This window comes from Sminthopsis crassicaudata, chromosome 3 (assembly GCF_048593235.1).
Source record: "Sminthopsis crassicaudata isolate SCR6 chromosome 3, ASM4859323v1, whole genome shotgun sequence".
Taxonomy (NCBI): Eukaryota; Metazoa; Chordata; class Mammalia; order Dasyuromorphia; family Dasyuridae; genus Sminthopsis; species Sminthopsis crassicaudata.
The window spans coordinates 144,958,739-145,247,096 of record NC_133619.1 but is presented as its reverse complement, the minus strand read 5'-3'; the positions used below and the strand labels follow the sequence as shown (position 1 = coordinate 145,247,096).

The window sequence follows — 288,358 nt, the reverse complement described above, 5'->3', positions numbered from 1 at the left end:
TCCAAGTCATGAACCATAGCAGAAATTGAGCATGGCTCAATATCTCACATTATTTAAAATATAGATATATTTAAATATACATATATGTAACATTTAGATATATCTACATATAGATCAATATAGAAATAGAAAAAGAAATCTTACCAAAAAACTAGAAGAACATAAAACATTGCCTACTTGACTTATGGAAAAGTGAATAATTTATGAGTAAACAAGAGATAGAGAGCAAAATTAAGTATAAAATGAATAATTTAGATTAGATGCTAATTCCCTTCCAAATCCAAAATTCTGTGATCTGAAATATGATGAATTTTTAGCATGCTAGAATTCTATTTCCTATTCCATTCAACACACTTCCCGTGCTCTATTCCTTATGAATTTGTCTGCTGGAGAAAACAAATATTCGGAAGACAATTTCTGGATTGTCTTAGTGCTTCGCAGGAATAGTAGAGAACTTGGAGAAATCTAGGCAAGGACTAACTTTGGTTGGTTATCTCCATGAAATAATACTGTTTGCCTATCAGTCCACAAGCATTTTTAAGTACATACTAGTACTAGATATTATAGAAACAAAGACAAAAGGGAAAACAATCTTTCTTCCTAAGAACCTTCTATTCTAAACAAGGAAAACCATGTTATATAAATAAATAATATAGTAATGGTATAAGGAGATTTGGATGGAAAGGCATTAGCATCTGGAAAGATCTAGAAATACCTTCTATAGAAGGTAAAACCTGAATTGAACTTTGAAGAAAATTGAAGAATCTGCTTTTCAGACATGGACCACAACCAGTGTGAGGAATAAAGTGCCATTTCCAAAGGTGAGCAAAAAGACCAATTGTTGAACTACATTATTTGTAAAAGAGACTAACATGCAATAAAAGTTTTTTTTTAAGTATGTTTAAGAGCCAAAAAAAAAGGAGTTTATATTTGATTTTGAAAGTAAGAGAGAGCCATTTGAGGTTACTGAGCAGGGGAGTAATATAGTTGGATTTGCACTTTAGGGAAATTTATTAATTTTAATCTTCTTCTAAATGATATTTAGGTTGATACTCATGACTGAAAAAATGCTTTTCAAAAAATTTGATGTAATTAGTGAAGAATATTTTTTAGAGAAGGGAGATTTGCTTCTAAAATGCTGCTACAATGGAACTCACCTTCCTTTTAACTGTTCTATAGAAAAGATATAGATAGATAGATAGATAGATAGATAGATAGATAGATAGATATAGATATAGATATAAATATATATCTATGAAATTAATGGGATAAGAGAATGGTAAACTATTCTGGTATCTTTTCCAAGAAAACACAAAATAGGATCATGAAGAGTTGTACACCATTAAAACAAATGAACATCATCAGTGAAGTGTATATCTGCATGAAAAAATGTTCTGGTCACCAGTAGGAGTAAAGAATAACTAGAAAACATTCAATATACTCTTTTTATCTACATAATGCCAGGAGAGCAAGAAGATAGATGATGTGTCCAACACATCAGATAGACCTCTTATGGTAGTTTTGGTTTTATGGAAAAACATGAACAACAGTTACAAAAGGTTTACAATAGCAGTGGATTTCCTTCCATACTTGAAAGAAACACCACAGGTGATGAGAATTAATGAGATAAGGAAATTTCAAATACAAAATCTATATATAAAGGATCTATGTATATTCCCATGAATACTGAACAATTTTTAGAAGGAATTTCCTCTAATTCAAGGTTTCAATTTTGAGCCTTGTCTACATGGGTTATGCTGGTTATGTCTTAACTTTCGTTGGAAGATTTTATTCTCCTTTTCTCCAACAACAGGTAAATTTTTATAAGTTCCACAGCTATTGTGGGGTTACCAAGAGCACAAATATCTCTGCACATAACTTTTAATTTCATGTCACTTAATACCAACAACATTTAGTCTGTTTTAGTAAGATAATCTAAAACTATCTTACCAAAAAAAAAAAAAAAAAAAAGAAAGAAAGAAACAAAATAAAATCAGATCCATTTTCATTACTATTACTGTTTGGTAGATATATCCATTCTGCACTGATGCCTCTTTGATACATACCCTGGATGATTTAGAAGGTGTTGCCAGTGACATACAAATGAAAAAGTTTGTGATTTTTTTTTTAATCCCAGTAAGTGATTTGTAAGCACTTTAAGTAAATAACAAGATAAACATAGTAGTAAGCTTGGCAATGAGGTAATGACTCTGACCATGCCAATCTATGGAAGCTTTTAATGTCTGTCTGAATGATGACAAAAATGGTATATTTGTGTAGGTATTATTTTATTTTCTTGGCATGACAATGGCAATAGAAGTAAAAAGTAAAATTTAGTGATATCTACAAGCATACATTGTATTAAGCTTGGCATAGTACAGGGCTATCTTTAAAATTAGGAAGATATGAATTCAAATCTTCCCTGATACATATTGGTAATGTGATCCTGAGCAAATCATACTACCACTTAGTGTACTAAGCAACTTTCTACTTCTATAACTCAATGAGATATTTATGATCTGCATGATATGTACTTTCCTTCAGAAATCGAGTTTCTATCTCTATCACATTATTGCCTCCTTCTGTGTTGTTTCAATAGTAACAGTAAAATTATTCTAGCCACACAATAAAACAAAATTTGATTATTGTAGAGACATCTTCCATTTTCCTACCCAATTTGACAAAGAAATAATTAAAGATTAGGTCTTTTGAAGTTAAGGGACGATTCATTTTAAGATTATACTTCCAGGTAAATGAATTAGGAACATTAAGGGAGTACCCTTTGGAAGACAGTGAAGAATTACTTGCAAAAAATAAGGCAGAAGGGTCATATATGAGACCTTCCATATAAAGAAGCTAGGTGCAGAGAATTTAAATGAATTTCTCAAGCTCAGACATGTAGTAAACATCAAAAGCAGAATTTGTACCTAAATTCTGTGACTGTATATCCTTTCTATTCTGCCATGCTACACCATATCTCAATTCTGAAACTTCATATTGCAGAAAAGATCTCTTAAGCCAAACACAAATACTAGTTTCCTACCCTTTAACACCTGTAATGTAGCAGAAACATTTTTTTAAAAGACAAGACATCTTATAAATAAAAGTTGAGAATAAGATGAATAAAGAGAGAAGAGTAAAAGTATTTACATATCAAGCACTTTACAAATATTATCTAATTTAATCTTTATCCCTGTTTTATAGTTGAGGAAACTAAAGCATATAAAGACCTTAGAATTTAAGAGGTTATGCTAATAAGTGTCTGAGAGAGAATTTGAACTCAGATCCTCCTGAGTGCAGGGTCTTTGGACTATCCATTTACTTATTTCCCTTAATCTAGAATATTGCCTAACTTACAATGCAGAAGGCTGAGTCAATAGGAAAAGGGTTTGGAGAAAAGAGTTGATGAGAGAATGAGAGGTATGAGGGGAGAGTAACTTGAGAGGGGGTCTTTGATTTCATTGGTAAGGAAAATCCTCAGTAAAGAAACTCCCTTAATAATATAGGTCAATATCTTATTTATAAATGATAACTTAGAGGGCTACCAACTTCAGAGAGAAATTAAATGACTCGTCCATATTCATACAACCAGTGTATATTAGAAATAAGAATGGAATTCAATGTCTTCCAAAGCCACTTCTCTATCTATTATGTCAGGATGACTCTGAAGAGATAAAGAAATATTCAGAGAAGACTAAAAGACAAGGTGCTAGATGGTACTATAATAGAGTGCCAGGGCTAGTTTTAGGAAAATTTATCTTCATGAGTTCAAAACCAGCTTCAGATAGGTGCTAAATGTATGATTCTGGGCAAATCAACTAATTGTGTTTGCCCCAGTTTCTTCATATATAGCATGAGCTAGAGAAGAAAGTAGCAAACATTCCACTATCTTTGCCAAGAAAAATCCCAAATGAGGTCAAGAAGAGTCAAGTACAACTGAAAAATAACTAAACATCAAAAGACTAAACACTGTTGATGACCTTTGCATTTAGTCATATTACAAAGTTTTTTTTTTTTTTCCCTCGCTTAAAACTTCCTTTCATTGTTTCCTTTCACAAATTGGAATGTAGTGCTACAATGACCTTTAAAATTAGCCAGACCTTTTTAACAAATAAGGAAACTGAGACAAGTAGAATATGAATTTAATGAAGTCAAATGTTTTCTCAAATATAATCAATCATATATATACATGTATATAATGTACTTATGCAAATACTTGTATATATATATATGTGTATATATATATATATTCATGATTGTGTTTTTGATCATAAACTAAATGGACTAATTGTTGGACTTTCATTGGGTAGTACTAATCATTTAGTGCTATCTATCTCAGACATCTCAGAAACACGTAAAATTCTCTAGAGGATTTTACACACATCTTTCATGTATTTTTGATAAGAAGGTATCATAATTATTCTAGAATGGGAAACCAAGCATTTTTGTAAATCATGAAAGACAAACAGTACTGTATATGAGTATGAATAAAATTCCCTAGATCCATAAACTGGAGCCTAATTATGACTAAATAGTGAGTTGAACGTAAAAATAATGCCCTATGGAGTTCTTAGTATAATCAAATTTTGATTATTCATGGTAATGGAGAGGAACACTGACATAGGCACTCCAGTGGTGGCTAATTAAGAAAAAATGTGAGGGTTTTTTGTTTTTTTGTTTTTTGGCTCTGAAATGTATTATGTATATTTCCAGCAGATTTGTTTGGCTCTGGCCACTATAAAAATATATTCCATTATTGAAGCACAGAATGACTGACCATAGAGAATAGGGATGAGGGTTAGAAAAGGGAGGAGGAAGACATGATTAAATCCCACATTTGGAGATTCAAAATTTGCTACACATAATCCATGTAGTTCACATTTCACATAGTCATAAATTATACTTTGATATATTTCTCAAGCTCACAGAGCAGGTTTTTGAGGGAGGGAAAGAATAATTTACAAAATAGTGTTGAAAACTCAGTGTAAGGGGCAGAAAATAGCAACATGAAGCAGTTTGGGAAAGCAGCTATTTCACTTTAGTGAAGAATGGATTATAACTCAAAGCAACTAGAGCTTGAAGAAGTTTAGTTTAGTTTAGTTTTCCTTTTTTTGTTGTTTATTAGTTTTTCTGTTTTTCCCAAAGTAAGCACTATCCAGTGAAAGAAATAATAAATTCATCACTGTGAGTTTCTGTCTTTAATCAGATTATAACAATTCATAGTTAAGGCATCTAGAAGGCTCATGGGGTTGAAATTACATTTTATCTATTATTACACATAGTTTTAGAATTAGAAGGATAATTAAAGCCCAATATATTTAATATCCCCTCTTCCATTTGTACACAAGAAAACGGAATTCTAGAAAAACAAATTGACTTAATGAAATATCTGAAATCAAACTGAGATCTTCTCAACCCAATTCCTACACCTTTACCAATCACATAACATTTCAATTTTCTCTATTTATTTCATGTCTATCAGCCTTATGTTCATACCTTCATTATAAGCTTTTCCTTTTATATGCCCTATGGCAACTAGCCTAGGGCTAGGCCCATAGGAGGCACTAGATGGTAAACTAGTAATAGGAAGAGACTGATTCCTATTCCATCCTCCAAGGTTATTATGTTTTTGTTTTTTTTAATGTAGTTTAGCAATCACTTCTGCCAATTATTTCAATAACCTAGTGTTATTTTATGCTTCTCATGCTGAGTTCTCATCTCTATTTTGCAAATTATTCCTTTTTTTGTCCTGAATGCTACACTATGAGCTTCAGAAACATAGCAACTCTAATTTATGACTATGTGAATTGTCAACTTTATGGATTATGTGTAGTAAATTTTGAATACCTAAATGTGGAACTTTATCTAGTCTCCCTCCCTCCTTTCCCCACCCCTAACCCCATTCTTTGTGGACATTCTGTGCCTCAATAATGGAATATATTTACATAACTGTGAAAGCTAAAAGAAAAAAAAATCTGCTGCAAATGCAGATAATATATCCCAGGATGAAGTACATTCAGACTTCATGATTTTAATTCATTGAAAGCAAATAAATTCCATCTGGTCATTTCACTTTTGGGGGGACTTCCATTCCTTGCTAAACATTTTTGTTCCATCTTTCTTGCTATAAATGAAGAGAAAATATCAGGAAATGATTGTTAGTAACTGTCTTCTCATCATTATCACATTCATTCAGAGCCACAGTCCTATCTCTTTGATATTGATCTTGCCCCTCAGACAGCTTTATAAAAAGCCTCCTACACTACTCTGCTTTTTGTCCTTAATATTCATTGCCAAGTAGCACAACTCATAAAATTATTATAGAATTCTACCTACTTTTCTATTCATCTTCAGTTACTGAACCATGTTTTTATCTTGAATACATTTTCAACTATTCACATGGATTTGTGATTTCTTCTATGTGAGTACTCTCTTCAATGTACACACTGTAACACATTCTTGGCTGCTTAGCTTGTATAAATCTTGTCTATACTCTCCCATGAGATGTTCATGGAAGATTCATAAAATGTGCCTTCTTTGTTTTTATTAGACATTAGAATATACACAGCTGCTACAAGTTATCCCTTTGCTCTCACCATGTGACCATTCTTTTTTTATATTTACTCAAATGTTTCTTTGCTGGCATCTTAGTCTAAGTTCACCTTCAAAATTTCTTGTTTATAATGTTTTTGCAGTTTGTTCTCACAGTGTGTCTCTTTACTTCCCTCTGGCTAATACTCACTTTCATTTCATTGGAAAAAAAAGTGTTCCATGGCTTGCAGCTATACAACATGCATATACTACATGTAGTAGGAATAATAGGATCCACCTTTATTGATTCCCACTCCCAGAAAAAAAAAAAAAAGTACATATACAGAGAGTTAAGTTCTAGCTATTGTATGAGTAACTGAATATCATAATCTGCATAACAGGCAGTCTTCAATGGACTTCCTATGTGGATATATAGAATTAACTGCCTTGGTTGTTTATAGATGCTATCAATGATGCTATGCAGTGGTCTGGGGCTTACTGAAACCAGTATGATGTCATCCATAAGCAAAAGTATCTGGAGAACCTTAACAACCTCAGAATCTCTGCAATTTGGATTTATGCAAAATCTCTTTCACGATGAATACTTTTGAATATTACTGACCATCTTATTCTAATTCTTGTCTGCTACTAATGATCAAAAGATGATTGAACAAGATTCTCTCTTTTAAACAATTTTTTTTCACAGTTTTGATATAGAAATGAGACACTTCTTATTGTGGTGGGGTTCTTAAGACAATGTTTCACCTTACCAAATATAATTTTTAAGTCAATAAATAATATACAAAATAGTATTTTGTTTTTTCTAACTAGTTCAATGAACTATGATCATAAGGATGTAGTATGCAGGGGTTCTCAAACGTTTATTTGGCCCTCCGGGTTATGGCAAATGGGCTGAGGGTTTTTGTTTTTACTATAGTCCAGCCCTCCAACAGTCTGAGGGACAGTGAACTGGCCCCCTATCTAAAAAGTTTGAGGACCACTGATAGGTGGTACAGTGAATGGAGATCTGCAACTGTAGTCAGGAAGACCTATAAATCTGTCCACAGTTATTAACTACATGATCCTGGAAAATCTATCTACCCTTCTGTGTAAAATGAGGAAATAGCACTTACTTTCCAAGGTTGTTTTGAAGATAACATCAGTTAATATTTGTACTTTAATTACTTTAATGTTCTATAGATGTTAGACATCAGCATCTTCATCACCTGCTTATAGGATTACAAAAATTATTAGATGTCAGGGCCTGGTAAACAGACAAGGCTGTTAATTTGGGGGGGGGGATAGGTTTAGTTAATGGTCTCACCAGGACTATTAAAACTAGTTAAGATTTAGTTCCATAACATTGGAAATTTGGCCTATAGTTGATTTGTGGGGAAAGGATTTCTACTGAGGTCTTATAGACCATTCTATCTTTTCACACTATTTATTCTCTGAATATGAGAGGTTGATATTGAATGTTTTAACTATGAATAAGAAATGTTAAATTCATTTTAAAGTCCATTATATGTCTGAGACAGGTTTCAGTATCTGTGAGTCTTGATTTTCCATTTTAAAATTTAATCTATACTTAATCTCACCTAATAATTTTTTTTTTATTCCTTGGTACTTTTAAAGACTATTTTCCATTTTGATATTTAACTTATAATGGAAATCAAGAAAGTACTAGGCCATGGTTTTGGAGATATGATGAAGATGAAATGGAAAATTCTACTGGGAAATTTCTTACATTTTGACTCTGCTTATCCTCTTGATTTTGTATTAATGATATCACCACTTATGAATGATGATTTCTTTTGCATTACACCTCAGAATACCATTAGTGAGCTTCTTCATTCACCTTATCTATTAATGAATTCAATGATGTAGTTTAAACAATTGTTTTATATTATATGACAAGAAAATTTCTGACACATTAACATTGACTGATGTTAATTTGGCAATAGATTTTTTTACATTTTGCTACAGCAAGCATCATTACTTAATACTTCATTTCTAACAATAAAAATAAAACACCTAATCATGATGGTCTATATTTTGCTTTTTAAAATCCTTTCTCTTTAGTGAACATTAACCCCTATAGAAACTTAAAATGTTATCAGTAAACAATCAAAATTCTACTTAAAAGATAGTTACTATGCATGCTATTCTATGGTTAATGCATAAGCAAAAATGTACCTTTTTGAAATTTTTTTTCAATGGTGTTACTTTTGAATCCAAAAATATCCCATTAAAGCAACATGATAAATTATACTGTTATTCAAGGGATCAAATTTTGGAGAATGAATTTGTAGTATTGACAATCATGGGGGAAGATCTTATCATACTTGTTGTCATCTTCAAATGTTAGTGACATATTCATTTCTTTTGACAAATTCACTACGGTTGGTTTATACATAAATTTATTTCAAACATTTAAAGCTATGATATTAATTTACTTATCTTGAGACCAAATTTCTGCCAAACTTAACCCTCTAAGACACAGGTGTGAATGTAAAAAAATAAGAGAGTCCTCTTTTGTATCATTGCACTGAAATGTATATACATTATTTCATAGGGAAGGCATCTACAATGGTGCCATTCATTCACCTATTCCAAAAATATTTATTAAATGCCTACAATCAATAAGATAAAAAAAAGATATGGTTCCTGATCTCAAAAGGTTCTAATTTAGTAAGGATACTAAGATTTCTTTGTATAAATCAACTTAGTACTAATTAAAGGGGTGTGTATGTGATCAGATGAGAGAAGTTGCTTTACAAGGTGGGGAAAAAAAGAAGTAAAATGACATTTTTAAAAAGTAATCATTTGGTTTCTCAATAGAGAACTATTAGAAACACCAACATGACGAAGAAGAGGGAATTATTTGAGAAAGTTGTACTGTATTCCACACAATGAGATTTGTTCACAGCTAAAGTAGTAGGAAAACAGAAGAAAGAAAATTGTGCAGTATATTCGAATTTGCATTGGAACCTCAAGGTTATCAACATAGTACAATTAATGCTAATGACAGTATCTTATGCCATTAATAAAAGGTTAACACATCTAGCTTGTTCTGATTATGAAAGCAGGGAAATATGTACTATAGGAAAGACCATTTTTGAAAAATGTGTTGTCACTAAGTATTTATAAAGCACTAGCACATTGCTATGCACTAGAGAAAAAAAAAGGGAAAAGAAACATCCTGCTCTCAAGAAATTTACAGTCTAATGCAAAAAACATATTGTTTGTACAATATGCAAATAGTTATGTACAAATTACAGATAAATTTGAGATAATCGAAAAAAAAGAATTGAGGGAGATTGAGAAAAACTACTTGTAAATCCAAAGAAGTCAAAAGGTAGAGAAGAGCAAGTGTATTCCAGGGATAGTGGAAAACTGGTTAAAAGACAATCCAGAGATGGAATGTTTTTGTTTAACACTGACCAGAAGGACAATATTATTGGATAATAAGTTATAAGGTGAAGAGAAAGGTGTGAAAATATTGGAACTACTTCAGCAGAATTTTCAGTGTTAGAAGATCTCATTTTTGACCTTAAATGATGACTGGGGTAAGCTCTGGTTGTCTGGAAAATTGACAGAAGGAGGCATAGCTGAATACCCTATTATAATGCTGGATAAATAATGTGCAACTACAGTGTTTTCATTTTCATTCTAAACCACCTTTTGGAGTAATGAGTTCTCACTTCACTTTGCATGTGTTATAGCTATAATTTCATATGCTTTTTTTTTGAGAATATGACCATTTTTTTTTAAAGAAAGAAAATACTTTTATAAAGCAAGGTGTCCTGCAAGACCTTGAGTTAATAGAATCAAAATAAAATGTTGTCTTTACAGGGCCAAAATGATATAATCTACTTAAAATGCTATATAGTTAAATCATAATGATGAAATATATTGAGAGTGGTTATGTTGGTCAACCAAGAGGAAAGTTGGCATAAAAATGGATGGTGAAAAAATAAGCTCTCATTGTTATGAGGCAGAAGCTAGAATATTGAATCAAATAGATAATTAGCTTTTAAAGGAAGTTACTATTAATATGTTTATATTGCTTTTAAAACTGGTAAAATTTTAGAGCTCAAGATACTACTCTTAAGATATATCTGTATTTATTCAAGAGAATCTTAATTAATACTGTCCACTCATCACATAGTTGGCTTATGAGAAAATATGGATTAAAAAACAGGAGAAGATTAAAGTAATAATGCAATTTGCTAGCTATAATTCTTTTATGGTCATCCCTTTATAAATGACTGACAACAACTTTACTGTTGCAACCTAGCATAATGGATAAAGAATCAATTTTAGAATCAAAAATAGCTGGGTTCAAGTTCTCCCTTTCAGATATATTGGTTGTATGATACATTGGCATGATGCCCCATCAACTTTCTAAAATTTTAATAAACATATACAATAATAAATATATATAAGAAAAATACAGTATTATAAAAAATGGACTAATTTATATTGAAAGAAAGTGTTTCTGTACTTAGAATTTCTATAACAATAAAATCAAGATTCTGGCCTTTAAACACACATACACACATATACACATATTTGTGAATATACAAGAGGGAAATTGAATTTGTTTGATTTTTTGAGAGCACAGGTTTTGCCAAAATTCTAAGCAAACAAGACTACAATTGTTTGTAGCAAAGAGTCTAAGAATTTTTAAATATATTTTTATTTTTTAAATATATTTTCAAATATATGTACACAATTTTATCATTAAAAAAATTGAGTTCCAAATTTCAACTTTATGCTTTTCCTTCCTTGACAAATGTAAACAATTTAATATCAATTAGATCAATGCAAAACATATTTTCATATTACCCATGTTGAAAAAGAAAAATAATCAAAGAAAGGAAAAGCTCTAATATGCACTCAAAGTTCATTCTATTTTTGAAAGTAGATAGTATTTTTCATTATGCATCCTTTGGAACTGTCTTAGATCATTGTCTTGATCAGAGTAGTTAAGTGTTTCAAAATTGGTCATCCTTACAATATTGTTATAGTTTACAAATTTCTCCTGGTTATACATACTTCATTTTGCATGGGTTCAAATAAGTTTTCCCAGGGTTTTCTAAATTCATCCTGCTCATTAATTTTTATAGAACAATAATCTTCCATAAGAATCATATGTCCCAACTTTTAACCATTCTCTAGTGAAGGGTATTATCTCAATTTCTAATGTTTTGTCACTACAAAAATCTATTTGTTTGTTTTTGATACAAATAAATCTTTGCCCCTTTCTTTGATATGCTTGGCATAGTTACCTAATACTGGTATTGCTGGAGACATGTTCAATAACAATATTATTTGCCTATTGTGGGAATATAGGTGTTTATTCTTTTTATCTTGTAATGAGTTCACCCAAAAGGGTTTGATCATCATATGGGAACTGATTGTCTTCTGTGGACAAATTTCATGGCAGGAAACAGTAATGTATTAGGGAAATAAGAGACCAGATTCTAGTCTAGCATATGTTACTAAATGATTATTTTGTCCTGGGCAAGTCATTTAATTTTGCTGGTTCCAAGTTTCCACATATGTTAGATAAAATACTTAAAATAGATGATCTTTTGACTTGACTTTTGATTTTTTTCTCATTATTTCATTTTATTGATTATTTTATTTTAAACTATTGCATAGAATTTATTCCTTCATGTAAATAGAGTGGACTTTTAGAGAACCCAATTCAAATATTGAAACAAGGGATTAGTGAAATTACTTTATCATGTTAGAATTTTATTACTTTAATTACTAGTTGAAACTTTTCTATGTTTTTAGGCTATTTCACATAATTTGGAAATTAATTATGCTTTGTAATTTTTCTGTATCTAAAACTCATAAACATCTTGAGAACATGATTATAACTTTTCATCTTTTTTACATACAGCACAGTGACTAATAGAAAATGGAATACATACTGGGTCACTATAAATATGTAATAATGGATGTTATCACTTCACTACTTATTCATTTCCATTTTTCTGGTTCTTCTGGCAATTTCTTCTTGATCTCCTAGGGTCTTATTTTCCCCTTTAGCCCTTCTACTTCTTTTATATCTTCTAATTCAATTCCCTGATTTTTGTACCCTGTTTCATACTTTGTCTTCAAGATTTTCATCAAATTCCCTAAAACTTACTTGTTTGAATATTGTCACCACCTCTCTTAGTAATATACAATAATATATAAAATAAAATTGGCATAATGAAAAGTATACCATAGGTTCCAAGTCAAGAATTTCACTCTACAATTATAGTACTCTGGTGATTTATTTATCAACATACCAATAATTTATAATATTCTATGTATGTATATATATATATATATATATATATATATATAAATACACTTATCTGAATACATATATGATATATATCCCATGCAATATCAGAGAATTTTGAATATTAAAAGTATCAATAAATAAGGATGGAATAATAGCAGTATAACATCTAAACAAGAGTCATTGTGGATATGAAGAGCAAAATATTGCCATGAGACTCCACTATAACAAGGAAAATAAAAGGTAGAGAATGTGGTGCTAGAATATGTAATTATGATTCTTAAAACATTTCCAATAATGACAATGTGATAAGGTTAGTTAGGTTCTAAAAGAAGCAGAATAGCAGAATAGTCATAAAAGTGGATTTGGAATTAAAAAAACAAAAAACAAAACAACATATAGGTCCAAATTTAACCTCTGGTGCTTAGTAGTTATGTGAACATGACAAGTGACTTAATTTCTCTAAGTCACAGTTCACTTATAAAATAAAGACATCGGACTAGAGGGACTCTAAGGACCATTTAACTTTTAAACCTATGGTCTTATATTGAGTATTTTACTTATACTTATTTTCTATAAATTATAGTAACATATTTATTGTAGTTCTACTACACTATGTGTTATAAAGACTTATTTAGGTAAGTCAAGAATCTAAATAACTTTTGTTATTTGCATTTTTGCTAAAATACCTTCTGATTATCAAACAACAAATGAACTTTAAGAGCATAATCAGTCAAGAATAGCCACTCATATCAACACAAAAAGTGACAGGTAATTAAATATTGTTACTTACATCCCGTATTCTAGATTTGGTACAGAAGTTCTTGAGACTTGATAAAAGTATATACATAAGTATATGTATGTGTATGTATCTGTATATCTGTGTGTATATGTGTATATATGTAACATTATATATGTATATATACAAATATATATTTACAACTATATAAAATTAGATATATATATATATATAAATATTTACAAAGAAAACAAATCAGTTAAATAAAGCTTACCAAAAAAATCCACATCATAATTAAATTTTCAAATTTCAGTAATTTTAATCAATATCATATATATATATATATTCACATGCATACAGATTTGTATTCACATATCTATAGATATGTATCCCTAAGATTTCTACAAAAAGAGAAATTCTTGGTTCTATATAAAATACAGGGAAAATATAAAGAAAATCTATATTCTATATAAACTATGGCTACCATATTGAATAAGAAATTACCGACAAGGATCATTATTTCAGAAATATATATGATGATGGACTAGCTTTGTTGTGAAAACTAAGTATTGACACTTAAATCCAAAAGATAAAACCTTGCCTTCTGTGCCTAATTGTTACAATTTTGAATGACTTTAAAAGGTTATTCTTTTTATAAGCTAAATATCTGATCACATAATGAAATTAGTTGATTAACATACTTTTGATTCTAGATGATACCAGGAAGAAAAATGAAAAGTCTAGTTTATGTTCTTTGTAAGAAATTTGAATAATAAAGCAAAATAAGCTAAAATTTAGAAAACTGGATTAGGAAATAGATTTTTATTTGGTCTTCATTTAATTAATGTGTTTGTTTTGTAAAGCACTGATGATGCTTAAATTGAGTCTCTAGTCCTAATTCAAATGACTACCAAACCAAATTGGTCACTGTCCTTCAAACCTCTTAGCAAATGTTTATATTTTTAGATAGTTTTTGGTCCTATGATTAAATAATGTATGCTAAGCTGAAAATGGGTACATATTCATTTTAAAGTAGAGTCAAGATATAATGCCTGAATCTCTGAATTGAATTTTACTTTTAGACAAAGAAAGATGCTTTGAGGATAGAGATAATTTTATAGAACTCCAAATATTGCCTATGTGGATTGTCACCTGTCCTTTCTATATGAAAGGATGGTTTTATTTATGAAAGTCTAATTTTATTAACTTAAATGTGCAATCAAGCTTTAATGTTTCTGTTATTAGCAGTACTCTTTTCTTTATAGATGCAGCATAATGGATAGTAGTGCTAGCAGACAGGCTAGCTTATCATGAACCACAACCTCTCAGTGCTCTAGGCAACTCTTTAAATTATAAACTGCTGAGAAAGTAACAGTCTAAATTAGTAGAAAGAGCTCCCTCACCTAGGAGTTCCTAATATTGGTAAAATTATAGATGAAATTCCTATATCCTCCTGTTGTCCTTGTTACCAAGAATGAGTAAACTGGTTGCAATAATGAGGATCAGAATTTTTCATTTTAGAGTACCACAATATGTTGTATAAATAATAATAATGCTTCCATGAATTTTAACTTTATGAATTAAAAGAAATTGAATTTTGGGGAAATATCAGTGTTTTGTTTAATATATCTCCTCCTCTAACTCCTATGAAACTTTTCTTTGTAATAAAAAATATAAATTTAAGCAAACTAACACCATTTCCTCCTCTGTAAAATGGAGGACTTGGATGATTTGAACTCCTATGTTCCTTCTAGCTCCATAATTTTAAAATATATTTTATATGTTTTATATATTTTTTCTTTATAAACAGCAATATTCCATAAACATAGTCTCCCACCCTTTAGGAAAAAAAGTTTTTTTTTTTTTTTTCCATGCTTAGCCTTAGGCATCAGCATTCAAAAATAATAATAATAAAAAAATGTGGTATGGTAAAGGAAATATATTTTCCAAAATCAGTTTCCTATCATTACAGAAGTTTTGGTTCAATATATCCTACCAGATTCCTGTTCAACAATTTTTTTTAATGAGAATGATCCACAGAAGTGAAGAAATTTAGGTTTTAAAGCTGAAAGAAATTCTGAAAATCATCTAACCCAACTCTTTCAGCTTACAAGTAAGATATTGAAACAAAAAGGAAGTAAATAATCTGAAGCTATTTCCAGAATGTTGAACAAACCTAAATTTCTTTACACAGTCCAGGGAGTAAAGTAGATATCTCCTGAGATCCCTTACCCTCAAATTCTTTGATTCTATGATTCTGTCTTCTTTTTTCCTATACCACACAATTTCAACTTGCTTATAATAAAATGGCTTTATAAGTTTCTTTCCTGAAAGATGCCACAATTCAGGAGAGGCCATAGTTAACACTAGAAAAAAGAAAAGATTATGTTTCTTACGGATTTTTAAAAAATCGTAGCACATTTATACTTAGTTGGTAACAAATTGGCTTGGAAAAATTATATTTCTATAGATTAAGTTTCATTTGCACGTGCTTATTAACTACAAAATTAAAAATTATGGATTCTAATGTGATTTATTAGTTATATTGTATTTATCACACTAGGACTGCTTCCTAACTTGTTAAGTAAAATTACTCTTTTGACAACCACTTTAGCTTTAGATACTACTTTTAACATTGCATAAATTTCTTAAGAACATTTTTGTACCATTTTCTTCTTTTATATATTTGACTAGTAAAATTATATCCTCAGTGACATTTATTATATACCCAAAGGAGTAAATATATAACTACATAATTACTCCCTCTTTCTCAGCTCCCTTTTCCCTTATTCAATGAGAAGTATGGGAATTTCTCCATCCAAGAAGTAATATTTCTAACATTGTGATGAAATACCACTTAAAGGTGAATTAAGTTCTCTAAATGTAAACTTGAAAAAGATATGATTCTTTCTTTTTAAGGCAGATTATACATTTTATATATTAATTGTATTTCTTGATCAATTTTTGAAGGAAAATAATTTTTTCTGGCCTGTTTTCTCTTTCAAAAATTATATGGCCATGGGATTTCTCTTGATAACTTTTTGAAAGTAATAAGGGACAGTTTCAAATTTATTTGGTAATTTATAGAGACATACATTTTTCCTTTACTTGATTAAAATGTGTATTAATAAACTTTAATTCAAGATAACACTGTTGATTGCCCACTAATTAAATTCACATTCTCCATGGACCCTAATCTATTGAAAGAATTACACCAATAAAGCTTATGATTCCCCTAGCAGGAAGTAATCTCTCCCTCTCCTGAACTATTGTAGTTCTATTGCACCTCTTGCTGAATTTCCATGGTATGGCTTGCAGAATGGTATTTTAATTTTTTTTAGTTCCCAATTCTCTGCCTTTCTCTACCTCCTGTCCTACCCACTGAGAAAGCAAGATATATGATATATTTAGTTTATATTTCTTATCTTTCTTACTCCTCTTTGATGGCTAGAGCTATCTTATTCTTTATATTAAGAATTATGCTCTGCTCATAGTTGTTGACTGAATAAAGATAAGCTTTTAAGATTTTTTATGAAGAGAGAAGTTTAAAATTTATAAGAATATTAAATATAGGCATAAATAACTTTGCCCACATTAACCTGCAAACAACAGGAAGCAAATGGTCAAGACACATACTAGAATCATCATGGCAAAGTAGGAAAAAAAAAAAAAAAAAAAAGGTTACTTTTGTAGTTAAAGTACCTGGATTCCTATCCCAGTTCTGTGACTCTCTGGGCCAGCTCATTTTCTTTCCTTGTGCTTCAGTCTCCATGTCTGTAACAAAAAGGGAGTATTGGTCTCCATGACCATTCAGGTACCTTTTAGTTTTAATTTATTATTCTCTAGACCAAAAGGGTTTTATCAAGCTTGGTTTTTATATCTAATGTTATGTTAAAACATCATACTGCAAATTAAGAAAGGAAGGGAAACACAACTAATAGTAAAGATTTTTAGCATTCAAGAGTAGGTAATGGACAAGTTTTCAAATTGAACAAAAGAACCTATTCATTAGACTTAAACTTGATAGTTAACAAGAAACTTGCTGAAAAGAGAGACATTACAGAAAAGAAACTCAGAAGCATATAAACAATGCTTGAAAACAGCTTAGTTATTCAGTTTCTTCTTAATTGGAAAATGGTTTCCATTTACTAGCCATATCTGATTGTGGATATTTCCTTTCCTTGTAAGTATGAGTTATCTCACTTTTAAAAAGAAATCATGATTCTTTATATTGAAAAGCAATTTTACATTTACATAACAATCAACCAAAGACTGGTAGATAAAAGAGGCTTCAATTGAAGAATTGCCAAAAATAAAATAAATTAGCTCTCTTTTAATGCCAGAGATCCATGTTGTCTAAATGTCATTTTTGACCATGTCATATAGACCTCGATGGAAACAAAATATAAAGTGCCTCAGAGTATGTATACTTAGGATGAGAAAATGAGTGAAAATGGAGTTCTTAGGAGAGAAAAGTTGACACACTAGAAATGTGGGGCAGGTAATTATATTAATAATGATAACTTTTTTTTTTACTATAAAATATTAATTTATACTTTAAATAACTAATTTTGTTATAAATGATAACAATTCTATGAAAAAATATCAATAAATTTCAAGTAATAATTAGTTAAAACCATATTCTATATCATGAGGCATTCACAATACAATTGTAGTTATCAGTGCCATACCAGTATTTAATATAACATTGAGAATGAAATATAACACTTCTAAATTATAGAAAAGCACATTGATTATGATTTGTAATTCATTACAACTGATCTTTACTTCCAATTCCCAATAAATTAGTGCCTTTAAATATTTTCCAAAATATAAGCTGAGTAATTTTCTGTTTGCAAAATGAATGACAATATAATGAATATTTTTTATGTTTCCCATTACAAATAGCAATTTTGATTTAACATAATCATATATTACTTGTTACTGAATGATGAATAGAATCAATTTTGTTCTTGGGTGCCCACTGCAACACTAAATATAATCTAACTTTAGTACAAATGGCAATGAGCATTTTTCTGACATTTAAATTTTATTGATATTTAAAAACTGGAAACAGGTGTAAATAACTTCATAGGAACATACAATAACCAAATAATGTTTATAATGAATCATATTCTACTTTACCATTTATTTCACAGTAAGCAGCTTTGATATAATACTATACTCACTGTACTGGGAATCAAGACACCTTGACTTAAATTTTGTCATTTACTAGTTGCATGACATATGGAAAGAAACTCTGCCTCTTTGTAACTCAGTTTGCCCTTTGTATCTCCCAGGATCTTTATGAACCCAAAATACTATAAGTATTTAGTAAATCTTGAGGTATCAGTAATGGTAAAGAATAAGTATTGGTTTTTCACTAGCATATTTTTATTGAACAATAGCCTAAATTCAATCAATTAACTTATTCAGAACATGGATACCTATTTTTGTTTTCCTCACACAATGTGTTTTTAAAATATTTCTTTTAAATAACTGAATTAAGATGATCACTAACACTTCTTTGAAAACATTGATAGAGAACATTTCTCTATTTCTTCTCAGGATGCAGTTGAGCAACAACAACAATACTTAACGAAGGAGTATAGTGTTGACATTATTGGTTTTAAATTATATGCATATTTCAATTGTACATGTTATTTCAGATCTCCAATAATTATTCAATCAATCATTCATTCATTCAGACAATCATTCACATGTCAGCTGCATTGTAGAGTTTCATCTGATCAATTCTTTTTTTTTTTTTTTCATTTTTCCAAATTATCCCCTCCCTCCCTCCACTCCCTCCCCCTGATGACAGGCAATCCCATACATTTTACATGTGTTACAATATAACCTAGATACAATATATGTGTGTAAATACCATTTTCTTGTTGCATATTAATTATTAGCTTCCGAAGGTATAAGTAACCTGGGTAGATAGACTGTAGTGCTAACAATTTACATTCACTTCCCAGTGTTCCTTCTCTGAGTGCAGTTATTTCTGTCCATCATTGATCAACCGGAAGTGAGTTGGCTCTTCTTTATGTTGAAGATTTCCACTACCATCAGAATACATCCTCATACAGTATTGTTGTTGAAGTGTACAGTAATCTTCTGGTTCTACTCATTTCACTCAGCAACAGTTGATGTAAGTCTCTCCAAGCCTCTCTGTATTCCTCCTGCTGGTCATTTCTTACAGAGCAATAATATTCCATAACCTTCATATACCACAATTTACCCAACCATTCTCCAATTGATGGACATCCATTCAACTTCCAGTTTCTAGCTACAACAAAAAGAGCTGCCATACAGGTCCCTTTCCGCTCTTTAGTATTTCTTTGGGATATAATCCCAATAACAGCAATGCTGGGTCAAAGGGTATGCACAGTTTGACAACTTTTTGGGCATAGTTCCAAATTGCTCTCCAGAATGGCTGGATTCTTTCACAACTCCACCAACAATGCATCAGTGTCCCAGTTTTCCCACATCCCCTCCAACATTCATCATCTGATCAATTCTTAACGTTTTGTTTGTTCCCCTCCTCTCCCCGCCCCTCCTGCCAGCTCAAGCATTCCCAGAGTCTTTTATCTGGATCCCTCCATGAACTCTCTTTAGTCTCTAAATTCTTCACTCTCTACCCTGGAGTGTTGAAGTACTTCAGTGGGTCCCATGTAGAGGTTCATGAACTCCTTGTTGGGAACTACTGCCCTTTTCTCTTCCACAATGGAATGGGTATATGTTGCATTTCTCTCTTTTTCCCATAATCAAATGTAACCTTCAGAGAGTGCTTTGTGTCTTTTTATTTTATGCCTTTCATATAATAGGTACTTACTAAAGATTCACTGAATTGAATACAATCATTTATGAATTCATCAAGTAGATCTCCACTACATTTTATGCTCTACAAAATGCCTTATAAATAATTAGCTATGTATTTCAGTTTCCATGATTTCTATTAAGTTAAGAAATTTCATGATCATGTGAATAATTTTTAAAGCATAAAGGTATGTATTAGCTTATTGATGGGGAGTTCACTGACCAAGGAAAGAATACTAGTTTGTTTTTACCCTGAAGGAAACAAGTTAATAAAATCTTTAAAATGGTCATTTTGTGCAGCATGCTGTATAATTAGGGCATCCAAGGAAGTCTGTTTTAATTTCTAGTTTGCTTAATAACAGTCAGAAACAAAAAGGTTATAGAGGGGCCAAGATTTTATTCCTAATTCCACTGTGCACTCTTTGCATGACAAGTTTTCATTAATTTCACTGTGGCAAGCACTGTGGGAAGAGTGCTTAGTTACTATACATAACTAAGAAGTTACATTTTATTGGCTTTTAAGACTTTGCAAATACTTTGGTGTATTCTGTGATGTCTAAATTTAAAACACTAAATGGACTCACTTCCTAAATATTAGAGCTAGGAGGTAAATGCAGTAGTGTCATGTCATTGGAAATGGCTAGCATTTATATCACTTAAAATAAAATTCATTTGACATTAAAACATTCAAACTAGTGGAAAAGAGATGGGGATGTGGCTAATATAAGAAAAAATCACAAAATGGTGGAAATACAATTTCATGAATTGGAGTAAAAAATAAGTAAATGTGTATGACCAATGAAAGTGATGATGAGGAAAAAGGGAAGGTGTTATATAGATATCATAAGTAAAAACAATGAGACATAGGATAGATGATTTATAAAGATATCATAATAAGAATACAGAGGACTAGACAGTAGAAAGAACTATTTTTAATGTTGGGAGTCAGAAAAGGTTAGAAGAAGATGAGTCATGTGCCTTCCTCAAATCATTGATTTCAGAAGACATCAATGATAACACTTTATGTATATATAAAATATTAATTTCTTTCTTGTAAATAGTATTTCAATCTTTCCCAATTACATGTAAAGATAATTTTCAGCATACATTTTTGTAAGATTTTGAGTACCATTTTTTTCTTTCTCCTCTTCCCCTCCTGCTTCCTCAATAAGGCAAGCAATCTGATATAGGCCATATACGTGTGTGTGTGTGCATGTATGTGTATGTGTATGTATGTATGCATATATATGTATATATATATATATGCAATAAGATTAGACCTATTTTCATATTAGTCATGTTATGAAAGAAGAAACAGAAAAAAAAAGGGGGAAAACCATGAAAAAAAATTGAAAATAGTATGAAATGATCTTCATTAAGATTCCATAGATCTTTCTCTGGCTGTGGATGGTATTTTCTATTATGAATCCTTTGTTTTGGATCATTTTTCTGCTAAGAAGAACTAAGTCTATCATAGTTGATCATTACCCAATCTCGCTGTTATTGTGTCAAATACTCTTCTAATTCAGCTAATTTCACTTGGCATCATCTCATGTAAGTCTCAGGTTTTTCTGAAATATACTTGCTCATCATTTCTTCCCCCCCCCCCCCTGCGGCTGGGGTTAAGTGACTTGCCCAGGGTCACACAGCTAGGACATGTTAATTGTCTGAGACCAGATTTGAACTCAGGTCCTCCTGAATTTAGGGCTGGTGCTCTATCCATTGCACCACCTAGCTGCCCCCTGCTCATCATTTCTAATATCACAATTACATTCATATGGCACAGCTTGTTCAACCATACTAATAGGCATCTCCTCATTTTCAAATTCTTTGACACTTCAAAAAGAGCTACTATGATTATTTTTGTATATGTAGCCTCTTTTCCCTTTTTTATGATCTCTTTGGGATATAGAACTAAGCATGGTATTGCTAGATCAAAGGGTATAGAGACCTTGGGTATAGTTCCAAATGCTATCCATAATGATTGGATCAGTTCACAACTCTACCAATAATGTATTAGTGTCCCAATTTTCTCATAAGTTCTCCAACATTTATCATTTACCTTTTTGGTCACATTAATCAATCTGATATATGTGAGATGGTACCTCAGAGGCGCTTTAATTTTCATTTCTCTAATCAATAGTAATTTGTAGTATTTTTTCATATGACTATAGATAAATTTCTTCATTTGAAAACTGCCTGTACAACATTAATTTCTAGCATTATTTAGTACCAGTGATGATATACTTGAAAAATAGTCAAATAAAAAAATAAACACACACACACACACACAGACACACACACACACAGACACACACACACCTTTCCTGCTACATATGTATGCATATATATACATATACATATATATATATATATATATATATATATATATCCTGTTATACATATATATATGAGATAAAACATTAAATAATACACAATCAATCTAATAAACAAATAAATAGGAAATCCTAAAGAAAGCATGTATTTCATAGAATTTCATAAGATTTAAAGCTGAAAGGGGTTAGAAATTATCTAGTTCAACCCTCTTCCCTCATAGGTAAAGAAAGACATAATGAGTTACACTTAATGTCACACAGGGAACTGGCAGAATTCAGATTGAACCCAGGTCACATGCCAAAGCAGACAATGATCTACTTTCTCCCAATGAATAGTAAAATCTAACTTCCCTGTTTTTAGTTTAGACTCTGGTTATAGGATCATGAGGATAATTTAGTTAAAATGTGGTTGTGGACCTGGTTCACTGATAATCATCAACAACTCACGAAAATGCGATATTAAATAAAACAAAATTGATTTTGTTCAAATCAATATACATGTAATTGAGGTCTCATGATAAAGGGGAAAAAAATAATTTCCCCTAAGCTCTTAAACATTTATTGAATGACAGGAAAGAAGCACACATTTGTTAAATGCCTAATATATATCTGGCATTATATTAAACTCTATAAATATTGTCTCTTTTGATTTTGATAGCAATTCTGTGATATAGGTACTACTTTTATCTCCATTTTGTTGATGAAGAAAGGAGGCAGATAGAGATTAAGTGACCTGCCCGGGGAGTGATGCCAAGTTTGGGTCTTCCTTCTTGAGTCCAAGAACCAGTGCTCTATTCACTGTATGATCTAGCTGAATCATAAATAAATAGATAAATGGATTCAGTATTACCCTTTAATGCCCAAATGTCTTGGACAATCTGCAAATTAACACATATATGAAACATGAAACAACAGATAGAGGGCTGGATTCAGAGGCACAAAGACCTGGATTCAAACTCAATTCTGACAATAGCTTGGCAACTCTGAGGTTACTGAACCTCTGCAAGTCTCCTTTTCTTTAGTATAAAATGAGCAAGTTGAACTACATGACCCCTAAGTTTCCTTTTAGCTCTAAATCTGTGATCCTCAAATTGGAGCACCAATGCATTATTGGTGAAGTTGTGAACTGATCCAAACCATTTGGATAACAATTTGGGACTATGCCCAAAGAGTTATAAAACTGAGCATACCCTTTGACCTAGCAGTGACCTAGGTCTATTTTATTTTCCAAAGAGATCATAAAAAAATGGAAAAGGACCTACATGTACAATATGTTTGTATGAGTTTTTTTTTTTGGTGATGGCAAAGAATTAGAAATTGAGTTGATATCTATCAATTGGGGAATGGCTAAACAAATTGTGATATACAAATATAATGGAATTATTGTGCTATCAGAAATGATGAACAGGTTGATTTCAGAAAAACTTGTAAAGATGTACCTGAACTGATACTGAATAAAGTGAACAGAACCAAGAAAACAATGTACACAAGTAGGAGCAACATTATAACATTAATAGACTTTGCTCTTCTAAGCTATACAATGATCTAAGATAGTAACAAAAATTCCTGATGGAAAAAAAAAATGCAGATACAGAGAACTACTAAATTATGGAGTCTAAATACAGATAGAAGTAAACTGTTTTTACATTTTTTCATTTTTTTTTCTTTCTCATAATTTCCTTTTGTCATCATTCTTTTTGTACAACATGAATAATGTAGAAATATGTTTAATATGATTGTAAATGTATTATCTTTATCATTTATCATGCTGTCTTGGGGAGGTGTTAGGGAAGGAGAGAGGGAGAAAAAATGGAAGTCAAAATCTTATAAAATTAAATGTCAAAAATTAATAAATGATTTAAAAGTGAAAGGAAAAATAAATAAATAAATTGATCCTCTTAACACAGCCTGATTCCATTTACCTGTTTTTTTTCTACATTTTACTAAAGATATCTCTCTACTCCCATATCCAGGATACAATACAGTCTTAATGAATAAATATAATGGCTTCTAAGATGCCATTTATGGACAAAACAATTTTCTAAATCATATTCAAAGAAGGCATTTTAAAAATACTGCTCTTTTTTTTTTTTTTTTTTTTTTTTTTTTAAAGGAGAGATGGCTAGCTGAAGTTGGTCCATTGATCATTTTCAATATAAAGTATAAAATATTAACATGTTATGTTGGTATAAAAGCTACATCAAGTCTTCAGAGTATTGTGGTCATTCTTAGGTTTGTTAATAAAACCACTGCTCTATTCTGCATAATGGATTTTTTCGAGCCTGATCTGAATAATCAAAGAAAGCTCCTACTGAGAGGAATTAATGTAATGGAAGTCCTGACTAAAGAAGCCATGGAATATGTGCTTTAAAATTTCTCGAATAAATTAGCTCATCAGGTAGTCTCACTTGTCATAGGTCATTTTAATCTTATTATTTTCTGATTTCAACAGTCAGTTGAAAGCAAATCCTTGAGAAAAAAGGACATAGGATCGGGTTAGTTTAGATGAGGTATTTCTTGGGAAAAGAGGAACTGGAGTACAGGTACTTTGTCTAATTCAGGATTTCTTAAACTTTTTTCCACTCAGAATTCCTTTTCACTGAAAAATTTTTACACAACCCTGAATATATAGGAATATAAAGTAGGTATACAAATAAAACATTTAGTGATAATCATAATTTCATGATCCCACATTCAGTTACATGACCCCATATGAGATTTCAAATCACAGTTTAAGAAGCTTTTGTCTAAATAATATCATCCAGAAAGACAGACTTCAATGGAGGAAAAGACAAAGTATTTTCCAAAATGACAGCAGAGCTTTGGCCCTTTATGAGACAATGCTGGAATGCCATGAAATGGAGGAGGATTACTAATAAGAGAGATTAGAAATTCTAAGTAGAAGCTATCTCTATTTTAAAATTCCGTTTGAGAAAGGTTTTCCCTGTCATTTAATATTTATTTGGTAAATATGTTATATATCTTAAATCATTTTTAATTAAGAAGATAATGGTTAAAATATGCTCATGTACAAGAATAAATAACATTTGTCCCATATCCAAAATTAAAAGCATATAACAACAATGCTAAAAATAATAGCTAAAATTTGATATTTATGGAAAATTAAATGGATGTAGATAATAGAAAAATCCTTGATTTGCTTTGATTACTGAGTAATGGCAGTTTTTGATATTGAAATTAGATTATTATCACTAGGTTTATTTGTTGTTTACCAACTTTTAGGCCTTCATGAATAGTAATGGACTTTTATGCAATAATGCCTGTTAAATGGCTTAATCAAAAGAAGGAAAAAAAATCTTTGCTCTGATCCCATATTGCTTTTTTTTTTTCCAGAAAACAATTAGAAACCCCTTTTTGTTTTTATCATATGTAATAAAAGTTCATATACACTCATGCAGCATCTATTTTATTCTGATCCTGTCATATCTAAAATAACTGAGCTAACAGTGTTTTCTGTGGTACAAATAAGCCTACCATGAAATTCTTTAGAGGTCCTTCTTTGAAATTTTTAATCTTGTAAATATGCAACTCTAGAAAGTTTGACATTTATTCATATTAGAAGAAAACAGCAGATTATTCTGAACCAGGACAATTTTTCCCCCTGAAGCTTGAAATGTTAAGTTTCTGAGGTCACATTTGAACTCAAGTCCTCCTGACTTCAGGGCTGATGCTCTATTTACCACACTAACTAGCTGCCTCAACCAGGGCAAATTCAAAGAAAGTCCAATCCTGGGAAGCAAAAAGTCATTTTGCTTCTATATGATAATACCAATATTTGTTGTTGTTCTGGATCTAGGATTTTTACAATATAGGAAGCAGCTAGATAAAAGATAAATAATTTTTTAAAAATGTTTCCTTTAACAAAGTGAACTAACAACTACTCTGCAATTTAAGATTTTTAGTAATATAAGCATTAAGGGGTTAAGGGATTAGTTTCCAACCATACAGTAAGGAGATAGATATCAGAAGGGAGCAAGGGTTGACATGATAGCTTTCTGATTTGGGATATTTCTCTATCTACTAAGCCAAGTCATTTTTAGGTGTCACTAATAATGTTAATAGGACAGCAATATGGCATAGTGGGATAAAATGTCCATCCTGGAATCAGGAAGACTAATTTTCTTGAGTTCAGATCTGGAGTCCAGATTTGACTCAGATACTTACTAGTTGTGTGACCATAGGTAAATCACTTAATCCCATTTGATTCCATTTCCTCATTTGTAAAATGAGCTGGAGAAGGAAATGGCAAACCACTTCAGTATCTTTCCCATGAAAATTCCAAATGGGGTCCAGGGTCAGACATAACAACAACAAGAAAATATGATGATAACAATATTATAGTCATATAGTTTGAGTTCAAATCTAATCTTCTAACACTTAGCTGCATGTGTATGATGTTGGGCAGGTCACATGACCTCTGTTTGCCTCAAATTTCTCAATTTGTAAAATGGGGATAAAAATAGTACCTACCACCTAGGATAATTGTGGGTGTCAAATAAGGTAAGAATTGTAAAATGTTTAGTACATTGTCTGGCAGGTGTTGTACAAATCTAGCTATGACTACAATTATTATGAATAATGATTATATTCCAGAGTTGTTTTTTTAAACATTTAATTGAGCCCTGAGAAATAACTTAAACATATGTGATAAACAGCAGATGCAGAAAATTATAATGGATGCTAGAGGAAATATAAAGGTTAGAGAAGATATATGCCTTCTCTATAGATTTTTTGACCAATTTTTCTATAAAGGAATTATGTTTTTTACAAATATTGACAAAACATTTTAATAAAAAAAGGCAATGCCTATTAAAATAAAATTTAGATGATTCTAATTTCTTTAAAAATTTATAAAGACAAAAGAATCTTGTCTTAAAGAAATAATGTTAGGAAAAAAGGAACACAAAACTTTCCATGTGGGAAATTTACAAGAGATATACTCCTTGGCCATAAATTCATAGCTCATTAGAAGTTGATTATAGTCAAAGAAACAATATTCAATAAAGATTTCTTCATTACCATATAAATTCTGATAATCTCCTTAACTTTTCTATCTGTTTTTATAGACTTTGGTCTGAAACTCAGCAGCAGGTTTCAGATGATGTGGCAAGAAGAGCATATCAAACCTCTGCACATGTATCCACTGGGGAGCAGCTCATTCCTAAGGGCAGCAGAGAAAGCACCCACTACAAGCAGCTTGCCAAGTATTGGAATTAGTGTAGAATGATTGTTATGTTTATGTAATGACTAATATTTTTTTTAGGCTAGAAACCAGGTTTTAAATAAGCCTGGTGGACCTGAATTAGCTTCCTGTTCTTCCCAACCCTGGCTATTCCTTTAAATGAAAAAAAACCTGGTTTTATTAACACTGTATCATCATTTCAGACCTGCAAATACTATTTAGATGCCTATTTAAGACAGTATCATGTGGGGCTTTAAACAAGTTTGGGCACTCCTATCATTTTTTTTTATTTTTTTATTTTTTTTTTTTTTTACAAAAAGATTATTCTATTTAAGAAGATATCCAATGGGCCAGAATTGTATTTCACTGAAAAGAAAGGTTGAATTTACATTCTTACTTTTCCCTCTATGATTTTTTAATCTTTCATTTCTTCCTTCTCTCTTTTGTCCTTTTTATATGACTTTTCTCAATGTCCCTCTTCATTTTCTTCTCCCTTTCCATTTCACACTCCTTTTCTTGTTTTCTTCCTTTCTTCTCTCTTAATTTTCCTCTTTTCTCTCTCTTTTTATGTTTCTTATTGTCTCACTTTTCTTTCTTCTCTCCATCTTCCTTTTTAATTTTTTCTTCATCTCCATTTGTCTTTCCAACTACTTTTTTCTCTCTCCTTTTCGTCTATTTTTACTTTCCCCAATCCTTCTCTCTTTCACTCTTTCTATTTAACATTCCTTTTTTCTCTTTACTTTATGCCTCCTTAACAATATACAAGGGATACTTCTGAATATTTGACTAACACATTCAAAATTTAGACATGCATATACATTGTCTCAATGTGAGCAAGAATACCATGAGAAATAAGCTTTCTTTTGTTAAGCAAAGGAACTGATTTCCAGTATAATCCTTTAGCACTGTCATTAAGGAATATTTAAAATTAGATGGGAGACCTGGTTTTGAGATTTCCTTTAGCTGTAAATGGAATACATTTTAAAAATATTATTATAGTTTCATTACAGAAATTTTGAGCTATGTGATTAACTGGGTGTCAGCCGAATCATAAAACTTTTCAAAAGCATTGAAGAGACTTTGGATTAATAGCACTAGCCAAAACAATTGATTGAGCTCTGTATTTTTGGTCCTTTGAAAGAAGCTGATTTTTCCTTAAATGCTAAAATGTCTAGAAGTAGAAACTGACCAGAAAGTTCATTTTTCTTGTTACTAATTCTGATTTAGACTTTCAGAGTGCAACAAATACAATGTTGTTTTCTTTTGCTTAATATTTAAAACATACTGTTAAATTATACCCAAAGAAATGCTAAAGTTGTTTTACTTTGAAGTTGATTGTCAATACTAGTATAGTCTAAGGAGTTTAAACCTAATGCTTTTCTTTCTAAAGGCATTGATTAAGTGTACTTGAAGTTCAGATTCTTCTATCTTGTAGAATTTGAGAATATAAGGGCTGGGGGACACTGCAGGGGGGCAAACTTCATTACTTGAATTAGTTCAAGTCCATTACATTCAGCTGGTCTGACCACTAGGTTTTTTTTTTTTTTTTTTTTTTTCTTTTAAATGTAAGTTTTGAATGGTAAAAAGAAAGCAAGTAAATGTTTATTGAGTTAATACTTCAGGCTGACCATCTTGTTCTCCTTCTATATTGTTGCATGCAGTAGAACAGAAAATTATCAGAGCTTGAAAATCAGTGGACTTTTCTCTAGCTAATGCCAATTATATCAGAGAAAATCTGAAATTTCTGGTATTCATATATAGTCTTTGCAAAATGCTTGACTATACCATCTCATTTGATTTATTAATTTGTGTGGATGGGAAGATAGTGTCATGTCTCATTCTAAAATTGTCTTAAATAAAATGATAGGAATAACCAATGTGAAATGTATTTTATCTTTTCATATTAATATCATTCCACTAGTTTTGCTGACCCCCTGATTCATCCACTGTTAATCTCTTTCACTAACATGACCATATAGTTTTTTTCCAGGCCATTGCAACTTTACACAAAGGAATTGAGAGAACCTTATCAAGCCCTATCATTATTCATTCAATTTTAGAAGCAATAAAACTGAATTAGAACATAATTAAATAAAGTCTACAAAGATTCATTACAGTTGTGGCTATTCAAACCAAGGTTCCCTGTTAGATAGAATTTCTGACCTGAAAAGCATTTCCAAGGTCATCTGGTTCAACCTTTTCATTTAATGGCTGAGAATTCAAAGGTTCAGAAAGGGAAAGTTATTTGTCCAAGGTCACACAGCTAATCATTGGTGAAACCCCACCTAGAATGTCTTTCTTTTTATTCCTAGCAAAGACAAATAGGACCATGGAGTCAGATAATTTGTATCCAATCCTGTCTCTAACACATACTGTCTCTATGACCATTCACAAGTTCTATGACCTTACACAACAGTGTGACTTCTCTAAGCCTATCTCAAAAAACAAAGGGATTAGACTAACTGACCTTTGAATTCTTTTCAAATTTCTAGATCTGTCATATGAGCCTTATTCTGTCATTTCAATTATATTTTATTATATTCCCCCTCAATTAGTTTTCTCATAATAGTCAAAGCTTATGAATTATACTCCTATGCTTTTCTTTAAGAACAATATGAAAAACTATTCAAATTAATCTTCAGACAAATTTTGCAATTTGACAGTGGTTTCTTAAATGACACAGTGTTCTGATTATCAAGATGCTTCCAAGAGAGCACAAAACCTCAATGGAATGGCTGAATTGGGAGTTGGGAAGGCAGAATCAACTTGTTAACATATTGATATATTCTAAGCAGGATATATCGACATCTAAGAGAGTGTTCACACATGAAATCTCCAAAAAAAAACAAAACAAAACTACAAAAACTTGAAGCATTTTAGTAGGCAGAAGGCACCAAATGACAGAGACTAACTTGATAGTTTATGTCCTGAACTGTTACTGACTTCCTGTCTAAACCTCAGCTCTACTTTTGAGTTTGCAGATTTCCATCTCAATTTCTTGCATTTTGGTACTGCAGATCTTGGCTTCTGATTTGATTTGCTCTCTTACTCACATCTACTTAGTTCACTATTTAAACCCATCCATGTTTCCAGGTATTCCTCTTCAGGGGATATGGTACTCCATTTTAATACTAATCTTATAACTGTGTAGTATGACTGATGTGGGGAACCCCAATATTGTCCTGACATGAGGGGGAACCATGAAGCAAATGCTTGAGAACTCCTTGAAGGGGAGAAACTCCTTGAACTCCCTTGAGAAAGATCTGCCCCAGGGAATTAAGATAAAGTGATTTCATTCTGTTATCTTGGTGGGACTAGTTGAGTCCAGGACCACTCCTACTCAGCCCAAGCTGGAGATCTAGATTTCTATGGACCTCTATTGAGCTGAAAATTGGCTGGGCAGCTCCCAGTAAGCCTTCTCATTCTACTGGAAATCTAGGCCTGGGGGCAGAAATCTCATTCAATAGAAACTTCAATCTCAGATCTCTTTAAAAGAGCTACTTTGGGGCTCATTCCTTGCAGACGGCTAAAAGCAGGACATGCCATGCCAAGGAACCTCTCTCTCTCTTGACATAACTGCCTTCAAGGGTGCTCTGTCTGCTGAGAAGACATCCTTTTTTCAGTGTTAATCTCTCTTTATTTCTCTCACCTATTTCCCTAAAAGGACCAGTCTCTCTTTACCTCTCTGTCTGGATTTCTTTGCTAGGAGATTTCTCTGCTAGGAACTTTCTCTCTTTCTGCCAGGATTTCTATGCTAGACCTTTACTTCTCTGTGGGGACCTTGGCAATAAGGAAGTCAATCTCCTAGCAAAAGCCAATCTAACTTTTTGTATTCGTAAATTCTTTTACGAAGGACTTGCCCCAACCAGAACTCTCTGCCCTGCGCCAACCTCATCATGACTAATTATTAGATTAAACAAAAAATATAGGGATAATTATTTTTAGAACAAGTCTTTTTTGTTTATTAATCAATCCATAAACATTTAATCAGATTTAGTATATATCAGCCACTGTGTTTCTATAAATAGCAATAGTTACCATTAAATAGGAAAGGAGAATTACTAATGATGTACAAGGGCACAACTCAGTCAACCACACTAATTGCTATAGGTTGACTTTTGTTGACATCTGTCTTCCCCATATGTTTTTCCCAGGGAATAGAAAAGTGGTCACTATCTACTTAGTTGAGATGAGACAATTGCAAATAGCCTTTGCTTCCTCCTCATTTCATAGAACTTTGTGGTTTATTTTAAAGGGGTGGTTAAAAAATATGCAATAAAAATCCAACTTTCATCTTACTAAGGAGTTCTTTTATAGTTTGTCTAAGAGATATGTACAACTTTCAAGTGGATGATCTCAATTATTTTCTTAAAAGGGTGGTAGGAATTGAAACACACAGAACACCTTATCCTAATTCATTATACACATGACTACCAAATAAAACTTCCTAAAATGTACCTGAGATTGCATTGCTTTTTTGTTCAGACTCCTCTTTCCTACAGAATAAAGTAAAACTCTTCAAACTGATCTTCCATAGTATTGTTAGAACCATTAACCCAACCCTCTCTTTTCATATTGTCATTTGCACAATATTTATTTGGGTTCCTACTCTATCATCCAACTACAGTATAAGTTCTTGGAAGGCAGAGTTTGTATCTTATTCACCATTATAATCCCTGCATCATCTAGCAAAACTGTTTTCAGTCTATTAGCTAACAAGTATGTGCCAGGAATTATGATAGAACTTGGGAATACACAAACAAAAAATAAAACTATCTTTATTTCTGATGAACTTACCTTATAATAGAAAAGATAAATATATATCATAAAAATATACAGTGAATAAAAAGAAACATAAAATTGTTATATACAGGGCAATTTGGATGATTTTAGTAGAAATTGGAGGAATTAGACAAGTTCATGAAGATGGTGCCAGGATTTCATCTTTAAAGTATATGTTTAGCATATATTGGATTACTTGCAATCTAGGGGAAAGGTTGGGGAAAGGGGGAAAATTGGAACATAAGGTTTTGCAAGGGCTAATGTTGAAAAATTATCCATGAATATGTTTTGAAAATAAAAAAGCTTTAATAAAAAAATGTTTAAAAGAGAGATATGAAGCAAAGCCTATAAATCATAGGAAGATGAGAGATGGAATATGAAAAACAAGGAGATCAGTTTTGCTGGATCACAAAAGTGTAAGAGAAGCAATGTCTGATGAGGCTACTATGATAGGTTAGGGTGAGTTGCATAAAGTTTTAAAAGCTAAAGAGATGAGATTATATTTTAGTTTACAATCAATAGTCAATATATTTTCTCTTATAGTCAGTCAACACTAGAGTAGATTGAATTATAGACACAGATCAATGCTTAAGGGAAATTACTTTGGGAACAGTGTTTAGGGTTAACTTAAATGAGGAGATATTTGAAGTAGCAAGACTGCTTAGAAAGCTATTGTAGTAATCTTGATGAGAAATGATAAGAGCCTGAACTAAGATGGTAACTGTGGGAGTGGAGAGAAGGGTGTTATAATGGGAGAAGTGCTATAAAGGGGAAAATGGCAAGATATGGCAACGGGATTTTATATGTGCAGGATTAGTGAGAAAAGACTCCAAGATAATGCTGCATTATTGAATCTGGAAAACTGGAAGGCTTACTTCCCTTTTTTAGCCTTCAAGAAAACTGGCGAGCGATCAGTGATTTCATTTTTGTCAAGGTTTGGGGCTACATTTTGGATAACTCTCTATTTTTGATAATCAAGAGATAAATCTGACAATCAAGACTCAATGGATTCCCTGAAATTTATGTCTATTCTGGTCAAAGAAAAAACATCTTGCTCATTACAAGAATGTCATACTATATCTAAGGGCCTTTCTTTGAAGGAATTTGGGAGGAAGAGAGAAAAGCCAATTGCTTGAATATATCCCTGATATCTTTAGATGACAGAGGTGGATTCATTAAGGCCAAGACAGACCTTTGCAACCTGGAAAACCCTAGATCTCATGTTAAAGGGCAATAGTTCCCAGGAATCCTCCCTAAGAACAATTTACTTTCTTAAAAAGATGGAAGTATTCCAGCTTTGTGAAGAGGAAGGAGTATTGGACTTAAAGTAAGAACATTTGTATTTGAATCTTGGCTTTGCTACTTCTTAATTATATAAAGTTGGACATGTCACTTCAACCCTTTGGGCCTTGGTTTTCTTTTGTAAAATCAGGGAGTAAGATTAAATGATCTCCTATATCCCTTTCAGCTCTACATCTTATGATCCAAAGATCCCATCTGGCATCTTCAACTTTTTCATAATCCTGCATATCTTGCCATCATCCCATAATAATAATTAATATAAGTTATAATTTAAATCATACTTTAGGGTTTGCAAAATATTTATTATTTCATTTGATCCCACAGGAATATTGTAACAAAGATCTTATTATTACCTTGCTTTAAAGATGAAGCAGCTAAAAATGGGAGAAGTTAAATGACTTGCCCATAGTAACATGTGACCGGAGGAGGAATTTCAACTAAAGTTTCCATTCAGTAAGCACCTAGCTGCCATATTCTATCCAGTTCTGACACAGCTTGGTGACATTGTCTGCTTTGTCATCTGCCTTCAGTTCTTGCCTTTGATAGTAGTTTTCCACCTCATGGTATTTTTTTTTAAGTATTCTTTGTCTCCCTGATCTCTCATAACCCTGCCTTAATTGCCCTGATTTTCTTCCATACTGTTGTTTCTAAAAATAAACTCTCCCTCCCAAGATAAAAATTTGCTAAACTGATCTGTCTCAGTCCTTCCCAATTATTCATCCATAAAAGACTGAATTTGGCTGTTCTTACCTTGTTGTCACACTTCATCCAGTGCACTTATTTACCATGAGTAGGAAGTTTATAGGAGCAGCTAGATGGTACAGTGGAGAGTGTATCAGGCCTGAAGTCAGAATCTTCCTAGGTTCAAATCCGACATCAAACACTTTTTAGCTGTGTGATACAAGGCATGTTACTTAACTTTTTTGGCCTCAGTTTCTCATTTGTAAAAATGAACTGGAGAAGGAAATGGCAAATCTGCCAAGAAAACCCCAAATGAGGCTACAAAGAAATGGACATGACTGAAATAACTGAACAACAACAAATGAATTCTGTTTCTTCATAGAAAGAGAAGAAATATGGTGTTTAAGTCTTACTGCTCCCCTTAGGTTCTTCCAGATTAAAGGGCAAATCTATAAAAATGAAGATCTTACCTAAATTTGGATCTCTTCAGTAGTTATCATAATATCATGCACATAATAGTCACTAAACATCTGAACTAAAGTAAATTCTATGCCTTTAAAATCTGAAAGAGTTTTTTATTATTTTCAACTCCTACAGAAGTGGCTTAAAAGGAAGAAAGCCTGTAAATACTTTTCAAGTGAGACTTTCAAGCAAAATTAATAAAAGCTAAACATATTTTCCTTACTGATATGTAAAGAAGTCAATTTAAATTTAAGAAAATATATTTGAGTAGCAAAGCCTCAATTTTCCCTGACTTTCACCACAGTGAAATTACATTCAATCTTGTTTAAGAGAACTTCTTTAACCATGACATACCAGATGTTTTTCCTTTGCTGATTAAATCTCTGATATCACATTTAATTTTTTCCCCTTCCTTTTCATACTAAACTTTTTTGGGGGAGAAATTCCAGCTAAACTTTCCCCACCTTGTTGTCCTAACGGCATATTTTGCAAAACTTAGCAAATACAGCTGCTCATTTATTTTTTAGGCCGGTGATGCAAAAATGGTTCAAAGGCATAAATTATAGGCAGAATTCTAATTTCACTATTTGCAAAGTACCACTGTTTTGCCAAAACTGATTGAACTTCAAAGCCTGCCTAGAACACTATACATAATTTATTTTAGAGGGAAAACACAATAAAATTCAGGCTAGTGCTGGAACAATGGCCTTTTTATAGTAAAATAAAATAAAATAAATTATAGTGACATGCAAAGTCTTTGCCAAAAAAAAAAAAAAAAAAAAGAAATAAAGTTTTCAGCTGGCAAAACTAACTCTAGTTTTATAAATATGATCATCAGCATGTTTAGGCTTCTTCATCCAGTTTCAAAAAGTAGAGATCTGAAGTCTAAATTTTGCTGCTTCCATTCTGCTTTTTTAAGCTATGTATTTAATTGCTTCCTAATTATATATTCCAGTCACAGTATTTTAATTGGTTTTTGACCTACATACCATCATGGGTTGATTAACAATTCTCTAATCAAGGTTGCAAAGCAGTCTTGTGTGTGTTCAATAATTCAGAGCTACGCCTGGGAAATGTCCTGGGGCTCCTGGTGCTGTTGGCATTTAGTGAATGCTGTAAGGACCCAGAATACTTTTTGTCCTGAATAGACTTACATTCCTTGATGAAAAGCCACCAAGGTTTCTTATAACATTGTTTTCTCCACAAAAACAAAGCAAAACACCAACAAAGCTATTTATGTGGATGAATAGCTAACTAGAAAAAAGGGATGTTTTTGGCCTGCTTACAGCAATATTTGCATTGTGTGGCAAATATTATGAATGTAACCTTGGATAATTAGCTTCTTTGAGACTCAGTCTGTTTATCAGTAAAGTGGGAACAAATATGTATATATTAAATTCCCTACTGTATCTGTCAGGAAAATTATTTCTAAAAATTAAGGTTCACCATACATATGATATCTTACTTTTTATATAAATTTCTTTAAAATAAGTGAATATAATTCAGAGTAAGTGTTGTCTATATTCTATGATAAAGCTAACATAAATAGCCTGGGTTCTGAGACCTCCGGCAATCTGGTAGAACAATAACAACAAGAAGATGAACTGTCTTTCAGAATAATGTTTTTGAATGCATTGAATTAAGCACATAATATTACAAAGGAAATAAAGTATAATACTCTTATCAAAAATTTTTAAAAAGCTACTGGATTTTGACATTTCACATACAAAACCATGTTTGTTGAAAAGTTAAGTTTCTGATGAACTAATTTATATCACTCATTAAGTTCTTTATCATAAGTAACACATATATATATTTTTTTTTTTTGAAGTGAAGCATGAGCCTAATTTATATGATGATCCAGTTTTAATATGCTTGGCTAAATCTGCCATAGGAAAGCTCGTTTTATAATGAAAAACAAAACAAAACAAAAAGACCCAACTACTTTATTTGTCTTTTAAGTGCAAGTTTCTCAAAGCAATATACTTTATGCTAACAGCTGAAGGCTGATATTTATGTAGTTTGCCTTCTTCAATTTGTATGGCCTTGTATTTTTAAATGTATATTTTGTTGCATTTTCCACCTTTGGGTGCTGCAATGAGTCTATATTTAAAAGTAAATCTATCTCTGTAACATTTCTGTTTTCTAGCATTATTTTGGTAAATGTTTTCTGATACAAATTAATAAAGTACAAGAATCTCATGTTTTATAAAACAAATATTTTCAAGCTTTCTGCCAGAAAATGTCAGCGCAAAGATCTCTTAAGCAGTTTCAGCACTTGGTGGGAGAAGAAAGAAGAAAGGAAAGAACAAAATGAAGGATATCCTCAACATCAGAGGACAATTGAGGGCTGCTGCTCTTTGCTTTAGATTAGAGAATGGGCACAATGTGGTACTTGCAGAAAAATGCACCTGTAGGGGATAAACTGCAGAGAAAACAAATCTGGAGCAAAGATGAGAAAACTTTTGAGTAAATGCTCTGTCAAGATGCCCCATTGACTGAGCCTTGTATGGTGAAGAGGTGTGGCAAATAGTCAATATGCCATGACATATAGCCAGCAATAAGAACACGGAATTCAAAACAGTCATCTGGTCAAGTAAAGAAGAAAAAGGGAATATTGTTATGCCTCCACATTGCAATGGTTAGAAACTATGCCCTGACAACCCGGAAAATCCATGTAAAATTTTTGGCCTGCTCTGTTTACCAGGAAAGAAGTCTGAAAGTTTTTTTCTTTTATGAGGCATTTGCAATGCTTTATTGTAAAATTGGGCAGAAAGTATTTGGCTACAGGCTCACTTGCTGGCTTTTCAAGTGTTCTGTAACTTTTGCAAAACTTCCCCTAAATTCCTATTTAATGTTTTATGTTATCCTGCAATATAGTGAAACAATAATGGGAATGTCATGATGTGGAAGATGTATAGAAATTAAACTGTGTTTTGGATAATGTAATAATTATACACAGTAATACACAGTCATGTTGAGAGGAGTTCCTGCTCTTGGCTCCTATCTGTGGATTCGTGCTCTAGGTGTCATGGAAACTGTCTGAGGAGACTCCCTAGTCCTTGTCCTCAGTTTGAGCAAGAGGAGCATTGGAGGGACTGCTTATAGAGGTCGAGCCTCTCCACAATGCCCTGCCCTCCAGCAGGAGTTTGGGGCTTAGTCAAGTTTCCCCACACCCCACCACAACAGCCCAACACCTGGTGGCTGGTAAGATGGGATGTCTTGAGACCTCTACTCTGCCGCCAGCTTGGTGACCTATCATTTAAATGTTGGCACAATTTAATGGTGAGAATGGGAACCCAACTCTCTTTTCTCAGACCTCCAGAGATATTTTTTAAGCAGGAATTTTTAGACAGACAGTTAAGAGACTTCGAGAAGTTTAACTGCATTCTTATCTTGATCTGCAGCCCTGACAGGCAGGACCATGCCCATCCTCCAGACCCTGCCTCACAGGAGCAACCTACTTCCCTAGGTTGGCCGTTCTGCCTTAGAGCAGTGGCTACCAAGGCCCTTTTAATTGAAGAAGCCTCAAAATTCGAAGCAATTAGAGAAGAAGAGACCTTTGCTCCTTTACCCCAAATGAATGCTTGAAAGGGAGGAAATAATGGGGGGACCCTGAAACTGTCATCTGACTTTGGGGGGGAGAAATTGTTCTTAAATTCTAGAAAACCTCTCCTCTGTGAGAGGTCTGCCTCAGAGAATCAAGATAAAGTAGCTTCATTCTGTTTGGTGGGCCTAGCTGCACCCTCTATTGAGCTGAAAATTGGCTCAGGACCACTCCCAGTAAGTGGTCTCATTCAACCGGAAATGTAGGCCTGGGAGAAGTGACAATATTAAAGGAATCTCATTCAATTGAAACTTGAGTCTCAGATTCCTTATAAAAATACACAATTTTAAACTCATAATTGCAGAAGGCCTGAAGTATAGGATTCATGCCATGCCAAGAGACCTTTCTCCCCTTGTCATAGCTGCCTGCCAGGACCCCTGCCCGCTGTGAAGAGGCATTCTCTTCTCAGTGATAAACCTTTTGTTATCTCTTTGGCAGGATTTCTCTGATAGGACCTTTATCTCTCTGCCAGGGCTTTGTCACTCGGAAGTCAGTCTTCCTAGCAAAAGCTGGCTTCTGTAGTGCCAACAATAAACTTCCTTTTGCCAGTCTAATATTTTGGGTTTGTGAATTCTTTCATGTTGGACCTGTGCCCACTAAGGAGGGGTTCCTACAACTCTCTGCACTGCCACTGACCTCATCAGTGTCATTTCATACCATATAACATGGTCAAATCTGTCTAACTCTTAAATGAAAAAGATGAATGAATGGCTCTTTATTCTGCATAAGGGGAGGGGAGGATTTCAAAAGTATTTGCAAAGCAATTATCAAAAAGAAGATATTCTAAAAGAGGGAAAGCAGTACTTTAGTGGGGAAGCAGAAAGGAAATATAATCTGAATCAGGAGAAGGAAATCCTTACCTATACCCCTGGGTCAAGGAACTGAAGGACTTGAAAAAGAAGAGAGGAAAAGAGAAGAGTCACTGAACCTCTCAATCTATTTGAAAGTATGAGAATCCTGGAACAGGTGAATCTGGACTCTTTTTGGGGGGAAAAAAACAAAACAAAAAAGTTTCTCCTATTCCTAAAAATTATGAAGAGAATCCATAGGTGCTTCCAGAGGAGAGAGTAGCAGCACAGGTGAAAGTATAAAAAGATAGATCTTGGCAATATGTGTACATGATGAGGGCTATACAGACAATGAGAAAAGTTGTAGTTTAGACAACTTCAATGGAAAGAAAGCTAACTTTGTAATTATAAGACTGAGCTGTCTCTAATGATTTATACAAATCTGGCCGAGTCTTAACTTCAGTAGGCCTCAATGTTAGGCTTCAATGGTATAGTTGGACTAGATAATAATAGCCAGCATTTAAAGGTATGCAAAGCACAAAATGAGTTTCTTATTTGATCCTTATTACCGCTTTAGCTGTATCCCACAGATTTTGGTATGATGTCTCATCATTGTCATTATCTTGGGTGAAATTATTAATTGTTTCTATAATTTGCTGTTTCACCCAGTCATTCTTTAAGATGAGATTATTCAGTTTCCAATTACTTTTTGGTCTATTTACCCATAACTTCTTACTGAATGTAGCTTTTATTACATTGTGGTCTGAGAAGAAGGCATTTATTATTTCCAACTTCCTACATTTAATTTTGAGATCTTTATGTCCTAATATATGGTCAATTTTTGTATAGGATCCATGAACTGCTGAGAAGAAAGTATATTCCTTTCTATTGCCATTCAGTTTTCTCCAAAGGTCTATCATACCTAGTTTTTCTAATGTTCTATTGACTTTTTAAATTTCTTTCTTATTTGTTTTGTGGTTTGATTTGTCTAAATCTGAGAGTGCAAGGTTGAGATCTCCCACTATTATAGTTTTACTGTCTATTTCTTCTTGCAATTGTCTTAACTTTTCCTTTAGAAAGTTAGATGCTATACCACTTGGTGCATATATGTTTAGTATTGATATGGCTTCATTATTTATGCTACCTTTCACCAGGATATAGTTTCCTTCCTTATCTCTTTTAATTAGATCAACTTCTGCTTTTGCTTGATCTGAGATAAGGATAGCTACCCCTGCTTTTTTGGCTATACCTAAAGCATAATAGATTCTGCTCCAACCTTTTACCTTGACTCTGTATATATCTCCCTGCTTTAAGTGTGTTTTCTCTAAACAACATATTGTAGAGTTCTGACTTTTGATCCAGTGTGCTATCCGTCTCCATTTGATGGGAGCATTCATCCCATTCACATTTACAGTTAAAATTACTAATTCTGTATTTCCTGCCATCATATTATTCCCAGATTATGCTTTTTCCCTTGACCCCCCTGAACCCCTTCCCCGATATTTAATTTATAGACCCCACTTGTCACACAGCCCTCCCTTTTTTTAGTATCCCTCCCCCCTCCCTCCAAGTCCCTTCACTTATTCTCCTTTTCCTTTTCCCTTTTCCTCTCCCCCCTTTTAATGAGGTGAGAGAGAATTCTCTGAAAAACAAATATGTCAATTATTTACTCTTTGAGCCTCTTCTGATTAGAGTAAGATTCACACAATGTTTCTCCTCCTCTCTAAATTCCCTCAGATATGGTGTATTTTCTATGCCTCTTCCTGGGATGTAGTTTCCCTCTTTTTATCACTCCTTCCCCTTTTTTCTGATACTACGCCCTTCCCTTTACTACACCCCCCTTTTTTTTATATCAGTAAAATCAAATTATCCATGCATACTTTCTATATATCCACAACAGAGATACAGTTCTCAAGGGTTCTCTGTACCTTTTTCTGTTTCTCTTCAGTCTTGTGGATGTAGATCAAATTTTTTGTTTAAGTCTGGTTTTTTTCTTAGAAACATATGGAATTCCTCTATTTCATTGAATGACCATCTTCTTCCATGGAAAAAGATGCTAAACTTAGCTGGGTAGTTTATACTTGGTTGCAATCTTTGATCTTTTGCCTTTTGGAATATCAGGTTCCAGGCCCTTCTATCTTTTAATGTGGAGGCAGCCAGATCTTGTGTGACCCTTATTGTGGCACCTTGGTATTTAAATTGTTTTATTCTAGCTGCTTGCAAGATTTTCTCCTTTGTGTGGTAATTCTGCATCTTAGCCACAATATTGCGTGGTGTTCTTTTTTTAGGGTCCATTTCAGAAGGCGTTCGATGAATTCTTTCAACGTCTATTTTCCCTTCTGTTTCTATTATCTTCTGTTTCTATTATCTCTTTGATGATTTCCTGTAAAATAGAATCTAGGCTCTTTATTTGGTCATAGTTTTCAGGAAGGCCAATGATACTCAGATTATCTCTCCTAGATTTATTTTCCAGGTCTATAGATTTTCCCAGTAAGTATTTGACGTTAGTCTCCAGCTTTTCATTTTTTTTTTTTTTTTTTTTGTTTTGTTTTGTTTGACTGATTCTTGGATTCTCAATGAATCATTCATTTCTATTTGTTCCGTCCTGATTTTTAATGAGTTATTTTCTTCATTCACAGTTTTTAGTTCTTTTTGTAAATGCCCAATTTCTTTTTTAAATGAATTATTTTGCTCTATTGAATTTTTTTCCATTTCCCTAATTTTTTTAGAGTTATTTTCTTTTTCCAATTCAGAAATCCTATTTTCTTGAGACTTTTTTTATCTTTTCCAATTCAGAAATCCTACTTTCCTGTGATTTTTTAACCTTTTCTAATTCACAAATTTTATTTCCCTGAATCTCCTGTGAATTCTTTATTTTTTCCAACTCCAATTTCAGAACGTTGTTATTCTCTATCATAGCTTCTCTTTCCTTTCCCCATTTTTCTTCAAATTCTCTTAATTTTTTAATAGTCTCTTTTAGGAGAGAGTTATGTGATGGGGGGCAGGAATAACGTTCCCCTTTAGGTTGTTATCTGCTGACTCTCTGCTGTTAACTTCCTTGGGTTTGGATACCTGCTCTTTCTCTGTGTAGAAGGAATTGATTGTTTTTCTTGGCTTTTTACTCATATTTAAAAAATCTTTTGGGGTCTGTCCCTGGGGTAGGAAATTATTTATTTATTTCTTTACCAGCTTCCTCCCAGACCGGATGGATGCAGCGGCTCCTGTGCCTGAGCTAAGAGAGAGCTCTGGGAGAGAGTTCCCCACCCCCTCCCCGGAAGTGCCTCAGAGGTGATTAGCACCGCTGTGTCCTAACTGCTTCCCTGAAGTTTAAGACTGAACAGTAAAGGCGACACAAAGCCAAGCCTATGTGTCCCGGTGGGGCATGGATGTCAGCAGCAGATGACGTGTAAAGCCGCTGCACTCAAGCTGGAAGTGTCTGCCCTGAAACCGTGGTCCCTATTTCAAAGGTTCCACTTCTCTGGGACTTCCGGGGGTGAGTTCCACAGCCTCCAGCAGAGCAAGGCACTATGTGTTACCTTGGGTTGTGTCCACCCACTTTTCAATCTCTTAACTACTCCCAGGTGAAAGCCCGGACAGCCTAAGTCGGCCACACCCACAGTGCTGAGATCTGTTAGGTCACTTCTGGATTGTGGTGGTTCTAGTATCTGGCTTTATATTTTAAAGTGGCTTGATTTCTCTTCTGAACTGCTGCTTTATAAATAGAGAAGAGCTAACAGCCTGTGCCAGATTCTTCTATCTCAGTGGCTTCTCTGATCCCAGAGCCCTCCCCAGTGCGATCAGCGCAGTGCGCTAGCACCCAACCGTCTGTGCTGGCCTCTTTTTTTCCTCTCCTGGGAACTGACCTTTTCTGTTGAAACTCCAGTTTCTCTTCAGCTGGTAAGTTGTGCTTCCAGTGCTTGTGGTTTCTATCAGTCCAGCGTTATTTTTGAGGCTGATTTAACTAATTGGTACTGAAGGAAGAAGGGAGCTCACAAAATTGCATGTATCTTCTCCACCATCTTGGTTCTGCCCCTCTTATTTGATCCTTACAATAACCCCCATAAAGTGTAGTCTGTTTTAAATCTCTATATTTCAGATGAGGAAAATAAGACTGAGAAAGACTGACTTGCCCAATGATTTAGCAGAAACATCTTTCCTCTCATGAATCATCATCAGGTTTAACCATTACCAGAAGAGATTCCCTCATATCAAGGATATGCTGTCTGGAAAGGGTGTAGACCTACCAATTAATTAGAGCTGATATGATGGCATAATAGTAAGAAATGAATTTTACATCTGGTCATAGAAAGTCATGTGTAGCTGTTACAAACCTCCCTTTCCCCCAATTTCTATTTAACTTCTTATGCTGTCCTGAAATATAGCAAAAATGTAATGAGAAAGTTGTGATGTAGAAGGAATATTTGGAACACACAACTATGTGTCTGAGACAGGATTTGAACTAAGGTATTCCTGACTTCAACTCCAACACTCTATCCAGCATTCCTTCTAGGTACTGGACTTATGGCTATAAATCTATGATCCTTATAGAAACCACATATTAATGTGACTTTAACAATAATTATTCACATCTTTAAGTTTTGTTTTTACTACATTTTATTTCATTTGATGCTAATAATATATATGTGAAATAGGTACCACCACATTTATTTAATGTGGCTAAGAAGAGTAAATAGCTAATTCAACCATTTTGCCACCTTTAATCATTTGGTAGGTCTATGCTGTACCCAGGGACTTTATCCTATGTATGATGGAATCTCTTGAGAGTGGTCAAACCAAAATATACTTCAGGCTATTCATTTAGGAAAAAAAGATACTGCTAGTAAGAATCTAGAAATGATTTATGAGGATTAGAATGTCTTCAGCAAGAAACTTATATAACTTGGGTACAAAGTTTATGCATTTAACATAGCTATTGATTGGAGATAGGTTTCTAAAGAAAAAAAGTTTGAAAAATGTTCATTTGGTTGTGAAAATGGGATTTGAGAATAAAATTTGAACTTGTTGAATAGAGCACAAATATATAGATGATGGATTTTTTACAAGTGATGGATGAAATTCATCTAATAACAAATGAGATCTGCAGAATCCACTCATAAAGTCGGAGGTGAGAAAAGTCAGATTTTACCTCCACAACATGAGATACCACAGAGAGTTGTAGGAAGAGAAAAAGAACAATGCTAGAAGAGTGGACAAGGAGAAAACTTACAATAAGAAGTCAGCAATGTTACTCATCCTATATATTTCTACATATAAATATGAAGATGATAGGTAATAAAATGAAAAAAAAATAATTTAAATGTAAGGAAAGGAATCTTTAAACTCTTCAGTATGCAAGAGTTAAAAATGCTACCCATGTCAGAGCATGGAAATTAAGTGGTATAACAGCCAAAGGGTGGAATTGGTTAAATATCAAAAATCTGGGCTTACAACTGAAGATATTTAAGAACTGGAGGGTGAAAATATGATTAACAGCACTTAAGGAACAATAAATATAGGGAGAAATTTCTAATATTTTGGTTGAGGCATTCTCTATAGTCTATACCAATTATTCAGAAGAAGAAAACAAAAGATACAAGTGATAGAGAAATAGAAATAGGAAGAAAAAAAAAGATTGCTGCTCAATAGAGACCCTAAAAAATTCAGGATTATTAAGTAGAAAGTTTTATAGAAGAGGTAATTAATATTGTCAAATCCTGCATTAAATCAAAGATGAAAACTAAGGAAAAGGCCACAAGATTTAGCAAATAAGTTATTGATGGATTTCAAGAGAGAATTATCAAGTTAGGTGAGCAGATTGTCATTGTAGTAAATTGGCCTCAGAGGCCCAGGTCATCCACTGCATCCCTAGTCATCACCAGTCATCTTGACTTTTGTCTTGCCATTGGATTTCTATGACTGTAAGGGAACAACTGATGTGTTTGACTTTGGGTACCTCTACTATACATAAATCTAAAAAAAGCATGTGTAAAAACATAATGTCACTGGTTCTTTAAGAACAAAAGATGAACAACAACATCAATAAGATGACAGAAGAAGCTAAACTTCACAAAATTGAGGAGTATTCATTAACTACTTTTGGAGCTTTATGTGGGACTAAATGATGTTACAAGAAGTTATCCAGAATACAAAGATGCTGATTATGTAGTCCTAGAAAGAAAGTAAAAACCTTATGGAGTTAGAGAGTGTTTTCATCACTTTTTAAATATGGAAAATCTGGGCTTCAAAAGATAAAAGGAGAATAGCTAGTTAAGAGGGTGATATATGAAAAAAAAAATATATTGGATTTCCACTTCAGAGTATAAGATAAGGAGAATGTCTGGTTCTCAAGTGGTTTTACAAGACTTCTAATGAGGTCTAGTTATGGTTTAACATTGGGAATGGCAAAAACAGAACAAGGAATCTAATGGCCTGTATACTCTATTTTCAAGCATTTGGAAAGTTAAAGGGATGTAAAGACAACATTGAAGCATGGCATTTTGTATTGTTCATTGTTTTTAAAATAAGGGAACTCCAGTCATACTATAAACTTATGGGGCTGGAGAAAGGAGAGATTGAAGATGTATGAGTTAAGGGGAGAAATTAAATGGATGGTTAAAACCCTAAACAAGCCAGAAGAGGCCATGATCATTGGTTGTAGTGAAAGAAAAAGTTAGAAATTTTTAGAAAGGAAGATGATTTTTTAAAGTTGTTTTTTTCTGATGTGTGTGAGAACAAGAGGATGTGTAAAGGAGACATTTTGATAGTATTGATGTGAAATCACTAGTATTTATCGCTTCATTAAAGAATGATATTTGAAGCATTATGAAGAACTCCTTGAGAAATGTTGGAACATTAATTGTTATTTGACACCATGCAACACTGAGCAAATCTAAAATAATTTCTTTTTCCTTTGATATTTAGGTCTACACAGTTTCTGAATTCTTTTCTAGCATAAAGATTTTCCTAGTATTAATCTTCTAGTTGTTATTGGACATGACCAGAATTTTTTCTTCTTCTTGGGAATTTGGGTATGTGCCCAGCTGATAATATTTGAATTTTTTTGTATGTGTTAAAAATAACAACAAAAATTAGCCCTTAATGCTTTACTGATATTAACTTCTCTTCCCAACAACTAATCCATACTTTGGCTTATCCATATTTTCATGGAGTCTACAAATATTCATTGTGTCAAAAAGGAAAGAAAAATAAAAGGAGAAAAAAGGAAGATAAGGGAAGAGAATACAGAAATCTATATAATGATCCAAACCCCATTAAAATGAGGTCAAAGGGTTTCTGGGAAATTTAGGAAGTAACAAGGTAAATAAAGAGTAAATTAGAAAGTGTAGGTAGATAGAAGACACTTTGGGAGAATTAAAAAAAAAAAATCTACTAACTATATATACCTGCTCAGGAAGATTTAAATTCTTCTGCATCCCATGTTCCATAGCTTTCTTGACTGTGACACTTAATTAAAAAACAATTTTAAGCAAAACTCCTTGAGGCTGCTAGGGCTCATATAGCATGAATCTGTGTGGTTATTTTAGAAGCATTTTCCTTCTCAGGGGAAGGAGGTGGTGGATGGGGGAGGGGGAGTCTAATTCACTAATGGTAAAATCTTTAGAGTTCGATTTGAAAAGAATTGACTTCTTGTCTTGTTTAGGTAAGCTCAGATAAGCTAAATTTAGATAAGCTGCCTATTGTATTGGCAGGGAGAAGCTGGGCACCTTGACCTGAACAGTCAGCATGCTATGAGAATGGACTGATAATTGGGCCTATGGTTTCAGATGGGCCTTGATGTACTTGCATTTCAGATCTAACTCTAAAGGAGCCATAGCTCTTTAGCACCTACTGTGTAGCATCCAGAAAGAAAGAATAAAAAAAAAAAAAAAAAAAAAAAAGTAGGGTTTACACAGAGGTGAGTAAAATGGCTTAAATGTGCTACCTGGCTGTGGGAAAACTTTCCAGGGCTTAATATGAAGCTCATCATCTTTTAGGGCTTAGTCTTTTGCTTTAGTTTTTGTAGTTTTCCTCTCCTAGCCCTAAATTATTTCCTAATGCAAAGTTCCCTCCAGATCTCATACAATAAGGTGAAAATAAGACTGCCATCCAGCGTGTTTCCTCAGAAATATTTAGAATAATTGTAACACCTGTTATCCCTGTACACTGCCTTACTCTCTCTGGGCAAAAGGTTGACAGTCTAGGCTTCTGAATCTCCTACTCATGACACAGACATTCAGCAATTTCTGTGTGAAATGTAATTGATTTTCCTCTTGTTTATTTGATAAACTCAACCTTTAACCAGGAGGGCTGGCAGACGAAAATGTCATTTAGAGCCTCTTCTGAGGAGGGAGTTAGTCAAATATCATGGAGATAAAATAACTGTCTGGCTCCTGACTGTCTTCAGTGAGTAGGGAAGTAAGTGTCCTTGTTGCAAATGACTGGTCCCCCAAGTGGGCATTAGAAGCTATTTTTTCTTGCCACTTCTGTGTTGAAATCATTTGTAGGCATAAAGGCCATGGTCTCAGGAGATAAGGCTAAAGATATGACTAGGAAGCTCTTAGCATTTTATGGTCATTCAAGTAAATGTTAATTTGCTTGTAGGCACAAAAACAGTAAGCATTATGATTTTCCATTGTAGTACTAAAATTAATACTACTAATAATAACAATAGTAGAATTTATATAGTATTTTAAAGTTTGCAAAGTGCTTTAGAAATATCTCATATTACCTTCTGACTTCTAAATTCCATGGCTTCCTTTAAGCCAAAATTAAAATCCCATCTGCTACAGAAGCATTTCCCAACCTCTCTTAATTCTAGTATCTTTCTTCTGTTAATTATTTCCTCTCTGCCCTGTGTATAACTTTGGATATATTGTTTGCATATTGTCTTTCCCATCAGATTGTGAGCTTGCTGATGGTAAGGACTGTCTATATCTCCAGCATTCAGCAACGAACTTGACACATAGTAAGCACTTAATCAATGTTTATTGATTGACAACCCTGAGAGATATTTTATAGAATATATTTATGATTTTTGGATAGCAAGAAAGGGAGGAAGGAAAGAAGGAAGCAAGGAAGGAGGGAAGGAAGGAAGGAAGCAAGGAAGGAGGGAAGGAAGGAGGGAAGGAAGGAGGGAAGGAAGGAAGGGGGGAATGAAGGAAATACTTAAGTGTCTTCCTATGTGACAGGCAATGTGCTAAGTTTTACAATATTATCTCATTTGATACTCTAACCAACTCTACTAGCTTGGTGATATCATTATCCCCATCTTACATTTGAGGAAATTTAGGCAAACAGTGGTCAAGTGACTTGCCCAAAATCATAGATAAATAGCTAAGTGTCTAAGGCTACATTTCAGCTCAGGTATTTTTAACTATAAGCCTATAGTCACTTAGGTAATATTTAAGGTTAAATTTGAACTTAAATCTTTCTGACTCCAGTCCCAGTACTTTTTTTCATTGGGTCATCTAGCTGATGTTTCCCATCAAAGTTGATTTATACCCATTATGTTTCCCAGAATCCATCAGAAAGTTCCATTTCAAACTGATGAACTGAATAGATCCCAGCAAAAGACAATGCCCCTGGTAGCGACCCTGTATTTAGGTAGGCCCCAACTAAATGGGCCCAAGTTGAATTTCTTATATTGACAGGATTATTCTATACAAATAGAGCTATCTTGAACTGACACCCAATTACACTAAACAATAAGAAGGCCAAGCTATAGCTGTCAACTCCCAAGTTTATTTTGTATAAACATTCCTTAATGACCAGTTGACTTTCTAAAGCCAGCTACTAGCATAATTAGCATAACTTGATTTTGAGTGCTTTCCTACAAAAGGTCCTCACTTTCCCTTTGTAAAATGCTAGTTGGACTAAGGACAACTTAGTTGTCCTTATGACATCATAATAAAGCTTTTGTACCTTGACTCAAAGATAGTCTGACCTGTGGATTCTTACTGGACAACTCCCCAGTTTCATGAATTTTTCTACCTCATTTTGGGTATTTTGGGGTAAACTGAGTTTGGGATTTTCCAGAATAACTATCCTCCTTGTATTTAAATGTGGATGATTATGGTGTTTTGCTCTCTATCTTTATTAAACTTGAGCTTGACTAAAGGTAAGTGAGATTAATTTTTACATCTGGTTTGAGAAATCAGTCTCTTTAACTTGTTTACACAATCCTAATTAAAAGAAAATTGAATACAAGACTAAGGAAGAAGTATGGTTCAACTGAAATAACCCTAGTTTTAGAATCAGAAGACTGAGGGTCAAATCCTGTCTCTGAGATTTGAACATTTGTTACTTAAATTCACTTGTAAGATCAGGAGTTGGACTATTTGGTTTCTGAGATCTTTTCCCAATCTTAAATTGGATGTATCTCATCTTCCTTTGCATATGCCAGTGCTGAATACTTTTTCTTAAATTAGAAGCCTAATAAAAAAGTTTTGGTGAATGGATCAATGAAGGAATGTATATATATATATATATATATATATATATATATATATATATATATATATATATATATATATATATATATATATATATTTATATATTTATATATATATACATACACATATACATATATGTATGTATATATATACATATATATGTATATATATATATATACATTATATATAGTTTAAGGATAACGCTTGAAATATAATGAACAGTAGATACTGAAGTGTAAATTTGGTGGCAAAAGGTTGACATTATGCAATACAAATAATTTTTAATGGAAAATTTGCCATTGATCTATAATAATTTCTTTGCATCATCTCTCAAACCTCTGAGAATTTTATATAGGCTTCTAGGGATGTATTCCATTTTATAATGAGAGGAAGAAAAGCATAAGGAAGTTAAAAAAGTTGCACAAAGATCACTAAAGGGACTCATTAGTGTAACAATGGGTGAAAACTGCCTCTTGACCTCAATTCAACTCATTATATATTTATTATTTACCATGTAAATCCTAGCCTTTTCCTCTCTATTCACTATAAATCTAGTCCACCATCCTCATCTTGGATTCTCTCATTAGTCTGCCTCAGATAGGTGAATTTTTTTAGCTTATCTTGCTTAGCATTTACTTTATCACCATTCAAAGGGACTACCAAGTAATTTCCTTACTCTTCTCTTTTCAAAAGTGTTATCTTCTTCCTTTAGATTAGAATATAAGCTACCTGAGGGCAGGTTCTATCTTGCTTATTTTTAAATGCCAAACATTTAGCATCATCCTAGCTCCAGCCAAATACCTAATAAATGCACTATGCTTTATATCTATCTACCTTTGTGCAGAACACTTTAATAGCTTGGACAAATACTAAGATGAATACAATATCATTCTTTCCCTCAAAGACACTATAATCCAGTAGAGAATAAAAAGCACCTATACAAATAACTGTAATATAAAGCAAAACCAAAGTTCCTTGAAGGTACCAATAGACTAACTAGTTCTATATATGTTTTACAGGTCTAAGTACCCAAAAATTGTATCTGTGATAGTTTTCTAAGTTATGTTATAAAACTTCCATTAGTATCCAATCTGTTCCAAAGGGAGGGAAATATATATTTGTTCTAGACAACCTTTTAAATATTCTGATAGTTGTGGATGCATGTATATTGATATATGAAGCCATATAATTTTGAAAGAGCTTTTTTTCAAGCATTTTGGAAATCTGAAGAGGATGGAAGAAGTGATGGAAATAAGAAGAAATTTTAAAAATGTAATACTACTGAGTTTTTTTTTTTTTTGATAGAGTAAATATCTAAGGTACCAATAAATAATGAGATAGTAGAAAGTATTAATTAATCTGAATTTCTACACACCTAAATTTTAATCATGAGTTAGAAAAGAGACCTTCTTATTCATATTAAGAAGCAGAGAGATACACATGGCACTGTACTATAACAATCACTTCAAAACCAAATGTATTTTGAAAAAGGAAATGTTAGTGTGACAATTATAGTACTACTAAAAACACATCTCATTATAAAACATTCAGATGTGATGGTGCATTGAGCATAAAAAATAATTTACTGGTAAAAAATATTTTGCTATTTCTTGTGTCCTCACTGTCATGTTGTTTATACAGTGTTTTTTAATTCTTGAGTGGGAAAGGATGGCCTTGGCACTTCAAGTTCAATTAACGAGGGTTAAAGGAACTTAACATGATTTTTTTAAGAAGAGAAGAAATGTTTCAGGTTGACTTTGGAGTGAGAGTTACAAATATAAAGAAGGCCAACTTCTGTTCAGAGCTAGTAGCAGAGAAAATAAATGAAGGAAATGTCAAGAATGGTGGCAGGTATGGAAAAGAAGGGAGATGTGAGACAGAGTTATTTAAATATTGAATATTAAACTTGATAAAGGAGTATTCAGAATTACAAACTCAGGCTGTATCTCTGTAAGCAAAACAAGGTTAAATGTTTTGCTTAACTCCTTATTCACTGACTACTTACTTAACTTTAAAGGAAGGAGGTTTAGTGGTACTGGATCTTAAATTGCATTATAAAGAAGTAATTGTCAAAACTATGTAGTACTGGTGAAAAAATAGGTAGATCAGTGGAAAAGAGTAGTTATACAGTTTACAGTAGCAAATAAACATAATAATCTTATATTTGATTAGTATGAAGACTTAAAATTTTGGTAAATTATTTGGTAAAACATTGTTGGGAAAGCTATAAAACAATATGGCCCAAATTTAGCATAAACCAATAACTCATACTATTTGTCAAAATAAGATCAAAATTGATACATGACCTAGATATAAACATATTTGCAAGAAAGAACATGAAATATTTATCAGACATGAGTAGATGAACAATTTATGAATAAGAGAGACATAAGTGAGGTGTAAACTGGATGATTTCAATACTTAAAATTAAACAAATATAGCTATGATGACTATTTGCTTAAATAATTATTTGTGTCAAATAATTAGTTATGCAAAAGAATCAATCTCTCAAAATGATTGAAGTAGTTTGTATATCCAAACTCTGTATGTTTGTGGCAATGGATGAGAACAAAAAGACTAGGTACACTGCTGAAGACTTGACTATAAGAAAATAACAGGAAGCAAAAAGTTTAGGGAAAAATTCATGCAACTTCCAAAACATTATGAATTTCTTTCTGGTTCCCTTATTGTAGCTAATTCAAATATTTCAATTATTTTCTTAATTTACATGCAAATGGCCAAAATTATCTATCTATCTATCTATCTATCTATCTATCTATCTATCTATCTATCTATCTATCTATGTCTGTCTCTCTGTCTATCCATATTGGTGTAGGATTTGTATCAGAGAATCTTAGAGTTGCTAAGGACCTCAAATATCAAATTATATAACTTAACATTTCATTACAGAATCTCTAAAATCACATGGACTTTTAGTATATTTAATATTCCATACTTCAGAGTTGATGTTAATATAGTTGATGTTAATAGACATTGAATGAGCAGAAAGTTTATAGCAGTTGAATGGTGACTACTATGGAGCTGCATTGAGCATCAGAATGTTTTAGAAGAAAGAACTGAAGTCAGAAGGGAAAATTTAATGATGTTGAAATATTAAAGGTGACAGTGATTTTGTTAGGCAAGTTGGTCCACAATTATTAATACATGGACTGAAGATATGCTATAAAAATATGAATATCGCTGTGTTAACCATGTTTACCTAGCAGTCTCAAAATGCCATTCAGTTCTAAGCACCTTGGAGAGACAGACAGAAACAGAGACCCAAAGTTAACTGAGAGGAGTAGGATTCAAACATAGATTTTAAAATTCCAAATCCAGCAGTCTTTCTACTCATATCATAGCAAGAATTAATTTCATTTTTTGTAGACCATGTATATTCTATAATAGCAGTCCTCATAATTCTTATTGATTTAACAACTTGTGTGAAATACCTCATGTACGCAGAAATGATGAATAGAACGTTTTCTCTAGCATAAAGCAATACTAAATCATAATGGTTTTGACTGTTCTTTAATTCTACCAGTCTCATACTAGTGGAAGAGTTTTATTAAGTCACCACAAACTTAATTATCTTGCCCTACAGTTATTTGTTCATGGCATGAAATTGGCAATGGAGTTTGCCATGTAATATCCAGAAAGTGAAATGTTTGTTATGATTGGTAGACAACTCATTTGCCATCATTGCAAAAGCTCATAAATTATTTCTCCACTCACTGGAAATGCCATGATGGGCAAAGGAGAAATCAACTTGTCTGCTATTAAAATAAAAAATAAATAAATAAATAAAACTGAGCTCATGTCTGCCTGCATTTTCATGGCAGCAGCTGGGGCTCATATCTTTGCAAAATAATATGGGAAACTAATTGCTCTAAAACAACAGAATACTCATTCCAGCACTAAGAATGCAAAGAGATTTTAAAAGCAGTATTAACACATAGAAATGCATTTATTTCTTAACTGCACTCGTCTAATGATTTGCTAGTTCTGTCTGAAGAAGAAAATTGAAGCACGATTAACATTAGAACTGTCTTCTCAGGGTGAGTGTGGAGATGCTTCAGTTATTCTCCATTGCTCTGTGCAGGTAGTAGAAGGGAAATCTGTTGTGAGTGCTACTCAAGACCATATGCTGCATAGTTGCCTCTAAGCATTAATTGAGCATTGAAAGATACTAAAAAATGGGGTGATAACTAGGACTTTCAGGAGTGCTGTTGGCAAATGTATCTGTGTATAAGTTTTTTTTTTTTTTTTTTTTTTTTTTTTTTTTTCCTTTTTCACACCTGATCTACTGTTTAGTTCTTTGGTAAGTAAAAGCATTTGACACAGTATAATAAGACTCCTTTACCGAAAGCTACTTAGGTCAATGATGATTTAAGCTTGGTTTTCTCCATGGTCAATACCTTTATTCATTTTCTGATTGATTTCACTCCACCATCACCACAACCACCTCTATCAACAAACATTTATTAAACTTTTGGTATTTGCAAAGCATTTTGCTAGGCATCATAGGGGTTTCCATTCAATAGTAATTCACTCTCTCTTAACTACATGATCATTATTTTCTTGTTGGTGAAGAATTCCTATCTCCTCCACACAAGCCAGTACTTTGGTAATGGATCTATAGTAATCTATAATTTTTTTCTCTCTGAACCACTGACTATTGCTATCTCTCAAAGCATCATTATCTAATATATCATTTATATGGTACTAATCAGTGGTATATCTGTTCTGAAATGGATGATTAAGACAACTGTTCTACTAGGAGTTTTTAGATGACTATACAGAGCTGATGGGAAGATTACAGAAAAGTTTATGTGAAAAGTTTATGTGACCCTAAAGGGTGCACCCCATGAAATAATAGATCCTTGTAATATTAAAATCATAAAATAATTATATAAAGTTTAATTCAACAATATGTATGATTTGCCTATCATATACAAGGATCTATTCTTGGTGATAGGGACACAAAGAAGAAAAAAAGAACACTGCCATTGCTCACTAAGGATTAATATTCCAATGAGACTTGTCATGTATTTAAAGGCAAATATTCAGAGAAAATGCATTAGGGAAGTTGAGGCAGAAGAGGTCCTATTCTATTTGTGATATCTAGAAAGAATTCATAGACAATGTGGCACTGGAAATGGGCATTGAAAAAAGAGGCATTTGGCAGTTGGAACTATTATTATTATCTGCAAATGGCAGATGTATAAGATATCAAGGTACAAGTCATAATACTGGTTGTAACATAGAATACAGGAAGGGGAGTCATGTGAAACAAAATTTAAAAAAAAGTCATTTGGAGCCAGATGAGGAGACCTCAAATGGTGGCTACTGAAGGAGGACCATCATAGGGAGACTAAAAAGAGCCTGCTCATAAAAGAAGACACACTATTCCAGGAGATTGAGTATGAGATGGTTTAAGTGTACCTGTCAAGAAAGGTGAATACATTTGAAAACATTTACTAGGTACTTAATATGTGTCAGGCACTGTGTAAAATGTTGGATATACAAATACTAGAAAGCATGACAGTCCTTGAACTCTATTTATACAGAGACTTAAATTTTGCAAAGTTTATAAATTTCAAATCATTTTGTCCTCACAGCAACCCTGGGAGATAGGAGCAATTATTATCCTCATCTTATAACTGAATAAGTAAAATTTTCTATTTTTGTAAATATATATTTATTATACTATATTATAAATATATAATTATTAATCAACATATTATACAATAATAATTAATATATAATATATATATAGATAATAAATATGTAAATATATATTATCTTAAATTATAAATGAATAAATAAAGAAGTTAAGTGATTTGCCTGCCTTGTAAGTTTATGACATCAGATTTGAATTCAGGTATTCCTAATGCCAGGTCCAACACTCTACTCAAAAGGAGTTTATGAGAGAATATAATGCATCAAGTGTGTGCATGGAGGGAAAGGGGATTAAGGGGACCAGGGCCTAGACATGGCCAGGAAATGATATAGAAGCCTGGTCTAGGCAAGATAAGTTGAAAGCTCATTTATAATCAGATCCTGGAATCTTAGGGGCAGGACCACTTATGTGATCTAGATATTCTCCTTTTCCCTATTAATGATATGTTTTTTTTGTTGTTTGTTTGTTTGTTTTTTTGCGAGTTCTGAATTTAAAGGGGAAATATTTTATTGCAAATGGTACTTATGATCTTTTAAATATCTTTGATAGCAATTGGGAGATAGGAGGAGGGAGAGGTGTTGTATAGGTAATAGGAAACCATTAAAGCACTTTGATCAGGAGAGTAAATGGGAATAACACTGTGAATTAGGAACATGTCTTGGAAACTGTATATAAGAAAGAGTTTGGTGTTGTAAAATTTTGGGCAAATTTGGAGGGTAAATAGTATTCCATTTTTAGCCAGAAGATCTATACTTTAGGTGCTACTGCTAATGCTTACAAAACAAAACAAGGTTCAGAGAGGAAGGAGTGTGTATAGTCTAAATTGGGAATAATTAGACCTATATTACTGACCTTACAGAGGGCAGCTAAGCCCAATGGATAAAATGTCAGGACTAGAGTCAATAAGATCTGAGTTCAAATGTAGCCTCAGACACTTATTAGCTCTGTGACCCTGAGTAAGTCACTTGACCCAGTTTGCCTCACTTTCAATTGTAAAAATTAGCTGGAGAAGAAAATGGCAACCCACTTAAGTTTCTTTGTCTGGAAAACTCCAAAAAGGGGTCATGAAGAGTCAGACACAACTGAAAACAACTGAACATAACTGAAAGTTATATACCTTGCAGTACAGTTTTAAGAATTACATTTTATGGTATTTACACACATGTATTGTATCTAGGTTATATTGTAACACATGTAAAATGTATGGGATTGCCTGTCATGGGGGGAGGGAGTAGAGGGAGGGGGGGGGATAATTTGGAAAAATGAATACAAGGGATAATATTAAAAAATATATATATAATAATAAAAAAATAAATAAATTAAAAAAAAAAAAAAGAATTACATTTTAAAAAAATGTGAAATATGGGGGCAGCTAGGTGGCGAAGTGGATAGAGCACCAGCCCTGAATTCAGGAGGACCCGAGTTCAAATCTGTTCTCAGACACTTAACACTTCCTAGCTGTGTGACCCTGGGCAAGTAACTTAACCCCAGCCTCAGGGGGGAAAAAAGAAATGTGAAATATGTAAAACAAATAAAAAAAGACTGGAGATATTACTTTTATTCCTTTTCAGATAAATCATCTGTGTCTACTGTTTTAAGAGTTTGAATTGTCTTTTGCTACTAAAAATAAATTTAGATAAACTGCTAAGAATCATATATGATTTAATGTTTATAATTTAAGTCACTTAAACTTTAGAAGTCCTTAAAAAATAGGCCCATGAATATGTATTTTTTATTTATCAATGGCTTAAAGCTTTTCATAGTAATTCCAATGATATTCTATTATAAATGATCTGTCTTTAAAGGAAAGTGTTCAACAGTGGGTGTTCATCAGCTCCAATTGCTCCCTACAGACCAAGATTTGATATTAAACCATAACAAAAAACATGCATATTATATTTGGATTAATGTTTAAAAGTTTTAGTAGAGGCTAATGAAATAACTTCAAAAGGCAAATTATGCTTTCCAAATGTTTCTGTGAAGTAGGCAGTATTTGATAACCACTGCTGACATAAAGACAGCTTGGCTAATCATCTATATGCTCCTATGTGGATATTCACAAATATGTGTATGAATAAAGAGAAACAGCATGAAGAAGACTGGAATTCAAGTCCTATATTTTAAAATATTGTTTATACAGTTCTGGATAATTAACAACCTCCCAATGTTTCAAGTAACTTTCTTAAGTTAATATTGTAGAGGGGTTGTCAAGGTTCATTGGCAGGGGGTTTCTCACAGGAATCCTTATACCAATGAAATCATAGGCCTTTCTTCTCTCCACTTTCCCAAACAGCATATGCATAAAATCACACATACAAGTATATTCTGTATTGGACTTTTTTACATTATCTTTCAAGTAACCCACTTGGAGATCCTCAAACAACTTTACTTAGGGAGTCAGGAAAATTAATGATATTATGTTACATGGCATTGGTCATAAGTTGCCATAACTTTCATATTATTAGCTCTTATTGATAACTACTAAGAATTATATAATTTTCAAATTCTCTGAATAAAAAAAACACATAGCAATTTTATCTTTCTCCAAATTATACAAGCTTTCTTCTCCCTTTTCCTCTTTCTAATCTTAGGTATTTATTCATCACCCGTAGTTTCATATCTTATTCACTTAACCATTTGACTGATAACTGCTTTATTCAAATGTTCTTTTCTACTCACTGATTTTTACAATAAAATCAATATATGCCATTTATGCAATTAGTGGTTAAAGTGGCAATAACCATAACACTAAAAATGTTTCTCTAATGGAGTTCTCAAAGGACTTTCAATTATAGGATTTACTCACTTTAAAATAAAATGGAAAGATTTTTAATTTTGGGAGAGGGTGTTTCTTTTTTTGAATAAGAGGCAGCTTGGTAACCTTATAAATATAAAATGTTTGAGTTGTAAGGGACATTAATTATCATCTATTTTAAGTCATCCTTCTCCCCACATGACCCTTTTCTTTTAAAACCAATTTAATGGGCAGAAAGCAGTATAGGTCTTCTTTTGTTTATTCTGCTTCATGGCCATAGGAGACCAAAAATTAGGAAAAAATTCAAGGAGGTTACACTGCAGAAGGATTCTTTTTTTTGAGCGTAACCTAAGTGACTCAAAAGGTTCTATGATTTTTAAAAATTATGGATAACTGATTCTTACTGTATTGCTAGATATTTGTTTTTAATGCAGTGGTCCTCAAACTTTTTAAATAGGGGGCTAGTTCACCATCCCTCAGACTGTTGGAGGGCTGGACTATAGTAAAAACAAAAGCTCACACTCTGTCTCCACTCCTCAGCCCATTTGCCATAACCAGGCGGGCCACATAAAAGTCCTCAGCAGGCTGCATCTAGCCCACAGGCCATAGTTTTAGAACCCCTGTTCTAATGTATTCAACTTGTTTTACATTGTAGTTATTAATTCAATTGATTTCATTTCAACAAATATTATTGGTTACTTTTATTCCTTGAGCACAGTATTAAATTGGATGTAGAATACAGAAGGAAATATACCACTGTATAGTGGAAGTGACAGTAAACTTGAATTAACAGGTGATGTGTTCAAAACCTGGTCATTTATTACCAATATAAATTTGGGAAAATTACATAACTTCTTTGAGTATCAGTGGACCAAGTGACTTCTTAATTCCATCATGATTTTAAATCTCTAGTAGTAGTAATTGTAGTAATAGTAGTATCTGTAGTAGTATCTTCAGTGGATATAGTGGAAGGCATAAAGTAAGGAAGTTCAAATGTGACTCTTATTAACTGTATGATCCTAGTCTAATCACTTAATATTGTTGTTTGCCTCATCTGTAAAATGAGCTGCAGCAGAAAATGGAAAACCATTCTATTATCTTTGCTAAAAACAAACAAAAACAAAACAATATAAAAAACAATTCAAACAGAGTTATGAAGAGTAGGATACAATTGAAAAGTGGCTGAACATCAGGTGGCAGTGGTGGTGGCAGCATTAGCAACTAAAATAGTATTGTTTGCCATGTGGTAGGAATTTTGCTAGGTGCTTTACAATAATATCTCATTTTACCCTCACAAACAATCCTGGGAGGTAGCTGCTATTAATATAACAATTTTACAGTTGAGGCAACTGAGGAAAATAGAAGGTAAATGACTTAGCCAGAATTATCCAGCTTGTAAGTGTATTGAGCTGGATTTGATCTCTGATGTTCTCCAGGCCCAGGGCTTATATGCTCTACTACCCAGTTATCTTTATTATGTTATATCTATGAAATAAGTATAGTATAGTCCAGGAGCTATGGTACACTTGACAGTTTGTTCACTTCAAATCTCATTTCTTTTTTGCCATTTCCTTTGTGATCTTGGGTAAATTTCTTTGCTTCTGTTTCTTCATCTACAAAAGGAGAAGTTGGAGATTTTTGACTTAATGAAAAAAAAAAGACAAACACTTGCATATGTGCATGTACATGAAATAGTTTAGATAATAATTAAAGATAATTTAGAATTAAGTTGCAAGGTAAGTGAAATAGATAATAAGTTCTTTGGGGGTCAGAGGAAGAGAAATCAATGTGACTTGTGGATACTAGAGCAACAGGGATTTGAGTTGGCTTGAATCACATCTTGGGGATAAGAGACAGAGTCTTTTTTTTTTTAAATCAAATTATTTGAACTACCATTTGTGACACATGGGGATTCATTAAATTATATTTTACTTGCTCTAATTTTTCTTAGAGTTTCCAGTATTTTCATTTTTAATGCTTAATTTGCAGGAACTAACATCAAAGAAGATATTTAAGGAATGTTCTGTACCCTTAGTGCTGAACACCTCACTATATCTGAAGCACACACATCTCATTTGTAAAACTTTATGCATTTATAGACAACTTATTCTAGGAGCAAGGTACAAAAATTCTTTCAGTTTAAATTAGCTTCATACTGAGTACTAAATTCTAAAATGTCTTAATGAAGAAGAACCCTTGTGACCATTTTTGTCTATTTCTAGATAGTGTCTGCCTTCAAATATCCTATTTCAATTTACATACCCAATCCTTTACAGGCAGAAACATAACACTGTGTGATCTTTGCTGGAGGAAAGAAATGGAAGAGGATTTTGTAAAACATATTTAGGTCTCTAAAGATTTTGAAGTTTAAAATTAGCCTTTTAAAGAGAACTGTTTTATACTCATCTTGACTGAAATTAAAATGCATGTTAGCTGCTTCAGAGGGGACCTTGTGAAACCACACAAATGAAAAAAAAATAGGTTTCTCCCCTCAAAAATGTGTGTGTGTGTTTGTGTGAGGGGCAATCATGAGTGAGTGAATGAAGTTGGCAAAGGGACTGATGATAGAGAGAAGGTTAGTTGTCAAACCAGTCACTCTTAATTAGCACTCATTTTAAAAGTATTGAGCCTTACAATTGCCTGAAAAATGCTCAAGCTTTCTTGCCAAATACTTCTTGAATCTGACTCCATATCTGAATCTGAATCTATACAGGTTGAACAGCTAGAGTCTGGGTGTCAGAACAAGATTGAGGAAGATAGGGTTGAGGGAATGCTTGAGCCTTGCTGAATGAATGCTAACAGAATTTATTCAAATGTTTCAAGATCCTTTCTTATTCAACAAGCCAGCAAAAATTTGTTTTCTCTGTTGTATCTGAAATAGCCATTGTACGTTCAATTAAAAATGTCTTTCTTTGCAGAATTGGCCCTCATACAAAGACTACAGAAATGAAAAATAGGAGTAAAAATTGGAAAACTCAAAATCACCAAACTTTCCTCCATGTTTCTGACATTCATCCCACAATTTATGATAATAATTCTAAGGTGATATTGCCTCTAGGAAGGCAAAAAGAGCACTTGTCTGAATTCAGAGATCTTTGATACTGACAGCTTGTGTAGGAAAGCCACTGAAAGATTTTGGACTAGTTGTCATAACTATAAAATGAATAGTTTGAATCAGGTCCCTTCTTTCAACAACAACAATAACACCTTAGAATTTATTCAGCATTAAAATTTCTGAGGCACTTTATGCACACTCTCATTGGATCCTCTCCACAAACCTGTAAGATTGGTTCTACTATTATCTCTATTTTACTGAGGAAGCTATAGCTTAAAGGAGTCCTCCCTTGCCTAAGGTCATATAGCCAGAGGACTCAGGTTTCTCTGACTCCAATTCTAGCACTCTATCCATTGTGCCATCTAGCTGCCTAATTTATTATCCTCCACAGCACTTAATGTCTTATAAATATTTTTAATACTCCTTATCTTGCTTGATCCTCACTGTTGCCCTAGGGAGTAGATAGAGTAAATATTATTCCCAACTAACAGATAAAGAAATGGAAATCCAGAGAAATTTAATTGATTTGCCCAAGGTCAGAGAGCTACTGTGTGTTAAGGACTCCTAGTTAATAAGTTGTAGAGGCAGGGTTTTTAACCTGAACTACACAAGGAGGGTTTTTTAATTGTTCCATGTTGACTCCATTTTAGATACCCTAATTATAGAGACTAATTATAGAAGTATAGAGAGGAGAGAGGTAAGAAAGGGTAGAAAAAATTCCCTTTTATAATTATTCATGTAAAATAGCCTATTTCAAAAAGTACAATGGCAAAAAATGTTACAAAAACTCCCTCCTTTCCCTGCCTTTCCTTCCCTCCCTCCCTCTCTCTTTCCTTCCTCCTTCTCTCTCTCTCTCTCTCTCTCTCTCTCTCTCTCTCTCTCTCTCTCTCTCTGTCTTTTTCTCTGCCTCTATGTCTTTCTCTCTGCCTTTCTTTCTCTCTTTCATTCTCTTTTATGTATATTTGTATATATGTGTGTAGATGTGTTTGTAGAGATGTGTATATATGCCATAGCTTTTGGTCATAGCAGACATCTATTATTCCTATAGTAAGGGTATGTTGGGATCATAGCCACCCGCCCTCCCTTCCTTTCCATTAGGACTAGGAAGATTGAGTTAGGAAAAACTTTGGAGCTCCAATCACCTTTACATACCATTGTGTCATAAACTCCAGATACATTATCTTGATCCTTGCTAGGATAATTTCCCCTCCATTTAAGTATTTCCCCTTCCCTTGCGGTCTCCTGCCCTTAACCTTCTTATCTTGATCCCTATCCTTTTTCAGGATTAAGTTATGATCCTTTCCTGGAATTATGGCTTGTCCACCCATCCAGTGTCCTTGCCCTCCTTATCTGCCTTTGTTGTATACTCAGGTTATGTATTCTGTTTGCAAACCCTAGTTAGCTAAAACCCTAAATAAGTTCCCTGCCTTGGTTAATCTGAACCCAATGTTTTGGATAAGAGTCCCATTCAGTTGGCTAGCCTAAACTCTGTACATTAAAGATTAAAAACCAATCTCTGCCTCAGTTTCTCTGGTATTACACAAGTAACTAGGTAATTACAGCTGGTCATCACTTGCTCAAATGCTTTAATTTGATTGAACTATGGAAAGGGTACTAACATTGTAATTTGATCTATTTTCTTAAGTTTTGTAATCCATTATCATCCTTTTAACTTCTTGAAATATTAGTTTCCTTATCCATGAAACATGGAAATTTTGGACTAATTATTTATTACAATAGTGTTTATTAAGCACCTACTCTGACCTCTGAGATCCCTTACTTGTTAGGATTACTAAGTGAGAACTCAGGTTGTCTGGACAGTGACAAGGTGAGAATTCAGGTTTTCTGGACAATTACAAGGTGAGAACTCAGGTTGACTTGATAGAGGGGGCAAGCTCATTGGCTGGGGTGGTTCTTCCCAGAAGCCCTTGCATTATCCCACGCCCATTCTCTGGGAGGATAAAAGAGACAGCACTGGGCCCAGAGAGCAGATCGGCCTGGAGAAGGATAAGAGCTGGAGGAGATTCAGAGCCAGGATTCAAGAAGAGGGTCTCTGCATTACATCAGGCCTGACGGGGCTCTCTGCACTACAGGGAAGTCGGCTCTCTGCAGGAAGGGAAGTCACTTCTTTGGACAAGAGTTAACAGTAACTGCATGGAGACAATGGTTCACTACAGGAAGAAGAATCTGTCTGAGAGATTTGAGTAGACACAGCAGATCTCTTCCCAGAGAGTGATCCGGCAGCTTCTGGAGACGACAGCTCGCTACACTTACTATAAATCTTTGATCTGTAATCTAATGACTTTTGGCCAACCTGGTTCTGCCATAGTTTGTCACTACAGGAGACATAGATGATACCTTAAAAAAAAATAGATTTGTAAGCTGTGCAGAAAAACTAGATTCAAGAGAATGTTTAATCATATTTCTTGGAACCAGAATATCATAAAGAAAGAAACCTCAAGAGTTCATTTGGCCTCTCTGCTTTCAGAAAACTAAATTATATAGGATAAATAAATATTTGTTTCCTTTTTGATGCTTTCCAGGAATAGAGATTCCATGTTCTCTTTGATTGGGCAATGCATGCTTTTATCACCCTGATAAATCTCTCTTGCTTCTGGTTGTACATGACATCATATATCTTAAAATTGTAGATCTAGAAGTGATAAACTAGTCCAATTCTCTCATTTGACAGAGAAAGAAATGAAATGAAACCTATATACTTGCTTCAATTCATATGGCTAGTTGGCGATATAAGGAAGAATCTAGAAAAGAAATAAAACACAAAAACAAAGTGCCATTCCAAAAGAAATTTACCTTCTTTGTGCTCTATTCCTGGTGAGTATGGAAATATAAAAAAGAAAATGTACCTTTATATCTTTAGTTATGGTATTATATTATCAAGCCATTTATAAGGATTTTGCTAACAACCAATTCATGTTTCAAGAAAGGAAATTACTTTTAATTTGAATAATACAATTTTCCCCATCTGCTAAACTGCTGAAGACCTACTTTGATGCTTAATTGTGGCATGAAAGTGACTTGGACTTTTGAAGATGATGTAGAATAAAAGCTTTGAGAAAAACTCCCAAAATGGAAAGACTTAAGAGTATAAACCCAACTGATGGTGTGTTTGTCATGAGAAGTCCTAAAGATATGAATAGGTTATAATATGTATTAATGGGCAGAATAATCATATTGGTGAGATCACAACTATTAGAGTGACAATTTAATTTTTTTTCACTCAGATTCCATTTGAATATCTTAAAGCTTCAAAGACAAAAATAACCCTTTGAAAATTAGAATCGGACAAGAGGAAGCCAGTGAAAATATGAAAGTCCAAGAAAACCAGATTAAAGAGAAAATTTTGCAAGAAATAAGAAAAAAAAAATCCAATATACAGAAGCTACAATTAGAATTATACTGGATTTATCAGCAGCACAATTAATGTCCACAAATCCTAGAATCATATTTATTGATCTAAATCAAAAGAACCAGGACAGTGGACAAAAGTATAATATCCAGCAAATTATCTAAAATATTGAATGAGACACCAGCCTTGAATTCAGGAGGACCGGAGTTCAAATTTGGTCTCAGACACTTAACACTTCCTAGCTGTGTGACCCTGGGCAAGTCACTTAACCCCAGCCTCAGGGGGTGGGGGGGAATATTGAATGAGAAAAAATGGACATTCATTAAAGTTGCAAATTTTCAGGACTTTTTTATTAACTAAACCCAAACTTAATAGAAAATTTAACACATAAGAGCCGATATCAAAGATCAATTTCAAGGACAAATTTAATGGACAAATTGTTTGTTTGTTTTTACATGGCAAATGTATAGCATGTATTTTAAGATTGACATCAACAATACTTCAGCTCAAAAGAAAGCCTGGGGTAGAATTTAGGTAAAAATAATAATTATGTCATATAAATGAATAGACACAGAAGCATTAGCCAATATTACATATATAGTATGAAGGATAGAATCTATAAATCTATAAAATCGATAAAAAAATAATGGGGGGTGGATGGGCAGACAGGAAAGCAAAGGATATAGCAAGACAAGGGAGGGATCCATGGGTGAGGAGAGGCTAAGAAATAGAAAGGCAATTTAGGAGCAGAATTAAAGCAAATAATCAGAAGGAATAGGAAAGATATAATTATGTGTGTGGTTAAGTATGTTGTGTGTATGAGTATGTACATATCTACACACATGTGCACATATACACAAATACATTAACATATCATTTCTTACCTAGCCTTCTTGGGGGGGAGAAGAGGATGAAAGGCAGAATAAAGAATAAAGTAAAAAAAAAAAAAAAAAAAAAAAAAGGTGGGCAGCAGAGAATAAAAGAACAATTATAGGGAAGTAAACAAAAGATGGATACTCATAAATATAATTTCTTCTACTAATATATATATACTGTCTCGAACTGGTATTTGTTATATATTTAGAATCCTCCCTGATATTCTGAACATGACTATGTTCTCTTTTGTTCTTTTTATTTTGTTTTGTATTCCTTTTCCCTTTTTTTATTCTGTTTCTTTAAATAAATTAAAATTAAAAAAAAAATAATAAGAAAATGAATGTGAGATGGACCTATTCTAATGAAATGCTCCAGGACCATGATTGTGATTGTTACTTTAACTCCAGACCACCCTCAACCTGGGGCATCTAAGCAAAGGGATCTTGCTTGGATAGAACATAATGGGCTAGAATTTACTTAGGTAAATTTTTACTCCTTTACTCTTTTTACTCTTTAATAAGAACTATGTTTCCCCCAGTGGGTGGGGTCTGCAGATAGAAAGATTGAAAAACATGTAAAACAGAATTTGGGCAATATTATCTATCAGCAGCAATATCTTTCAGATTCAGTCTGAAAAACCTACAATGGGTTGATTATGCAGTGAGGAAACAGAAAATCTTAATCTCAATCAATAGTTTATTATTAATATTAGAATTAATTATCTCTTTCAAGTTCAAATCCCACCTCAGTATCATGCCTGTGAGAAGTAAATGAGAGTTTTAATTTCCAAAGTTACAAAACTTAAATTAGAGAAACAGAGAGAAATGAAAAAAAATCATTAAAAAAAAAGAAAAGAAAAGAAAAGAAAAAAGAAACAAACTTAAGAAATGGAATCTAAAGGTTAAGCTGATATGGAACAAGAGGAAACAAAACTAATGGATGGAAGACATAAATTAGGGTAAGAAACATAAGAAAATAAGAAAATTCAAATAAAAAATGTAATTAGATGTGGGGGACTCACATAGAGAAATTAGGCTTTTTAAATAGCCTGTAATCTCTATAGTACGCAGCTAATGAGGAATCAAGGTAGAGACCCAGCTATGTCAAATAAGTTGGGACAAGGGGAAGCTTAATTAAGGTTAGAGATCCATACAGGGAAATTGGGGGCTTTGGGTAGACTCTAACCTCTGTAGTACCCAATCAATCAAGGAAGCAGGGGAGAGACTTTTGTTATTGGATAGGGAATAAAAGATGGTGCTTTTGTGCTTCAGGGGTATGCTTACTAGCTTAGACACCTACTCTTGCAAGAAGGAAAATAGAACCTTTTCCTGGATTCATTAGTGAATCAGTGAAGTTCTTAGTAAGGCATTTTGTTACAGCTTCTATGACTGTTGAAGTGATGTAGTACGCTTTAATCATAGTTTTCTCATCTGTAAAATGATAATTTGTTATCAAAGGAAGAAATCTCCATTTAATTTTTTTTTCTAATTTCAGATGATAATTTCTCTCAAAATAACTCCTTCCCTTATTTTTTTTTTACTTATTAATTATTAACAGTAATTAGTATGATTTGTGGCTTCCTTTTCTCTCACATTAAATTTTGTTTAATATAAACATCATGAAGGAATGCTGAATAACAATCTTCTATTTTCTAAGATGATAGCTATCACTGACCACTCTCTTTTTCAAAGATAATCATCAAGAGAGGGAATTCTTATAATACTTTTAAAAACAAGAACCTGGACAGGACTAAAAAATAGATGTTTTTATCATTCTAGCTTTTATTTCCTGTATCTGGAAACTTCTTCACCTGAACCTTTTATAACTCCTAGTTACTCATTAGGCCCAAGAGACCTTGTGACTTCCTCAGTTATTAATTCTATTATTCCCAGTCATGATCTACTTGTTTTACATGAATTACGTTCCATATTAATGTTTCTGTGAACATGCTATATCCTCCCTGGAAAATATAAGTTCTTTGTGGGCTAGTGCTATTTTAGTTTTGTATTTGTATCTCCAACAGGTAGCAATTTCTGGCACAAAATAAATTTCTTATAAATGCTTGGGGATTAATTGAAATGAAATTTAACGAACACTAGTCACTGTACTTAGCCCTGCAAATACAAAGAAAGACCCTGTGTGGGTGTGTATTTATAAAGAAATCTTTGTTTTGTTGAACGATGTAAGACCTATACATTGGCCTCCATTTTCATTTCCCAATAAGGGGAAAAAAGAAATTTTTCATTCCTGCCTTTTTTGTCTTAACTAATTTTTGTTTTCACTTTTTTTGCTTGAAAAGAACTCTGTATTAAAGAAAACAAAAAGGGATGGCAACTAATAACTCTCTTGGTTATTACCCTATGTAGTAGAAATTAAGAAGATACTTTGACCCTTTGGGTCATAGCATTCCTGATTGGTGACCACTTCTCCTCATCTTAGTTCAGGAAAGCCCCAAATAAGCTTTATTTTATTTCTTCCTCTCTAGTCACCACTTCCACTCTTTGCCCATTGTTACTCATAAGGTCCAATATAGATAGATAGGTTTTGACAGAGAGCCTGAGTACAGTCTAGAAGCCTAGCTATACCCTGAGTCAAACATGAAAGAATAGTGTATGATCATTTCAGCTTTAAGTGGTTCTTTTGCTCTTAAGTAGGCCTTGTAGATTTAGGGGGGAGCCAAGATGACAGAGAGAAGCCAGGAATCTACTTGGGCTCCCTAGTTTCCTTTGAAAACCATGTGAAACCAAGACTTTGATGAAATGAAACCAATCTCCAATTAAAGATAGATTGGAAAAACTTCAAGAAAGCTTGTTCTCATTGGGATGAAAAGAGTATTCAGCTCAGCTCAGACAGACTCTGGGATAGCCTGTGAGAGTGTATTAATCGCAGCAAATCACCAATTGAGACCATAGGTCCTGGCTAGAAGAGGAGCAGATCAGTGGGGCAGCCTCTAGTCCCAGCTCTGAAGGCAAACTCTGGGAAACCAGGTGGTTGCTGAAAATAGCTGGCAAAACTACACTCTGCAAACACAAGGGACCCCTGTTCTCAAAACCAAGGCTTAGAACTGCACAGGAAGCTTGAGACAGTGTCCCCTTTACCACAGGAGCTATATTAAAAAAAAAAAAAAAAACAAAAAAAAAAAAAAAAAAAAAAACTTGATCATGGAAATTTATTATAGTGACAGGGAAGACCAAAACAGCAACTCCCAATTCAGATAAGGACAAAATGTCCACAGAGGAAATTTCAAAGAGTGATATGAATTGGGTTTCAAGTCCAAAGAGGCTTCTTTAAAGTTCTTTGAAAAGATGTTAAAAGGAAAATAAGAGAGGTAAAAGAAAAAATGAGAAAAAAGAAATGCGAAATATACAATAGAGAGTCAATAGCTTGGAAAAGGAAAGCAATTCCTTAAAAAATACAATTGGCCAAATTAAAAAAAAAATCCACTGAAGAAAACAACACCTTCAAAAATAGAATTAACAAAATGGAAAAAGATATACAAAAGCTAACTGAAGAAAACATTAAAAACTAGAATAGGACAAATGGAAGCTAATGATTCTATGAGACATGAAGAAACAATCAAACAAATTAAAAAATAATAATAATGAAGTGGAAAAAATGTAAAATAACTCATTAGAAAAATAGCTGACCTGGAAAAGAGATCTAGAAGAGATAACTGAAAAATTAGTAGTCTATCTGAAAAGAAAAAAAAAAAAAAAGATTCTGGATAGCATTCTTCAAGAGATCATCAAAGAAAACTAGAAATTCTAGAAACAGAGAAGGAAATTCTCATTGAAATAATCCAATGATCACCTTGACAAAGAGATCTCACAAGGAAAACCTCAAAGAACATTGTTAGAAAACTCCAAAAGTATAATCTCAAGGAAAAAATACTACAAGTTGCTATCTATAAACAAATCAAACATTAAGAAGCAACAGTCAATATTACCCAGGATCTGGTAGCTTTTTCAATAAAGGATTTAGAGGGCCTAAAATGCCATATTCCAGAAGGCAAAGGACCTGGGATTACAACTAAGTATTAACTACCTAGTGAGACTGAGCAGGAAATCAAGGGAGATGATCTGGATCTTCAATGAAATAAGAGACTTTTAATCATTTCTACTGAAAAAAACAGATTTAACAGAAAATTTAATTTAAAAACACGGGACTCAAGAGAAGCATAGGAAGGTGAACAGGGGGAAAATATATATAACTTAAAGGTTAACTGTTTACATCCTTAGATAAGAAAACAATATCTGTACTCAGGAGAACTGTATGTTATTGGGGCATTCAGAGAGGGAGCATCACATGGACTAAGGGTGTGGTTGTGAAGGGACTCTAATGTGATGATATCAAAGAAAAATATATTAAGCAATGGAAAAAAAAAAGGTTTGTACGGGAAAAAGAGGAAAGGGAATGTATAATGAATGGGATAAATTAGATCTCATGAAGAGGCACAAAAAGACCTATAACATTATAGGGAAAGAAGGGAGGGGAATGAGCATCATCTGATGCTTGATCTTGTAAGTTGTGGCTCTAAGAGGCAATAACATCATTAAATTGGGCATAGAAATTTATCTAACCCTGTAAAGATGTAGGAGGAGAAAGATGAAAGAAAAGGGAGGGGCTGGATAGAAGAGAGAGCAGAAACACTAGGAAAAGAAAGTAAGAGAAGGGGGAAGGGTGATCGAAAATAAGGTAGTGGACTGTATGGGTTTAAAAAAAAATACTAATAAGAGAAGGGGAGAGATTACAGGAGACAAGATAATGTGTGGGATGGTTCCAAAACAAAACAAAACACTACTAAGAACTGGGTGGAAATAGATAACAAAACTATATATAGGGGAGAAAATTATATGGAGGGATATACATATCTGATAATTATAACTGTAAATGTGAATATGGTGAACTCTCCCAATAGAAGGAAGTGAATAGCAGAGAGGTTTAAAAAGCAGAATCCTATAATACTTTGTTTACAAGAAATAAATTTGACACAGAGAGGCACATAAAGAGCAAAGGTAACAGACAGAAAGAGAAATTATTATGCTTTAGCTGAAGTAAAAAAAAAAAAAAAAAAAAGCAAGGGTAGCAATTCTGATCTCAGAAAAAGGAAAAGAAAAATAGATCTAATTAAAAGTACATCTTGATAAAAGATACTGTAAACAATGAAGTAGTAACAATACTAAATAATGTGTATGAGCCAAGTGGTAGAGCATACAAATTCCTAGAGAATGTATTAAGTTAATTATAGGAAGAAATAGGGAGCAAAACTATATTAGTGGGAATCTCAACCATCACTGATTAGAATCAGACAAATTTAATAAAATAAACAAGAAAGAAATTAGGGAGGTTAATAGGACCCTAGAAAACCTAGATGTAAAGACTTCTATTCTATAGAAAATTGAGTAGAGATAGAAAGGAATATACTTTTTTTTTTTTTTTTTGGCAGCACTAAACAAACAAACAAAAAAACCTTATAATCAAATACAGAAAGATAAAAAGAGCAAATGCTTCCATTTCAGACCACAATGCAATAAAAATTTCATTCAACAAAGGGCTAGAAAAAGATAGACAAAAAAAAAAAAAATGGAAATTGAATAATCTAATTCAAAAAATTAGTGGACCAAACAACAAATCATAGAAATAATCCAGAATTTCATCCAAGAGAATGATAATAATGACATAACATAGTAAAACTTATGGGATGCAGCAAAAGGAGTTTTTAGGGAACATTTTATATCTCTATATAGCTACATGAATAAAATAGAAAATGAGATCAATTAATTAGGCATGCAACTAAAAAAGCTAGAAAAAGGACAAATTAAAAACCCCTAATTAAACACCAAATTAGAAATTTTGAAACTCAAAGGAGAGATTAATAAAGTTGAAACTAAGAAAACTATTGAACTAATAAAACTGACTTAGTTTTATGAAAAAGCCAATAAAATATATAACCCTTTAGTTAATTTGATTAGAAAAAGGAAAGGCAAAAGAACCAAATCATTAGCATTAGCATCAAAAAATGAAACTTACCATCAATGAAAAAGAAATTAAAGCAATAATTAGGAGTTATTTTGCCCAAATTTATGGCAGCAAATCTGGCAATCTAACCAAAATGGAAGAACATTTACAAAAATATAAACTGTCTAGATTAATAGAAGAGGAAATAAATGACTTAAATAGTTCTATTTTAGAAAAAGAAATTGAATAAACTATTAATGAAGTCTCTAAGAAAAGAGCTCTGGGGCCAGATGGATTTACAAGTGAATTCTACCAAACATTTAAAGAACAATTAATTCTAATACTATATAATTATTTTGGGAAAAAATGGTAAAGAAGAGTCTTGCCAAATTTCTTCTATGATACAAATATGGTACTGATATCTAAACCAGAAAGAACCAAAACAGAGAAAGAAAATTATAGACCAATCTCCCTAATGAACATTGATGCAAAAATTGGAAATAAAATATTAGCAAAAAAAATTACAGCAACCTATCAGCAGCATAATATGCTATGACGATGTAGGATTTATACCAGGATTGCAGGGCTTGTTCAGTATCAGGAAAACTACTATTATAATCAACCGTAACAAAAACAAAACCAACAGAAATCATATAATAATCTCAATAGACAAAGCTTTTGACAAGATACAGCATACATTCCTATTAAAAACACTAGAGAGTTTTTAATAGGAGATAAAAGGAGCTTTCTTTAAAATTATTAGTATATATTTAAAACCAATAGCTAGCATTATTTGTAATGGAGAGAAGCTGGACACATTCCCAATAAGATCAGGGTGAAATAAGGAAGCATCCTTATTATTATTGCTACTCTTTAACACAGTTCTAAAAATGTTGGCTTTAAGAAAAAGAAATTAGAATAGACAATGAGAAAATAACACTATCACTCTTTGCAGATGATATACTTAGAGAATTCTCCAAAAACCTACTAAAAATAATTAGCAGCTTTAGCAAAGTTGAGGGTTATAAAATAAATCCACACAAATCGCAAGCATTATTATATATTACTGACAAAGCCAAGAGATAGAAAGGGAAATTCCATTTAAAATACTTATAGACAAAATAAAATATTTGGGTGTCTACTTGACAAGACAAACCCAAGAAATATAGAAACACAACTAGAAAATACTTTTCATACAAACTCAGATTTAAATAATGGAAAAATATAAATTGCTCATGTGTAGGCTGAATTTTTATTGTTAATAAAAGTGGAAATTTTTACTAAATTAACTTTCTTGTTCAGCACCATTATCAATCAAACTGCCAAAAAATTATTTTATAAACTAGAAAAAAATAATAACGAAATTCATCTGGAAGAACAAGAGGTGAAGAATATCAAGGGAATTAATGAAAACAAAAAAACAAAAAATGAATGTGGCTTAGCAATATAAAATCTAAAACTGTATTCTAAAGCAGCGGCAATCAAAATCATTTGGTACTAGCCAGGAAATAGAATGGTGGATCAGTGTAATTGATTAGATATATACAACACAATAATCATAGCATATTGTAATCTAGTCATTGATAAATCAATCCTCAAACTCCAGCTTCTGGAATAAGAACTCACTATTTAACAAAAATTGCTGGGAAAACTGGAAAATAATGTGTCAGAAGCATGGCATAGATCTACATCTCACACCCCATTCCAAAAAAGGTTGAAATGGATGCATGACTTAGGCATAAAGGATGATGTCATAAACAAATTAGGAGAAAAAGGGATAATTTGCCTATCAGATCTTTGGAGAAAAAAGGAATTTATGACCAAAGAATAACTAGAGAACATTAAGAAAGGCAACACTGACAACTTTGATTACATTAAATTAAACAGTTTTTACACAAACCAAATCAACAGAAACAAGATTAAAAGGGAAGTACAAAGCTGGGGGGGGGGGGGAAATCTTTATAGTAAGTGTTTCTCATAAAGGTATCATTTCTAAAATATATGAATAACTTTGTCAAATTTATAATAATATAAGTCATTACCCAATTGATAAATGGTCAAATGATATGAACAGACAATTTTCAGAAGTCAAAATTAAAATCATCTATACTCATATGAAAAAATGCTCTAAATCACTATTGATTAAAGAAATGGAAATTGAAACAACTCTTAGGTATTACCTCATACCTCTCAGATTGGCTAAGATGATCAGAAAAGATAATGAGAAATATTAGAGGGAATGTGGGAAAACTGGACACTAATGTATTGTTGGTGGAGTTGTGAACCTATCCAACCATTCTGGAGAGCAATCTGGAACTATGCCCAAAGGGCTATCAAACTGTGCATATCCTTTGATCCAGCAGTGTTTCTACTGGGTCTGTAACCCAAGGAAATTAAAAAAGAAGAAAAAGGACCCACATGTGCAAAAATATTATATTAGCTCTTTTTGTAGTAAGAAAGAATTGGAAAATGAATAAAAGCCTATCAATTGGAGAATCTCTGAATAAGCTGTGTTACATGAAAGTAATGTAATATTGTGGTGTATAAAAATTAATGAACAAGTTGATTTTAGAAAGCCCTGGAAAGATTTATATGAACTGATGCTGAGCAAAACAAGCAGAATCAGGAATGTATTGTACACAATAACAGCAAGAATATGGAGTGATCAACTATTAAAGATTTGGTTCTTCTCAGTGGTTCAGTGATCTAAAGCAATTCCAAATGACTTTGGACAGAAAATGTCATCTGCATCCAGAAAAACAAAACAAAAACAAAAAACTATGTAGTTTGAATGTAAATAAAAACATGCTATATTCATCTCTTTTTTCTGTTTTTCTTTTCTTTCCCATGGTTTTCCCTTTTGTTCTTATTTTTCTCTTCCAACACAATTCATAAAGCAATGTTTATTAAATAAATTATTAATTTAAAAAATAAAAAGTAGATCTTTTATTTAATGGAAGATGTCTAAGCCTACATATTTTTTTGAGACAACTCATTATGCTGTCCTATAACCTCAATATGATTTTGAGGTCTCAACCTTTCAACTCCATCATTTGGTGGTCTTCGTGTGGGAGGATCTGACTGTAACCTATAATCTCAATGCTAACACATACATATTAACATTACCAATTCTTCACTTTGCCAATAATAGTAAATTATAACCAATCAATTCTGCCATTATTCCTAGATGGAATTCATAGACATAGAGTCAGTCTATTTCCCTATGAGTTCATTAATCATTCCAGACTCTCAAGTGTCTCTAACCATTCGTCTACTCTGAATGTTGTGTTCCCACTGATTTGGAGCATTATTATGAGGTTGTACTAGGGCTGGAATTAGTTATCTTAAACAAGATTAAATGTAACTCATTGTGTTGGAAGTCAGGGAAAACAGACTGTCATTTAAATATATTTTCTAAAAATGAAAAATCAACTTCTTTACATATCAGTAAGGAAAATGTAGTTAACTTTTATTAATTTTGCTTGAAAATCTCACTTGAAAAGTATTTACAGGTTTTCTTTTAGGCCACTTCTGTAGGGGTTGAAAATAATAGAGGATTCTTTCAAATTTTAAAGGAATAGAATTCAGTTCAATTCAACAAATGTTTAGTGATTGCTACCTGCAATTCCTGAATAATATGACAATTGCTGAAGAAATGCAAAGTTTAGGTAAGATCTTAATTTTTATAGATTTGCCTTTAATCTGGAAGAACCTAACAGGGACAGTCAAATTTTAAACACTATATTTCTTCTCTTTCTATGAAGTAACATGGGATTCATTTGTTGTTGATCAGATGTTTCAGTCATGTCCAGTGCTTTGTGATGTTATTTGGGGTTTCCTTGGCAAAGTTACTACCATGATTTACTACTTCCTTCTCCAGTTCATTTTTACAAATGAGGAGACCAAAAGGTCACTCAGGTAAAAAAGTGTCTGAGGCCATATTTGAACTTCAAACTGATGAGATTAGATTCAGGGAACCAAAATAATGAGATTAAGGTTCCTAGTGGTCAGGGAGTTAAATAATAAGGTTAGTGGCAGGTTTGGGGTTCAGGGAACCAAATGAAGAGGTTTGGTTTCCCTAAGTCCCCTTAGGATTCAGGAGATGTAGGAACCCCTTTTGGCAGCATAGATGTCCTTACTAAAGGAATTTACTAAAAATCTAGACTGATAAAAAGAAGTTTATTATTGGCATTGGGAAGTCAGCCTTTGCTATGCATGAATTCCTTAGTGGCAAGATCCCGACAGAGAGATGTAAAGTCTCGTTAGGGAAATAGGTAAGGATAAAGAGAGGGTAATGCTGAAAGAGAATATTATTTCGGCTGGTAGAGGTTTCCTTGGCATAGCATGGCATGACATGGCATGGAATGGCATGTTATTCTTCTGCAAGGACTGAATTTAAAATTGGCTCTTTTTATAATAGAAATCTTGGCTACAAGCTGAGGGTTGCTCTTTATGGGGGCTGGTGGTGGAGTTTGAGCTAGAATTTGACAATTGAATGAGTGTTTCTGGACTAATCTCCAATTCATTGGGGTTAGAATCTCCAATTCTGGACTTAACTAACTCCACCTAAATAACAGAATGTTATTTATTTCCCTTCGTGAAGTCTTTACAGAAGCCAGGATTCAAGGAGACTTTCTCCTTCAAGGAGCTTCTCAAATGCTTTACCTCATAGCTCACCCCCTAAGTCAGAGAGAAAGAGAAAGAGTTTTGGGGCTCCCCTCATCAAAACCTAATTTACTATCCACTGTACCACCTAGCTGCTCCTATAGAATTCCTGGAATGTATTGGATAAAGTGTGACAACAAGTTAATAAGACTAATTGTTAAACAGTCAAATCAGATCTTTTCTGGAGGATTAATTGGGAATTGCCTTGAAGAACTGAGACAAATTTGTTTAGCAAATCTTCATCTTGGGTGGGGCAGGGAGTTTATTTTTAGAAAATAGTGTGGAAAAAAATCAGGTCAATTAGGGCAGGGTTAGGAGATCAGGGAAAGATAAAAAATACTTTTATATATATATATATATATATATATATATATATATATATATATATAATAAAAAATACACAAATATGTATTTCTTTGTATTCTGACCTTACTAATTATGGACTCAGAATTCAAAAGACAGATCTTGTACCAGCTTCAATTGCTTAATAATTGCTTAACAAAGCTATGAGTTTGTAAATTAAGTATCCATTTAAAACTCTTTTCATTCTTAAATTAGAGAGGAGACCTTCTCCCTCTTCTTTAATCCCAAACCTAAGCAGATAATATACTTTGACAGATCCACAGATCCAAGGAATATTAAGTGTTGCCTAGGATCACTTGAACTTCATATTATCTTGGGGGTAGGAAAAAATTATAATCCACAGGTCCTGAAACATCCTGCATTTGAAAATATCAAAGATCTAATATGGATATACACCATTCTTCAAAAGCTGTGCCACAACTGTTAATGCTTAAATTGTTGAGATTAACAATGGACCTCAAAGCAGACTTTTACAGGCATGAAAGGGCATGATCAATTGTAAATACTTTGGATGTCATCAATAGCCATATGGATGGAAAACCATTTGATACCAATGACTAGTCAATTTCACTCCAAAATTTAGTCTCAATAAATTTGGCTTCAGATATATGTTTTGCATATGAGTTCTTTTTCATTTGCTAGTATAGAAATTGACATGCTACACAAAATAACCATTTGTAGGCACAGAGTCCAAATCTTTATTCAGATATGATTCTAGGATGTTTGGAAGCTATACCATCACAATAAGTTCTGAGCTAAAATGAATTTGCGAATGAATTCAGTGATTGACTATAGGTCTGTCAGTAAAAGACCAATTTAGCTAAGTGTATACTACCAGGGATTTGGGTGATAGAACATGAAAAATTTAACTATCAGAACTTGTGAAGACTAGAAGGAATATCCTCATGAAATCATAGCTCCTTAAAAGTTACACATCGTCTAAAGCAAAACTGTTTTTCCTATTAAACCCAGAGCATAAAATAATAAAGGGTTCCCAGTGTGATATTATTATTTGCCTTTTAACAACATGCCAGAATCGCAACTTGGTATCAGCATTTCCAAAAAACAAACAAGCAAAAGGTGAAAATATGTACTTAAGTAGTACATAGGATGAACTACAAACTCAAGAAGACTAAAAAAAAAGAAAAAAAAAAGAAATATGAATTGAGTTTCACTGAGTTTCAATTATTTTATTAGTTTACAATGTCTTTATTACAAATGAAGAAATAAGCAGTAATTCCATTTTGCCAGATGGAAGAGATACTTTAACTTGAATGTTAACCAGATTGTTTTTATATAGGACTATAAATAAATTAACATTTATATACAGAGACATGTATGTATATCAGGTTTATTTCCAAATCTCTCAATCAAAACCTGAATACTTTGTAAGTCACATAATTTATATATGATTAACTTCTTTAACTTCTCTTAATGGAAATTAAGAAATTTAATAAGTTATAAACTCATTGAGAAAGCAATATTTCTTTCCTTCCTGATAACATGTCTCATTGTTGCTTGGTTTGTAACTAAACTCAGGAATATGGGACATTGTCACAATTTGAGGATATCCGTTCTATGTTGGGGTGTTCCCTTGCTCTACTCCAGGTTGCTTATGTTTTAATATGTTCTATAATTACTTCATGGAATCATTAATATAAAAATATTTCCATGGCCTACTTCTTTCCTCTCACAAAAACTGGGGAGGGGGTGAGGAATGTAAAGTGGATAAAGTCAGTTTTTATCAATAAAGTTCATATTTCAATAAAATCTTGATTATGCACATGAGTAACAAGAAATGGATAGACAGTCTGAAATGATGGCTGGTCTTAAAAATTCTATTTCTAATTTTTGTGGAATTAATTTTATATTCTCCAATCATAAAATGGGGCTGGGATCTCATCAATTTGGATTTCCTTTCTATTTTGTTTGACTCTTGTTTAGTCTTCATTTTAGGGAGACTATCCAAAGTTCTGGATAGATCTTCTTTCCTTCTTTTCTCATGGTGTTATGAAAATAGTAGTGGAACATTCCAGAATTCTAACTTGTTACTTCTTAGTTTTGCCATATGATAAGTTGTTAGGACTGGTCTGACACTAGCCAGTTAGTTCAGTTCAATGTTGGCTCAAAATTTGTCCTTCAAAAAACAATTCTTTTGATGACTATTATATGAATTAGGTAAGTGTTTAGTTTCCACAATATTGTGAAACTTCAAGTAGAGAAATGTAAAAGAAATGAAACAAAGCAGAGAAACAAAACTGAAACCTAAAAGTTATAAAACCTCTGGAGAGAAGCTACAAATTAGAATAAGAAACATATTGTAAGATGTAATCGAGAACAGAGACTCAGGTGGGGGAATTTAAGCTCTTTAGATAGACTGTAACTTCTGAAATGCCCAGATAAAAGAAAATGAGGGCAGGAACTGAACTACATCTAAATGAGAGGAACATCAAGGGGAAATGTAATCTGGAATGGGAATTTATACCCATGTGAGAGAATTAGATACTCCAGATAGGCTGTGACTTCTGTAGTACCCCATCAATGGGGAATCAGGGGAAGAATTGCATCTTGGTTGACAGGGTATTAAAAAAGATGTATCAAATGTATCTACTCTTTAAGACACCCATTGATGCAGTTGCATAGTAAAATGGACTTTTAACTTCACCCCTGCTGAATTAAATAGTTACTTTTTATATTTAATTTTAATAGAGTATGGATATTCAACAAGGATAGAGTAGCCCTTAACTTTTGCAGACCAGAGCCATATGGAAATATATTTGATCAGGAGAGCAAGATATGGGGACTCACCTAATTTTCAGAAATCTAAAATATAGGAGGGGCAGTGATCCTATGTGAATAGGACTTTTAATTTCCCTACATGAGGACAACACAGCCAGAAATAACCAGAAAACTCATCAAGTGGGGCACACCTTGAGCCTTGCCTAACATCTCAGCCAATCAATTTTTGACTTCATCCCCTTTTTAAAATCTATTTAAAGAATGGAGAGAGGAACCCTGGTAGATATTGGTTCTATCCTAGAAGTTCATTTCATGTGATTATACATTTATTTGATGACATTTTATTTTATTTTATTCTTTTTAAAAATAAATTTCTTAAAATTTGTAGCTGGCACACAACCATGATATGCCCTTCAGATGCTTAGTAATTAATTTTAATTTATCTGAAGATTAGAATTCAGTTGATAGAATTTTAAACAATTCTATGCAATAAGAAGAGCACTATTGATTTTAGCTAACTGTGGCTCACCTCTCCTAGTTGCTGATCTGCTGGCCAAGCTTCAGAGAAAGGCTGGTGTTCCTTGTGTGTGTGTGTGTGTGTGTGTGTGTGTGTGTGTGTGTGTGTGTGTGTGTGCTTTACCTAAAGTAATCAGGGAGTTGTGTCAGTAAACTAATTCTTTAGTGCTTTGAATCATTTAAGAATTAAAGATAGTTTCAGGACCTTCTGACTTGAAACTAAACTGTTCCATTAGCAAGAACCATTCTGTGAATATTGGGGAAAAAAGCAGTAAGGGGAGTGGGGACCTGACAACCTATTGCATCTACTCAATTGTATGTCATAATTTGCATAAAATATATTTATTATTATTTGTTTTTGTTTTTCTCAATAGATGGCCATTTCAAATTATTATAAGTAGTCATATATCTTTTTTATGAAGTCAATCATATCATCTGAAATGTATAGAGGACCTTACTATCCTTAGGAAATTTTGCTTTTACTTAAACTCTCTGCTTAGATCTCCTTCATCACAGTGGTAAATACCTTTGGTTAAAATATATTACCTTATTTAATACCTTAACAACTGATGTTTATTACAAGTCATTACATGTTTATTACAGAGTCATTACAAAGGTTTTCATATCTTTCAAGGAATCATGAATGACATTGACATATGGATAAAAAAGGGAAGGGGGGAGAGCAGGTTTTATAAGAGCTTTTAAATTTATGAGTTGCTTTCCTGAATCACTTGAAAATATAATTAATACATTGGTGTCTTTTGTTCCAGTGCATTGTGACAGTCAAGATATGGTTTACTGTGGAATGCTGCTTTGAGAATACCTTTGATGCATGTGTAGATGATTACTGTAAAATTTAATGGGAAAGTAAGCATATGGGTTGGCAATTGAGCTCTAGGTTATTATTATTATAATTATTAGCTTCAATAAGATCTGAGATACCTTTGTTATCTTTTCATCCATGAGAAACCATTTGAGTCAGTTCTTTGACATTCTCATAAATGTATCTTCTATAGAAATGTAACTTTTCTTTCTTTGTGTGCATTTGGTCTACTCTGATCATCACTTCTCCTTAATTCACTTTTATAAGCAGTTAGGTGATAATGGATAGAGTAGCAAGCCTAGAGGCAAGGTTATTCATCTTCCTGAGTTCAAATCTAAACTGAGATACTTATGGGCTGTATGACTCTGTGCAACTCACTTAACCTTGTTTACCTCAGTCTCCCCATTTGTAAAGCTGGAGCTGGAGAAGGAAATGACAAACCATTCTAGCATCTTTGCCAAGAAATCTCCAAATGAGATCCTGAAGAATTGGAAATGACTGAAACAACTGAACAAATAACTAAAAGTACACTTTGGGATTAGTGACATGACAGCCTGCATGTAGTGGTTTTGTAATCCATGACGGTGATAAAACTTGTTATAAAAATCTTTAGAGATCTTTTTTATTATTCTTATCTCTCATAAAATGTCCAGCTGCCTTCATACTTGGGAAAAAATTTCATCTCCTACAAGAGGTGTTTCTGGAATTTACCTCTCCTCCTAATTGCTAGTATTTCTCACTAAAATTATCTAATATTTGTTTTATATATATTTTGCATATACTTTCATTGTGCATGTTTCTCCAAATAGAATGTAAGTCCTTTGACAGAAGGGACTCTTGATTTTTTTTTTTTTTAATCCACAGAGTTTTATATACTGGCTACCACATAGTAAGTGCTTAATATATTTTTACTGATTTATTATCCTTCTCCTATTTTCATATGTAGGCCTTTTTTTTTTTTTTTTTTTTTTTTTTTTTTTTTTTTAACAGGCTATACCCTACATTCCTCCTCTGTGCTTTACTAGAAGATTTTGCTCAGAATTTTCTGTTATCCTTTGCCATTAAATTCTTTACAAATTTTAATGCCAAACTGGCACTGGACTTGGAAATCATTACTCTCTATCAAGTCTTTGCTGACAAAGATGTTTTTAGGTTCTTTAGATATGCTATGATATTTAATTTATAGCTGCTAATTACTATATAAATTTATTATGTTATACGGATATTCTAATATTTGTTGCCTATTTTTCACTATCAGTGACAATTTCAATAGATTATACTGTTTCAATTGAATGTAATGGCTTTTTCTCATCATTATTTTTTCTAACTTAATTTTAATGTTGATTTTTGATCTAATAGGTCACGGTGCAAATTGTATATAGATAGCTAATTCAAAAATTGCTCTCACATCGGTAATAAATTTTTTTCTTGTCAATTAAATAGATTATTCTTGCTTGTGCTTGTGCTTTCCTCTCTTGCTATTTCCAGAACCCATTGATTCTTTTCTTGAAAAAAATATTCATGTCGTAGCTGCATATGACTACTATATAGTTTATAAATCTTTGCCTTTTCTCATTCCTTAATATCATCCTTTGTTTTTTGTAACTTATTTCCCTACCTTTCAAAGGCAGTAATCAAGAATAAAAGTGTAGGTTTGTTTAATTTGGAACTTTTAAAGCTTTTTTTCTGTGTTTTTATGCTGTACAATAAATATTGATATGTATTCATGCTGTTCTTTTTACAAATGGTGATCATAAGTACTTACAATACAAAATAACAATTGCTTCACAGAAATATTTCTTGTTGCCTTTGAGTGTATAAGAGAACCAATTCTACCAATTCATTTATTTCCTTCTCAAAGGAGAACTTGAAAGCCATTTTTCAATTCAATTACAACTTCTTTCTTTTTCTTCTATAGTTTTTGAATGGCATGGTTCTTAATATTAGCTTTCTTCTTTTATGTGATTCTGACACCTTCTTAATGATACATATAAATAGATCATTGTGTAATAATTGTACATAATGGTGAAGGAGATCCCATGAGATTAAGAACCATTTTGTATTGTTCTTGATTTTATGGTAAAAGAGCTCATTAACAGGTAAATTTAATGTAACTAATGCCTGAGAATAATTGAGTTAACTATTTTTGGAACCACACGCAATGTTGAATTATGTATAATTTATTGGATTTTTTTAGTTTATTCTTTTGATTTAGAACAAAGGCACAATATCCTCCCCCCTCTCTTGGAAAAATATATAAAGCTATTACTTTTTCTTAAAATTTTGTATCCATCAGATAAAAGTTAACTATTTTGACTAAATTATAAAAACTTTAACAAAAAAAGACAGACTTTTTATTTGGAACAATAAACTATATTGCTAAAAGCATTCACATTTAATTTGTATAAAACATCAATCTAAAGGGTTTGAGTTTGAGGGTATGAGCAGGATTTTGAATATGTAGAATAATTTATTTTCATTTCCCCCCTCAATTTTGAAGATCATGTATTAAAAACTAATAAAAAAAACCATGGCATCTTCACTTGTTAAATGTTAATGTTTTTGAATCTCTCTAAAATGAATGTAAATTCATTATAAGTCACATTTTTTTCCTAAATGTTCATATTATTTAACACATGAAATATGTTTGCAAAACATTTCTCCTTAGAAGAGATAAGAAAGGTGTGCTATAAACTTTTCTAATCCTGAGGCTTTCAAATATGTCTTTATAAAGGCTGATTCCCTTTGAGTTTTATAGCTTATTCCAATTCTGTACTGCTTTTATAGTTTTCAAATATTACCTGCACCAACTAGGAAAAAGGCAATGTAGTTTCCTAAAAACAGATGTTGAAAATCATTTCAAACAGATGGCTATAAGCAGTCCTGAATAAGTAGGACTCAGTTGTTTCTGAAATGCAGCTCAATTTAATACCTCAAATGAAGACAATAATTACACTGGAAATTGCAGACTTAAATCTTCCTTATTTGATCATAAGTCAGATATTCAAATGGATCTATGATCCTGAATATAGGGATATTCCTTTCACCAAAGAATATCATAGCCCAATTTTTCCTGTCCATCTTGTAGGGCTATTGCTTATAATATCCCATATGTTAATTATAGGTTCAAAGTGTTTATCATCTCTCTGTGCATTATCTCTTTGACTTTCTACATGACTAGCCCATCTTGATTTTTAAGGTGATGTTGTTCGGTCCAGTCATGTATGACTCTTCATGACCTCATTTGGGGTGATTTTCTTGGCAAAGACACTGGAATTGTCATTTCTTTCTCCAGCTCATTTTTACAGATGAGGAAATTGAAGCCACTAGAGTTATGTGACTTTCTGAGGGTCACATAGCTGGTGGTTTTTTGAGGCCAGGTTTGAACTCAGGAAGATAAATCTTCCTGATTCTAAGTCTGGCAATTTAACTTCTGCATCACTTAACTGCCCTTTTTTAGCATAATTTTTTTTGATGAAGTTCTGTAAAACATTACTCTTTTGCTACACAATTACGCTTTTGTAATGTGTCATAGCTTGTTAATGACAACCATTGGATAATTATCAGTCTGTTGGAGATCATAGTATATACTATGTCTAATAGCCCTACAATAGCAGGGGAAGAATGTAGTTACAAAAACCAGACTTTTATTTCAGGGAGAAGCTTATTAATTTTGAAAGAATTTTGCAGTGTCCCAAAGGTAATTCAATCTTCATCTACTGTTCAATTTTTAGTCTAGCTCACTGACCATTTTGAGGTCTGATAGAAAAGATTTATAGGCTATCTTCATTTGAATAACATAATCTGGTGAATAGCTGTTTTTTGTCCATTTGGCTTTTATTATGTGAATAGCTAGCTCAAATACTGTGGAATTATTATATATGAAGTTCTACAAATATCTTAGTGTTTATGTAATCAGAACAGTTTATTATCAGTAAAGACAGGTATCAGGTGATAATTTTGGTAACCCCCTTCTCAATCTGGACTACTGGATCTCTTTAATGACAGCAGAGAATTTCTTTGGCAAGCAAATGTCTCCATGTTTTCTTGCTTTGCTTGCTATTGATCAAAGTAACCTAAAACAAGATTATTTCTATCAGATAATTTTTTTCTGTTAGAGCTTCAAAGAAACTCACATAGTTTTAACATTAGTTGTAGACTATCAAAAAGAAGGAATATAGTGTAGCTATCCCTAAGGAGTAGAATTCTAATTGTTACCAATTTTTAATCCAAAGCTAAACAATAGAGATATATTTCCAATATCTAATATATTACTAGAATGTGGAAGAAATGAATAATTCTTTGTAGCCTTTAAGAACTATTTTAATGTAGAGAATTTATATCTCTTTTCTTTCAGATTACCTCTGATATAGCTCTACATTTATCTCATTTTTCTGAAGTGTATCAATCATGGTAAAGCAAATAAAGATTCGCCTCTTTACAGGATATTATTCTATGAGTCCTCTCAGTAAATAGAATGCAAAAATTGAATTCTATAATAGCATTCCTGGTACCACATCTCTGACTATCAAGATAGCTGGGTCAATCTATTGTCTATTATATACCAATCAAATTTACAGGAAATCAGCAGAAAAAATAATAGATTGTTTCTGTGTCACTCGGATGTTACCTCTCGTAACTTCCACATTTATCCTATATTCTGTCAATGTTGTTTTTTCTTCATTTATGTTAGTCTCACTTCAAGATCAACTACATCTTCTAAGTTGTCTATCACCACTAGTTTTGGAGAGGTGAGATGGATAAATTGTTCAATAACAGAACATATAAAGCCTATATTGAAGGAGGACACTCAAGACAGACATTTGCCATTCCGCACTAAGCTGTACTGTGAACTTCTTTTATCATCCACAAGGTCTTCCTCCTACCTGTGATCTCTTGCTTTGATTGAATAACTCTTTCCACTTAAGAAACTGCCCAAAAAGAACTTCCATTTAAGAGGAAGCCCCAACTATATTCTGGATGTACCTAACATGTTTCTAGGCCAAAAACATTTATAACCTCTTTCCTTCAACTTCCTTTTGTGTCTTTCCTCAATAGAATATAAGGTCTTTGAAGCAGAGACTATCTTTATTTCTAACTATATTAGTATTTGTAAGACTTGGTATAGTGTTTTGCACAAAGCAAATAATAAATGATAGTTGACTGACTGACAAATATTAATAATAAGAACAAGAAATAACATTCCTATATTTAGAAATAGCTTTTGACAAAATACAATATCCATATCTATTAAAAAGCACTAAGAAATATAAAAATAAATATACCTGTCCTTAGTATGGTAATTAAAATCTATATAAAAGCAAAGACCAATGTTATAAATAATGTTGTTTGTCCTTTGTACTCAAAGAGTAACAATGATACCACAGTAATTGCATTAAGGTAGAATGTGTTCAATATAAGCTTCGAATCCCTACCACAGGTTGGGCACAAATAGTCTGAACATTTGGGATGTAGATGTCACTAGATCTCAAGTTTCCCTTGTGCTACTATGATTCTTCTTTGCCCATAGAGCACAACACTTTCTTTCATGCAAGTACATCATGGTCCTATGACAATGTCTGCCATGTCTCACAATCAATACTGAAATTCTTCAGAGAGACTTTAGGGATGTTTTTGTCTGTGTCTTCTGACCTATGTATGACCACTTGTTTTGTGCAATTCTCCCTAAGTCTTTTAGGTAAATACATATTTCACATTTGGACCATGTTGCACTCTCTGTAAGAGTGTTTGAACATTTGGCAGTTTACCTCAAGAGAGAACTTCAATGTCTGGTACCTTATTTTTCCAGGCATTCTTCAAAATTTTCCTGAAACACTTCAGATGGATTCAGTTCAATTTTTTGGCAGACCATTAGTAGGATGTCCAGTTTTCACAGGCCTACAATAATGAAGTCAGCACATTTATTTTATTTGCAGATATATGATAGCTTACTAAGAAAACTTTTGGGGAAGCAAGGTAGCATAGCGAATAGAACACTGGCCCTGGAGGCAGAAGAGCCTGAGTTTCAAAATGATCACAGATAGTGTGTAGATGTGTGACTCTGCAAGTCACTCAGCTCTGATTGTCTTAAAAAAAAAAGGAAGGAAGAAAAGTAAAAGAAAGAAAACCTTAAAAAATCAGCTAAAAAGTAATTAATCAATAACTTTAGGAAAATTGCAGAATATAGAAGTATAAACTTTCTGTATATTACCAGGCACCAAAAGATAATTGTTCAAGAAATTAATTCATAGAAACAATGAGATCTCTAATGCCTATCTTATCAACTCACGAGATTAGGTATGCAAGAAAAAGAGTAGAAAGCTGGCAACTAATTTGTTAAAGAACCTTCATCAATGGCATCCCACTAAACAATGGCATTCAGGTCCCTGAAGGAAGAAATGGTGTCAAATTTAACCTAGTATAGTTAAGCCAGGGAAAGGCACAGTGGTTTCTGACTTAGAATTGGGTTAGTATATTGGTGCAGGGCAGGAATGGAAAAACAAAGAGTAGGAATAAGAATAATATATTATTTTAGGGTATAAAACATATGGATGGCTTCTCTCACATGCTCTTAATTTTATTACCTGATTTAGTACTAATCACTTATTCTTGAATCTCTACTCTTGCAAGCATTTCCTCCTCTTATCTAAATATTTGAAATTTTGAAATCTAAAGAAACCCTGATAGTATATGAGGCTGGTCTGTGGTTACTCTGGTGCCAATTTAGATCTTTCTTTCCTTCATGTAGGGATTGTCACCTCTTCCCTATTTGTACTCACCTGTAAGCAATCAAACATTTAAAATATATAATTCTGTCCTTAAAAAGGGCTAGACCTAAGAAAATCACTAAGAAATTGTCTACCTGTTGTTATTCTGAAACAATCATACCCTATATTTTAACCTTAAACATATCTCACAAATTCTCATATTCAAAGTTACTCCCTTTGTATTTCCACTCAGCTCTTCCTCTCCAAATTCCTTTCATTCTTCATCTCAGTTCATAAGCCTACCTCCTTTGTGAAAACCCCATTCCTAGCTGTCTCAGCCAAAACTTAGCTCTCTTTTCAAAGCTCTTGTGCATTTTGTTTGTGTTTTATATATTTTTAATTGTAGTAAATTTATTTATTTTTAATATACATTGCTTTATGAATCATGTTAGGAGTGAAAATCAGAAAAGGGAAAAACCATGGGAGAGATAAAAAAGAATTAAGAAAGAAGTAAACATAGCAAGTGTTGATTTACATTTAGCCTCCTTAGATCTTTTTCTGGATGCAGATGGCATTTTCTGTTCAAAGTCTATTGGTTTTGCTTTGAATCACTAAACCACTGAGAAGAATCAAATCTTTCAAAGTTAATCATTACACATTCTTGCTGCTATTATGTATAATGTATTCCTGTTTCTGCTTGTTTTACTCAGCATCAGTTCATGCAAATCTTTCCAAGCCTTTCTATAATCAGTTTGTTTAGAACAATACCATTCCATTACCTTTATGTTTAGCCACAACTTGTTTAGCCATTTCCCAATGAATGGGCATATACTCCTTTTCCAATTTTTTGCAGTGACAAAAAGAGCTGCTACATTTTTGTACATGTGGGTCCTTTCCCTCCCTTATGATTTCCTTGGGATACAGACCCAGTAATAATATTGCTGGTTCAAAGGGTATGCACAATTTGTTAGCCTTTTGGGCATAGCTCTAGATTGTTCTCCAGAATGGTTGGATCATTTCAAAACACCACCAATTAGTGCCCCAGTTTTCTCACTTCCCCTTCAACATTTATCATTATCTTTTCCTGTCTTAAAGTTATGAAGTAGTACCTCAGAGTTGTTTCAGTTTTCATTCCTCTAATCAATAACAATTTGCAGCATTTTTTTTCATATAACTACAAATGGCTTTAATTTGTCATCTAAAAATTGTCTGTTCATATTTTTTGACCATTTATCAATTGAGGAATGACTTGTAATTTTATAAATTTGATATAGTTCTTTATATATTTTAAAAATGAGACTTTTATAAAACTACTGGCTCTAAAGATTTTTAATCCAGTTTTGTACTTCCCTTTTAATGTTGTTTCTGTTGGTTTTGTTTGTGCAAATACTTTTAAATTTAAGGTAATCAAAGTTGTCCATTTTGCCTTTCATAATGTTCTCTAGTTCTTCTTTGGTCATAAATTCTTATCTAATCCAAAGATTTGATATGTAAATTATCATTTGTTCTCCTAATTTATTTATTGTATCATCCTTTATGCTCCTCATGTATCCATTTTGACCTTTTTTTTTTTTTGGTTTGAGGTCTGAGATGTAGGTCTGAGATGTATTTGACATAATATTTTCCAGTTTTCTTAGCAATTTTTGTCAAATAGTGAATTCTTATTCCAGAAGCTGGAGTTTGGGGATTTAACAAATATTGGATTGCTATAGGCTTTGATTATTGTGACATGTGTATCTAATCTATTTCACTGATCCACTACTCTTATTTCTTAGCTAGTACCAAATGGTTTTAATGACTGCTGCTTTATAATACAGTTTTAGGTTTGGTATTCCTAAGCCATCTTTTGTATTTTTTTTCATTAATTCCCTTGATATTCTTGATCTTTAATGTTCTTCTAGATTAATTTTGTTATTATATTTTCTGGTTCTATAAAATAATGTTTTGGCAGTTTGATTTGTGTGGCATTGGGCAAGTAGAATTTAAGCAGAATTATCATTTTTATTATATTAGCTTGGCCTAGCCATTAACAATAAATATTTTTCCAGTTGTTTAGATCAGATTTTATTTGTGTGAGAAGTGGTTTGTAACTGGATTCATACAGTTCTTGGGTTTATCTTGGCAGGTGGATCCCCAAGTATTTTATTTTGTCTATAGAAAATTTAAATGGAATTTCTCTTTCTATCTCTTGATGATGGGCTTATCAGCATGCTGATGATTTGTGTGGGTTTATTTTATATCTTGCAACTTTGCTAAAGTTTATATTATTTCTAGTAGGTTTTTGGATGATTTTCTAGACTTCTCTAAGTATTTCATAATATCATCTGCAAAGGGTGATAGTTTTATTTCCTCATTGCTTATTCTAATTCCTTTAAGTTGTTTTTCTTTTCTTACTGTTAATGCTAACATTTCTAGTACAATATTGAATAATAATGATAATAATGGGCATCCTTGTTTCACCCCAATCTTATTGGGAATGTATCCAGTTTCTCTCCATTACAAATGATGCTTGCTATAGGTTTTAGAAAGATACTGCTTATTATTTTAAGAAAAGCTCTTTTTATTTTTATGCTTTCTAGTGTTTTAATAGGACTAGGTGTTATATTTTGTCCAAAACTTTTTCTGCATCTATTGAGATTATTATGTGATTTTTGCTGGCTTTATTTTTGATATGGTTGATTATGGTAATAGTTTTCCTGATATTGAATGAGCTCTCCTCCCTGGTATAAATGATCTCTTTGCTAATATTTTATTTAAAAATTGTGCATCAATATTCATTAGAAAGTTTGGTCTATAATTTTTTTTCTCTCTGTTTTAATCCTTCCTGGTTTAGGTATCAATGCCATATTTGTAACATAGAAAGAATTTGGCAGCATTTCTTTTTTACCTATTTTTTCAAATAGTTTACATAGTATTGGAATTAATTGCTCTTTAAATGTTTGGTTGAATTCACTTGCAAATCCATCTGGCCCTGAAAATTTTTTTCTTAGGGAGTTCATTAATGACTTATTCAAATTCTTTACTAAAATGAGACTATTTAAGTATTTTATTTCCTTTTATGTTAACCTGGGCAATTTATATTTTTATAAATATTCATCCATTTTGGTTAGATTGTCAGATTTATTGACACAGTTAAACCAAATAGCTCCTAATTATTGTTTTAATTTATTTTACATTGCTAGTAAGTTCATCCCTTTCATTTTTGATGTTGGTACTTTGGTATTTTTTTTTCCTTTTTCTGATCAAATTAACCAAAGATTAATCTTCTGGATGTATTTTCTAGGTCATTTGTTTTGTCAATGAAGTATTTTACATTTTCTTCCATTTTTTCATTTTTTTTCAGTTTGTTTGATTCATGCTGTCTCACAATGTCCTTAGCTTCCATTTGCCCTGTTCCAGTGTTAATGTGTGATTTTCTTCAGCTGTCTTTTGTATTTCTTTTTCCATTTGGTTTATTCTATTATTTAAAGTGTTTTCTTCAGACAATTTTTTTCCCTTCCTTTTCCAAATTGTTAACTCTTTTATTCATACCTCTCATTTCTTTTATCATTTATTCTTCTACCTTTCTTATTTGCCTTTTGAAATCTTTTATGAACATTTCCAAGAAGCCTCTTTGGGCTTGAAACCAATTATATCATTCTTTGTGATTTCTTCTGTGGACATTCTGTTCTCATCTGAGTTTGTGTTTTGGTCTTCCCTGTCACCATAGTCTATTTCTATGGTCAAGGATCTAAGGATCTTTCTGGTTTCTTGCTCGGTTTCTTGCTTTTTTCATTCCTTTTCTTTTGGTATTTCCTTTTTTTTTTCTTTTTAAACTTTTATGGTGAAATACACATGTTCCGGGTGTAGGGAATGCTGTCCCAAGCTTCCTCTGAAGGTTGGCTTTGAGCACACGTGGGGCTCCTTGTGTTTGTAGGGGGTAGCTTTGTCTTCTCTGTTCAGGAAAGAGTCTAATTTCTCAGAGTTTGCCTTCTGATCTGGAAGTGGAAACTGCCCCACTGTTTTGCTCCTCTAGTGAGCCAGGATTGAGGACTTTAGTTGCTGATTTGCTGGGATTAAGAACCTCACAATGGCTTTCCCAGAGTCTATCTGACTTGGACTGAACACCCCTTTTCATCTCAGTGAAACAGATCTTTCTTGAAATTTTTTCAGTCTATCTTGACTAGAGAGTGCTTTCATTCTGTCAGACTGTTCAGAGGCTTTATTTCATGTAGTTTTCTAAGGAAACTGGGACAGCTTGAGCAGCTTCCTAACTTTACTCTACTATCTTGGCTCCATTCCCTGACTGGCCAATTTGGATTTTTCTGTATTACATATTGAATGTGAAAAGAGCCTGTGGTTTTTTTTAACATATAATTTCCCTTACAGAATTTTTTTTTCTCTAAACAAAGATTAGTAGATAAATTCTAGAGAGTTATTTGAAATATACAGTGTTTGAAAGAATTATTAATAATAATGATAATTATAGCCAATATTTAAGTCATACTTACTATGTGCTAGGTAAGGTGATAGGTATTTTATTAATAATTATATTATTTATCCCTGTAACAAACCTGTAAGGCAGGTCCCATTATTCTCATTCTAGGAAAACTGAGGCAGACAGAGAGTAAAGACTTGACCAACGTTGCATGACTAGTAATTATCTGAATTTAAATTTAAACTCAAGTCTTCCTGATGCTATACTTTGCTTTGTGAACAGTAATTTCAAGAGCCAAGATTTATGCTAAGTCCTCTTTCAAGTTTAGCACTCTGTCTTATAGAGCACATTTCCTTCATATATACTTCATATTATATCTTTTTTTTTAATGCATATGCTTTGTCTTATGTAGCTCAGCGAAAATGAGAACAGCTCTAAGAGCCAAGAGGCCTTAGCTTATAAGCTACTTTTGCGATTTAATGGTGATATGACTTTGCACAAATCTATTATTCTTTCTCCATTATAATTTTTTCATTTGTCAAAATGAAAATAAAAATTACAATAACAATAATGCTACAACTACTAATAAGAAGTATCATGCATCAGGAATTTTAACATTTGCAGAGCATTTCAAATATTCTAGAAATCCTGAAGTCCATGTGATCAGGATGATATAATGAGTGCTAGACTTGGAGACAAGAAAACTCATCTTCCTGAGTTCAAATTTTGCCTTAGACACTTACTAGTTATTTGGCCCTGGGAAAGAGCCCTGGGCCCTGTTTGCCTTAATTTCCCCATCTGTAAAATGAATTGGAGAAGGAAATGGCAAACCATTCCAGTATCCTTGCTAAGAAAACCCAAACTGGGGTCACAAAGAATTGAACATGACATTGAACATAGAACATAGAAGGCATTTAAAAATATTTATTTAGTGTATGCAAAAGTCCGTGCCAACAAATCAAGTTAGAGAGAGTCAATGATATCACTACATTAGTAGTCCTGAAACATTCTGGTCTAAACAATTTCATATTTCAGATTAAAAAAAAAAGTTTAAAACATTTTTAAAATAATATGAATATTTTCAATGGGCTTTCATGGGAAAATATATATAGGATAATATATAAGCCATTTGAGCATGACTTTATAATTTTTTTTTTTTTTAGTGTTGTGTTAAACAATAAAAAATGAGATCCTGAACAATGAGAGCAACTGAGGAATTGATAAAATTGATACTTGGAGCAGTCAGGGAGAAGCCTCTGTTAGAGATCAATTTATTGCTGTGGTCCCACCTTCTGGGAGGTCATCCATTCAAAAATGAAACTTATGTCAAATCTCTAAGGTCCACCCTTCAGAGGAGTCATGGACAGTCTCACCTTGTCATGTCCTGTCAGTTATGTCCCTGAAGTTAAATTTCCCTTATAATTTTGCTTGTGACCTATTTCATGGCCACTGCCCTCCTTTGAGTCAGGTAGCCATGGTACTCTGCTTTATGGTATCTTTCCCCTTATCCCTTTTCCATGCCATGTGGTGTCTCTCCCTAATCCTACTATGTTTCTCAATCCCACTTCATCTCTTTAATAGCTAACTAATTCTTTTAGGGTACTAAGTCCCTTTCAGGATTTAGCCTGCCAGCTAAGGGAATGTTCAACTTCAGCGGTTATTCCTTTTTCCCCATGTAATGGTCTTTTATATATTGTCCTGCTGTGTTTACCATTCCTGGTATCTACTTTCCCCCATTGTTTTGTCTGTAACCTCTTCTAAATAAGCTTACCTTTTGCCAAAGAGAATGGCCACCATTGAAAATTCTTCACATGGCCAAATCCCCTAACATTTGTTGCCTACCACATCACCTGGTGTCTACCATTCTCTGTTGTCTATAACAATCACATTACTAGAGAAAGCACTTAATACCATGAAGATCTCCAAGATGAATATTTTGTATTTACCTGGGTTACTGGACAGTTGTCTATATTCTATGATTCTTTTTACTAGTCTTAATCTGCCCACCAATTCTCTAAAGAATCCCTATGGTTTTCATCAGAATGGGTAAGAAAGACTCACTCCTCTTTGGGACTGCAACTCAATTTATTTGAAATGATTGAAATCTCAGGATAATGGTGCTGTCTCTGTCACATTAAAATGATTTTTACTATCTAGATTCTAACTAGGCTAGTGAAAAGCTAAGCTAATAGAAAAGGTATAATTTTGTAATTTTGTTATCTAGGACACAGACAACTAAGAAGAGGTCTCTTTTTCTACAGATATACACATTATACCGATTAACTTTGAGAAGAGAATAGACTCTTTTGGATTTCTATTTTCAACAAAAGTGGAACTTATTATCTCCCAAATAACATTTGAACAACAAACTCTTTGTAAACATTTTTAATATGCACAGAGGCTTAAAAAGCCTTTATATAACCCAGTAAATGTATTTATTGTGCCTGTAAGACTAGCTTCTCCCTGTAATATGGGTAGAAATAGAAATTATAGAGCAAATATAGAATTATAAATATATCTCAATATTAAATTTTCATGATAAATTACTCATTGTTAATTACTAAAGATAAAAAATGGTACAAAGTTACTTTATACCAATAGCTGCTTACTAAGATCACATTTTCAACTAGGTTATTTTTCAGGCTAGTTGAAGATAAATCAAATAAGCAGGCCAGGAGCTTACATACTTTTACATACATACATTTAAATGAAAGGTTTCCTATCATGAAAAAAAATAGTTATATTAATTTAATTACTATGGAATTAAAAACTTATTAAACTATGTTTGTCCTTTATGATAATACAAAAGGTATTACCTTAAGTAATATTACTAAATAGATCTAAAAAAGCAATTATTATAAGAAATATAATATTTCACAGAAAATTTATTTGAATATATAAATTTTAAGAATAATCCAAATGAAATTCTATATAAGTGTGTGTATATATATATACACACACAAACAAATATTGATATATTTGATATGATCCCCATAGATATATATATATGCAATATACATATACATAATATAAAAACATATACCGGATATTTTTTATTTTTTTAAAAATAAAAGGATAAAAGAGACATAGATAACTTACAATCATAGTTTAAAAAAAAAAGATGTTGAGGTTTTAGTATACTTTGAGCTCAATTTTTTAAACATTATGATAATATAAACCACTGAAGGAGGAAAGAGATTTGTAAGATTGGTCAGACTAAGTCATCTAGAAAATTTCCACTTAATTTTGGAGTTCCTACAGCATGGACTAGAATAAGTCCAAAATTAGCATCCCAGAAAGATGAGTGTACTCAGAAGCATAAGATAAAATAATTCATGAAGGAACAATTCACATTTATCCTGGGGATTGGGGGTGGGAGGAGAAAGTTACTGAAAGAAAGATCTTAGAGGTTATCTATACTGACTTTATGATTACTTTATTTAAAGGATATGAAAGAAGTTTTTTTCATTTTGTCCTCCTCAGATCCATTTCCTTCACATTGGGAAGAAGTCCTAAGCACAAGTTAAAGTTGTAGAGAAACAGTTACTATTCCAAATAAGAAGGGATTTTGTTGCCTAATGTTTGAGTTTGGGGATAGTGGGAAGGAAATAAAGAGCATCAAGTAAAGTATAGAGGATTCCTAGTTTGAGATGGTGTAGCAAATTCAATCCTTTGAGGTAGAATTGCCTTAGAAGATCTCTAAGGAGTCTTCCCATTTTGTGGTCTGTGGTTTTATAAAGTAGTATTTCTTTCAAAATTAATTTATGCAAATTAAACCTAATTTAAATTGGCCAGATTAAATTATCAATGTATTAAGTATTTGCATTGACAGCCAAATTATAACAGATTTTTTTTTTTTGGCCAGATAAAAGCAAGCCCTTACAATTTAATCCTGGTGATCAGCATAGCTAAGAGAAAGTGATTGACTTCCTTTGCATTTTGCTATTTCTTCTCAGCCACATCTTTAAAGGGAATTACATTGATAGACAGAGGGGACTAAAATAAGAGACTTGCCTTTTGTTGGCTTTTTGCTGCAAACATCATTCACTGTAGGCAGAAGCTGGTGTTCCCAACTGAGAAACAGTTTATGTTGAAGTGCTAATTCTGAAGTGCTTAGAGGAAAGGGAAATTCCAAAATTGAAACACAGAAGGGGACAGAATTGAAATTACTTAAACTGCATGCCGCTGCTCTGCCAAATCTCTCATAGCAGCTCCACTTTTCTCCTAAGGTAGTAGATGAAAAATGACATTGCCTGCTACCCACAGGTTATGGGGTATTTGTAACCTTTTACTTTTTTCCCCCTTGTTACGGGAAATCACATGAGAGCACAGTTTTGGTTTGGCCTTCACTAAAATATATCTTTTTGAAGCACTATTTGTATCACTCTGTCTTGCCATAGGATAAAACACAATAAAGTAATAAGAAATCACCAGTCATTAATAGCTTCTGTATGTAAAAATCTTGAAATGATTATCTTATTTAAAATTATAGTTTATAGCATAAACAGTAAGCACAATTGTGTATTTAGGAAATGCAAGCAGCACATTCAGCTGAGTGCATTCCTGATTTCCCTGAGCTCCATACATTCATAAGACTTGAGCACAACTTTCTTGAAATACTTGTTTAGTTAATACTCACCCACTGGTATATAATAAATAAAAGATAAATTTCAAAGTTTTGAATGTTTAAAGGACAGAGGAGTACACTTCTTTTATTTCCTCACTTCTGGGATCTGAGTCAGACTTGTTTAGTTGAAGCTATTTTCATTGGTGTCCCTTCTTCATGACTACTCAAAGTGTCCTCTTTCTTAAAAGAGGGAAATGTTCTATAATATTGGAGTAGTAATTATTGAATAAACTTACAAGGCTTCTACCACATATAATGGGCAATACTAAATTCTTGGGGGTTAGTTAAAGATAAATTGGCTTGCCTCTCGGGATAAATGACCTAAAGGAAGGTTATATAAATAAGACATTATATTTATCTTCAAGAGGTTTAGTTAAATCTCTCTCTCTCTCTCTCTCTCTCTCTCTCTCTCTCTCTCTCTCTCTCTCTCTCTCTCTCTCTCTCTGTCTGTATATATATATATATATATATATATATATATATATATATATATATATAATAACATTTGAAATCAAAGGACCTGAGTTTGAATTGCATTTGGCCATTTATTTATCTGCAAATCATTTAACTTTTTTGTGCTTAAGGATTTCATTTGCAAAATGAAAGAATTGAAGTAAATAGCCTCTAAGGTTTTCTTTAGTTCTAAATCTATGATTCCAGAAAATGAAGGTACCTGTGTCTTAATAGAATGAAAAAAGAATCTTGGTCTTTAGTCAAAGGATATATAGGATTATACAATTAGAGCTGGAAGTAAGCCTATTAAACTGATTAGGAGACTGAGGTCCAGAGAATAAAATTAATTATTCTAAACCATAACTAATATTAAGAGTTCAGGATGAGTTTAGGTCTTTTAATTCCAAAGGTACAATACTTTTCAGTGCACTAATTGTAGATGTATTCACTTGTTTGAACATTCCTCTAATATTATATTTAATAAATAAAAAAAAACATTTAAATGTTCTTTTTTTGTATAATCACACTAACTGAAATTAATTGGGAGATAGGTTAGAGAAAAGTGGTTTGATTTTGTGAAAAACTGAAATTGCAAAATACTTTTAACACCATTGGTTAAATTTTTGAGGAGGGGCAAAATGAAAGGAGAGAGAAAATAGGGAAATACAGTCAGCAATAGTACTTGTGAAAAGAATTTTGAAGCGTGTTTTTCTGATGAAGGCCTCATTTTTCAAAAATATAACAGATGAATCAAATTTATAAAAAACAAAATAAGAGCCATTCCCCAATTGATAAATGATCAAAAGATATGATCTATGCCTAAAGGACTATGAAATTATGCATACCCTTTGAGATAACAATATCACTGGTAGACATATATCCCAAAAGAGATTTTTTAAATAGAAAAGGAAAAGACCTTATATGTACAAAAGTATTTATAGCAGCTCTTTTCTCAGGAAGAGGAATTAGAAATTGAGGGGATGCCCATCAGTTAGGGAATGGCTGAATAAATTGTAGTATGTGATGATGATGGAATACTATTGTTCTATAACAAATGATGAATGTGTTGCTTCTGGGAAAGTCTTCCATGAGCTCATACAAGTTAAATGTACTGTGTACAATGTAATTGCAATGTTGTGGAATGATCAACTGAAAATGACTTTGTTATTCCCAGCAATACAAAGATTTGAGACTTCGCTGAAGGACTTATGATGAAAAGTGACATACATATTCAGAGAAGGAACTGACTGTGTCTAAATAAAGATTGCTAAGGGTTCCTTTTTAATACTTTATTTTTTGAGAGAATTTTTGGGAGTGTATTTATATTTTCTTTTGGAATGTGATTTTTATAGAAATCTTTTGCATAACTTCCCCATCTTCCTTCTCAATGGGGAAGGAGATGAAAAAGGAGGAAAGGGGAGAATCTGGAGCTCAAAGTTGTAAAAACAATGTAAAAATTAGTTTTACATGTAACTCAGAAAAAAATTTTAAAATGACAGAAAAAAAGACTACTATTTTATATGAATGTGTGTGTGTATATGTATGTATATATCTATATCTATCTATCTATCTATATATATATATATATGTATATATATAGTGACTGAAACAGGCTAGAGACGAAAAATGAATAGATATAGGTTTGGGGGCATCTGCTGATAATTTAAAAAGATACTTTCAGGATATCCCAGAAATATTAGCAGGTAGGATACATTGCTCTTTCTGCAATATACCAAGATTGCAAAGAACCTCAATACATTTCTGGCTTGTTTTAATATAACTGTTAATATATGATATAAATGTCTTGCCACTGATTCTCTTATCTATGTATTTTGCAAGTACATGTCTAAATCAAGCTAATAATTATAAAAATACAGGAGGTAATCAGGTTGAAATATATGTTTTTTTTGTATAGTGCCTTCTGAAGTTTTGTATTTTGCTAAATGCATGAAATTATTATGGTAGCATCTTTCAATCATAATTAAGAATATTGTTTCTATGGCTTCTATAGAGATGAATTTATAACAGTACTATGAATTAAAATCAAGGAGAGATAAAAATCAAATCAGATATAAAGTAATTGTTACTCTTTATATTTACAAAGTAAATCACTTCTAAGACTAAGGATTCAGTACATATTTTAAGTCACATAATAAATATAATTCTTATTACATGTTTATTGTCAGGTATAGTATTATTTTTGATACTAGAATTTTTTAAATGGTAGACATGATGTGACTTACTTTCTTACCTTGTTAGGAAGAAGCCCAAATCTTGTTCATATAGAATAATGTGAAGTCAGAGTTTATAATTCATTTATCCTCTCTCCAACCTAGTTAAGATAGACTACTTTGATAGACAACCTTGACGTGAACTCAGCTTTCCCAGATTATTTTATTACCATTGAGTTAAGACAGTCATAATGTAAACTTTATCAACCATAATTGCATACAAAAAGGAAGTTAGCTTTCCCAAACTATGTTGATTGGCATATTTTTAGAGTGGTCTGACACCGGTCTGCCAGGTGCATTCATTTAGCTCTCTGATTCTCCCTTTTGAGTTTGGGTCTTGGCACTTTCTCCAAGGTTTTATTTCTCCTATAAAAGATCTGGTTATTATGAAAATTTTTTGTTGTTTTTTAGGACTAAGCTCACTATGAAGTTATTTTCTCTCCCTCATCATAGTGCCTTTCTTCTTATAGCATCTTTCTCCTTATTCTGGCTAACTCTGGTTAGTCTAAAAGATATGTTCTCCCATCTTTATTTCATATTTAACATTTTTGGCATCTATTGTTCTTCATTTAGGCTGTATCCTGTCCTCTAAATAAATGTACCTCTTACCAAATAGAATGGCCATTTTGAATTTGTCACATATTTATTCTGAACTAAGTATTGCTATCCCTAACCCCATCATTTATACAAAGTGAATTAGATGTTATTTGATTTTCATCCCACAGCACTTTTTGCATTCATGACAAATTACTCACTGTTCCTCCTTTATTGACAATTGCTTATTTAACCTTCAGATCACCTTCACTACTTGACTGAGCTTTGAAATTCCTAACCTTTTTAAAAGAAATAACTAAAACAAAATCTTAGGTATTACATCTTAGAGTAGCTATTTTTTTTTCTGTACACAATTGTTATACTTATCAAAATGTATCTTTTTAGAAATTACTTTAGTAACTTTAGAGATTAAATAATATGTACTAGTAGATAAATTCTTAGATAGCCTTTCAAATAAATTCATAATTAATTTTAGTTATTTTGGGGCAGCTAACTAATAAGAAAGGGAAACCAAAGTTTCAAATTATACTTCCAGCTAATTCCCTCATATTTGGCAGGTGGCTATTTATATGACTGCATCCTATGATTAAACACTAAACCTTACATTTTACCTTGAACCAATGCTGTTAAAGAAAAGGATAAAAATGAGACTATATTTTCAAACAAATAACTTTCTAGTTTAAAAAATTAACAAACAATTCAATTTGACATATAAAATGATTTAATCTTCCATATTTGGCTTATGACAAATATTAATGTCTGCAAGATTTACTAATTTGCTTTGATTTCCAATATTATGTAAATTTTCTATCACTCCTAGGATCTACTACAATGCTATACACACAATAGGTCCTTAGTAAATTCTCTTGAATTTGATTCTAAATATTGTAGATGTCACTATTATAGATGTAATTTCCTTCTTCAGTACATTTTACAGATGAAGAAACTGAGGCAAAAAGGGTTAAATGATTTGCTCAGTATCTGAGTTTAGATTTGAACTCAGGAAGATGATGAGTATTCCCTAACTCTATGCATGGTGCTGTATCCCTTACTCAGTTACCTATAAGGAAAACTAATATGAATGATTTGCTCCAAGACAAATTTATCCAAAAACCTTTATTCAAACTTTCCGTTACTACTTTTGTACTCTATTTTCAAATTATCTAGTTTCTTTGATTAAGGGGATGGAAACTTCCCTCAAAAAACTTAAGAAAACTATTTTCTGGGTTTTCTGAGAAACCAAACCATTTATATTTAGCATCTCATATTTTAATATCTTTTTATTTTTCAAAATACATGCAAAGATAATTTTCAACATTCACCCTTACAAAACCTTGTATTCCAATTTTTTCTCCCTCCATCCTTTCTTCCCCTTTCCCCTAGCCAGCAAGTAATCCAATATAGGTTAAATAGGTACAATTCTTCTAAACACCTTTTGACATTTTTCATGCCACACAAGAAAAATCAATCAAATAAAGGAAAAAAATAGTAAGAAAAATACAAACAAGTAAACAACAACAACAAAAAAAGGTGAAAATACTGTTGTGATCCATATTTAGTTCCTATAATCCTCTCTCTGGATGCATCACAAGTCTATTGGAAATGGCTGGAATCACCTTATTGATATCCCTTATTTTAGTTGCACACATAAACAACCTCTTTGCTTGGCCACAATCAGAAGTTTCTCTTACTCTTCCATTTCTCAGTTTTCCCTAAGTTTCCTTTTGCATTTCCTGTTTCTTTTCAGAGAATATTGAAGGGTGTGAGGAATATTATAACATCTCACTATGCTCCTATTTTGTTGACCATATTTTTTTTTAAAAATGTGTTTGGAGAGAGCAAGCATTTGATAGGTGCCTCCTTAAAGGATTTTTTATAAATATGGAAAAATCACATGATGCAAAAGCAAAGATGATTATCTTTGATATTATTTGATAGTTCTCTGATAATCAATATCAAGTGTAGTATGAAAGATTAACATATACATATTAAGGGTGTTTAGGACCATTCTAAAGAATATACATCTTCTTCTGGCCAAGATGGCGGCATGGAGGCAGACAGCTGCTTGAGCTCCTCGTTTTCTCTCAGAACTTACTTCACGACAAGCCTCAGAGTTAATGCTTGATTGAGAAAGAAATCCACAAATAATCACGAGGAGAAGACATCCTTGAAATTCGCCAGAAAAGGTCTGTGTTTGCTCAGGGGAGGGTCAATCAGACTGGGCTCAGACTGAGGGCAGGCAAGCCAGAGAGAGACAGGCAGCTCACACAGCTCAGAGCAGAGGGGGAGGGGTACTATCTCTGCCGTTTCTGCAAAAAGGTTTTTACCCCACTGTGGATACTACGTCTTGGCAGCAAGCCAGGATCAGCGGAGAGGGTGTAAACACTGGAGGTGAAGATTAAAACCCCAGAAAGCTAGTGTCTCTCAGAACCCGGCCACCCCCAACCCCCACCGGGACTGACTCAGTGCATTCTCAGAGCTTCAGAGCGCAGACTCAGTGCAGCCATCCCTGTCCTGTTACTGGCTCGCTGCTGCCCTCCCCCCCAGTCTGTAGAAGAAGCCCATTAACACCATCCAGCCCCATCCCCCCAAAAACAGACCAATTGTTTCTCTTGTCAATTTGTTTTCTTCCATTCCTGCTCTGACAAAATGAACAAAAAATTCAAAAGAGCTCTAACCATTGACAGCTTCTGTATGGAGAGAGAGCAGACTTCAAACACTGAGAAGACTAAAAACAGACTGTCCCCAGAGGAATCCCCTAAGGGGGATATGAGCTGATTATCAATACAAAAGAATCTTTTAGAGGAAATTAAAAAGGCTCTCACAAGAGAGCTAGAAGAGAAATGGGAAGCTTGGCAAGAGAGCCTAGAGAAGTCATCCCACACATTTAAAGACAGAGGGAATAAAGAAATCAAATCATTGAGAAACAAGATTAGTGAGCTTGAAAAGGTAAACAACTCCAAGGAAAACAGGATTAGTGAGCTGGAAAAAGAAAACAGCTCTCTAAAAAATAAAATGGATAAAATGGAAAAAAAAATTCCATAGAAGATAAAAACTCAATTTAACAATTACAAAAAGATATAAAAAAAGTGAGTGAAGAAAATACATCATTGAAAATTAGACTCAAACAATTAGAAATGAATGACTCAAGGAGAAACCAAGAGGTAGTCAAGCAAAACCAGAGAAATGAAACAATTGAAAAGAATGTCAAGTACCTTATTAGAAAGACAACAGACCTGGAAAACAGATCCAGGAGAGACAATTTGAGAATAATCGGACTCCCTGAAAAATGTGAGGAAAAAAAGAGCTTGGACACTATTTTCGAGGAAATTATCAGAGAACTGCCCAGACATTCTGGAAACAGAGGGTAAAATAGACATTGAAAAAATTCATCTATCACCTACTGAAAGGGACCCTAAAATCAAAACGCCAAGAAATATAGTGGCCAAGTTCAAGGACCATCAGACAAAGGATAAAATACTGGAAGCTGCTATTAAAAAGCAATTCAAATATGGAGGAGCCACAATAAGGATAACCCAGGATCTAGCAGCTTCCACATTAAAAGAACAAAGGGCCTGGAACATGATATTCGGAAAGGCTAAGGAACTTGGTATGCAGCCAAGAATAACTTACCCAGCAAAAATAAGCATCATTTTCCAGGGAAGAAGATGGACATTTAATGAAATAAATGAATTCCATCTATTCTTGATGAAAAAATCAGACCTACATAAAATGTTTGATCTTCAAATACAGAACTCAAGAGATTTCTAAAAAGGTAAAAAGAAATCTTGAGAACTATACTTCGATTATAAAAATATGCAAAGAACATATGTATAATTTGTCCTGGAAACTAGAGGTGGAAAGGAAATTATATCATAAAAAAGTGTAAAGTGATGGTACTACATCTCATGGAGAGGCAAAGGTAAAATATTATATCTGAGAGAAAGAAAGGAGGGAGATGAACATAGTGTGTATCAATAGACATATTTGATTTATGGTGAAACTTCTTCCACTTCATTGAAAAGTGAGAGGGAAGGAGTAATCTAAGGGTAAGGGAATACAGAAATTGTGAGGAAAAGGGGTAAAATAAGGGAAGTAACTTTAAGGTGGGGGAGGGATACTTAAAGGGGATGGCTGTGAAAAGCAAGTGGTGTTCACAAGTTTAATACTGGGTAGAGGGGTAAGAGGAAAGGAAAGGAGAAAAGCATAAGCAGGGGTTAACAAGATGGCAAGCAATATAGAATTAGTCATTCTAACCATTAATGTGAATGGGGTAAACTGCCTCATAAAGAGGAAGAAGTTAGAAGACTGGATCATAAGTCAGAATCCTACTATATGTTGATTACAGGAAACACACCTGAAACAGGGTGATACATTCAAACTAAAAATAAAAGGGTGGAGCAGAATCTATTATGCTTCAGGCAAAGCCAAAAAAGCAGGGGTAGCCATCCTCATCTCAGATCAAGCAAAAAATAAAAATTGATCTAATTAAAAGAGATAAGGAAGGGCATTATATCCTGCTAAAGGGTAGCATCAATAATGAAGCAGTATCAATATTAAACATATACACACCAAGTGGTGTAGCATCTAAATTCTTAAAAGAGAAATTAAGAGAGCTGCAAGAAGAAATAGATACCAAAACTATAATAGTGGGAGATCCCAACCTTGCACTCTCAGAATTAGATAAATCAAACCACAAAATAAATAAGAAAGAAGTCAAAGAGGTAAATAGAATACTAGAAAAGTATGATATGATAGATCTTTGGTGAAAGCTAAATGGAGACAGAAAGGAGTATACTTTCTTCTCAGCAGTTCATGGAACCTATACAAAAATTGATCATACACTAGGACATAAAAACCTCAAAATCAAATACAGTAAGGCAGAAATAGTAAATGCATCCTTTTCAGACCACAATGCAATGAAAATTACATTTAATAAAAAGCCAGGGGAAAATAGACCAAAAAATAATGGAAACTAAATAATCTTATACTAAAGAATGATTGGGTAAAACAGCAAATCATAGACATAATTAATAACTTCACCCAAGAAAATGACAATAATGAGACATCATACCAAAATGTGTGGGATACACCCAAAGCAGTAATAAGCGGAAGCTTTATATCTCTACAAGCCTACTTGCATAAAATAGAGTAAGAGAGGGCCAACGAATTGGGCTTAGAACTAAAATTGCTAGAAAAGGAACAAATTAAAAACCCCCAGACAAACACAAAACTTGAAATTCTAAAATTAAAAGGTGAGATTAATAAAATTGAAAGTAAAAAAAAAAAAAAAAAAAAAAAAAACTATTGAATTAATTAATAAAACTAAGAGTTGGTTCTATGAAAAAACCAACAAAATAGTCAAACCCTTAGTAAACCTGATTAAAAAAAGGAAAAAGAAAAAGCAAATTGTTAGTCTTGAAAATGAAAAGGGAGAACTCACCACTAATGAAGAGGAAATTAGAACAATAGTTAGGAGGTACTTTGCTCAACTTTATGCCAATAAATTTGATAACTTAAATGAAATAGAAGAATACCTTCAAAAATATAGCTTGCCCAGATTAAGAGAGGAAGAAGTAAGTAGTCTAAATAGCCCCATCTCAGAAAAAGAAATAGAACAAGCTATTAATCAACTCCCTAAGAAAAAATCCCCAGGACCAGATGGATTCACATGTGAATTCTACCAATCATTTAAAGAACAACTAACTCTAATGCTATATAAACTATTTGAAAAAATAGGGATTGAAGGAGTCCTACCAAATTCCTTTTATGACACAGACATGGTACTGATACCTAAACCAGGTAGATAGAAAACTGAGAAAGAAAACTATAGAGCAATTTCCTTAATGAATATTGATGCTAAAATCTTAAATAAGATATTAGCAAAAAGACTTCAGAAAATCATCCCCAGGATAATACACTATGATCAAGTAGGATTTATACCAGGAATGCAGGGCTGGTTTAATATTAGGAAAACTATTAGTATAATTGACCATATTAATAATTAAATTAATAAAAACCATATGATCATCTCAATAGATGTAGAAAAAGCATTTGATAAAATCCAACATCCATTCCTACTAAAAACGCTTGAGAGTATTGGAACAAATGGACTATTCATTAAAATAATAATGAGCATATATTTAAAACCTTCAGTAAACATCATATGTAATGGCGATGAACTAGAACCTTCCCCTATAAGATCAGGAGTGAAACAAGGTTGCCCACTATCACCATTACTATTCAATATAGTACTAGAAACGCTAGCCTTGGCAATAAGAGCCGAGAAAGAGATTCAAGGAATTAGAGTAGGAAATGAGGAAATCAAACTATCACTCTTTGCAGATGACATGATGATATACTTAGAGAACACCAAAGACTCTGTTAAAAAGCTATTAGAAATAATTCAGAATTTTAGCAAAGTTGCAGGATACAAAATAAATTCATATAAATCCTCAGCATTTTTATATATTACCAATACAATCCAACAGCAAGAGATACAAAGAGAAATTCCATTCAAAATAATGGTTAATAGTATAAAATATTTGGGAATATATCTACCAAGGGAAAGTCAGGAATTATATGAGCAAAACTACAAAACACTTGCCACAAAATTAAAGTCAGATTTAAATAACTGGAAAGATATTAAGTGCTCCTGGATAGGCTGAGCGAATATAATCAAGATGACAATACTCCCTAAAGTAATCTATTTATTTAGTGCTATACCAATCAGACTCCCAAGAAACTATTTAAATAACCTAGAAAAAAATAACAACAGAATTCATATGGAAGAACAAAAGGTCTAGAATTTCAAGCGAAGTAATGAAAAAAAAATTAAATGAAGGTGGTCTAGCTGTACCTGATCTAGAACTATATTATAAAGCAACAGTCACCAAAACCATTTGCTATTGGCTAAGAAATAGATTAGTTGATCAGTTGTATAGTTTAGGTTCACAGGGCAAGATAGTGAATAAAAATAGCAATCTATTGTTTGACAAACCCAAACATCCCAACTTTGGGGATAAGAATTCATTATTTGACAAAAACTGCTGGGAAAACTGGAAATTAGTATGGCAGAAACTAGGCATGGACCCACATTTAACACCACATACTAAGATAAGATCAAAATGGGTCCAAGATTTAGGCATAAAGAATGAAATCATAAATAAATTGGAGGAACATGGGATAGTCTATCTCTCAGATTTGTGGAGGAGGAAGGAGTTTGTGTCCAAGGGAGAAGTAGAGACCATTATTGATCATAAAATAGAACATTTTGATTACACCAAATTAAAAAGTTTCTGCACAAACAAAACTAATGCAAACAAGATTAGAGGGGAAGTAACAAATTGGGAAAACATTTTTACAGTTAAATGTTCTGATAAAGGCCTCATCTCCAAAATATACAGAGAATTGACTTTAATTTATAAGAAATCAAGCCATTCTCCAATTGATAAATGGTCAAAGGATATGAACAGACAATTTTCAGATGATGAAATTGAAACTATTTCCACTCATATGAAAGTGTTCCAAATCACTATTGATCAGAGAAATGCAAATTAAGACAACTCTGAGATATCATTACACACCTGTCAGATTGGCTAAGATGACAGGAACAAATAATGATGAATGTTGGAGGGGATGTGGGAAAACTGGGACACTAATACTTTGTTAGTGGAGTTGTGAAAGAATCCAACCATTCTGGAGAGCAATCTGGAACTATGCCCAAAAAGTTGTCGGGCTGTGCATACCCTTTGATCCAGCAGTGCTACTCCTGGGCTTATATCCCAAGAAAATACTAAAGGAGGGAAAGGGACCTGTATGTGCCAAAATGTTTGTGGTAGCCCTTTTCATAGTGGCTAGAAATTGGAAAATGAATGGATGTCCATCAATTGGAGAATGGTTGGGTAAATTATGGTATATAAATGTTATGGAATATTATTGTTCTGTAAGAAATGACCAACAGGAGGGATACAGAGAGGCTTGGAGAGACTTACATCAACTGATGCTAAGTGAAAGGAGCAGAACCAGAAGATCATTATACACTTCAACAATGATACTTATGGGGATGCATTCTGATGGAAGTGGATATCTTTAACGTAGAGAAGAGCTAATCCAATTCCAATTGATCAATGATGGACAGAATCAGCTACATCCAGAAAAGGAACACTGGAAAATGAGTATAAAATGTGAGCATTGTTTTGTCTTGTTTTGTTTTGTTTTTCTTCCCAGATTATTTTTAGTTTCTGAATACAATTCTTATTTTGCAACAACAACAACAACAACAAAATTCGGTTCTGTACCTATATATTGTACCTAGGATATACTATAAAATATTTAATATGTATGGGAATGCCTGCCATCTAGGGGAGGGGGTGGAGGGAAGGAGGGGAAAAATTTGGAATAGCAGGGAGTACAATGGATAATTTTGTAAAAAAAAAAATTACCATCGGGGGGAGGGAGTGGAGGGAGGGAGGGGATAATTTGGAAAAATGAATAAAAAAAATAGTTATGTGAAAAAAATTACCTATGAATATGTACTGTCAAAGAAAATGTTATAATTATAAAAATTAATTAAAAAATTAAAAAAAAAGAATATACATTTTATTGTGCTGATTAGTTGTGTCCAATTCTTCATGACCCTATGTGGCATTTTATTGGCAAAGAAACTGAAGCAGTTTGCCATTTTCTTTTCTAGCTCATTTTATAAATGGGGACACTGAGGCAAATACCATAAAGTGACTTTCCCAGGTATATATAGCTAAATGTCTAAGGACAGAATTAAGCTCATGTTCTCCCGATTACTGATTTGGATTTTTATCCACTGTAACATCTAGCTGCTCAAAAGGATGTGTGTGAGTCCAATTGGAAGAGGCTTACCCTATATATACAATCTACTGGATTTTGTTTTCAAATTACACAGTACTGATTTTTTTCAAGACTTAATGCAATGTAGATATATAATTACTCAGAGAGTTCATCCTAATATACAAATGGATGAAAAAAAAAACTTACTTTTTTGGAATTTACCAAGTAAATGAGAGGCAGTGTGGATAATAAGTAAAGAGGCAACTTTGTAGTCAGAAAGACCTGACTCCAGATCTCACCTATGACATATACTAGCTGTGTAACCATAAAAAAATCCATGGAGTACTAAAGTATTTTTTGGAAGATTTTTTTTCTCTTCAATATTTTATACTTTAGTAGATTTCTTTTGTGTTTTTTTTTTTCCTGAAATGAATGTTTCATTCAAGGCATACTCCTGTGAAAAAAATTTCTTTTTAAAATTTTATTCATTCATTACTATGTTTTAAGTTCTTAACTGTCCTCCTCTCTCCCTCCCCATCCCATACAAGAAAAGCCACTATTTGACACATGATATATGTAAAACTACATAACTCATACTTCTATTTATCAATTCATTTTTGTGAAAGTAAATAGTATCTGCCTTCATAAGTCCTTTGTAGCTGATTTGAGGATTTATAATACTCAGAGTAGCAAGGTTGAGCACAGTTGTTCTTTGAAACTATTGTTATTCCTGATTTGTCATGAGCCAAATTTTTTTCTGAGTACCTTTTATTCATTTCTCTATTCTTATTTTAGTCTTAAAAATTCATTTATATTATTTCCTGAATATATTTTAATTTCTTTTTATGCATTTGTACTATCTACACTCCATTCTCATTTTATTCCATTTCTTCATTCTCCAAAGCATGACTATTACCATAACAATGACTAAAACTAGTACCTCTTCCTCCTCTCCTTTTTCTCCTTCCTTCTTTTTCTCCTTTACCTCTAATTCCTTCTTGAAAAAAAATCAATTTTCATGCAATGCTTTATATTTTATAAAGTACTTTCCTGTTAACAATAAGGCAGATAATGCTCATATCCTTATTTTACAGATAAAGCTGTTGAGGTTCATATAAGTAAAATTATTAGTCCACAGTCATAAAGCAAATTAAGATAATTTAAATTACTTAGTGAGCCTCTAATGGAAGCCTTATATATTTGGAAATAGTCTCTCTGCAACTTTTCTCTCTCTCTTTGACTAGATTCAAATCTCATTTGGACACTAAAACAAATTTGAGCTTCCCTTTTCAGACATCCTTCTTCTTAACTTCCAATGCAATCTTTGTATTCCTGTCAGACTAGTTTTCATTAAGGACAGAATCTAATTTACCAAGTTTCCCCCCAGTATTCAAATATTTTCTTGCCTAAAAGAAAAAGGTGTTACTTTTGCATCTTCTTAAAATAACTTTATGTATATCAAGCAAATAACCCATTTATGCATAATTCCCTTTTGTCCTTAAATTTAAAGTTCTTCATGACAGGTTGATATAATATCTCAAAATACTTCTGCCTTATATTTTCTTATTTATATTCATATCAATGAAAATTATGTCAACTATCACTAATAATGAAATAAACTTATTCACATCTAAAGTGCTGTTTAACTAGTTAATTAGTTAATTTTATTTGAGCTATGAGATAATATCAGGTCATTGATAGTTTCTAGAAAGACAAAGGAAGAAAGCTAGAAGGTACCTTAGAGTTCATCTAGTTCAGCCCTCTCATTTTACCAATTAGGAAAATAGTCAAAGAAATTAAGATTTCTTTTTTTTCCAAAATTACACAGGAAATAAATGATCAAGTTAAGTCTTAAACTTAAGGTTTATGACTCCATGTTGAGCATTCTTTCCCTTCTAACTCTCTAACACTGTGATTAACTATAAATTGCTGAGCTAACATTAGACACAAAGAAAGTTGAATTTAGAAAGAGTGACTAACAGTAACCATTCTCACTGAATATAATATGGTTAAGTGATAGATTCTAGATCAAAAGAAAGTTAAGTCAAGAATCTTAACTGTGGTCACTAAGTCTGACTTAGGAATCAGCTCAGGAAACTCTAGGTACTTAGGGACTTAATTCTTTCTCGGGTGCCCCACTGTTCAAGACCATGCTTACACTGCAATTCATTTCTGCCCTCCTATAAGTTTATAGCACATCTGAATATTGATGTTCCTGCATGAATTCTGTAGAAATTCTGATTGATCCTACACTTTATACTGTTCCTGAAACCTTACTAAACAAATTGTCTCCTGCTACTTCTGTTTGGGAAAGAACATAAACAATTATGATCATCATAAAATTCTTTTGATAGTCTTCTTTATGACTTTTTCTCTCTCCCTAAATAAACTATGTACTACTTCATTTCAGAATTGTATATCATGGTCCTTCATTTTTAGAATTGAAATCACTGTGCATATCTTTATATTATCTCTTTGAGTTATTCTAATACTTTGACAACACGGTTCACAAGAGCATTTGTTGATGTCACTCATAAATCTGATCCTTGCTATGAATCTTTCTTTGAGCCATTTTGCCATCTATTCTCTTCTCACAAAAATCATATCACTTCTCTCCACTAAAAAACAAACAAAAAAACCCTTTAAACTATGAACCAAGAGTAACAAAGATATACTAATAGTGTGTCTTCTCTTTCTTCCTTCCTTACTGTACTGATATTCCCTAATCATCTTTCTTTCCTTTCTACCTTTTTAAAGAATTCTCTTTTGAAAACTGGTAAGTGATCTGTTCTTCCTCACCTTAACTCTTACAAACAAATAAATTCTAATTATTTCAAATGGCTCTTCAGGAAAAATCTCAGGAATCCTAAATTGAGAAGTCTAGTGCTAGAAGAGATTTCAAGGGACATAAAATCCAACACTTTTTCTTTATAGATGAGGAAATGTAGGCACAGAAAAATAAAATAATCTGTGAAGGATTACAAAGGATATGAATATCATAAATAATATTTAAAGTCATATTCTATGACTTCAAAATTATCAGGTTTTTCATGATGTCATCTTGCCTTCCCCAACTCATCTTGCTTTTCCCAAAGAATTCTTTCTCTGGGAAACAATCTGAGTCAAATTTGCCTCATTAATTTTAATAATATTAATTAATTTTAATTATTTGAATTTTCTGAGTTAACTTAAAATTCCTCACTATGTTTCTATATTAATATTTTGTATAATTTTCATATTTGTATCTATTAATGCTCATACTTGCTTAATTATTCTTAATATCTCTTTAATTTTACAATATGATGGAGCAAAATTAGTTAGCTAAATGAGATAAGGAATTCTTGTGAATTTTTTCTGCCTAATATGGACATGCTATTGACTCGGTTAAACAGAAGGGCTGATATGATCAGATATGATCTATCTAAGCCAAAATTATTGTTTCAAAAGCCATATTTATTAATCCTCTGTCAGTAATCCTGTTTGACTGTGAATCAAAAAATAGAATAATATTTGAAGGATCAAAATTGATGCTGATCTAAAATACAATGGAAAAATATGGTAGGTGTAAGAAAGCAAAAGCACATTGTCAAGAATAATTTACATGGATAGTAGGCAGAGCCAAAATGGCAGAGTAAAAGTAGGAGCTTGTCCAACCTCTCCCCTAAACCACTCCAAATTCATTTAAATGATAACTCTAAACAAATTTTAGAGAGTCAGAGCACCCCAAAAATGGACCACAACATTTTCCAGCTGAAAAGAATTTAGAAGATCATCAGAACGGGTATGTGACACCAGGATGAGACTCCAGCATGCAGTTCCTATTCAGGTTGCTTGACCCTGTGCTTGGCCTCAGACCCAGTCCTAGTCATCATCCATAATTATGGATTTTTATTTAACTTAAAATAAATAGCTTTCTAAAAGGAGTGGTATTAGATGATACATGATAAGAATATGAACTGAGCATAAAATGAAGAATAATAGGTCAGTCATTGTGATGTATAGCAATCCTAAAATATTGAAAGTCCTACTGAAAGGTCTCCAATAATTTAGGTTAAACCTTGTGAAAGCTTTATAGAAGGACATAGTCAGTAATTAACTAGGGTATGAAAGTACTAAAAAGACTTTGCTTGTAATGACACTATGACTCCATTTAAGTTTAAAACTAAGTGTTGGGAGATATGAATAATCAAGTAACTGGACTTATAATTTTTGTAAACCAAATTTGTAAACCAAGGCAAATATTTCTGCACTGGCCAGTGACGATTGCTGCCATCTTCAGGCAGTTGCATTATTCAGGGAGGAGGAATGATTTTATAAAGCTGGAGAAATCAAAATCCCTTTTATCCAATTTCAGGATTAGGGGTTTCTGCATCACAGGATACATGGAGATGGCTGTTTCTTAGAAGAGATTGTATATGATACCATAACCAATACTATATTAGGTTACTATATTTGCAAGCACTAATGGTAGAGTAAAGACAATGCATGAACAAAATTGAGTGATTTTCAAAATGGAGTGCTCTGGATCCACATAAATAGATGTTGATTTGTTTCACTGGATTACATAAATATACTGCAAGGAAAGGCTAGTATTTCATACAAAGAGTAATGTGCTAGATTAGGGGCTATTAAATGACAGGAAGGAATTCAAACAAAATTAGTATTGTTACTATCATATGGGACTCATCTCTCCATCTCTATTTTTATTAATAAAATGCATCTGTATTTACACTTTGAAAACAATTATTCATGACAGACGTTCATTATTTTTGTATTTACTTTTATATATAGAAATGTTTGTGTTAATTATGAATTAGCAATTAAAAAGGGGGAAAGCTAAATATGGAGTTAAAGTTGTCATTTGACTTTTGGTAAACCAGCAGATAGGAACTATTTAAATTTTTTATAAAAGTTCATTGCTCCATATATTTAGGGCAAAAAATCTCAGGTTAATGAAAACAAAAACAAACAAACCCAAAATTTTATTAAAAGATAAATACAAAATAGTTTTTCCAATCACTGTAGATTTTTTTTCTGGTCAGCAATACATTTTTCATACATTCCTCCCTTCAGTATTATGCATGAGTAAGAAAGAGATCTAGAGGAATTTGATAAAAGGAGAAAAAATAAAGGGGAACACAAAAAGTAAGATGGAAATATAGACAATGAAAGAAAGCCAAATTGATTTACACAGACACAAAAAAAGGCAAGGAAAGAAAAAAAATCATTGTGAAAAATAAAAAGGGAGGAAAAGAGAAAAAGAAAAACAAATATATACTTCATCTTCATCACCATTTCAAATGTTTACTGAGAAGCAACTGTTATAGAGATATACTTTGCGTTTAAAATTGTTTCAATTCCTTCTTTTCAACAGAGGGGGAAAAACCCTTTTCTTCTGTTTCTTGTGTGGAAAGAGTATTTTATCTTATTTTATTGAAGAAAATAACTACTTTTCATATGTTAACTATTACTTGTACTCTTTTAAAACATTACTCTTTATATATTTAAATGCAACTATAATTATAATACTGTATATTACATATATAACATATAATACTATATGTATTATATATACTATACATACATTCTCTACTATAATTATAATACCATAATATACTATATAGTCACCTTTTAAAAACAACCAAATAATGATTAATATAATTAATCTTACCTCCTGAACTAATTCTGTAAGCTAGACAAAATTAAATTGAAGGCCAAATCTGTCCTCTCTTCCTGGTAAACCATCTTTTATGTTAAAATACCAAACTTCTAAACAGTTTATGACCCTATTCTAACATGGGCCTCAATTAATCAGATAAAACATTTGTCCTTCATTAGCTACCTAGTCTGGGTTAAATCTACTTTACAAGGTGAATGAGTTTGCTCTTAAAGGGTAGCTTAAAGGTAAATTGAAAATAAATATATAGTGTTTCTTAGCTCAATTCATTTAAGTATGGATCAACACCAGGGATAAAATTCTTATTTGTTTCTGCTTACATAAGACTCTTCTAATGAACTGTACATCTTTCCTAATAGGATCATAGAAAACATGAAGTTTGCGTTAAAAAAAAAAAAAAAAGAAGGATGATTGGTTTAATACACTAAAAGTAAAATACTAAAATAGGACATTTATGAAAGTTGAAATTCTGCCTTCTTTCTGAATAACAATTTTAGTAATAGGAGAGAGGGAAAACACAGTGTGCTTTGATTATAGTGCTGGTAATATTTCATTTTGTACAGAAATTGCTGCATCAACCCTTCTGTGTTAAGAAACAAAAGAAAGGACTTTTCTCAAGAAACTTGGCAAAAAGAAATAAACAAAGAAAAAAAAACAACCTATTTTTCAAGGTGATTGTTTTCATCAGGGGGTACTTTGAATCAGATAATCAAATGTGAAGGAGAGTACAAGCTGTTTATCGAGCAGCTCCAGGTGTAAAGTAGAAGCAGCACATTAATGGTTGCGGCGCACTTAATTTTATAGCAGTTGTTAATGAGTAATCAGAATTCTTTTTGTTGTATTATTGCTCCCATTTGCTGAACATTCAAAATCCAAATATTTTAGTATATCATAGAAGTCAACATAACCCTTTAGCTATTTCAAAACTATTAAGTGACATAAAATATATTGCCTATAGAGTGGGCAAAACTCAAAGTAGTCTGGCCTTGGTTCAAGCTTTCCAAGGGAAGCCAAATCCCATCTTCAAGCCCACAGAGAAAACAGCTTGTAAAGGGGTGAACACCTTTTGGCTTTGCATAAATGGAGATTATTAATTGCAGTCAAAAAGAAGAAAAGGTCTTCCTTAGTAAGTATATACTTTTCAGACCTCACAGTGTCAGAACTATAAAGAGGGCTTTCTATTTCATCTGGCACAGCAGAATATGTAATTAAACTGTACAAAATTGAGTTGTACTAGAGGAGCACCAACTTCCTGGCTTACTGTTATTGACCTGAACTGTTGTTCAGGAAATTTACATTTAATTCTCAGGTCTTTGTACATTGAGAATACCTCAATAGGAGATGAGTTTTTCCACTGACAGATACAGCTAGTTATATTGTTTCATCTTTTTCATTTTTTAAATAAGCTTGCGACTCTTAATTTAGAGAAAGTCAAAGGGAAAATAGTTTGATAAAGAAAAGCTATGTACTTGATATAAGAATATCATTTCTACTAGATTCAAATGTCTAAATATATTTAATGGTGTTATAACCTTGCCCTGATCACTGAAGAGTATAAACTAGTTTGTATCAGATATATAACATATGCCAAGTATTTTTTTTCCCATTTTGCTGTAAAAACCTTTGTTTACTATCCTAAAGTATTTCTATGATCTTCATATCACCAGTGAGAAGAAACAAGGAGCCCCCAACAGTAATCACAATTTGCATTAGGAAGATATATTCATTCTGAAAGAGATAGTAGACTTTAAATTCCATAAGTGAGGGGATTTTCTCTTACCTAAACTTTGTTCCTCCATAAAATGTAGTATTTTGAATCTAATAATGCATAATATAGATCTGTTAGATAGATGGCTGAATGGATGCATGTGTGAAAGCTTTGTAATAGGAGCAACAGGAAGGAAATGAATATAGGGAATGAGGAATATTATGATCTGAATCATATGGTATTCAAAGAAGAGAAAAATCCAATTAATATTTTAGAATCATAAGGCACAGAGGCCAAGTTCATTAATTTGAACAGGAAGGGAGGAAAAGATATAGGAAAATTCCATTACCCAAATTTCTGCAGAAGTGGGAGGTCTATAGTTGTGGAACATTCCATATACATTTAGAATTTTTTTTGTGTTGTTCTTATTGCTTAATTTGGGTGAGGTGTTATTCCTCTCTTCTTTTCTTTTTTTTTCCCTTAAAAATATGGTTAAATAGGATGGCTCTATGAGAGAAAGAAGGAGGAAAGACATTGGAAAAAACTCTGATGATTTAAAAAATATCTCTACATTGTATTTCTATTAACATGTGTATGTGTGTGTGTGTGTGTGTGTGTGTGTTTGTATGAAAAGAACAAGACTAGCCATTATACTAAACTAGCCAAAACATTTTAAACCAATAGACTGGTGATTGAATATCTCCAAAAAGGGTGATGGAAGCAATGAGAAGGTTCTCATGGTCTTAATTCCCAAGGGAAAAATTTCTCTGACAAAAAGGAGGGAGAAATGAAAAAAGTATGTCTTTCAGATTCATACATCCAAATGTAAGAATCCTGAAGGATTGAGACTTATCTGGCTCTGCCATTACAAATCTATTGGCTAACCAATCCAAATATAAAACCCATGGCTTTAAATTGGTGAATGACTTAGGTGAAACAATTATAATGAATGATGTCAAGGACAAAATCTCATAGAAGAAGGGAATTAACTAGAAAAAGAAGGAAAAATGAAGGCTTAGCAAAGACTAGTTAATTGTAAGTATAAATCAAAAGTTCTTAACTTTTTTTTTATGTGTATCATATATTCCTTTGATAGTATGTTGAAATCTATGGAGCCCTTTTCAGAGTAGGTCATTTATATTTTTAAATACATGAAATACAGAGGATTACAATAGGAAAAAATGCTGATATAAACATTTCCCATTCAATTTCACAATCCTTCTGATACTTATTTAGATACCAAATGGAGTGCAACTATTGACCAATTATTCCCTTCCCAAAAACCCAAATAAACACAATCTTCATAAATTTAAATCCTTTCCTTTTCAGTTGTTAATTATATGTATCTAAATAACAGAACAGATCTTTAATATGTCTAAATGAAGGCTGTTTACTATTTTCAAAAATGAAAGGAAGAAAGAAAAAAAAAGGCTACATTCTTATTTCAAGTCAAGCTGGGATTTTAAGAAACAGCATGAAATAACTGTTAACACCTTTAAAAGGAGTATACACATTTAGTCTTCTGAAAGGAGTTGACACCTTTAAAGGAGTTTACACCTTTGGAATACCCACAAGCCCATTATCTGGGAGGATAAAAAGAGGCAACCTTGAGTCTGGAGAGCAGTCTAGATTGAGTCAAAGAGAAGACGTCCCATGGATTCGCAAATCCAGCAATCCCACACTTTTGGAGGGGAAGGCTCCAGAAGGCTCCCAACAAACCTGCTCACAGAGGAAAAGATTATACAGAAAAGAAACCTCCTCCCAGAGAAGGCTTACAATTGAGAGACGACAGGACGTTACAAAACTCAAAGAAAAGATGCACAAAACTAGAGCATACCAGTGAATTGGGGAAGTACAAAAACTGGAATCAATAGATGTGCTGTTTCCAAAGTTTTTCTGATATTATAATTGTACTTCACATCAAATCTTAGTTTTACAGCTTTACATTTTTTTGGAGGGAGGATATATCCCTCCATGAAAGGGATGGAAAATCAGAGAGAGAAATGAAGGTTTGGAAAACAAGGCCTACTCTAATGAGTAGAAAATACTCTTTGATCTTTTTTTTTTAGTCATAATTCCCTTTGAATTATGGTTATTTAATATAGATAACAAAAAGAATGAGGAAACATTTACTGTCAGTTTTAAAATATGCATCAGAAAAAATTTATATAAGACAGTGACTATTTGTTGACTAGTGATGATAAAAATACAACCACTGCTTCCACTCAACTACAAAAATCAATAGTTTTTTTTAATGCACTTGATCACAGTTAATGAAACATAAAATGATGACAGAATGACTCACCCAGAATCATTGCTATGAATCATATGCCATTAAGATAAAGAAAAGGAACAAAGTAATAATTGTGATGTAGCTAAGTTATAGTATGATAAATGTAAGCTCTTTGAGGATAAGAACTCTTTTGGTTTTATCTTTCTATATCCCAACCTTAGCACTAATTCATAATAAATACTTAGTATAGAAAAAAGATTTAGATTCAATAAAATGGTTTAGTGTACAGAAAGACTGAAAAATATTGGAAAGGGAATCCAGAAAATTTTCTTCAATAAAGGTGACAAAACAGATAATTAAGGTATCATTTATTTGTTAAAAAAAAAAAAAAAAAAAAAAATTATAGTTTGTTTTGACAACACCCACATCACCAAAAATCCTATGCCTACTTTTACCTCCAACACAGAAGTCTTTTCATTTTAAGAAGAAATAATTACAAAGAAATAAAAAAAAGATCAGAAAAACTACAACAGTAACAACAGCAAAAAAAGATGTGCATTATGTAAAATATTTCCTACCCACAATGCCCCACTATAAAAAAAAAATCAGGGGGACATATCTACTGATTTCTCTTTTTTGGACCCAACATTGGTCACTGCAATTTCAGAGCATTTGTTTCTGAGTGTTTTAAAATTGCTCTTTCAATTTACATTTCAGCAAACAGTTATTAAATACAAAACATGATCAGGGTACTATCCACGGCTCTAGGGATACAAGGACAAACAAATAAACACATCATGAAATAATCTCTGGCTTCAAAGATTTTATATCCTGTCTTCACAGAGAAAAATGGCCACAATGGATTTTCAAGGTTACTTTCAGCCCTGTAATCATATTTGTACAGTTCTGAAATTCTTATGTTTAATTCTGAATATTCTATTTAGGCAAGAAGGGGAAAGACACACATAATTAAATTTGATCATATAATGTAATCTTTTCTGAATAATTACCAAAAAAATGCAATTCAGTGAAGAGTGAGCCTCTTAGGTTCCAATTTGAGCAATTTTATTACTGAGTTTACTAAGAGACCTCATTAGAAGTCAACTTCTCATATATATATATATATATATATATATATATATATATATATATATATATATTCATCACAGATGCTAGCTTAATTCTATTTATTAGAAAGGTATCTTGACATAGTAGGTAGAGAATTTTAATTAAAGCTCACATATTGCTTACAACTGGCTGAATGCCTATGTGTGAGTAAGTTAACACCTCAGTGATCTAGGTCTAGGTAACTCTTGCTAAGGTTATAAATTATAAGGGATATGCTGGCCTGCATTGATAGTAGATGTTTTCTCATCTGGTATTTTCATGTACCAATGATATCAACAAGTATAGTATCTGTCCCCATTCTTTTTGAAAAATATAGATTTTAAACCTGGGGACTCCAATGATATAAAACTTCAAAGTAAATCAAAAAGGAAATTAACAAAATATAAGACAAAAGCAAAAACAGCAAATGAATTATTTAATAAATAAAACTAGAAGTTAATTTTAAAAAGAACAATTAAATAAATTGTTGGGTAACTTGATATTTTTAGAAAAGAAAAAAATGTATCCTCACCAAAGATGAAAAATTCACAGCTAATGAAGAAACAAAATAAATGATTAGGTAATATCTTGCCCAATTCCATGCCAATAAAATTGACAAAGGAAATGTATGACCATTTGCAAAAAATAGATTTATCTGAGTTAATAGAACAGAAAATAAAGTACTTAAGTAATCCTATCTTCAATAAAATAAATGAGCCAACAATGAACTTTTTAAAAAGCCTAGATGGATTTACAAGCAGATTCTACTAAACATTTAAAATATAAATAAATCTAACACTAAATAAGCTATTTTTTTTAAAATAAGAGGATTTTTAAAATTCCTTCTTTGACACAGATATAGTTTTAACACAAATCAAGGAGAGTAAAAATAGACAGATAAAACTAGAGACCAATCTGTATCATGAAAATTTTATTCAATGATCAGGCTAGAATTATAGTAGGAATATAGTGCTGGTTCAATATCAAGGAAATATAAACAAAATTGATTGCATTAATAACAAAATAATGAAAATAACAAAAAGCATATGTTATATCAATAGATATAGAAAAAACTAAAAATTTGAGCAATATACAATATTCATTTCTCTTGAAAACCCAAAAATCATAGGAATTAAAGTAATTTTCTTTAAGATGGCAAGCAGCATTTAAAATAATATTCAGCATTATTTGTAATGGGAATTAGCTAAAGGTTTTTTCAATATGATCAGTAATAAAGCAAATATAATTATTACTATTCAAGTATTGCTAGAAATTCTAGCTATAGAAGATAAGAAAAAATAATTGAAGGAATAAGCACAAATAAAGAAGAAACAAAAGTATCACTTTTCAAGTGATATGATGGTTCATTTAGAAAATTCTAGAGTCAGCTAAAAAGCTAATGAAAATAATTTGCAACTTCTGGAAAGTAGTAGTCTATGAAATAAACACATATAAATGAACAGCACTTATTACCAACAAAATCCAGCAGGAAGAAATAGAGAGAGAAATGTCACTTAAAATAACTATATACAGTATATGCTTGCAAGTCTACCTACTAAGATAAGAACAGGAACTATATGAATATAATTATAAAATATTCCACACAGAAAATGTAAACATAAGCAATTAGAGAAATGTTACTTGCTCATGGATAGCAGAGTCAATATATATATATATATATATATATATATATATATATATATATATATATATATATATATTTTTTTTTTTTTTTTTTTTTTTTTTTTTTTTTTTTTTGAGGCTGGGGTTAAGTGACTTGCCCAGTGTCACACAGCTAGGAAGTGTTAAGTGTCTGAGACCAAATTTGAACTTGGGTCCTCCTGAATTCAAGGCTGGTGCTCTATCCACTGCGCCACCTAGCTGCCCCCTAGCAGTTAATATTAAAAAAAAAAAATGGTGGTACCACTTAAAATAATTTATTTATTCAGTGCCATATCAATCAAACTACTAAAGGAATACCGTTGTAATTAAGGGAATAGGTAGGAAAGGGATCAATCACTATCAGACCTCAAACTACAATATGAAGCCATAGTCCTTAAAAGCATTTGAAATGGAGAAATTAAATTAATGTGACAGATGAGGCATACAATAGACAAAAGCAAATTATCATAGAAGTCTAATATCCCACGAATCCAAAGAGCCCAGATTTTAGAGGAAGAATTTATTATTTGAAAAAAAAATATTGGGAAAACTGGAGATTAGTTTCGTAGAAAATGGGTATAGATCATCATCTCAGAACATATGTGGAGAAAAACTCAGAACAGGTCCATATACAGAACAGGTAACATCATAAGCAAATTAAGAGTGCACAAAATAAATTGCCTCCAAGATGAGTGGAAGAGTTTGTGAAGAATAAAAGATAAAATGTGACGCTATTAATATCTTTTTTTTTATTGACTTAAATATTCATTAAGTATTGACTATATTCACTATGAAACATTTGATGCTGAGGTAACAAAATTAAACAAGGCATGGCTTTCTGTTCTGATGGACTATAGTTTTTTGAAGGATAAGACACAATGATGATCATTAAAAAAAGTAATAGAAATAATAAAATAAAACATAATTTGTAGCTATAAACTTAAAAATTACTTTTTGTATATCTTGTTTCTATGTATCTTTTATTTTTGGATATATCTATTCTCTCTCCTTCCCAAAGAGCCATTCCTTTTATTAAAGAATGAAAAGAGAAAGAAAAAATTGTCCCTTAGCAAAACTAACCAACACACCAACTGAATCTGAAAATAAATACATTAAAAACTTATAGTTTTTCTGTCAAAAGAATGAAATGAGGTCATTTCTGTTATTTTTTTCTAACCACTGAAATCCTACACACACATATGTATATAATATGAGTTATATACTTTTGTTAGTATAAGAACTTTAAAATTCAACAAAATCTGTATCAGAGAATTAGAGTTGAAAAAACCTTAGTGGACATATTGTTGAAGAGTAGTAGAAGTAATAATGTCTATTTGTGTGTAAAAGAAAAGAGAAAGATAGAGAGAAAGGGGAGGGGAGTGAATGCACACACTTTTGGAGGCATTTTAAATATTGCTTTCTGTTCCTACTAAAACTAACTGATGGTCTCTATAATTAGTAAATACTTTATCACTCTTGACACAATAATCTTTTAAAAGGTAGAAATTCATTTTAAAAATTATTTTTAATAATTTTAGTAATAAGTGAAGTTTTCCTTTTGTTTCAAAAAGTCTAAAACTTCTTTTAGGAAACTTTATATTTTCTTTAAAAAGTTATCATTTAGCAAGGTGCAAAAAATACCCCCTGCTAATGTTGATTTATCTATGATTCTTTGTTCTTGGCTCAGCACTTACCGTTTAGTACTGTATTTGGAATGTATTAAAAATTTCCTTTAATCAACAAAAATGCAGCTATTCTGAATGTTTATATGACAAAATGTTTAATTTCCTAAAAAGTAAGAGGAATTAGACTTTAGGATCTTAGGATTTTAGAGTTGGAAGTGACCTATTTGTGTGTTTCCTAGGTCCAAGTGACCTCAGAGATCATGTAATCCAACTTACTCATTTTACAAGTAGGGAAACTGAGGCTTAAAGAAGTTAAAAATACTTGCTCTAGGTTATACAAGTAGTGACAGAGGATTTTTTTTATTCAGTTGTTCTGAATATAAATTAAATATTCTGAAGTCAGTAAGGTCAATTCTAATATATATATATATATATATATATATATATATATATATATATATATATATATACTCATAGCTCTATTGTTTTGCTTTGCATTTAAGCTGTCTTCAGATCTAGAACTCAAAATGAAACAAAATGAAACAAGATAAAATATTTCTCATTTGGAAACCACAAAGTAAATTATGATTTGGTATTAGTTTTGGAGAAAAAAATCAGGAAAGATTAACTTCATTAAGCTTAATTGCTTATGAATCATATCTCTTTACTAGATATACATAATACTTGTAATATTGGTTTGATTGATAATGGTCAACTTTTAAAACTGAGCCTGAAGGATAGTATCTGTAAAAACAAACAAACAAATAGAATTTATCCTTTTTGCCTGTTCTCAAACATGGTTACTTAGAATAGTCATGATCAATCTGAACCACCTGGAATTTGAAATTTTCCTCTGCATCAGTGAAGAGAGACCCCCCCAGCATTGCTGAAATCACAGATCCTTGAAGTACTGAACTGAAATATTACTATAAGCACTTATTTTAATAATGATGGAGGAGCTAGACTACAAGATTCACACAATATCATAGCAACAAAAAGTCTTAGAGGAACTGAATAAATTCCTTAGAGACAAAAAAAGAAAGTCACTGTTATTCTTTTCCCTTCTGTCTAAACTTTGTTTTTATGGCGTTTAAATTTGCAATAGGCAGAAGAATTTTTAAAAAATGCAATTCAAAGTGATTAATTTGACAATGACTTCTTAAAGGAATAAATGTGCCAGTTGTGTCACCAGTCAGTAAAGACAATGAGGAAGATGAAAAAGCCATGGTCTTCAAGGACTTCAAGGAATATTGTACTGAAGACAGACTTCAGTATTTTTTAATGTGGCAGGAAAAAAGTGAGTTAGAAGGGAGAAACTAAACATGTTCTTATACCTTACTCTAAAGTTCTCTGATGACATCATGGTATTGAAGTGACTAGGGATTGCTGATAGTCTTGACAAATTTTATCAGCTACAACATACTTTAGAGTATGCTGAATCCTCTTAGTGAAGCTTTGGGTTAAGAAGGAGACTTTGGGGTATGAGAAAAAAGGGAACTCTCAGGAAAAGAAGGCCAGGGATGCTATGACTTCTAGAGAAAGTCATATACCTATGAACACAAGAAAATGGACAGAATGACAGATTAGGATATTTAGGAAGAAAAAAATTAACATAAAGTGGGCTATCAAAGATTCCGGGAGACTTGGAATCAGAAGAGTAGTCAGAAGTCTGATTTGTATTACTGCACACTTTAGTGAGTATTTAACCTTCTTAGGCTTAGTTTCCATATCCATGGAAGAGTGAAATTGCATTGCATATTATATAGAGAGCCAGGTTCAGCATCAGAACGACCTGATTTCAAATCAAGTCTTGGTCGTCTATCTAACTGATTCACTTGTTGCTTTACCAGGAAACTCTCTTAAAATTTTTTCAGAATAGTTGATGATCTTCATTCATATGGGAAGTTCCCTAACCAAAAGGGTCCAATGCTCCCTGCAACATATCCCTTTGTCCAAAGGGAATGCTAATATTTACATTACTAACCAAACATCTATTATAGGGGAAGTAATTTGTAAATTGCAAAACTTTTTGTAAGTAAAAATCATTATTATATTACAAGACCATTCCTCCTTTATAAATTCTATGGTTCATCTTTAGCCTGGCATATTACATTTTCTTAAGCACAGACATAATTTAAATGTTTTGGGCATCATTCCTTGAATGTAAAACCAAGAAATTTAGCTAGTAAAAAATCTATGACACTTTTCCTGCAAGGCTAATTGGTTCTCCTATGTATGTTTAAATGAACATGTAGTATATTTATACATATGTATTTCTATATCTATAAAATAGTTTTAAATTTAATGTACATTTCTAATATTTTCCATCATCTTTTAAAATCTAGAAATCAATAAAATAATAAATCAACTTTGATTTATAGCATTTGCAAATTTGGGGGGTATAAATGCTATTTAACAGTTGGTTGCAGCATATCCATGTTTATAGGTTAAAAATAGTTCTGATTTTGTAATTTAAATTTGGAATGATTTTGTCATAGGAAATAATCCCCCCAATGGGAAAAACAATTAATCTACTGGCAACCTTATCTTCCTGGATAATCTTTCTTCTCTAAGCTTCAGATTCTCATTTGTGAAATGAGATTATTGGATTGGATGGTCTAAGGTTCCTTTCAGCTCTAAATCTATGGCAATTTGACCCTAAATAGCTTTTCTAACCACCCATTAAGATTATCAAGAGTGACACAGAAATAGTCAAACAAGGGAAATGTCCAAGGGATCCCAATAGTGCCACTATTTATTCTGCAGGAGTAAAGAAAGCCCTTTGTGAATTGTAAAATGTTATACAGATCCAAATTATTTTTATACCTTACTCTAAAGTTCTCTTCTGATGACATCATGGTATTGAAGTGACCTGGGATCGCTGATAGTTCTGACAAATTCTATCAGCTAGAAAATAGTTTGCCTACAGTTCCAGACTTGAAAAAGTACAAAATTTGGAGTAAAAAAATCCAGGTTTTAATCCTAACTCTGTTACCAGCTACTTATGTAACCATGGCTACTGACCTTCACAGAGTTTCTCTGTTCCCAACTAAAAAACAAGGGAATTCAAATGAGATGACCCCTGGAATCTATTCCTACTCTAAGACTATCATTCCATGAACTGCATGTCTGTCATCTGAAGAATAGTCTATTTATACTTATGGAGGTTGATGAAGGTTTCCACCTCAGCAGCTCTCACAAAGAATCTACTTAATTGTAACAGGGTTTTGCATCAGTGAAGGGAGCCCCAACATTGCTGAAATCACAGATCCTTGAAGTACTGAACTGAAATATTACTATAAGCACTTCTTTTAATAATGATGGAGGAGCTAGACTACAAGATTCACACCAATCTTGATAATTAATCAACGCAAGGATCATCCCTCAAAGAAATGCAAGTAGTTCTTTAAAATAATACAAGAAAGCATAGATCTTAATCCAAGACTTTCCTTCTCTTATATAGAATAGGGGAGGTCAGCAGCATGGGCAGGTGGGAAAAATGCTTAGCAGAAGCAGAAATTCTTCATGAGAACTCTCAAAGGAAAGAGGTTGTAACTCCCTTATCTCATCAATTAAAGAATGGGAAAATAGGGAAATAAATGTTCAGCCTACCTGCCTACGTGTTGATATCTCATTAAGATGAGTTAGTTCTAATGATGCTTAGGGGTTCAATAAGAGATGGGATTTCTTTCCCCAATGGTTCATGTGCTGTCTAGTAGCTACTGAGCTTCTTGGAATTTATTTTAAGAGTTTCAAATACCCCAGCAATGATTTCCAAACACTGCAGCATCTGTTAACAAGATCCCATATGCCAATTTGCAAATGGACCAGTTTCTGCATATGCCTAACATATGCTCTGGTAATAACTAACATTTATATAACACTTTGTAGCTTACGTGGCACTTTCTTTAAGATAATCTTGTAGGGTGGATAGTATATATACCATTCTCTCCATTTTATAGATGAGAAAACTGAGGAGTGGACAAAACAAATTTCTTGTGCAAAGTCAAATAGTTACTTTGAATTTCAGATGGTTCAGATATTCAACTAGGAATTTTTACATCCCAAGTTCAAGACTGTACTAATAATACAATGATATCACAGCTATTTAAATCCAGTTCTTCAGCATAACAAACAGAGTGCAGAGTAGACCTATGATGATCACTGACATATCTAGTACAGGATGGTTTTCCTATAAATTCTCTTGACTGCTTAATTCAGTACAATTCAATTCTACAAAGTTTATTATGTGCCTGATGTTTTCAAGATAATATGTTATGTGCTAGGTATGCACAAACAAGTGAAATATTTCTAATCCTTGAAGATATTTTACACACAAAGATATATATATATATATATATCTTCACATACATACATACACACAAATATATACTTCATACATACATACCTAAAACATGTTAAAAGTATATATATATATATATATATATATATATATATATATATATATATATATACATATATATATATATGTGTGTGTGTGTGTGTGTGTGTGTGTGTGTATTAATATTAATTACATCTACAAAGAAGAAGTATCAATGATAGAGAGAAATAAGAATGTTTTATGTAGAAGATGGTGCCTGAAGTGGTCTTTGATGGAAGGCAAAGATTTGAGGCAGTAGAAAGTGAGAAGAATACTCCCATTAGGGAGGCAAAGGCATACATCTTGCTTTCTTAGTGTATGATTTGTGATATTATCCAGCTCTTCCTTCTTCAGGTGGATACCTTAAGTAGATCTTTATTCATATAGATCAAGACTTAGACGACTTTCCTTACACAGGGAAGTGATGAAGTGAAATTACCTAATTTAGCTCAATCAAATATTTTTTAACATAGGTTAAATTATATTTAATGCTGATTAAAAAACACTTCAGCAAATTTAGAAATGTTCTACTTCTCTTCAACCCACTTATTCTTTCTCCTTTGATTTTCTTCTCTCCTCCTCTTTTTCATTGTTTCTCCTTCTCTGTCTTCTTCCATCCTTTTTCTAAGTCCTCCTCTGTGTTCCTCTTCCTTCTTGCCTCCTCCTACCTGTTGACTCAACCCTCACTTCTTAATTTGCCAGTACTTAAGCCTCCAAAGTTTTTTCAAAGGATATTATAAAATATAGGTTTTATTGTACATAAAATAATCAGAAGATTTAGGCAAGCTAAAACAGATGATATAATGTATACCCTTCTAAAAGAATCTCTGATCTATCAAAAAACTAAATGGCTTTCCAAGAAGACAAATTCAGGCTTATTATAACTTGAATAATATTGCCCAATGTACCTTGATTGTTCTAATGACCATTTCAATTGAAATTACCCTAAATTGAGAGTCAACTTGCTAGCTTATACTCTAAGGACTGAAGTCAAAATTGATAACATAAAAAATGAAGGGGGATGGAATTTTTGAGTAGAAATGAATTTATAGAAGAAAGGAAAATCTGAGGGACAAGATTCAGAAAATAGAATTTTTTGGAGAAATTATATTTTAGAACCCAAATAATTATTATTAATACCAATAATTGTTCACATAGAATATCTCCCTTGCACCAGGAACTCCATCCTTTGGTTAATAAGGTATGTCTTTGTAAGGACTTTAGAATAAGGTTCTTACTTGGTATTTTGGCAATGAGTCATGAAGATAGATAGTGCATAGTAAAGGTAGTTTGTTTCTGACATTCATTACCAAAGATGTCTCTGTTTATGATGTCTGTGGGAGTGCTATAATATACTAGTACACCTAGGAGACTGGTTGTAAACTTATATTAGGCAATCAGCAAGATGATGATAAACACTACATGAAAGAAGGTAGTGACATGATCATATTTTACCAGATAGCTGGAATTCAGGAATTCAGATAAGAGTATGCATATGTTTAGGAATAGAAGTAGGATTTATACTCAATGAGTAGATCAAATCACAAAAATGAAGCTTCCTTGAAGAAGTTATTTACCTCCTTTAATTGATCAGTTAAACTATACAGGATACTTGGAATATCTTTGAAATGTGAAATATGTGTTTAAGTCACAGATTAAAAAGGTTTTTCTTAATAACCTTTTGCAATTATTTCTATATTTTATAAATTACCTTCACAGCAATCTATGTCAAGTGCACCACTGAAAGTCTACTTTTGGAATATACTTGAATTTTATTTTCTTTTAACAAAGCTTTGGAATATAAACTTGAGCTATTTGCTTTTAATATATTGTTTACTTAAAAGGGAAATATATCATGCTTTAGAGGCCCTCCCTTCTAATACATAGGAATTCACAATGTGGTTGCAGCTCTCAGAATACTTTTTTACAGTAGAGACAAACTCAAAGGGACAGATATGTCTTCTCATAAATAGTAAGTTCAGCACATCTAAAAAAAAGATCTATGAAAACATAGAAAGCACTACCATGTCCCAGCTCAAACGTTAGTTCTAACAACAAGTTCTTCCTTCAAATGAAATTCCATTTGGAGTGGTCTCTTCCTTTTCTAGATTCCCATAATACCTTTCTACATTTGCTCTAGTACATTAGTAGTTATTCTGCCTCATATTGTAGTTGCTTGTATATGCTATCTCTTTCTAATACTAGTTAAGTATCTTCAGGACAGGATTGCATCTGAAATATCTCCCATAGCATAGTACTTTATACATAGAAGAAAACTCAAAGTTGATTTAATTTATTTCAAAGAATACTTACTAATTTCCTATTTTATATATAAGCTAAATGCTAGGAAATTCAAAGACATACAGTTACCTTCTTTACTTCAGTAATGTCAAACTCAAATACAAATGTATTGAATGAAACACATTAATTTAGAAAATCATAGATTAGTGTTGTCTTGTCCTATAATAGTTTTATAGAACATCCAATTGTATGGTTCAGCATACTAAGCAGAAACCTTCTATTTGATGTCATTGCTCTACCTGAATGTCTTGTATCAAGATAGCCTTTGGTTGTCAATAGTGTTATTTTAATCTAGTTCAAACTATTATATCTGCTATGATAGAGAGACTTTGAGTGTGCAACTTATGTTTGGACAATGCATTTAGAGAAACATGGGAAAACATGAACAGATGCAGCATGAAATAAGAAGAATTGATAGAGTTTCTATATTATTGGAGAGGAATGTAAAAATAGAATTGACAAGAGTATTGAAACAAAGCTAAAAGTTGTATAATTTTAATGAATATTGATTCTCAGAACAGATGACTTTGAAGATGTGAGGGACTTTATTTATGAATGATGCTATATATGCTGTGAAATATAATTGCTCTGTAAGCTATTTTTCTTGGATTTCCTTTGTTTCAAGTGAAGATCATTGGAATTTGAGGGAAATAATTTCGATGCAAAAATAAAAGTAAAATTAAATATTTCAAGGTGTGTGTGTGTGTGTGTGTGTGTGTGTGTGTGTGTGAAAATGAAGAAGGGAAAGGAAAGAGGGGTAAATGGAGAAAGGAAAAAGAAAAGACAGAGAGGAAGGGAGAAGGGAGGAAAAGAGAGAGAGACAGAGAGACTGAGACAAATAGACAGAAATAGAAAGATTGACACAGTAGCAGAGAAGAGACAAAGAGAAACAGCAAAAGAGAGAATATAGAGAGACAGTGAAGGAGGAGGAAAAAGAAGGAAAGAAAGGGATCCTATCATAGTTAAACGATATGTAAGAATGGGAGAAAACTTTTATAATTATATAATGGAAAATGAGCACTTTTTTCACAAAATGGAAATGCAGGATAGAGACTTAATCTATGATCAAGTCATTGATATAAGAAAATCCCAGATAAGGAAGCTCTTTTCATCAAAGCAGGTCAGAAATTACCTTACAATTTATAGTCTTAGAGATTTCCCTATCTCACTGAGAAGTTATGTTCAAGGTTACATAGCCAGCCAGTAACAGTCAGGCTATGATAATAGTAGTGGTCCAAATATCTTTGAAAGTGAATGTCATGTAATTAAAATTGTATTTTTTTTTTTTTACCTAGCACAATACCTTAGTGGTCTAAAAGAAAAAGACTTTAGATGAATAGACCACATAGGACTGGGCTTCTACTTAACTGTCATGGCAAGGTGACCATTACAGGAAATCCCAAGCCATTTTATTCTGTAAACAAACCAGGCTGATAACAAAGAAGGATGAGAGTATAATGCAAGGTCATTAAGTCATAAATAATTCCATTAATAAATACAAGAGCAGTGTGTTTTTGAGCCTATGATGTATTTCTGTGACAAAGTAAAGCTTACTCAGAATTCTGTTTTGAATTTGCTTCTCTTTCATACCATTACATCTCAATGCATGTAATTATAACTCCTACATCAACATATCATTTTACAGGAAAATTGTATATATTTGCTTCATTACAAGTATACAAAAACATACACACACACACATACACACACATTCTTACAATTTTTAAAACATTTTTAACAATCATTTAAAAATTAAGTTCCAAATTCTCTCACCCCTGTGGCTCTTCGCCCCACTAAGAAGACAAATAATGTCATCCATGACCCATTATACATATGATATCTTGCAAAATATATTTCTATAATTGCCATGTTGCAAAATAAAAAGAAAAATGAAGAACATTTTTAAAAGTATATTTCAATTTGTATTTAGAGTTCAACAGTTCTCTTTCTGGATGTGGATAGCAATTTTCATTATGAATTCTTGTTACAATTTAATTTGGTATATATTTTTTTTAATTGTCTCTACTTTGTGTTAGGCATTGGAAAGACTTTTTTTTTTTTAATACTTGAGGAACTTCTATCCTACTACAGTAGATTCAAGATATAAGTAATCCAAAGTAGGGAGATAAGAATGAAAGCAAAGAATAAACCAGGAAAATTAGAGGAGGGAGAGAACATATTTAATTGAAAGGACCAAGAAAGACTGCAGAAGAGCAGCTTCTAAATACATTTGAGGAAGGAATAAAGAATGATAAATATGGAAGGAAACTAGTTATGCTTAAAATTTATTCCATAGATTTCTCCAAAATTTTCCTAGATGGGGTTATATTATGAAGGGATAAAACTTTATTCCATAGATTTCTCCAAAATTTTCTTAGATGGGGCTAAAAGAAATTCAAAGAAAATTATTCTATTTGCAGCAAATCCTTAGAAATGGACAGAAACCTGGGTGAACTCTTAGTCTTTTAGAAGTATGGGGATTGTTGGGTCACAAGTCTCATGAAATCTGGAGAATTGATATTTCAAACCACAATACATGGGGAGAAGGGATGTAATGGGAAATAAAATTGGAAAGGTAGGTAGAAGTCATATTAAAAAGAGAACTCTAAAAGAACTTATATTTTTACCCTAGGGTAATAGTTACCTATTAAACATTAGTAAATAGGAGATCAAAAGAAATGATAATCACTGCTCTTGAGGAATGCATAGTCTAATGGGTGAGACAACATGCAAACAAATATGTTATATATTTATATATATATATATATATATATATATATTTTAAAAAAACATGATAAACATGATATATAAACATGATAAAGACAAGATAATTGGAAAAAAAGGGGGGAAACACTAACACTGAGGAGTATGAATAGGGGTTTCCTATAAAAGGTAAATACTAGCTGAGATCTGAAAGAAGTTAGGAAAGTTTGGAGAGATGTGGAAGGAGGGAGTTTCAAGTTTAGAGGAAAAGCAAGAAAAAATGGTTTAAGTGAGGACACAGGGAACATAAAACTAAGATCAGCAAACATACAAGTGGTATAAAATTGCAATGCCTATGAAAAAGGGAGAAGTCAAAAGAGTAAAAGGCTGGCAGTTAGGAAGAGGTTATATTATGAAGGGATTTCATAGCTAAACAGAAGATTTTGGAGAACCAAAGATGTTGGTTGAAATAAGGAGAGGGGTGAAGGTGACTTGGTAAAATGTGTACTTTGGGAAGGTCAGTGGATAGCTGAGTGGAGGATGGGTGGGAGTGGGGAGAGATATGATGAAGGAAGGCAAAGAAGCATGTTATAGCAATTGTCTAGCTGTGAAGCAAGGATGACAAAGTGATGTAAGAGAAGAGAAGAGTCATATACAAGAAATACTGTAAAAATAAAAATGATGTAAAGTGGAAACTGATTAAGCATGTTGGATAAGAGAAAAAGTGTGAGAAGTCTTGGATAATATCTGTATTATGATTATGGATGAATGGAAGGATGGTGTTAGTCTCCTCAGTATAAAGGAAGTAGAGAAGGTTTTGGGTGGGGGGAGTAATAAGTTAAAGTTTGAATTTGTTGGCTTTATGATATTCAATAGGTAAGAAGCTTAAAATGTTCAGATAAAAGACTGGATTAGGATTGGTTAATTAACCTGAGGATTTGGGGCATATATTCATTAAAATATAGTTGAATAGATACTAGTTGAATATAAATCTGACACATCACCATGTGAAATATTATAGAAGGAGAAGAGAAGGCAGAACTTGTGTTTAATAGATGTGTCCTGGATGAATATTGAGCAAAGTAGACTAAGAAGTAATTAATAAGGAGCAGTACTAGAGCAAAGTCATCTCATGGAAATATATAGAAAAGGGAGTGTTGAAGAAAAAAGCTTTATCAACCTCAGCATGAAAAGCTGCTAAGAGGTCAAGCAGTTTGAAGACTGAGAAAAAGCCATAATTTATGATTAAGAGAGCATTAAAAACTCAAATAGTTTAAATTGAGTATGAAGTTGGAAGCCAGATTGCAAAGACTTAAGAAGGAAGTTCTAGCAATAATTAGAATTAATAGGCTTTTCTAGGAGCTTAAACAGAAACGAGTGAAGATATATATTAGGCAGGAAGGATGGATAAAAAAGTGAGGTTTTTTTTGAGCCTCAGGGAAACTTGGGATTGTTTATGGACAGTAGGAAAGCAATCAACGGACAGAGAGAGATTGAAATAGAAAGTAGAAATGACAGAGAGGACAATCTGCTGGTGGTGACAGGATAGAATGTTATCACTTATATCTTTAAAAAGGTTAATCTTGGCAAAGAAAAGGATCACTTCTTCATATAAGACCAGGGCAAAGGAGGATAAAGTGGAAGAAGGCAAAATTAGTGATGTAAGATGAGGAGAAGTTCATGGCAAATGGCCTCAATTTTTTTCAGTGAAGTGAGACAAGTGCTTTGGCCGAGATGGTAGAGGAGGAGGCTCTGTAGGAAGCTTGAGAAGAAAAGGAAAGGTTTGCAAGAGTTGCCATGGAGAGTGGGATAGTGAATAAATTAGAGAGAGACATAAAAAGATTGCCTGAGGGCAAACTTGGGATCAGCTAACAAAAATTTTAGTGGATCCAATTATTAGATTAACTAATAATGGTTTAGTACCTCTAGGAAGGATATAAAACTACTATGACTTTTCTTTATTTCTTTACTCTTTACTGGATATTCTGTCAGCTCTGATTCTACTATATCATTTTGGGGAGGAAAAGCAGTTTATTCCACTTCAGAGCATCTAGCTCTCTCCTCTTCATAAAAAGCCTAAACTTAATCTTTATGCTCTGATTTAACAATTTACCCTTTTTCTTTCCTCTCAGAGAAGGTCATTAAACAATGTGGATAAATGTTTGTTGATGACATTGTATGAGGGTATATTGTTTAGATACAATTTGGACTAGTTTAACTTTGCAGTCTATTCCAATTCTTGAAATTTTGATATCTTTAATGAAATGAAAGCTACAGCTATATTTTATTTGTATATTTTATCATGTTGAAATATCATATAAGTGTTTTTGATATTGTTTTGGATAAAAGTCAGGAAATTCAGGCTTCAAGTTCTTGCTTTATAGTAATGTACTATGTAATTTTAGGGAAATCATTCAAGTTATGTTAGAGTTAGGTTCGGAGCAAGTTTTCTGTACCATTGGTGGTGGGTCAGATGAAAAAAAATCAAAAGCCTTTTGTAAATTGTAATGCTATTATAATAATATAAATGTAAGCAGTAAAATAAACAAATAGGAAACCTTACACTATTGTTTCAATTAATTCTGTTAACTTTACTAAATTCAGAACTAGTTATTACTAAATCATGGAGTAGAAAAAAATGTCCTTCACTACTCTTCAGTGTTCTTCCTTGGTGTTTATTGACCCAGGGCTTAAGTACCCTATTGGAAATCCGATGTTGACCTTTGGCTTCCCCATATTTTCACCTACTCCTATTCTCTCTGATTATAAGGCTAGGTAACCTCAATTTATCTCATAAATTTCCTTTTTTATCAAAACTGTGTCCTATTTGGATAAACCTCAGAGCTCTTCTTAGGAAATAGACTGCTCTGTAAAAAAATAATCCATACCAATATTTAACAATGACTTAATGTGTTATCTCTCTTGGGATATTTCTTTGATTATTTCTATAGTTATTGCTGTTTTGAATTATTAATTTTAAAAACAAAGCTGTCCAAGAAATTCAATGTTTTTATTCACAATAATGGATGCCTAAGAAATAGAATTTCAGCCATATCAGCATACTGATAGAGCAGGAATAGTTTTTTTTTTTTTTTTTTTTTTTTTAACAATATATAGGTAATAGAATAGTCTATATATAGTGGTTTAGAGTTTAAAGTAAAGAAAGAAAGTAAAGAAATATTAGTTATTATATGTGAAGGCATTTTATTATTAGCAACAGTTGTATCTGCTAACAATCCAGTTTTGCAATCCTCATGTGTTCTGACAAGTGAAGGGAATGGTGATTTATAGCACTGCATGATATTCTTTTCAAAAGATACACAATAACATTGACATAGTGTATTTGGTATCTTATTATGGTTCCTTTTATTATTTCCCCAAAGGATGTTCTTTATATTTGTATTGCCTTTTTTTTTTTTCCAGTAGAAAGCTTCTTCTATTATGCAAGTGTGGATTGCTAGGTACATTTTCATATTTGCTTCCTTATTCACAGTGACAAGGAAACAATCAATTTCACCTTCTTTTGGATTTTGCGAATTACCTAACAATGGGCTCTTTTTAAAGGTTCTTACCTTGGACCAAATCTATGGATATAATTTACAGCACAAAGAGGAGACTACAGGAAATAGTTGCAAATATGCACTTATATGGAGACTCATAATAAGGAAGTTTTCAAAAGAAAAAAAATCATATTTGGAAGATATTTGGTTTTATTATATAAGCATCTTTTTAACTTCATACTGTGTAAACAGCCAAGTGATATTTGTTTTTTAGCATGTGCAGTCAAAAGAGCATTTGATTTGGAGGCCAAAAATCCTGTAGTCCTGAATCTGTTATTTAAAAGCTGTTAAAAATTTTATCTCTATATAAAGCTATTGTTTTTTAAATAAATGAAGTAGAAAAGTGATAGGAATGCCAATCATTTAACAATATGTCCACTTTAAAAGATATTATAAAGAATTAGATAATTCTTACTTACCAGGAGCTTTATATGCTAATGGGAGAGACTAGTGTATGCAAATATACAAATAATAAATATAAATTCAACAAATACATAGTAGTTCTATCCAAAGTAGTTTGGGAATGATGATACTATCAGATAAAGGACAATAAACAAGAGAAAAGGCTTAAAGTACAGACTGAGCAGAATCTGAAAGGAAAGCAAAGATGCTATGGAATAGTGAGGAGGAAATTCATTCCAGACAAGGCATACAAATAAAAGACATAGTATTATATGTGAGAAATAGAGAAAAGACCAATTTTGTTATAGAGAAGAATATAGTACAGAAGAGGAAAGCAGCATCTATTGAGGCTTGAAAGACAATCTGTAAGTAAGTTTTGAAGTTGAAATAGAAGAAAGAGCAAATGTTGGAAGGGATGTGGGAAAATTCATTGTGGAGTTGTAAACTGACAACCTTTCTGCAGAGTAATTTGAAACTATATCCAAAAGATTATAAAACCATGCATATACTTTGATCCAGCAATATCACTACTATGTTTGTGTCCCAAAAAGATTTTTTTAAAGGAAAAGGGCATATATGTACAAAAATATTTAAAGCACCTCTTTTAGTTGTAGCAAAGAAATGGAAATGGACAGAAAGCCCATCAGATAGGGAATTGCTGAACAAGTTGTAGATGATTGTGACAGAAGAATACTATTGTACTGAAAAAAAATAACATGAACTAAGTTGGATAGAGAATTGAAACAGAGAGGTTAGTTAGTAAACTATTGGAATAAAATCAGGGAAATATGCATTGAGAGTTTGAACTAAGGTGGTAGGTGAGTAGAAAGAGAAGAGTTAAGATGCAAAATATGACTATAGAAACAATTATTTTTGGTACTTGATTCAAAATTTGGGGAGAAGGAGAATAAAGAGTTGCTATTAATGTTAAGGTTGCAAATCTGTGAGGCTCGAAGGATGATGGTACCTGTAATAGAAATAAAGAATGTTGAAAGAAGAGAAGGTTTATGGTTTAATATGCTCAATTAGGAGAATGTAGAATTTGGGATTTCTCTGTGACACCCAGCTTGAAATAATAAGCACTTGTTGATATAAGATTGAGTCTCAGGAGAAAGACTAGGAATGGATATATAGATTTTTGATTCATTTGCATAGAAAATCCAATGAATTCCAAGGGACCTGTTGAATTTACTAGCAAGTATAGAGAGAAGAGAGAAATTTAGCTGATAAATGATTGGTATAAAAGAGTAATTAGTTTTAGAGAATGGTAGGATCTATTGGAGAGTTTTAAGGATGGAGTGTCATCAATAAATTTGTAAGCAGTAAGGAAGAGACTAGTAGAAAGGGACAGTTTGAGGACAAGAGTGAGAATGATTGAGGTTGCAATCTGCTAGAGAATATGGCAGAAAATGAACTTAATGGAAGGGTATCCTGAATCCAGCTTATTCTGGCTTAGCTGATTATAAAATTTTCAGAATGAGCATTCACAACACAGAAAATAACAAACACTACAAAATAAGTCCTGATTTATTGTTTTAATGATTGTCTAGCCTTAAGAAAAGGATAGCAAAAATGTGAGTAATGCAAATTAATTTTAAAAGTGTGTCTTGCAATTTTCAGAGATCCAAGTGTTAAACATTATACCCTTAGTTTAAGGGCACACATAGAAGGGTTAACCTTGGCATAGAAAAGGCCTACTTTATTGACAGAAATCGGAGAGAGAAAGCAAGAGATGTCAAAGTATATTAAAATGCAGATGATGGCAGAAAATAGAACTTATATTGCATGACTGAAGTTTTCTTAGGAAAGAAAGTAGAAAACTGGTATGGGAATGATTGAGAATAGGAAATAAGTTTTAAATCGTTTTCAGGGGAATGAAAAGGGAAATTTATATGAGTGAGGAATAAACCAGTTATTTCAATTCAATGAGAATTTATTACAATCAGATAATTCATATAATGTACCTAAGGATCATGGTTGTATAATTACTGTAATTCCATTATAATAGTTGGTAAGTAGAATTGGAGGAGGTGAAAGGTGAAAGGAGCTTTAGGGACAAGTTTGACAAGATAAATAGGACAAGCAATTCAAGAGTTTGAGAAAAGTTTAGAGTTGAAATGATAGTATAAGATAAAGATCAGAAGGTGAGGAAAATGAAGTCAAAGAAGAATTAACCACCTGAAATATTACTGAGAGCTACACAAATTAGAAGTTTTGTGGGGAATGAACAATAGATTCAGGAGGGGCGAGGTATAGGGAAAAAGAATGATGGGAGTTTACAGTTAGATGAATGTTGGAATTTTTAGTTAAGATATTAGAATACTTATTGGCAGCAGTGAGATCCAATGTGTGTGATTAGGCTTGCCTGATATGGAATGAAGGAAGTGGTCATGGGGTTTAAGGAAATTGATGTATTGGAAGATTAGTTTGAAGGAGAATTTATGTAAAGGTTGAAGCTTAAGGACAGAAACTAAGAAGGAAAGGAAACTGTGAACCAGATGTAAAATCTCTTGAGACAAAAGGGAAAATGACTTCTTGGACTGCTATGGAGCCAAGTGCGATGGAGTATATGGAAGATTTTGATTAAGTGGACTTCAGAAGAAGACAGGTTGCTAAGAAATAGTTGTAAGGAAGACTTTGGGAAGTAGAAATGGGGAACAAGGAGTATACAAATAATCTTTTTTAGGATTGGTTGTAATAAATGGAGTATATGTAATATTTCAGGAATATTATTGTTCTTTAAGAAATGACCAACAGGAGGAATACAGAGAGGCTTGGAGAGACTTACATCAACTGATGCTGAGTGAAATGAGCAGAACTAGGGGATCATTATACACTTCAACAATGATACTGTATGAGGATGTATGCTGATGGAAGTGGATTTCTTCAACATAGAGAAGAGCTAATACAATTCCAATTGATTAATGATGGACAGAACCAGCTACATCCAGAAAAGAAACACTGGGAAATGAGTGTAAACTGTTATTTTTACCTTCTGAATCCAATTCTTCCTGTGCAACAAAAATTCGGTTCTACACACATATATTGTATCTAGAATATATTGTAATATATTTAACATGTATAAGACTGCCTGCCATCTGGGCGAGGGGGTTGGGGGAGGAGGGAAAAAATCTGAATAGAAGTAAGTGCAAGGGATAATGTTGTAAAAAATTACCCATGCATATGTACTGTCAAAAAAAAAGTTATAATTATAAAATAAAATAAAAATTAAATAAAAATAAATGTTGAAAACAGTTTATATGTAACTGGGAAATGTTAAATATTAAATAAATAAATTTTAAAAAGAAAAAACAAACAAACAGACAAACAAAAAAAACAGCCTGGTTTCTCAGGAAAAAAAAAAAAGTGATAGCTGTTTTATGGGAATATTGTAAATTCATTATGTATCTCTCCTAATTATTGTATCAAAGTTATGCATTACTGATTTTATTTTATTTTATTTTATTTTGCATTATTGATTTTAGACCCTTGGGACTATGGTTTAAAATTATTTGGCATCAAGGTAGATGCTCACTTATTTCTTACAGACACATACTTACCAAAAAAAAAAAAATTAACAATGAAGTATAAGCAATAAAGTATAAAATACTGTAAATTTGAGTTAAAATATTTTCAATTACAACTGACCATGATATTTCTGGCTCTTTTTTTTCTTTCTAAATAAACTGGAATAGCAACTTTCCTTGGGGTTTGAATTTCCAACTTGAAAAGGAAACATAAATATATAATGAACTCACAATAATATTTTATTCTCTACAACAAAGAGGTTTCACAGCAGGCCAGTAGTAATGCTACAGCTTTCATTTAAACTACATTTCACTTTAGTTCTCATGGTTTTTCAGAGCAATTCGCTCATGCAAATTCTTAAAGAGCTGCAAAGCTTCTAGTCATGAGAACATTCTCATTTCTGTCAATTCAATGGCTAGTCATGGCCTATGTTATAATACATTACGAGATGCCTTATTATGATCGAAGCCTTTTTGAAGAACATTTTCAAACACTGTTAAAAGAGGTACCTCAGATAGATCCAACTGCTTCTGTCAAAAATAATGTGTACTAAATCAGATGTTTCTTACTGTGCTATAATAAAGTATAGAACAATTTTTACACTCAATTTTAAATAGTCCTCCTTTCTGGAATACATTTTATTCTAATGAAATGTATATTGTGTATCATAAAGTGGGACAAGTGCATTTAAATTTTGGAGGATGAGAGATGGCCTTTCAACAATTTTGATATTTATGTAAGAATTTAGATTTTCAGAGTTTCTGAAGTAATGAATTAATGTTCCCAGACATTGTATGATTCTGAGCAGGAAAGATCACATCAATTGTCTAGATCATCAATCTTATTAAATGTCATAAAGAAAAAAATCCAGGATTTTGGAATTTGACATTTCTGGCATGTAGACTCTCCTCTCTCTATCCCAATAGGATGCTACAATACACTCTGCACAGTAGGAGTCTGTAGGTTCAGAAAATTCCTTCCATTTGGTAATGACTTTATATCATTTAACAAAAATTACTCAGTCAAGGTTCTTTTCCAAAATTTAGAGGACTAATAACTAAGATTTAATAATTCCCCAAAAACACAAATAACAGAAATGCAGAAGGGCAGGTTTAGAATATCATTCTGTTATCAAAATGGGCATGTTCTTATAGTTTATGCCAATGGCTCAGAGATGACACTGCCCAAATGAATTTTTTTTAACCTTATTTCATAGATCCTTTGTGTGAAGTGAATTAAAGCATTTCACTTGGTAATGGTGAATTCCTATAATCAGAGATTCAACAAAATTCTTTCTCCAACTTCCAAATGAGAATGGCAGTTATTGAACAGTTCTTCAGTATTACTTGCTAGTAATTATTATTGAATGAAGTGACATTTGCTTCATAGAGAAGTGGTTAACTACCTACAGATGTTCAAGGCATAAAATAGTTGGCAAACCCCTATCACTAGACTGAAGAAAAATATCCTTTTTATATCATAATATACTGTGAAAGGAAAAAAAAATTGAATGGTAACTTATCAAATACTTCCCTTGTTTATATCTTTACCTTTTTAAATGTGGAAGAAAACATTCATTTTTATTTTATATCAAAGAGCTCAAGGAATGCCAAGTAATTACAGTACCTCAAGAAAACAATGTGGAGAATTGTAAGTTTGTAAAACTATTATTATGGTGAGCTATTCATATATTTATATGTATGAATATACACACAGAGATATGATTCCTTTCTTTACAAAAGGTTTTCTATAAAGGTTTACCAAAAAAAAAAAAACCTTTATAAAACCTTTTTATATAAAGGTTTCTTTAAGTAGCATATTTATATTTATTTGTTATAATTTTCCTTGAGAGAGGAAATTAAAAAGAAGTAATAGAAACAAAAATTTAACAAAAAAATCAGAAGTTATTGCCACCTAAGACTTGACCAGATATGACACTAAAAAGTTTCTGAAAGTCTGATGTAAGTTAAAGGGGAAAATAATATTCACTTTTCCATACAGATTTTCAAGAAAACAACTATGATATTCAGTGAAAATTTTAGGGTCTAACTTAAAACCCTTAGTTAGGATGGCTCAGAATCTCTCTGTAAGCAATAAAAAATTTAAGACTCTTCATATCAGGATCAGAATACCTTCTTGGCTATGGTAGCCAGCTCACCTCTAAAAGGTATTTTAGGGATAAACCCAGGACTATGGACTTTTTGCTCCTCCTGACTTCCATCCCCAATCCTACTTGTTAGTGATGAGCTATCTTTGACAACTTCTTTCAAAAAGCCTCAGTGGATCAATGAGGTTGAAATGACAAATGAAATAAAAATAAATAAATAAAAGAGACAGAAATTAATGAAGAGAAAAAAAATCTCCTAAAAAAAAAAGACAAGAAAATAACAATGAATAAAATGAAAAGTGTTGTTACAAAGAACTAATGTAAATGGGAACATAATTTACGTATGAATTCCAAAGAGATATCATCATTTAAGGGAGACATTTAAAGAAATTAAGAATTGTTACTATAAATATTTATAAAATAAATTTTCTTGACTCAGCACCCACTGGTCCTAAAACATACAATATTTGATAACAAAATTTTGAAGCTCCTCAGTCAGTTAAAAAGAATTTACAAGCAACAGTAATTGCCTAAACAAGTATAGATTTTAAAACAATGTCTTAGATACATTGGCAAAAAAGACTTGTAAAGTAAACATTATTGGTCAATTGATTGGTAAATCTTAAAATAAAGTTCATATTTTTGAGTGTAGATAGAAAGCTGAAGTTGGATTCAGAAAAAAGCTCAGTTCAAAAGCTGCCTCACATCTCTATAAGCCATGTTAACTCTAAACAGGTCATTTAGCCTTTTTTTGCCTCAGTTATTTCATCTTTAAATAAGGAGTCCTAGTCCTGGGATTTCTACTATTCCTTCCAGTTCCAAATATATGGTACATGTTTCAAAAATGAGAAAATCCAAATTAACATTATGTTTATAATAAATCATCAATAGAAAACATAGAAATATTTCATGGAGCTATTTTTCTTTATTGGACTTGACAATCAAAATTACAAACAAAATAAAACAGAATTCATTTTCTCCTGATAGAGTAACTTTACATAGCAAATTAACAAACATAGTACTGAAAAAAAATTCAAAAAAATCTTGACTTCCTCAAAAAGTTTGAAAAGTTACATAATGTATTAAAAAGCAAAATAAATCAGCATGATACTTAATTTGATCCAGAAAGATCTAAATAAATACTAAAGGTCTAAAATTCACTGCTTCTGATGAAGCATGAAAAAAAGAACTGGAATTAATGACATTTGACATGGTTGAATTTAAAGGGTTAAAAGAGAGAAAACAAAAAGTTACAGAATTAGATTATATTATTCTATTTTTTTTCTTTTTAAAAATTATGTGTTCATTTTAACACATATTTTATGAATCATGTTGAGAGAGAAAAATGAGAGCAAAATAGAAAAACCATGGGAGAGATTAAAAAAACAGAAAAAAAGAAATGAACAGAGTATGTCTTGATATGCATTCAGTTTTCTTAATTTTTTTCTGGATGCAGATGGCATTTTCTTTCCAAAGTCTATTGGGATTGCTTTAAATTATTGAACCACTGAGAAGAACCAAGTGTTTCATAGTTGATTATCATACATTCTTGCTGTTATTGTGTACAATATATTCCTGGTTCTGCTTGTTTTGTTCAGCATTAGTTCATATAAATCTTTCCAGGCCTTTCTAAAGTCAGATTATTCATCATTTTTAATAGAAAAATAATATTCCATTACATTCATATATACAACTTATTCAGCCATTCCCCAATTGATGGACATCTACTCTTTTTCCAATTCTTTGCTACCATAAGAAGAGCTGCTACACACATTTTTACATATATGGATTCTTTTCCCTCCTTTATGATTTCCTTGGGATACAGACACAATAATGATACTCATTATCAGAGAGTTTGCACAGTTTTATAGCTTTTGGGCATAGTTCCAGATTACCCTCCAGAATGGTTGGATCATTTCACAAATCCACCAACAATGCATTAGTGTCCCAGTTTTCCCACATCCTTCCCAACATTTATCATCACCATTTCCTGTCATTTTAGCCAATCTCAGAGGTATTAGGCAAGAAATTTGCATTTCTTTAATCAATAATAATTTAGGGCATTTTTTCATATAAATATAGATGACTTTAATTTCATCATCTGAAAATTGTTTATTCATATCCTTTGACCATTTATCAACTGGGGAATGATTTGAATTCATGTAAATTTGACACAGTTCATTATATATTTTAGAAATGAGACCTTTAACAGAAATATTACTTGTAAAGATACTTCCTCTGGCTTTGTACTTCTGTTTTAATCTTGTTTCTTTTGGTTTGGTTTCTGCAAAAAAAAATTTTTTTTTCAATTTAATGCAATCAAAGTTGTCCATTTTACCTTTCATAATGTTCTCTAGTTCTCTCTCTTTGGTCACTAATTCTTCCCTTCTCCAAAGATCTGATAGAGAAATTATACGTTATTCTCCTAATTTGTTTATGGTATTATCCTTTATACCTAAATCATGAATCTATTTTGAGTTTATTGGCATGGCAAGTTTTTGACTTATTATTTTCCATTTTTCACAGCAATTTTTGTCAAATAGTGAGTTCTTATTCAAGAAGATGAAGTTTAGGGATTTATCAAATACTAGATTGCTATAAGCCTTGATTATTGTGTCATGGGTATCTAATCTATTCCACTAATCTACCAATCTATTTCTTAGCCAGTGCCAAAAGGTTTTGATTACTGCTTCTTTATAATATAATTTTATATTTGTTACTACTAAGCCATCATTGTTTTTTTTTTCATTAATTCCCTCAATATTCATGATCTTTTGTTCTAACAGATGAATTTTATCATTTTTTTTCAAGTTGTATAAAATAATGTTTTGTTAGTTTGATTTGGTATGGCACTGAACAAGTAGACCAATTTAGGCAGAATTGTCATTTTTATTATATTAGCTTGGCCCAGTCATAAGCAGTTATTTTTTGTTTATGTTTTTTGTTAAAAAAAACAATTATTTTTTCCAATTGTTTAGAACTGACTTTGTGAGAAGTGCTTTGTAATTATGTTCATGAAGTTCTTGGGTTTATCTTGGAAGGTAGACCCCCAGTATTTTATTTTGTCTACAGTTATTTTAAGTGGAGTTTCTTTTTCTATCTTTTGTTGATGGGTTTTGTCAATAATATATAGAAATGCTGATCATTTGTGTGGGTTTACTTTATATCCTGCAACTTTGTAATAACTATGAGTTGTTTTCAAAAGATCTTTGGATGATTTTCTAGGATTCTTTAAGCATATTGTCAAAGAATGATAGTTTTATTCTCATTGTCTATTATAATTCCTTTAATTTCTTTTTCTTTTCTTATTGCTGAAGTCAAATTTCTAGTACAATATTGGAAAATAGTGGTGAAAATGAGCATCCTTCCCTGTTTTCTCCCTCATATTACTGGTAATGTGTACAGCTTCTCTCCATTACAAATAATGCCTGCTGATAACTTTTTCCATGAAAACTAAGTCTTAATTTTATTTATTACTTCAATAGTTTTCTTAGTTTCTTTGAGTTTCAGAATTTCTAATTAAGGCTTTTAAAATTTGTTCTTTTTCTAGCTTTTTTAGTTGCATGCCTACTTCATTGATCTCCTTTTTACTTAATTCATGTAACAATTTAGAGATATAAAATTTCCCCTAAGAACTGCTTTGGCTGAATCTATACATTTTGGTATGTTGGCTCATTATTGTCATTCTCTTGAATGAAATTATGGATTGTTTCTGTGATTTGTTGTTTGGCCCATTCATTCTTTAGAATTAGATTATTTAATTTCCAATTGGTTTTTAGTCTATCTTTCTTTGGCCTTTATTCAATATAATTTTTATTGCATTTTAGTGTATAAAGAAAGCATTTACTAGTTCTGTCTGCATTTGATTTTGAGCTTTTTCTGTCCTAACATATGCTAAATTTTTGTGTAGCTGCCATGTACTACTGATAAAAAGCTGTATCCCTTTCTGTCTCTATTCAATTTTTTCCAGAGGTCTATCATATCTAAATTTTCTGGGATCCTGTTAATCTTCCTAGTTTGTTTCTTGTTTATGTTGTGATTAGATTTATTTGATTCTGAAAGGGGAAGTTTGAGGTCTCTCACTAGAATAATATTGCTCTCTGTTTCTTCCTATAATTTGTTTAAAATCTTCTCTAGGAATTTTTCTGCTCTACCATTTGGTACATACACATTTAGTAGTGTTACTGTTATATTATTTATGGGCATAGGACCTGTGGATGCTCCAAAATGATGGACTCTAGAACCCGACTCTACAGATGAATTGAAATTACATTTGAAAACTCACTAACTTTGGGAGGGGATAGATGGACTGTGTGTGTGCACAGATTGCTATTGGGTTTTTTGATTTGAGGGATCATTTTGGGAACCAGTACCTGCCACCACAAGGGATGAACTAGAAGGAATTGATGATTTAGAGAGACATTGTAAAAATATTCTTTGATTATTTGAGGATAAGGAATGTGAAAGAATGTTGAAAATTTTTAATGAGAAACCGCAATAGGTATAGAAGAGGAGGGATTATGTGGGGCAAGCAATGTGGATTCTCAGAAACTATCCATGGAAGTAAGAGAAGCCTTTTGCTTTTTTTTTTTTTTTTTTTTTTATGTGACCTTGAAGAAATAAAACTTTTTATGTAATTACTTCATTTCTAGTCAGCTCATTATCACCCCACCCATCATGTAAGGGAAAAGTAACTGCAAGAGCCAATCTAAACTAAAAGCTTTGCATAAGGGGATTTGGGAGAGGGGTTAGGTAGTGCTTATTTATTTAACTGAGCTCTCCTTCTGTGAATTCAGTCTTCTCTTTCTGGACTTTCCAGAGGTAAGGAGGTAAGAACTGCCTGCTTCTTGGGAGATTCTAACAAAACCTTTCTACCTTCAATTTGAGAGACCTTTAGTCATTTTGGGTTAGCATCTCTGTACCCCACACAAGCTAGAGCAGTTTCCTGACCTCACTCTGCCAATATAGTTCCACCCAGAAGCACTAGTATAACATTCTTAAATGCACCAACTGAATAAGATAAACTTTCCAAATTGTTCTATGTGGTTATAGTCCTAGCTAGTATAACAGAATGTAAGCTGAGGGTCGGGATTATTTTGTTTTCATGTTTATGTCTCTAGCATATCTTATATATTATGGACACAAATATGTTTTTTGCCTTTTCCCCTTGAATAGTGGATTATTTAGGTGGAATATTACATGTTTCCATTCTTCTGTAACACTAATTTTTTTTTCCCTTTGAAATTAGCTGTCATCCATTTCCTGTCTTGTGTGTATATAGCTATTTGCATGTGGTCCCTTGCATTAAATAATGAGCTCCATAAGGGTAAGGACTATTTTTATTCCAGCTTGTGTGTGTGTGTGTGTGTGTGTGTGTGTGTGTGTGTGTGTGTGTGTGTAGTCTTATGTATTTCCAGAATATAGCATTATATCTGGTACATATTAAATACTTACTAAATGCTTTTTGACTAAATAAAATTCTTGGATATTGTCACTGTATCTATTCTTTTATTGGTTTTAATTCTTATTTTAAAAGAGGTTTTATTTGAAACAAGAAAGGACCACTTTAAATGACCATGATGTGATAATAGAAATAGTACTTTAAACTTAAAAAAGAAAGAAAAAAGGATTCATGTTACTTTATGAAAGAAAGGTTGACAAGCTCATTCTGAATGAAGGAGATCATGATGACAGTTTTCAACAGCTTCCACTTATGATATAGAATTCACAATTACATTATTAATATCTTAGACAGAAAATACACAAAGAAAATGGTGTAAAGTCTAACCCACTGTGTAGGTTATGCTAAAAGAAACTGGTAATAATAGCAGGGGAAACATACCCATTGTTTAGTGAGGCTGTAAGGCCAAAATGAAGTCTTCCAGTGTAAGTACTGAAGGAAATGCAAGTGAAAGCTGCTATGGGTAGAGCTGGATTTATCTCAATAAGGGGCTTTAAAAAAGAAGGGCTTTTTGAACTTTAACAACCTAGACAACAATTTTGGCTCAAACATAGTACAAAGATTAATGGTATAAATTGGCACATCTCATTTAACAAGCACTAATAAATTTTTGTTCTTTTAGAAGGTGCTTATCAGATCTTATGCACCTAATCATCTAGCATTATTTGTCACAAAAGAGGAACAAGAGTTTTTCAGATTTACTTCATCATTGACACTTTCTTTAAAATTCAGTTACTTGCATTTCCAACTGTGTTTGTTTTGTTGTTTACTCAATGACACTTTGCCTATGCAAATATTAAAGTAAAGCTACTGCATAATGCTGTAGCTAAGAGGTTAAACTTGGAAAAAACGTTGACAGGGAAGAAAACGATTCTGGGCAATAGATGCTTCAGGTTCAAAGATGAGAATATGCTAACTTCTCCCTCATCAATTAGCAATATACATACTCATCATTTTCCCCAAATATTTAATATTGCAATGAGTCTTAAAGAGTGACTACTGGATTGTCAGAAGAGAAATAAGAAGGAAACCATACCACATTGGATTACAGACCAATAGGGACCAAATTAATGTTAGTAATGCATGAAGTTACTAATAAACAAGTCCAGTAAGATTGCTATCAGTATATGGCCCCTGACAGAAGTAGAAAAAAATGAAACATGTCAGATTAATGCTTACAAGATACTTACAGAAATGAAGGTTAGATGAAACCAGTCAGCACTCTAAGTATATGCAATGATGGTTATATGGCTTAATTAAATATGATGGCCTACAATAAGGCGGCTTAATATCCTTTTTCCCATAGATTTTAGATATATTGGTTCAATCAACTACTTCCATAAATCTCTACTGCTTATATATTAATTCTGAAATGCCACAGTTGATCAGAGAACAAAAATATGTAAATTATTATTATTTTCTACATGATTAAAATATGAGCTCAGTTTTCCTTAAAAACACATAGTCTCACAAAGCTCAAAAGATTTTTTTGGGGGGTGAAATACATCATATTTATCTGAGCCTACAGAAAATAATTATAATTTTCAGGGAATAATTCAACTCCAGAGACATGTACTATTTCTATGACTTAAAGTACTTTCATGGATGGGATACCATCAAAGTACATTTTCCTATATAGTATCTGCCATCTAAGACTTGTCTGTTTGTCTGAACTGTGTTGCTTACTTTTTATATATTTTGATATGTTTAATTTTGACATATCACTTGATGCTTCTGTCAAATCCATGATTTCCACTTCAAAATATATGTTCCCATTGATATCCTCCTTTTCCACTCCACTGCATCCTTCCTAAACTCCCAAAAGTATAATGGCTAATATACTTTTCATCTCTTTTCTCCTTATATTCTTATTTCCTATAGATCAAATTGGCTGTTTTCTTAAGTTCAGTTCTTCCTCACAGATAAAACTCAATCTCCAGCATTTCCACAATCTCTGATACTCTTTACAAGTAACAGAGACAGAGACAGAGGCAGATGCTAGATTTATATGCTAGAACACTTAGAAGGTCAAATAATCACCACAACCTAAATTGAGCATGGAGAAAGATTCAAGATGAATGAGTTAACATATTCTCCTTGTAAATGTACTGTCAGAGGCTTAGAAGATATGAGAAGTATATTTGTTTTATAAATACAGACACTGTAGACACGGTTTTCTCTTTCATATACATATATACATAAAATTATTTGTATAATTATGTTTACATATATACAAATATGCACATAGATGTTTTGTATTTATAGGTGGCTAAGAAAGTAATGGCTTAGTGTGTACAAGAAATTGTGCTATTTGTATTGATATACACACATATAGCATTTACATGTCTCTCCCACTAGAAAGTAAGTTATTACGGAATAAAAATTGTCTTATTCTTGGTACTTGCATCCCCATTGCAATGTAGATGGTTAATAAATGTGTATTGATTGATTCTCTCTTTCCATCCTTATCTTTGACTGAGGTGGTTTGTTCAAATGTGAAAGAATTTGAACATTCAGGTTGGCTCTGGAGAGATCTCAAAAAGAAAGTAAGGAGGTGCAGAATAAGCTGTTTTGGGAGAAGGGGAGATGTTTGTCATTCCTGCTACACCTTTGAAGGCTGATCTTTTGCTTGTTGTCAGAGGACTAACCTGACTGAATTTGGAGAAGTCCATCAAAAGAATGGCTTTTAAGTGATGCATTGTTACTTTCAGCTACAGCAGAAATTCTTAAAAAGATCATCTATTTAAGTAGAGAGGGGAAAATTGTGATCAGGATCAGTGGGAGGGGATGTACCACATCAATGATATCATAGATCCTTGAAGGAAGCTTTTGTTGTAGCTGCTGTTTAGGGAGGCTGCTGCTGTGTACAACTATATTTCTTGGTCATCCAGGCTGAAATGATCAATGATAATCTCTTTTTTCAAAGCAAGCTATCCTATCTCTGTCTTTGCATGCCAGTTTGATTAGTTAGTGGCAAATATTTCCCAGAATTCCTCATTCTAGGGGAGTTGCTGAGTAGTTGAATAGTGAGATTCAAGGTGATACTGCATCTCCTTTTGTTTATACTGTTTCTTGTCAGTGAGGGTTATGAGAGAGATATTATCATTTATCTTCTGCTTTTGCTTTGTACTTCTGGGCTCTGATAGAACTACTAGTACTTTGATGATGGTGATTTTGATGAGTTTTAGTAACCTGTTGATGATGATACCATACATGATACCATATTCTTTAAAAGTAACCTTAGGTCTTTAAGATGAAAGTGAGGTTTGTGGTAAGACAAAATCTTATATCTTTACAAAAGGCATTGTGGCTCTAAAGCCTAGAGAAATATTGTCTGTGAAATAGGATTGGGTTCACAAATTCCTTAAAGGGATTTTATGCCTCTCTGAAACTATGCCACATATATAAATTGCCACAATTAGGTAACTGAGTAACTGATAAAGATGTTAATCAAGTTGAGAACAGCACACATAATATGTGTCATTTTCCACCTTCTGTGCTGTGCTAAGTATATATACTTTGAAGAATGACACACAACTTTACTGAAAAAAATGTTGTTCCCTATTTTAATGACCTAGAAAAAATAACAACAAAATTCATATGGAAGAATAAAAGGTCAAGAATTGCAAGGGAACTAATGAAAAAAAACTCAGAGGAAGGTGGTCTAAGTGTACCTGATCTAAAGCTATATTATATAGCAGCAGTCACCAAAACCATTTGGTATTGGCTACGAAATAGACCGGTAGATCAGTGGAACAGATTAGATACAAAGGACAAAAAAGGGTACATCTATAGCAATCTAATCTTTGACAAACCCAAAGATTCCAACATTAGGGATAAAAATTCATTATTCGGAAAAAACTGTTGGGAAAACTGGAAATTAGTATGGCAGAAATTAGATATGGATCCACACTTAACACCATATACCAAGATAAGATCAAAATGGGTCCATGATTTAGGCATAAAGAGGGAGATAATAAATAGATTAGAGGAACAGAGGATAATCTACCTCTCAGACTTGTGGAGGAGGAAGGAATTTATGACCAGAGGAGAACTAGAGATCATTATTGATCACAAAATAGAAGATTTTGATTACATCAAACTAAAAAGTTTCTGTACAAATAATACTAATGCAAACAAGATTAGAAGGGAAGTAACAAATTGGGAAAATATTTTTAAAAACAAAGGTTCTGACAAAGGTCTCATTTCCAAAATATATAGAGAACTGACCATAATTTATAAGAAACCAAACCATTCTCCAATTGATAAATGGTCAAAGGATATGAACAGACAATTCTCAGAGGAAGAAATTGAAACTATATCCACTCACATGAAAGAGTGTTCCAAATCACTACTGATCAGAGAAATGCAAATTAAGACCACTCTGAGATACCACTACACACCTGTCAGATTGGCTAAGATGACAGGAACAAATAATGACAAATGTTGGAGGGGATGTGGGGAAATTGGGACACTAATGCATTGCTGGTGGAGTTGTGAAAGAATCCAGCCATTCTGGAGAGCAATCTGGAATTATGCCCAAAAAGTTATCAAACTGTGCATACCCTTTGACCCAGCAGCGCTACTACTGGGATTATATCCCAAAGAAATACTAAAGAGCGGAAAGAGACATATATGTGCCAAAATGTTTGTGGCAGCTCTTTTTGTTGTAGCTAGAAACTGGAGGATGAATGGATGTCCATCAGTTGGAGAATGGTTGGGTAAATTGTGGTATATGAAAGTTATGGAATATTATTGCTCAGTAAGAAATGACCAGCAGGAGGAATACAGAGAGGGTTGGAGAGACTTAAATCAACTGATGCTGAGTGAAATGAGCAGAACCAGAAGATCACTGTATACTTCAACAACGATACTGTATGAGGATGTATTCTGATGGAAGTGGAAATCTTCAACATAAAGAAGAGCCAACTCACTTCCAGTTGATCAATGATGGACAGAGGTAGATACACCCAGAGAAGAAACACTGGGAGGGGAATGTAAATTGTTAGCACTAATATCTGTCTGCCCAGGTTGCATATACCTTCGGATTCTAATGTTTATTGTGCAACAAGAAAATGATATTCACACACATGTATTTTACTTAGACTATATTGTAACACATGTAAAATGTATGGTATTGCCTGTCGTCGGGGGGAGGGAATAAGGGAGGGGGGGTAATTTGGAAAAATGAATACAAGGGATAATATTATAAAATATATATATATATAATAAAAAAAAATTAAAAAAAAAAAAAATAAAATAAAATAAAACCCTAAAAAAAAAAAAAAAAAAAAAAAAAAAAAAAAAAAAAAAAAAAAAAAAAAAAAAAAAATGTTGTTCCTATCTTTTTTCTATAAAGGTTTTATGCTGTCTTTGTTATCTTCACTAGAATCACTCCTCCTATCTCAAATTTTCACTTTTTTGGACAGGTTTTAAATTTGATTTCTGTGGAATACTGCCATACTTCTAGCCAATCAGGTTCACTATCATGATCACACTTTTATGTTTTCCAATCCTACCGTTTGTCAAGTTTTGCCTTCTTCCTCTTCTTTGTACTCACATAACCTCTCTGCTAGCTCTAGGTTTCTTGAAGTAGCACAAGAGCTTCTTAATTGATTTTTCTGGTTTAGCATCTCTACTCTCTAATCTATCCTCTTCTCAGCTGGCAGAATAATATTTTAAAAACATATTCCTGACCATATCACTCCTCTACTCACAGATCTTTAGTGGCTCTCTTTTGTCTCTAGAATAAAATACAAAATCTTCAACATGACATTTATAGCTCTCCATGATAAAGTTTTTCCCTTACCTTTCCAGTTTTATTTCATATTACTCCCTTTCATTCACTCCCCTTTCCAGGGAAAATGTGTTGTAGACTATTCTACACCCGGCATTTCATCCTTTACCTCTGAGTTTTGCTTGGGTGGTCCCCCCAGGGAAAGAACTCCCTGCTTGATAGGTGCCTTGTGGAATTCCAGGCTCACTTCCTAGCACACAAAGGATGGATCTCTTTTGTCTCTGTATGTCTGTCTGCAAAGATATGTACTTGTTTGTGTCTGCACACACACAGATACATGTATAAACACATACGCATATATACATACAAGTATGTTCACATTTGTATATGTTTATATGTACAATCTATTGCATTGTATCCATTCAGGCACATGGATATATAATTGAAAAGAATGTGGAGTTTTATAAACTCAGGAACATGCTTATACTTTTAAAGTTAATGCTACAGAAGGCAAACTTACTATTCTTCTATTATATTACTTGGACCATCCATGAGACAAGGAATATTGGATTGTTTCAATGTCTGATATGTTAATTTCTGTGTTTTTAGGATTTGCTAGGTGGCACATTGGATAAAGCATAACGGCTAAGTCAAGAATACCTAATACAACTGTCTTCTAAGTTTTCTCTAGAAACTGGTTATGAAATATGGGAGTTTAAATATTTCAGGTATAACTCAGCTTCTAATACTGTGGTCCATGATCCCATATGGGGTCTTTTATCCAAATGTGGGAATGATGAAAATATGATTTACTATCCATAAATGTTTGATTTGTGTACATGTTTTATATACTTATATACCTAGGGATAGGTAAAAGTTTCCTGGGAGAAAAGGGATAGTGAGTGGGAAAAGTTTAATAACTCCTGAGGTAGAAGATCGTCAGGAGGTAGTAGACTTTGGTGGAGATAGTGAACGTCTGCTGAGGTCACCTGGATGAATGGTGTCAACTTCTACCTTAATTCTTTATTTAAAATTTTTTTTTTTTTGACTAGGCAATTGAGGTCACATAGCCATTAAGTGTTAAGTATCTGAGGGTGGATTTGAACTCAGGTCCTCCAGATTTCAGGGCCAGTGCTCTCTTCACTGCATCATTTATTTGCCCCTTTTTGCCTCAATTCTTACTTAGTCTTTAATTACTGAAAGCATCATTGCCCCAGATAAACTGAAATCTGGGAAAAACCTTAGATCAAAAAGGCTGAGTTCCCCCACTGTATTAGGGACCATAGCCATTTTGATCTATGTCTTGCCCTTAGATTCCTATGACTTCATAGGAAAGAGTGAGGTTGGTGACCCTACACATTTTTGTCTCATTTAAATCCAATTTACTTATAGGCCAGGATCTCACCCTCTTGATGTCATTGGTTCTCTTCAAGAATAAATAATGCATAAAGGGTTTTTTACATACTAGGGGGTTTCGTGTGAAATGACGGAACCCTTAATTCTGATATTTTCATATAATAGGTGGTATCTTGTTTCCTAAATTTGAGACCAGGAGATCAGGTAATCAGCAAAGAGACTGAGACTTGTTGTGAGTGTGTGTGTGTGTGTGTGTGTGTGTGTGAGAGAGAGAGAGAGAGAGAGAGAGAGAGAGAGAGAGAGAGAGAGAGAGAGAGAGAGAGAGAGGCAGAAACAGAGAGACACAGAGAGACATAGAGAGACACATAGAGAAAGACAGAGAGAGAGAAAGAGAGAGAAGAGAGAGAGAGAGAGAGAGAGAGACAGAGAGAGAGAGAGAGAGAGAGAGAGAGAGAGAGAGAGAGAGAGAGAGAGAGAGAGAGAGAGAGAGAGAGAGAGAGAGAGAAATTAGGGAATGGGTAGAGTAATTCTTAGAGATTATTTAGTTATAAGAGCATAAGTTTAAATCTGGGAGGCATCTAGAGTTCTCTCAGTCTAAGCTTTCCAGTTTATAGATAAAAAAAAAAAAAAACAAAAAAAAAAAAACTGAGCCTTAGAGAGGTAAAGTGACTTTATTTCTTCTTCCATTTGCCCAACAAGATTAAGTGACTTATTATACTTGCATACTTAATATCCTATCCTTTCATTAAAGCCTTCAGTTCTTTTGGCATGATATGATTAAAAAGAACTATGAAAAAAATTGAAAATAAATTCCTTATATTTTAATGTCACAGAGAGAGGAGAAATAGTCAGGGGTGGATGCTTAATTTCTTCAGTATGACAACTATCACAGCATCCCATGTGAATAAGTGCCTAATAAATGCTTTCAATGATGATTATGATAAATTCACCTTTTCACCTTGTACACCACTAGACAGGAATTGTTTCTTCCCCTATGTTTTTTTTTTTTAATGTACTAAGTACCCTGTCATTGATTCTTAAATTTTACTATGAGGAGCTTTGAACATGAAAAGTGCTATATTCCTGCTGATTTATGTTATTTGGAACAAAATGCTTGCTGTTTCCCTTACTCCCCACAGCAGAGCAACAGGAAGATTCAAATTCAGGAAGAATATCTTGCATTTATAATTTTCTCCCCAATTCCCCTCTCAGACCATCAGTACAGAGAAAGAATTGTGCCCCCCCCCACATATTATTTGGAGGTATACCTGAATATCTGTGGAAAAAATAATTGGCATATGAAAACAAGCCCATAAATGACATGTCTACATGCCTCTGTCCATTTATTAGAGTTTATGAACAAAATGAAACTCTCAAAGCTTTAATGACAGGAGTCTGGTGAAGCAAAGTTCTATAATTTGTGATAAGAAGCAAAATGAACCTTTCAAAGCCAGAAGCTTAAAACTAGTTGACTAAATGCCCTTTACAACTGACTCTCATCATCCTAATTAAGAATGATGTCATATAAATGCAGAAATGATTCAGAAATGTTTGAGAATCACTGTGTCCTTATACTTCAGCAGCAGGACAAATGTTACCTCTCTTATTTAAAGCATTTATGGGAGAAAATTGTGAGGAGAGTACTTGGTGATAGAACAGGTAAACAAGAAAGAGCAGAAGAGGAAGGGATACAAGGGATGATAATTTTTTTCCTTCTCATTGTAAATTCCAGAATCCCAGGAAATACAAATAAACATTCATGCAAAATATAAAGAAAATCCCTACACAACAAATCCCTTACCATTCTCATACATTTAAATTATGATTAGAAAAATCATAATTTAAGTAATGATCTTAACTAATTAAAAAAAAACCAAAAACAAAAACAAGGAACAACTATTTTTCTATAGCCTTTCAGGAATACATCTGTATACTTAGGAGTATTGCTTCTGTCATGTTCTTTATGTGATGATTATTTTTAATGTCTTTGTTTTTCTGATGACCCCACTTTATTATATTGCCTTATGAATATTTTCCTTCAATTAAAAGAATTATCCTTTTGGATATGGTCATTGAAAAAAGTTGAAATTAAATGTGATTTTTGCAATCAACAGGCACCATGAAGTGGGGAGTGTTTCTTTTTGTGATGTGGTTTGGGTGCTGAAACCAGTGAAGGGCAACCATGATTTGACTAAAAGTTGAAGTTAGGTATGCTTATCAGAGCTCTTCTAGAGAGCACTCTTATTAAAGGAGAGGAAGTAATGTTAATCCTTAAATCAAGGTAGATATTTAAAGGCTGCCAAAATGACAGACTCTGCAGGTATGTGGCTTCAACTGTCTAGTTTTTTTGTATTCTCATTCCTGTGAAGACTCCTATCTTCTTTACTTCTTTTACTTTTATATTATTTGACCTAGGATTAGCAAAATGATCCACTTCTTATTCACAGACTGTATTTTGGATTTGGATCTTGACTTTTATTTACCTGAAAGGAAATACAACCCTAACCCCTTCATATTCACTGATTCATAGCAACTCAACATTAGCTGCTCAGAAGGGAAGAATGAAACCTTTTTATTTGATGTTGAAATGCTCTAAATTAAGGTCATTTTCTCCTTTCCATACCAAATGAAAAATCTTCTAATTCTTTGAAATTTTTCTCCTTTCTTGTGCAATAATGTCCTTGATTGCCTTTCCCCTTCAATTCCCTTTCCACTACCTACTCAACTTTTCATTAGTTATTTAGATAGCTGAGAGATTACTTCATTTAAGTTTTAGTGAATCAAATGGAATTCTTGCTGCTCTTTGCATAACAGTGAATTGTAGAGCATCCATTGATGTCAGGAGTCTAGTTTTTATTTTATGGTGTAGAGTATATTGAAGAGTTTTGATTCTTTAGTCTCTTACCTAATTCTTGAGATCTCACATATTAAAAACTACTTTAAGCATTACATATAGATGATAGTATCATTCACTTTTAATCTTTAATCTAACATTTGTTCAGACAGGTTGATTGTATTTTAAAAAGTAAGATATCAACTAAGATATTAGTAATCATTTGTGGCATTCAGTGGGAGACAAATACAAGAAAAATGAGTATTGGAAATGTTGAAAATAGGGCAAACAAACTATTGGAAATGTATTATGCATTTAATAATTGTTGAAAAGAACAGCTATCATATCTGTTGGAACTATCTCAAGTAGGCAGAGATTTGTGTGAAAGAATCTCAGGCAAGCAGTTAAGTAGTTTGAAGGAAAAAGAGGAAGTCTAGTTGTTTGATCAAATTGGGTTCTACAAAATCTTTCAAAACTTTTGACAGTAAACAGATAATAAATGTTCTAAAGATCATGCATCTTCATACATAATAGTAACAGAATTAATCCTGAAGTTTTACTATGGAGAACCTAAGGCAACACTATAAAGCTATTTGTATGTAGCACAGAAAACTGATTGATTTAACCCACCACCCCACTCTGATTGTTTTATAATTTTGGCTATAGTCCAGCTACCACTTTAATATTCTTATTGCCATGGTGTTCACTTTATATCTTTACTGAAACTCATCAGAGATCAAAATATAAATTTAAAATGCATTCAATGAATCTTAGCCAATATAGTAATGGAAAGGACTAGAAGTCTGTGTCTAGGTAACATGTACATTTTGGGAATAATTGTTACCTGCTTATTAAATACCTAACTCATAGATGGGACCCTAATGATGAGTATTTCTATAGGGAAGATACATTTGGGCAAGTGCCCTTGAAGATGTTTTCAAATCACAGTGTCATTTCCACCAACCCTAGTCCCAGACCTAAATAATTGTACATATGGTATAGACATTCAAACAAAAAAAGAAAAATAAATAAAATAAAAGGTAATATTCTAATTAGAGATTTAAAAAAACAATATTCACATCTCAGAAGGGCTAGTTTTTATCCATTTATCTAGAGCAAAGTCACTTGGACATCTCACAAATGAGAATCTTATTTCTTCAGTTGAAAAATGGGTATAACAATATACATTTGGTATGCCACAGAATTCCAGATAAGTATAAATTATTTTTTAAATATTCCTAATAAACTAATATATTGTAGAATTATATTTTAAAGTAATAGATACATGGAAAGCATTGAAAAAAGTCATTTCAACTTGACTTCAGTAGAATAAGTTGTGGCTATTTATTATTGTTAATAAACTTCATCAGAACAGAAGGGAGTACAAGGGATAATGTTGTAAAAAAAAATTACCTATGAATAAGTACTGTCAAAGAAAATGTTATAATTATAAAAATTAATAAAAAAAATTATGGTAGAAAAAAAATCTGACACTGCTTCCATTTCTTCTCCCTCTATTTACAAGGAACAAATGGGAACAGTTGCCAAGATCTTTGGGGTATTTTTAATTTTTTTTTTATATAATAAGCTTCAAGCCAGCTTTTTATACTGTCCTCCCTTATCAAGAAGTTTCTTAATACTTCTTCACTTTCTGTCATCAGAATGGTACTGCCTACCTATATATCTGAGATAGTTGATTTTTTTCCTTGATTCTGGCTTTTGATTTATCCAACCTGGCATTTTGTATGATGTACTCTGCATAAAAATTAAATAAAGAATGTGAGAGTGAAAAAAAGAAAAAAAAAAGAAAGAAAGAAATTCATTTAAAAGTTTTCAGTAGAGATGGAACCAAGATGGCAGAGTAAAGGTATGAACTTGCTTTACCTTTCCCTCCAAACCACTACAAATTCCTTTATTTTATTTTATTATTATTTTTTTTTATTAATCTCACCTTTTAGTTTTAGAATTTCAAGTTTTGTGTTTGTCTGGGGGTTTTTAATTTGTTCCTTTTCCAGCAATTTTAGTTGTAAGCCCAATTCATTGACCTCCTCTTTCTCTATTTTATGCAAGAAGGCCCCTAGAGATATAAAACTTCCCCTTATTACTGCTTTGGCTGTATCCCACATATTTTGGTATGATGTCTCATTATTGTCATTTTCTTGGGTGAAGTTATTGATTATATCTATTATTTGCTGTTTTACCCAATCATTCTTTAGTATAAGATTATTTAGTTTCCATTATTTTTTGGTCTATTTTCCCCTGGCTTTTTATTAAATGTAATTTTCATTGCATTGTGGTCTGAAAAGGATGCATTTACTATTTCTGCCTTACTGTATTTGATTTTGAGGTTTTTATGTCCTAGTGTATGATCAATTTTTGTATAGGTTCCATGAACTGCTGAGAAGAAAGTATACTCCTTTCTGTCTCCATTTAGCTTTCACCAAAGATCTATCATATCATACTTTTCTAGTATTCTATTTACCTCTTTGACTTCTTTCTTATTTATTTTGTGGTTTGATTTATCTAATTCTGAGAGTTCAAGGTTGGGATCTCCCACTATTATAGTTTTGCTATCTATTTCTTCTTGCAGCTCTCTTAATTTCTCTTTTAAGAATTTAGATGCTGCACCACTTGGTGCATATATGTTTAATATGGATACTGCTTCATTATCTATGCTATCCTTTAGCAGGATATAATGCCCTGCCTTATCTCTTTTAATTAGATTAATTTTTGTTTTTGCTTGATCTGAGGTGAGGATGGCTACCCCTGCTTTTTTTATTTTACCTGAAGCATAGTAGATTCTGCTCCATCCTTTTACTTTATTTTGAATGTATCACCCTGTTTCAGGTGTGTTTCCTGTAAACAACATAGAGTAGGATTCTGACTTTTAATCCAGTTTGCTAACTGCTTCCTCTTTATGAGGGAGTTTACCCCATTCACATTTATGGTTAGAATGACTAATTCTATATTGCTTGCCATCCTGTTAACCCCTGCTTATGCTTTTCTCCTTTCCTTTCCTCTTACCCCCCTACCCAGTATTAAACTTGTGAACACCACTTGCTTTTTACAGCCCTCCCTTTTTAGTATCCCTCCCCCACCTTAAAGTTCCTCTTCCTATTTTACCTCTTTTTCTCACAATTTCTGTATTCCCTTCCCCTTAGCTTACTCCTTCCCTCTCACTTTTCCATGAAGTGGAAGAAGTTTCATCATAAATCGAACATGTCTTTTGATACACACTATATTCATCCCCCTCCTTTCTTTCTCTCAGATATAATATATTACCTTTGCCTCTTCATGAGATGTAGTACCACCACTTTACCCTTTTTTATGATACAATTTCCTTTCCACCTCTAGTTCCTAGGACAAATTATATATGTGTTCTTTACATATCTTTAGGCAGAAATATGGTTCTCAAGATTTCTTTTTACCTTTTTAGTAATCTCTTGAGTTCTGTATTTGAAGATCAAACATTTTGTGTAGATCTGGTTTTTTCATCGAGAATAGATGGAATTCATTTATTTCATTAAATGTCCATCTTCTTCCCTGGAAAATGATGCTCATTTTTGCTGGGTAAGATATTCTTGGCTGCATACCAAGTTCCTTAGCCTTTTGGAATATCATATTCCAGGACCTTCATTCTTTTAATGTGGACGCTGCTAGATCCTGGGTTATCCTTATTGTGGCTCCTCCAAATTTGAATTGCTTTTTTCTAGCAGCTTCCAGTATTTTATCCTTTGTCTGATGGTTCTTGAACTTGGCCAGCATATTTCTTGGCATTTTGATTTTAGGGTCCCTTTTAGTAGGTGATTGATGAATTTTTTTCAATGTCTATTTTACCCTCTGTTTCCAAAATGTCTGGGCAGTTCTCTTTGTTAATTTCCTGGAAAATAGTGTCCAGGCTCTTTTTTTCCTCACATTTTTCAGGGAGTCTGATTATTCTCAAATTGTCTCTCCTGGATCTGTTTTCCAGGTCTGTTGTCTTTACAATAAGGTACTTGACATTCTTTTCAATTGTTTCGTTTTTCTGGTTTTGCTTGACTACTTCTTGGTTTCTCCTTGAGTTATTCATTTCTACTTGTTCAAGTCTAATTTTCAATGATGTATTTTCTTCACTCACTTTTTAAATTTCTTTTTGTAATTGTCCAATGAGTTTTTAGGTGAGTTTTTTTCTTCTATGGAATTTTTTTCCATTTCATCCATTTTATTTTTTACAGAGCTGTTTTCTTTTTCCAGCTCACTAATCCTGTTTTCCTTGGAGTTGTTTACCTTTTCCAATTCACTAATTTTGTTTCTCAATGATTTGATCTCTTTATCCACTCTGGATTACTTCTCCAGAGTCTCTTTCCTCAGTGTTTGAAGTTTTTCTCTCCATACAGAAGCTGTCAATGGTTAGAGCCCTTTTAAATTTTTTGTTCATTTTGTCAGAGCAGGAATGGAAGAAAACAAATTGACAAGAGAAACAATTGGTCTGTTTCTGGGTGGGGGCAATGGGGCTGGATGTTGTTACCGGGCTTCCTCTATAGACTGCTGGAGACAGCAGCGAGGCACTAACAGGACAGTGATGGCTGTGCTGCATCTTCATTCTGAGGCTCTAAGAACATGCTGAGTCACTCTGGGTGGGGGTGGGGGTGTCCAGGTCGGAGAGAAGCTGGCTTTCTGGGGTTTTCTTCTTCACCTCTGGTGTTTACACTCTCTCCGCTGCTCCTGGCTTGCTGCCAAGATGGAACATCCACATTGGTGTAAAAGTCTTTGCAGAAATGGAAGAATTTGCACCCCTCCCCCCTCCAGTCTACACAGTGTGAGCTGCCTGCCTTGCTCTCACTGCTTGCCCTCAGTCTGCGCCCAGTCTGTTCATCCCCTCCCCCGAAAAATAAGAAGTGAGTTCAGACCTTGGAAAAATTCAAAAAGGATTTTGATAAACAAGTAAGAGACATAGAAGGAAAAGTAGGAAAAGAATAGAGCGTTGCAAAAGGAAATGCAAAAATCAAATGAGGAGAAGAATGCTTTAAAAAACAAAATTGTTCAGTTGGGAAAGAAGATACAAAAACTCACTGAAGAAAACAAAATCCTTATTAAGATAGAATTGAGCAAATGGAAGCTAATGACTTTATGAGAACTCAAGATACAATAAACCAAAACATAAAAAATAAAAAAAAAATAGAAAAGAATGTGAAATATCTTATTGGAAAAAACAACTGACTCAGAACATAGATCTAGGAAAGATAATTTAAAAATTATTGGTCTACTTTGAAGTCATAATAAAAAAAAAAAAAAAAGAGCATGGGCATCATCTTTCAAGAAATTATGTAGGAAAATTGTCCTGATATTCTAGAACCAGAGGGTAAAATAGAAACTGAAAAAAAAAAATCTAGTGATCAACTCCTCAAAGAGATCCCAAAATGAAAATTCCTAAGAATTTATTATAGTCAATTCTGGAACTCCCAAATCAAGGAGAAAACATTGCAAGCATTTAGAAAGAAACAATTCAAGTTTAGTGGTGCCACAGTCAGGATAACACAAGATTTAGTAGCTTCTACATGAAAGAACCAGAGATATTGGAATATCATATTCTAAAGAGCACCAGTATTACAACCAAGAATCAACTACCAAACAAAACTGAAAAATTAATCTTTCAGAGGAAAAGGTGGTCATTCAGTGAAATAGAGAATTTTCAAACATTTGCAATTAAGAGACCAGAGATGAATGGAAAATTTGATTTTCAAATATAGGACAAGTGATCAGAAAATAAGGACTTTTAAGTTTTATCTATTTACATCCCTACTTGGGAGGATGATACTTGTAACTAATTAGAAGTTTCTCATTATTATGACAGTTAGAAGGAGTATATATGGACAGAGGACACATGTGTGAGTTAAATATAAAAGGATACAATCTTTTTAAAAATGAAGAAATTAAAGGGTGAGAGGGGAATGTGCTGGAAGAAAGGGAAAGGGAGAAGTGGAATGGTGCCTATTATCTGCCATTAAAAAAAGGGCCAAGAAAAAAACTTTTACAGTGAGAAAGTGAAGCTTACTCTAATCAGAATTGGCTCAAAGAAGAGGTAACATATATATGCAAAGGGGATATTCTGCCCTCCAGAAAAATGGGAGGAAAATGGGATAAGGGAAGAGGGGAAGATGATGGAGGAGAAGGCATATTAGGGGAGGGAGTGGTTAGTATCAAAACACTTTTGGAGAGAGACAGGATGAAAGGACATACTAGATGGGGGGGGGGGAATATAGTTAGCAATGGTAGTTATAGGAAGAGTTTTGAATCAAATTTCTCTGATAGGATCTCGTTTCCCAAACAGAGAGGGAACTGAGTCAAATATATTAAAAAATGAGGCAAACCCCAATTGGTGAATAACAAAAAATATGATATGTGCCTAAAAAGCTATAAATTCATGCATGAACTTTGACCTAAAAACACTACTAATTGGCAGGAATGCCAAAATAGATTAGGAAAAAAAAGGAAAAATAACTTATATGTACAAAAGATACTCACAGCAGCTCTCTTCTCAGGACAGAAGATTGGAAATTGAGAGGATGCCTATCAATTGGAGAATGGTTCAATAAACTGTGGGGTGTGTTTATAATGGAATATTGTCAAAAATGGTGAGCAGGGTGCTTCCAGGAAGAAAAAAAATCTGGAAAGTCCTTCATGAACTCAAGCAAAGTGAAATGTAGTGTATACAAAGTAATAGCAATGCTCTGGGATGACCAGCTATGAATGACTTTCCTAGTCTCAGTAGTATGATCACCCATTACTACTCTGAAGTAGTCAGATGTATGATGAAAATGATCATCATGTGAAGAAAAAAATCCTATTCAAACCCAAAGAAATAACTAATTGAATCCAAAAACAGATTGAATCAGGTCAGGACCTCAAATAGGGTCACGAAGAGTGAGATATGACTGAAACACAAATCTGACTATCCCATACAAGAGATCATTCACTTTTTTTTTTTATTTAAAAGCTAATAAACTATTTCGATTTAATATTGTGTAAAAGTATTGTGGCATGATTGTTTTTCCCTAAAAATTTCAAGTAGCAAAAGTATATATTTAAATTCAATTTATTACTTTGTTTTTGGAAGTTGTGGTTGCGAAGAAATTCCCTGGGTATATTTTCCCTCTGATTGTTGAAAATCATTATGAAAGTCTCTTTCTAATATTCCCTTGTGCCTATAATTTCATTGATGTGGGAATATCTGAAGTTGTATACTCAGCAACTTGGGAATACCTGTCAATCCTATACAAATCTTATCAGTATCTACCATTCATTCATTTAGCCAATAAACATTTATTAAGTTTATGCTTTATAGAGTCACCATGTTAAGTGGGGGGTATAGAAAGAAAGGTTACAAAAAAATCTCTGCCCTTGAGGAGTTCACAATTTAATGAAGAGATAATATTCAAGTAACTGTTTTACAAACCTTACAGTGGATAAAATGGAAATATTCAATTTAGTCAAGCACTAGAATTTGGACAGATTGGAAAAGGCTTCCTATAGAAGATGGGATTTTAGTTGGGATTTGAAGGAAGCCATGGATACCAAGAAGCAGAAAATGAGAAAGGAGAATATTTCAATTTTGTGGATAACCAATAAAAATCCCTGGAGTTGGGAAAGAGAGTGCCTTGTTTGAAGAATATTAAGATAGTCAGTGTCAAGTGCCACTGAATCATAAAATAAATTTTGAAGAGTAATATTTAAGGAAACTGGAAAGGTACTATGGGTGAGAATTAGGTTATGAAGGCTTTTGAACATCAAATACAATATTTTATGTTTAATCTAAGAGGTGGCAGCGAGTCTATTGAATGGGGACAGAGTGTATATATGTGTGTTTGACAAAATAAGTTGTATTTTAAGAAGATCATTTTGGCAGGGAAATGGAACTTAGGGAAAGAGAAGAGACTTGAGGCAGATTCATCACTAAGTTATTGCTATAGTGCAAGCCTGAGGTGATGAAGAACTGCATCAAGGCAGTATCAGTATTGGAAGAAGGGGACATATGTCTGAGAAGTTGCAGAGGTGATTGACAAGTCTTTCCAACAAATTGGATATGAGGAGTTAGAGACAGTGAAGAGTCAAAAATAACAACTAGATTTCAAGCCTGGGTGACTAGAAGGATGTTGGTACCCTTCGTAGTAATAAAGAGGTTTTGCAACATAGATATATGGGGATGGAGGAGTGATTGATGAGCCCAGTTTTGAGCATGTTGAACTTAAGATAACCCTGGGAACTCCATTTGCAGATATCCAGTAGACAGTTGAAGATGCCAGATAGAAAGCTAAGAGTTAAAGATGAACAAGTAGATTTGAGAATCACAGCCATGTAGATGATAATTGAATCCATGAGAGATAATGATATCACTAAATGATGTAGTATCTCTAGATAAGAGGGCATTATGGGACACCTGTGGCTAGTGAACATGACCTGGATGAAGAACAACCAAATGAGACTGAAAAGTTACATGAGTAAGAGAAAAATCAGTTTAGGGCAGTGTCCAGGAAACTTGAAGAGAAGAAGATAAAGGAAAAGATAGTAACTGATAGTATCAAAGTCTTCAGAGAAGTCAAGAAAAATGAGAATGAAGAAAAAACCACTAGATTTGGCAATCTATCCATCTATTCATCCAGTCATCCAGCAGTTCCCATATATGCACTCTCATGTATACACACACACATACACTTATGTTAACATGCAGAATGATAAAAAAACCTTTAGTAAAAATTTTAAGCTTTTAAAAATGAAAAAAAGATATTTGGGAATGCTATATATATATATATATATATTTACTGTATATAAATAAATGTGTATATATAAATATAAATATGTATACACATATACATACACACAAGCAAGAAAGATGGTCAACCAAATAATGATCACCAAGCATTTACTTAGTACTTACCATGTGTCAGAAACTGCATTAGATGTAAAAGACCAAAAAAATTTACTGATGTCAGGGAACTTATTTTGAATGGAGGTGATCACATGCCCATGAATAAGTATAAACAAAAATAGACAAGATAGAAAGAAAAATTTAAGGCAAAAAACAAACAAACAAAAAAACTCTAATATTTGGGTTTTTTTTTAAATTTTATTTATATTTTTTGACAGTATATATGCATGAGTAATTTTTTTTTATAACATTATCCCTTGTATTCATTTTTCCAAATTATCCCCTCCTTCCCTCTACTCTCTCCCCTTCATGACAGGCAATACCATACATTTTACATGTGTTACAATATAACCTATATACAATATATGTGTGTAAATACCATTTTCTTGTTTCACATTAAGTATTAGAATCCAAAGGTATAAGTAACCTGGGTAGATAGACAGTAGTGCTAACAATTTACATTCACTTCCCAGTGTTCCTTCTCTGGGTGTAGTTATTTCTGTCCATCATTGATCAACTAGAAGTGAGTTGGATCTTATTTATGTTGAAGATATCCATTTCCATCAGAATACATCTTCATACAACATTGAAGTGTATAGCGATCTTCAGGTTCTATTCATTTCACTCAGCATCAGTTGATGTAAGTCCCTCCAAGCCTCTCTGTATTCCTCCTGCTGGTCATTTCTTACAGAGCAATAATATTCCATAACCTTCATATACCATAATTTACCCAACCATTCTCCAATTGATGGACATTCATTCATCTTCCAGTTTCTAGCCACTACGAAAACTACAAACATTTTGGCACATACAGGTCCCTTTCTGCTCTTTAGTATTTCTTTGGGATATAATCCCAATAGCAGCAATGCTGGGTCAAAGGGTGTGCACAGTTTGATAACTTTGGGGGCATAATTCCAGATTGCTCTCCAGAATGGCTGGATTCTTTCACAACTCCACCAACAATGTATTAGTGTCTCAGTTTTCCCACATCCCCACCAGCATTCATCATTATTTGTTCCTGTCATCTTAGCCAATCTGACAGGTGTGTGTAGTGGTATCTCAGAATTGTCTTAATTTGCATTCTCTGATCAATAGTGATTTGGAACATTCTTTCATATGAGTGGAAATAGTTTCAATTTCTTCATCCTAAAATTGTCTGTTCATATCCTTTGACCATTTATCAATTGGAGAATGGTTTGATTTCTTATAAATTAGGGTCAGTTCTCTATATATTTTGTAAATGAGACCTTTATCAGAACCTTTAACTGTAAAAATATTTTCCCAATTTGTTACTTCCCTTCTAATCTTGTTTGCATTAGTATTGTTTGTATAGAAACTTTTTAGTTTGATGTAATCAAAATCTTCTATTTTGTGATCAATAATGATCTCTAGTTCTCCTCTGGTCATAAATTCCTTCCTCCTCCACAGGTCTGAGAGGTAGACTATTCCCTGTTCCTCTAATCTATTTATGATCTCATTCTTTATGCCTAAATCATGGACCCATTTTGATCTTATCTTGGTATATGGTGTTAAGTGTGGATCCATATCTAATTTCTGCCATACTAATTTCCAGTTTTCCCAACAGTTTTTTTTTCCAAATAATGAATTTTTATCCCTAATGTTGGTATCTTTGGGTTTGTCAAAGACTAGATTGCTATAGATGTACCCTTTTTTGTCCTTTGTATCTAATCTGTTCTAGTTCTTAGCCAATACCAAATGGTTTTGGTGACTGCTGCTATATAATATAGCTTTAGATCAGGTACACCTAGACCACCTTCATCTGAGTTTTTTTTTTTTTTTTTTCATTACTTCCCTTGCAATTCTCGACCTTTTATTCTTCCATATGAATTTTGTTATTTTTTCTAGGTCATTAAAATAGTTTCTTGGGAGTCTGATTGGTATAGCACCAAATAAATAGATTAGTTTGGGGAGTATTGTCATCTTTATTATATTCGCTCGGCCTATCCAAGAGCACTGAATGTCTTTCCAATTATTTAAATCTGACTTTATTTTTGTGGCAAGTGTTTTGTAATTTTTCTCATATAATTCCTGACTATTCTTTGGTAGGTGGATTCCCAAATATTTTATACTCTCAACATTTGTTTGGAATGGAATTTCTCTTTGTATCTCTTGCTGTTGCACTTTCCTTGGTGATATATAAAAATGCTGAGGATTTATGTGGATTTATTTTGAATCCTGACACTTTGCTAAAATTCTGAATCATTCTAATAGCATTTTAGCAGAGTCTTTGGGGTTCTCTAAGTATACCATCATGTCATCTGCAAAGAATGATAGTTTGATTTCCTCATTTCCTACTCTAATTCCTTGAATCTCTTTCTTGGCTCTTATTGCCGAGGCTAGTGTTTCTAGTACTATATTGAATAGTAATGGTGATATTGGGCAACCTTGTTTCACTCCTGATCTTACTGGGAAAGGTTGCAGTTTATTTCTATTGCATATTATGCTTACTGACAATCGTAAATATATGCTCCTGATTATTCTAAGGAATAGTCCATTTATTCCTATGCTCTCAAGCGAAAAAACTCTAATATTTGAAGAACTGGAAAAGGTCTTCTGCAAAAAGTAGCACTTGAACTATATCCTGATGAAAGCCAAAGATTCTAAGAGATGACAATGAGGAAAGATGGAGTATTTCAGAAAGCCAAAAAGTACAAAGGCATTTATTTACATGGAAGATGGAACATTATGAATGGGGGAAAGAAAATAGGCTAGGTTGGTAGAATCTGAGAACATATTTAAAGGGAATAATATGGTAAAGACACTAAAAAGATAGGAAGAGACGAAATTGTGAAACTGCTGACCAGTTCAAACTTGATCCTAGAAATAATAGGTTTGCACTGGAATTTATTGAGTAAAGGGATAAGGAGAAACAAGATCATATTTGTGCTTTAGGGAAATCACTTTGGCAACTTTTTAGAAAATTGGTTAATGCAAGGACATATTTGAAAAAGGGGGAAAAAAATAGGAGGGTATTGCAACAGTATGGGCCAGAAATGGCAATGGCCTGAATAGGATAATGGAGAGAAATGGAGAGAAGAGAATATATATGCTAGATGTTGTTTAAAAAAAAAAAAAAAAACCTAACAAGATCTGCTAAATAATTGGTTATGTCAGGTGAGTGAGAATGAAGAATTGAGGATAATATGAAAACTATGAACCTGAGTAACTTGAAAAATTCTGGTGCTATTGACAATGATGAAAGAATTTAGAAGATGGGGAGGTTTGGAGGACTGGGTGGGGAAGAGAAAAGAGATGATCAATTGTTTTTAGACATTTTGCATTTGAGAAGCCTATGGGACATCCAATTTAAATGCCCATTATTTAGTTGTTTTTTTTGTTTGTTTGTTTCTTTGTTTGTTTTTTAAATCACTTGAACTCAAGTGAGAGATTAGGGCTAGACATAGATCTGCGAATTACCTATAGAAGTGCTAAATAAACCAATGCTAGTTGATGAGATTACTTACTGAAATATCATAAAGAGAAAAGAAGAAAAGTCCAAAGATAAATGCTTGAGGAGTGTGTAAAATGAGTGGGCCAGACATAGATGAAATTTTAGCAATGGATACTGAAAAAGAGAAAGACAGACAGGTAGGAGGAGAACTAAGACAGCAAAAAGTCATTAAAAACCCAGAGAAAAGAAAGCATTTAAGCTGAGAAGCTACTTAGCAATTTCAAAGGTTGCAGAGAGGTCAAGAGGGATGAGAAATAAAAGGCAATTCAATTTGGCAATAAAGAGGTCACTGTGGAGACTTACACAAGATAGCTGGGTGGGAGTAGGAACAGAGTAAACCTTTTTTCACAATTACTAGAACAATGATTGAAGAGTAAAACTAGACCAAGTAATGTGGGGCAATCAAAAATAAAGTTATAATGGGTAATTTTTCAAGTACAAGATCACAAATTTCACCTATAGGCAAGTGACCAGGACAGAATCTATGTAACAAGGGTAAACCAAGATGTCAGACTCAGTGCCCAGTTTTAAAGGAGAGTGAAAACAGAGGAAAAGGAGGCATTGAGTTTGGAACACTTTTTCAAAGAATGTAGCTGAATAGGAGAGATAAACAGTGATAAATTGAAGAGCTTACAGGCTTTAGTGAGGTTTTTTAAAGATAGGGAAGATGTAGGTTTATTTGTAGACAGAATTCAAATAAATGACAAAGGACTCAGCATCACAGATTTAGATCTGGAAGGGATTTTGAAGGGTACTAAGTCTAACCATCTTATTTTACAGATGAAGAAGCTGAGGCTGAGAGATTAAGTCACTTGCCCAGGGTCACACATCTAAAAATTGTCTGCACTAGGTTTTTCTGATTTGACCCAACACTCTATCCATTGTATTTTGTGCTTTTGTTGTTGTTTATTTATTTATTCTTTATATATATATATATATATATATATATATATATATATATATATATATATATATATGTACTAGTCCATTGTTTCATCATAGTATAGAAGTGATTAAGTGATTTTACGTTTGGGAAGATAGTGTTGGCAACATACAATCTCTAGTGGGTCCTACAAAACTAGAAAGGTCTACCTACCAACAGGATGATTCCCTGCATTTATATCATTCAAAACCAGTCTAAATAAATTCAGAAAGACTATTGGTAGAAGGATGGTGAACTTTTTCATACAGTGGCTCCAATCTGTTTGGACAGATTATCCACCCAGGGGAATCATGGAAATTTAAAGTATTAAAATATTGAAAAATGAAAGGTTATCACCATTACTACATTCTGAACTATTGTTTTTAAAATAAATTATAATAACAGTAATAGCTATAGCTTACATTTATGCAGCACTTTAAAGTTTGCCTAGTACTTGACAAATATTAATTCATTTGAATTCAAAAAAACCCTATGAGGTAGGTGTTAATCATAGCCTATTTTACAAATGAAGAAATAGAGGCTAGGAAAGGGTTAAATGCCCAGAGCCTCAGAGTTAGTAGACTTCTAATGCAGGATTCAAATGCAGATATTCCTGATTTCAGGTCCAAAATATTATACACTGTGCTGCCTATCTACCTAGGGGTAAAAGATGAAAAATAAGAGAGATGATAGTTCCATAGGCATTATAGAGAATATAAAATATTAAAGCTGACAGGAATTCTCAGGATCATGCAGTACAACTATCTTACTTTCAAGGCAAAGACACTAAGGTCCAGAGCTTTTCCAAAGCAGTTACTGGGAGTTGCATAGTGGAAATAAGAGAAGAATAAAACACAGAAAACCTATATTCAATTTCAGGGTCTCTAACTATGGATGTGACTTGAGCAAATCACTTTCATCCTTTGAAATTCAAATTCCTATGGAATAAAGAGATTTGGAGTTGTTGGTATTTAAACTTCCTTTCTATGCTAGGTTTTACTATTAGCTCATTTCCATCACTCAAACTGAGATTCATTAAAAACTTTAGCTTAAAAAATACATCCCAGTATGTCCAGAATCATCTCCAGCTGTCTGTCTATCTCTTTGTATGATATAGTTATTGGACCTAAAAGGTTTCAGGGAAAAAGTGAAGCTAGCAACTGTACATCCCTCTCTCACTTAAATCCAATTCACTTGCATGTTGTGACATCTTCTTCCTGATGTTATGATCCTTTTCAAGAACAAAGGACAAACAATAGTCCCAGCATCGCAGATGGTGGCAGAGGACCAGGTCTCCTAATTCCAAGCCTAATCCATTTTCCAATTTACTACCTCTTCTTCCTGTTGTTAAAGTGTAATGCACCAATTAAACAGAATCTAGAAAATTGAGAATCTTAAAAAACTAAGGCTTTCATAAATTAGTAAAATAAAAAGAAACAAAAACTCATCAAAATTTTGAAGACTCATGGATTTTCTCCCCAGAGGTGCCTGTCTGAAGATCTCAGACAAAGAAAAAAGCTATGATAAGTTACTTTGATAGACATTTCATATTTCCAAGAGATACAAAGCAGGGTGAGCAAAGGTTGGTTCACTGTATGAAGCTGATGTGGCCCTTGAAAATATACAAAGTCTTTTTTATTTCAGATAAGAATAACTGAGAGTTATATTTGAGCAGCCATGTCTGAGACCTTCTAATGTTTATTTTGCTTTCTAGTGCTGTGATTTTGATCTAAGGGGAAAGAATGACTGTTTCCTCTGCTGGCTAAAAGATCCAGGAGGCAACCTAAGTTTTACATTTAGATCACTGGTTATTTTAGCAAGTGCATTCCAATTTCCTGACTCCTTTCTTTTAGAACCTTATTCCTTTTTTGTTAATCAAACTTCATTAATTTTTACTATGAAATTATAAAAGAAATAATGTTTCCCTTTTAGATGCCTGAAGCTTTCTTTTTTTTCTTTATGTGTAAGGTTTAGGGAAGAGAATTTCCTCAGTTTATTTTGCTTAGCTAAAGTTATCAGAGTGCTTTAGCTTTACATGTTTATGAAGCTCTTTCAAGATGTTTTGACATTCCAGTTGATGGTCTGGTTGCAGGGTTAGAGGCTTGTGATTAGTAGTAGGTTATAGCAATAAAAATACATAGTTAAGGGAGAAACAAACAAAACAGGTTAAAAAGACAGTTTTAGATTATGAGCTGGCAGAATGATGTAGCAGATAGAACACTGAGCTTGGTGCCAGGAGAATCGGATGACAGAATCACAGAATTTTAAAGTTGGAAGAGATCTTAGCAGTTATCTAGTTCAAAACATGCCTGAAATGTATCCCTACAATTTATTTGACAATGGCCATCTAGACTCTTCTTGAAGATCTCCAATGAGGTGAATTTTGAATACTGATAGACTTGTCAGACCATTCTAAATCTAACAGATATTTACTCTTGGTGCAGAGGAAGCCAATCAATCAATAAGCACGGGAATATAAAAAGAGGCCAAAGAAATTTCCTCCCTCAAGCAGCTTACAATCCAAAAGTCACTTAATTTATTCTAATTTCAATTTTCCCCTCCAGAGAAGAGAAATAATAATAACTTGCATTATCTCCCTTTCAAGGTTATTATGATTAACACACAATGCTTAAATTTAAAAATTTAACCTTTAAATTTAAAATTTAAACCTTTAAAAATTTAACCTTTTCAAATATTATTATTATTATTATTATTATTATTATTTAAAGCAATGACCAATCTGGAAGCTCTGACCTACTCTATTTCTAATCTTACTCCATTTTCCTCCTCTTTAGGCTCCCCTCTTCTCCTCTCCAAGGAACTCACTACTTAGATTCCAAACTTGTGACAAGTTTTAGCCCCATTAGAACTCAGAACTCCTGAACACTAGCAATGTACTTGCATTAGCACTTGCATTTGTGGATGAAGAAATGTTTTAAAAGACTGAAAGATTGAAGTTCAAGTGCAACTTTTAACCAACTTTTAAACAGCAAGTTGCTAGTTTAAACTAGCAACTTGCTAGTATTCCAAAAGCAGAAAAAAATTATAATTTGGTTAGAAAAAATGAGTTTATTCTTCCTGACATTCTCTGTAGCAATGAAATGATTCCCTAACTTACCCATGAGAATAAAATTTCCTTAAAGGTGGGTTCTGCTATTTAATTTTTTTTTTCTTTGTCTCTCTAGTACTTAGCACCGTGCCTGGCATGTGGTAAGCACTTAATGAATGTTTTTTGATTGATTGCATGTGCTCCTTCTTTCTTTCAAAATCCTTTTCTTCCCCATCGAGATTCAGTTTTCCTTGATTGATGCATTCCCCATGTCAAAATTGTTCTACCTCTCTTCAGATTTGTCTAAAGTAGTTTCTCTATATGTTCTCTTTGTCCTACAATTCTACTCACCTTCTGTTTTCTCATGTGTATTCTTACCACATTCCTCTAGAGGATCTTTGAACATTTTTTCCTTTTCTAACACAATGCTTTACTATATAAGGCACTTAACAAATATTTATTTTTATTTGTTGAATTAAGGTAAGCATTGTAATTTTGTGCACTGTTTATTTTTCCTTGATCTTAATTTGGTTCAAAAGCTTTGTGTTTTGTGTCTAAAAATAAACTCTGAGAATGTCTTTAAACATTCTGCAAAGTGATAAGGGCACACAGCTGCTCACAGTGGTCAGTTATGTGCTGAGTTTGTTTAAGAAGCACTGGGATGCACTTTCTCTGTCAGAGTCTGAGGTATGAGAGGGAGCAGAGAGACTAATTCTGAATGGACAGAAAGAAACTGAAGGAGAGCATGTTTGTAATAGAGAAAAAATGAGAAGAAAGGCAGAATGTAAGAGATCATTGAAAGTTTGGAGGCCTAGTGTAATTTTGGAAAAGCTGAATGCAAATGGCAATTCAAGGATCAGGAGTTGTGCTCTGTTGGGGAAGAAGCCTCTATTCTAGTGGTTGTTAATCTTTCTTGTATCAGGGACTCCTTTGGCAAACTTGGTAAAACCTATGGACTCTTTCTCAAAACAATTTTGTATACCATTACAAAAGTAACTGTATTGAAATAGTTATCAATTTTAAAAAGTATAACATAATACATAAAGTGGCAGGTTTTCTAATTACAATAGCTGTGCCAAAGTAGTGACAAGCATGAATGATATTTTAGGGTATCTAAGATAAATATAATATTATATAAAATATATGTAATTCCTATAGATGATCAAGTTATTTTTAAGCACTAAAGCTCTAGTTTGCTGCCTACATTCATAGTTGAAGGAAAAGCTAACTTTTGGTTACTGAAAAGAAAGATATAATTGTGTTTTTTTTAAACCATCTTAAATTTATGAGTTTCCTTAATCTCTGCAAGGAATTTTTAGTAGCAGAGTGGAGATTCTATGGATACGAGATTATGCATTCATTTCTATGCAAACATGTCAGTTATCAGGGAGCTACAATGAGATAGTCCCGAATTACTGAAAGGGAACTATCACTATTGTGCAAAATAAGAAGCAGTAAAATTAGCAGTGTCTACCACCATCAAAGTCAATTGGACATGCCTGACCTTGGGAACATGATAAAAAGATACCCAGGAAGAGAAATTGAAGAGTGAGTGAGTAGGATTACAAGCATTCAGCCCATGTGGAGAAGAAATTGTGGGAAATGAGAAAGATGTTAGAGCAAAAAGAAAGTTCTAAAAAAAACTGATGCTAAATGTTTTACTTGAAAAAGGTTTTCTTGAAAGACTGAAGAGGGTAAAGAACAAGGGATTGAGATTAAGAAGGGGGTGATAAAGACATTTCTAGAAGTGGTAAAAGGAGAAATAGAGAAAAGGAAAAGTTTTTGGCAGTTAGTTGATCATAATGAAATAGTGAAGAACAAGCTAGAAAAGAAGAGTTATAGGATCACAAATTGTAGCAGGAAAGACCTGAAGGAAGGGGGAAAGAAAAAAAAACAACAACAACAATAAGAAAACATAAAAGGAAGGTGCAGACAAATCATGCTAATTAATGCACTGTAAATTGGAAAACTTTGATCATTTACATTAAAAATAGCATGAGAAAATCCATCTTGTCTTTATCAGTTATTTTGTGAAAGTAAGTTCTAACTTGTAAGTTATCTGATCACAATAAAGTCATAAGATTACCCCACAAACATACTTCAGCATTTCCTGATCCTCTTTCCTTATAAGGAAAAAGGTGGCTCAATCCCTGTGTTTTGTTTTTTAACCTTTTAACTATAAATGAACTGTGTAGAAACCAAGGTTTTGTGTCTTTCTTGAACCAAAAGCTAAAAGCCTTGAACCGGAATTGCTTTTACAACCTCATGAATTGCTAAATAAATCATTGTCTTGATGCAACCACTCTGTCTTTATTTCATCTTCCAGAAAACAACTAGAATCCAGTGCTACTTCCATATTGTGAAACTCAGAGAAAAACAAAATAAATTGAGTAGAAAAGGCTCAAAAAAGTGACATCTCCCCTTTACAATGCCATTCGCACCTTCTTCCCAATGCATAAGAGGAGTGAAGAAAGGTGAGTCTGTCACAGGAATCACAATGCAAATGACCCAAAGACAAAAGCAAATATTTGTATTGAATATAATAAAATTGTAGCATATTGATTGTGATGGTATGCGGACAAAAATGTATAAAAGATATTATCAAAGTCATGTTTTGTATGACTATAAAAGGAGGTAGGTTGGTCAGGAAGTTCAAGACCAAAAGAAAACTAGAGGACTACCTGAATATTGTACTGGTATTCGTGAAAAAAAGCAAAACTCCAGAGGGTGTCTTTGAGCATATTGAGTAAATCCTCTGTAGAGATTTATGTTAAGACATAGACAAAAATATCCAGAATTAGAAATTCTAATGGGTTGGGATCACGGATTTATTGAAATATTGAAGCCTAAGCAGGGTAACTCTAATACTACAAATGTTTTTAAGTTAAAGGTGTATCTGATATCCTGTAGCTTTTACTGGTTAATTCCCATTTTTGCTCTTTGAATTTGTATTAATATCATTACTAAGTCTATATCTCAAAGACAAAAACAAAAACGAAAAGGACCTACATATGTAAAAATATTTATTACAGCTCATTTAGTGGAATTGGAAACTGAGCATGTCCATCAATTGGGGAATGGTTGAACAAGATATTTTATATGATTGTGATAGAATGCTATTGTTATATAAGAAATGATAAACAGAATGGTCTCAGAAAAACTTGGAAAGACTTACATGAATTGATGGGAAGTGACATGAGAAGAACCAGGAGAACTTTGTGTACTGTAACAGCAATACTGTATACTGATCATCTGTGAATTACTTGGTTTTAGCAATACTATGATCCAAGACAAACCTGAAAAATTTATATATTGAAAGACGCTATCCATCTCCAGAGAAAGAACTGATGGAAATTTCAATATAGAATGAAGCATAGTTTTTATATATCTTATTTTTTTCTTGTTTTTTTCTTGTTTGTGTTTTCCTTTACAACATGAATAGCAGAAATTTTTTAAAAAGAAACTATGATACATTAAGATACATTTAATCTTACTTCTATATGATAATCCTTTAAGCAAGTGAAAAAAAATTATAACTTTCTTCTTCCCATTTCCAGACTAACCATCTCTAATCCATTAATAATCTTTCCTCTGGCAAGGATTCAAAACTTCTCATCATCTTGGTCATTTTTGTGTGGATATCTACTTCCTCATTGTCTAATAAAAAATGAAGTTCTATAGTTGTGCATAATTTTTGAAAAGGACAATAATTAACCAATGTTTTACGTTTAGGTTAGATTTAGGTTAAGATGTAACATTTAAAAAAGGTTCATCAGACATAATTTCTGGATAATTAGCATTTTATTAATATTGCCAGTATATTTATTAATAAAAGGATGATGATTTGGTTATCTCTTAGATCAATGACAATCATGACTGCAAGTTCATTGATTATATACTCATTAGAAAACAAGAATTCTCTAAGGTGGCAATCAATTCTGAGTGGTTAAGAATTAATGACAGAATGAATATTGCAGTAAAGGCCTAGACCTAAACTTTATGCCCTTTACTTCTTAAGTTATCTTCAATTGAGCAATACATTTAAAAAATTTATCCCCACCTAAACTTGAGTAGGGCATAATGGCTTCCCCATATGGATGGAATCTGACTCTAATTTCATTATCAGTTATATCCTTCAGGAGACTGAACTTCTAAATTTAAAACTTTAGAAAAAAGAGGGGCACTCTAGATCTTCCAAAATTGGTTATTAATAGTAATTTCTCTCAGCGAAGAATGTACATGATTTATTTTAAATACCACTCCCTCCCACATCCAACTCACAGTACTATGTAGTTAAATTTACATATGTTTAAACTTTCTTTTCCCCACCAAACTGGAAATATATGAAAAGATTTAACTAGTAACTGTTCATCTCTATTACTGAGAAAAAATTACTATTTAAAAAATAAATTTGCTTCAAAATGTGGCATATGAACAAGAATTAAAAAAAAAATTAATCTTGTACATAATATCAAAAATGTCATACTGTGATTCAGTGAAATCAGTAGGATAAGAGGACAGCTGCACACTTGGGGAACTAGAAGGGAGCCTGGTTTGTGAGAATTCAAAAGGCACCAGCAGGTTTATTTTCATCTGTTTGTGGAAGAACACTCATTTGCTTGACACAGTGAAAGGCAGACACAGGGTGAAGTAGCTTTGTTCAACAACTACCAGACAGGGAACAAGATTTCCTGTCCTACTCATATAAAGTCAAGGAGATTTCTACTTGTAGATATGAATAACAAGCTGGACAAGTGTGTTCAGAGAGCTTGAGAGAGATAAAGCTTTCTCTTTTCACTGTATCTCAAAAATGAATTGTTATTATTCAAGAAAACTATGACTATTCATTTATATCCACCTGTTTTTTTTCTAGTGAATTTGAGCATTTTTTTTTTTAAGTATCACATTATATATTTGTTTCCCTGTAACCATATCTTATTCTAATGATACTCCTGGAAATTCCCCAGTAGAATACCTTCCATTCCATGAGGCCATATACACATAGTTTTCCTCTTTTTAATAACCCTCACATCCTGAACACAACAGTATACTGCTATAAAAATAAGGCCAGCAAACATTTGAACATCTTTACAATAGATCCTGAAAGTAAAACAATAAACAAAAATGAAACCTGAATAAAACCTGTGAAAATTAATATCTAGAAAACTATTCTTTAAAAAGAACACAGGTTTATTTGAAAAAAATATTTACAAAAATAATTATATCTGCTCTTACAAAATATTTACATGGGATTTTCAATGGTGATTGAGTGACAGGCAATAAAAGATCTGATGCACCCAGACAAAGTGTGGTTTGAATTGCTTAGATTGCAAGGAGGATGAAAATATGTGTATATTTGTTGGGAGTGCTACACTGAGAGAGTCCTGTGTGGGCTTGGAGGGGTATGTGGAAGGGAGGGAATACTCAGAAAACACTCCTAGAGGTGGGAGTTTTCTCTGTAAAGGATCATTTGGATATTTATAACATCATTAGAAGACCATACAGAATTATCATCTTGTATAACTAAATCAATGGGAGGTTGTTCTATCTAGCTTTAGCTCATAGATGGCCTGTGATTGATTATGCAAGTGATTTCAAAGGCCTTATATGACCTGTGGACTGGAGTTTCCCCACCTCTGCCTTAGAACCTTGGAAACTCCTGAATAAGATGGAATGGTAGTCCCATTAGGGAAGGAACCTACTTATGAGAATATCAAGAGGGTAAAGAAAAGAGAATAAAGCAGAGATTGGAGATGAGTAATTACATGGATATCAGGCAGGTAACTTTGCATAGTTGAGCAGTGCTAAAATATCTGAAGAGAAAAAAAAAACTCAATGATATTCCTCCCTATCCTCTGAGCAACATATCTCCTTACAGCAACTGTTTTATTTTTGCTAGCAGACTTGAAACCGTCCAGCACCTACCAAAAAAAATTATAAAAAATATATTTTATGCAATGAGGGATGGGAGAGAAGTAGCCAGAATTAGGGGTAAGAGGCAGCTGTAGATCTATCTCTTAAGGAAGTAATACAAAAAAACAAACCATCTTCAAACTACAACAATGATGCAAAAGAAAATATAGTAGTGAAATCAACCCTTCACATGAGATGGATTAGGTAAATTTGAACTTTGTCACTAAAACTAAGAAGAGTAGAAAAAAAAGCTACTCCTTTGAAACTTTATTTGAAACAATACAAATAAAAATACATTATTTAGGCTTACCTTGAGATATTATATTAGCAAATAGAAATTATAATTTTTCATCTTTTAAAACACATTATTTTTAACATTCATTTTAAAAATTGATTTTTGAATCCTCTTTTAGTCCATCTCCCATCAGCAATATGATATATATATATATATATATGTATATATATATATATATATACACACATATATATATATGTGTGTGTGTGTGTATGTATTACAAGTGAAATCATGCAAAACATCTTCATATTAGCCATGTTGCCCAGAAAAAGCAAGAAAAATAAAGTAAAAAAAAATATATATGTTTCAATCTCCACTCAGGCTTCATCATTTCAGGCATTCAGAACTGTCTTGGATCATTGTATTTATCAGAAACACTGTCTTTCACAGCTGATCATCATTACAATTTTGCTTTTACTGTGTGCAGCTTTCTCCTGGTTCTGCTTAATTCATTTTGAATTGCTTCATATAAATCTTCTCAGGTTTTTTCCTAAAACCATCCTGCTCATCCTTTCTTTTAGCATAATAACATTCCAATACAACTTATTCAGCCACTCCTCAATTGAAGATTATCCCTTAAATTTTCTTTTCTTTGTCACCCCAAGAGAACACTATAAATAATATATTTTTTTAAAATCATAAACTGTTGAAGACAGAACATGCAACTGTTGGTATGTGATTCTCAATTGGTAATGAACTACAACCTTTATTACTTCTAAAATACTTATTCTTTGAAGAAAATTATGACAACCATGATTTATAGTCATTTAGTCTCACTTACTAGAAAAAACACTCATACCCAAATGGTTCTATGATTTTATTGAGATACAAATCCCTTCTAACAGTATATATCATTAATATTTACTCTTGCCAATCTTGTGTGAGTCATTTCTTCTTATAAATTCACAAAGAGATCATCTAATATATTAGGTGCTTTTCTTGATTCCCCCATAACATCACAAAGATACTTGTAAAATACATAGGCTGTCCATGTGTTATATATTATCCTTGTTTTGCAAGCAGTCTATCTATCTTTTAATCATAGGTTGTTTTATTTTTTTTTTTTATTTATGACTCCATCTATTATTCTAGTTATCTCTTATGTTACTGGTTTCTCACTACCACAATGGAATTTCCATTCACTTAGTTATATTCATTTTAAGTCCTTTAAAACAGTATTGCAACATAATTTATGGTAATATTAACTGACTGAATAAAAATGATTTTTCAGGGAGAAGTTTGGAGTTATTAAAAAAAAATTTGACAATTTACCAAAGTAAATTTAGCATGTCCTTCCTCTTAATGCTTCTGTAGTTAAACCAGTTAGCTTATTTAAACTTAAGTTAAACCTCTTTTGGAACAACTCTGTGCCTAATTCATTCTTCCTTTGTATTCCTTATCAAAAATGCCCACAAAAACATATACAAATGTTTATGCCTTTATAAATGTACCTAGGTGTAAACACATTAAATATATACATGCAGATTGTATATATATGTACGTGGATAACAAATTGGTATGTATAGATGTTATATGTGTATCTGTATCATGTATCGATTTACATGTGCAGATATGTACATATCTCTTTCCTTTGCTGAATGACACTCAGATTGTAGTCATTATTAAGAGCGTACTAGTTTTTTTTTTGTTGTTGTTGTTGTTTTTTAAATGATGGTAGAACCTAAGTGAATTAGTTTCTTCAAGCAAGCCTTTTAAAACTCAGTTACCTTTAGCTTTTCGAGAATATACAGAAAGGCATGAATGTGTATATAAATCATGATAGATCAGTGCCATGCTTAGATGCCCCTTCATGATATTGAAGCTATAACTTATTTCTGAAAAAGAAATCTGTTCCAGGTAATACAAGTTGAATAGTTACCTAATCACTTCTTCTCAACTGAAATAATATAATTTTAGAGGCTAATTAGCAGAATTTTGCCATCATCTGAATAAAATGTGTTATATATTGGCTGGAGAATTGATCTTGAAACGAGAATGACCTGGATTGGAGTTTAGCCTAGTGCTCTAGAAAAATTTCTAAATTTTTGTAAAAGGTACAGAGAGTAGAGAAGGTATTATAGGAGGAGCTTTTTTTATGTGGGAATTCTGAATACAAATTAAATCACTGATCCAGGATCCCATCCCCTGTGGAAATTCATGAACTTCCTTTACTGAGGCATAGAGGTTTTTTATTTTGCATTCATGGCAGCAGTACTCATAATAATGAAATCATGGTTCCTTGTAATATTGAGATACTGAAGGATGTGAAATGTATCCTTCAGACATTATTTCTGTCTACCGAAAATTTGACCTCCCTTTTAAAAGAATGGGCCTTATTCTACTTTGTAGTTTGATAAGATGGATTTCATTGAAATACAGTTTAAAAGACAACTTTTTACATTAAATTGCCTTTGATTATGTAGGCTCTTTTGAAACAAGCTATACTATGACTTCAATTGGCTGCAATCTCACAAAATCATAGTCCTGTCTGTTCCTTTCAACTTTGATTTTTCCATTTTAAAGTCATAAAAATCTGATATAATTTCAGTTCTTACTAGAGAACATTATATATCATTGGTAGATAACAAATGTCTATTAATATAATTTGTCTAGGGATATCAATCTTTTATTTTTCACCAGCACTTTGTTATGAGAGCTATACAATGTCTTACAGATGCATCTGAGGTCTCATAAGTTACTCTAAAAAAACTAGTAAGCTTATGCTCTAATTTCTAAATTTCCTTTATTTCCTGTTATTTGATTTTCTCTCTTTAATTTTTTTTTTTGACATTTGGATATTTGGATCAGATGAGACTATCATACAAAAAAATTCCATTGCAGGTTTTATTTTTACAAAAACATAAACTCTTATTAATTTTTTTTTTTTTTTTTTAACACAGATCTATTGCAAGGTCTCTTATTTTCCTCAATACATAGGTTTTTATGTTTTTTTCCTAACACATTTACAGGTCCACATCTATTAGGTTCTTACTAAGTGCTAATGAGATAATGAGATATTAGATTCTTACTAGGTGCTAAGCTCTAGTTCCCGCCTTTACTGGGAGTTTTACTTGTGAATTCTTGGGGAGGAGCTTGCATGTTTAAAAGAAGCAAGTTTATTGGTTGAAGTAATTTTTCCTAGAAGCCCTTGCATTATCCCACGCCAATTCTCTGGAAGGATAAAAGAAGCAACATTGAGCAAGGAGAGAGTCTTGTCTGGGTCAGAGTTGGGGCAGCTCTCTGGAAGAGAAGCCTCTATATGAGGTCAGAGTTGGTGCCAGTTGAGACAGCAGATCTCCTCCCAGAGAGTGATCTGCAGTTTCTGGAGACAACAGCTCATTTACACACACACACACACACACACACACACACACACACACACATATGTATTATTTTAGTTCCTTCATCTTGTTTTAAAAGTTAACTCTATACATAATTCTATACATTAAACCTATTGGCATAATCCATAGCAGTTATAATCTAAATATAATCTTTAGATTATAGTCTCAGTTTTTTTACTCATTGCCATATGTATCCTGAACTTATAAATTTAGATTTTAATTCTTTTAATTCTGAGCATTTTTAGTGGCAATAATCTATTTTATTGTAGCAACCAACTTTTGAATTTCACCAAGAAACTTGCTTTTTATTAGCCCTTAAAAGTAGCATTTGGTTTTACAGACACTGTATTGGGTTATTTATATGTTTTCAGATATATTCCATCTTTTTAACTTAAATAGTCACCTAGAAAAAACACTGATTTGGAAATGAATGAAGCTACATTTGTATTTCAGCTGTGAAGCCAATGACAAATACTTTTTTTTTTTCTTTTTTGCTTCCTCCCCCTCTCTTTTCACCAGTGACAAAGAATGATGATATTTATTTATCCCTACTTGTCATCATATAGTGAGAATGAGTAGATTTCTATTTGGTCTATTAAACTCTTCAAAAGGAAGATATCACAGAAATATTAAATAAAAATCAAAAGAGATAATATATAAGGTGATTATATATATGTGTGTGTGTATATATGTACTTACATATACACACATGTATATATACATTATTATTATCCTTATTTCTCAATAATTTATAGTATATCAAAGAACATGAGACTTTAGTAACAAATTTTAAATTATGATTATTTTGCCAATAATTAAAGACCCACTTCTCTATGTTTTTTTTCAAATCAACTGCACCCAGAATACACAATCCACTTGAATTTTGCCTCATTCATATCCTCTCCTCCTCATTTACTGATCAAAGAAACAAACAAAAAGCAAAATAAAAGAAATGGTTAACCCCAAAATATTTAGTAAATCAAGGAAAAATAATAATTGACAAAATTATTGCAACCAACATGTATCTCTGGACAGTTGGAAGGATATTCTATACCATTTTAAATTTCCTCAATAATAACTGAATTGTAATACTTTAAAACCATTATTTTAAAAGGTATTTCTTAATGATACATCTGGTCACTATCATCAACCTCTGAGTTTTTCCAAAGAATTCAATGCTACCTTTATCATTCCTTGCCTTTATACACCAAGATGATACCAATATTCCAGAGGGCAGTTCACAAAGTAGAATTATTTTTAGCAGTTTCCACTTTGGGAGCCTCAAATCATTATCATGAATCAAGTGGAATGAAATACCTGCAGGAGGCTACCACCTATGACACACTATTACCATGAACCCTGAGTAGATAACATCATAAACACTCGATTGTACATCATTAAATTTTCTGTCTGACTAGTGAATGAGCTCTACCCTACAGGAGTATTAAACCATCCTACTTTGGAAGCTGAGGATAACAACCCTACTTTTGCTGTATCTTCCCTTTGGACATATAAAAAGCTAGCAATTACACTGATGATGCATCACCACACTTTGCAAAATAGGGATTTCTGTAAGGACTCACAGCCACTTATATTAAATATTACTTTTCCCGTCACTGCCTGGAATTTATGTAATTTAATTAACTTATGCCTTGGTGACATTTTGGAAATGAAGTGGCTCTGAAGTAAGCATTGAATAGAAACTACTTAGCATTCTATCACAGCATAGTGAGGCATAAACCTAATTCTCTCAATAAAATGATAGTTTTAATATAAATTAGTTTGGGAAACTGGGGACATCTCATTTCATATCTCAAAAGCTTTAGACAATTTATGCTTGAAACCCAATAATGTAGCCAAATAATATAATAGCCAAATAAAAAGGTGGATTTAATGTGAAATTTGCTAATGGCCAAACCCATACTTGGAAATGATTTATTAAAATCTCAAGCAAACCTAACAGCCTATAGGAATCACAGACTCCATTCTACTGTTCTATAAGTTAGGGAGAAATTAAAAGTTTTAACATTAAGACAGAATAACATATTTCTTGCCCCTTTGAAATGGTTTGAGAGAGTATGTTTAAAGTTAGAAGCAAAAGGGCATTATTGTGCCTAAAGTAAAATTAGGAGGAGAAAGAAGAACCAAAAAAGAATCAGAAGAAAAAAATTTTTTAAAAGTCTCTTATTCTTCTTAAATTAGCGTACATTTTCAGGATTCCTGCAAAAACACCAAGGATAGAAATGAAGAACAGATGATTGAAGGAATCCTCTTAGAAATGACATCATAATGTAGAGTTAGGAAAGAAGAAAATCTATGGGCAGAAGGTGGGGTGGGATATCATAGAAGATGTGTAAGCTCCTTGAGGAGAAAAGGGTTTTTTGAATCTTTATATCACAGGTATCTAACCCAATATCTTGAACACAAGAGGTACAAAATAAATGTTTGCTGAATTGAACTGAAAGGGAATACAAGGAATGTCAGGTATTTCTTTATTTTCAGACTTTACAAAATCACAGGTTGAGGCCTTTGGGAGGAATAATGAATGTACACATACAAAATACAAGTATGTATACACACATGCATATATATATATACATATACACATATACAGTTTTCATATATATACACACAGAAAGACATATACAGTATTTATATATATCTACACAGATAGACATGTTATATATATATATAAATGAAGATGTCCATCTATTTAAGCTAGAAATATCTTAGGAAGTATAAGACATGAGCTTTTAGGATCTTGGGTAGTACATTTTGCTTGAAAGTAGCTTCTAATACAGAGGCTCTAGAAAAGTCAGGGTGAATTCTTAAATCAGGATGATGCTAAAAAGCGGTGATTTATTTGCTTAGGCTTGTTAAAGATTTTAAGTCTAAAGAAGACTAGAAACAGCCTTCTAGGCTGTTAAGTCCAGTTCGTAAGGATAAAAAACAAGAAAAAGCAAGTATTCTGTCTAGTTGAAAAGATTGTGCATTAACTTTTTGCATCCTCACAACCTTATAAGGGAATGATGGCAGTGAAGGCAATCTAATCAAAATTAACTGGAGAAGTGCCAACAAATATAAACATATTTAACACTAAGAATAAGAGACTAACTTATGGAACTGCCAAACAACATAAATTTCAATCTTCTAGATAGGCAATGTGAAAGGCAATACTTGTGGATGGCCACAGCATGGGATTATGACATAAAGAATGGAGAAGAATTTGAAACCTCAAAAACCTATATATTTTGATCAATAAAACTGACTTTTCCTACAGTAGTTACAAAGTATTATGAAAAAGGAGATAATGAATACATCACTGAAATACAAATATCCTCATTTGTCTGAATTTGATTTTAATGCAAATCAAAATTTTGACCATCTGTTATTTAATTTTGTTAATTTAATAGTAAATATAAATATAATGGTATTGGAAAATGTATTATTTCATCAATTATCAGGTATATCACAAATTTGTTAAAATTCTATTCATATGAATTCTGTGTTGCATCTATGGAGCCTCTTCATTGACAGATATTGTCAGGGAAAAATAGTATAGACAAAAGATAACTAGGATATTAGAAATATAAGAATCCTTAGAGATAATCTAGTCTCTTATGAGAAATTCATGGTAGGAAAGAATAAGTGGCAAAGTTAGTAAAAGATAGCCAGCAGTTGTTAAAAAATTGAATAAATTCATAAAAACTCACGGAATATTCATGGAAATATGATGTGGGGAATGAAATAAAGAGCCTATTACATAAATGAAACTTTATGGGAACTTACTGTTTTCAGGTAGATAAAATACAATTTTTTAAGTTTGTTATTTTTCTTATGGTTAAGGTATATATTTAAGAAACTAACTGCTACAAATAATATCAATTGTTCATCATTCAAAGATAAGAATCAAGGTATGAGTCACAAGGAACAGCAGCCTCAATTCAATCATTATATAATAGGAATCTGGACTTACCAGACATGACCTTCTTTTCTATAGCTATTGGCTTTATGCTTCAAAAAAGTGAACTTTGAAGTTTTCTTTCAAAACATAGAATAGTTTTCATGTCAGCATGACATGTCAGCATGTTCAGAAATTTTACTTAACTAAGGTGGTACAATGATAAGTTAACCAATGTAGCAACTATTACATAAATTTTCAGATTATATCTTTATTTCCAGTAGACTTTTATAGGGAAAAGTAAAATTCAGATAGAGTGAATATACATCATTAAAATATTTTTATAAGCTTCCTACTATATAAAGAGGGGGAAATGATGGTTCTGTAATATTGCTTTAAGTTTTGGGTGCCTCAGTTGAGGAAGAGTATTACTGTCCAAAGAGTGAGGACCCAGGTAGTAAAAAATCACAAGACCATTTCACATGAGTGTCAGTTGAAAGAACAGAGATGTTATACTTAGAGAAGACTCAATGGACATTGTGAGAGGAGTGAAGTGGGGAAAGTGGACACATGGTAAACATCTTCAAATATTTAAAGGGTTGTCATGTAAGTGTCTTAAACTTATTCTGTTTGGTTCTAAAAGCCGAAATCTGAATAAAATGTACAAACTGTAAGAAGAAATTAAATCTTGTTACCAAAAAAATGAAATTATTAAATAGCAGTTTCACCTTAATAAGTCTTTGAGTAGCTGTTTTGTTGTAGTAGATATTTCCTTTTATAAAAGGAAAGGTTAGTCAGGATACTGAAATCCTTTCTAACTCTAAAATATTCTCTGATTTAACACTTTAACTTTAATCCCATTGAGTTCTGAATTTCTAAATGTCATCTTCCTCCTCCATGCACATGCATATATGCATGTATATATATATATATATATATATATATATATATCATAAATACACTTAAACTTTGATGCTCATTCATGAGGCAAGAATAGCAGAAAAAAATAACTTTCAGGTACAGTTAGACTATTTGACAGATGAAGCCCCAAATTGGTGACAATCATTTTGCTTCAGTGATTTCTCCTACTTGGGCTTTGACATTAGTGTATTGTTGGAACTTTTAGGAGATGCATTGGAAAAGAATCTAGTGGAACACTTGGCTGAGATTCTTCTTAGTATCTATTTCTTGAGTTAATCTAGGACTCAAGTTAATTTAATTGGCAATTATAACTTTAATATACTTACACATGTACATATTCTGATATCTAATATATGTATATACATTTTATTTTACACACACACATATAAACACACATATAATATGTACATGCATTATGTGTGTATGCATATATGATATATATATTTATGTATATATATATATTTATCTATATCATCTATTTTCTCATGTAGGAACAGAGCAATAGACATCATAAAAACTTTGATATCATGATAATGACCTACAAGTCTCAAACTTTGGAGTTTAAGGGATCAGTTTAGGGGATTTTTTTTTTTTGATAGCCTGTCTTCTTCATTAGTCTCTCAACCTCTTGTGATTTCTATGCAACTCAACTTGTATTTTCTTTTAAGTGGTATATATAAGTGGTATTTGTATAGATATAAATATATATTTGTACATATACATATATGTATACATAAATGTATAAGTATATATTTGCAGTATGCATACACATATACATAATGCATACCTATGTACAACACATATATATAGAACATATATAGATAATATACACATATATTTATGAAGTATATATGAAATATGTAATTATATATCTGTATATTACTTTAGAGAAAAATCATCTATATGTGTGTATATATAACTGCATATGTATATGCACAGACATATTCACACAACTGTATATATATACCATTCATATCATAAACATTTGATAAACACTTATGGGCCATATATTATGCTGAGCACTGGGGATATAGGGAAAGGCAAAGACAAAAGACAATCCTTGTCTTCAAGGACATCATAATCTAAAGGGGGAGATGACATGCAAACAACTAGGTATCTCTATAATCTATCATGTATTTTTTCTCACTCTCCACACCTAATTTTCCATGGAAGTTTGTATGAACATTTAGTACTGAATTGGTGACAAGATAAATGTTGCACTCACAGGGTTTTGGCCTTCAGGAATGAAAGTTCCCCTACAAATGCATATTATTATTATTCACTTCAGTTCTCTGATTTCATCTCCTCAGGGCACCAAAACATACTACAAAATTATTTAGGGATGTTTGCAATTGAGTGGTTTATCTTTCTTACAGGAAAAGTCCCAGAGGTTAGGAATCATGCCTTTGCAAGTGCATCCGGTTCTATTTAGACTCTGTAAATGTTAAATAATTGCTATAGTAATAATATGCAGGCACATATTGCACACACACAAATAGTTGTGCTAACCGCTGCATGAACTTATTTCTAAGAATACTGGGGTTAGAAAATATATTTCTCATTATGGGAATCCAAGCCAGTCAAAATTGAATGAGTTCAGCTGTCATTGAGTTCTGTCAGTTTTTCTTGACAGGTCAGACAATCAGGTCAGGGAAACTTCAGGCTCAACCATATTAAATACTCCCATTATATCCAGATGCTCTGATGCAGTCATTCAAGATACTCTCAGAAAATACAAAGTGAAATAGATAGTTCCATAATTATATTTCTTCAGTTAATATGATCAAAATAGAAAGCCAATCTGAACCTCTTTGGCCCCACCATAGATTTTTCACCCTGAGTGATCTAGAGTGGTTGTCTACATTGATCAAGTTGACTACATGGATTTTCAATTCCATGTTTTACCTGTATAAACTTGTTTTAGAAGAAGATCTTAAAGGTCCCTCCCAAAATTCATGTATAACCTTTGAGGATAGTATACACTAAACAATCCCAGATATGTGAAAGCTCTTTCTTTATTGTTGGTTCTTAAGAAAAAAACCTAGTTTTTCCATCAAGTCAATAAGTAAATCAACAAACATTTATTAGGTACATACTAGGGTAATCATTTTTAATGACCAATGCTGTGGGATGCAAGAAAAGTATAAATAATGTTGCTTCCTCCTTCTCAAAGCATTCAAATTTAATTGTAGAAATAAAAACAAAAACAAAAATCCTAGAGAATTATAATACTGTGATATGAGAGAGAGATGAGAGAAACCTGACTGAGAAAGAGAATTGTGTTCTAAACCCATCTCTGTCACTAACTACTTGGATAAATTTGAAACATTTAATCTTTCTAGTCCACTTTTCCTTCATTTGTAAAATAAGACTTTGACCTCTAAAGTTCTTTATAACTCCAAATCCTACACAGAATAAATGCAAGAAAAGTTAGGGAAGAACTGTACGTTGGTTTGGAAACATCAGGTGAAACAAGTGAAAGGAGACTGATCTGAGTTTTGGATGATCATTCTAGGCAGGGGTTCCCTGAACAAACACACTGGTGTAGCACTTATCAAACAGGCTATAAGAAAAACCCTTCTGCAAGAATTTGTGTGTGAATGTAATAGGAAACAAATGTGATTAGATAAGTGGGACCTAATTATGGAGTATCTTGGACAGTGGGGTCTAGATTTGAAAAGGCTGTCACTATAGATTTTTAATTAAAAGAGTGACATGATGAAAGTGGTGTTTAAGACAGATAAATCTGACAATGACACTTAAGGGCATTTTTCATTCATTCAGTATTTATTGATCACTTACCCTGATCATAGCACTATACCAAATTCCTGAGGTAGAGATAAAGGAAAAATAAAACAAAACATATTCTTTCCTTGCCCACTGAAAAGTCAACTGTTTCTTTAAGGGGAGACAGCAAAAAAAAGAGATAAAGAGAGAGAGAGAGAGAGAGAGAGAGAGAGAGAGAGTGTGTGTGTGTGTGTGTGTGTGTGTGTGTGTGTGTGTGTGAGAGAGAGAGAGACAGAGACAGAGAGAGACAGAGAGAGACAGAGAGAGGGAGGAGAGAGTGAAAAGGAGAGGGAGAGAGAGGAGAGGGCGAGAACAGGATATATGATGTTTAAGGGCTGTTAATGATGAAAAACCAAAATAAGAAAATTATATTGAGGAATTTTTAACTTATAATTCTCTGGACCAAATGTAAATCGAGAGAGTTATTTCTCTCAATTTACAGATAAGAAGTCAAGGACTCAGAGAAGTGAGGTGACTTGGTTAAGATCATATAGGCACTAAACACTACTGCAAAAATTTAAATTCATATGGTCTCAACTCTAACCTAGCTCAATTTTCACTATCCCACACTAAAGATTAGGAGACCCTATTTAACTCAATGGTCTCTGAGTCTAAGAAACTGTATACTATAGAGCAAGCTTCTTAAAATGTGGGTCATGATTTATAATTGAATGTGGGAGTCATGAAATTATATGTTTGATTTTCATACCTATTTTATTTACTTTTATATTCTGTAAAAATTTTTTGGGCAAAAAGGGGTCCCATATGTGAAAAAGCTTAAGACACCCCTGCTATAAGTACTTGAAGACCAGTAGAAGCTTAAAAAGACAAAGATCCTGCTAAAAATACAAAACAAAACTCTTATTATTATTTACAAAGACCTCAAGGCCTATATAGAACTAGTGTGGCATTCTTTGCAGAGAATTTCAGAGTAAATCTTAGTTACAAATTTAAGTAATTCAGGCAAATTATTTAAATTAGGGGGTGTGGGAGACAATGGTTGCTCTATCAAGGATTTTTTCTCTCTATTTGTTAAAATTTTATTCTCTAGTATTATGAACCATGTACCATGTAGCAGGAAATTGGTTTCTGTATATTGTAGACTACTGAGCTTCTTACTTCATGAGTCTCTGACACAAGAGTTATATCTGCATAGAATGATTGTTAACAAAGAAAAAACGGTTCTGATTAAAACTTAAGTGATTCTCAAAATTTGTACTATAGGAGGATAATATATAGAGATTAATAGATATTATGCATTTGCTTATGTCATACAGAAGAAAAAGTGAGAAATATCAGCTACATGATAATGTCAACAATGATAGACATGAGGTGATAAGGTCATAGCTCAAGGTTGCTGTAAGTAGAATAAAGAAGAGAGAATGTGAGAAATATTGGAAAAGAGAATCTCTAGGGGACAGTGATTGATTTGCTGCAAAGGATGAAAGGAGGAAAGTTTTGATTCAAACATGACTCCAAAGTTTTGAGAATGCCTGTTTTGTTGATAAAAACAGGGGGAAATAGGAAAGGAATCTCATTTTGGGCTGAAGGAAGATTATTAGCTCCTTTGAGGAATATGATTAGTTTGAACTCAAAGTGAGTCATGCCAAAGGAAATGACACAGTTGAGAAGGTGGAACCAAAAATCAAATAGAAAAACTAGAATAAGTTTATCAAGTGAGAGGCAATCTACATAGGTACAATTGTGAAGGGAATGGGAGAGGATGATTTTTAAAAGAGAGAAAACAGGAGTAAAGAAGAGGATAGGTTCAAAGACTGAGCCTTAGAGTCAGCTGCATTTAGTAATAACAGCCAATATTTACAAGATGGTTCAAATTTTGTAAGGTATTTTCCATATATTATCTAATTTTATTGCAGGAAGAAAAAAATTCCAATAAATTTACCAGTCATTTTGAAAATTATTCCCCCTTCCCAGCCACCCTCATCATTAGGGTTCAGAAAATGGAATTCATTGAACCCTTTCAGAAAGGTAATCCAAATCCCTTAATATAAAGATCTATGAACTCTAATCTCAAGTTAATTAGCAGATTTATTGAATTGTTTACCCCTCCACCAAAATATGTCATCAGCTTATATACATATAGCTTGAAGGCACATTAGAATTCATCAGATAAGGAAAATGAGGCCCTAATAAGATAAAGGATATGTGAATAATGAAAAGCCTTAAGTATATAAACACACAAAAATCATTTAAAGAAACTGAGTATGTTTATGCTAGGAAAAATGTAGGCTTTAGGGAAACCTCTGAGGTGTCTTCAAGTAAGAATAATAATAAAGTAATAAAGTTACATACATACATATACACACATATACACATATATAGGAAAGGAGAATCACCAGGAGACAATGATTGATTTTCTGTGAAAGAGCAAAGGAGGAAAGTTTAGAGTGAAAAAAATGACTCCAAATTTTTAAAATTATATTAATCAAAATAGAGGAAGATTGTAATTTCATATAAGTATGTGTGTGTAGGGAGAGGGGGTTAGGGAAAAAGAGAGAGAGAGAGAGAGAGAGAGAGAGAGAGAGAGAGAGAGAGAGAGAGAGAGAGAGAGAGAGAAATGGAAAGAGAATATATAACATATATTTATATTCTCTCTACAAAATATAGAGTATATATATATATATATGTATATATATGCATATATATATTCATTTTGACAAGTATTATATGTGTGTATATATGTGCATGTTTGTATGTGTGTGTGAATGTATGTGTTTGCCAAACACATTTGGCAAAAGTCTTTATAGGCTAAGCAAAATTAAGTGATTTATATAAGGCCACAGAACTAATTATCAGAGGTAGGATTCAGACTTTGGTTTTCCAAATTTTAAGTCCAAAGCTCTTTGAAAAACTTATGAAGATTTATCTTGTTCTATTTGGACTTAGAAGAACTATAAGTAATAGATAGAAGTTGTAAAGGTGCAAATTTAGATGGAAATTTGCTATATGACAGTTGACAGTTATGGGATATATTGAAGAGTAGATGTTTTTCTGGGTGTGAATTTGATTTAATGGACACTAAGGGCACTTCCAATTTTGAAATTTCATGATTTTGAGTAGGAAGTTAGAATAAAAGTTGGAGAATTAGAATAATTAAATATCAGGGGGAAAAAATAAAGATGTAACTTCCAACAGGAAAAGCAATATCCTGCTGAGAAAGGTAAAGTATGATGGGGATGAGGTTAAGTTAAAAAAACAAAAACAAAAAAAATTAACTTTTTTGAAGAAAACATGGTTTTAATAGGCGTTTAGCAAAACCATGATCATAGTTTTATTTATCTATTTTGGATGTTAAAATGTGATTATATTTGTGGAGGAAATGGAAAATCAGAAAAAAAGAACAGTTTAATATGATATTATACTATTGTAAAACATTGAAAGGAAATAATCTGTAATGTTATTTGGGACTGGGTCTGGAGGGGCTAAATAGTATAAAAGTGATAACTGTTTATTATATACCACCCATATTCCTTTAATTTTTAGTTCTCCAGTAAACTATGACATGCAAAATATTAAATATTCTAAGTTGCTGGCATGTACAATGATAGTAATTGTTCAATATTGGCAGTTGAGTCATTTATGGAAGCCAAACTACTTTGTAGTATTCTTAAATGTTTTGACTAAATAGCATCTTTTGGACAGAGGCTATTTCTCTGATTATTTTGATGTTTTCTGTAGCAACACTGTATATGGCTGCAATTTGTTTTAATTGAGTCATCACCACTACATTTTGTTTAGCCACTTTAGCTTTTAGCTGTAATCTCCTTGTGAATTGTTCATCTTTATGATTAATGTTATTGTACTGGGTTTACTATACAGACAGACAATTTGGAAAAGCCATCTTTTAATGGTTAATGTAAGGGTTTAAACAATAAGCCCCAAAGCTCAAAATGACTCTTTGATCTTTAAAAGGCTTGTCAGTACAGGCAGCTCAAAAGCAGAGTGATATAGATTTCTGTATTCAAATATGCTCAGATAATCTGAATTGAATTTTGAGGATTTAGGAATTTGCATAAGTGATTTTAATCCCCCAAAGCTCTAAATGAACACTAACTTTCTGATGGGATAATTTGAGGATAACCTTTCCACTGGAGTGATAATCAATAGAATGACCCAAAATCAGACTAGGGAAAACCTAAATGTATATCAAGCCAACAAAAACTACATCAATTTGATTTACCAAGCATTCATTAAGCACCTCCTTCACATCAGGTACTGTGCTAGATGCTAGAGAAACAAAGACTAATTCAATCCCAATTCATTAATTTATTACTTACTAAGTGCCAGGCACTGTGCTATTTCCTGGGGATGAAATTAATAAAAATGAAGACAATCGCTGTCCTCAAGGAGCCTATAATTTATTAAAGAGACAATATATAAGGCAGAGTGGGGACAAGAGGGTAGTTGGCAAATGAGGCAACTTTTTGGTGGAGTTGAAACCAGGCAAAGTAGCAGATGCTTAGTAGAATGAGCCAAAAATTCCTGACTTTTATGGAAGAAGATGTTAGGAAGAGTTTGGTATTCTATCCTCCAGACCTTCAATCAAAAGGCAGAGGAGGCTGAGGGAAGTGGAGTTATTTAAGACTTTAGCATGGTAATGAGATCAGAGGTCATGAGCTTAACCTAGGAGAATCTTGCATCCTGAAGTTTTAACTGGAGTAGCAGATATAGGGTGGAGATCTATTCAGAGGAAAAATTCAAATTCACATTTTCCAAATGTGGAGCATAGGGATCATTCCACTACTGTATGCATAGCATGGTAATGCTTGCAAGACTAATGAAGATTAGATTTGTTCTGGTTGGACCTAACAGAATTGCAAGTAATAGAAGTTACAAAGAGTGAATATCAAACAGTTACTGTTTTAGGGATTTGATGATCTACCACAGAAAAGTTAGATATAAGGAGACAAAGAATCTGCCATGTATACAATGTAAGGTATATAAAAAAATTTACAAGGGAATTTCAAAAGAGAGAAGTGGGTTAAGTGGTAATGAAATGTTTTGAAACTCTTGCATACCTTTAGTTAATAGTGATTTTTTTTTCCTACTCTCTTCTGTGCTCCATCTGCTCTTACTGTAGTGGATAACAATAGTTTACTATATATTTTTATTGAGAACAAACATGATGCAAGAAATATAGTATCATATAGTTTATTCAAGTATTATCAGATAGATAATCTAGTGTTTTAAATAGAGGTCTAATTTTGGTATTACTGAAGATCTGGATTGAAGTCCTATTTCTGACATATATACTGGCTATGTGATCTGAGCAAATTTCTGAAACTCTCAGTAATCATACCAATGAAATCACAGGTGTCCCCTCCATAGGCAAGTTGGAAAAGAACATTCCTAGGCTTCAGTGATTGATTTGTTAGTAAGAGAAGTTAGAAAGAGTTAGTGGAGAGGTCCTAATTGCCTATATTCCCCTGATATGCCATTGTAACTCCTTTTTATAGTAATTTGCCACTAGTTATCTTGTTACTAGTCTTATGAGCTGCTAACTCCATAGCAAGAACTAATCTCAAACTCAACTTCAAGAATAGAATTTTGGAGACAATTGTTTGCTGGGAGATGAAACTTTTCAGAACATAATTGTGTGAGTTTCTGGGGAAAACTTTTCAGAATCTAATTGTGTGAGTTTCTGAGTCTCAAATGGAAAGTGCTATTTCTTCTTGTGTTTGAAGGGCCTGAGTAGGTAGAGCACTGCATTAGTAATGTGAGTGGCTGAAGTTGGAGACCACTTTTGGTTTGGGAGAATGTTGAGTAGCAGAATTTCAAGAGTGAGCAAGAGTTAAAAAGGATAGAAAAGGCTGGATCCTGGGACTAGAAATTGGGGTGTTGAATAGCTTGTTTCCTCAACTATTGTCACCATCTCTTGATACTCTGACTTAACATATGGCTAGAAATGATTAAATCTTGCTGAACCATACTCTCTGAGAGATCTGAGAAATATATTAAAGTGCTTTAATTTCCCTTCCTTCTTTCCCTCTATTCCCAGATCTCAGAATTTTACTCCAAATTTCTCTATTTAAGTCTATTCATCATTTTTTTTTACTTAGTATTTTAAAGCTTACTATTTTATAAAATTATGATTGGTCATAATTATATTGAATTTTACAGATTTATTTAAGAATACATAGTGGCAAAATAGTCTTTGTATTGGGACACCAAAAGTGATAGGGATCTATTTGGATTATCAATATGAAAAAACTGGGAGGGATGCTTCTCCTCACAAACCTTATGGCAAAGGACTAAAATGAAAGCAAATGATATTTATCTATTTTGATAATGTCTCTAAGCTTCTCCAGGGTGTTTCTGCTTTTAACAAAAACTGACTGGACATTGTCTAGTGAGGAAAGATAATTAGTTAAAGCACCCTCTCTGTCTACTGTATTGTTTTCTTTCTTTCTCAGGAGATACCTCTTTTTAAGAATTGAGACAGGGCAGTGCTAAATAATCAGTTGAGCTGACCTGGTGGAAAGAAATGAAAGAAAGAGTAACTGGGGAAGCCTGTCACTCCCTCATTCCAAATGTATATAATACCCAAGAAAGTAGAAAGGCTTCCATTCTCTTCACTTTATTCAATCAATCTTGCCAGATAGCGCAAAGGTCATCTTGTTACAACATAAATTAAGGACAAAAATCTGTCCAAAAACAGGTGATGGAAAGGAAAAGAGGTATTACTTTTCTAACATACTTTCAATTGAGTTCACAAAAAAGTATAAAATTGTCCATGAACTATCTTTGTATATGTAATGTACTCTTTTTTTTTTTTCTCTGCCCCATCACAAGAACTGGAATTACTTCAAGAGGCTAAGTATGAGATTCATTTTCTTTCTTTGGTTCACTAGAGATACCCTCACCTTTAAGAAATCTTATTTCAGTTACTACAGGAAATTCTCCAAATGCAACTTAATTCTGACCCTAAATATGGACAACAGCGTTCTACCTTAAATATACATACTCAAGTTAATGTATATGGTAGGAAAGTTCACTTTATAAAAATGTGTAATACAAAAGATTCACTGAAAACAACAAATCATAAACAGCTAAAGAAAAAATTGCTGTATATTTTTTTAAAGGAGGAAACCTTTTGCCAATCTTTTGAATCTCTATCCCGTCCACAAAATCCATTTCAGGTTTATATTGCCATCTTATGTCATGGATTTCCCCCAGAAGACAAATACATTTTGGAGCTACCAAAAGGAGTTTCCTTCAAAGTATTTTTGCAATATTTGAATAACTCACTGCATACAATTTTCAAGTGGGACATTCCTGAGGAAGTATGTGGTTCTCTTCTATTCTAGGGAATAATGTGTGAGAAAAATCCTTCTCTTTCTAAAGTAGAAGGTTCTTAACATTTTGTGTGTGTGACAAGGGCTCTTTTGATAGTGTGATGAATTCTGAATACTATTTCTCAAAATAATGATTTTAAGAAAAAGCTAAATTCCAATTAGAGGTTAGGGGATATAAATAATGCCATAACATTTTTTTTCACCCAATTCTATGTTCACCCTGAAATTTGTGTTCAGAATTTTTAAGGTTTTTTATGTTAGGGGATCCTAGTTTAAAAATGAGTGCTATGTAAGGTTTTATCCCCATACTCTTTAACTTGTGATCTCATGATTACCTAAAATGAAAAATTAAGGTTGGTGCTACTAAGGAATCTTCCATGTCTGGATGGAAGATTAGATTTCAGGATCACATTATCTGGTAAACTCAAACTTCGAAATAATTCTATTTCAACTTAGAACATTTAGGCTCACAAACCTGATTTATTAACTACCCCTTTGGGTAAAGTGTACCCTCACAAATCTGACTCTATCATTTGATAAGAATCCTGTCAGTATCCTGGATTCAGCCATATCTTGGGCTTGGAAATTCTATTTAGGAATTCTGGTCAATGACAGGTACTTGGACTAGGCCAAGATCATACTAATAGTAATTATTATTAGGGGTGAACTCTGAACCCTCTGACTCAACAATCAGTATGCCACAATAGTTCTGGAGAATGTATAATTTAAGCCAAGTCAGACTGCTTGGCTTTTTTTTTTTTTTTTTTTTTGATGACTAAGAGACAGTTCAATTCAATATACACTTTTTAAAAGCTCACTCTAAGACAAGCTACAAGGGTTAAAACATAAAAAAGACATAGCACAGACCTTCTTTCCTTTCTTTTCCTTCCATCTAGGAACAAAGTTAATTGGAGTTTATTTCATATTATGATTAATACATAATCTTAACTCCTGTTTTTCAGTTTCTCCCATTTCCCAATCTTGAATTCATATCAGATCTAGACCAACACTTTATTTTACACATGAGAAAACCAAGGCCCAAAGCAACTAGATAACTTGATCATGCTCAAACAAGTAAAGATGTGAATATTTGTTTTTTGTTGTTGAACCAGTCCCCTTTCACTGAATCATGTTGCTCCCTCCCACATTTTGCACAGAATTTAATTGCTGAGCCTATGTAGATATATAATTGAAAATCCAAGATCATATATTTCCACATAACTGTCCAATAACACTGAATGTTAAAAATAAATCAAGAATTTTGTCTTGCTATTATATACAACATGCTTGGAAGAGTATTGTTGTTTTATATATCATGATTTTAAAATATCTTGCTGTTGATATTAATAAGGTTTTCCTCAAACAGTAGTGTTTAAAGGAATTCAAATAGTTGCGGTAACACCATTTGTAGTTTTTATTTTAAAAACTTTTGGCTCAAAAGCTAAATGTTCAGGAAAGGTTACAGAGCTCAGTCTAACTGACAGACACTCAGATGGATGGACCTATTACAATCTATCTAAACAGGAAGGCCAGGTCACTCATTAAACTGTGGTCAATAAAAATAGTGAAATAGGTTTTGTCCCAAGGAATGATGGCTAGATAATTTGAGAATAAGATGGGGAAGAATTGTGAAAAAACTGGAGATCGATGGCTATTAATTTAAAAGCAACACATTTTCTAGAATGAAACAGTTTATGTTGTTATGTGGGATAATTACCATTTTCAATTAACTGACATTTCACATAGCTTTGGGATTTGAGTGAAACAATAACCTCAGCATCTAATCTCAGCTTTTCTGTTAGTTGAGCCTTTTGTCAATGGTCTTGTGGTATTGTTTCAAAGGCAAACCCAATACATTGTGAGCAATTGCTTTCTTTGTCATAAAATACCAAGAACTCCATACAGTTCAAATGAAGTTCAAATGCAGTGCACACTTAGACAAAATTTCTCATGGTAATATTTTCTGAGTGGGTGAATTTTCCATCTCTTTCTTTCTCTCTCTCTTTTTTTCTCTCTTTTCTCAGGCATATTACTAAGAAGTAAGTGGCTCTCCTGGGATACAGTAGTTATTATAATATGCCATGAAGATAGTATAATAAATAATACAGAGATTCAAATTGCAAAAGGCAATTTGGGGAGCTAGAAATGGAAAATGCTGATTTATTTCTAATCAACATATGTATAAAAATTTGCTTCATCTTTTTCTTTTATTCCAATTTGAATCCTAAGCATATAGGCCTTTCTTCCCCCCTTCAAACCCCCAATCTCAGGTTTAAAAGTATAATAGAACATTATTTTTTTCAAGTTAAAACAAATTTCCCATTATGAAAAATGATAATTGATTAGGCAAAGTATGAGTTGCAGTATTAATTGGAATGACATAAAGGTTCATTTACCTTGAAAGAGCTCTTAAAATATGATGTTGACTAGACATAAATCATTATTTTATTTTTGTCATTCTTTTCCATTCTCAGCCAAAATATCCCCAAAATATTGCTTGAGTCTGAAGGGGGACAACTCAAAACTCATGCCTGTTGTGTTGTGTTATTCTTTGGGAAATATACCAATTTGCAAGAATATATGTATTGAGTCCAGTATATAAGGAAGATAAACATCATGTGTGTCCTTCAGTAACATTTCAGTGAATTTTACTTTTTTTTTTTCCTGTCCTATTTAACATGTCTGAAGGCAAAAACCACTAGTCATCATCATCTTTGCCAGTTTTCTCTTAAACAAATAAATAAATTATAGAGATGTGGATTAGTTATTTCGTTAGTAACAAAAATGCTTCCTGAAAAAACAATTAACTAGATTTTTACAAACCTCTGTATTCTCAAACTTAAACTGCACTTCGTTTTACTTTTTAAACACATTATCTATTTTTACTACAACCAAAGTTTTGCTTCCTTTTGCCAATACTTGATGATTAAATTACATATTTGTCTAAATAAAGAAGACAAAGCACTTTTGAAAATTTCTAGGCATGGGGTACAAATAGTCTACAGCTAATCACTGGGTTCCACTAATTATCATACAATATTATTTATCATGCCATCATTATTTAGAGGTACAAGGTGAAAGCCATAGAGCTGAACAAGAAGACCTAGATTTAAACCCAGTCTTAAAAATCTACCATGCATTAGATCATATATAAGTAATTTACTTACTCTCTCTATATCAGTTTTCTCATCTGTAAAATCAGTGAGTTTGACATCTAAATTTCTTTCTATATCTAATAATTCAGTTGAAGGGGAAAAATCCAGTCCAGAGGTTGGTAGGCATTTTTGTATATTGGAGAGAAACAGAGATGGAAAGGCATAAAGAGAGAGATATACAGAGACACAGAAAAAATCTGGAATTTTATGAACTTGTAAGAGTAATATTTCTAAGTGTATAAAATAAACTTGAAGGGATTTAGAGAAAGCCATTTATATTAAGTAATTATAAAAATATCTTTTTTTTTGCTGAAGTAATTGGGGATAAGTGACTTGCCAGGGTCAGTCACACAGCTAGGAAGTGTTAAGTCTCTGAGATCAGATTTGAACTCAGGTCCTCCTGACTTCGGACTGGTGCTCCATCCACTGCTCCAAGTAACTACCTTGAAAATAGTTATTTTTTGAAAACAAGTTCATAGATCCTAGGATTACTTCTAACCCCTTCAAGTTAATTTTCTGCATATTTTGACTTGATTTCACATACCTCAGTTATTTTTATTATCTATATTTGTATCATTGTTAAGATTAGAGAAACAATTCTTTCACTACATTACAAACCACAGTAATCACTGCGATTTTTGACAATTCAGCCTCTAGAGGTAAGGGAATTTTCCCTACTGCATCCTCCTCTCCCCCCAATCCTACCCTTAAGTGCTTACACAGTAGATACTTAATAAATATTTGCTGAGTTGAACTGAAATAGATAGTGTAGATGGATCCAGTTCCATGAAAGCTGTAAAATCAAAAGGTAAAGTAAAAACAACTCTCCCCATCAAAAAAGAAGGATCTACCTTTGTAATAATAAAATGTAAAAGTCTTTGAGGGACAGTTCTACCATAAACTCTGGAAAGGGATAATTCTAGGATCAGGAGAGCAGCCTGAGAGCATTTAAATTTAAGTATTTGTAATAAATAAAAGTTTATATAACCATCAGTTCTATTTGCAAAGAACTGACTAAATGGGATTTACATAATCATAATCATCTATCAAGTAACAAATCTTTTTAATTGAAAGCAGAATTAAACTGGAAAATAGACCAAATGATTAATTTGATTTTGGTGGGCTTTCCATGAAAAGAAAATGCATGTCAAAAATGAACCCACATTTGATTAATCACATTTAACTTACTTAATGACCATCAAATTTGTTTCTTCCAACAGACCAGGACCCTACTCACCATACCTAACCATTTGCACCAGTTACTTCTAACTTTTATACCCCCAGATTTCTGGGAGAAGTTAATCCAGTGATACTTGTAACTCCAACTTTGGGTCTCAGACAACTTCAGCAGTTATCTAGGGAAAGCCAATTATTCCAACTATTTTGCTTAATTCATTATATCTAGCTGGCTTCAGACTTTAGAATATGTTTCCACTTCACATCCATTGGGTGATTCACCTAAATCATCTTTTAGTCTGCTTGAGGCTAAATATGCTTGTTTGTTTGTTTGTTTTTCCTACTACTTATCTGTTGCCATAGGCCTAATAATCAAATTACTAGAATCATTACTTCTGTTAAGGGCAGGCCACTCACTAATTTCAAGACTATCTAGACCAATAAAAGCCTCAAATAAACTTTTTATATTAATTGATTTTGCATATTACTGACTTTACTTTTTCTGTCCATCAGACTAGTTGGTGGGGTTGGTTGGAATAGAGATGAAAGGAGCAAAAGGTTATAAAATTGATATAGCATTAATGATGCAAATACTTCTATTCAAATATATATCTCATTAAAATATAAACAAATGCCAACAGAGTTAATTTCATAGGTAAACAATTTTTCCTGAAACCATTCCAACATCTCTATAGTCAGGAAGCCACCTCTGATACTAGCTGTGTGATCTCTATGTATTTCAAACACTTTCCTGTGACTTACAATAACTATTAAACAAAGGTCAGTTATAATATGCATTTTGGTGGGACTATAAGATACTGGGAACCACAGGATAACTGAGTCATAGGTCCTTTTGTGATTTTTTGCATTTGCATACCTCTGTAAAAGGAGTATGAACTCCCAAAGTAAAAAAAAACAAACAAACAAAAAAAAAAACCCAAACCCCCCCAAAAAAAAACACTATTGAATTAATAAATAAAACTAAGAATTGATTCTATGAAAAAAACAACAAAATAGATAAACCTTTAGTGCCAACCTGTCTGCCAACAAATTATCTAACCAATAATGTTTTCCAACTCTGATTATAGGATTACACACTGTCCAATCAGGAATTGCCATAATCTTGAGGAAATAAGATAGTTGCAGATATAGGACTGAAATGACTGAAGTTATATGTCATATTACTCTCATATTGAGGTTATACATCAATATTCACATATTACTCATGTGTAATTATTTATTACACATCTGTGTGTGTGTGAGAGAGACCCAGAAATAGAAATACATAGTAGACACAGTGATAAAAGAAAGAAATACACAGGGATACACAGAGATGTGGAGACAGAGAGAGAGAGAGAGATAGAGGTAATTAGCCAAGAGATACTAGTGGTCATGAAGAGAAAGAGAAAAGTAATGGACAGATGAGGGCCTATATTATTCAAAAAACATTCTCCCTTTATTCCTCTCTTCTCTTCCTAAGTGTTTCTTATCATTTTGCTTTCTCCTCTTTATAAATGAGGATTTATAGCCAGTTAATTATTACCCAGTTAATAGTGGGTATGGTTAGCATATATCTGCTATAAAAGAATGTTGTTTTCAGCAAAGAGGCCATATGATTCAAACTCATTTTGCCCATTCTTAACTACTTTTCTTTATAAAATATTCTTCTTGACTATGCTAATTTGGGATAATAGAATTAAGAGATAAGAGACCTTAGAAAATATCTAGTCAATTCCCTTAATTTTAGGGTTAAGAAAACTGTGGTTTAGAGAAATGAGTGATTTTTCCCATGGCTACAGAAGCCAAAAAGTGGTCTAAGTGGTTTTGAAATAAGGTCTAATGATTCTAGAATCAATATTCTTCCCATTCTACCATAATATTCTCTCATGTTGAGCTGTTATGGCAATCTTCTTTACTATGTGATCTCTTGGAATTTTCCTGAGAATTATGATGACTCAAAATGGTATCTTGTTTACTCTTTTAAATCCAGACTTAGATAGTCTGGATTTATATACATTCCTTCTATGAGAAAGATTTTTCTTTCAGCTTCTATTAAACTTGCCTATTTGTTATGTTTGGGCTTGTCCTTATCCTACTGGGAAATTATTTAAAAAATTTGAATGTAGTCATGTCATATTCAGGTAGAGGGAAATTGGAATCCAGAATGAAGTAAAGACCCAATAAAGTAAATTGTTTTGCTCAGCTAATTCACTAAATATCAATCCTGAAATCTTTGCAATCTAATCAGAAGTGATGCCTATTCACTACTCAGATGAAAATACTATAAATTATGACAGAGTAAAGAATAATGCATATAAACAAGCCAATTTAGTTTTTGTACAAGGGGCAATATTGTAAGCTTAGACCATATTTGTCTAAATTCATTCCTTTCTATTATGAGGTAATTCTTAAATAGATCCTGAAGTTTATGGAATAAATATGCTGAACTATTTGTCTGAACAATAAGGAAAATGTTCTTTAAAAAGTATTATGATTCTAAAAGTTATTAAAACTTATACTATCTATTTTTGACAGATCCAATACTGCAAATCATATACATTATTTTTAATAGTTACTTGAAAATTCTTGTCAGTAACTATGGCCTCAATTGTGGTTGGGGAAATAAAAAAACATTCATGCTGAGAATGTAATATAAAGCTCTTCTTTCAATATTTCTTTTTTTTATGAATAGCTTTTTATTGACAAATCATATGCATAGGTAATTTTTCAACATTGACCCTTGCAAAAACTTCTGTTCCAATTTTTCCCCTCCTTCCCTCCACCCCTTCCCCTAGATGGCAGGTGGTCCCATACATGTTAAATATAATATATGTATACATATTTATACAGTTATCTTGCTGCACAAGAAAAACCAGATTTAGAAAGAAAGTAAAAATAACCTGAGAAGAAAAACAAAAATGCAAGCAAACAATAACAGAAAAAATGGAAATGCTATGCTGTGTTCCACACTCATTTCCCAGAGTTCTTTCTCTGGGTGTAGCTGGTTCTATTTATTACTGATCAGTTGGAACTGATTTGGATCCTCTCATTGTTGAAGAGAGCCACTTCCATCATAATTGATCCTCATATAGTATTGTTGTTGAAGTATATAATGATCTCTTAGTTCTGCTCATTTCACTTAGCATAAGTTAATGTAAGTCTCTCTGCATTCATCCTGCTGGTCATTTCTTAAAGAACAACAATATTCTATAACATTCATTTATCACAATTTACTCAGCCATTCTCCAACTGATGGGCATCTATTTAATTTCCAGTTTCTAGCCACTATGAAAAGGGCTGCCACAAACATTTTTGCAAATACAGGTCCCTTTCCCTTCTTTAATATCTCTTTGGAATATAAACTCAGTAGTAACACTGCTGGATCAAAGGGTATGCACAGTTTGATAACTTTTTGAGTATAATTCCAAATTGCTCTCCAGAATGGTTTGATCGATTCACAACTTCACCAACAATGCATCAGTGCCCCAATTTCTTCATTATTTTTTGCTGTCATTTTAGCCAACCTGAGAGGTGTGTAGTGATATCTCAGAGTTATTTTAATTTGCATTTCTCTGATCAATGATGATTTGGAACATCTTTTCATATGAGAAGAAATGGATTCAATTTCTTCATTTGAAAATTGTCTGTTCATAGCCTTTGACCATTTTATCTATTGGAGGATGGCTTAATTTCTTTTAAATTAGGGCCAATTTTCTATATATTTTCGAGATGAGACCTTTATCAGAACCTTTTACTATAAAAATATTTCCCAGTATATTGATTCCCTTCTAATTTTGTCTGCATTAATTTTGTTTGTACAAAAACTTTTAAACTTGATACAATCAAAATTTTCTATTTTGTGATCAAAAATGATCTCTAGTTCAATATTCCCAGCACTTTTTGTCAAATAGTGAATTCATATCCCAAAAGTTGGGGTCTTTGGGTTTGTCAAACACTAGATTATTATAGTTATTGACTATTTTGTCCTGTGAACCTAACCTATTCCACTGATCAATTAGTCCATTTCTTAGCCAATACCAAATGGTTTTGGTGACTGCTGCTTTATAATATAGTTTTAGATCAAGTACAGCTAGGCCACCTTCATTTGATTTTTTTTTTTTCATTAGTTTCCTTAAAATTCTATGACCTTTTGTTCTTCCATATGAATTTTGTTGTTATTTTTTCTACATCATTAAAATAGTTTATTGGGAATCTGATTAGAATAGCACTAAATAAACAGATTAGTTTAGGTAGTATTGTTATCTTTATTATATTTGCTTGATCTATCCAAGAGCACTCAATATTTTTCCAATTGCTTAAATCTGACTTTATTTGTGTGGAAACTGTTTTGTAGTTTTGCTCATATAGTTCCTAACTTCCCCTTGGCAAATAGATTCCCAAATATTTTATACTATTAACAGTTATTTGAAATGGAATTTCTTTTTGTATCTCTTGCTGTTGGATTTTGTTAGTGATATATAAAAATGCTGATGATTTATATGGATTTATTTTGTATTATGCTTGCTTGCTTAGAGTTGTGGATTATTTCTAATAGCTTTTTAGTAGAATCTCTGGTTTTCTTTAATTATACCATCATATCATCTGTAAAGAGTGATAATTTGGTTTCCTCATTACCTACTCTAATTCCTTTAATCTCTTTCTCGACTTTTATTGCTGAGGCTAGCATTTCTAATACAATATTGAATAGTAATGGTAATAGTGGGCAACCTTATTTCACTCCTGATCTTACTGGGAAAGATTCCAGTTTATTGCTATTACATATGATATTTACTGACGGTTTTAAATATATGCTCCTGATTATTTTAAGGAATAGTCCATTTATTTCTATACTCTCAAGTGTTTTTAATAGGAATAGATGTTGGATTTTGTCAAATGCTTTTTCTGCATCTATTGAGATGATCATATGGTTTTTGTTAACTTGATTATTGATATAGTCGATTATGCTAATAGTTTTCCTAATATTGGACCAGCCCTGCATTCCTGGTATAAATCCCACTTGGTCATAGTGTATTATCCTGGGGATGATTTTCTGTAGTCTTTTTGCTAATATTTTATTTAAGATTTTTGCATTTTTTAAAAGATTTTTTAGGGAGATTGGTTTATAATTTTCTTTCTCTGTTTTCATCTTACTTGATTTAGGTATCAGTACCATGTCTTTGTCATAAAAGTAATTTGGTAGGACTCCTTAATTCCCAATTTTTAAAAATAGTTTATATAACATTGGATTTAATTCTTCTTTAAATATTTGATGGAATTTACATGTCAATCCATCTATCCTAGGGATTTTTTTAGGGAGTTAATAGCTTATTCTATTTCTTTTTTCTAAAATGGGATTATTTAGCCAATTTACTTCTTCCTTTGTTAATCTGGGCAATCTATATTTTTGAACATATTCATCCATTTCATTTATCATTTTTTGGCATGAAGTTGGGCAAAGTAACTTCTAATTATTGCTCTAATTCCCCCCTTATTAGTGGAAATTTCTCCCTTTTCATTTTTAAGATGAACAATTAGATTTTCCTCTTTCCTTTTTTAAATCAAATTTACCAAGGGTTTATCTAATTTTTTTTATAAAACAAAATTTTAGTTTTATTTATTAATTCAATAATTTTTTACTTTCAATTTTATTGACCTCTCCTTTTATTTTTAGACTTTCAAGTTTAGTGTTTTATTGGGGATTTTTTAAATTTGCTTTTTTTCCTAGCTTTTTTAGTTGCAAGCCTAATTCACTGGTTTTCTCTTTTTCTATTTTGTGCAAGTAAGCCTCCAGAGATATAAAATTTCCCCTTATTATTGCTTTGGCTGCATCCCACACATTTTGGTATGACATCTCATTATTGTCATTTTCTTCAGTAAAATTATTAATTGTGTCTATGATTTGCTGTTTCACCCAATCATTCTTTAGGATGAGATTATTTGGTTTATAATTACTTTTTGGTCTATTTTCCCCTAGTTTTTTAATTGAATGTAATTTTTATTGCATTGTGATCTGAAAATGATGCATTTACTGTTTCTGTTTTTATGCTTTTGAATTTGAGGTCTTTATGTCCAAATATATGATTAGTTTTTGTATAGGTTCCATGAACTGCCAAAAAGAAAGTGTATTCCTTTCTGTCTCCATTCATTTTTCTACAAAGATCTATCATACCTAACTTTTCTGGTGTTCTATTTACCTCTTTAACTTCTTTCTTATTTACTTTGTGGTTTGATTTAGTTCTGAGAGTGCAAGGTTAAGATCTCCCATTATTATAGTGTTGGCTATATATTTCTTCTTGCAGCTCCCTTAACTTCTCCTTTAGGAATTTAGATGCTATACCACTTGGTGCATATATGTTTACTATTGATATTGTTTCATTATCTATTCTATCTTTTAGCAAGATATAGTGCCCCTCCTTATCTCTTATGATTAGATCAAATTTTGCTTTTGCTTGATCTACAATCAGCATGGCTACACCTGCTTTTTTACTTCATCTGAAGCATAGTTGATTCTGCTTCAGCCTTTTACCTTTATTCTGTATGCATCATCCTGCTTTAAGTGTGTTTCCTGTAAACAACATATTGTAGGATTCTGACTTTTAATCCAGTCTGCTACCTGTTTCCACTTTATGGGTGAGTTTACCCCATTCACATTTATGGTTAAAACTACTGTTTCTGTATTTCCTGCCATCTTATTATCCCCAAATTATGCTTTCCTCTTTACCCTCTCCCCAGTATTAGACTGATGAGACTACTTGTCTCATGCAGCCTTCCCTCTTTAGAATCCCTCCATCCCCCTTAAAGTTGCTCCCCTTTTCTTAAACCTTTCCCTTACTATTTCTGTATTCCCTTTTATTTTAGCCTTCCCATTCTCTTTTTGATTTTCCCCTCCCACTTTTCAATGAGGGAGGCGAAGTTTCTATGTAAACCAAATATGTCTAATATTTTCTCTTTGAGCCAATTCTGATGAGAGTAAGATTCACACGATATTCATCCCCCTCCCTTCTTTCCCTCAGATATAACAGATTTCCTTTGCCTTTTAATGAGATGTAGTTTCCCTCTTTTTACCTCCACTTTTCCCTTTTTCTGGAACAATTTCTTTTCTACCTCGTTTCTTTCTTTCTTTCTTTCTTTTTTTTTTTTTTTTAAATTATAACAGTAAAACCAAATTATACATGTACTCATTATGTATACCCATAACAGAAATACAGTTTTCAAGAGTTCTTTTTACCTTTTTATCCTTCTATTGAGTCCTTTATTTGGAGGTCAAACTTTTTGTTTAGCTCTGTTTTTTTCATCAGAAATACATGGAATTCATCTATTTCATCAAATGCCCATCTTCTTCCTTGGAAGAAAATGCTCAGTTTGGCTCTGTAAATTATTCTTGGCTGCATACCAAGTTCTTTTGCCTTTTGGAATATCAGATTCCAGGCCCTTAGATCTTTTAATGTCAATGCTGGTAGATTTTGAGTGATCCTTATTGTGGCTCCTCAGCATTTGAATTGTTATTTCCCGGCTGTTTGTAGTATATTTTTCTTCTGGAATTTAGCCACAATATTTCTTGGAGTTTTAACTTTGAGATTTCTTTCAGTAAGTGATCAATGAATTCTTTCAATGTCTATTTTAACTTTCTGTTTCTATAACATCTGGGCAGTTCTCTTTGATGATTTCCTGAAAAATAGTGTCTAGGCTCTTTTTTCATCATCATTTTCAGGGAGTCCAATAATCCTTAGATTATTTCTCCTGGATCTATTTTCCAGATCTGTTGTTTTCCCAGGTAGATTTATAATATTTTTTTCTATTTTTCTATTTTTTTTTTGATTTTGCTTGACTGATTTTTGATGTTTCCTTCAGTCATTCATTTCCATTTGTTCAAATCTGATTTTTAATGAATGATTTTCTTCATTTACTTTTTTAAATTTCTTTTTGTATTTCTCCAATTAAATTTTTAAATGAATTTTGTTTTATGGATTTTTTTCCATTTAGTCAAATTTTTTTTTTAAAGAATTATTTACTTTTTCCAATTCACAGATTCTGTTTTCCTGGGAGTTGTTTATTTTTTCCAATTCACTAATTCTGTTTTTCAGGTAGCTGATTTCTTTATCCACTCTATCTTTTAATGAGTAGGATGACTTATCCAGACCCTCTTCCAAAGCTTCCCTTTCCTTTCCCCATTTTTCTTCTAGCTCTCTTTTAAGAGCCTTTTTAATTTCTTCTATGAGAGCTTTGTGTGATGAGAATCAGGTTATACCATCATTTGGGGCTTCATCTGGAGACAATCTGCTTTTAGTCTCCTTAATTTTGAAATCTCCCCTCTATCTATAGTTAGAGTCCACTTTGTCTTTTTACTCATTTTAACAAAAAAACAACCAACCAACCAACAAACAAAACAAAACAAAACAAAATGCTTCAATCTGCTTATGGGGTAGAGAGGTATTTCCAAGCTGCCTCTACAGACAATAGGAAGTAATAGTGATGTGGCAGTAGGTCAGCAATGGCTCAGCTGGGATCAGCATCTGCACTGGGATCAGTGGTTGCATGCTGAGATTCTGCTGAGTCCCTCCTGATGCTGGTTGGGTGTGGCCAGGTTCTGAGAGACTCTACTTTTGGGATTATAGTCTTTACCCCCTGTGTTTATAGCTTCTCTGCTGATCTACTGAGCAGAGTAGCCAACACTATGGTAGAATTCTCCCCACAGATTTGAGACCATCCCCAATCCCGCTCTGGTCTGCTCAGAGTGAGGCTATTTCCTGTGTTTTCACTGCCTATCTACCTGTGTCTGTACCTGGCCTAGCCCTGTTCTGCCCCACGTACCAGCAAAAACAGACCTTTTCTGGAGAATTTTGAGATTATCTTCTGTTAGTATTATGTTGTATTCCCAATATTCGTGGGTTCTGACAGTCAAGCACTAATTCCAAGGCTGAGTTTTGTAAAATAGTTTGAGGGTAAAGGAGAGCTCAGAAAAACATGTGTGTCTTTTCCACAATCTTGGCTATGCCCCCTTATTTCAATATTTCAATTGGCCTAGGAGTTAATCACCTTATTGTTCTACACCTTTACTCTAGGTACTCTTAATTACTAAGGAAAAGAAGAAAAAAATTATGGGCTTTATTACCACTAATTTTACTTTATTATTATTGTTGTTGTTTTGTCCTTTGTTTTCAAAGAGGTCCATGTCATCAGGGAGGTGAAACCATGATATACATGTGAATTGGATTTAAGTGAAAGAGGGCTATGCAAGGTTACCTATGTCACTTTCCTCTTCAGAGCCATTTGTATCTAGAGGCAAGATATAGATCAAGATAACTGGAGATGGCCCTGAATGAAATGGGAGACCTTGGTCTTTTTAAGACCTTTTTAAGGTCTTTTTAAAGTTAAGACCTTTGTTTGAATCCTCTAGCATTTACTTAGCTATGGGACCCTATCAAATCACAATATACCAGACTTTAGTTTTTCATCTATCAAGTAAGGATAAAAATATGCCTTACAAGTTTTTGTTTAAGGTTCAAATGAGATAATAAATATCTAATTAACAAATTTATTGCTGGAAGAGATCTTAGAAACTCTCTAGTCTATCTGCACCCTTTTTTTCCTAGATTAGGACAATGAGGTTCATAGAAGTTAAATGACTAGCTACTTAGTATTAGAGGCAGGATTTGAAGCTAGACATTCTGTCCTGACTGAAAAAAATAAAGGCAAATATGCATGCTGTTATTATTAGTTCCTTTTCTGCTTGAGAAAAAATTCTGATCTACTTAAATGATATCAATAAGTTTTAAATACCAAAAATACTAATTTAAATAGCAATGATCTTAATTTTGACAATCAAAGCAATTGAATATCTTGAGAAGATTTTGAATTTCTTGAAAAACCTAAATAAGGAATTAAGGATATCCTTGAAAGCCTTTCTTTTACTTTCTTATATTTTTATCAAAAAATTTATTCAGTTCATGCATCTAGATAAAGGTGAAGAAAGGAACACATTGGTCAGTAGTTACTAATGTCCTTTTAATCACTTTAAAAAGAATCATATTCATTGAGTGATTTAATCCAGTCATTTAGCTTATTCCCTTTTATTATTTATTAAAAACCATCTCTTAATGCTTTAAAAAGTTCCTTGGCTACAGGATGCCTTTCTTCTGTGCATACTAATTCTAGTCTTGTTGTTCTTACTGACTTCATTTTCTTAGGTTCCATTTCCATTTCCTCATATAGCATACATGAGCACTGAGGTGCTGGAGTCCAAATGTGGTATTTCCACTTTCATCAATGATTAAAATAAATCACCATAGAAACATTAGTAGAACTGTTCTATTTTTCCTCTTTAATCTATGTGCTGTCCCCCTTCCAGTTTCATATATAAATGCTTGTTGGATAACCTAGCTTTGCTGGTTCTTCTGCCAAGCTTTCTGTGAACTCATTTCCCTCCCTATTATTTCTCCCTGTGTTATGCAGCAATACTGTTCCTAATCTTCTATAATCCTTAGCCACAAAATTTTGAAAATATATTTATGTTCTAAGGAATGACTGTCTTTGGCTTAGTTTGTCATGAAAATCAACTGTTTGTTGGCTAACGCAGCTTTGGAGAACTTTTAGTTTCCTCATTGTAACAATTAATTTATATTGGTTAAACTTTATCATATTTCATCTTAATTGAACAGGCTACATTGGTAAGATTAAAGTAGCTTCTTTATAGTTTCTTCTTGTTTGGTATTGGTTCTGATTCTTTTTCTTTAGGATTCTTTAGCTTTATGACTTATTGTCTATTTTTTATAGCCAGCTTATGTCCTGTTCAATATGATATATAGTCAGTAAAGTCAAATGCTAAAAGTTCAAAAAGAAGGAGTAAGAAAAAGCATTAGATTTGACAAATAAGAGATCACTGGCAGACTTTGGAGAGTAGCTTTGGAGGTCTTTTGTAGTTTCTGTAGCTTCTACTATCTCTCCCCTTTGAGATGCACCTTTCTTTTAAGCTGTATGTATCTTTTCATGCATATATATATATATATATATATATATATATATATATATATATATATATATATATATATATATATATATATATATATATATATATATATATATATATATTACAAATTCGAAATTAAGATATATGCTCCCTGATGACAAGAACTTTTTTTTTTCATTTTTTTTTTGTATCTACACCTTTTTTTGTGTGTGTCAGTGAGCATAGCTTAGTCCTGGGAAATAATAAGTGTTTAATAGTGGGTGTCTGATTGATATGTTGTCGATTTTATGTTTATATTGCTTATTCCCTCATGTCCAGCACCACTATCATCTGGAACAAAAGAGTCACAATATGCATGTGAGGGATTTCTGAAGAATCTATATGACTTATAGCCTTTTCCTCTTCTTAATAATGAAGCATTTTTTCCAATATATTATTTGTAAAGTTATTAAGTTATATTGTTGATTTGATTCTGAAGAATGTGATATTCAGTCAGGTTCTTCATATCATTATTCTATTTCTTCAATATTTAGAACAGAAAAAAAGACATATCTAAACACAAGATAATTTGTAATTTTCTTTATGGTAGTATTTTAAATTATGCTCATTATATCACTATGAAAGAGATAAAGAAATTTCCAAAGAAGTTATGGTTCTTTGGCACCTTGGTTTTCAGAATGAAATCAATTCCAGTAGCTTCTTTAAGGAGACATAATAAGCCAACATTCCAATTACAGGCAATTTTATTATGTTTTCTCCTTTCCATTCTCTACTTAGATCAATTTGGTCATTAAAAAAAGATCTCAAAATTAGACTAATATTTAAGTTAATAGAGATTGCTGTGTTAAGTCAGTGTGATACAAAAACAATAAAAATACAACCAGGGAGAATAAAGCATATTTCTGAAGTCTCAGTTACTTTTCTATTGAAAATATTAGTCATTACTCTGAAATTTATAGGTTGCATGGAATTCTAGAGCCTGTAAACTCCTACAAGGATGTGATGTAGTGAATTTCACTGTTTATGATTATAATATTCTTCTCTAAAACATAATCTTCTCTTGCTGGGGTTTTCTTGGGGTCTCTGGAGGCAGCCTCAGTTTCAATTCAGTAATCACCACAGGAGTACAGCCAGGGATTAAAGTACAAATTCTTTATTGTCTCTCCAAGTCTTATCTCCTTCAGTTGAGGCTAGTTTTTCTGGAGGCCTTCCAGATCTTGGTTTCAGTGGAAAAGCAAAGGAAGACAGCCTGCCACCCCTTCTCTGGTCTTCCCTCCTTCTGATCCTGGCTGAGTTTGTATGTTTGTATGTATGAGCTTGTATGGTCTCTTATAAAAGGTGTGAATCTTGTAGAACTATAGTAAATACTAAGTACATGTACTGAACTAGAGAACTGTTAAGCACCATGCTAAATTAGATAACTATTGTCTCTGTCAATGCCACTGATTTAGCACCTTATTTCAAGTTCTGGCCCATAACATATGATTTCTATGAAACCACAAAATAAAATATTTACACAAGTGAAAAAAGTTTCCCTAATAACTATGAGTAGTTGTTATGAGTTGGTGCAGTATTTTAAGTTGTATAACCAGAGCATGCAACACAATAATTTTAGTTATTTCAACACAACTATATCATTTCCTTTCTTAATTTCAGCATTATCAATATTTAGGACAATATATAATCTCAAACATTTCCATGATTGCAAATATACTAAACTTCATGGAAAAGGTGATATCTTCCTCTGAACTGACTTAGTTATATTATTTTGAAATCATGTAGGAATCAAAATTTTTGATCAAACACTGATTTTGAGTTTATATAGTCAATTTCCTTTTGGAGCTTCCAGGCTTCTTTTTTTCCCTCTAGGACTGGTGACCAAAAATAAACTTCTGTCTAAGAAATGTGAAGCATCCTAAAAACAGATGAACTTCACAATTCAATTAGCCATAAATCTGTTACTTAGCCAATGTACATATTTTTTTCAAGGGTCAAAACTTACTGTATGTGATATTAAAATAAGGAAGCTCAAAGCATAGGATGAAAAGGGGGAAAATAATAATTTATAATTTTTTTTTCCAAAATATATCTGTACTAGTACTGGTCAGTTCATAGAGTTGAATTTTTAAGTGATTTATTTTTAAATGGCCCCTTATACTTATAAATGAGAATTAAAAAAAATAATTAATGACAAAAAGGTATAGGTAAAGAGAAAATCACAATTTTAAAAAGACATTAAAAATACAATGAAAATAACAATAAGCTTCTTGATATAAGCACACCCAAATATTCATAACAGTCTATGAAAGAACTATTAGATTTCAAGAAGATAAAGAAAAATTACACATTTTTAAATTATGTGCAAATAAGATTTGTTATTTCTCTCCAGTATGAATACAAACAACAAACAATTATTTTAAGGAGTCTAGGAGAGTTATCAGACTACAAAAGGATCCTTTCCTTCAAAAAAGAATAAAAATCTCTCATCAAAACTATTGATGATTTTTAGGATTCTGAACCATTTTGAAATATTAATCAAAAAGTTTTCAAAATTTGGGGATAAGTAAAAAATTTAATTGTTTTAATATTTGATAATAATTTTCACATACTCATGTTATTAAATGTTTCTCATGAGTTTTCATTGAATAAATGGTTAATATTAAAGACAACATTTCAAATAAGAAAGTTTCAAGGTAATCATATTGTTGATATAATCAGTATATAAGGAATATATATACTATTTATTTTAAAATTTAACTTTTAAAGGGGAAAATATCTTCCCCCAAACAAAGGTCATTAAATATGTTCCACAACATATTAATTCATATCACATGATTATGGACTTTATATGCATAATAACTTTATGGGTACTGAGTTTGTCCTATTTCATAGCTAATGTGATGAAAAGGCAGTTGAATACAGATTTGGGGTGAAGGTAGAGATTGGATTTAGGATGATCTCTGCCTAACAGCACATTGTCCTTCAGCAGATTGCACAAAGCTCTATTGCCAATTGATGGTTATTGTTGAAGACAATAAAAGAAGCAGGGTCAAGCTCTTTAGTGAGTATAGGTCAAAATTAGACTTGTAATGTGTTTTTCTTTATATAGCTCTAATTGACCTACCTACTATTTTTTCTGTTTAGTCTCTAAGGAAGAAATGACCTTTCTCCCTTTTCAAAGCTAATCCCTTTAACTAATGTTTTCAATTCTATCCCTTTTGGTCTCCTTTGCTCCTTTGGGCCCCATTGTTTATTCTTTTTCTTTCATTTTCCATCTCTCCCTATTGATTAGCTTTACTGTGCTGTTTATAAACATGGTAAACTCTATGAAACTCTAAAACACTTCATTCAATCCTGACATTTCTTCAAACCATCATTCTTTTTATCATCACCATTTACAAGCCAAGGTCCTAAAAATCACTACTACTCTCCATTTCCTGCAGACCTTCTCACTTCTTGATTCCTTTTATCCAGGATTTATATCTAAGCTTCTTTAAGTAGACTTTCTAAATAATATCAATGATGTTAATCTCCACACCTGATTCTCTCTTCCATCTTCACATTCTTCTTGATCTCTCTATAGATTATTGTACAATTGACATTGCCCTTTTCATATAATATTCCTCTCTCCATTCCCCACCTCCCATTCTCTGTCATTGTTCTCCTTTTACATGACATTTTTTTGTAGTATAACTATTGCTGCTTTATCATTTATCTAAATATCATTTATCATCTCAAATTTAGATGATAAATCTATCATCTAATGTCATTCCTTTAATCTGAGAATCCTTCAAGACTGTATACCAGATATTTTGCTTTTTTTTTCTTTTTCACTTTTTATTCTATTTCACCATTTTCCATAGGTTTTCATCATCTCTATAAAGATAAACAAAAATCTATATCTCAAGCCATTTTTAGAGTATAATCGGGCATCACTAACTACCTTTGCTGAGAGCAGAGAGATTTTATGGGCAGATAAAGTAAATGCAATGTTCTTGGATACAGTAGCAATACTTATTGTTGTATTTCATATTTTGGAGAAATCCATTCTATAGTGATATTTACAAAACATATTTCTGTCTTCTACTGGTTGACTTCCTGATGTGAAAAAAGATGTTGTCATCTTAGTTAGAATTCTGTTTTCTACTTTCTCCTGGGGTTTGATAATAATATAGAGAATTTATATCCTGTTAATTTACTACATCCACTTATTATTTCAGCTAATATTCAAGTTCATTCCTTCTCATTCTTTAAGCTTTTCATAATATCATCTGAAAGTAGAAATATTTTGTCTTTTTCCTCTATGTTTAATGCCCTTTTTTCTCCTCTAATTGCCATGGCTAATAGTCCTAGTTCTATGTCAAATAATATTGATTCAAAATAAAATACTTCACCCCAATATTATTGGAAAACATTCTAATATGTATTCATTGCAAACAATGAAATCTCTTTGTTTCAAACAGATACTTTTGAATTAAGAAACATTTTTTATTATTGTGGTTTTTCATATTTTAACATAAACTAGTGCTACAGAATTCTTTTTCATTTAATCAACTGTGGTTTATTTTTATGTTTAATGTGAATTATGCTATAGTTCCTTAATATGGAAATATCCTCTTATGTTTTTATTTTAACTTATTGCAGTATTTTCTTTACTAATATTTTAATTAGTTCATTTTGTGTCCTGAGCCATTGGTTATGTTAGTTTATAGTTTCATTTCTTTCTTTTTTCTATTGCTGGTTTGGGAATCAAGTTCCTATTTGTCTCATAGAAAGATATTGATAAGGTGCCTTTTGATATTTTTTCCCCAAACAATTTATATACTATAAGAATTATATTAAAAACCTGGAAATATGTTTTATTTTGTTTCCCTTTACATTTTCATTTTTATTAGCATTTCAATGATTATTTCTGTTAAATTTATTTAGTTTCTATTCAGTCTGAATGTTAGTCCTGATTTTGATTTTGATAATCTGAAATTTTTCAAAATAGTCAAATTAACTGATGTGGTTTATTGATTTAAAAAAATCCAGATAGCCAAAGAGATATTTTTGCTAAGGTAAACTTAAGCAAATGTTTTATAGAATCTTATGCTGAAAGGCCATTTTTGTTTAACTTCTTGCAATATGGTGTTATAAATCTGAAACAGAATAGGTGCTAAGAATAGCTCTAAGGTCACCAAAATGATACCAATATATGCTTTTCAGCAATTTGTAGAAAGGAAAAAAAGTAGACATTTTCTAAGTAAAATATCACTTCATGTTCAAAAAAAAAAAAAGACAATTTTGTTTTGGCTGAAGTTAAAATTTTAACTTTTCCTTTGATATATTTTTATAGATAATTTTTTTGAAACAGCCCAACATAATAGTGAGGAAAGAGGGAATTTTTTCTTTGTATTTGATTAGGAAAGTTCCATTATTTCTTCAAAACAGATAATGAAAGCCCTCATTCTATTAAAAAGTGTTCTTTGGTGACTATACTTTTGGGCTGCTTATTATGTTTGTTTGTTTGTTTGTTTTTTTCCCCATAAATTACTGCAATATGTAGTTGAAACCTTCTTGCATGTAAACTGTTATAACTATTATTTTTGGTAGTTTTGTTGACTTTGTTAATTTTCTAAGTATTTTTTTTTTAGCTATTATACAGTCTTATAGTATAAGATAAACATAATCTATACATTTTAGGCTTATTGCTGTAATGGCTTTAATAATATTTTATGTGAAATCAAGTTGCACTAATGAACTTGTACAATAGATTTTATCCTGTCTTTAATTATCTATCAAGAAGATAATTGTTTCATAAAAGTTGTACAGAACATTTTTTGTTATTTTCTTTACTAAAATAAATTTTGTTATATATAAATTAATTTTTAAATATTTGATATGATTCAACTTTAAATAATCTAGGTCAGTTATGGTTGTTTTCTTTTTTTCTTTTTGAAGCTACATTGTGATATATAGTCAATATCTTTATTTCTGTTTTATTATGGGCATTTTATAATTTTAGAGATAATAACCCATACATATAAGCTTTCAGTTTTGTTGATATGTAATCAAGGAGAGAAGGTCTTGCAATGATTTATTCCTTCATTAAAAATACTTCATTTATTTAAGCATTTTGATTTTCTATTCTCTCTTTTCATAGATAGTTAATTGATTACATTTTGTAAGTCAGAAAAAAAACAACAGCTCTAAGTTTTGATGGTTTAAAAGTTTCGTTTTAATTTCATCCTTTATTCTTTGCTTTCCAATATCTCTTTTTTCTTTTGTGCTAGTTTTGGTCTTAATTTATTTTCTAGATTTAAAAAAAAAATCACTTTTTTCCTTAAATCCTACCTTACCCCATTTTCTTAAGATATATTTATTTTAAAGTTTGATCTTATTCTTAGCATCCCTTTAACTATTATAAATTTATATGTAGATATATATGTACATATGTATTTATAGATTTATATATATATATATAATTTTCATTCTCTTAATGTAAATATTTTAATGATTTATTCAGAAAACTGTGTATTATTCAGGGTTTAATTACATATGTAATTACTTTTTCCTACAAAGATTATTTTTTAACTTCTGTATGATTTTTATTTTTTGTGGTCTAATATTTTGTTTTTTATTTTTACATTTTAAAATGATTTATGCTCTAGCACATAATTTTTGTTGTTATGAAATGCCATGAAATATGTATATCCTTTAGCATTTCCATTCATAAATACCACATTTTCAAATCTGGTTTTTCACAGCTGTTTTCCTTTTTTCTTTATCTTTCTAAAATTTATCTACATTTGAATGAGGAAATTTAATCTCTTAGAATTATTAGTTTGATATATTATTTTCTTTTTGTAATTCAGCTTTTTTCCATCAAGAATTTTGACACACTACCTTTTATTGAATGTATATTTAATAATAATAGAATTGCACTGTCTATAATACCTTTAAAAACATTTGTAACTTTCTCATTTTTCTTTTTAAATTATAAAACTATATTGTTGCTTTTCTGAAATTATGACAATTTCCTGTTTTTAGGAGTTAACAAGTTCTAATGCTTCTTAGTATCTATAAGCTTAAGCTGAAAACTCATTATAATTAGTTTATTTATAATATTGTAATGTTTATATAACTAAAAACATTATTCTGAGAAAGATTCCATATGTTTCTCCAAATACCAAAGGATTCTAATTGGGAGGGAGAGGAAATTAATCCCTTCATTATAAACATAAGGACATTATAGGCCAAGTTCCTAATTTCAATGTCCAAATACCATTATTTGTAAATATATTTAAACAGCCTTCCCCAGTGGATATCTCTCATTTTCAATTTATTCATCTTTATAAGTAATTATCTTTTGGTTATGTTTATTCATTCTGATTCTTTTATTAGATGACAAACTTCTTATTTTATACAGAATTTTATATAGAGTTAATACACAATAGGGCATATTAGCTGGTGTTTGGTATTTCTTTAATGGATAAGAATGTATTTGGTTTTGACACTGTCAATTTTTGAAAATTGAATTATGTTTAGTCAAAATTTCTTTAAGTTGCTAACCTTATTTACAGATTTTTAAAAGATACATAAAGGAGAAAATACCACAGATGATTTATTTTACATGTTAAATATGATCTTATTTTAATTTTCCTATATAATTCCAAAATCAAAATTATGATTTCTCTTTATATTAATGAGGCCTTATGAGTGGTGATGGGAGGTCAAATTATGACTGGAACTCCTTAACAACTAGCCTAATATCACCAGTGTACAGTCTGCCTGTATATTTTGTATACATTTTCAATAAGAAAGTAAATCAGAGGTTGTAGATAGGCTTTAGCTAGAGAGAGATAGAAAGATAGAGATAGAGATAGATAGATAGACTAAACAATTTTAAATGACAATAAAATGCTTTTATTGATTAATTTTTCACACATGGTTTATCTTACTTAGATAATACTATTGAAGATAAGACATATCTTCAATTCTGTACTTGCTCAGGACTTGAAATGAATAAACTAAACTTATTCCCTGATGCCATTTGTGGTAAGTGCAGCCCAGATAATATCTAGTTAGATAATCCCTGAGGTGAATTCAGCTTTAAACCTCTTGGTTTCCCTTCATAAACTTGGAACTAATGATTCAACAAGCAGAGTAGGCTTCTCAAGAGCCTAGTGAGGGAGCAAGAATAATTGACTTATGCTATCAACTTCCTCCCCATAAAAATTTGTCATTTAGAAGAATCTAGAGTTCACTACAATACTCTAACATTGTAGTTGAACTCATAATGAATGCAGTGGAATGAGACGTAAAGGGAAAGAAGTAGAAAGAATATATAGGAGAAAAGGAAAAAGGGATAAGCTATATACAAATCTATCTATCATCTATTTTACCAAGATTAACAGAATAATAATAATAGCTAGCAATTATGTAGTGATTTAATGTGTATAGAGTACTTGCTAATTTTTATGTCCTTTTATTCTCATAAAAAAAATTAGCATGTACCCTGTCAGGTACATGCTATTATTATACCCATTTTGCAGATAAAGAAACTGGGGCAAACAAACAAAGTTATTTTTGTTCACAGTTACTCAGTAAGTTTCTGAGGACAGATTTGAAGTCTTCTTGACATTAGGTCCAGGATTATATCCACTGTTTCAAGTAACTGCCTAGAATATAGGTAATTATATATGATTAAATTACAAAATGGAAAACATTCAATAATTCTAGATACAATTATAGGCTACCTCTATAGAATATATGCAGAAGACTTGGTTAAGGATGTGAAGAAAGATTTGGGAGAAAAATATAATATACATTCTCCACAAATATTTAGAGAATTTTAAAAACAAATTTTCATTTAGTCCCTGAAACAGGTTTCTCTTTTGGCTAATGTGAACAATTGTCCAGCTGTCAAGACAAAAATTTGGTACAATTAAATCCACTAATTTCTGCCAAGAACACAAGGTCAGACATAGAGGGTTGTCCTACCCTGTCAGTTATTGGGTTTTATATGAAATTATCCCATGATGAACAGATGGACTTGGAGAATTTAATTCTCACTGAGTTAACATGGGGAAGAGGGATCCTACTCTTTGGGATCTTTTGTCAAGATATCAGAGAAAGACATTTTAACCAAAGTAAGAGATGTGGAAGTTTGAACACAATTCAAGAAATACTTCTTGATAAACTATGTAATAATTAGTCCACCGTGACCTGAAATTTTTGTCTACTATAAATAAGTGGAAATTTAATTAATTCTCTGAATTACTTAGAGATATCTACAATATTTGTTAGAACCTTACATTTTTTGCTATTTGCTATGATTTGGAGAAGAGAGTGACATTTCAGATAATTTCTACTTTTTAATCTTGACAGAAGTTTTTATTCTTTATTATATAGCAGTGAAAACATTTGCATCTGGATCTGTAAAAGCATAGCCAAGATTACAACCAAATAAGTCTCTGTTGGAATACATGGGAAAGCTGTTGGAATACACAGGAGCCACCTGACAGTGGCTGCTGGAGATCCAACCCAGAATGGGTCTCCTCTTGTGAGAGGATGATACAAGGAGACTGAGAAGCAAAGGCTGCCTTGGAACTCCTTCAGATGCTACGATGCACAGCTGTGGAGGAACTCGGAGAATTGACCTGTCCTTTAACACAAAACCATTCTTTTCTATCTTTTGCAGTTTTGAGCTTTTGTAACTTGCTGTTTCTTATACAAAACACTCCATTTTGATACTCTGAGTATTTTCACTGGTTATCCCCCATTCTTGGAATACTATTTCTTCTCATTTTGGCCTACAGGTTTCTTTAGTTTATTAAAATCTCAAATGAAATCCCACCTTTTTTTGATTAAAGCTATTTATTTTCAAAACATATGCACAAATAATTTTCAAGATTAACCTTTGCAAAATCTTGTGCTCCAATATTTTTCCTTCCCTTTCTCCCACTTTCTCCCCTATATGGCAAGTAATGCAATATATTAAACATGTACAATTCTATAATTCCATAATTATCATGGTGGACAAGAAAACTAAAATCAAAAAGGAAACAAAATGAGAAAGAAAACAAAATGCAAGAAAACATCATTTAAAAAGGAGAAAATTCTATGTTGTGATCCACATTCAGTTCCCACAGTCTTCCCTCTGGGTGCAGATGGCTTTCTTAATCACAAGACCATTGGAACTGGTCTCTATCATCCCATTGTTCAAAAGAGCCATATCTATCAGAACTGATTATCATATAATCTTGCTGTTGCTGTGTCCAATGTTTTCCTGCTTCTATTTACTTCACTTAGCATCAGTTCATGTAAATCTCCCTGGACATCTTCGAAATCATCCTGCTTATCATTTCTTATAGAATAATAATATTCCATAATGTTCATTTACCATAACTTTTTCAGCCATTCTCTACCTGATGGACAGCTACTCAGTTTCCAGTTTCTTTCCACTACAAAAATGGCTGCCACAAACATTTTTGAACACATAGGTCCTCTTCTCTTTTTTATGATATCTTTCAGATACAAGTCCAGTAGAGACACTACAGGTATATACAGTTTGATAGCCCTTTCGCCATAGTTCCAAATTGCTCTCCAGAATGTTGGATCAGTTCACAACTCTACCAACAATATATTAGTGTCTCAGTTTTCCCACATCCCTTTCAACATTCATCATTTATCTTTTCCTATCATCTTAGCCAATCTGAGAAGTGTGTAATAGTACCTCAGAGTTGTTTTAATTTGCATTTCTCTGATCATAATGAAAATCCCACCTTTTATAGGAAATCTCCATCACCATCACCCTTTAGTTGTAGTTTGTTTTCTCTTGGTTATTTCTAATTTCTCCTGTATGTATAATGTTTGTATATAGTTATTTGCATTTTGTCTTCCCCAATAGAATGTGAGTTCCTCCATGGCAAGAAGTGAATTTTGCCTTTCTTTGTATGCCTGGCATTTTGTACATGAAATATGTGTTTACTGACTGAAATATTGGGACCCTGAACATAAATGAACAAGATTGGTTTTTGTGTGTAACCCTATAGTGATATTTTAGCGTTTTCAATCATGCTGTCACAAATAGGAGCATGGATAATAAAAAAAAATATGAAGTAATTATGGAGAGACTCATAGATTTTAGAACTAGAAAAAATCTAAATAATCATCCAGCACAAACCTGTCTTTATACATGAAGAAACTAAGTCTTGCAAGAGTTGGAATTATAGCAGATATTGTTGCATAAAGATATAAAGTAGGTGAAAAAGGCCAAATTCAGGTACTACAAATCCAGTGGGTTTTTTTTGTTGTTTTTTTTTTCCATTCTATTATAGGATTAAAGGAAAGTAGATCTCTAGCTCAAAGGGACTTTGAAGCTTGTCAAGTTCAGCTTTCTAGTTTTACATAAGAAAAAAGTTAAAACCATGGAAGTTAAATATATACATGGTTGCAAAGGTGGTAAGGGTCAAAGATGAAAATGAATTGCAGTACTTCAACTTTGGAAGTATAGTTCTTTCAGCAAAATGATACTTTCTAATTTCATTCTCAAAAACAATCATTCACCAAATCCTATCAAATCTATCTAAGCAATATTTTCCTCATCTATCACCTTCTCTTTGTTGTTCCTATTCCCTTTCTATGACAGGTTATCATTCAGGTCTATTCCAGTCCTAAAGGATTTCCCAATATTTGCTCTCTCCATTTCAATTTTTCCTTTATATTAAAACCAAATTAATTTTTCTTAAGCATAAATTTAGTCAAAATCCACAGTGACTCCCTCATGTTTACCAAATAAAACTCAAACATCTCCTTTTTAAAAAAATCACCTAAGTCTTCCATAACATAGCATCCCTTTACCTTTCCTCATCATTTCCATAAGTGAAGACAAATGGAACTACTTAATGTTATCCAAAAATTTTCCATGTTCTCCTACTTCTGTTTTTTTCCATTCACATCTATTGATATCTTTTTCTTAAACTCTGATCAAATGACATCTCCCTAGAATGTCTGAATTCTTTTTTAAATCCTTTTTTCTCCCAAACAATCAATAAAGATTTCTTCAGGGGCAGCTAGGTGGCACAGTGGATAGAGCACCAGCCTTGAATTCAGGAGGACCCGAGTTCAAATCTGGTCTCAGACACTTAACACTTCCTAGCTGTGTGACCCTGGGCAAGTCACTTAACCCCAGCCTAAAAAAAAAAAAAAAAAGATTACTTCACTTCTTGTACCCCATTTGACTTAAGTTTAGCTTACTAATTCATTTATATGTCTTATATCAATGTTATCTGTACATAGATCACATCATGCTCTTAAACTGAAGGCCATTGAATTGAATTGAATCATAAATTCTTTGAGGACAAAAACCATGTACTTTTTTTTTTTATTTTTGCCTCTCAAGTGACTTGGGCATAAATGTTCTTCATAACAATTTATTTTTGAATTGAATGTAATATCTTAAATTTGATAGAGAATACTTGACTTATAAAAGTTTGATCTGGAAGGGGTCATAGAATGATATGGTCCACTTTCATACTTTCATTTAAAGAATGAGATAAAAAAATCATAAAGATATTATGATCATCTCAATAGATGCAGAAAAAGTATTTGATAAAATCCAACATCCATTCCTACTAAAAACGCTTGAGAGTATAGGAATAAATGGACTATTCCTTAAAATAGGCAGGAGCATATATTTAAGACCATCAGTAAGCATAATATGTAATGGAGATAAACTAGAACCTTTTCCAGTAAAATCAGGAGTGAAACAAGGTTGCCCGCTAACACCATTACTATTCAATATTGTATTAGAAATGCTAGCCTCAGCAATAAGAGTCAAGAAAGAGATTAAAGGAATAAGAGTAGTTAATGAGGAAATCAAACTGTCACTCTTTGCAGATGATATGATGGTATACTTAGAAAACCGCAGAGATTCTAATAAAAAGTTATTAGAAATAATTCACAACTTTAGCAAAGTTGCTGGATACAAAATAAATCCACATAAATCTTCAGCATTTTTATACATCACCAACAAAATGCAACAGCAAGAGATACAAAGAGAAATTCCATTCCAAACAAATGTTGAGAGCATAAAGCATTTGGGAATCCATCTACCAAAGAATAGTCAGGAATTATATGAGAAAAATTACAAAACACTTGCCACAAAAATAAAGTCAGATTTAAATAATTGGAAAGACATTCACTGCTCTTGGATAGGCCAAGCAAATATAATAAAGATGACAATACTCCCCAAACTAATCTATTTATTTAGTGCTATACCAATCAAACTCACAAGAAACTATTTTAGTGACCTAGAAAAAATAACGACAAAATTCATATGGAAGAATAAAAGGTGGAGAATTTAAAGGGAACTAATGAAAAAAAAGTCAGAAGAAGGTGGTCTAAGTGTACCTGATCTAAAGCTATATTATATAGCAGCAGTCACCAAAACCATTTGGTATTGGCTAAGAAATAGAGTGGTCGATCAGTGGAACAGATTAGATACAAAGGACAAAAAAGGGTACATCTATAGCAATCTAGTGTTTGACAAACCCAAAGATACCAACATTAGGGATAAAAATTCATTATTTAGAAAAAACTGTTGGGAAAACTGGAAATTAGTATGGCAGAAATTAGATATGGATCCACACTTAACACCATATATCAAGATAAGATCAAAATGGGTCCATGATTTAGGCATAAAGAATGAGATAATAAATAGATTATAGGAACAGAAGATAGTCTGCCTCTCAGACCTGTGGAGCAGGAAGGAATTTATGACCAGAGGAGAACTAGAGATAATTATTGATCACAAAATAGAAGATTTTGATTACATCAAACTAAAAAGTTTCTGTACAAACAGTTTTGTTTTAATGCAAACAGGATTAGAAGGGAAGTAACAAATTGGGAAAATATTTTTACACTTAAAGGTTCTGATAAAGACCTCATTTCCAAAATATATAGAGAACTGACCCTAATTTATAAGAAATCAAACCATTCTCCAATTGATAAATAGTCAAAGGATATGAACAGACAATTCTCAGATGATGAAATTGAAACTATACCTACTCATATGAAAGAGTGTCCCTCCCAAATCACTACTGATCAGAGAAATGCAAATTAAGATAACTCTGAGATACCACTACACACCTGTCATATTGGCTAAGATGACAGGAAGAAATAATGATGAATGTTGGAGGGGATGTGGGAAAAATGGGACTCTAATGCATTGTTGGTGGAGCTGTGAAAGAATCCAGCTATTCTGGAGAGCAATTTGGAACTATGCCCAAAAAGTTATCAAACTTTGCATAACCTTTGACCTAGCAGTGCTACTACTGGGCTTATATCCCAAAGAAATACTAAAAAGGGGAAAGGGACCTGTATGTGCCAAAATGTTTGTGGCAGCTCTTTTCGTAGTGGCTAGAAACTGGAAAATGAATGGATGTCCATCAATTGGAGAATGGTTGGGCAAATTATGGTATATGAATGTTATGGAATATTATTGCTTTGTAAGAAATGACCAGCAGGATGCATACAGAGAGGTTTGGAAAGACTTACATGAACTGATGCTGAGTGAAATGAGCAGAACCAGAAGATCACTATACACTTCAGCAACAATACTGTATGAGGATGTGTTCTGATGGAAGTGGATATCTTCAAAATAAAGAAGATCCAACTCACTTCCAGTTGATCAAGGATAGACATAAACAGCTACACCAAGAGAAGGAAAATTGGGAAATGAATATAAACTGTTAGCACTACTGTCTTTCTACCCAGGTTACTTATACCTTCGGAATCCAATTCTTAACGTACAACAAGAAAATTGGATTTACACACATATCTAGGTTTTACTGTAACACATGTAATATGCATGGGATTGCCTGTCATGTAGGGGAAGGAGGAGAGGGAGGGAGGGGAAAATTTGAAAAAATGAATACAAGGGATAATGTTATAAAAAAAATTACTCATGCATTACTGTCAAAAATTTATAATTATAAAATTAATAAAAAAAGAAAAAAATCATAAAGATAGATTGATATGCTCAAGGTAATGCTGACAATAAATACAAGAGTTAGAATTTGGACCTAAATTGTTGAAATACAAATCCATTAAAAAAAAATTAAAATCCACACCCAACATGATTTGTAAGGAAATGTGTGTTTTTTTTAAATGAATGTATATATATAAAACCACAATTTTTAAAAAGAAAACAATTTTTAAAAAGGAAAAAAATCTACATTTGGGGACTCCACATTCAAATACCTTCCTGGACACCTCATTGAAGCACTGAAGGAATAGAAATAGAAATAGAAAACCAGAGCAACTCATGGAGAGAAAAATAACAACAACAACAACAACAAAACAAACAAACAAACAAACCTAAGATCACTTTTATGATGTGGTAATCAGATTCAACAATAAAATAATATACAACAGAAAGTGAGTATTAACTTAAAAAGTAAGAGGAAAAAGTATAACTTGGCAAAAAAGAATATATCATATAAATGGTATGCAAAAAGCTCAGAGAAGTATTATATGCAGGTAGTAAGAAAAAGAAAGATTAAGATGATTGCAATAAAGAGTCTGAGGTATAATAGAGGAGATAATATTAACTATGGATTGAACACTATAGTTATGGTATTAGAAATTTTTTGTCTTAAAAACAACTCTGAATGATGCGATTCTGGATCCTGCAGAGCCAATGAATGAATCATTTTATATATACACACATTTGATTTAATCTTACAATAAACAATGGCTCCCTAGTGATATAATGATTGATTTATACTTAGTATACTGTAATGATGTAACTGTAATAAAGTATATAAACTGGGGACAAACAGCCAGAGAGAAAGAAGCCTTGACCACCATCCTGGTGGCTCTCCTGCCTCCTGCATTTTTCCACTGAAATCAAGATCCATTCTGGAGGATCTCCAGTAAGCTAGCCTAGCCCCAAATGAAGGAGACAGACTGTTAAGGAGATAATAAAGACTTTGGACTTTATTCCTGACTATTCTTGTGGTGATTATTCTGCTGAGACCAAAGCCAATTCATAGGACCTCTAGAAAGCTGATCAGAACATTACATTTTGGTCCCTTAAAACTTAAATACAATTGGTTTTAGGGAATTACAGAAGTTTTAGAACAAGGCAAAAGAAGAAAGAGGAGGAGGGGAATGGTACTGACAAAATAATTGAAAAGCATGAAGAATTAGATAAGAAAGGAGTTAAGTAGAATGTTGATGAATTTAAGGAATGTAGTGCTTCACAGCAGGAGCCATTAGGGTATTCAGAATTCCCTGACCTACCCCCCCTCAATGGTAACCCTTCATGGGTGGAGGGAGAAGGAGGAGGGGGAGGGATAGTAACACAATCAGCACCAACATGAAGCAGCTTGGTCCACCCCCTATGACACTATTAGAAAAGGCACTATTTAAAGCTAAAAAAAGACAGGATATATCTGACTTAAGAATAAAAGCATTGAAGAATTTGATTTTTCAGGTAAAGCCAGGAGAAGATACACTCCTTTTGATCTGGAAATTATCAAAGATCTGAAAAAGGGATTGCACTCTTTATGGGACTACATCATCTTATGTTAAGATAATATTAGAGAATTTGGCTTTTGAAATTTTAACCTCTAGTGATTGGAAATCTATAGCAAGGACATATTTAGAACCTAGACAAATTTTGTTGTGGCTTTCAGAGTATAATGAACTCTGTAGAATACAAGACCAATGAAATAGGCAAACTGGAATTAATATACCAATCACCTTTGATCAACTAACAGGTATAGGTATAATTATGCAGATTAATTACCCTTTGATAGTATATGAGCAATTTGCTGCTGCTGCTATCAAAACATGGGGCACCTTCCCAGGAAAACAAGATACAAGGGAAGCCTTCATGAAAATAGAGTAAGATCCAAATGAACCCTTTGCTGATTTTGTGGGACATCAGCAGACAGCTGTCATAAGAACTATTGGTGAAAATGCAGCAACAGGAATAATGATAAAACAACTTGGTAGAGAAAATGCTAATGAGTTTTGTAGAAGAATTATACTAGGACTTCACAAGCATGCTCCCTCAGATGAGATCATAAGATGCTGTGCCACACTGGAAATAAATGCCTTTTATACCCAGGCTATGATGCAGAGCATGGGAAGACAGAGTCTGCCTAGTAAGGGACTTCCAGAGAGATTCATCAATGCTTTCTTTCTTTCTTTTTTTTTTTTTTTTTTTTGATAATTTATTAATTTTATAATTATATTTTTTTGATAGTACATATGCATGGGTAATTTTTTTTTTACAACATTATCCCTTGTATTCACTTTTCCAAATTTTCCCCTCCCTTCCTCTACTCCCTCCCCTAGATGACAGGCAATCCCATATATATTAAATGTGTTACAGTAGATCCTAGATACAATATATGTGTGTAAAGCCAAATTTCTTGTTGCTCGGTAAGAATTAGATTCCGAAGTTATAAGTAACCTGGGTAGAAAAACAATAGTGCAAACATTTTACATTCCTTTCCCAGTGTTCCTTCTCTGGGTGTAGCTGTTTCTGTCCATCATTGATCTACTGGGACTTCATCAATGCTTTCAATGTGGTAGAGTTGGGCATCTGAAAGCTCAATATTGGCATAGAGGTAAAGTGAGAAGACAGGGTGAGAGAGCAAGACTCAAAACCCCATGTCCAAATGCAACAGATGCTTCTATTGGACATCAGAATGTAGATTGACTTAGGGAAATGAGAGGTGGGGCCTAGCTCCAGGGCCCCAGGCAAAAAACAGGTGGGACTTGATACCAGCAGAGGTTACATCCAGAGAAGATGCAAGTTGTAATTGTCACAGTTCAATATGCTGTCAAACAGATCACATATTTATGGGTATATGAAGACCCAACATAATCAAGAATACAAAACTTAAATAAAATTATATTCATTCAGGCCATCTATGGTCAAAAAATGTAAAATATGTTATGCTACTTTTTATCAGAAAGGATTTATATTGTATGTATATTTATATTGACTAATGAGAAAATTAAAATTTAAAATTCCATTTCTATTATTATCTTGTAGTCCCTTCACTACTTTACTCTACATGTTTTCTTATTGACATGTTCAGTCTGTAGGCATTTCTTACATGAGGCTCTTAAGTGGTTACTTGAAAATATGGGGGGCAGTTGATTACTTAATATTAATAACAATATTGTACATGTTATTAATAAGTTTAATAGAAAGATCTTAGAAAAGGCTTTTAAAATGGTTATAATGTTACAAGGTGCCTGAGAAATAATGTTCAGTAGAGTAATATTACATAGGATATGCCTGTAGGCCATTTGTTCTGAGATAGGAGTGGATACAAAATAAAGATATAGATCCCAATCACTTTATTGTAGAAATCCTAATAGAGCCTCTCTCTGTGTTTAGTATTTGTTTGGATAAATTGACACCTCACACAAATAATCACTGATTGCTCACACCTGATATTATCAGAGACTTGTAGGAAGAGATTAACCAAAATTATTTAAAGGCTCCTTTCCAGCAATGTATCTACAAATACCCAATATCTCTGTGGAACAAGGAATAAATATGAGAAGACTGCAGTAATGTATCAAAGGACTATTCTTCATCTTTAGGGCAAAAAGGAAGAGGTGTCAAGACCCATTTGCAGCACACTTGCTGCCCCTTAAGTTGGAAGAGATGAAAAACCCATCCACCAAAAGGTAGTATTGACTCTGCAGGCGAACTGCTAGAGTGTGGCTTATATGCCCTATTTTATCAGTGATTTCCTCCACCTGATCCTTTTATTCAATCTGCTCTTAAATTGTAAGTAGATTGATCTGTGACTATTTTCATGTCATCTGTTGATTTCTGTGAAGAATCTGTGATTTCCTCCTAAGCACACCAAAGGGATTCTTTCAATTGCTGTTTGTTTCCCCAGAACGTATTCAAAGTGACTGGACATAGAAGTTCCCTAAGAGATACTTGGCTGTTGATTTATTGATCTCCACTGTGGCTGTTCCCAGTAATTAATAAAAGTAATGCCATATAATGTTATCAACCTATAGCACATACTCCCCTCATTTACCTCAATGGGTTCTAGATAGAGAATCTAATAACTATGTCCTTCTTCAGAACTTGCAGGGCTGATGTTCCCATGTTGCAAAAACACTTCCCATTGTTATCATTCCTGTCTGTAGGATAGAAGAGAATGGTTATTGGAAGACAATCTAGTGTTCTATTTATTATTTGTTCTCCAAATACAAGCTGGTTTCTCAAAAGAGAAATTAAAAATCCTTATAGATTTGCATTCTTTTCGGAAGCAAGGACTGTCTAAAGAAAGTTGTGAGTGTGTGTGTATATGTGTGTGTATTTTTGGTCATTTTTGTATATTCTGTTGTTAGCTCAATGCCAAGAATATAGTATGTGCAATAGGTTGTTAAAAGATAGACAAGTATCAACATGTGATGTGGGATAAATGAACTTTATGTCAAAAGACTTATAAAGGAAGATTTTGCCACAAAAGCTGAGATCCTAAATCGGAAACCCACAAATATATACATACATACATATGTAGGTATTTCAATATAATTGCATTTAAATTACAATACTATTTTTTATACTTTACATTTAAATATTCTGATTTGGGTTCACAGGCTTCACCTGATTGCTAAAAGAGTCATGCTATAAAAAAGGTTAAGAACCCTTCTTTTGAAGGATGAGATTGACATGCTGAAGCAGTAACAATAGAACCCCACGTGTTACAAAATAGTAGTTATTCACAGCTATTAACTACTTGAGGAATTCTATTTCCTACTATAAAGGGAAGGGTCATATAGCTTAAGATTAAGGAATAAATATGTGGCCATATGTGGCTCTGATGTTGCTAATTGAGAGATTCTCTCTTCTTGAGAATATAACTGATATCTGCCATGACTTATCAAACACCCTGTCCAATCTTTCTGCTGATTCATATGGGAATGGAAGATATTACCAAAATAAATATAGAATGCATCTCTAGTGACGTTGAAGTAATAGTTTATGACATTGAAGGATAAGGACTATAAGTAGTATTTTCATCTCTTCTTTCAGTTGAAGGTCATGTCTTTTGAAGAGAAAGGTTATGAGAAGTTAACATCTAGCCACATAGATAGTGTCAAACCAAACAATCTGGTTTTCTAGACCAGAATAATAGACTTCTGGCGAGGGACATAGTTAACTTCATGAGCCCTGGGAAGAACTTTCAATTGAAATTCAAGGGGAATGAGAAAAATTCTAAGAAAAAAATATTAAACCTGATGTCATGGAGGAGAATAGGTGTGTGTGTGTGTGTGTGTGTGTGTGTGTGTGTGTGTACTGAGTGGGGAAAAAACAATAAAGCAGGGTGTATGCAATAAGTACTAGGTAAAAATAACAGGGGAGAGCTTGTCCTCGCATTCATACTCTTAGATTAAAAGTAGAGATGATCCCATTGTACTCAGCTCTGTTCAGATCTCATCTACAATATTATGTTCAGTTCTAGATTTCACTTTTTACAAAGAACAATGACAGACTGAAGAGGGTTCAGAGAAGGGCAACAAAGATCATGAACCACATTAAATATATGCCTGTTGAAGGGACTGGGTATGTTTAGATTAAAGAAAATTCAAGGATGACATGACAACTATGTTCACTTATTTGAAGGTCTTTTATATAAAGCACATATTAGATTGATTGTTTATTCCCCGAGGTTAGAACCCAGAGTAGAAGCTAAAGAATCTTTGCTCTGAATTCAGCATTATTTTCCTTTCTATGATGCCACTCATGAAACCAAAATCTTAATTGAAATGTCAGCAGAAGATTTGACAAAGAGAAAGCATAGTACTTATAGCTAGAATGCATCTCAGAGGTCACCTAGCTCAAACCCCTCATTATACCAAAAAAGAAACCAACCAAGACCCAGAGAAATCACGTGATTTTACTAACACAGGAAGCAACATAGCTAAAATGTGGAGCAGATATTCTGACTTTAAATTCTCTACAATTCACTTGCCAAAATTGTTCTTTCCTTTCATTGTACTAGAAGACAAAATGTAAAAGTTAATATCAGAATTTATGTTTTATAAAAATGATAATAAAAAAAGATATTTATATTGGAGGTTATTAGGTGTGTGATGATTAGTACAAATTCACTTCTCTGAACTTCAAAATGGAGAAAATAATAGCTGGTAGTTGGAATACTTAGTTCAGAGGGTTGTTACAGGACTATGATAAGATGATGTATGTTAAACAAATAAAAAAAATTGAGGACAAAGTTGATAAGGCAGATAAAAGTTTGGAAATTCTCTATCAAGTCTCTAAGAATTCAGGAGTATGGATCACAACATAGTATTTTCATTTTTTTGTTATTGTTTGCTTGCATTTTGTTTTCTTTATCATTTTTTCCCTTTTTGATCTGACTTTTCTTGTGCAGTGCCAAGGCCCTTCACCCAGACATCTATAAACCATTTTAAGATTAGATAAAAGTCTTGGCCCCAAAGGAATGTCCTGGATGTGTGAGAACTCCCTGCCCCAAGGTTTTTCTGACCCAAGCATTAACTGTCAAAAACATGACGAATGTTCCAACCGCAAACCGTCACATATTGCCTTGACTTTCTGATATATGGTCAACAAATGTTATATCTTTTGTTCTATGGAAATTTACTTTGCTATGTGGCATTCGCTCCACAACATATAAAAACCCTTTGCTTTGCCTCAATAAACGAGCTATTCTGTCACTACACAGAGTAGTTTCCATTCTTTCTTTCTTTTCAGCCCATTCCCAGGCAAACGCCTTCCCCAGCCTCCGGCTTACAGACTGATGTGTGACTTCAGCCGTCCCTAGTTCGAGACCCGCAGGCCGGGTCAGTGCAGCATGATAATTGTGGAAATATATATGGAAGAATTGCCCATGTTTAACATATATTGGATTTCTTGATATTTATGGGAGGGGGAGAAAGGAGAGAACAATTTGGAACACAAGGTTTTGCAAGGGTGAATGATGAATATTAACTATGCATATGTTTTTAAATATAAAACTTTAGTAATAATAAAAATAAATGAATGAATGTTTAAATAAATAAATAGAAAGAATTATGCAATGACAGTATCCACACACACACACACAAAAAAAAAGAGAATCAAACAATTTCCCAGCACAAGACAATTTGAAAGGCCTTTAAGGAAAGGACTGACTCACTTGCATGCAAGGAGAACATAGTCCAGAACAGGAAGTGCTTAAGCAATGAAGTGAGATGCTTTTAACCACAGCACACATTAGCAACCAAAGCCTCCTCCTCCTGGCTCAGCAGCTAGCAGTATACTAAACCAGCTATAAAACATACAATCCTAGTACATCATCAGTGTATCACACTAGCACAAGGAGAAAATCCTAGAGGCCCATGAACAGAAATTCAGTAACTGGATTCCTGGATCCCAGTGAAAGAAGCGTGGGACAATGCCCCCTGTAGCCAAATAGCTTTTTAAATGAGCAAATGAGCAAAACAAAAAACCAAACCAAAACCAAAACCAAAACCAAACCAAACCAAACAAAACAAAACAAAAAAAGCAAATTACTATGGTGACAAGGAAGGTCAAAACACAAACTCAAAAGAGAACAATGTCAAAATACTGACATGTGAAGCTTCAAAGAGGAGTATGAATTAATATCAAGTCCAAAAAGTAGCTTAAAAGTCTTGTAGGGATGGACCCAAGATGTTGGAGAGTAAACAGAAATTTTCCTGAACTTTTCCGGGTTTCCCTCAGAAACAACACTACATGAAGCCTCTGATTGGATTTTAGAGTTAAAGAATTCACAAATATTTGGAGTGTAAAAATTTCTAGCATAAGATATCTTGGAAGAACTTAGGAAAGGTTTGTCTCAATCCAGGAGGGGGTGGGGGATGCAGCTCAGTGCAGATGCAGAGAGGCCCAGGGAGAAGAATCCTTGCATGAGGGAAATCTAGTAGGAGACAGCCAAATTATAGCAGCATTGGCTATTCTGTCCTGGTTCAGAAGCCAGAATCAGCTGCCACAAGTACAGAAGGCAAATCACAAATCTATAAATCCCAGTATAACAGGCAGAACTCTGCCAGGTCTGCCTAGTCCAGGAAGGAAGCCTGGAACCCCACTGGCCCCAGACCAGTATAAAATCTTGTCACCATATAGAGGAAGCTAGGGACAATCTCTCCTGTATCCTAGAAGCAGACCTTAACCTATAAAAATGAGCAAAAAAGAAAAAAAGAACTATGACTATACATAACTATTATGGAGACAGGAAGAACAGAACTCACCTCAAAGGAAGAAATGAACTGGTCTCCAACTCAAAAGGCTGTCTTAGAAGAATTCAAAAAGTATCTTAAAAGAAAGTTAGAAGAAAAATGTGGAAAGGAAATGAGAGCTTTGCAGGAATGTTTGGAAAAGGAAACAGTCTGAAGAAAACAACTTAAAAATAAAATTGGTGAAATAGAAAAAAATAATGAAAAAATAATTTCTTAAAAATTGATTTGGCAAAATGGAAAAACAAAATAATTCTGAAAAATAGAATTGGTGAAATAAAAAAAACTATGAATAAAATAATTCTCTTAAAACTTCAAACTGATCAAATGCAAAAGAAGGCAAAAAACCTAACTAAATAAAATAATTTACTAAAAATTAGCATTGAATAAATGGAAGTGAATGAATCAATGAGACATTAAGAATCGAAGAAGCAAAATTTAAAAAATGAAAAAAAAATTAAAAGAAAATGTAAAACATTTCACTGGAAAACAAAACAAAACAAAACAAAATAATTGACTTAGGAAAAAAGATCCAGGAGAGAGAAATATAAGAATAATTGAACTACCTGAAAATAACACTGGAAAAAAAAAAAAAAAAGCCTTGGCAACATCTTTCAAGAAATCACCAAGGACAATTGCCCTGAAATTGCCCTAGAAACAGAAGGCAAAATAGTCACTGAGAGAATCCACTGATCACTTCCTAAGATTCAAAATTAAAACACCAAGAAATAATGTAACTAAATTCCAGAATTATCATATCAAGGGAAAATACTACAAGCAGCCAGAATAAAACAGTTCAAATATCCAAGAGGCACAATCAGGATTATCCAGGACCTAACAACATCCACTTTAAATGATCTAACAACCTGGAATATGATACTTCAGAGGATAAAGAAGCTTGGACTAGAACTAAGCCTCAACTACTCAGATGAAGGAAATAGAAGATTTTCAATTATTTTTGATGAAAAGACCAGAGCTGAACAGAAAATTTGATCTTCAAATACAAAGCTCAAGAGAAACATAAGAAGGTAAAAATAAAAAAATAATAATAAAACTATGTTTTTTTAAAGGTTAAAATGTGTATATCCATACATGGGAAGAAGATAAGTGTAAATCTTGAGAACTGTATCTTTTTTAAGGATATACTTAGAGAGTATTGGTATAAGTTGATTTTAATTCAATGATATAAAAAAAAGAAATTTGGGGCAGAAAAGAGGATCTACTGAAAGAAGAGGAAAGGAGAGGTAAAATGGGGTAAATCACATTACATGAAGAGGCAAAAAATACCTCTTACAGTTGAGGGAAAAAAAAGGTGAGGGAATGAGCATTGTTTGAACCTTTGAGGGAATATTACATATATTTATTTAGTTTAAAATAGAAACTTGAATAGAAAAGTAGGAGGGTAATGGGAAAGCCTAATAAAAGGGAAAATAGAATTAGAAGGGAAAAGGAATAAGAAAGGAGAAGGGGCTAAAAAAGAAATGGCAGATTGAGAGAGGTGGTGGTCAGAAATAAAACAGAAATGAGCAGAGAAAGGGGGAAAGGAAAGAGAAAAGTATAAATGGGGAGAAATAGGATGGTTGGAAATACAGAATTAATAATTTTAGCTGTGTATGTAAATTCTCTCATAAAATGGAAGCAGATAGTAGGATTAAAAGCCAGATTCCTATAAAATGTAGTTTATAAGAAACATATTTGAAGGACAAAAATACAATTAAAGTAAATGTAAAAGGCTGGAACAGAATCTATTATGCTCCAGCTGAAATGAAAAAGAAAATAAGAGAAAAAAAAAAGCATGCAAGAGTAATGATCATAGTCTGAGATCTAGCATAAACAAAATATATATCTAATTAAAAGGGATAAGGAAGAGAAGGACTCTATATATTGTTAAAGAGTACCATAGATAATGAAGTAATATCAATACTAAACCAATATGTACCAAGTGGTGTTCCTCTAGAAGAGAAGTTAAGAGATTTGCAAGAAGAAATAAACAGAATAACTATACTAGTAGGGAATTTCAACCTTGTTCTATCAGAATTAAATAAATTGAACCACAAAATAAACAAAAAAGAAGTTAAGGTAAATATAATTTTTTAAAAGTTAAGCATGATAGACCTTTGAAAAAAATTGAATGAGAACAGAAAGGGAATCTACTTTTTTTTTTCTTGACAAAATCTAACACACATTCTTTTTTAAAAGACTAAAGAGTATAGGAATAAATGGAGTTTTCATTGAAATGATCAATGGCATATATTTAAACCCATTAGCAAGCATCATATATAGTGGGAATAAACTAGAACCATTTCCAATAAGATCAGGGGTAAAACAAGGGTGCCCACTATCAATATTACTATTCAATATTGTATCAGAAATGATAGTTTAATAATAAGAGAAGGAAAATAAATTGAAGGATTTATGGTTGTTAATGAGGAAACAAAATCATCATTCTTTACAGATGGCACTAATGGTATACTTATAAAGAATCCTAAGGAATCAACTGAAAAAATTTCTAAAAACAATTCAGAAGTTTAGCAAAGTTTAAGAATACAAAATAAAGTCACATAAATCATAACCCATTTTTATATATTACCAACAAATTCCAGCAGTAAGAAATAGAAAGAGAAATTCCATTTAAAAATATTGTATGTAATATAAAATGTTTGGGAGTTGCTTATCAAGACAATGCCAAGAACAATATGAATGGAATTACAAAACACTTTCCACATAAATAAAGTTTGATCTAAACAATTGGAAAATTATCGAGTGTTCATGGGTATGCTGAGCTAATATAAGAAAAATGACAATTCTACCTAAATTATTCTACTTTTTCAATGCCATGCCAAACTGCCAATAAATAACTTTATAGGACTAGAAAAAATAACAAAATTCATCTGAAAGAAAAAAAAAAAAGACCAAGAATTTCAAGGGAATTAATGAAAAAAAAAGAAATAAATGAAGGTAGCCTAGCTATACCAGATTTAAAATTACATTATAAAGCAGCAGTCATGAAAACCATTTGGTACTGGCTAAAAAAGAGAGTAGTTCATCAGTGGAATAGCTTAGATTCACAAGACACAATAGTCAGTAACTATAGTAATCTAGTGTTTCATAAATTCAAGGACTCCAACTACATGGATAAGAAATCATTATTTCACAAAAAATGTTTGGAAAATTGGAAAATGGCTTGCCAGAACCTTAGCATTGACCAGCAGCAAAGGTCTAAATGGGTTCATGATGTAGACCATAACGGGTGATACTATAAAGAAGTTAGGAGAACAAGGGATCATCTGTCTCTCAGATCAATGGAGAAGGAAGGAATTTATGGCCAAAGAAGAACTGGAGAACATTACAAAATGCTAAAGAAAATGCAGATGATTTTGGTTATATTAAATTTAAAAGTTTTTGTACAAACAATACTAATGCAGCCAAGATTGGAAGGGAAGCTGAAAAGTGGGGGAAAAAAATAATATCAAAGGGTTCTAATAATGGTTCTCATTCTAAATATATATAAATGTGTGTGTGTGTGTACATATAATTGACTCAAATTTATGAGAATACAAGCCATTTTCCAATGGATAAATAGTCAAAGGATATGAACAGACAATTTTCAGATGAAGAAATTAAAGTCATTTCTTTCCACATGAAAAAATGCTTTAAATCACTATTGAATAGAGAAATGAAAATTAAGACAACTCTGAGGTATCACTTCACACATTTCAGATTGGCTAAAATGACAGGGAAAAAATAGTGATAAATTTTGGAGGGGATGTGGGAAAACTGGTGTGTGAATTGATCCAAACATTCTGGAGAACAGTTTGGAATTATGCCCAAAGGGTTATCCAACTGTTTATAACCTTTGATCCTGGAGTGTCTTTACTAGGTCTGTATCCCAAAGAGATCATTAAAAAGATAAAAAAATGCATATGTAGAGCCTTTTTTTGTAGTGGCAGGGAACTAGAAATTGAGTGGATGTCCATCAGTTGAGGAATGGCTGATTAAGTTATAGTATATGAATGAAATAGAATATTATTGTTGTATAAGAAATGATTAGCAGGATGATTTCAAGAAAGGCCTGGAAAGTTTTCTATAAATTAGTATTAAGTAAAGTGAGTAGAATCAAGAGAACATTGTACATAATAACAACAAAACAATGTAATGATCAACAATGATGGCTCTTTTCAACATTGAGGTGATTAGGCTAATTTTAATAGACTTGTGGTGAAGAGAACCATTTGCATCTAAAAAGAAGACTGAGACAATGGAGGCAGTATCACAACCTAGTATTTTGGTTTCTTTGTTGTTGTTTGCTTCCCTGTTTTTTTTTTTTTTTTTCCTCATTTTTTCCCTTCTTGATCTGATTTTTTCTTATGTAGCATGATAAAAGTAGAAATGTACTTGAAAGAATTGCACATTTAAACTATATAGGATTGCTTACTGTCTAGGGAAGGGGCAGAGGAAAGGGAAGGGCAAAAATGTGGAACAAAATGTTTTGCAAGGGTAAATGTTGAAGATTTTCTTTGAATGTATTTTGAAAATAAAGAAGTATTATTAATTTTTTTTTTGCAGTAGCTTAAAAGTAACAAACATCATATAACCCACTGGAAAGACAGTGTCCAGTGTGAGCAGCCACACTATCTTTAAATCATCTCCAGGTGATGTGGAGAGATTCAGAAAGTGGTGAATGGAAGGGACCAGATAGGTTAACTGCTTGGGGCACAGGGTTTCTTGTATCTCTACAGATGGAGAAGGAATCAGATGGGTGCCAACGAGCCTTATTCACCTTGTCCTTTGGAGAGAGATGGAGAAGGCCTTTGAAATGAAGGAGAAGACCCAAGAAACATTGGGTGATTCTGACTGCACTCACCACTGAAAGAGCATGGTAGTTACTGCAGTTGAGTCATGAACATAAAAAAAAGTGTTGATAAGACTGTTGCAGAACTTCAAAACCCTCAGGAATCCTTGAGACAAGATAAGATTATTGGAGGACTTGAAAACCTTCAGGAATCATTGGATTCCCTAACACATGATCAGACTGTTGCAGGACGTCAAAACTTGTAGAAATCTTTGGATTCCCTTACTCATGATGAATAATGGACAATAGATTGGTTTTGGACTATCTCTTGGCTGTTAAAGGAGTTGCATGTGTCATTATTATTTATATACCCTCCTTCTAGGACTTATGGAAATCTTTTATAATACCATGTTAATTCATATTGTTTGTTATATCACTACTTGCATGTATAATTCATGTTTGTTACATCATATTGATCTTGCACCAGTTATGGGAAGAGTCATTACATCACCATATTACCTTAAGTACATTATGTACTTGATTAGAGTGAATATATCAATAATTAGAGAATTAGTATGTCATCTATTTTACTGAATCTTAAGTATACCTTTTCAAAGTTCAGCCCTCTACAATCTGATACTATCTCTGACTACAAATTGAGTTACAAAGTTACTTTCCTGTACCTAACTTAATGTCCAACATTTTCTACATCAACTCTCAGGCTCAAATGTGTCTTGTTAGTTTTCCTTCTTGAAGAAGACCATGATATCAGGGAGATGATGCTATGACATGCAACTAAACTGCATTTAAGTGATCAGGGCTGTGCAAGACCACTTGCCTCATTTTCTCTTTCTAAACCATGTAGGTCAAGTGACCCGTTATAGATAGAATGACTGGATATGGTTATATATGCAATGGGAGACTTTAGCCTTTCTATTTTATGGATCCAGAGTTCTTAGTCTCCTATAACTTCTTTTTGGTCTGCCATATTTTGATTCCTCTTCCTCCAAATACAATGTAAAGGTCTGCCACAGATCTCATTTTGACTGAGGCCATTCCCATTCAGTGAGTAAGGCTAAGTAGCAAAGAATTTCCTCTTTAATATTAAGCAGACTAAAAGTTCAATAGTCTATCAGCACTCTAAATTTTGGCCCTTTACTCATTCTCATGACCATAAACTCCTAATGGGAAGATAACTGAAAAATGAAATTCTTCAATAGTTGCAAGTGATTTTTATGAGGGAAAAAAGTAAGAGGAAATCAACTAAATAAATGTGATTTTAAAAGAGATCTTTATTTTGAGCTTTGTTTTTAAAAGTACATATAAAAAAGATGAAAAAGAGAAACACAATCAAGGACAAATCGGGGAAGGGACTAGAATATATTTGTTAAATAGTGCTGGGAAGATCTGAGCCTAGAATAAATTGAATTTTTTCTGAAGATAACTAAAATGACACATACACATAAACACACACATATATACATAAGAGGATAAATCAAAAAAGGACTGTATTTATTGCTTTCTTATGAGAATAGAATATTAATAGATGGCAGAGGCAATGGAGATAAACTCACACTTTGTTTGGTCATCCTGTAAAAGGCTTCCTGCTTTTGGAAGGCTTTCCTTCCAATGTAAAAGTATAATCATAGCTGGGAAGGACTTTAAGCCCAAGAAGTGTGAATGGGATAGATAGTTAAAACAAATAAAAACCAAAACATCTAATTGCTCACTCTTGAGTTTGAATCACTTGATAACTGAATTATATCAAAACACATCGAACAAATTGGCAGATGTAATTATAGAAACAGTGAAGAATCTTTGAGGGACCATGATAAAGGGAGAGAAGGGGGGGGGGAAGAGATTAAAACTCTCAAATTTTAAAAGGGAGTAATGAATCCCAGAGATCATAAACCTTGATACCAATTCCTATCTATCATTCATAAAATATTATTAAGTAGTTGATACAATCACCTCTCTGTAGATTTCAGCCTAAATGCTTACCACTATGCTTCTGTTTTCTTGTGAACATCCTCATTGAAATATGTATTCTTAATGTACAATGCTGTTATACTACACATTTTATCTAATCTAATCTATTCTTTTTAAATAATGTATGATATTTAATAACTACTTCTCTTATGAGAAATATATCACCAAGTCTCACTGATACCCATAGAGGTAAATTATACTGCAATACCAACAGTATAATAATGTGCTTAACTTGTCATATTCATACTAGTAATAAATTTTGTTGCTATATTTTAATTATATCACTTTAATGGATAACAGATGGAAACAGATAACTTTAAATTTTCATCTTTATGATAATAAAAGTTGTGAATTTTAAGAGTTATGATAACTGCATTTTTAGTCTTCATTTTTGTATAAACAGTTGATTTTATTCATATTAGCAACTTTCGTAATTATAATTGTATCTGTTAAACCTTTTTTTTGAATTTTTCATTTCACTTTATATGCATTATTTCATTTGAGCTTAACAAGTACCTTTGCTGCAAACTACAAATATTATTACCTCCATTTTACAAAGGAAATAATTGAAACCACCAAATCTGGGTCATTCCTGGAGATAGAAAAGCCCTTACAAGAAACTAAGGAAATTAGGGTTATAACATGCAGATTAATTTAAAATCACTTTTGTTAATTAAAGTTAGGAATTTCAAAATAGAAATAGTATATTGAAAATATGATATATTTAGGTAAGAATTTGGTGCTTGAATATAAGATTTGAATCACCTTTCTGCTGATATTTGTGAATTTGTGTACCTTATCATACTCTGGAGAATAAGCAGCTTCTTTGTCCTGAAGTCAAATTCTTTACTGAGTGTCCTATATATTTTATGTATCCAGGGTTCTTAGTCTTGTATAACTTCTTTTTGGTCTGCCATATTTCGATCCCTCTACCCCTAAACACAATGTAAAATTTTTCTTTATATCTTCATATTCTTAGCTTGCCCTTTGAGTACCTCTTCTACTCTTTCCCTGAACAGTTCATTTTCCTTCAATCTCTAGATAAAAGAGATAACCCTCCAATATTTTCACATTCTCCTCTAGAAGTAAAACTAACTAGATTTTGTACAGACCAAACTTTTAATTGGTACACATAACAAATTTCTGATCACATTTTTTATCATTATTTCCATAGCAGAGCATTTCATACCCTTTTGCTGACTTGATTTAAATATTTAATGAATAACAATGCTATGGTGGCAAACAAAAATAAATATAGAAATAATTAAGAGTTTCATTTTTTATTAGAAGGCACATTTTATTATCCCTTTATGCTACTGTCATAAAGCAAATAAATAAATAAGCATATAGGAAATGGAGCTGACACTAGGTCTGAGATCTTGTGACCCATTTAAAATCTAATATAGAAAATTCCAAGAAAAAAAAATTTAACTATGTTCTGAATATGTTAACTTTCAAGCCCTGAACTATTTATTGTTAATGGTGTACCTAATAAGAGATGTAGCATTAAAACAATTTTTATTCATGCCAGTTCAGGATGCAATGCATTAATAGATTATTTTGATATTAGTGTAATGGCCCTGAATAGATAAAGAATTATATATTATCACTAATGTCTTTCCACTTTTAAAGCATAAAGTTTTTAAAGTATTTAATAGGATGTTACTTTTATTTTCAATTCATTTTTTTCTGGACTTGTTTTTTCTTCCTACTTTCCACACATTTTTCAATTTAAGTCTTTGTTTACTTCTCTCACTGGAAAGCTATCATTGTCAAATAGGACTTAGCAAAACACAATTACAACTGCTGCTATTTGAACTTTCATGTGGAAAAATCTTATGCATTTTTCATATTTAGTTGTGTGTTTTTATGTAAGTTCTCATTTCCAAAAATGTTGATTTAATGTTTTGCATCCATACAGAGAAATTGAAATAATATTGCTGTCAAAAATTAGAATTTTGTTTCAGGGAGAAGTTTAAGATAGAAAAGACTACACAATTTTTCAAATGTAATTTAACTTACTCTCTTTTTTCCTATTGAATTCTGCACCCAATTAATTTACATTTTCATTATACATACTAGATATATATCAAGACAAAGAGATACAGAGATAGATGAAGCATTCTTTCAAGCAGGATTTATAAGTTCCTAACCAATTTGTTCCATGGACCCCTTTGATAACATTGGTGAAGCCCATGGAACCCTACTCAGAATAATGTTCTTAAATGTATAAAATAGGATAGGATTACAAAGAAAAACAAAGATTAGTGAAAATGAAAGTGCCTGGGCAGAGCCAAGATGACAAGAGTTATTTTTGGCTTTCCTCAGATCAACACCTGATCAAGCTTCTGAAAGATTTTAGAGTGACAGAACCAACAATATTTGGAAAGTAACAAATTTCCAGCAGAAGATATTTTGGAAGAAGTTCAGGAGAGGTCTGTCTCAATCAGGCAGTTACAGTCAGTCAGCGCAGGTGCATTTCAGCACAGTGCAATGTAGGGAAACCCAGTGAAGAGAGGAACCTAGTGGAAGCTCATGGGCAAAATACAGCATCATTTGTTACTCTGTCCTAATTCGGAAGCCAGTGCAGCAACAGACTAGCTGTGAGGCCTCTAATGCAACTGCAGAAGGCAAGTAACCCCAGCATAATTCAGGACTTAGCCATGCCCACCCAACATCAGAAAGAAGCTGTCCCAGGGTAGCATGAAACTGCTGTCATCTGTAGAGCAACCTTGAGACAATGTCCCCTTTGTCCTAATAAGAGAACTCAACCTTTAAAAATGAGCAAAAAACGCAAAAAGATCTCTGACCATATATAGTATTTATGGAGGCAGGGAAGAACAGACCTCAAACCCTGAGGAAACTAAAGGAAAGCATGTTCAAATAAAGCCCCAAAGAGTGATATAAGTTGGTCTCCATCTCACAATGCTTTCTTAGAAGAATTAAAAAAGAATTTTAAAAGAAAGTTAGAAGAAAAAAGAGGGGAAGGAAATGAGAGTTCTAGAAAAGGAAATACAGAAATTGTCTAAAGAAAATCACTCCTTAAAGAATAGTTTTGATGAAATGGAAAAAGAAAACAACTTAAAAAAAAGAATTTCTGAAATGGAAAAAAAACACAGTGAACAAAATAACTCATTTAAAAGGTCAATTGGCCAAATGCAAAGAGAGATAAAAAACAAAAAAGCTAACTAATCAGTAATAATTCACTAAAAATTGAAATTGAAGAAATGAAAACAAATGACTTAATGAGACATTAAGAATCAGTCAAACAATGTCAAAAAATTGAAAAAAAAAAGAAAAAGAATGTAAAATACCACATTGGGAAAAAAAACTGATCTGGAAAATAGATCTAGGAGAGCTAATCTAAGAATTATTGTACTACCTGAAAACCATGATGAAAAAAAAAAAAGAGTCTGAACAACATCTTACAAGAAATAATTTAGGAAAACTACCCTGATGTGCTAGAACCAGAGGATTAAATAGCCATAGAAAGAATCCACCAAGAGGTAGCTAGATGTCACAATGGATAGAACATTATCCCTAAAGTCAGGAGTTCATATGTAGTCTCCAACACTTAACTCTTCCTAAATGTGCAACCCTGGGCAAGTCACTTAACCTAAATTGCCTCAGGAAAAAAAGAAAAAAAGAAAAAAGAAGAAGAATCCACAAATCACCTCCTGAAAGACACCCCCAAAATAAAAACTCCAAGGAATATTATAGCTAAATCCCAGAATTATTAGATCAAGGAGAATATACTGCAAATAGCCAAAAAGAACAACTCAAAAATCAAAGAGCCACAATCAGGATTGGCAAGAACCTAGTAGCTTTCACTTCAAAGGATTGAAGGGCCTGGAATATGATATTCTGTAAGCTAGAGGAACTTGGACTACAGACAAGAATAAACTATCCAGAAAAATTAAGCATTAACTTTCAGGGAAAAGATGGACATTCAATGAAATGGGGGATATTCATTTATTTTTGATAAAAAGACTAGAACTGGATAGAAAGTTTGATCTACAAATACAAAACTCAAGAGAAGCATAAAAAGAAAAAAAGAAGGAAAAAAAATCTATGTTTTTAAAGGGTAAACTGTTTACATCCCTATATGGGAAGATGACATGTTTAACTCAAGAATTGTATTTTGTTAGGGGTATATGCAGAAGATATAGGTATAATTTGACTTTACTGGTGATATAAAAAAGAAGCTATGGTCAAACTGCTAAAAATATTTTATAGAATTAGAAAAAATAATAACAAATTATAATGCCCTGGTTAGCTTTCTGGAGGACTTCACACCAGCTTTGGTCTCAGTGGGGGAAGCAGGAGACCCACCAAGAGGCTGATGAAGATGGAATGTCTCTCTGGTCTGAGAGCTTGAGCTCCAGGTTATATACTCTATCAAAATTAGATCATTACAGTATACTGAGTATAAACCAATCATATCACTAGGGAACCATTATTTGTTGTAAGATTAAATCAATCATACTGAACTAAAGAACTCACATGCTAAACTAGATAAATATTTTCTTATCAATTCCACTGAGTTAACACCTTGTTGTAGAACTAAATCAATCATACTAAGCCTTACTTATATTTCTCCAAAGTTCCTGCCCTTTACAACAAACTTCATATAGAAGAATAAAACCTCAAGAATATCAAAGGAATTAATGAAATAAAAATCCAAAGGATAGTGGCTTAGTAGTACCAAACCTAAAATTATATTATAAAGCAATAATCATCAAAAACAGTTGGCAATAGTTAAGAAACAGAGAATTGGATCACTGGAATAGATTAGATATGCACAACACAATAATCAATGCCTATTGTAATCTAATATTCAATAATCCTTCAAACTCTAGCTTCTGGAATAGGAACTCACTATTTGTCAAAGATTTCTGAGAAAACTGGAAAATAATATGTCAGAACCTCGTTATAGACTACAACTCATACCACATATCAAAATACAGTCAAAATGAGCATATTTTGAGCATAAAAGATGATACCATAAACAAATTAGGAGTTCAAGGGATAATTTACCTATCAGATCTTTGGAGAGGGGAGAAATTTATGATCCAAGGACAAAAGAACATTATGAAAGGTAAATATAACAACTTTGATTACATTAAATCAAAAAAGGTTTTGCACAAGCAAAATCATTAGAAACAGTACAACATATTGGGAAAGTACAAAGCTGGGAAAAAAGTCTTTATAGACAGCATTTCTGATAAAGATTGCATTTCAAAAATATATAAAGAACTGTGTGAAATTTATAAGAATATAACTCATTCCCCAATTGATAAATTGTCAAAGGATATGAAAAGATAATTTTTAAACAACAAAATTAAGATATCTATAGTGCCCATCAATTGGGGAATTGCTGAATAAGTTATGATATTTGAAGATAATGGAATATTATTGTTTTTTAAAAAGTGATGACCAACCTGAATTCAGAAAGGCCTGGAAAGATTTACACTAACTGATGCAGATCAAAATGAGCAGAATACATTGTACACAGCATCAAGAATGTGTGGTGATCAAATAAGAATGACTTATTCTTCTCAGTAGTTCACTGATCCAAAGAAATGCCAAAATACTGTGGATAGAAAATGTCATCTGTATCCAGAAAAAGAACTAAGGAGACTAATTATAAATCAACACATGGTATGTACACTTCTTTTCTTCTGTTCTCTGAAACCTCTGCTTTAGGAGAATTCACTTTTCTATAGAATCTCTCCCTACAATGTTATTTAGCAAGAATTTATAGATTATTTATGGAGGCATAGTGTGATGTTCTGTTTCTCTAGATTGTGATCGTTCTCTGGGAGGAGGTTTTCTTAAGGAGCTTCTGGAGGCAGCCTTCTTTTCAGTTCAGTAATCCCAAAATGCAGCCAGGAGTTAAAGTCCAGATCCTCTATTGTGCCCTTCAAAATCCTAAATCTTCAGCCTCTAGCTCCTTCTGAATCCAAAGCTTCCAGCCAGCACAAAGGTAGATGTGGGAATGAATCAGACTCTGCTTCCAAGAGTATGGGATTGTGGGTTTCCCAGAATTCAATCCAAGTTGTGAATCTCCCAGGAGTCCATGAGCAGGCTTTTCCTTTAGACTTGTGAATCTCCTGGACTCACATATTTCTCCACTGAAATCCACTGTAAACTCCTTTAAAGGTTTGAATTCCTTTAAAGGTATGAACCAAGAAGATTACCTTGTCTCAAGTTCTGGCCCATAATATCTGTAAGAATCCTAACAACATAGCACTAGAATTTTTTTAGCTATAGCTTAATCAGATTTTGGGAAAACATTGTAAAGTCTATCACACTGTAACTGTGAAAATATGGAAAGAAACGACCTTCCCACTATATAATTAGGTAGTTTTAAAACTAGTAACAAGTCTAAAACCCAAAAAATAATCAGTGGCTCAATGTTAACCCAGTAAAATATCTCCATCTGAGTGCACCAGTGATTTAAGTTTGACTTTCTATTGTTTAACATATTTACTAAGGACTTTGATAAAAGCTTAGATGGAGTGCTTATAAAATTTACAGAGTACATAAATCTAGAGGGATTCATAAAATATCTGATTAAAGACAAGTTTAAAACATGTTTTATGCCTCTCAAAAATCTGACATTTAATAAGATAAAATAATATGAGCCCTAATGTAAACTCTTAGCATTAAAAATGCAAATATAAGATGAAGAAGATATAGTTGAGCAGAAGTCATCAAAAAAAACCTTGGGTTTTTGTAAGGGGCCTTTAAATGGGTGCCACAGCAAATCGGGAGATTGAGTGGTCCGGAAGTAATTTCTGTGGATATTAGGACTGCCCTTGGGTGGGATCCTGGCCATATTGAGATAGCTTCGTAATGGGTGACTCTCTTGCTGATTGGCTGTGTGTGTGACCTCACAGGTCCTTTATAAGCCCACTGAAGGCAGCAGTCACTCTCTTTAACCTGGCGCTCTTCACCCTGGCTCCCTAGCCTGGGTGGCCAAGCCAAGATGAGTAGCCAAAAAAGGTAAGGAGTTTGGTAGTGAACACGTGGGTCTTCTGACTAGGTGTTCACTTGGGAACCAACAAGTCAGGGCATCAGTCAGGGCATTATGTGAGTAGGTATAATAAAGGCTTTTAAGATTACACGTGGCTGTTCTTGAGCGCGCTACCAGTTATTAAGCTATAGATTCAAGAGATTGTGACCAGAGACCTTTGAAGGTCTCTCAGAGGAGGCGAGCCGGGTAGAGTTCACACTGCAAAGGACAGTGGTCAAAGGTACTCTGGTGGGTCTAGGACAGACTAATAATTGTAACTGCCAGGAGAGCACGTTACAGGTTTTAATGAATTTTAATACAGTAAATATCATAACTAAGAAACAAAATATGCTATTACAGACTATTTCATCTAGGATTTGACAAGTACAAGAATCTACATACTTCTGCTTTAGGCAGACTATATCAGTCAACCAACAAGCTTTCATCAAGCATCTACTCTGTGTCAGGCACTATGCTGGGCATACAAATGCAAAAGTGTTCTTAAGGTACACTGGGGGATACAACAGATAAAATACAATGGTAACTAAGAGAAAGAGTTTTGGTCTAACAAGTCATAAGAATTGTGAAGTAAAAAAGAGGGCAGCAGATTGTCATGTCTTTTCAATAATAGAAATGGCAATACTGATTTGATTATTATTCCTTGAACCAGAGTTGCAAGAATTGAAGAAGAATATGGGTTCAACTAGGTATAAAAAAGTATTGACTTACCTTTAAATCTAGGCACTCCATCACAGAGTAAGTCCAAATACATATAAATAAACTTCCTAAGGTAAGGGGAAATGTTCATTGTTGTTCAATAGTGTGAGCAATATTTTAGGAAGTATAATTAATAATTTTGAAAAATATATATATAGGAAAACAGAATTGTACTTTTCGTGCAGTATAATGACTGATTTATAGCACTGAGAGAGGTAAAGACCTAAGGGATTGGGGAGAGAGCATGATATCCAAGTATTTGAAGGAAGATCATGTGGAAGAAAGATTTGATCTTTTTCCTTTTTCTATGTCTGAAGGCAGAAGTGAGACAAATGGGAAGTTGTAAAGGGGAAGATTTTGGGATAAAGAAAAACTTGTCAACAATTAGAAGTATATAAAAATTAATTGAGCTATATAGGGAGGTAGGGGATTTATCTATAGATGAGGACTTTAAATGCAATGATCTGGGCAATCATCATATCAGAATATATTATGCAAACTTTTCTTATTTAGGGTTAGTTGGAATAGATGACAACTGATGTCCTCCCAGCTATGAAATTCTCTGAATTGTAGTGTTTAATGAAACCCTGAAATGAAATTCAAGGATCTGTAATATTCTCTTTAATAGTATAGTCATGGAAACATGGGCTAAAGAATTCTTTTTGGTTTTTACCCTCTGGAGCTTTTTGACGATAATCTTTGAAGTGCAAATAGCCCAACCATAATTCCATCATCAGTTTATTACCATTCCTGATTTTCTAGGACATAGGAAAAGCTGTAGATTGATAGCAAGTTCCTCAGTTCAACTGTTCTTATTGAACTCCTTTTAAATAATTCAATTTAACTTCATTCTTTAGCTTATATACTCACTTTTTAAAACCAGTGGTATAAGATAGGAGGCTAAAGATGTAGGTTTCATATTTTATGTAATAAATACAGAGCATAATTCCATTATCCACATTTCTTTCTGTTTTCCCTGGAAAGTCTGACACAGCCAAATAGATGAAATATATATGACCCAGGCTTTATACTAGTGATGAGCCTCTCTCCACTTATAAATATATTTATTTGAATTTGAATCTCCTTAGGTGTTAGAAGTTTACTCCATTTGACCCAGTGATGGATAAAGGCAGATTAAAGCAGCCTTGGACCTAAAGCAGGAAGAAATCAAAGGATCAGGAACTAAAATGTTTTGACTTTTTAATTTGATTTTGATTTGATCACATGATAGGTTTCACAAATGAGAAAAGGAGAGGGTATACTGAGTTCAGGATACTAGTGAGAATATCTCTTAAAATGAGTTCACTAGATCCAAAAGGGTGAATCAACTTAAGATTTCTCAGTATTGCACTGGGGTTTATTAGTGAGACTATCTATGCTTTAAGACATATATGGACTGCCTCTTCCAAATGGTACTTCTTCTAGGCCACAGGAATAATAGCCTAAAAGATTTTACTCTGGCAAAAAGTGTTGGATTCCTGGGGTGTGACACTATTTTATGTCTTAGCCAACAAAAGGATGGTTACATCAATAAAAATTCCCTTCAGCCATACTGTCAAATCAATTAAGTCCAGCCATCTGCCATGGCTCTGTAGATAGAACCAAATTAAACTTTAGCATATAATTATCCAGGATGTTGAATTAATTTTTTTTTCCCTTCTTGCATTTCTAGTAGCATCTTGCTCTAATGTTTCATCATCAGTTAGAAAGGAGCTGGATTGATCAAAACTATTGTAAAGGAGTAAAATCTATGGTAGTTCCTTCCAAAGAAGAAAGGATTTGAGTATAAGTTTAAGGATAAATTATATTTTCATTATTTGAAGACCATCATAGCTAAGATTATAGAATTTCACCATCAGACTGAGGGTGATTAATTTTTGTGCCAAAGAGACTTCTTTATTTTGAGACTGAGATTCTATTTTCTTCCCAAATTCCCTCTACAAATGAGGGCTTATAACAATATGATTTATAGTTATAGAGTTATATAGAGAATTGAAAGGAAGTAAATGCTCAACGGCCTAATCCCCAAACTGGCTGGAATTGGGATTTTGACTTATTTTATTGCTAAAGTGGGTTGGTTCACTACTCCTTAGGCAAGCTGGTAGCTTCCAATTTCTGGTGAGTTCACTTTATTAATGAATACAAATACCTGGTTAACTTAGTTTACCTATAGCTAAAAATTCCAGAGTTCAAGAGATCTACTAGCCTCAGCATCCCAAGTATATGAAATTATAAGTGTGCACCATTATTTCTGGTCAAGACTCTTAAAAACTACCAACTAAATTGCTCTACATATATGAAGGAAGTATTATAATAACAAAATTATAGTTTGTAAGAGGTTTTTTTCTTCTTCTTCTTTTTTAAATAGTTCCAAAATTCTCTCTCTTCAATCCCTCAAACACATGAATGAAAGAAATGTGATATACACTGTATATATGAAGCCATGCAAAACATATATTCACATTAGCCATTTATCAAAAAAAAGAAAGAAAATATGCTTAAATTTTTACTTATTCATTAGTTCTCTCTCTGGAGGTAAATGCATTTTTTTCATCATGCAATCTTTGGAATTGCCTCTGAATTTTATTGATCAGAGTATCTAAGTCATTCCTAATGGTTCATTGTTATGATATTACTGTTATTGTACACAATGTTCTCTTAGTTTTAGCTCACTCACTATGCATTAGGTCATATAAATAATTTCAGATTTTTCTGAAACTATCCCCAATACCCTTTCTCAGAGCACAATAATATTCTATAAGAATCACATATACCACAACTTCTTTATCTATTCCCCAACTGATGGGCATCCCCTCACATACCAATTTTTCCTACCTCAAAAAGAGTTGCACAAGTGTTTTTGTACCCATGGGTCTCTAAAAGTGTTAGTATGTCCTTAGGTTGATAAATCAAGCATTTGTCATGGGAAGAATTATAAGAAATCGCAGTCAATTAAATTCAAGAAGCTTTTGACCATATTATATGAGGGGTACTATGAAAGGAATTAAGAGCAAAAGAGAAAAAAAAAGAAACAGTTTCTGCCCTCATAGAGCTTACATTCTATTTAATTACAAATTATAAAATGTAATATGATATGTAAATTACAACAATCAAATACTGTAGGAGATGGCACTTTGGTGAAAGAAATTTTTAAAAATCTATGAGAGGAGTGAAGATGTAGTACATTTCAAGAATGAGAATTACTTGTGCATAGAAATAAAAGGTTAAATCTTTTATAAAGAGAGCTACAAAGCCAATTTGATTAGAACAAAAGTTGTATGAAGGGGAATAACATGTTATAGGGACTTTAAATGCCTGGGAAAGGAAGTAATAAATATTGTACCCTGCAGTCAAAAGAGAGCCACTGAAGCTTCTTTAAAAGGGAATATGATAAGGTATGATAATGTTAGATATTTATTTTAGGGGTATCAATTGGTAAGCTATATATAGAATAGACAAGAGAGGGGATAAAATGGTGATAGGATGAATCATTTAAAAGGTTTTAATAATAATTCAAGAGAAAGATGATGAGAACCTGAAATGTATGGGTGACTATGTGAATAGAAAGGAAGGAGTAGATGAGATTTTGTTAAAGAGTTGTGTTTAAAAAGATACTGCATTGATAAGTTATTGGATATAGGAATTAAGGAAGAAGCAACAATGAAGGATGTTCCCAAAGTTTCTAGAAAGGTGACAGGCTCTCCAGAAAAACAGGAAAGCGGAGAAATAGTTCATACAAGAAATATGAGTTATATTTTGAATATGTTCAGTTTGATAAGCCTTTTCTGTAGGGGATATGTTGAAGAGGAAATTTATATTGTGGAACCGGAACTTAAAAAAGATAAACTGAATATGGAAAATTGGGAATCATAAGTTTAGAGATGACAATTGAATAGAAATTAATGAGCTCAACTAGGGTGGGACAGAAGGAAAAGAGGAGGACCCAGGATATAAATTTTGGGGAATATCACTGCTTAGTAGATAGGACAATAATTATTATTTAATAAAGAAAATGATAATTATCTATTAAACAAGAAATGGGAAGACATTTTAAAATTATAAATGATCTATATCTTATTGGTATTGAATGAGGGGGTATCTGAATATGCCAGGCAATAAACTTGGGCCATGAATTTTGAAAGGGATACAAAGGGAGTGAAGGGGAGGGAATAAAACTGGAATAAACTATTTTGACAATGCAATCCACCAATAATGATGTTGTTTATTGATGATATATATGCATGGGCAAGAGTAAGCATCATGTTAAATTTAGATACACAAGAAACTTATCAAAAGAGAATAGGAAAAAAAAAAGTAAAAATACCCACTCTCTCCAATATCAATGGATATAGACAGGATAGAGTCCCATAGATAGATATGGAATACTAAGAACAGTAATAAGACAAGAAAAAAGAAATTAAAGGCATAACAATAAGAAGGAGATTAAACTTTCTCTATTTGCTGATGATTTGAAGGAAAATCTTAGGATATCAACAAAGATACAAAATGAGACAATTAAAAGCTACAGCAAACTGTAGGTATAAAAGAAATCCTTAAATATCAACCACAATTTTGTATGATATAAATAAAATCTATGGAACTATAATGAAAAGGAAAACCACATTCCAGATAACTACAGCATACATAAAATTTCTGGAAATCAGTCTACCAAAGCACATAGAAGACTTGTACAGATTAAATTGCAAAATTTTCCTTAAAAAAAAAAAAACCTTAAATATCTGAATTGAGTATTCATTATTCATGGCTAGAACTCAGCAGTAAAAATGATAATAATGTCAAAGTTAATTTACACTTGTAACACTATAAGAAATGACAAAAGATATACTTTATAGACCTTGATAAAATAGTAACAAAATTCATTTAGAAAAAACAAAAACAACAAAAGTTGTAAAGTATCAAGTAGGGATAAAAGTAGAATGGTGATTTCAATCTTCAAACTATAATATGTTACTATTTATCAAAAACATCTTGTTATGGTTTAGAAAAAATAGAGAAAAACTGGAAAGACTAGTTTAGGGAGAATCAGACAAATAGAATTCAATAATACAATGTCTGACAAAATTGAAAAGAAAAATTATATCGGAAAACAATTCTTTATTCGATAACAACAACAATAACAACAATAGCACAAATTATAGGAAAACTGGAAAGTAGTTTGATGGGAATTAGTTAAATATCTGAAGACAAATTCCACAATATATTCTAAATGGATGCATGACCATAACAGTAAATATTATACCCAAAAAATAGAAGAGAAGCAAATCTTGTATCACTCATAGCTAAAGATAAGAGATTCTTTTTTCTTTCTTTAAAGAAATTTTTTTTTTCAGTTTTATATGAATACAATTTTATTTTATTTTTTTTTAAGTGTGAGTTCCTACAAAATCCCAGATAAAAAACACTATCTACGGTCAGAGTTATTTTTGTTTTTTTGCTTATTTTTTAATGGTTGACATCTGTTCTTCAGGCAAAAGAAAGACTGTTCCAAGTCTCCTCTACAGATGCTAGTAGTTTCATTGCCCTAGCCCAGTGCTGCTGACTTCCTTCTCGTATTGGGTGGGTGTGGCCAAATCCACTGTGATCTGCATTTTAGAAGCTTACTATTTGTCATTTGTATTTGTACTCCATGTCTCACAGCTAATCTGCTGCTCTACTGGCTTCTGAACTAGGATAGAATAGCCAATGCTGCTGTATTTTGGCTAAGAGCATTGTGGCAAATTCCCCAGCAGAGACCACACTATCCTGCATCTAACTCCCCCATGCCTGACTGAAACAGATCTTTTCTGAAGTTCTTCCAAAATATATTTTGCTGGAAATTTGTTATATTCTAAATATTTGTGGGTTCTGCACTCTAAAACCAATTCAGAGTCTTGATCTGGTGTTGATCTGAGTGATTCAAGGAAGAGCTCAGATAAAGACTTGTCTACTCTCTACTATCTTAGCTCCAATCCCCTAGATTTTTAAAATTGCTGTTTCACCATAATAATAACTTAACATTCACTTTGTGAACTAACTTACAAAGCTAACTTAGGTAGCATAAATATTACTGGCATATCTCTGTTTTATTAATGAAGAAACTTAGGCCCCAAGGAATTAAGAAAATAGCCATGACCTTACAACTGGTAAATGATGAACCTTTCATCTTTTGACTACAGAATGAATTGCTGATCAATGGCATGAATCTAGTGAAAAAGGGCAGTAATTGTCGTTATCTGCTAGGTTAAGAACTCCACACAGAAAGGTTTCTTTGCTTCAAACATTTTTTCTTAAATGTTGTATTCAACCTCTTTCCCCCCTTCCATTTCCTTACATTCAATTGAAATAGTTTATATGTTCACATGCTTGTGAGAGAGATTTTTGTATAATAAACAGAGTTTAAGACACATGGATTTAGGTGAGAAAAAAATAAAGAAATTAATTACCTTAAAAATAACCTTCTTGCTATTTGTCATAGGAATCTATAATCCCTGAATATGCATGTGGTAGAAAATAATACATGTTATTAATGCTCATTTATTCAGTTGTGATCATCTTTTTGACCTCATGGACAATATAGTCCATGAAGTTTTCCTGGCAAATATACTTGTCATTTCATATTTTAATAGCTTAAAGCAAATAGAGGCCAAATGACTTGAGCAAGATCACCCAGCTAATACATGTCTGAGGTTGGATTTAAACTCATTTACTCCTGACATCAAGATCAGTGCTCTATTCACTTAACCTTCTAATCGCCTGGGTGGCACATGCATGGGGTGAAATTGGTATTTGTCATCCTTCTGGATTTGCTAAATTTGTTAAATGGAAGGCAAAATATTTACAGGAAGATCTCTAATATTTCACTTGATCTTACTGCCTGGTACATAATAGATGCTTTAAAAAAAAAAAAAAAAAAAAAAAAAAAAAAAAACTTCTTCCTACACTTTGGGAATTATACTACTTCCCCTGATTCATTTTAAGAGGATTTCACTCTATAAAATATATGATACTTTTTTCCATTCAAGTATACTTTGCCTGGTTTGTGATTTTTTTTTGTCATAGTCATTTACATTTTTATTACTTACAAATGTATAGTAATTTTCAAATAAAGAAAAAATCTTTCATCCTTTCTATTCAGAGATTAATTTCTTATTTTTATGCATTGTAGTATGTTTAAATGTTTGGAATAATATTTGATATATATACAATTTTATAATCCATATTTTATTCATTTTTAAAGTTCAAGTAGATCTTCTCTGAACAATTTAAATAGCATCTCTAATAGGAAAAAAATCTCTGTTAATGGGCAGATTAGCAGAGAGTCACAAAATGAATGCTAAACTGTATTTAACAAGTTTATTATAAGAGAATAGCTAATGCATCCATCAAAGCGCTAAATAAAGACTCCATTCTCTGCAGTATTATAAGTAACTCAGAGCTGGCATTCAATGTCTGTCATTGTTTTGGAGAGGTTTGATTCTATTGATGTCTTTGTCTCCCACACATGTCCCTATGTGACTATCTTAGTGCTCTTGTTTTGATTTGCCATGTTTCCCAGGGACAGCTCTAACATCTATGTCAGGTTTTGTTTTGTTTTCTTCAAACCAAGGAGTCACCTGCCATTCAGGGATCCAGTTTTTATTATTTGTGGAGTATATTTCTGTTTCAACCTCTTACCTATGATAAGAATATAATGATAGTGACAAAATTCTACCACTTTTCTGATCATTTTTAAGAATTCTGAAGTTGACTTTGATTAAGGATATTATGGAGATATATTTCAGGTCCTATGAAGTCACATATAAATTAATAAATATTTATTAAACATCCACCATGTGCCTAATGCTGTAGGAAGTGGCAGAAGTACAAAAAATGTTAGAAGTCAATCTCTTCTCAATGTGTTCATAGTATAAAAGGGAAAACAACATATAAATACCTATCTACAAGTAAGATATGCATAGGAAAAATTGCAGATAATAAACAAAAGGAAGGCTTCATAATTAAGGGGGTAGGTGGAAATGGGCTTCTTGATTTTCCTATATTATGACTCTTTTGCTTATCCTGGCAATGAAGTGTTGCACTGATTAATCATCATTCCATTTACTCCCAAATGTCTTTGTCTTCTTAAAAAAGTCAAGAAGGAATCAGAGGTTTACTAAAATCCATGTTAAAAATTCAAGCAAAACTATCTCCTCAACCTTCTCTTTTGAAAATCTTTTCTTTTCTTTTAAATTTTTTTATTAATTTTTATAATTATAACATTTTATTTGACAGTACATATTCATAGGTTTTTTTTTTTTTTTTTTTTTTTTTTTTTACAACATTATCCCTTGTACTCCCTTCTATTCCGAATTTTTCCCCTCCTTCCCTCCACCTCCTCCCCTAGATGGCAGGCATTCCCATACATATTAAATATCTTATAGTATATCCTAGGTACTATATATATGTGCAGAACTAAATTTTTTGTTGTTGTAGTTGTTGCAAAGGAAGGATTGTATTCAGAAGCTAAAAATAATCTGGGAAGAAAAACAAAACAAAACAAAACAAAAGAGTGCTCACAGTTTATGCTCATTTCCCAGTGTTCCTTTTCTGGATGTAGCTGATTCTGTCCATCATTGATCAATTGGAATTAGATTAGCTCTTCTCTATGTTGAAGATATCCACTTCTATCAGAATACATCCTCATACAGTTATCATTGCTGAAGTGTATAATGATCTCCTGGTTCTGCTTGTTTCACTTAGCATCAGTTGATGTAAGTCTCTCCAAGCCTCTCTGTATTCCTCCTGTTGGTCATTTCTTACAGAACAATAATATTCCATAACATTCATATACCATAATTTACCCAACCATACTCCCTTTTGAAAATCTACACAGAAAATGGCACTTCTTTTTATCTATTTCTAGCAAGACTTAAACAGAAAAGATAAAAAATTGCACATGGATTATTGAGATCACAATAATCCAAAGAGAGAGAGAGGCATACAAGTTCATACATGATAGAAATATTCACCTGTAGGACTGGGTGAAGTGAGAGATAGTGTTTATTTCACAATGGTACTATCCAAATGATGTTTATGCTAAAATAACATAGAGTAACCATCTCCAACCAAAGAGAAATCTCTTTTGGGGGTCTTAGAGAACTCCATTAGTATGAATTTCTTGTAGTCTTTTTCTTATCTTTTTAAATTTTCAATGGTATTTCATGTTTTAGTTTTGTAAATACATGTAAAGATAGTTTTCAACATTTATTTTTGAAAGACTTTATGTTCCAAACTTTTCTCCCTCTCTCTTTTACCTTCCTTCACCCTAAGACAGCAAGTAATCTGATATAGGTTAAATATATATAATTCTTTTAAACATATTTCTATATTTGTCATGTTGTGCAAGAGAAATCAGATACAAAGGGGAAAATGAGAAAGAAAGAACCAACAACAAAAAATGGTGAAAAAAGTATGCTTTAATCCACATTTAGTTTCTATAGCTCACTCTAGGGATACAGATGGCATTTTCCATCCTACGTCTATTGAAATTGCCTTGAATCACTATGTTATTGAACAGAAACAAGTCCATCACAATTGATCATCACATTTTTCTTGCTACTACATACAATGTTTTCTTAGTTCTGATCATTTTACTTAGCATCAGTTCACGTAAATCTTTCTAGGCTTTTCTGAAATCACCCTGGTCATCAGTTTTTATACGGCAATAATATTCAATTACAGTCATATACCACAACTTATTCAGACATTCCCCAAGTGATGGACATCCACTCAATTTCTGGTTCCTTTTCACTATAAAAAGATCTGCTTCAAAATTTTTTGCACATGGGTTTTTCCCTTGAAAGGTTTTTTTTTTTTTTTTTTTTTTTTTTTTTTTTTTTTTTTTTTTTTTTTTCCCTCTTTGCAAGGGATTTTTCCCTTCTTTTATATTTCCTCTGGGATAAATACCCAGTAGTGAGACTATTGGATCAAAAGATATGCACAATTTTATAGGTCTTTGGACATAATTTATTTTTTGTTGTGGTTATGGAAATTCTTTTTTTGTTTATTATTAAAATTATTTTTAAAAATTATGCATAGATAATTTTCAATATTCAATTTTGCAAAATGTTATATTCACATTTTACCTCTCTTCCCCCTATCCCTTCACCTAGATAGCAAGTAATCCAATATTATTTGCCCCTATCATCTCATTGTTCAAAAGAGCCACATCCAACAGAATTGATCATCATATAATCTTGTTGTTGCTATGTACTGATCTCTTGGTTCTGCTTGCTGCATTTAGCATCAGTTCATTTAAGTCTCTCCAGGTTTCTCTGAAATCATCCTGCTCATTGTTTCTTATAGGAAAACAATATCAATAACATTAAAATACGATAAGTTATTCAGGCATTCTCCACCTGATAGGCATCCACTCAGTTTCCAATTCCTTGCCACTACAAAAAGAGGTACCACAAACATTTTTGCACATGTGGGTCCTTTCCCTCCTTTAAGAAGATCTTGTTGTGATACAAGCCCAATACAGACACTGCTAGATCAAAGAGTATGCACAATTTGATAGCCCTTTGGGCATAGTTCCAAATTGCTCTCCAGAATGGCTAAGTCAGTTCCCAATTCCACCAATACTGTATTAGTTTTCCAGTTTTGCCACAACTCTTCCAACATCCATCATTCTTTTCCTGTCATCTTAAACAATCTGGGAGTTATGTAGTGGTATCACAGACTTGTATTAATTTGAATTTCTCTGATCAATAGTGATTTAGAGCATCTTTTCATAAGATTAGAAATGTTTATACATAAATCAGATAGGGTCAAAATAGAGAAAGAAAATTATAGACCAATTTTCCTAATGAATATTGGTGCTAAAATCTTAAAATAAAGTAGTAGCAAAGAGATTACAGCAAAATATCCCCCAAATAATACACCATGACCAAGCAGGAAGGAAGAGCCAGTTCAATATTAGTTAAACTATTAACATAATTGATTACATAATTGACTATATCAATAATCAAACTAACAAATGACATATGATTATCTCTACAGATGTAGAAAAAGCATTGGGCATAATTTCTTAGAGTATTTTCAATGAAATTCCCTAGTAAAATTGTTTTAGAGTATTTGCTAAGTGGTTCCCAATCACTAAAATTAGTGTAGTTCCCAAAGAAATGATAAACTTTCACTAGATCCAAGGAATAATTTGGTTGCTTCTACTTTTAAAAGACAGAATGCCCCCAGCCAAAAATTAAATTTGAAATACAAAAATTAAAAGGAGAAATCAATAATATTGAAAGTAAAAAAATATTGAATTAATAAATAAAACCAAGAGTTGGTTTTATGAAAAAGCTAATAAAATAGATAAACCTTTGGTAAATTTGATCAGAAAAAAGAAAGAGGAAAATCAAATTGTTAGTCTTACAAATGAAAAGGGGGATCTTTCCACCAATGAAGAGGAAATTAGAGAAATAATTAGGAGTTACTTTACCCAACTTTATGCCAATAAATTTGATAACTTAAGTGAAATGGATGACTTCCTCCAAAAATATAGGCTTCCTAGATTAACAGAGGAGGAGACAAATTGCTTAAATAGTCCCATTTCAGAAAAAGAAATAGAACAAGCTATTAATCAACTCCCCAGGAAAAAATCCCCAGGACCAGATGGATTTACATGTGAATTCTACCAAACATTTAAAGAACAACTAGCTCCAATGCTATATAAACTATTTGAAAAAATAGGGGATGAAGGAGTCCTACCAAACTCCTTTTATGACACAGACATGGTACTGATACCTAAACCAGGTAGATTGAAAACTGAGAAAGAAAATTATAGACCAATTTCCTTAATGAATATTGATGCTAAAATCTTAAATAAGATATTAGCAAAAAGACTTCAGAAAATCATCCCCAGGATAATACACTATGATCAAGTAGGATTCATACCAGGAATGCAGGGCTGGTTTAATATTAGGAAAACTATTAGTATAATTGACCATATTAATAATCAAATTAATGAAAACCATATGATCATCTCAATAGATGCAGAAAAAGCATTTGACAAAATCCAACATTCATTCCTACTAAAAACTCTTGAGAGTACAGGAATAAATGGACTATTCTTTAGAATAATCAGGAGCATATATTTAAGACCGTCAGTAAGCATAATATGCAATAGAAATAAACTGCAACCTTTCCCAGTAAGATCAGGAGTGAAACAAGGTTGCCCACTATCACCATTACTATTCAATATAGTACTAGAAACTCTAGCCTTGGCAATAAGAGCCGAGAAAGACATTCAAGGAATTAGAGTAGGAAATGAGGAAATCAAACTATCACTCTTTGCAGATGACATGATGGTATACTTAGAGAACCCCAAAGACTGCTAAAAAGCTATTATAAATAATTCAGAATTTTAGCAAAGTGGCAGGATACAAAATAAATCCACATAAATACTCAGCATTTTTATATATCACCAACAAAATGCAACAGCAAGAGATACAAAGAGAAATTCCATTCCAAACAAATGTTGAGAGTATAAAGCATTTGGGAATCCATCTACCAAAAAATAGTCAGGAATTATATGAGAAAAATTACAAAACACTTGCCACAAAAATAGTCAGATTTAAATAATTGGAAAGACATTCAGTGCTCTTGGATAGGCCCAGCAAATATAATAAAGATGACAATACTCCCCAAATTAATCTATTTATTTAGTGCTATACCAATCAGACTCCCAAGAAACTATTTTAATGACCTAGAAAAAATAACAACAAAATTCATATGGAAGAATAAAAGGTCGAGAATTGCAAGGGAACTAATGAAAAAAAAAAGTCAGAGGAAGATGGTCTACTACCTGATCTAAAGCTATATTATATAGCAGCAGTCACCAAAACCATTTGGTATTGGCTAAGAAATAGAGTGGTCAATCAGTGGAACAGATTAGATACAAAGGACAAAAAAGGGTACATCTATAGCAATCTAATCTTTGATAAACCCAAAGATACCAACATTAGGGATAAAAATTCATTATTTGGAAAAATCTGTTGGGAAAACTGGAAATTAGTATGGCAGAAATTAGATATGGATCTACACTTAACACCATATACCAAGATAAGATCAAAATGGGTCCATGATTTAGGCATAAAGAATGAGACCTGTGGAGGAGGAAGGAATTTATGACCAGAGGAGAATTAGAGATCATTATTGTTCACAAAATAGAAGATTTTGATTACATCAAACTAAAAAGTTTCTGTACAAACAATACTAATGCAAACAAGATTAGAAGGGAAGTAACAAATTGGGAAAATATTTTTACAGTTAAAGGTTCCGATAAAGGTCTCATTTCCAAAATATATAGAGAACTGACCCTAATTTATAACAAATCAAACCATTCTCCAATTGATAAATGGTCAAAGGATATGAACAGACAATTCTCAGATGATGAAATTAAAACTATATCCACTCATATGAAAGAGTGTTCCAAATCACTACTAATCAGAGAAATGCAAATTAAGACAACTCTGAGATACCACTACACACCTGTCAGATTGGCTAAAATGACAGGAACAAATAATGATGAATGTTGGCAGGGATGTGGGAAAACTGGGACACTGATACATTGTTGGTGGAGTTGTGAAAGAATCCAGCCATTCTGGAGAGCAATTTGGAACTATGCCCCAAAAGTTATCAAACTGTGCATACCCTTTGACCCAGCATTGCTGCTATTGGGCTTATATCCCAAAGAAATACTAAAGAGGGGAAAGGGACCTGTATGTGCCAAAATGTTTGTGGCAGCTCTTTTTGTTGTAGCTAGAAACTGGAAGTTGAATGGATGCCCATCAATTGGAGAATGGCTGAATAAATTGTGGTATATGAAGGTTATGGAATACTATTGCTCTGTAAGAAATGACCAGCAGGAGGAATACAGAGGCTTGGAGACACTTACATCAACTGATGCTGTGTGAAATGAATAGGACCAGAAGATAGCTGTATACTTCAATGCTGTATGAAGATATATTCTGATGGAAGTGGATATCTTCAACATAAAGAAGATTCAACTCACTTCCAGTTGATCAATGATGGACAGAAATAACTACACCCAGAGAAGGAACACTGGGAAGTGAATGAAGTGAATGTAAATTGTTAGCACTACTGTCTATCTACCCAGGTTACTTATACCTTCGGAATCTAATACTTAATGTGCAACAAGAAAATGGTATTTACACACATATGTTGTATCTAGGTTTTATTGTAACACATGTAAAATGTATGGGATTGCCTGTCATGGGGGGAAGGGAGTGCACACACCTGCATTCCTGGTATAAATCCTATTTGACCATGATGTATTATCCTGGGGATGATTTTCTGTAGTCTTTTTGCTAATATCTTATTTAATATTTTAGTATCAAAATTCATTAGGGAGATTGGTCTATGGTTTTCTTTCTCTGTTTTCAATCTACCTGGTTTGGGTATGACACCATGTCTGTGTCATAAAAGGAATTTGGTAAGACTCCTTCATTCCCTACTTTTTCAAATAGTTTATATAGCATTGGGGCTAATTGTTTTTTGAATGTTTGGTAGAATTCACATGTAAATCCATCTGGTCCTGGAGATTTTTTCTTAGGGAGTTGATTAATAGCTTGTTCTATTTCTTTTTGCAAAATGGGACTATTTAAACAATTTACTTCCTCCTCTGTTAGTCTGGAAAGCCTATATTTTTGGAGGTAGTCATCCATTTCACTTAGGTTATCCAATTTATTGGCATAAAGTTGGGCAAAGTAACTCCTTACTATTGCTCTAATTTTGTCTTCATTAGTGGAAAGTTCCCCCTTTTCATTTTTAAGAATAAAAATTTGATTTTCCTCTATCCTTTTTCTAATCTATTTTATCTATTTTATTGATTTTTTTTCATAAAACCTACTCTTAGTTTTATTTATTAGTTCAATAGTATTTTTACTTTCAATATTATTAATTTCTCTTTTTAATTTTAGAATTTCAAGTTTAATATTTGATTGGGAGTTTTTAATTTGGTCTTTTTCTAGCTTTAGTTGCAAGCCCAATGCATTGATCTTCTCTTTCTCTATTTTATTCAATTAAGCCTCTAAAGATATAAAATGTTCCCTTATTACCACTTTAGCTGCATCCCACAAATGAAAAATGTCTCATCATTGTCATTATCTTGAGTGAAATTACTAATTGTGTCTATAATTTGCTGTTTCATCCAGTCATTCTTTAAAATGAGATTATTTATTTTCCAATTACTTTTTGGTCTATTTACCCCTAACTTTTTGTTGAATGTTTTATTGCCTTGTGACCTGAAAAGAAAGCCTTTACTATTTCTGCCTTCCTGAATTTAATTTGGAGATCTTTATGTCCTAATATATGGTCAATTTTTTGTATAGGTTCCATGAACTGCTGAGAAGAAAGTATACTCCTTTCTGTCACCATTCAGTTTTCTCCAAAGATCTTTCATACCTAATTTTCCTAATATTCTATTTACCTCTTTAATTTCTTTCTTATTTGTTTTGTGGTTTGATTTATCTAATTTTGAGAGGGCAAGGTTGAGATCTCCCACTATTATAGTTTTGTTGTCTATTTCTTCTTGCAACTCTCTTAACTTTTCCTTTAGTAAGTTAGATGCTATACCACTTGGTGCATATATATTTAGTATTGATCTTGCTTCATTGTCTATGCTGTCCTAGCAAGATATAGTTCCTTCCTTTTCTCTTTTGCTTGATCTGAGATAAGGATGGCTACCCCTTCTTTTTTGACTTCACTTGAAGCATAATAGATTCTGCTCCAGCCTTTTACCTTTACTCTATATATACTCTATACTCCCTGCTTTAAATGTGTTTCCTGTAAACAATATATTGTAGGTTTCTGACTTTTGATCCAATCTGTTATCTGTCTCCATTTAATGGGACAGTTCATCCCATTCACACTTACAGTTAAAATTACTGATTCTGTATTTCCTGCCATCATATCCCCAGACTATGCTTTTTTCCCTTTGCCCCCCTGAACCCCTTCCCCAGTATTACACTTATTAGGCAACCTTCCCTCTTTAATATCCCTCCCTCCTCCCTTTAAATTCCTTTCTCTTTCTCATACCCTTCCCTTATTACTCTTTTCCTTTTCCCTTTTCCTCTCCTCCTTTTTGATGAGGTGAGAGAAAATATGCATAAGTAATTTTTTTAACAACATTATCCCTTGTACTCCCTTCTGTTCTGAATTTTTCCCTTCCTTCCCTCCACCTCCTCCCCTAGATGGCAGGCATTCCCATACATATTAAATATCTTATAGTATATCCTAGGTACTATATATATGTGCAGAACTGAATTTTGTTGTTGTTGTTGTTGCAAAGGAAGAATGATATTTGGAAGGTAAAAATAATCTGGGAAGAAAAACAAACAAAAAAAATGCTCACAGTTTACACTCATTTCCCAGTATTCCTTTTCTGGATGTAGCTGATTCTGTCCATCATTGATCAATTGGAATTGGATTAGCTCTTCTCTATGTTGAAGATATCCACTTCCATCAGAATACATCCTCATACAGTATCATTGCTGAAGTGTATAATGATCTCCTGGTTCTGCTCGTTTCACTCAGCATCAGTTGATGTAAGTCTCTCCAAGTCTCTCTGAATTCCTCATCTTGGTTATTTCTTACAGAACAATAATATTCCATAACATGCATATACCATAATTTACCCAACCATTCTCCAATTGATGGACATCCATTCATTTTCCAGTTTCTAGCCACTATGAAAAGGGCTGCCACAAACATTTTGGCACATACAGGTCCCTTTCCCTTCTTTAGTATTTCCTTGGGATATAAGCCCAGTAGTAGCACATTTTGATAACTTTTTGGGCATAATTCCAGATTTGTCTCCAGAATGGTTGGATTCTTTCACAACTCCATCAACAATGCATCAGTGTCCCAGTTTTCCCACAGCCCCTCCAATATTCTTGATGAATTCTTTCAATGCCTATTTTACATTCTCGTTCCATTACCTCTGGGCAATTCTCTTTGATGATTTCCTGTAAAATAGTATCTAGGCTCTTTTTTTTTCCTCATAATTTTGGGGAAGTCCAATAATCCTCAGATTATCTCTCCTAGATCTATTTTACAGGTCTGTCATTTTTCCAAGTAGATATTAGACATTTTTCTCCATTTTTTCTTTTTTGTTCTTTTTTCTTTTTTTCCTTTTTTTTTTTTTTTTTCTTGACTGATTCTTGGTGTCTCAATGAATCATTCATTTCTATTTTTCAGTTATGATTTTTAATGAGTTATTTTCTTCATTAGCTTTTTTTTTATACTTCTTTTTATATATGTCCAATTGAGTTTTTAAATGAGTTGTGATGCTCTATGGAATTTTTTTCCATTTCACTAAATTTGTTTTTTAATGAGTTATTTTCTTTTTCCAATTCACAAATCCTACTTTCTTGGGAATTCTTTATCTTTTCCAATTCACAGATCCTACTTTCCTGTGAATTCTTTACCTTTTCCAATTCACATTTCAGGAACTTGTTTTCTAATTCACATCTCATGAGGTTGTTACTCTCTTGCATAGCTTCTCTTTCCTTTCCCCATTTTTCATCTAACTCTCTTTTGAAATTTTTAATAGTCTCTTCTAGGAGAAAGTTATTTGGGGTATTGTCTGGAGGCTGTTTGCTATTAGTCTCCTTGGGGTTGGAAACCCGCTCTCTTTCTGTATAGAAGCTATCAATTGTTCTCTTGATTTTTTTACTCGTTTTTTAAAGCCTTTAGGGTCTTCCTTCAGGGCAAGGAGGTTACCAGCTTCCTCTGCAGAGAAAGGATGGGTTTATGGACAGTAGCTGTCCTGCCAATGGGCTTCAAGGAGCAGCCGAGCTGTGGGAGTACTCTGGGAAGAACTCCACACTGAAGTGACTAGGCCTGAGTATCAAGGGACAGGCTGTGTAAGTGCCCTGTGCCCCTCTATGAGGATTAGCAACTTCCTTGGGGCTAGAGGTTAAGCAGCAAAAGTATCACTACCCCCCCCCCCCCCCACAAAGGCCTGCTTTGAGTATTAGTAGTTGCCTTCTCCCTCACGGCACCAGAAGTGTCTCCACTTGGGAAGCACAATCTAGCTGGAGAAATTTCATTATCCCAAGCCCAGCCCCCACTCTGAAGATGAAAAGCTTTCCCTGACTGTGCCCCTGCCTTTCAGGTTTGTGACTGCCCACCAACAAGAGCCTCTAGCTGCAGAATGCCACAAAGAGCTCTGTTATGGTCTGTGCTGAGTCACTTCCAGTCCTGGGTGGGCACAGCCAGCTCCAGACTCTGGCGTCCCTCAGAGTACCCTCTATCCTAGGCTCCAATTTCTCTGGCATCCCTCAGAGTACCCTCTATCCTAGGCTCCAATTTCTCTCCTGGTCCACTACTCTGCAACTAAAGCAAAGCAGTAAGGGTATGGAAGAGAGCTTTATGTAAACCTTCTAACCACAGAGGCCACCCCCACTCCTGATTCTATCCCTGCTCTGCATCAGTTTGTTCCCACCACTCAGGACAAACCTTTTCTGGTAATATTCCTGATTATTTTCAGCTGGTGAGTTGTTGTACTTCCAATCCTCATGAACTTTACCAGTCTAATACTATTTTTGAGGCTGATTTTAAAAAATTGGTATCAGAGTATCTCAGAATCTCTCATGTGCCTTCCCCACTATCTTGGCTCCTCCCTCAAGTCAGTTCTTTTACAGTGATTTCTAACTTGTTTTTAATAAATCTTAAAAAAAAAATCATGTGAAGTTGCTAATAGAACATCAGCACCTTTAAAACTTTTCCAATGGGGACATTTTCTTCTTATCATGAAAGAGCCCCTTTTTTTCTTTGACAAAAAGTTTTTCTTCTTTTGATATTTTCAATCTTTTTGGACTTTTTGTAGACTTCTCTCTTATTTTGGAGAAGCTTGTATAAGAAACAGATTCTTTTTATCCTTCCTACATTCCACATTCTACAGAGGACTAAAAATGTGATGACTTCCCAAATTTAATGTGTTAATATTCCCCTGTTAACCTAAGCCTTGGCCTAAGACATAAGAATGATAGACATTCCTCAATGTGTAAGATACTGTTTCTGATGAATAGATGTGCACAAATCAGTGTTTTCCAATAGCCTAAGTGTTAATGCACACAGACTTAAGGATGCAAGGGATTTTAGGGATCATTTTTTAATCCTTTCATTTTATTATGAGGCTATCAAGTCAAGAATACAGTGGATTTTTTTCAAGCATATATTTGAAATATATAGTGGTAATCAGAATTCTAACCCAAGTCCTTTGACTCTAAATATAGTGTTCAGATTTAATAATTCCTTACTTCAAAGGCATATCATGTTCATAAGGTATTGAATTGGAGACTTTTACATTTAACAAAAAGTGGATAGAAGGTATTTTGAAGATTTTAGTTTTCCTACTTGCCTAAATGAGCTATCATATAGGAGGCATTCAAAGCATCATGAATGAAAATAACTAGTATGATATGGAAGTGGCAATTCATACATCTCCCATGGTATTCACCAAGTTTATCCTAGAAAAGGAGAAACCACACTTTTCAAGATAGCTTTATGTAATTTACTTTTTTCAGTGTTAGAACTGAAAGCTTACTGAGAGCAAATCTTCCTATAGACCAAAGAAAAGAATCAATTTTGCATTTGTGGTATGATTTTGTCATCATGTTTGTTCATCATGTTTCAGGAATTTTCTTTAGACCCCCTAAGCTAACTGAGATATAGTTATGTTGCATTTTAATAATAATAATTCACTGGAATTCCATACACAGAATTATTATTATTTGCAATGAGGTGATTATATTGGATATCACTGATGTTGCAACCTTAATTCACCATAAACAAAATGCTTCAGGGAACAAAAATGAATGGTAATGATGCTATTCCATTACTCAATTATTAAAATCTGATATCCTTTTTGTAATGTAGTTGAATATGTGGTCATTTGTAATTCTGGATAAAACCATGACAGAAAAATCGATGATTGAATTAGACAATGTAAAAGGAGAATAGAAAGAAAAAAAAAAGAGAAAGAGCAAAGAAATCCTTAATGGGAAATCCTTACTTCAAAGAAAATCAGTGAAGATAATTGAAGAAAATAAATAAGCAAAAATGAAATTACAATAAAATAAGAACTAATATAATTGTAAAAATAATTAATTTTTCTTACAAGAAAAAAATAAATTCAAAAACACCTACAGTTTTCTTACAAACTGATAAAATAATTGATGGAATATTCTAATTTATTTGTTTCAGTTCAGATATGTGATTTTACCTGTATAGAACTTTCTTTATGAAAATTTGGATAATATGTCATGGTCTTTGTCTTATAATTTTAGATAATTACTTGGGATACTTAAGTTAAATAACCTTTATATGATCTCATAAGTAATATGTATCTGGAGAAGGATTTGTCCAATGGTCCACTATTACCTTCAAGATTAAATAGGAAATCCTCTGTTTGCTTTTTAAGACCCTTCATTATCTAGTCTTTTCATGCTTTCCCATTTTTCTTACAAAATACTCTCTTTCCTAAACCCTGCAATCCAGTGATACACTACTCCTTACATATAATATTTGTACTCCTACCTCTGGCCATTTTCATTGACTTGTCTTGCCTCCATATCCAGGGGGCTTCCTAGTTATTTTAGCTTCCCTGATTTCCTTCAGGTCTCAGCTAAAATCTTACTTTCTGCTAGAAGTCCCCTTCTCTCCCAATCCTTTTAATCTCAGTGTCTTCCCAATAATAACATCTACAATTTAATTATCTATACCTTGTTTGTACATAACTGCATGTTATCTCATAAGACTATTGTCTTCTCAAAAGCAGGGATTTTTTGGTTGGTGTTTTTGATTTTATCTCCTCAATGCTTAGTACTGTGTGCTCAACATAGCAGCTAGCTAATATTTGTTGATTTGTAACTTCCTGAATCAGAGACACAGCTATCAAGGTCATATAATGCCCAGAAAGGCAGATATAGGAAAGAAAAGTACTATACTAAAGAATTAAGAGTCAATTTTCCCTAATAGACAGTAGGGAATCATAATGAAACACTGTATCATTTCACAACTAGAATAACAGAATTAGAACATTAAAGTGTAGTGAATATTAGGACAAGATAAAAGACAAAAATACTAGATCACTAGAGAACCCTATTTTTTTTAATAGTGAAGCAATTTGAAAAAAAATTTCTAAGAATATTTGTCCTCCAAGGGAAAACATTAATAAGAAAATTTTATTAATGCTGTAGACACAGAAATCATACAACAACAACAAAAATTGAAGTGCTAGAAATTAAGGTCAAAATACCAATATAGGAAACAGGACTATGATAGAAAACAAGTCAAAGTTTATTGTGCTTAGAAATGTAATCAATCATTTCAAAAGGGAAGGAAAACAGGGAAAAGAAGAACAATAATTTACTGTTAGATCTATGTGATACTAATTGTAGCTCCAACATATTTATTTGTTTTGTTGTTGTTGCTTGTAAAATTTTCCCTTTAATTTGTGACGTTTGGAATTTAGCAATGATATTCCTATATTTTTTCTTTGTAGGATATGTTTCAGGTGATCATTGGTGGATTTTTTTGTATTTGTACTTTTCCTTCTTGTTCTATCATTTCAGGACAATTTTCTCTAATTATTGTAACAAGGTTCTTATTTTTTTTTTTAGTCATATGTTTTAAGTAGTACAATTATTCTCTACATAAATTGTTTTTCTTATGAGATGTCTCATATTCTCTTCTATTTTTTCATTCATTATGTTTTCTTTTATTATTTCTTGGCCTCATAACTTCAATAGCTTCCCTTGATTCAATTCTAATTTTTAAAGATTGATTTTCTTCCTTAAGGCTATGAATCACCTTTTCTAATTGGTTGACTTTCTTTTCATTTTTCTTGGATTCTTCTTATTTTTTTTTTTTTTTTAATTTCGTCAGTCTCTCTCATTTGATTTCTAATGTCTTTTTGAGTTCTATCAATTCTTTTTGGGCACTCAACCAAATGACATTATAGTTTGGATTAAGAAAGGTCTTTTTTATACTTCTTTCTCTGAAGATGAATCCAGCTCTTCTCTCTTCTCACAGAAACTTATCTAGTTGGATTCTTTCTCTTTTTACTACCCATTTTTAAAAAGAGCTTATTAGTATAATCATCTCCAGTTTTGGGGTTGAGGTGGAGCAATCTTTTGGCTTCAGATGTTTCTTTAGTTTTCCCTTCTGGCCTGAAACTCCTAACAAAGAACTCCACCCTCCTGTAATTACCCATAGCCAGCAGCTTCTCTGCCTCATTGCTTCTACACATACTGGGCATGTTTCTTTTCACCCAGAGCCATATCTCAGCAGTACACTTGGGCCTGGCATTTATTATGTCAAATCTTCCTAGACTTAGGCTTCTGGCTCCCATACTGTCCTGGAGATAAAAAAAAAGTTCCTGTAGTTGGGGCTGACACTACCTATGAACCCAGATAACTCCAGAATTTATCACCTGCTGTTTCAAAGGAGCTAGCTTTGAGGTATTTACACTTTGTACAGGCCAGACCTCAATCTTGTGGTCTTTTTTTTGGATCTTCTCAGGATGTCCCAGGAGGACCTGCCCCAACTGTTATTTGTTTATCACTATCTGTGTTTGCCCTGAGGTGCAATTTTGTTTTACTTGTGGGGTAAATCTGCAGAGATTAGAATTTTTCTGACCTACTCATCTTCCAGAATTCTCTCCACAACTATTTGACTTTTGAAGTTATTTCCAGCTCTTAATATATAACAATTTTAAAAGCTTGTATTACTTGGCACAGAATTATTAAATCATAACTAAGAGCATATATACAAAATTGTTAAAAATAAAACAATACAAAAATCCATTAGTATTCAAATTCATCAAATAACAAATATTCTTGTTTGCTTAGACCTGCTCTCAGAAATCCACTTCACTCCTCTTAGTGAAGATACAAATTACTTGCATAAAAATTGACAAATGTTAGCTTATTTGTCTTGACTTGTGTTGAAGTTATTATTGCTGCTAAAGTTTAGATTCCATGTTAGATAGACCTTCATTAGAAATATCATTGCCATTTTTTAAAGTGATAAAACAAAAACAGGAAAGGGAAAATGAAAGTAAGATCTTTTTTGGTGGGAGAGTGTTGCTGTTGTTATTGTACATGCCACTCTTGCTGTTGGTTTTGCTGCTGTTCAGTCACATGCTATGTTTCATGGCCACATCTGGAGGTTTTTTTTTGATTTTTTTTTTTTTTTTTTTTTTTGGCAAAGATACTGGAGTGATTGTCATTTCTCTTTCTAGTTCTTTTTATACATGAAGAAACTGAAGTAAAGAGTGTTAAGTGATTGGACTAGGATCACAAAAGTAGTAAGTGTATGAAACCACATATGAATTCATGTTTCAAATAGATTTATTTTTATTTTTGCTTTATTTGAGATCATAATTTCTATCCCTGATCTTTTCACTTTAGCTCATATGTAATAGATTTTTGCTCCAGTCCTTCATTTCAACTCAGTATATATCTTTGTGTCCCAAGGATGTATTTTCTGTACAACTTTTTGTTGGATTTTGATTTCCAATTTATTCTGTTATCTATTCATTCACATTCACTGTTATGATAATTAATGAGGCACTTACTTCCTATTTTTCTCTGTTTATTCTTCTCTCTTTTTATCTTATGTATCCTCTAAAGTCTGTGTTGCTCTCAATCACTACCTCCCTCAATTTATTCTGTTGTCCCTCACATATCTCTATTCCTCGTTCCCTCTTATTTCCCTAAGAGGGAAAAAGAATTCTATAACAAACTTAGTGTGTATGCATCTTCTTCCCACTTTGAAATAATTGTGATAATAGTAAGGTTCAATAATTGCCCACTATCTTCTATCTTTCCATTTTCCCATCCACTATAAAAGCTCTTCCTTGTGTGACTTTTTGTTGGAAAATTTGCTACATTCTGTCTCTCCTGCCTCTTTTCCCAGTGCATCATCTTTCTTTTTCACTTCTACATCTTTTTATGGAGATGGATTCCAACATAATCAGTTCATACCTATGCCCTCTGTCTACACAGTGTTATTTTAAGTTTTTCTCTAATAAGTACAAAATTCTTAGTAATCATATGTCATTTTTCTATATAAGAATATAAACACTTTACCTCCATTGAATGCATTATGGTTTCTTTTACATGTTTACCATTTTATGTTTCTGTTGAGGCTTGTTGAAATGTCAAATTTTCTAGTTAGCTCTAGTCTTTTCATCAGGAATGTTTAAAAATCCTCTATTCCATTAAATATTCATATTTTTCCTTGGATAAATTATAGTCAGTTTTGCTGAGTAGGTGATTCTTGGTTGTTGCTAGGTCCTTTGTCCTCCAGAATATTATGTTTCAAACCCTCCACTCCTTTAACATAGATGTTGCGAAATCTGGTGCGACACTGACTTTGACTCTATAATTATATGAATGGTTTCTTTCTGGATTCATGTTATATTTTCTTTTTTTACTTGGGAATTCTGGTAATTTTCATTTCAATGTATACTTTAACCTTTAGTTCTAAAATATCAAAGAAGTTTTCAGTGATAATTTTTTGAAATATGATGTGTAGGCTTTTTTTTTTTTATTAAGGCTTTCAGGTTATCCAATAATTCTTAAATTATCTCTTCTTGATCTCTTTTTCTCCCCATGTTCAGTGTCAGTTGTTTTTCCAAGAGGCTACTTTATCTTTTTATCTTTTTTAGTCTTTTGATTTTCTTTTATTTTTCACTGGTGTCTCATGGAGTCATTAGTTTCCACTTACCAAATTTTAATTTTTAAGGAATTATTTTATTAAGTTAGCTTTTCTATCTCCTTTTAAACTTTGCCTATTCTGTTTTTAAAGAAATTCTTTTCTCTGGTGAATTTGTGCCTCCTTCACCATTTGGTCTATTTTGCTTTTTAAGATGGTATTTTATTGCAATATTTTGTGCCTCTTTTAACCAAGCTGATAATTTTCTTTTCATAATTTTCTTGTATTACTTTCTTCTCAAAATTTTCCTCTATTATTCTTCTCTCCTTAAATCTGCTAGGAATTCTTGTTGATCTTGGGCCAAATTAATATTATTTTTTCTGAGACTTTGCTTATAGCTGTTTTCTTATCACCTCCTTCTCCTAAGGTTATGACTTGGTCTTTCCTGTCACAATAGTGATTTTTTTGTAGTCAAGTTATTTTGAGTTGTCATTTGCTCATTTTTTCATGTTGTTTTCACTTTCAACTTTATGTTAAAGTTGAACCTGCTCACTTGTGGTATGGAATTACTATGCCAAGCTTCAGGGTTTTTGCACTGCTATTTTCAGAGTTAGTTTTTAAAATCTTCAAGTCTTCAGTGCTTCCAAAGTGGTGGGAACAATCATAGCAGCAAAAATCAATGCCAGTAATGGTTCCCCTGTAATCTCTTCCTGACCTGGTAGTTGTCTACCCCTCTAACTATCTCTATACAGAGAAGTCATGAAGCTGTTATTGCTGTCATCATGATTACCTCCCAGACCTACTGCTGGTGTTTCTGCTGTTTTATGAGCCTGTGTCCACCAAAGTGTTGTAAACCTCTCTTGTTATCCTCCCAAGTTGTTTTAGGCTAGGAAAATATTTGCCTTGGACCTTTTGTTGACTCCAATGCTCCAAAATTTTATTTGATCTTTTATTTTAAAGGTTTCTACAGGGATATTGAGAGTTTAACTGAGACCCAGTCAGTACTTTACCGTCTTGGCTCCACCTCCCCAATACTTATTTCAAACACAATTATTTCTTCTAACTCTTTAATAATCCCTAACTTCTAAGCATACTCTCTAGATGCACTCTCTTCAGATTCCCTTTGTAGTGTATTAAATAAAAAGACTAACAGAATAGGATCTTTCTCCCAGATTATTTCCACGTGAAGTTTAATATGTAATATGAGAACAAATTTATCTTTTATTTATTTTGTTACATGTTTAGTAATTAATAAATATTTAAATCTGATCTCCTCTAAAAGAATGTAAGCCTATAATCATTCTTTTCTTTGTATCTTTAAACTTTAGCTCATTGCCTGGGACATAGTGGGTGTTTATTTGAACACTATTTGACTTTAAGTTCTTTCCAGTTCCTAATATTCCATGACATAAGTTAGTTTACAGATAAGATGGATTTCAAACTGAATTGAAAGACTGTCATATTCCAAAATTTTCATCATAAACATATTTTGGTTTTCTCTTCTTGTCTCCAAAGTTTTTACATTTTCATCTCCTCCCTAACACATACACACACAAACACAATGAAAGGAAACAAAAAAAAATGAACATCATACCACTGGATAACTTGGTTTTTTTCTTGCATCAACTAGAAAAATTCTAGGACTTAAAGACTCTCATGGCTCTCAGTGTGATATAATAGAATTTCTTGTCTCTTCCTCATACTATTCTTTCTTTTTGCTCAAGGGAGTCTTCTATAAGTCTTTTTTGCTCTGTTCCCCTGCAGATTTGTTATTCTTCCTCTGACTTTATGATTAACAGAGAAGAACCTCAGCAAAGCTTCTCAAGCTTTAAAAACATCAGAAATAATTCAAAATAAAATTTTGATGGGTAAAAGTAAAAATAACTCATCAAGAAAAGGATTTCATAATTAGTGTGATTAGTGTAGTTTCAACATTAAGAAGAAAAGGCACTATATATTTCCAGAATTTATAGATTTTATTTCAAACCCAATATCATAACTAGGTCTACCCCAGCTAATGTGCTTAAGTACTTCTATATCAAGATATGTTTGGAAAATAATAACACAAAATAGAAAATAATGAAAAAATAGTAGTGTTAGTATAAGTAATATGTATATTTGTATTTAACCTATAACATATTTATATAAGGCATGTATATATTCATATACATACATATTTTGATCTAGAAATCTCTATTTCTATAATTTCAGCCTCATTATTCCTGTGGCAATTATCTAATGTCATACACCCCCCACAAATATAAAATACATATTGCATGTATGTATGTACACATACAACACAAATAACAAGGTTTTATCTTCATTCTTTGACATTGTATGAACAATTTGTAAAGCCACCCCCTTTGATTATAGTTTCTATGATATCATTTTAAGGATCTCTTTAGAGAAAAAGCATTATGTAAAGCACCCAACTGAAATAATCTCACATTATATCTTTTGACAATGAAAATCATCTGTTTCTTTGGTGTTTGCTTACCTTTTTCTTTCTTTTGATTTCACACATATATACATATACATACACACATCATTACACGCGGTTACGTTGCATTTTGTTCTATCATATAGTTTTCTGTACTATGAATTGGAGCATATTTCCTACATATAGAATACCTCTCTCCTACAATATAAAAAGGCTATGCCATAGCTGTTATGTGTTGCCATGGAAGGAACATGATAATTATAGTTGTTATATTATATGGCACTTTATGTCCTCTGTGATATTTTTTCACTTGATATTCTTGTATGTTTTTAATAGTCCTGTATGCCATATAAAATACTATAGTAAAATCATCATCATCGTAGCTATTTTTATTACTGGATTTCCTTTCCAACATATGTCTACTTCAAATGATTATTTCTATGGGCATTTGTTTATTCTGTAGTTTGCTTGATTAGAAAAGAACATACTATAGTAATATTAAAATTAAAATTATGTAGCATGCATTTATGTCATAGCTCAGAATTTTAACTTATATAAACGATTTTAAAATAGCAAAAATGTTAAGGTTATCAGATTATGGTATATAACAAACAATAAAATATTTGTGACATTTTAAAATAATTTCTAAAAGTGCTGCTGATAGCTTATTTTAAAATATGTGAAGAGATCCCTCTACTGTCATCTCAGTGTCATATCATCATGATTAATTGATATAGTTTCAGTTTTCTTCCCTTAATGTGTAGTCTTTTACATATTCAGCAGAATTTTTTTTGCATCCAGAAAAATAAAATATTAATTTTAGAGATAAAATTTGGAAAAACAAAACATATGCCTAATACTTTATTAATAAAAATTTAAAACTAGGCATAAAATTTATTAGGATTATGGAATGGTAAGAAAGAAGGCATTTTAGTACATAATGAGTCTAATATTTAATGATGTATTTGCTCTTCAGAATCAGTATATACATTTTTTGCTTATATGCTTGACAAAATAAATCACAAACTACTTATTATGCCTGGTATGATTTACCTTTACAAGATCAAAGTATTGGTTTTTGATCATGATTTATCTTTACTACTTCTGATTCCCAATTTTCTTTATATACTCTCACTCTTCATCTGTATATATTCATTATATCAATTTTTATGTGTTGTCTACTGACCTTCAATAATCAGATTTTAAGTATCACTCTTTAATTCTTTCAGTATGATATTTTGACTATACTTGATTTCCAGCCCCAATCTTTTATTCTTTCCCTAGATATTCAGAAAGGGTTCATTTAATGGTTGTCTATCTATCATTAGGAGTAATACTTTGTAAAATATAGAAATTTTTAAGGAATTTATTTGGATAGCAATTCTTTCTCAGCAGCAAAGTTCTCATAACCTAATTCCTTTTATATTATTCCTTTTATAAAGGCCTGCTATTTTTAAATTACATGGCCCGTTCAATTTATAAATGGGACTATTCTCTTTAACTTTTCTTTTATCTTCAAAATCTTTCTTAAAAGAATTATTTCCTTTTGTACTTTTCTTCCTTTTGTTAACTCTAGCTATTTTGAAAGTCTTAAGGAATAATGTTACCTATCTTAAAAAAAAAAAAAATTCCTTTTCCAAGTTTAATCGAATTGTCACAGTTTTATTAATTGTGTATCAGCAATAGTGGACAATTGAAATTTATGCCTAATCCATTGGACCTTATGTGTAGGGATTCTTTGAGATTCGGATTCTAATTACTGTATTGAAACATTGATTGAAATAATTAATCTTTACTGTTAAATTTGAATTTGATTTCTAAGGAAGACATTTTTCTTTCTATAATTTTTAAAGTAGTGATACAGGCTGAGTTTAAAGTGACTGAAATATAAAAGAATCTTAAATTCAATATATTTATGTTCATGAACTCCTTTAAAAGTCCTTGAAGAATGAGCATGTCTTATATAAGCATCTGCTTATTTTCCCCCACCCTTGAGCCTTTAGTTATAGAATCTAGATTTACAAAGAACTGTGAGAAGAGATATTATGACATAGAAAATCTTTAATTTAGACTCAAGAAAGTTGGGTTTCCATCTTGTTTCATATATTAATAATTGGAAAATTCCAGCAAGTCATTTTAGCTCTCTAAGCCTCAATGTTTTCAAGTATAAGATTAGAGATGATACTATTTATATTTCCCACCAAATATGGGCATTGCGAAGAATATATTTTTTGTAAAAAAGACCAGATTTGAATATAGACTTCCTTTTTCCAGGTTCTAAGTTCTAACCACTGTATCACCTAGCTGTGCTCCTATTACCTGCTATGTATTTAAGTTTTCAAAGATAGTTATTATGTGGCCTCCATTATTATCACATGGTAAAGGTAATGCAGATCTTGTAATCCCCAATAAAATTAGAAAACAGAGGCATGGTGTGTTAAAAGCAATTAAAGAGAAATTGGGCTTCCTGCCAAGAAGACTTTTTGAATGGAAACAGACTACCCAGTTTTCCTATAACTGATATTGAAAAATCATGATCAAATAATGATCCTGAAATCTAATGAAAAATTAGAGTGTCCTCTTCCACTTAAGAACTTCCACAGAGCATCAGTATTCTGTCCTCATACCCCCATCAAGAAAAGATACTGTGATAGTACCAATTTTTTTAAACTCAGTATTCCTGATTTCCTTGACTTCATTGGATCTAAATGGCTCTAGCTTCCTAGTCTTAGGGGAATAAATGGTCCTATGTTGCTCTAAAAATGGGTGGGTGCCTAACACCAGATCAGATACTGCATCTTGATGACATATTGAACAAATATATTCCCAAATGTAAATAAGAGGAGCTGTGTTCTGAGAAGTTAAGTGCCATAGTATCCTAGTTGTGTCTGAACAATATAAACTTTTGTTCAATGATTCACAAGGACCATATTTTATCTCAACATTAAGAAGGTTTATCTCAACCTTAAGTACAAAGTAAACTGCAGCTCAACTTGAAACTAATAGAGCCATTTGTAACCTTTTGTATATGGAGAAAACATGAGAAAAAGGATTCCATGAGATATCCCAGAGTGGTCAAAATGCCCTATTATCAAAACATTGGACATTTCAAGGATGGAAACAGGCAGTTACCAAAATAGTACCCAGCAGACTAAACTGCAACTAATGCAAAGACCTGACCAGAGATCAGGGATAGTATCTTAAGTTCTTTAACAATACTAGAGAGAACTTTAATTATGCTGTGCTTTGAAAAACAATGATCCAGGGAGACTGGGAAAGGACAATTACCTCCATCAAAAAGGAAGAGGGAGTGAGCCTGGTACTGGCATCAAGCTTAAGACCAGGAAATAAAACTGTAAAAGAAATCAAAGAAAATGACCTCAAGTATCAAAAATATTGCAAATATAATTCCATAACAACTGACAACAGACACTAAAAAGAAAATAAATTAAAAAAACAAAAACAAAACAAAACAAACAAACAAAAAATGACAGGAATACCTAGAAGCAATGAAAGAAGAATTTTACAAAATTTGAAAAATTTTTACAAAAACAAACAACCCAGCTCTTGGTGTTTTGTTTGTTTGTTTGTTTTGGTTTGTTTTTGTTTTTTGTTTGCTTATTTTGTTTTGGTTTGGTTTGGTTTTTGAGGCAATTGGGTTAAGTGACTTGTCCAGGGTCACACAACTAGTAAGTGTTAAGTACTTGGGATCACATTTGATCTCAGATCCTCCTGACTCTAGGGTCAGAACTCTATCCATCATACCATCTAGCTGCCCTTGAAATAACAGTTCTTGAAGCAAGATTTTGAAGGAAAATTAAAGGAGAAAACTTACCAAAGGAAAGAAAAAGTAAATGAATAAAGCATGGATTAAACACTCATCACATTGATAATTGTATTCTGTGTTGGGGATACAAGTAGAAATTTAGATAATTTCTGCTCTCAAGGAGCTCACATTTGTTTTTTTTTTAAATATTTATTTTTAATATACATTGCTTTATGAATCATATTGGGAGAGAAAAATCAGAGCAAAAAAGAAAAACCATGGGAGAGATAAAAAAAAAAGAAGTAAACATAGTATGTGTTGATGTACATTGTTTCCTTAATTATTTTTTCTGGATGCAGATGGCATTTTCTGTCCAAAATCTATTGGGATTGCTTTGGATCTATAAACCACTGAGGAGAAGTAAGTCTTTCACAAATTTTTGCTGTTGTTGTGTTCCATACATCCCGGTTCCCCTTGTTTTGCTCAGCATCAATTCATGTAAATCTTTCCAGGCCTTTCTAAAATCAGCTTGTTCATAGAACAATAATATTTTTAATAGAAAAATAATATTCCATTATTATATTAATTATAATGATATTTATATTTGTAATACTATTAACAAAACATTTATATTACATATTATGTGTATATATATATATATATATATATATATATATATATATATATATATATATAAAACACTATTCCATGTACCACAACTTATTCAGCCATTTCCAAATTGATGGGCATCTACTCATTTTTCCCTTTCTTTGCTACCACAAAAAGGGCTGCTACAAACATTTCTGTACATGTGGGTCCTTTTCCCTCCTTTATGGCCTTTATGGGATACAAACTTGGAAGTGGCACTGCTGAATCAAAGGGTATGTACATTTTTATAGCCTTTGGGCATAGTTCCAAATTGCTCTCCAGAAGGGTTGGGTCATTTCACAGCTCCACTGACAATGCATTAGTGTCCCTGTTTTCTCACATCTCTTTCAACATTTATCATTATCTTTTCCTGTCATCCCAGCTTACATTCTAAAGGGAGAAGGTTTAGCCTGAAGTCAGATGAAGAAGAACAAGGGATTTTAGGGTACAATAGCAAAGAAGATATTAATGCCTCTTCTTCTATATCTCTTTGATTAAATATCAAATTCTAATGGTAAACCATTTACCAGAGTCAAAGATTTGAGTGGCAAGCATAGCTGAGTATTTCATAGCTGATAATAATTAAAACATTGCTTTTATTGTTTATGTTTTCCTGTTTCTGATCACTTTATTATAGATGAGCTCATTAAAGTCTTCCCAGATTTTTAATGAAACCGTTTCTGCTGGAATTTCTTATAGCCTGATAATCTAATGGTAGATTACCCCAATCATATACTACAATTTATTCAGTCATTTCTAGCAATTGATGGGGATCCCTTCAACTTTCAATTCTCTGCCACCATACAAAAAGAGCTGCCATAAAAACTTTTGTACAAATAAGTCCATTTCCTCTTTTAAAAATCTTTTTAGCATATAGATCTAGTAGTATATATACTTAATCAACTTGAAGATGTTGAATGATGTTGCGGTACTAATATTCTAATGGGGGGAGAACTCTATTATCTCTAAGTTAAATAAGGTGAAAAATCCCAGAATTTCCAAAGGGAGAATTAGTTTTGTTTTGAGGAGTTAGAATGAGAAGGGAAGACATAGTAAAAAATTCACTAGTGTAGAAAGAAGGAAGCAGAAGTCTTAATTTCACATATTATGGATACATGAGAGGAATATGGTGTGAAATAAGGTGTGGGGAAGGAAGTAAGCATCATATACATCTCACTTTTAATTGAAAAACATAGAGGAAGATTGTATACACATACAGTTTGGTATAACAATATATACACCAATCTAGGAGGGGAATTGAGAGAACCCATAGGAGTTATTAGAGGCTTGAAAAGAAAAGAATCAAAATGTAAATGGATGTCTTAATGTAAAAATCATATGTAAGGTGATATCTCTTAAACAATATTAGAAGGCACTGTGGGGATGTGATGTATGTGAATGAAATGAATATCCTAAATGACAAAGTTAATAGATCTTTTGAAGTACTGAGGAATACAAAATACTGGTCATACAGGCTGATAAGTACTATTTCCTGTCTTCTAGAAATTCTTCCCATTCACCTTGAGATCAGAAGTTTATCAGAAGTTTATAAAATTGATGCTTAACTACAAAGTCTTATACATTGATTATGGTTCTCAAATGCCTATCTTTATTATCCCATCAAATGTACCTTCCTCTGTACTCTCTCCTTTATTATTGACATCATCCCCCATTTTCTTGGTTATTTAGGCTAACAACTTATGTGACATTCTTAATTGTTTTGTTCTCATCACCTGATTAGCCAAATTTTTGAAAACACATGATGATTTTATCTGTGTAATATCTCTCTCACACACACACACACACACACACACACACACACACACATATATATATATATATATGTATATATATATATATATATATATATATATATATATATATACATATATATATATATATATATATATATATATATATCACTCTTTTCTGATTTTTCTACTACTATGGTGAAAGCCTTGATTACTTTATACTTAGTCTCATTTAATAATCTGGTTAGTTGCCCCATCTCAAGTCTCTCTCTCCTTTGTTCATCATTCAGCTATCAAATGCTCTTTCTTAAGTTCAGGTATCACCAAGTCTCTTCTCCCACATTCAACAAAGCCCAGTACCATTATTTCAGAATTTTAAAAATCTAGCAAAGTTTTTCAGAACTTTTTTTTTTCCTAACTTAAGTCTTCTTATACCTTACTCACCCTCACATCGTCTATAATTCAATCAATGATCCTGGCCTGCTTTCTTCTTCTTGTACAATACACTCTAAATTTTGATATCATGCACATTTACTAGCTGTCTCCATGCCTAGAATATTTTTCCTCTTCATCTCTATATCTTAACTTCCTTCAAGTTCCAGTGAAATCATACCTCCTTGAAGAATTTTTTACCAACCCCTTTAATGCTAATGCCTATGCTCTGCTGGTTATTTCTAATATATCCTACGTATCTTGTTTGTACAAATTTGTTTTGTGTGCTTTCTCTGTGTTAGACTGAAAATTTCTTGAGAGCAGGAATTATCATTAGACTTTTGTATACTGAATGCTTAACACAGTATCTAGCTTATAATAGGCATTTAAATAAGTTTATAATTAACATGAGGGAAATGCATAACTATGTTAAAATGTCACATTGATATGGCAAATACTATTGAAATTATTAAATAATCAGAACTGAAGATTTCTACTTTTATACAAAGATCAAATATAAGTATTGAATTACATAATAGGAAAAATATAATATATTTTAAATAGTATTTTTTAATCTTAATTTTAAATAGTATAAATGAACTCAAATAGAATTTTAAATAGTATAATTTAAAATATTATGCATATATATTTAATAGTATAAATTCTAAATATATAATTTAAAATAGTGTAAATTAACTTATAAATGGAATTTTAAATAGTATAATTTTAAATATTATGTATATATTTAATAGTATGCATTTTAAATATATAATTTTAAATAGTATAAATGAACTCATAAATAGAAAAATCAGAGATGTTAGCTTGCTCAAGAAGAAGACAAAACTTAGTTTGCTGCTAATAAAACATATTTACACTATTTGGAAGTCTGTCTGGACATAATTTCTTATATAACCTTGAAATTGAATCCTATCTTCTCTACTTTCTCTAAAGGTATTATACCTAAACTATATCCTTGGCCATAAAACCTATTAAAATTCAGTCCACTAGAAAGGAAATGACAAACAAAAACTCAACACAAAGGAAAAAAAAAAGTTGATAACCAAAAAAAAAAAAAAAAAGTTAATTTAAAATTTGTAATCTAAAATTCCATATTCCAAAGAACTTTCTTGAGGATTCAAAAAAAAAATCAGACTAAATGTTTCAATCCTCAATGTGCTTCCTATTATCAAGTTTTTGGAAATGTTCATTAAGTGCACACTACTGTCAAAGGAGTCTTAGAAAACTCAGCAATGGATTTAAAGGATGTAACATTAACTCTTCCATTGCTAGGCAATCACACATGAAATTTCACTGTAAATGATGTTCCTTAGGCTATGGGGATATGAAATGGGTCTTTTCTAAGTAAAGTAGCTAAGTAACATTAAGAAAATGGCTATGAAAGCAAAGTTAATGTTCTCAGTTCCAACCGCTTAGCAAAGGCATTTAAACAAATAGCATTCTTACTGCAAATTTACTGTAACATGGGAACTCCTTTACCATGCTTTGTTGGAGATGCCTTCATTCTCCAAATAACAATAACAATTAGTACCTTCTAACTTTGAAGTGTTTCATAGACATTAACTAATTAATACACGACATAATTGTGAAGTGATTATTTTACCCATTTTACAATTAGGAAAACAGTAGGAAGGCAAGGCATTTGGCAGAAACTAGAAAGATGTAATAAGATGTCAGAAATCAAGAATTTCCAAAATTTAGCAATGAGTTTACATTGTTCTTTTCCTTATTTTCAGATTTTTTAAATTTGATTTTTATAGCAAACATAAATTCCCAAAGATTTTTTAAAATTATTACTTTAAAAATTTACTCTCACTCTAAATTAGCGCTTAAATCCAAACATCCCAAATGCTGGCTGGTTGAATTTTTTAAAAATTCATTATTTCTGGAGACAAATCATAGTGATAGATTTAATTTTTTTTTCTGGGTACATTGGGTGCACCTAATATTTTAATAGTTATGGTTGGTTTTGTAAGAATTATTATTTCATATAGCATTTTATTCAGCTAATATATATTATGTACCTATCATATTTCCAGTCAGACATTTAGAATTCAAAAACAAAAATCCATTAAAGAATTTTTTTGCTCTAGAGAAATAAATAATATATGTAAAGCTAAACAAATACATACATATATATATATATATACATATGATGTATATATGTAAATGTGTGCATATGAAATTTAAGAAAAAACTCAGAAAGGAGAGATCACTAATATTGAGGGAAATCAGGAAAGAGAGTGTGGTACAAAATGGGACTTGAGTAGAGATTTGAAGACAGCTAGGGATTTCAAGAGTCAAAGGAAAAGAGTCTCTGCAAAGACATAAAAATAGAAGAAAAAGGCTGTGTGTACAGAAGATCAAGAAAGTTGGGATAACCAACAAAATTAACATGCCTAACATAGAGCATGCAGGCAAATAAGATGAATCTTTGGATTCAATATTAGCTAGCTATCCAAGATATAGAAACAACATAATAATAAAAGTCCAAATACTATTCCCTAATAGATAAGTTGTTAAATTATATAAAGTAAATATTCACAAAAGAAGAATTAAAGAGTAATAATAACCACATGAAATAATGCTCCAAATCAACAATAAAATTCACTAGAGATTTTTTTCCTAAGTCCTCAAAATGATAAAGATGTGGAAGATGTGAATAGTCAGTATTGGAAAGTTAGAAACATAGTGAATTCAGTATAGTATTAGTATAACCATTTAAAATTAGAATTATGCATATTACATGACCAGAATGCTCATATCCTCTAATCCAGAGGTTCCCCAACTCAAAATATGCCTCAAGGAAATAACTGTTAAAAGCAAAGTCCCATTGAATACCGAAATATTTTTAGTAGCACTTTTTGTAACATTAAATAATCATGAGCAAAGAAGATATCCATACCCTGGGAAATAACTAAACAAAAAGCACATGCATGTGATAAAATGTTACTATGTTGTATGAAACACTAAATATAGAGACACAAGAAATGCAATAGGCATGACTAGGCAGGGTCACACTAGCACAGTGGGCAAACCATTAGCTTCAGAAGCCCCACTATAGAAATTCTGTGAGCAGAATCATCTTCTCCACCCCAAGAGCACAAGTCAATTTTTAAAAAGTGAGCAAAAAGAAACACAAAAAACCCAACTCCCACCCCCCAAAAAAGCCCTGAACATAAAAGAATACAAGGATGGTAATAAAGATCAAAACAGAAATTCAGAGGAGGAGAGCAATGGCAAAATGCTTATATGTGAATCCTTAATAAGGAATATGAGTTTGTCTCAGACCTAAAAAGTACTCTTGGAGGAGATCAAAATTGAAATCATAAGAATGAAAAAAGAGAAGAAATGTTACATGCTTCATTGAAAAGCAACTGAAGGGCATCAAGAGGGCAGGAGAAGGAATTTAAAAATTATTGGGTATCTGAGAAACTGGGAAAGAAAAAAAATTGGGAAAGGAAATGAAGGTTATGCAAGCTAATTTTGAAAAAAAATAGTCAACAACTTGGAAAAAGAAGGACATAAACTGATTAAAGATAACAATACCTTTAAAAAATAGAACTGACCAAATAGAAGAAAAAAAAAAAAACACTTTACAAAACAAGTAGAATTTTAAAACAGAATTAGCCAAATGGAAAAAATAGGTATAAAAGCTTGTAGTGTGCT

The 288,358-nt window shown here is 32.4% G+C and overlaps 1 long non-coding RNA gene across 1 annotated transcript; it reads left to right on the top strand.

The window, feature by feature from the left end:
- Positions 1 to 49,537: 49,537 nt before the first annotated feature.
- Positions 49,538 to 222,868, top strand: LOC141564939 (uncharacterized). The gene is made up of 3 exons (XR_012488818.1): positions 49,538 to 49,677; positions 175,665 to 175,812; positions 222,506 to 222,868. It is a non-coding gene; the product is annotated as an uncharacterized LOC141564939 (long non-coding RNA).
- The last annotated feature ends 65,490 nt before the right edge of the window (positions 222,869 to 288,358 follow it).